Source organism: Helicoverpa armigera, chromosome 1 (genome assembly GCF_030705265.1).
Source record: "Helicoverpa armigera isolate CAAS_96S chromosome 1, ASM3070526v1, whole genome shotgun sequence".
NCBI lineage: Eukaryota > Metazoa > Arthropoda > Insecta > Lepidoptera > Noctuidae > Helicoverpa > Helicoverpa armigera.
In genome coordinates this window covers 7,066,327-7,278,016 of record NC_087120.1, presented here as the reverse complement: position 1 = coordinate 7,278,016, position 211,690 = coordinate 7,066,327, and the positions used below count along the sequence as shown (strand labels likewise).

Genomic DNA, 211,690 nt, shown 5'->3' with positions numbered 1-211,690 from the left:
GAAGATAGTAATATAACTGTAATTTTAAAGAACATCCCTTTCAATAAAAAAAGTTTCTCAAAGTTATAAAAACTTTTAAATTTTGATCAAAACTTATTAGAAGTTTTATTAACTGGTCAATATGATGTAATGAAATCTGACATCTAAGTATCTTTCTGTATATACTGTCGATTGTAGAAGGTATCTTATGCCGAGAAGACGTCGTTTCATCCGCTTCATCCTGGCGGCGCAGTTGTCAATAAACGTCTTATAGTAAACTCGATGAAGAATAACTGTATTACAGAAGTCCCTTATCGCAGTCTCTCGGGACGGAGGAGGAGGCTCGCGCGGACTCGCCTCGCCATTCATCTTAGCTAACTCACCTTTCTCTAACAATACACGTCACGCTTTATTAACTTGACCTTTTTCTATAGGTACAAAATAAAATACTTCTGTTGCTCTTATTTATTAATAAGTCATCACTTAAGTTTCGCAAACAATTTATCTTGTGTCCAGTTTAGGGCCGCCGTGCGCCCTTTAAACTTTTGCAAACTTTGCAGATATTTATTTTATACATCTAAACTTTGAAATCCGTTCATAAATAACATGCCAGGACCCATAATCTAATTTAGCTTTGTTTAAGCCAAAATAGTCAGTTGTTTAAACAGTTTTGTATTAGTTATTCAAAGTGTTGGAAAGTAATTAAAAGAATTCGCTCCTGCGTTGCTATTTTCGCTGCGCTCGGCTATGAGCTTATCTCTGTCACGTAATCGAGGCAAGTCGCGTGTGTACAGGGTGGATTCGAGTCCACTGGTTGATCGTATGTGGGGTTCGGTGCTCGCTCTGTCAAGTGTCGTTCCAAGTTGGCGCGGCGAGCAAAGTTTGTGCGGCGTTGTGCCGCCACCCCTCCGCTCATACCGATCGAAGTGGGTGCGCGCGCAACACCCCGCGCTCTATATAAAGCGCAACCCTCACACCAGCTCCCCACAATCGCAAGAGGACGCGCGCGATCGCCCGCTAAGCCGCTCGCCCGGGGCGCCGCTCTTTCTCTTTTCTCTCTTTTTCTCTGTTCGTCTGTCTCTCGCTGATGCGGCCGCGCTGAGGCCGATGCAGGCGCCGCCATGCCGCGCTGCCTCATGGCCAAGAAGTGGAAGGTGGCCCCGGCGGCGGAGCTGGCCGAGGAGTCCGACGAGGAGATCGACGTGGTCGGCGAGGGGCGCGGCCGCAGCCCCGCGCCCGCCGCCACCGCCCCGGGGCCTTCGCCCAGAGACCCCGAGCCGACGCTCCTCTACAACGGTAAGGAACCTTCGCAGGTGGCAGCGCTGGTCGCGCCCGCCGGTGTCAAGGCCCCGCGCGGCCGCCACTAGTGCCAAGGTCTCGCCGCCAGCACGCGACGCCAGCGGTCAACAACTCCGCATCACTTCCACTCACTTGTATTATAACCACTTACGAACTTGTTCCTAACTTGTGCTTTCTGCGATTGTCTCATCATTTGCGAATTCAATATAATCAACAATAGCTCGCGTGCGACTTACATTTATCATTTAAACGTTTATTTACTTCGTTTGCTTAATTATGTAAACATTAATGTTTGCTACACTTTGAGTTGATTTTTTTGAGTCACCTTAAAGCATAAGCATGGGATAAAGTTCGGAAGCAAGCAACAGTCTTGCCGCAACATGTAACGCATGAAGTAGCTACAGTTGAGCAACAGTTGCCACCGATGTGACAAAAGCTCATGGAAGTTGGCACACTGCCACATTGAGAGCGCCTCCGGAGTCTCCAGCGCGCCAAACACCACGTACCTACTGTGACGCTCTCCTTTTGGCCTTTTTTATCCCAACGATGCCAAAGCCCGACCTCATTACCAAGCATCGTGTCCACTTACCTTAGGTTATTATGTGGAACATAATTCCATAATAGTAGACTTCTTAAAAATGAACTTCATTTCCGACCGCCTCCTTATAATTGATAACATTTAAACCCTTAATTGGTTGAGTATTGAAAATGTCGCAATACATTCACAAAAAGTTAAACCAATTTAAACCGCAGTTTTAACAGTACATCTGTTTGATCCACAAATACGGAAAGTCAGGACGGCAACCGGCAGCCCGCCAATATTGACCAATACACGCGAATATTTTCACTCAATTTCATTCAAAAAACATATTGAGTAATCCTGCGGCGGCGGCCACACCACCAATTTCGGGACTTGCGTTGTTTACGTTTTGTTTTTGGATTTATTTCTCAACTTTAAATTCCGAACTATACCGCTTTGATAGCGAACGTTTTTCGAATCTTTTTTTATTGCAGTTACTGCAATGGGACATTCTATATAGAGGCATAGAGAGAAATCCTTCATTCATTGATAACTTGAATGCATTCAAATATTTTGCAAACAATTAAAGAAAACAATAGATAGTCATAGCATTTCCCCTCTCAACTAAAGCCTGATAAATATCTTATCATTTGCGATGTTGTTTTTTCATTTATTTATGAAGGCTTTGTAAAACTTATGTTCAACATATAATCCCATAAACAAGCTTCAACCAGCTTATAGCAGCATTCAATAATTTGCATTTATTTACTTTTTAGAACGTCGATATCAACACAGCAACATTAAAATAACTGATTTGAAAACTTACTGGATATTTTACTTATCACTTTAGAATAAAAACAATATTTTGGAATTACTTAATTACCTACGTCTAAAACATTTTTCGGTTACTGATAAAAAGACCTGCATTTAACTAGGAACCAGTTTAATTAGCGTAATTGATGAATCCTATATTGAGTACCTAATATTGATCTATAATTCAGTCTTAAGTACTCCATTCGCTTGACAATTGATTACTGTGATCGTACAGTAATCTATCATATTATCCGTAATCAATTATAATAACACAGCATTAATGGAGAAGAGGTTTCACTAACTAAGACAAGAACGTACACATTTACTCAAAATAACTCTGACAATGTTTGAAAATGAATAGTTAGTTTACTACTTTCGTTTCTAAACTACCTACTATTGAGAATAACAAGACAAACAACTTTAAACGCAAGGCAGAAGAAGAAGTTGTAATCAAATCAGCAACTTTAAATAGCCCATCATTAATTACCGATGACGATTTTAAAACAACTCCAAATAACGGCGGATTCCGATAACCTATCTATCTATTCATTGCTCTCTACAGATAGGAATTCAACTTGGAATCCGCAGTGAATAGCTGTATTCATTCATCACTATATAATAGCATGATACGAACAGTTAACCGAGGAGTAATATTCCTTACCACCTGACCACCGGATTACTTGCACCGTTTGAATATTAAGTGGATTTCTAAGGTGCGCTCCGAGAATTGTGTTCAAGCATAGATCCCGCCTTTGGTAGAATTGGCAACCAATTTAGGGATTTATAGAGAATTCAACTTCAAATTGCGAAGGAGCATTGATTTTGAATTTCCAAGACGGTTAATAACACCGATAAGAAATTGACTAGTGGAGATATCATAACGCAGAATGTCCTAAGAAAGTAGCGCGCAAAAATGCGGGTATTCGTGTTTCGTTTCTAGCTCCGCCCTTAAAAGTCTTCTTTAGAACCCACCTATTAAAAAAAAAACTAAATCACCAATCGATTACTACTAATCTTTGACAGATTCGACTTAATTTGACAAGAAACCCTAAAAGAAAGTTACCCCCTTAAAGAAAGTTAGTTCTAGTAACTGATCACGCCTACCACAAGAAGGCGCCAGAACTTCTAGCCTTATGGCATCTCCGCTCATCTTTCTTCCGTATGTGGTTTATAAAGATTTTAAAGCCTAATGCTGTCCAAAAATATAATAAAAACGCAAGATACATACAAGCAACCGTGATGAGTTCACGAAATTTCCAGCCATTAAATGGATAAATATTTCAAAATGTATTTTACACCTCTTAACTTTTCTTAAGACGTCTAAAAAGTAGGCGCAGTACGATTCTATTTGATATAAGTATTTCGAAGGCAATGAATGGCTCAATAATGATCTTGATCCCCATAGAAAGTAGCCCTAGCCCGGAGCTATCACTCGAATCTACAGCGAACATCATAAAACCTAATTACCGGTGTAAGTTTACCGATTTAAGCAATGAATTGCTCCAATACTATTCTATGCAGTTGGAAGCCAATCACTGCAATATTAAATACGTTAGGATCAGACTGAAAGCAAATCAGAAATCATCTGGTGACCGTAATCGAATCCCTTCTGTTTTACTGTACCTAATAGCGAGATATTGTCAGCCTAAAGTATAGAAAAAAGTGCATATAAAGGCTGATAAAACATTGTCTTACTCTGCTTCTTAAAGTCGGCTAATAAAGTTGTTATTGATATTTAAAAGCATTTTAGTTTCTTATCACGTCAACTTTATTAAAAATAAAGATAATTGACTAAATTAACACTAAATGCTCTGGTTACCTATTACAAATAAGGTATTACTAAATCCAATCAAGATAGTACTTGGAAATAGTACTTTGAAACCAATAAACTGACTTTAATAATGATTCCGTACCACGTTAAGCGTGTCCATAGCCCGAAGCGTTACCAAAAGCCAGAACACGGCTCAAACATCCTAATTACCGGATTCAGTTTGGCGTATTTAGTCCAATAAATCGGTCTGTGAGTTCAATATCTCACCGGTTTGTACGTAGAGCCCAATCAGACCGCTAAAATTGAAAATGTCGAGATCAGACCAAGCCCGCGGCCCTTTGACTCAATGCTTTCCGATTCCATGCAGTGATTGGTAGGCTAGCAAGTTTCACTAAGCTTGAACACGGTAAATGAATATGTATCTATTAGTATATTGTGATGTGTATTTACGTTGTTAATTATAAGCACGTGCCCGATTATTTTTAACAAAGTACCAGACTGTTAAAAAGACCTTATTTCAAATAAAATAAATGAAATTCTTAAAAATGGGTTTTATTTTGTTGCCGCTCAATGGTTGGATGACATAAAATAAATATGACGTTACAAGTGGCTTTCTAAGCCAACGGTATATGCTGTCCTTCTAAAAGGAAAGCATAAAATATTATCTTTAAAAAAGATAGCACAAGTATATCTAGACAACGGCTACATACTTTAACCGATGTTACGGAGGTGTATGCAGGTCACCTCATTCACGCGAGACCTGAACTAATGTAGGAGCAGACATGTTTGCCCTCGTTACACCTTAGAAACCGCCCCTTATTGATATTACAAAGAACTTACTTATGTACGAGATACAAAATAATTAATCTCGTTACAAACGTTGAATGATCGAGTAAAGCCTATCTATTCGTTTCAAGACCTACACAACTCTATGGAGCTGGTTGCAGATATAAACTCATTTAGAAAAAAAACCTTGCAAAAGGTGTGGATAAGCACAGAAAATTCCCAAAACCACATCTAAGTACCATTAGTACAAAAAAACTCGATAAAGTAAGTTTTAGAGTACCCGCACACTGCAAACTTTCAGCAGGCCAATAGTTTGTTTGGGCTAAGCTCATAAATCAGTATGAATGTGTATAGGAATATGCACATTAAAAAGTATCAGACCTACTGAAAACTACGATGGGAATAAATTGCCAATCATCGGGTTAACTATTGGCAGACTGAATCTACAGTGTGTGTTTTCTTAAGAAACATAAACATAACGCAGCAATATGTACAACAACACTTGATCCATATAATTTTACTCTGCTACCGCTTAATACAAAACAATATAGAAAATCAAAGTTTACTCTATAACCTCTAAGTCTTGGCAGGCAGGGGCGCTCACGCCACGGTTTCATTTCGCGATCCCCCGAGGTCGCCGGTAAACTAACAATGTAACACATGACTACTATGTACTTGTTGACGATATTAATGTTGCTTGGTGACCGAAAACAAAGATATAGGTGACATAAGACATGTATGAGGAACTGTTTGAAAATATCATTGTGGTTGATAGCAACTTAGGTGCTGATTTTGAGTTTTGTAACTTTACGCGTTCGATACGTAATTATAACTTGGCTGAAGTAAAGAGTCGTATGCTACATGACATGATTAGAATATAGCACGTTCATTCATTTTTCCGGATAAAGACGTATACTATTTCGCAAGTGAGCGCGTTTATAATACAACCAAGTATCGATGACAGCTTTCATTAAATAAACAGTTCTAAAATTAATGCTACGTCATAAGTTGTATGATAATTTACAAATCGAGAAAGTTGACTTGCAAAACTCGCACTAGGCACTCTGGTACACCCCCAAAACTCCCCCCTTTGGATGGTTTTGGAGAATGTTTATATATTACTGTTTTTTTTATTGCAATTGATCCTCTCACCGAGAGATCGGACCGAATTTGGAAACCATATCATTTACTTTCTATACTAAATGGTTTCCCAATTACCTACATACGAAAAAATATAGGCACCATGTATGCTGTTCTCAGAGAAAATTTGCTTTTCTAACCCTTTAATGCGCTGGTTAAACACTGGCCGAAATTCAGGTGCTCGTTAAGAAAATGTACAGCCAGCTAGAATACAGATAAAGCATAGAACAATCTAGGAACCTAGAGTATATAGTAAGAGACTAAATGCATTTAAAAATGCAAAACAGTTAACGCTCTTGAAAAATATACGTGGCTTTCAACAAGGTTGTTCAAGCGTGTGACCTCTTTTTGACTTCACGGCTTGAAAAATAAGGTTGAAAGTTTGATTTTAAAAGAAAGACAATAATATTTGTTGATATTGCTACCATTGGTAGATTATTTCCTTGAGATATGAACCTAACCTCCCCACTCAGAGACATTTAATGGTTACTTAAGCCATTCCTTAGTGAAGGCTTTGTATGACATTCCGTCACTAAGGAGTGACTTAAGTAATCATTAAATGTCTCTGAGTGGGGAGGTTAGACTTAATGGTAAATGCCTACATGCAATAATACTGTTAGCTTAGTAAACGAAGTTAAGGTGAGTATTTACACACTCAATTTCGTAATTATGAGTCTACCTGCCAAGGATCATGAATTGTACCTATGTTTTCAAAAAACTATCCGAATAAGTTGAATATTGATATGATATGATGGTCAAAATTGGAAGATGGAAAAAAATACTTTGTGAAGTCAATTCGCACACTTAGATCTAAAGAAAGTTAACTCAAATCAGTTTTTCAGAAAAGACGAAAATCTGATTCCATTCCCCCTTTTGCGGTATAGAAATGTTCTGTATAGAAAAGTGCTTTTTGTACGCAACTAGAACATATATTTTTTTTATTTTGTTGGTCGATGGGTATTCGTTTAAAGAATTTCATGGTAAGTATGCATAACTCAAAAAGTAGATTTTCGTGTTAGCCCTCTTAAGTTCTAGGTGTGCGAAATATAATCACAGCTTGGTTAGTATGATGACGTAAAATGTGGTTTGTATTACACAACGTCCGAAGGCTGCTTCAAGTAATTGCATGAAATCAGTATGTAATTTAATTCTCAGACGATATTTGGCATGCATATCGCTCGAAGGTCATAAACGAACCGATATGCTCGCATTAGCGCTGAACTATTTACCAAATAAAGTGGTTAGTACAAAACATAATGCTAATTAAAACCAATACAAATATTAGCTAATAGGACTCAGAATTGCTCGGAAAATTATTACATCATCGATAAATATAATGGTTACTATGCTATGTTTGTATGTACTTTCTAAGTATCTTATAGGTACACCAATGACTGTGTTTCGGATGGCACGTTAAACTGTAGGTCCCGGCTGTCATTGAACTATGACACCAGTCCACGGAGGTGCACCAGTCTATCCAAGGGGTATTGGGTTGCCCGGGTAACTAGGTTGAGGGGGTCAGATAGGGCAGTCGCTCCTTGTAAAGCACTGGTACTCAGCTACATCCGGTAAGACTGGAAGCCGACCCCAACATAGTTGGGAAAAAGGCTTGGAGAATGATGATGCTATGATAAATAAACGGTATACCATTAGACGAAAAGGTCTTGTTTGTAAGTAAGTACATGTAGTATGCAAAATTGCAGACTACAATAAAATGTATCTCTGTATTGAAAGAGCTTAAATCCTTTGATGTACTTCGCCTAACTGTCTAGCCATATATCCCCTTTCTAAAACTCCTTTTCACGCTCCGCTAGACTTTACAAACAAATGAAATTATCTGCCCGGCTAAGCAATTTACGGAGACAAAACACTAGACTTACAAATGATTTAATCCAGTTTGGGATTTTAACCATCGAACTGAATTAATATGTCTGCCTCTGAAGAGCACTAACCGATGAACAATGCATATTTTGATCGAGGAATTTCATCAACGGACGCCGAGTAATTAAAACGAAAAAACAGAGCCTAGCCTCGGCTACGGATCTGCCACTTATCATAGATTTGTTTATTAATTTTATGTATCAAGCTTCTGATTTAACAGTTACGCTTTTTCAAGGGTCGGATAAATCCATACCTGCATGCATCACAGTTATATGCATAAAGCATTTATGTTGAAAAATAGTTTGATGTTCCATCATGAGAGTAAATGGGACAATCATTCTATTTTTAAGATAAAAATGACCGCAAAAAAAATCACAAAGAAATGAGTATTTTATGTTATAAATATCAATTGCGTGCCAAACACATTTTACAGAGTTTTAAACACAATTAAAATTGTACCAGCTCAATGACGTAACGCGCATAGCAATCAAAGTATTTTCTTAAAACTTGTTGACTTACTTAAAGTCACATGCTTAGGTACATGTGTGAATGCTAGGAATAGCCTGGCATTTGCAAATATGTGGATGCCTTCAGCTTAATTTGATTTATAATATGGTGGAATAGAATGTCAAAGGCAAATTCAGTCAAACGTGAGATAAAACATCTGTACGTGAGGTAAACGTACACAAACATTTCTACAGGTAAAACTGAGTTCTCCTTATTTTGAAGTCGGTTTAAAATGTTATAATTCTTTTGGCACAAAATACTTAAAAAACTAATTTACCTTTCGTAACATGTTATTTGTTACATCTCACGGATTTGGCAAAGCCTCTTGACAGTTATTCAACGTTCAACAGCAGCAGTCGGGAATCCGCCATTTATCACTAAAAACTTATTAAAGCCTTCGATTGATTGATACGTCTTCCTCGAGGGAAATATACGATAGATTCAATATTTTTATATTTCGTTAAGAAATCCAGTTTTATATTCAAACTGCTAAAGTTTTTGCGCAAGAGTAAGTAAAGTTCTGAAGCTGCGGTTGCTTGTTCCTGTGTTATAGAACTTTTTACTTCTGATATTATAGAGCAAGTTTGAAATGGAATAGAACAAGATAAAGTGACATTGCTAAATTGAAATCATGAAAAAATTTATACAGAGGGTACATCAAGAGAGCATAGGCATATAAGAAAGCTTTTGAATTAACCAGAAATACCAAATAAGTAGGTATTGGTTTAAAACAATAGATGATTTATAAAAGTTTTCGATTCAGAACTAATTTAAGGACCACATTAAACATATTATGTGCACTCTCGGCACATAATTAAGTTAGTCTGTTCTCTGAAAATTGATCTCCATTAACCATGTAAGTCACTTAATTTGTGCTCACGTAATCGACAAGCATGCAACACCTCGCAAGTGGCCTTTGATTAGGACTATATTATCAAATCGGCTAAGAGAACTCTACAGATTCATTTAGTGCAATTATGTACAAATTAATTGTGGCATTAGGAATAATACAGGTAATATTAGTATCTAGATATTTCAATGGACGTTGGTGTCATAGACAGACAGTGAAGTTAATAATCGCTTGATATACTCTATAAGAAGAGTATTGGTTTTGAGTGTATATTTTAAAAAGGGGTATCTATTATTTTCAATTAATTGCCAATTTAATAGATTTCAATATTATCAAAACATTAAAATACACTGCTGAACATTGTGCAGTATCGACTAAAAATATAATCTTCAGAACGAATGATTTATTCTCGAGAATGCACAGCATAAAAATAGTTTGTCCAAAATAGAATTAGTATCACAACTTTTACAATGAATTGAAAAAAAAACTGATTGTACCTTTTGGACGATCAATTAAACAAGGCTTAGGTACACGTTACTGTCTGTTTCGACTCACGTAACCACGGCCACGAATATTGATTTCTGACCCCACCCGGATGAAACTAATTAACCGGGCACCACTTCGTTTTACACTGGCGTGTTGATTTTTGTAATACCTACGTAGCTATAGTGGGTAGAAGTGTGTAATTTTGTTAGGGCATATGTGGTTAGTATGTGGTGTGTATTTTGTAGTCAATGTATGTTGATCATGGGGTTAGAGACGCAGTCGCTCCATGCTAAGCACGGGTAGGTTATACAGAAGCCAACCACAACTTACTTCTATAGAGTTGGGAAATTCTATTTATTTATCTAAGTATTTTTTTGGGAGGAAATGTTAAAAGAAAGTATTAACGAATAGCCAAAACTTAGCTTGAATTAGGACAAACACTGGCACTGAATCCTTTCGAAAATGGCTTGGATATAAATATCAATACCGAAAGGGATTTTATTATATCAAATAAACAGCGAGCAAAAATAACGAAACGATTTGCGGATTTCACGTTTCTCTGAGTTTATTTTTATCCAGTTCAAACAAGTTCCATTTCATGAAAAAGCGTCGAACATCAATTTTCAAACAACTTGTATTTTTTAAACATTTATACGCTTTTGGAGTTTAATCCAATAACAGTTTTGAAACTGCAGTCACGGATTAAATAAATATCATAGTTTTATGACCTCGCTGCTTTTATATTTTATTAGTTTTACATTTGTGAGTAAAAAATAATAAAGCTCGTATTTGTAGACTATATATGGGTAACTGGGTTAAGGAAGTCAGAGGCTGTCGCACCTCGTATACCACTGGTACTCAACCGCATCCAGTTAGACTGGAAGCCGAGCATAGTTGGGAAAAGGCTAGGCGGATTATGTTTGTAGACTATAATAGTATTTCTAATTCATCACAAAAATTACTGTCACTGTTACAGTCTTTTTATCGTCCCACTGCTGGACACAGACTTTCACATGGAGAAGGATTGAGCAAAAATTACTACAAAAAATAATCAATGCTATGACATTCCTTTACTTCGCCACTCACTGGTAATAGCCCTATAAAAAAAAAACCTATAATCACAGAGTATTACAAAAATTGCAATAAAACCTAGAATATTATATACAACATGTTTCGAAGCACGTGCAGCCCCAAGCCTTCTACCCGTTGCCAATGCCACATCAAATATTCACGAACATCAGACATATGACCGCATTTACTGGAATTCTATAACACAACCTACAAGTTGTTATGATTTCAAGGGCTTTTACGAGGTTCTTTTTAAAAGTTTATTGGTATGGTAGTTCATTAGGTTTGCGAGACAATTGATTCTCTTTTGTTTTATAAAGGCGGCTGCTGAAACAAATTTTGAATACGTATGGGTGAAACACGCAAAAATTCATGCCAGAAAGGCGGGACACATCTCCTGTGCTTTTTATAAAATCGGTAAAAGATCTTGCAAAAATTGTATGAATAGTGCCAAATACCAAATGATTAGTCGTAAAAAACCAATATGTACATTTGAAATAGCTAAAATTACTCGTTTTGCAATAATACAGTTTGAGAACTGCATAATGCAGTGTGCTACTCTTGTTTTCCTCTTCCAATATTCGAACACAGTGCATTTGGATGAGTCATAAAGAAAATAAGCAGTCAACTTTGGTCTACAAGTTAACATGCACAAGTGACAAGTGACCGCGGGTGGGTATTTTTCTTTGGTACCTGCGCGAGTCGCTAAACACGCACGTTTTTTAAAACGCATGTAACCTGCGCATGTGTCTCAACATGCGCAAACTACTTGCACCGTGTAGATGTACCCTTAAGAAAAAGAATATAATACGAGTAGAAAACAAAAATCACGGATAAATCGATAATAGCTGTAGGAAACAAGTAAAGGCTTTAAAGTACCCGACACTGTAGACTTAACTTAGTCGGTCAACAATTGACAATGTTTTCGGTCGGTCAGAAAACTGTGACATTGGCTTAAATCTGATCTTTGCACTGTGAGAACTACCGTTCATCTCCGCAGTCTACAGGTTAAAAAAATATAAAGTTCTCAAGTCAATAAATATTAATTTGGCCGAGTGGATGGCAAATAATATTTTTGATGTTCAATAAAATCCCGGTATAAATGCGAACTATCCGAAAATTAAACGTAAAGTTCATTTGATTGGTGAATATGGAGATACCGGGAAATGAAATAACATTGATGAATAACTCCGCCCACGAATCATCGCTCCGCCTCCCGAGTAGACGCCTCCTTTCAATACACTGTAAAATCTGTGCAATGAAATTATTTCGAATATTGTCTCAGATGAAATTTTACAAGTTTTTCTCTTGGCAAGATCGCTGAAACAGCGCTTTCACACCAGCGGGATTGCCGCGCGGATTTTTTACGCACGACACATTCCGAGCGACAAAAACCTTTCGCGCGGTTTCACGTATTATCGTTCGGGCCAGTAGTTGTCAATTGTTTTTTGTCTCCACGCCACACCAATAATACTCGCTTCACCCCTTTTGGTTTTATTATCGGGCAAAATTGACTGTGTTTTACATAATCCAATAATTATTTGTTCATTTGTAAACAAAGAAATTAAATTCAGTTGATGACTTTCCGCCCACTCTACACGTAAGAAAAGCGTTAAAATATCATTTTCCGGCGAACTGTTGATTCTTGGCGAGCCGGAAACATGAATGGCTGGCAAAAAAACAATATTATTCCGTTTTTTGTGTTGACGACTAAATGTAGCGTTGGCAAAAACGCGGAATTGTATTTCCAGTGGTTTTCTCGACTGAAGCAGACTTGTTTTGTTTTCTATCTTGCAAGAAAATTGGCGTGACCTGAAATTAAGTAAGAACGTGTTGAGCAATACTGTGCTCTACTTTATAGTGCAAGTAACGATCTACTTGTATTTCTGGTCCATGTTAGGAGAACAATTTCATGTATCTGAGAAATATCAAATCACAAGCTGTACTATTAATTAAATTATTTAATTATGCTTGGACGAATCGTTTGATGAGGCATCCATTGCTAACAATGACACCTACATAAAACTGACGTTTCATTTGCCATGGAAAAGGAACTGATTAAGCATACCACAGTAGCTCAAATCAATAAAATGTTATCATCATCTTCCGAACTTTTCCCTTTTAAATATATTATTATGTGTACCGAAATTGATGCCTCCACGAAACAGAACAACGTATCACGCCAGTCTTCATGTAAATGAGCTTTCCCGATTATTCGCTCTCAACTGAATTATAACAGCCTTATTAGAGACTCACAACAATGGCTGCCATGCTGACAAATGCATTCCACAAATGACAAAGCAATTAGGGCTTAGAACAATCGACAAAGCGTAGTTTAACGTGAATAAGGCGCGTCGGCCAGCCGCAGCTATTGTGTGAGCGTCAGCGCTTAGAAGCCGTGTGAATAGCCCAACTAGACGCGACGGTACTACCCTTTGAATTAACGCCTTTAGACCACTGCTGCATTATTTTGATGTGCAATAAGCTGATTGTCAGAGAGTAATAGTAAGGATTCGATGTTCTTGATCGGTTTTAAGTCGTTTGCTTGCATAGTCCAGTCTATCTGACTTCCAATTAGCAATAGCTAAAATGTTGTTTTCACGTGAATTCTATTTCACTGGCAAACAGACGGATGAAGTAAACGGTTGAAGTGGAACAGACATCTCAAAAGGTAAATGAATCCCATTACAAATACCCAATACCCACAAATATACGAAGAACCCTATTCACCGAAGTTTCTATACCCGAAATTCCGCGCCGCAAAACTCACAAAACTGAACCAGTTCAAAACAGAAACGAAAATACTATCGCAACACAAAAGAGCTGCCTCTCACTTTACAATTGGGAAACAACTGAAAATTCCAATTACAAAGTATGAAGGTGCTCAACACTTCCAAAACTTCAGCGGCGTAATTCGTATGCGGTGAAAAGTTTGGACGCGCAAAGCCTGGCCGGCCGGACTGGGAACTGGGAACTGCGCTCCTATAAAGAACAACGTCACCGATGCAATTATGAAATGCTAAATTCTCTCTCTGCAAACTTACAAAGGATTGAATAGAGGACACGTGAATGCGAATTGTTTTACTCTTGTTCGTCCGCTTAGTGCTGTCTGGACAGTTGCGATTTTACAAAGGGATGCGCTGTTTTGTTGCCATTTCGTTGGCGAAATGTTAAATTGTCGGTGTTGCTTTTGATTACATTCTGGAACTAATATTTTTGAATGACAGGACTGGGAAAGCGGTTCTTCTATTTGAATGAAGTGTAACTACGATTTAATATTTATATCATAAATACGATAATGACCAAATTACATTTCAACATCGTAGATTTAAAGTTATAAGTAAATACTGCTCTTCAAAAACATTTTACCTACAAAAGCTGGCTTAAAATCTTTTCAACATTTAGCGTACATTAAATCTTTTGTAGTAAAATGCTCTTCAAACTAGATCGTGAAAAACAACGTTAGTCCGTCCATCCGGCGGTACGTACTAAACCCCTTTACTTTAATGTTACCCATTTAACCCTCAGCTGAGTAAAAAGCATTTTTAAGCCAGTTGTAAACCTGTAGTGTATACGTGTTACTACTCACTCAAAATGCCTCGAACGAACTACCCGAATTTCTTATAAAGTTCAACCAGCCAACTTCGTATTTTAAAAATAAGCCTAACATTTTTCGCTACTTCCTAGTAATGAATTCCGTGCAGGTAATCTTTAGATTATGCTTCCCGTTTTCCAGTAAAATAGTATGAAATGCCATTCGGCTTACAGCATTAGTGCAAAGTTCAATGATGAGGACACAAATAGGTTTCTTCGGAACCTTCATTCGGATTCATTCATAATTCCTCGTGTATTATTTTTATGTCTCTCATACCGAACTAGCCAGTGTAAATACGTTTTATTTCAGTAAGCGTAAATAATAATGATGAAATGGAAGTATGAAAAGTAGATTGCAATTTATTATAGACTTTCTTTTCATATTCAGAATTTTCGAACAAGATTCGCACGTTGCAAGTGTCATATTTAATTACGGGAGCTTTTCCGAGACGGGCAGTAATTTATTAAGAACAATAGCCAACTAATATCTTAAAAGGTTTTGCCGCCAAGCCTGCCAACTCGATTGAATCAACGCTTTTGAAATATCTTCTTAGTCGTTCGTTCACCCCTGCAAACCGTTTTGAGAACCAATTATCGCCGTTATAAATGGTGGTGAATTTTAACTGCTTATTTTTGTGAGGTTATTTAAAAGTTAAGTTATTACTAGATATTAGGTTATGTGCACGTATATATAATACATATAGGAATTGCTACTACATATAGGTAGACTACAATTTCAAGAATATGTTTTCGATGAAGTTCAAATTCCGACGCTTACGCCTACATACTGCTACATTAAAGAAACGCAAAGAAAAACCTGCCTAGATTCTCACATGAGCCGTGATAAAGAACTTGGAACAACGTCACAAACACGATTAACTATGGGAACCCTTACAACTGCGAATAAAATCATATACTTATCTACAAAGTTTCAAACTAAAGGTTGAATCGTTTGTGAATAAACGATGCGACTTTGATTGCTGCAATCAATCATTGATACCTGTTTAGGCTGCAATTTGCTCGACAAATCGCGCTATTCAAATATGTACCGCGTTTCGCGACGAGGCGCCTCAATCAATTCATAGTTTATTTGAACGTTCAAATTATAGGCTTGCTTTTTAGTTTCGCTATTGTTTTTGCTTCGAAGATTTTCTTGTTGCTAGTTGAGTACGTAGCCCTGTTTCATTGCATTCTTGCCGTGACTGAAGAAAGTATCAATTCATGGTGTTTAAAAAAAGAGTAGTTATTTAAATATTGGTAAGTAGTTAAGAATTACTTTTCAGTTTTAATAGGAAAGTAAACACTCAAAAGCCTTGCACGCTTGCGGCTAATGGCTGGCTAAATGGTTGGATGACTAAATTGTCAACCACTTTTGTAAGTAATCGTGAATACAATAAACATTTTAGTCCATCCGATACTGCCTTTCATCTACTGATGAAACTATCGACCGGCTAAACGAATTGCAGTGTGCAGTGTGCTCTAAGAGAACTCGACATAAATATCAATTTGTAGTTTATTTCGAATCAGCAATCCAAATCAATTAAGCAAGGCTTTGACTATTTACATACCGAGTGGAGCGCATTCAAAACGGTCCGAGCCGTTCCGACAACTTGATTTAAATTAAATCGAATAGTGGTCGTGTTTCAATGCACTTTCATGATTCAAATTACTTTCAATCTAGAATTTTATTGAACATTTAAATATAGAAACATCGAAGAATTTATTTGAACAGTTTTTAAACTACCGGTTTTTAAACTGTTAACGACTTTCCTTTGTAAAACCACCTGTTATTTTGCCTCGGGCTTCCATAATAAATTGGCTTTCTTTCGAATTCATTTTTCAGTAAACTATTTTTAATCTCTCCAATTTATTGAGGGAATTTAAACTATAAATCAATGCTGTTTAATAAAATACGAAAGTCGATTTTTTAACAATATTCATTGTAAGATTTAACATCAAACTTACTTTATTTTATTTTTGAATTTATAACCAAACCAGTATTTTATTTAAACAAATGCTATAGCAGAGGTAAATACACGAGAATTGAGTTACCAAATCACCCACATAACAACTTACTATCGATATCAATCGGTTCGAAATAATTTACCAGCACAACGAACTTATAAATTTTGAATGAATGCAGCTCACATTCTCATAGCTCAATAATAGATCGGGCAAAGCGATATTCTTGTAACTCGAGTAGCCACTAGTTGCTTCCCGCGACATTACCGGGGCGGCTGGGAATTAAAGAAGACCTACAAGGTACGAAGCATGCACACAACGAAGATCACTTTACCTCGCATGTTCAATCGATGTGTCGGTACTATAAAATAGAAGTGTGTAAGTCTACATCTTAAAGTGTAGACTCACGCCCAACACCGACAGTGGTTTACATAGTGGTTAAACCAAGATGAATCTTCGTAAAACCTACTTTTGTCTAACCTAGCTTTGAGAATCAATCGTTTTACGTTAGGCGTGGCATGGTTTTAATTTAAGATGAACAGCTGTTTTTCTTAATTGGATGGGCCGCATAGATTTTTTAATATAGGTAAGTAATCGGAGTGTTTTTTTCAAAGCGGTCAGAAAACAGGAAGGCATTTGATGCTAATATTGACAGATTACCATTTCCCAGTCGGGTTTACCATTTCCCAGACTACGATTGCCTTAACGTACCGAAGTACAGATGAAACAGCCTGTACGTCTCAAAGCGGCTTCGATCAAAGCAGTTGTGTTTGCGAACACTAAATAAATAGACCAATCAAAGTCAACAGTAGAAAGGAAAGCAAGGGGTGACATAACGGCAGAGAAGCTACCACAAAATCAACAGCATCAAATACTGCGAAACACGAACACGTCAGTGTGTGTGTGACTGACACACACAGCCATACAATACACGCAATAAAAAAATGTCTACGAGTTCTTTGGCGTGCCTCGATGCGTCCAATTAGTACCTATTGAAAACTGTATAGAAAAATAAATATGGGCATTGTCGAAATAACGAACGTTCCTAAAAGCTTGTATTGCTATAATTATGAATTACCTACGTCATATTCAACTATGGACGTTCGATGGGATGACGTCATAAATAATTGCTTAACCTAACAGCATACACGTGCCTAAAGTAAGCCTATTTCTATGAATGGAAAGTAAAGTGTATAAGAATGATATTGCAAGATCCTCTCTCCAATGTCTTATTTCAACGTCATTAAAATTCACAAACAAAACCGACCTACTTGCGTAATTAATAAAGAACATAAGCGGGTCAAATTGTACTCTAAATATTCACGCCGCGCCGTTTACTTTGCTTACTCTGAGCTCAGAACTATTCTTCAAAATATAAGTCTTCAGGCTTAATTAAAGTCGGACTACTTGTTCCCCGACGAAGTTTTCAAGTCGTTTCAAAGCACCTCGACAAGTTTCGCGACCCCGAAAATTAAACCTTAAGTCGAGGTATTAAAGTTCAAAGAAATTAGGTCACTTTTATTGCCGGTAGCTTTATACAAGGTGAAGGCTTCTACACTTTCTTGGGTGAAATATTAACCTATTCTCTGATAATATGAACATAGATATAAATTGTCGATAGAAAGTTATCAGCTTTTTAACTTAGTACCTACTTATAGAGGTTGGTTAAGTAATGAAACTTGCTAATACAATTTTATTGTAGGGGAGAGCGATGACTTCAAATACCGCCTGTATTTGAAATTTCATATAGTAGGTATGTATGCAATAACACATATTTTCCACAGGTAATGCATATGAAATATCATAAAATACTAACAGTGACAAACATTTTGAAACTGGATCACCGGTTGCGAGAATATCAAGTTTTCCAATATGTTCACAAAAACTGCAAAAAGGATGAGAACCAATCTAGTTTCGTGTAAAACAAGTTTACCCTTCAGTCTTTTCAATTTCAGATGAAAATTCATTTACATTTTTAACCGTGTTCTCTCTTCGGTTTTACGTTAGTTACTGAGTGCACAAAAATCTTTTGAAGCAACTAAAGCTACCTTTTCAACAAAATAAATCTAGCTGAAAAAAATTGTTTGCGAATTAGATGCTCTTTTGCGCAAGACAGCGCAAAGACACAATTTGATCCGTATTTGTAACATTCTTTTTTTTAATATACATATCTGTCAAACAGAGCATGTACGCTCATTGATCGATCGAAGCTTATAAATTATGATAACAGAACTAATAAACTGTAATTTACTTGAGCCGTCGAAACTGAACAAATATTATCCATTTCTCAATAATACAGAACGTCTGTCATTTTTAATTTCGAAGCCGAATCATATCCATATCACATACGACGTCAAAGCTTAATATCGTGAAACAATACCCTCGTATTCGTGGATATTTCTGTCAAAAACCAGAGGCATCCGTTCAAGCGCTCTCATTAAAGTAAACGGAGATAATGATATAAAGCAAACGAGACAATAAAATCAGGGATCCGCGGCGAATGGTATAAACCCGTCGTTTTAATTCGGCTCCGAGCTCTTTCCGCCGCAGTCTGGCTTACTCTCGTTCACTTCATCACTGTTATCTCATTCAAGGGGAAATTAATTAAATTAGATTTGTCGTCATTACGTATAATAGGAGCTGAGCATGTTACGAGATACGAAGCCTTCTCCAAATTAAGACTTTACGTCGTTTTTAGAAGCGACAGTAGATAACTAGCTAGTTCGTGCGCTGCGAGATATTAGTTTATGCTAATACTCACTTAGCTACACTAGATCATATCAACTCAAATATTATAGTTTAAGCACTTTCTTGCAAAATTCTGTGTATTATAAAAAACATTAAATTGAATGTTCGACACGCCTATTTCTTTAATATTTCGCTTAAAAGAAAGAGAATAAAAAATGCCTGTTATAGGTTTCGCACGTTTTCATTTTAACAAGGCTTTGTTGGATTTCGAAAACTTATAAACGAATAAAGGTTTACCGAGAATAGGCTAGAATTTTATTCCGATACCAAACAAAACTAGATTGGATGAAAATTTCATTCTTTTCCAATTTTATATGAATGACAGCTCCGATTGGTATCCGTTGTGTAACACGATCGAACAGAATTTCCAGGAAAGAATCGTAACTTTTTCAGAGCTTTTTTTATTAAGTTGCCTATTGTTACTGGTTTGTGTGCATGATACATGGATAAAAACTGGATTATAACACGTACTTTATGAATAAAAAATACTTAGTGCATCAGGCCACGTAATGAAAAGAACCACCACGTGAACATAAAATAGATAAAATCCTCTAAACCCAAGGAAAATAATGTTACGGAAATACAGGATATCTCTTACCACACGGCTTTGGTAACGTGTGGTAAGAAGCTCTATGAAGATTAGTTACCCGCCAATCCCATTAGCAGTATCTGCTGAGAAACTCGTAATTAATTAAATAAGTTTAATGCGCTTCAGAAATTCATTAACATTAGTTCCTTCGTCGGCTGTGGTTGCGACTGTTGCATTGAATGGACGAGAGAAAGGAAACCTAACTAACCATATATTGTGCTTTCGACATTCTACTTATATGTATAATTATTTTAATTGTGGAACTTTGTTTCTTTTTCCTTCAGATACTAACATAATGATTATATTATTATTTTAGTTATTTGAATTTATTATAAAGAATAAACATGTGATAAACATGGCATCATTTCCGTTCAGGGTACACTAGTGGTGTCACATATGTTATTACTAACGGCCAGTTTCTTCATCAAAAGTAAAAGTCAAAGTAATGTCTAAAATAAAAGTAACGGTCAAATTCGTTTTTTCAAGGCTAAAGTAACAGCAAAACTAATAGAATTACTTTGACTTTTACTTTTGATGAAGAAACTGGCTGTAAGTCTAAAACTTTGATGAAACTTATATACCTACCTATTCGTCATATTCTGTCTTTTTACTTAGGAAATAAAGAAGCATTTTTCGACCCCGATTTCATTTTAAACAGCGCTATTGTATTACGGGCGCATTTTTTTCTAATTTTGAGCACGTTGAGTGGAAAACGGTATGAAAAGCGTATTATCCGTCGCTGGGCTCCACTCACGTAATTGGGGTCGATGTATACCCACTCCAGGTTTGTGCTTAGTCACCAACATCACTCATGAAGTGGCTAATACCGTGGAATTTGCTCCCATTAAACGCCCACCCTTATATAGCCAGCAAGAATTTTTATTGTACGCTATAAGAATTTATATAGATAGCCAATTTATAATGGAGGCGACATTGCCACAATAAATTAATCTAGGACAAAGCTTTTTGTACTACGACCTCAAAACAGCGTATTTGTTACCCTCAATGGCAGTAGAGAAAACAAATCATATCTAAAAATAGGGCAGCACCACGGCAGCACTAAAACAGAAGGTTTCGCAAAAATTGGATGTGTACGTACGAGTAAAATCGCGAAGACGGTAATGTATCTCTTCTAGGTCAGATAGGAGCGATGTAGGCCGCACACACCTCTACATACATGTGTGTGGATAAAAGCACATACGAGGAACTAGTTCGATCAAGCGACAGTGTTAAATAAAAAGGCGATTCGATTTCTTGGCAACTACTGCTTACTTGGTTGCTTGTTTTCAACTGGCTTGTATAAATAGATTAGAATACCCTCTACTTACATTGTTGAATTGTATGTATGTTTTTTTTTATAATATTAAACTTTAACCCGAAATTCAATTTGTGAAATAAATCGGAAATATGAGATTAATAATAGATTATTCGTATTGACACACTGTACTCTAGTCATTAGCAGATTTACATCATTATAAATTCATCATTACTGTTGTGCGATTCAAATGTTAAATTGGAGGAGTAGGCACGTAACAATGGCGTGTTTTTAAAACAATAGAATAATCTACAGTCACCATATAACATATTTGGAAATAAAGATATACAATTCCCCGCTACAATTAATTTGAAATATTTCAAATACAAAGTTCGCGGCTAATAAAGGCAACCATGGTCCAAAACCCGTTCTTTTTCAATAATGGACGGAAACATTTTTTATTTTCCACCAGCAATTCCGGACTACAATACATTCATTTTAAAACAATAGCCGGTTCGCGTACTTTTTGTTAGCAAGCTATCGGGAAATTCCGCTAGCATTTTAGACTTGGTTTTAAACATTTGTATCCCATACAGTTAGCGGGGATACAGAGTCGCGCAGCTGTGTCAGCTTTGTCCGGGAACACGGGAACGAACTCGCGATGGCCCACGCCCGATAATACCTACCCCGACCGAATACACCCGACGACGCCGCTTTAAAATATTTCTCGCTCCTTTCGCCTTTTTATTGTGATAGCAAAAGGTTCGCTACAAATCATTGCATTCGAGGTTTTAAATTGGAAATACAATTTGAAAAAGGTCTGGTATTCTATACTGTTGTAGCTTTTCTATGCTGAAAAGGCTTCGAGTACAATCTTGTGTATTGTTCAACGATACGTATGATAGGATTGACTGGACACTCAATACATTGGCCGTGTGTTGTCCATGTCAATGGACTGAAACAATGTGGAAAGATGACAATTGGCTTCTATTGTAGTGAGCTGATGGGTGCTCGAAGCAACGTGTAAGCTGTCACGTGAGATAAGCTGTCGGCTTACAAACTCACTGTCAGAACTGATCGTCATTCAATAACTGAATGCAGGTTTAATATCTAATAAATCATCTGGGAATTATGTCAGATCTACAAACAAACTATTAGCTAAATGTGTTACTGATCTTAAGTTGCGCACAAAAAGATCAAAAACGTACTTCTTAACAAAAAAAAGCACAGGATAAGTCAGTATCAGTTTCTTTCTTTTGAACTCTAGAGAATCTCAGAATGTATAAGTATATAATCTTACTTGTATTATACAATCTTCTTAGCTGATTACGATAATTTTGAAAGAGTCTTTGTGCACAATATAACTTCCTTTGTTCTTTCCCTTATTGGAACCTTGCAACTACTGTCTAATTTCATAAGCGACTTCGAATTACTAATTAGGAATAAAACTTTGACATTGAATTGTCCTTGCTACTACAAGCCTTAGAATACAAGGGCTCTTCAACACAGTTTGGAAATTACTGCTTTTAGATAACTTACAGATAATACCGACGAACTCTCGCACGTGTTAGACCTTACACTCAATGCATATGGATATACCTACGTAACCAACTTTAGGGCATGCGTCTTTCAATGTGATCCATTTGTTTGAATATTCAGAGTTTCGAGGTTTATTCCCTACCTTGAACTTCAAGCGAATCTAGTTAGGTTAGGTTACCTAATTATTAAAGTTTGAAGAACTTTCAAACATGCTTGTTAAAATAATAAAAACAACTAGGTAACTAGCTCATATGTGTCTAGAGTAGTAACTTGCAACTGACATTGTATAAAATAACAATGTTCGTTCGAATACAATATATCTATGTTCGAACACGTTTAAGTTGTTCATATTACAAGTTAAATCAAGAATTCTAGCAAGACGAAACTTACAAAACTAATCATTATAAACTAGGTATTGTCGATTCAGCGCGCGTCAGAGACATATCTTGGCAAGGCTGACTTGGCCAAAAATCAATTGGTTACGCAGTTCGCATTCCCGGACGTCAACAAGTACCCTGTGGAACCCCTCGGAGGGATCGGGTCGGGGGCCGGGAAGCCCCCTCCGAGGGGTGAGATTCAACTGGTGCAATGCGGTGAACCCTCCCCGCGTTGTTTTTGCCATTATACCCGGAGCATTTGGCGCGCCTGGCGTTTATTTCATTACGTTTGTTTTGCTGCACCGTCTTTAATTACTCTCTGTAACAATTTCATTTTTGCGCGGTTCTAGTTCGTAGTTTTTATTTGGTTGGAGCACACTTTAGTTGCTGTCCAGGTAAGTGCGCTCGGTTCGTTTTTTGTTTTTTACTAAGTTCATCAAGTCCTTTACTTTAGACACTCTTTTTATGTAGGATGACTGAATTACCGCTTATGAGCGATATATCAGGTACGCAGTTGCAGAAGAATTGCAAAATACGGCTATTATCTTATAAAGTCCAAGCTTAAATTTAATTCACGGTCCCATTTAATACGAAACGAAATTAAATAGGTATACAATATTCCGTACAACGTGCGCGGCATGGTATTGATTTGATAAAATGAAAGTTGTGCACTAATTTCATGAGCGCGGTTGATTGTTCATCAACGTGTGAAATTAATTGAATTTCAACGAAACTGCCCAGTTTATCTATCAATCTCGATGTGAAGGCTGCAATATTGAGTTTGAAAAAACAGAGCGAACTTTTGTTTTATGATTTTAAAAAAGGGTTGAAGGAAAACTTTTTTTACGGTGCAAGTTAAATCATAGTTTTAAATATCAATATACATATTTAAGCTACATAAGCATATTACTCAGTTCTATCCTACACTAATAACGTATCTAATTACCTTCCCCCTTCTATCAACAGTACATTTAAAATGCACAATTTACAACTGCAGTGTTCTAATCTAAGTATGACTAACTACTGCAAGATATTACTAACAACTACACTAATCCACACGAACTTCAAGATTCTAGAAATATCAAAAATGTTACCAGTACCTAAAGACAGCCGTTATGAAAAATATCGTGGGCATGTGAGCATTTTGTTTGCTCCCGCATTTATAAAGAGGCCGAGCTTATCTTAAAGTGCTGATGCAGGCGATGCAGCCCAATCCACAACGCCACATCACAAGAAAAACATAGAAGATCCAAACACAAAAAAAATATTAAAACTTTTTTTAAAGAAAATAAAACCGACTTCAAAAAATAATGTACTTGAAATGTTCTTCTAAAGTCTGACAAGTAATTTGCTGTAAACCGCATCTAGCTTGTTGCAGCCAAAGATGCAATTGTACTCTAAGCTTTATCTACACAGAAGCTGTTGGTAAACCCTTTAATAAATAAATAAATAGAGATGGTATAAACTCACACAATCTTACATACAAACATGTAAAACTGAAAACCTCCTTTTTGAAGTCGGTTGAAATATAAGTTTTTATTCATGTTCTAACCAAGTTGTATGTTTTTTGTTAGAAAGTAGATTCCGAGTATATAATTGCTCTTTTTTTGAGTATGAAACTTCTGTAGTATGTTTTGCAGTGAAGTTTCATTTTGTTCAGTGACTAAGCCCCGCTGCGAGGGGCTTAAGGCTTCGCTCGAGTGTTCATCTATTATTTCGGGGAGATTAATGCCGTATATTACTTTTGTTTAATACTTTGTTGTTCTATATAAGAGTAAAATGTGGTTATATAGTTAAAGTACATGTAATAAAGAGTGGAATCATTTTCCCGTACTTTTATATTACCTTATACCTATTTATATATTTATTGTTTTAGTAGTTTTACGGACATTGACGAATTTTGGCCGTAATATAACTTATGAATCAGAATAATCTTGGTGCAGGAAGTTCTGTCTAGACGCAAATTATTAGAGTGATGGATAACTGGACGGTAATTAGTAGAATATAATCAAGTGTATTGGTTGATTAGTGTAGTAAACTATGAAGTTCATTATAACTAACGCTTGCGGGATCTGTTTGATATAATTTATGTTTGTGTGTTTCACATTTTTAGCGACTTTTAAGAAATGAAGTTTGTGTGAACGATTTAATAATTTTATATGATGAAAGGTGCAAAAGAAAAATCATAATTTCTTCAGAAATTTTAGAGACCATACAAAAATTTAAAATCGTACCACAAAAACTTTTAAACGTCTGTTGAACACTTGTCTAAAATGACGTTGAAATAAGGTCCGTTATGCAGCCACACTTATTTTAGTAAGTTACTACTGATGTAGTTTGTACTAGTTTTTTTAGTTAGGCTGTATATGTCTTCTGATTATTTCCCTACTTCTACAAACAATCTAATTTTAAAACCTCATCTATATGTATATATAAAAATGAAACCCGCTTTCCGTTGTCATGACATAACATGAAAACGGCTTGACCGATTTGGCTGAAAATTAGGGGGTAACTTAGACCCAGGAGAAGGTTTTAGGATAGTTTTGGTCACCATCCGGCTACGGGAGGCGGGTCAAACCGCGGGCGAAAGCTAGTTCTAAATAACACTAAAATTCTTTGTTATAAAGCTTCTGTTCCCGTTCGAATGGTCTAACAAGAGAAGGTCCCGAAGCGATCGATAGCATGACAGATAAACTAATAGCAGCGACGGCATCGGCGATAAATCGTACGGTTCGACATTTATTGTGACTGAACACTTTAATTAAATATTCCGTTTATAAGCAAGAACAATTTTTGTTAGTCAATTTGCTGTGTTATAGAAGGTTTAATTTTTAAAACGTGAACTTTATCACTTTTGTCGTTTTATCTAAGGAAGAGTAGTTTAAGATAATTCGACATTCAGCAAATTAAAACTTTTACAAAGAATTATTAAATTTTGGATTATTAAATACAGTTCAATTTTGGATTTGGATATTACGGCTAAGTTATAGAATTATATTGGTTTAATTACCTCACTATCAAACTTAAGACAGAGCTTCGGGCTTTCGTCAAAAAATACCCACAAAATGAGAATTAGTTTAAATAAAGCAAATATAAATTAAACTGACCTTACTTAAGCATTCCCCGGTACGTTGAGTATGAAGTAAGTGCTACGATCGAAGCGTGCTACGCTGTCACTGCTACGCTTGCTACGAAGTACTACTACGCCAACTACGAAGCATCTTGACTGACGCTGTCGTGTTTCTAAAACAAAAGAAATAAAGATTTATAAATCACTCACCCTATTACATTTTTTTTACAATAAATATCAAAAACTATCCTAGTAAAACAAACAACTAAAAAGCGTCAAAAAATTCGTCCCCATCGCTGTCAACTGGGAGCGTGCCCAAGAGGCTGGCAGCATTACCTCGTTGGATCGCCATGCTGATTCTTTGTCCGAGGTAATAGCCAGCCTTCTGGGCACGAGAAGCGTCAACCAGCCGCCTAGAGAGATCTTTAAATAGAATGTGGGCATTCGGACCCCACGACCCGAGGGTTTCAACCCCAAACGGTTCAAATATGGTTTCCGACAAGGCCACTATTACATATACTCTATTTACAGAAATAAGTTTGAAAGCTCCGAAACATATCATAAAGATATCTGAAAGAGATATGTCACTCGTAATCAGCACCAATAAGCTATAAGCCGTCCATTGGTGAACATATGCCTACTTTGATTTTATCTGATCGCCATACCACCTCATTGATAGCCCATACGTGACTCATTACAGAAAAAATATTGGAAGACTGAATACGAAAGTACATAAACTGTTTGTCCAATTTACTTCGGTCTGTTGAGCTTGCGACAATATTGATTGAAGCTGATAACTGTGTTCATACATTGCTATTATAGTTATACGTGTTACGCAAATAGGTGAGCATAGACAATGCACGTGATGTTTGCCGCATAATTGTATGTACGTCTGCTTGTCTATTATTGCCCTCTTGGTGGACAAAGGAGTTTGGAAGGCGTGCTATTGAATACTCTATGTTTGCTCAGTATAGATACGTATTCACGGTAGATGTTCTTATGGTAGTTTCCTTTGTCTTTGGGTAGTGAATCGAAAGTTATTGGTCGTATATGGTCATATCCTTTGATGTAGAAACTGAGTCTTAATTGAGTTGTACATAGATTTTAACAAGTCGGAAAATACAGATGTGGTAATTTTTGTATGTTACACTTGCGAACTTATTTACAAATATGTATGTGATTTTTTAACCCAACCTTTTTCATATAACACAACAGCTGTAGGCAAGCATAATATAGCCAGCTAACCTCCGAAATTTATACCTACATATGCCTCACTAAGCTAGGTTCCTATAAGTATACTCGTATATCAGCTAGGTTCACCCTGTGGTTTGCACCCTCAGCCCCCGCCACCGAATCTGCCCTTTATTTTTTGCTTACAAAGGTCAGCCCGCGTCACTTAATAGCCAATATTCTCACTCAGAAGAAGGTTTTTTGCAAACACCAAAGAGTATTTGCTGTTCTTTGGATTAATGGTAGAGAAAAAATACTCTGTCCTGATATAAGTATGGATTTAAAATACACATGTAATCTTCAATAGCATTCACAGCAAAACATTAATAAATGCTAAATAAACAATTTACATTTATTGAAAGCAGCGACCGTTTAATTTGAACACGTCGATTCGTCTGATGTTTGTTAATAAACATGAATAAAGCGCTCTGTCATTCCAGCGAGAAATTATGCATCTGGTTTAAAATTAAACCATACTTTGATAGCCTACCAGTGTCAGTTTTAGATAATTTAATTTGCTACTGATATTGGGTTACGGGAACAATGTTCGCAATTTAGCCCCTAAACGTAATTTGCGAGGTAAATGGATTATTGACGGATAACACGATGCGGCTTTATCTTGTAAACTCGGTTTAAAAATTTGTGCGATCCAGCGTGGCTGTTTGACCTGAAACGATCATCGGCTTATTCTATTTAAGGAACTAGGTTTATCTTATACTACAAATCTATCACATTTGCTTTATTTTATTTCTTTTACATTAAAAAGTAGCTCCAATTCATTAGGTGTAGTTTTCAGTGGCACAAGTCACAGTTCTATATTTGAAACCCGCGGGAAAGCGCGAAAACTTGAATAGTGCGATCCAACTTAGTAGAGAGTTAAACGTAAAGCGACTAACTCATAACGAGCCACAAAACTTTGATACTGTTGTACAATTATGCAGACTTATATTCTGCGGAACATGATAGTTAGGAGTTATCGCAGGAATGCTAGGCAACGCCACAGGTTGCCCACGCCACAGGTTGTCTTGTTATTAACGAAGCCGAAATAACTGTAAGTACCCCCCTTCTCCCTCCAAGAGGGTTGATGTACGACTAAGGGTACTTAGAAGGAAACATTGAAAGCTGGTTTCGGGAAGCACAAATGGCAATTCCCGCTTTGCCACGTATTAATCGCGTTAAATATTTGAGAATTCGTGGTATTCATGGTACTGGTTTTCTCGGGTTAGTAGCGATATGATTGGTTATTTCAGTGACTGTTGCTTGACTGTAACTGCGTATTGAAGTTTTTTTTTTCAATTGTGGATTATTGTCCTCTACGCTGAAGCTTAACTTTGCACGAGCTTGAAAGCACTACTTTCTTTAGAAATAATATTAACCGATATCATTACAGTTCAGCTTACTCAAACTACAAAATGGTTTAAAAAAGAAAAGGAACGAATAAATATCGTTATTCAATGTTATTGTACCGAAGTACTAAAGTGCTATCTAGTAAATTTCGTTTTGGCGAGAGACGATACTCAATTGAGCGGCGGCCGAAAGAACTCTTGGCACGAGAAATGCCCGCATAGTGTCATATACCTCAGACTATTACGTCACAGATATCTACACAATGGAACAATTTCTTTTCAAGAATTTCTCTTTGAGGTCTATGACAAATTATTTGTTTTGATGTTCAAGCCAATAATTTTACAATGCCTATGTTTACTTGTAACCGTTAAATTGATATCCGTAGGTATTAAGCTGTGCCGTAAACATGTCATACAGAAACTATTAAGTATATTTGATATTGTTGTCCCTTCCAAGCTATAAACGTGTACAACATGGTTTCATCTTTCGCAGGGTACACCGAGGAGCAGCCTTCCACGCAGTTCACCGCGCAGCTCCCGAGTGAGGTGAGCCAGGCCCCCGCCGGCCCCGCCCCCGCTCCTCAGCCGGCGCTTCAGCCTCTATCCTATGCCCTTCTGCAACTCTCCGCCTCCGACTCGACAGACCCGCCCTTCCTCCAGGTACAGCTCCAGTCTTCGCCTGTCTCCCCTCCTCCGCCACCGGCGAGCGGCAAGTCCATCTCCATGTGCTACACCAGCACGGGTGCCATCCTCTCTCTGCCACCCAAGAAGAAAGATATCTACCGGCCGTACTGCCTCGTGGACCGAGCGGCACATCTCAACCGGCCCGAGGAGGACCTCAACGCGGCGCATGCCATCCTCGACCTCAGCCAGCACCCCGTGTTCCTGTCGCCGCCACGCGTGGAGCCGGCGCCCCCCGAGCCGCCGCCGCCGCCGCCCGCCGAGCCCTCGCCGCCGCCGCCGCAATCACCGCCACTGCCTCTGCCGCTCCCGCAGCCGTCTGAACAGCCCACGCAAGAGCTCTCCTCTGAACGACCGCGAGAGACTATCGCATATACATATGATGCATTTTTCGTGAGTGATGGCCGCTCCAAAAGGAGAAATTATGCGAATGCTCCGGTCGAGACAGTACCGCCACCGGAACCCAAATCAAAATATACGTGCAGTGAATGCGGCAAGCGGTACGCGACATCGTCGAACCTGTCGCGACACAAGCAGACGCACCGCAGCCTGGACTCGGTGGCGGCCAAGCGCTGCGGCGAGTGCGGCAAGGCGTACGTGTCCATGCCGGCGCTGGCCATGCACGTGCTGACGCACCAACTGTCACACGTGTGCGGCGTGTGTGGGAAGTTGTTCTCACGACCGTGGCTACTGCAAGGACACCTGCGTTCTCACACGGGAGAAAAACCTTATGGCTGCGCGCACTGCGGCAAAGCTTTTGCGGATCGATCGAATCTGCGTGCACACATGCAGACACATTCAGCAGATAAAAACTTTGAGTGCACACGATGCCACAAAACATTTGCACTCAAGAGCTACCTCAATAAACACCAAGAGTCAGCGTGCGTGCGCGACGACGACGACGAGTCGCCTTCGCCCGAACCTGCCGCGCCCGTCTCCGCGTCCGGCTAAGGGCGACACCGCGCGACGCAACTAGGGACCGTAACCACCGCCGAATGGTTAACTCGTAAACGTAAAGTATTAATATGAATTTAGCTTGTTAGCGTAATATATAAAATTTACAATATGAAAGAGGAGCGAGCGCGTCGGGCGGACGCCCGCCGCGCGCCGGACGCGCCGCGACACATCGAGCAACGTTTCGCATACAACGAATCACGTACGACCCCGTAGAGCCGCGGCCGCCGCCGCCGCAGGCCATAGCGTCACACGTCCCGATAGCGGTAACTTAATATTAAATATGTATATACTCGTCGATAAAATATACCCTTATATACATACATGTATTGAAATATGAATGAAAACTAATATCTTTTGTAGGTGATTTTTACAACCGCAAAGTAGGTTAGAGTATTAGCGTGTAAGTTTAGTGTCGAGATGCGAGAGCCGAGCGCCGAGGTCGCGGGTGGAGGGCTGCCTCCTCCGTCTCGGTGAGGAACTTGCCAAAACTTTCCGTCCGAAGCTCCGCACACACGCCGCCGCAGCGCCGCAGCGCCGCGCGAGCCCGCGACAGTGCCTTACCTCTCGCCGCACCGCGACACCGTCCCGCCACGCACGCTCTACTTCACTGTCTACTTACAACCCGCATTACACAACCGTGGATTGCCGGGACTTTACTAAAATAACTCCGTATTATCTCGTCGCGATTTCATAAAATTAAAAATAATAGTACAATTTTCGTCCAGTTGACTTTAGTACCTGTTAAACCAAGAATTAATGAATACAATAAAAGAGACTTTTAAGGATAAACTCGGAAAATATGTGAGTGTCGGGGCGCGTGGAGTGTGGGGCGGGGGGCGGTCGCCCTGTGGCGGCAACAGGGGCAGGGCCGCGCACCACGGCGTGCAAGCCTTTAGTCGAGCGTGTTTCTTTAGGTGACAAGTCAAACGTAACTGGCAATAAACTAACTTAGCATAAGGTAGCATTAACTTAGAGTAACGAGGCGAGCACGAGGTGCTCGGTAAGAAATGGGTATTCGAAAAGCAATAATAATGTAGGCATAAAGTCGCGCACCGCTGTCAAATAGACGCAGCAGACTATTCTATTAACCCCGTAGTGGCGTAGTACATAGCTGTCCCGACATCGGGCTCCCGGGCTGTACTCGAAGCGCGTAACAAAGTAGCCAGTACGCTATGACGCGAGTCGTAGGGATGTAGCAGCTAGCGAGTAGTGAGTGGCGGCGTCGAGTGCCGCCCGAGGGACCGATCACCTCCCTAGTCTATTAGTTAGTGCCTCGAGTCAATTCGTCGTTGGTGTTTCTTTAAACCCAGTCAATTAAAATATATTTTAAAAGAGTCCCGGTATTAAACGTTTTTGCGAATTCCGTTACAAAACTTTCGGAGAGAACGAAAAAAATTGTTTTTACCTAAATTATGGATTAGAATGGTTGCAATTAAACAACGCATTTGCGTGAAAAATATATAGTTTTAGAAACGTGAAGGAAACGTTGTGCCGTCACAAATTCAATTACATTGAAATGATATTTGGAATGCTTAAAAATTACATTATTTACGTATTAATACTATATAATTCTTTACTACGTATATGTCCTTAACTATTACATTTATTTGTATGTTTCAAAACTATCCCTTCGTATATTTATAGGAATGATTCATTTGAACGACAGGGCTGCCCGCAGAGGCACTAAACTGAACACTAGTCATTATATTCCTTATCCAACATACTCCTACTTGTAGCTGTAGTGCCACATTTTATCTACTTTCTTAGTACTATAGTTCTCTTCCCTTCGTAACATAAATTAACCCTTTGATCGCCGACTGATTAGTCTACGTAAGACACTTAATCATTAATATATTAAAGATATTGATAATATATTAATAATAGTATAGACGGTGTACATTCGCGTACATTGTACCGACGCGGCGATCATGTGGTTACAAATCATATACCTAATTTTTATAAACATAGGGTATGGCAGACAAAGGTGACGCGTAAAAAGCAATATTAATGTAAATCAATAAGCAATATTAAGTAGAAATTATTGGTTATTAATAAAAAAATGTAGGTTATTAGATATTTTGGTGCTTTGGAGTTATATTAAACTAAATTGAAACGAAATTAACATCGAATATTGTGTAATTTATTGTTGTAAGTAAGAGTGATCGAATCTTCGGTTCAAAACAAGTTGATCTCGGTTTTCTATAACCTACTGATTTTCACTACCTTTCTACTTCTTTCTAGTGTCTAGCCTTACACCTAGTCTAGTTGGTCTATATACTCCCTCTAATACTCCCTTCTTCGAGGAATCCTTTCATATTATTCTTCTTAGCTCTCCCTACTGGTCTTAAGTAGAAAACTTGCAAATTAATTGCTTTTAATGATAAAAAATAAAATTAAAACGAAGATATTTTATTCAAATATTTATACTAACGTTATTGTAATTGTAGCGGTTATACAGATAAGTAACTAACGAGTAATATTAACGAAACCAACTTATACTATACAAAAATATATAATATACATTGTAATGTAAATATGTCCCTGTGTACCAAATTTCCCTTCTTTACAATTTTTGTAGATGTAGTATTAATGAATTACCTTAACAACATAGTATTATACAAATACTATAGCGACGGCAGAGAACCGTCATCGTACCTACTAAGTCCACCTTTAGACTTGATAGTTTACACTCTAGAATGTTATCTACCTGTTAAATTGTGCACGTACGTAACCATTCTTTTTGATTAAAACATAAAAAACATCAACCAAAATTTTGTTTTATCCAAAAGCTCCATTTTCTTTAGTCGAGTAGACAGAAGTTATATAAATAAAATAATATTGTTAAAACTATTTTAACTAACCAAGCTCTAGTCACGCGAAAAATGTATATTATTACGTAAAAGAATATAAATCGACGACTTCGAATTGATCAATAAGTTCTCTAGTTAAATTAAACACAGTGATAAAATAAAAAAAAATGTCCAAATTAGCAATACGATAAGCAATATTAATTAGGCTAATCTCGAAGCTGTAAACGAAGTTAGGCTTAGAAATTAAATTAGAAACGACAAAAATATTTATGAACGCAAAACACGTATTTACGCAACATATTTTTTAAAAGCACTTGGGAAATATAGGGGCGCGGTTACGTGTTAATTAAAAAAAATAACCTGCAACTTTCTCGTTTTTCATACGTTTGAAAAAGCTTTACCATTTCAGCGTTTCGCTGGCACAGCTCGTTTAGCACGTTTGCCGTCAACTTTTATATAAAATATTTTACAAGACCAGACCCATTTTAGGCCATACATACTCAATTAACTCATCAATTTGTGCCGGCGAACTTTGATAGGATTCGCTTGCCTCGGAAATGTGGTTTACCGCATTAAAAACAGAGACGAATTGCGGTAAAGCAATTAAATCCGAGCAAATGGAAGCGTTCAATATGGCTGCGTATTGGCACGCTTCAGCACACGCCTGCGCTCCCACTCATTGCATCGAGCATCCCGATGCAGTTACACTATAAGCTGGCAGCATCGCGTCTGCCGGCTAGTGTACTAATCAGGTTAAACGCCAGCTTCCTCTCATCGCACTTAGCCCAATACATACCTACTACATCTACATCAATAAACCTAACATCGTTTACAGACGGTATACCATATTTCTAGACAATTACTATGATAGCATATGGCAATAATGTGACTAATATTAAGAAAAGCAATATTATTTTATTAAATTTATTTGTGGGACGCGGAAACTGAACTCGGCTAAATAAGTAGACTGGTAATAAACGTGATATTATTATGATGTTTTATAAAATTTCGTTGTTTCTATTGCTTAGGGTAATAACAAAAAAAAACAAGTTTTCATTTGTAAAAGGCATTTACTATTTTTAGAATGTCGTTGTTTTTAATGAAATCGATTCATGAGAATGTTCAATTAGATATGGGCTAGTAGCGTAGCGGGTTTATATCACCGAGACTCATATAAAAGTATAAAAGTTGTCTCGCTATTCAGCATGTCGTCGGTGGCTACGGCTACGGGCGCGCTACGCCGTAGTAAATCACTACGAGTGCTGTATTTCGTAGTCGCGATGCATTTTATGCTGACGTGACGGAGCAAAATGCTGCAGTCACTATAATGGAAAATGTTTATCTATCATGGAATCGATAAAAACCTCCTTAGGAACAAACTGATTCTAAGAATTGATATTTATAAACTAACATTAAATAACATGAAGCCATAAATAGGTTTTGTCAATGTTGAAAAATTTATAAAGACTTAATAGCAAAAAAGGGATAAACGACAGATTTATATCATTTAATTGATGGAATTAGTGCTTTTGCACGAAAACATAGCAACTTCATACATTTTGCTATGTATAAATTCGAAGTATTATTGTTGTTAATTAAGACTGAATATCAGGAAAAACGTTATTTTGACACAAAATTGAATACCCATAACTTTTTATGAGCTAAACGATTAATGAATTAAGCCCCATCTCGTTTGTGAAACTATCAACATACGACTGTCAGAGCTCATATTACTTAAAAAATCATTTTTTTATAAAAAATCGTACATAAACGAATGTGCAAATATCTGTCGGTTAAACTTTTTTTGCATTTAAAATGTGGCTAGAACATCGATAAACATTTAACTGATAACAACGAAATAGTCGTATAAAGGGCTTTATAACTGTTTGTTCAATTATAATTGAGGCAAAAATAACCTCAACTTTACACAAGGAGTTAAGATACAAAAAATATTCAAGCAATATTGTGATATAGTACAAGCTAAGAAATGATGTCGGATTATTTACACCTTTTATCATTCAGAGCAATAACAAAAATGTAAACAAAATAAAATTGAAATTAAACTTATTATTGTTTCGGTTTTCACAATCTTTGAGAGCATAAATAATCAATTTTAGGTACACGGAAAATTAATATGATATTTTTTCTTACTATTGAATAAAATGTGCTCTTAAAGTAGCACGCTTATATGGCATTAAAATCGAGTTATCGGACAAATGTCGCAACTATAAAATCGTTCGTCGACGGTTCAAAAGAAATATAGTAAAAAGTTGTTAATTCAGCTATTATCGGGTTTTATATCGTACAAAACATAAATCAACAATATTTACAATCTAAATAATCTCCTTGAAATCGATTTGAGATTGATAGCAAAATGAACAGCGAACAAATGTGTAATCCCTATATAACTTCGTCAAAACTATGCTAATGGAAAAATAAGCGTCTAGGAAAATGATTGGCAAAACGGCCAAATAATTTGGTAAAAAGTGCAATTGATAAGACTACAAAAACATCGGTAATGGTAAAATTATATTGAATTTTAACTGAACTTATATACATAATTCATTATCTTGTGATACCCTTGAGGCTCGCAGCCGATCAAATATTTTATCAAAAAGCTGCCGTGCTTAACAAATCCCGGACTATACTTACTATTACATCAAATATGGACATTTACCGTTCTGGTTCTCTACAACCTCTCAATACTTAACGATCTACAGCAGTAGTTTCGCTAGATATCTCTTTCAAACTCCCGTATTTTATTCAAAGTTAAATTCTCATCAAAATTATTTATATTCAAAAATAAACTATTAAAGGATTAACAACGACGTCCGTTGTGTAGGTCCAAAAATAAATTTTAGGCCCTTAACATATGCGAATAAGATTTAGGAACGAAAAGCAATATGAAAATTTAAAGTGATTAATATCAGCAATATTAAATGTAAGATTTAAACAATTATTGAGACAACGATATGTAAGAAATCGAAAATCGACAACGAATCGTTTTCATTTGTAATTAATTTGCACAACGAAAGTATAATTAAAATTATTTATTAACGCTAGTGATTTAGGCTATTCAAATTATTCATATTTATTTTATAGATGAAAGTAGACATTTTTGGAAATCGATTTAGTCTAATTATATCCGTTTTGAAAACAAGGTTATATAAAAATATAATACGAATGAGCAATAATAACAGTACTTTTTGAATTGAAGCAAGAAGAAACGGTAAATCTGATTTAATAGGTCGATAAAGTTTAGTGATAGTGTACGTAGGCTATAGCATACTAGTACGTTAATTGTAAAATTATATGATAACCTTAGACAGTAGAAAGAAAGGTGATTACATAATGTGATGCATCGTAGCGAGTGGGATAGTAGCGAGTTAGAGTGAGAAACTATAGTATCACTGAAATGATTGATGATTATTACTGAGTTTGCCTTATGAATTTTTATATAAGTGAGCTTTGACGTGTACCTAGCGTAATTGATACATTTTGACAAATTACCCCTCAAGTCATCATCGGAAGTAACAATTTATAACATTATACGTAACACGTGATTTGAAATTCCTTTAAGCAATTTCCCCGACTTTAAATTACTCTTGTCAGCAAATTGAGATTAAACAAATTAACCAAAAAGCTAAGATACAGTTCTATCATCAAACTCACTTATACAAAATTTTTGATAAATATAAAGTAAGATCACGAATATGTATTACCAAGTTTGAAAGTTTCTACGTAATGACGTATTGTTTCATAGAATATCGATTCCAACAATAATTCATAATTAATAATAACGACCAAATATTGAATGTCACTTTTGTATTTCTGCGTATGTAGTTTATACTCATATAAGGTTCACTGTTCACATTCGTCGTCAGAATAAAGTTCCTGCATTGTCTTCGACATTTTAACGATATCTAATGTTTCAGTGAGCAGTGATACTTACACATGACCAATAACTATGCATGTATAAGGCTTAACTTATAATTTCGCTTTATACTTAAACTTATTATAACTCAACAATATACCCATGCCACGTAGTTATTATTTTATGACCCTAAAATTTATATAATTACAGTAAGTGTAGTATGTCAATTTTTTAATTCACGTATTCCTTCCTATTATGCAATTAATATACCTAATTATACCAAAAAGTACCTACAGAGTTAGTTGATAACATTGCATGAAAAATATTATAATAGCATAGAATAATAATAAGTAAGCGTATTGATGAATTATCCCAAGTGTTGTATTTGGTGAGAAACGACGAATTTAATTTGTTTGAATTGTTTGTAATGTTGTAATGTCGGGTGCAGCGAAACTGTTTCTGTGTGAATTCCGACCTCAGTTGTGAAGCTTTGTCCTCCTCCTCACTTATTAAACTACGCAATAACAGATACTTTGAAGAGTTCAAAACGAATATTGTAAATAAAATTATTATATCATCGTGTATAGTTATAATGTATCTTATCAATAAATTAAGTTTGGTTAAGGTAAACTTACCCAAGTTGTTCTTCCGACATTATAACATTCACCTAAAATTGTTCCTAATTTTCCAAAATGAGTATTACGTGACTTTACTGCTTAGTTAATTTGAACTTTATGTATTTAATGTAAACTAAGTACCTAGGGTCCACTGCGTTGTCATAATGTAGATGTTTCCTAGTAAAATGTAATGATATAGTGACTTGCCTTGGGGTATTTACTTATCAGTATTGATTTTCATCTTATCTAAGTGAAATGAATCGCCAAATCTCCTAACGGTACGTTGTCATCCAACATACAAAACTACACACAAAACTGTGTAGTGTTTAAAGAAATTAACGAAGCACAGATTAATTCTGATAAGTGTTTCACCCTTTATTTTGTTTTTCTTTCGAAGGGCAAACTGTAAAAGGTCACTCGAATGAGAAAAGAAAATGCAGACGACGAACCTTTATTGTTTGACTTTAGCGAATAGACTAAATAAAGAACTTTTTGTTTGTTGATTATTTTTCTGAAACGAATATTGTTCGGTTAAGTTTGAGTTATTGAAGTGTTTTTCTAGTCTTGTTTAATGGTTTCTTGTGAACGTTTGTCGCTATCGCTGCACAAATGTAATGGTGCGGTACACAATACGTGACGAACGCAAGAATATTACTTTACTGTAATTGCGTGAACCCGCTTGAACATAGTGTTTTGTGTTGCCTCGTGTGTTTCTTGTACAGATTTATTTTCATTATACATAAAATAAATTGTATTGTATAGGTGTGGTTTTATTTCACTTCCCACTGAAAATACACGTGTGAACACCCACGTGCTCATGAATACATTCATATAATTTATACCTTTCACCTACATAATATTTTATACTATCCTTCCCCATAGTTACAACATAGTTACACAGAGACAATGTATAATATGTAATAGTAAATGTAGGTATATTGCCACTGAAAAAAACAAAAAAAGAACCATATCGTGGTTGTAAAACATTAAAAAATATATTGATTATCTATACAATACTGTCTCGAAACATTTTATTCATGTGAAGAGACTATAACATTATTTAAAAAGAATTCAAATAATAAAGTTTATTACAGTCATTTTTCAATAAATGAAATAGTTTTTTAAAAGGTAGGTAACATGAACCAGAAAAATCTGTTTTAAGTATATCATTAAATGCAAAAGAGCTAATAGACAGTTGATAAAAGATAGATAATGAAAGCAGTTCCGCCCTCAACATTTTGCAAGTTCTGCAATAGAAAGTCAGAAAATAAGTTGATCTAAGCAATCCTAAAAAAGATGGTAAGAGGCATCCTCTTAATATCTTTGAGATTACTCAGTGCAGCTATTTTCTAACTTTTTAACGACACTTAGCAAAAATCCTATGCACCTTCCAGCCTATAGCGAATGTATACTCATTACTCATAAAGATAATATCTACCAGTAACTGAGCGCAAACATTATTTCTAAAATTACACATGTTCCCATGTTCCTATTGTTCGTACCTCTAATCGACACGAGGGGAGAATAGGACCACATATACATCATACTTATACATTTATCTACACATGGGTATACGGCAGAGCATCATGACACACCGCTTTCTCTTTCAGCGAAAATACCCGAAGAAAACCGAAAAAAGGGATCGAACATGGGACGATAATTAGGCCATAACGTATGAGGAATATTAATAGGATTATTGCCTGAGTAAACGTGACAGAATAATCTGTATAACTAACTGAATAAAAGGCATTTTATTGATACAGTTCATCGATCTAATTAAGGTATTATAACCAATTTAATACGCGAGGTCCACCGAATTTATTAGTTTTAGACATTAGCCGATCAATTTAGCAGATTAGGTATCATGATCATATTAATTTACTTTGATTAGCTCGGTCAGATATAGGTATATGGCTATGCGAAAAAATGGCGATTAAATAACCACTAAAGAAAAATGAATAATACATTTTAGCTGAAGGTACTTTTTTCTTAACGCGTTCACATTTTCTGCCTGGAGAAACAACGAGCGACACCTACTGGAAATTATATGTTACTCTAATTTCAAGGCGCGTGGTCGCGTCTAATCATGACTATAATCAGTTATGTTCAAACAAATCAACAGATGTACAGTTCATTGTTAGATAAATAATAACCGAAGTAGGAAATTATAAAAGCAAAGAAATAAGTTATTCCATTCAGTTTATTAATAGTAAACTGTTTGTTTACTTTCGAATCAGCTGGCGTCTAGCGTCCTTAATTGACCACTAGCTACTGTAGATGGCGCCGTGGGCGCGTCGCAGCTGACTGGGGTGGGAAACAACGCCGTTGCTAGGCAACCCTCCCCCAAGCAGCCACCCGTCCCCCACTACGAGAGGGGGGCTGCCTCATCCCTCACTCGCTGAAGTCCCTCCCACAAGCCACGCGGTCGCAACACGTGGCGCAAACTTTACAGCGAAACAAGATCATGCTACTAATTTAGTTCGGTAGATTGTAAACACACCAGTAGATTTAAGAATAAGCGTTTATTTGTGCACAAGGTTAATACAGAATTTTAAGTACACTTTATTATCTACAGTGCTAAATAAAATTGCCAGCTAAAATTCTTTCATTCTCATCACAACATTACGTAGGTTAAATATGAAATGGACGAGAAGCCATTTTGAATACGATGTCTGCCTATGCATCAATGGTATTCGTCTATCGATAACAACTTAATAAATATCCTATTGATAACATTTCTTGTGACTAAACATTAAGACCCGTATATTTTGTACCTACAATATTTTACATATAATGATTTCTAGTGATTATCTTCACAGCTTAAACTATCAAAGTACCGACTTAAAAGGCATAACGTTTGAGCGATATAAAGGGGACCCGTTGGACGTTCTACATTTGACAATAACGGGCCGTCTCATAAACATAGTTAGACCCATTTTCACCGACAACTTAAACGACCGTTTTTTCTTAAAACATTGCTTTGAAAATGGAACGTGCAGATACATAATAAACAGATGTTTTATGGTCTAAACACGGGGTCTAAATTGTCATTTAAATCAAACTACTTCATATTGATATATTATTTAATCCAACGTTTCGGATCCTTTACAGCATCCATGGTCACAGGCATACAGCCTGTAACAGTTGTTTCATTTAAATGGCTTATATTCACGTAAGTGTCATAAATCAATATGTTGAAATTGTCGATGAACTTGGGCCCTAGTTGAACAATTTTATAAATCACAGCTTACCTTATGCCAGGTACGAAAATGTCTACTGCTTGGTCAGCTCGGCTTCGAAGCTTCATAGTGGTAGCGAAGCAGGAATGTTCATTGTTCTTATTTCTATAAAGCAGGTACTTCAGCTACTCTCAGGAGAACCTCTAGCAGGTCCCCCACGTGACCGACCTATTTAAATGAACATTCATTAAGATATGCTATCTGAAAACGATAATCTTAAAGTTTGTTGAACCCTAGACATAGAATAGCATCTAGATAGATCGGCAATCGAAGGATGATAGTGAATCCAAACATTAAATACATCTGTTGAGCAACTTTTACATGACTACTCAATTAAAGAATCTGGTTTTTCTTGATTTTGATCGTAGAACATTGAAAAGCATAGCGGGTTTTGTTGCGCCTCCAAAGTACGTGCGATTAGCAACTTACCACAAATGTGGTTGTCTGTCACGCATTGCCAATCTATCTAATTTTAGTGAAACTTTGCTTCAACCAGTCTGTAAAAGATGTCCAATCATTGAGAATATAAGTAGCTTTGAATATAAATTATTTCTGGATACATATGCTCAAGTCCACATTACAGGTTGGGTCTTCAAGGTGGAAACTTCAAGTCACGATAAACTATCATTTATTATTTATTTATGAGTTATTTTAATGCACAATTAATAGCTTAGCCTATCGTGAACTTTTATTATATTTTAGATCTTAAATCTATGAACTACTGCAGGACCAAGAGATGCCGGGGAGTTTGAAGCCTGGGAACAACATTCAATTACAAATCTTGAACATAAATAATAAGCATTTTTGCATTCTCTTGCGTTGTTTGCTCTAGCAAGAATAAGAAGGCAAGTGCATGATCTTATAATTTAATTAAACTTAAGTTGGCCTAGGTACCTAATATAACTAGGAAAATAAAACAATAACGTAATTTTCAGCATCTTTAATTGCAATTAAAACAGAAAAAATATCAGTAATCAATATTATGTAGTATTATTACATGACTTTTTTACGTTTAATATGACTCAAATTTATAAAAAAAGTTTATTATAAGTCCCGATTTTTACAATACAAAAAAGTAAATAAATAAAAAATAATTTCCATAAAATAATATTGCAGAAGTCAATATACGAAATGATTACTTACAAACCCATTAATGCTAGTTTGGTATTAGTACTCTGTATAAAGTAAATAGGTTACAACATACAAACAACGTATTATCACTTCTACATATTGTTTCAATAAACGCAAGTTATAACATAGATGTGACCTATTTGTACATTTTGTAGCCAATCTACTGACTGTTCACAGCGTGGAAATGAAAGAAGTTTTAACATAAAAAAGTCGTAGAACTTCGTGTAAAACTCCTTCCATTACAACACAGATATCCTTCGCAGGAATCATTTAGACGGAGCGAATAAATTTTGATGTCACAGTTTATACAATGAAGTAGTGTAGAAATTAAACGAAAAAAATTACAAAAGTAAGTACAAATAAAAATAATAGCCAATTCATAACATAATTTTCAATTTCAACACGTATTATGCGTTTTCAGTCATATTATACGTTAAGTTCGATTCACACGCGGTAACTCTTGCATCTGCATTTAAGTGACCAACGAACCGCCTAAAATAGTGGTTTTAGAACCTCGGCCGGTAAAGATTGGTATCTAACTAAGCACACCTATAATATCAGATCACAAATATCTAGTATTCACAGACAAGTGTCTCTCGGTACATTACCTAGCTATCGTTTGTTTAACGTGAGAACATCTCAGTTGTTAGCAAAACGCACCCTAGCAATAGCATCGAAATACACCTAGCACTTAGATACAAACAGACACGAACAAAGACAATCTACGTTCAGTACATAAGCCTTCTTGACTTAGTTCTCCTTTAACAAGGCATACGCAGACGATCTATCGCTTGAGTAAATTAATAAACTCAACGTTATCCGTCACGCATTGCAAAGCTGGGTTCCCATATTTATCTGAGCCCTAAGTAAAACCTGCTTCATAATCTATTTGCAATGATGACCCAGCTTAAAGGCCATTAGTATTTCTCTCATATTTGCTAGAAGTAATCTCGTCGCCGTCATCTGACCGAGGTGCAACTTCTTATAAGATAGAAGAGCTTCCGCGCGCGGTTTTGTGGAGCAGACATCATAAAACGCTACTTAAGTTCCATATGAAAATGTTATCACAAATGTACCGATGTTTTGTCCGCGTATCACCGGGCACTCGAGAGCCGCTGCTGAGCACCCACGCGGCAACAGCGAGTACTGCGTGATCAACCTCGATTACAGCTACGTTAGCAAAACAATGTAAGCCTATCTAAATTTACATTACTATGTCGATATTTTGACTAGCACTTACAGTCAACGATGGTTCAGGATTTAACTGGCCAATGGGAACGAATCGAATACTACGCGAGTACATCGATTCGAGCTGTCCTAAAATGGTTCGCTTGTCGACTTTTATTAATATTAATTATGATATTTTAGAAGGTGAACACTTTTATTTGAATGCAATGTAGATAATAATTACAAAATTCCAAGATCTATTTACTTCAAATTCCATTCTAGGTACGCCACAAGAACCTATCACTACTGCTATTAAAATACGGTTGTATTTAAAGATTGTTTAATATTGCAGTAACCCGGAAAGAGACGTTATCTACGTGTATTAGCACAACTGTTTGTCAACTAGTCTATTATAGTGTATATATTATTAGCAATAATTATTTGTAATTATTTAATAAAATAATATTAAGTGGTAATTTTTTTATGGTTAATAATGATAAAATAATGCAAAACCTTCTCAAGTAGAATGTGTTAGCGTATGAAAATAATATAAGGATGTTTAATAATGTGTGCGAAAGCGTTCTGAACTAAATAATTAGGTCTACACATAGAAACGACATAAAGCGAGGGTTCACTACATCGCATGTGACATGGACCGGTGACAACATCTACCTGCAAGATAGCCAAACTGCCGACTCATGAATATTTTAACTTTCAATCAGAAGCCACACTAAGCTGTTTTCGTCTATACACCCTCGAACCAGCGTTCGCTGTAATCTTTTGTTTAATAACTTACTATATTAACTTTATGATCCATATAGCACTAATTAAAACTATAACTTCCAATAGAATATGAGTACACACGAGCAGAAAAACGTGTCGAATGTATTTACAAAAATAACTGTTACTTTACACATGAACATTATTTAATGAGGCGTGTAAATAATTATGATTTTGTTACACGAACCGTGCGGCGCATTCAGGCCAATAACTTTGGTACTCAAGTACTGTTACAATATTGTAACTGGACCTGATGCGAGCACTATGATATTTATTGATTAAAGCAGCGTTATACGAATGCCACCATTATATTCGTGTATCGTGTGCTCCAGTTATATTATATTACCCAGATATTAGTGGCTACATTCACGTGTGACATAGTGAATACAATAGAATATTATATACCTAATCTATTTATGCACCATAAGTCATTTGATAAAAATAACACCAGCAACTACTAAAATGAAAAATAATAAAAATAATTTCATAACATACGTTAAAAAGATTCAGTCGAAATAAAATTTCCTACTTACCTCGAGAGCGATACACTTGCTTAGAAATTCATAACATACAAGTAAGCTATATCATAAAATTCAATGTATATGTATTAATTAATAAATCCATTAATCGCAAGAGTATCGCCCCACATCTAAAATAATTAAAATTTTAAATGAAATAATTTCAATTCATTACATAAAAATCTAAAAATAAATTAAAGTATAAAATTGTGATGCAGATGACAACACAGCCGAAATGGTCACATTCCTTGAGAAAATTTATAATAACTATCGTGTATTTATTATTATAATATAATGTTCAATATATTCTTTTAAACTAACTAACACTACTAAAACGTATTATTTGGTGGTTACATCTTGTACATACTTTTAATGAGATTAAGCTTGGACAGAGGTCGACACAACTTAAAGAAAAACATCGCCCTCGGCCAAGCGATTCTTGACGTGAGCAATATTAAATAACGACTATAGCGCCAAGAAACCATATAGCCAAATATTAAGCACACATAGTAACTATATGAATGATACAATGTAGTAGTGTATATAACTTAGTTATATAATGCCATGTGAGACATCACGATCGGACATGTGTGTGTGAAGTGATCAACACATTGAGTTACACATTACTCGTTAATTTAGGATATGTATGGCGGTACTCCTTTGAAGAGTAACAATAATAAATTAGCAGACCTTATATCATCCTGTCCATTGCACAATCATTCCCCATACAAGCATATCCTATATTAATAAATAATGCAAATAGGATAAAAATGGATACGAAGGACACCACACATAAATCAATTCCTAATTGCGTTTGCAACCAAACACGTGAGATATAAAACTTTACTTAAGAAAATACTGATCGACCGACACTTCGCTTATCCTTTTGCTTCGACGGTTTGGAGATGTGACACAGAGTACAACTATAACACAGATTACAGGAAATAGAGAAGGGTACATTCATAAGATCAGGTTGACATTAAGCTATTACATATCTCGATATTAAATAAGACAATTAACATTTGTGACTGCTTAGATCTTACACATAATAACTTGATGTCAGATTAACTTACAGCAGGACAGAACAGAAACATTCACTTAAATAATAACACAGATAAAGAACGAAGTGAATCAATCCGACACAGAATCTAATACACATCAATCTACGGGGTACATCATAGGTTCATGCACGGAATGACAGTTTCAAACAGCTTCAAACATATAGAGGTATATTCGCGGAGAATAAAATGACTAGCGGAGATGTATTAAAGCAAAATTTCCAAAGAAAGTAGCGCGCCGAAATGCGGGTATTCGGCGGACGAGATATGTTGCTGGCTCCTACTCATACGTCTTCTTTACCAATCAATAAATACCTCCTTCACGGTCAAATCTACAATCTTTGACGGATTCATCTTGATTAGACAAGAAATCCGAACCTCCCGTTAGTTCTAGTAACTGATCACGCCTGCCGTTCTATGCTTGACCTACAAGAAGGGTTGATCTACCAGCCTTATGTCATCTCCGCTAATCTTTCCTTCGTCGGTGGGCATATTCCATGCATCTCCATAACCGTCGTCCTATTGTAAATCCTCGAGGATAACTACGTAACTTACGCGTTGATGAGCGTCGCTGGTTTGGTGGACGTACACACATATACATAGTCCGAATCGGAGTCGAGTCGCACACGGCTGGCCTTGCGTTAGGCGGTCGCGACTTGCCACACTATCAAATGGCTCTTGGAAGCGCGCTCGGCCAGCGAACTGTGGCCGCTCGAAGCGCCGTCCTCGGCCACTACCACACTGTCCTCCATTTCCGAGTCCGCTGCAAATTAAGTTTACACTGATTATTTTGTCTAAATAACTCGTAACATTACATACTTCACAAATTCCCAGTGATATGTTGAACCTGAAATTTTTTCCATCGTGGATACCAATAACATATTATTATCATGGCTTTAAAAAGACGATGGGAATTTTGTTAGAATGATAAACATAGATAAGTGCTAAAACAAAATTTAACTGCACAATAAAGAGAAAAGGGTTGTTTTTTTTATTTAATTTGCTGCTAAGACATGTAATGATCAGCGTGCTCCTACCACATTTAAGGAAACACGTGATAAAGAACTTTTAGTGGACTTCGTATTACAGCAAGGTTTCTGCTGCATCTCCCAAAAATGTTGCTAGAACATTACAAAACATAAGTGCATCACTACAGCACGTAAAATCGTCTTTTGTTTAGCGACATCAAAGCGAAGAGAAATAACACATTCAGAATTGTTATTCATTATCTTACAGGTAGACTATCGTACAAACACAGAAACTGTCTGTTAATATTTACATGACTATATACTGGTATTAGCAATATACACGTTAGCAATATTAAGAACATAATCATATAACGTTATGTTACATCGTGCTCGCTGCCGACGAATGTGTTACACCGAAAACCAATGTGTTAGTACTGAGTTTAGTGGTAAGTTGAAATGAGTCTAATATGCGTGAACTGATGGTATGATGTGAGGTTTTGACAGACTACTCAAACACATAAAGCGTGACATATTTCCATATACCAACGACTATCTGGTGTATAAATGCTGGCAGATTTTCTCCTCTGCCTTATACACTTGTAAGCAATGACAGCTGTCAAAACCTCGATAATGAAGACCCATTGTACATATGTCGAAGTTAAACGTGAACTACATGCTTATGTTAGCTTCAGTGTTATGTATCAGCAAGCAATCATGCTGGTTTTATTCTAAAATGTAACGTACCAGTAATAAATATAAATTAATTATGCTACGTTCAGGTACGTTCAGGAGTCTCTTAAGACCTGCCATACAATGACGTGGGAGGCTGTGTCACGTATGTCATCAGCATGCTCTTCTAAATCGGCAAAAGAAAAAAAACCGGGGAAATTAAAATCATTAACTGCATTATGCCTATTCAGTTCGTATTTTCCACTAAAACTGTGACTGAATATTTTTCGTTAAGTACTGTTTATTTTACAATACTTATCATTCTTGAAATCTTTTATTTCGTTTTGATAAATGCTTCTGCTTTACTCTAAAGTAAAAATATTAATTTGACGAATAAAAATTGCAAGCTAAAACAAAACAAAAACGTCCACACCACGTGTTAGACAAATGATCATACCAAACATCAACACATTTTAGTAGAAAACACCTGAAATTCAAATCAAACAATAGGCACAAATCCTTATGATAACGCTTTACTCCTACATTTAAAATAAAACGAATCTTATTACTATGCGTTGAAGCGTATAAGCGTCATACTAAAGTCTACTATTATTAAGCAAAGCTCACTAAACGCAATGGGGATGAGTTTTAGACTACACTAACGTGCATATTGCTTGTTTTGATTTAGTTTTAAATAGCTATGAACGAGTTTCATGGATGTGTATGCTTATAAGATTATACTCCTAACTATGGCTAGTTTCTCGTGTACTGTAGCGATTCAAAATCGACGCCGTTTTGGTGAAATAGTGTAATGGTCGAAATAGTATTTTTGTCGATTTTTGATTCAGTATTTTAAAATGTAACAAGATGAAAAGTTGACTCAAGGCGCTTTTGTAACAGACATTGACTGAAAATAATAAACTAGACGAACCATTTCATATAAAAAAGCAAGTCAATGTAGTTGAATTAACAGAATTCATGTAAAATCGAATAAGATAATTGAAAGTCTATTGGTTGTTTAAAAACTATTCTCCGATAGAAGCTGGGTCTAATCACGGTTACCGCTAAAGTACGTATAATAATATTTCTAGCATTAGCTTACCATGTACATGAGCAAATATTTTTAAATATCAATTCTACTACTCTTTACGATTTTCCTTACACGTATCAATTAAAATCATGCTAGCAGTGATACATTGCGAAATACGTCGACGAGAATTTAGCATTTTAGTACACAATAATGGTTGACTGTCAGTATAGATAATTATAATGACGTGATGGTTTTTTGTAAACGTATTAGAATTGTTGATTTATTAAGATGATTTTTGGAGCCTGGTACGAATTTGTTAATTTATTAACAAACTTCAGTCATCAGTTAGTCAATATCAATGCATTGCATATCTCATAGCGCACTTGAACGACTCTGCCCCTACCCAGCAAAAATAATATCATTCAAATATTATTTGAAGACTCTTATCTTACACTAGCCGTTTTCCCGCGGTTTCACTCGCGTCCCGTGGTAACTACTGCCCGTACCGGGATAAAATATAGCCTATGTTACTCGTGGATAATGTAGCTTTCGAATGGTAAAAGAATTTTTAAAAACTGTCCAGTAGTTTTTGAGCCTATTCATTACAACCAAACAAACAAACAAAGGTTTCCTCTTTATAATATTAGTATTAGTCTTACATACGTGAATTATATTATTTATGCCTGGAGGAACGGAGTCGTCAATTTGCTATGACCTTCTTCCATCTAACCTTTATCCTTAATATCGTGCAAATATCGACACAGACTTTACATAGCCGAATTGCTACCTGACGCCTGACACTCAAACACTTATTACTAATAATGAGATGCATTAACAGCAGTATGAAGGCAAAAAAACATACCTATTCTGAAGTCAATATATCCTTCGCCGCCCGATATAACCAGCATTGGTGGCATAGTCGGTGAATGTCGTCTCGGAGACTCGGGGGTACGAGCTGGAGAGCCGGCGACTCCGGGAACTGCCACGAAGAATGTTACGGCGTCCCGGTGGCCGTGGAAACTTAGCTGTGCTTGCGCCATTGAGCACCACGGTATGTTGCCGGTAGGACATGCCGCTATGGCCGCTGTGGAACAAGTTTTAGTTTAGTATGCTTGTTATTTTGTTGTCTGAATAAATATGGGATGCAGATACGATTTTGTGGTCTAGCAATTCTTAAAAATAGTGTACACAATTTTTTTGATATTATCTAATGACTTTAACTTAGTAAACGGAAAACAATTAAAACGACAGGAAAGGCGGTACTCCTTCAAACCACGCGTATCGTGAAGAGGTTTGAGTTTGAGTTTAGAGCCCATACCACTGTTACCTAGAACAAAGTGCAAGATTATCGGTGGCCACCTATTCCTTATATTTTGACTACTCAATCTTAGTAAAAAGCACAGAATATGGAAATAAAAAATATACAAATAACTTACGTTGCGCCGGCGACCTGGAAGTCGACGGCTGGGGTCCAATCTGGTCTCTACTCGACCCTTCAGACAGCGGCACAGATATAACCACTCCATTACTGGTACCGATCCAAAGTCGGCCCGAACTGATCAGTAGTGCCGTAATCCTGACTAGAGAAAACCCGAGCTTGCCCGTACCGAGCATCTTGCTCACATAAGGCTCTATATCAACGTCTTTCAAGTGTTGGTAAGTGTGAGCGTGGTATAAACGGAGAGTTGAGTCCATTTTGATTGTGACCTGGTGGACAAAAAGTTCGTTACAATATCTATAGTAAGTATTTATTCAAAAAAATGCTATGGGAAGGAAATAACCTGAATAAAAGTGTGAGTTTTCAAGTCATTTCATTACATTACTGAGAGAAATATGACAACATAAAGATATAGAGGTCCCTCACAGTTTAATACTTATGTGGCATCAGTAATCCAATGAGTTAATGGGACAGACCAAACTAATTCAATCACTATTCTGACACTGCAGTAAAAGGTTTTATTTTTAGGTAAAAAATCTTTAATATAAGTTGTACTTACCCAAACGCCGTCTCCATCGCAAGCCATCTGGCGCACTTGACTCTCCTGCCTCGGATGAGCTTCGAGCGAGTGCAGTAGCAAGCGTGAACGAGGCTCTATGACATGGACCTTGTTTCGATAGCCACACCATACTGTACATCCCACCGCACTTAGGCAACGCACTGAAATCATTGTTTAGTATTAACCACATTACTATTATAAAGAAGAAAGATTTGATTGTTTGTTTGTTTGAATCGAGTAGGCTAAAAAACTACTTGACCGATTTGGAAAATGTTATCACTGTAGGGTAGATATACTGCACCTAAGTAACGATGTAGTAAATTGTATTCAGGGACGGGGAAAAGTTAATTCGGAATGCGAACGAAACCGCGGGGAATCAGCTAGTATTGTTATACTAATGTATATAGGTCGTAACATCGCTGAGCAGAAACCATTTATAAATATCAGTGGGGAGATGATCACGGGGCCACATTCGCGTACATTCGATCAATCAACGCGGCTTTGACTTAGCCACGAGCTCTTTACCAACAGTAGTTTAACAAGAACCATATAGGATAGAAAAGGTATCGTATCACATTAAAGTCACGAATGTTTATCAGAATATGTATAAATAATGAAAGCTCAACCTTTAAGAACCATAAAATTAAAGATTGTTGACCCACACTAGTAATTTCTTCAGTATCTTGGGCTAAAATACATTTAACACAACACCCTGGCCCGGAACAGATTTGTATAAAAATGCAGAAGCAACGAAAACTATACTTCTATTTATCTGTGACTATGTATTTGGACATTTCATGTATTTTTTTATACGAATTCGCTAGCAAAAAATAATGTTACACTATAAAACATTATTATCGAAGTTTCTCATCAAAAACTACTGGTAACTTTATAATAGGTTTACCCAGGTCAGGTGCAAAACAATGCTACATCGCCATGCTTACCAGAGCACTTAGGGTCGCCTAAAGTGAGCAGCCAATACTGTCCAAAGTCCCACTGTCCGTCCGCATGCCTCGCGAATATTGCGACGGTACCATCAGCGAGTGCCACGATGCTTCGAGACGCGCACGCTACGATGGCCAGTATGGCGTCATTTAACTTCACCCTGCAGAATAAAGGAAATATAATAATTGATATTCGTTTTTTGTTGATTGGATTTTATTTGGAGTATCATTTGTGTAAACATGAATAGTTTAAAAGGTAAGAGCAACGCAAAGGCATATCTAAGAGCATTGTAAACTGGGTGTTATATGCCATATAGTGGGACATATTGATCAAAGAAATAAACTGGCTATTTAATAACATTCTATCAAAAATGCTATAATGAGCCATCATCATTTATTTGTACCTCAAATAAATGATGTTACTGAAACGACCAAAACATAGTTAAGTAGCCACAAAGGCAACAAGAAATAAAAATTGCTTACATATTGAAGTTCAAGTCCACCAACAACATCAAAATTATTTTCTTAACAACTGTTTACTATGAATGTTTACAGTTATTTTCAGAAAAAAAAACGGACGTCTATATTATCGGTGGTCTTGTGGTTAAAAAATATCCTTACCTAGCCAAACATTTCTTATAGTTGCCAACAGCGGAGTGTACATAAAGGTTGCCACTCTTAGTTCCGAGCCACATCGTCGCCATAACGGTGGACATTTTACGAGACTCTTGAGTGGCTTCTGTTGGCGGGTCCGTTTTAGACTGCTGCTGGGCGAATGCCTCGATGCCGGGTTCTGGGGAGTTTAGATGTCCTCCTAAAACAAAATATTTAAAAAATACTTAAGAAACTCTAAAAAATAACATTTAGCGTTTATCAGTCTAATTTAAAAAATACATTGTCTCTCTGGATGATTCACGGGAAGCGACCAAAACAAAGCTTGTCGGGTCCTTTTGCAATGTAAGTGTGCGCATGATTCTTTGAAACTTTATCATAGTAGGAGGGTAGGACTTATTTAGTTTGTAGTTGGATACAATAGAGGATGCGGTTCATTTGTCCATTCTTGGGCAGTCGTTACGGGACTTTAGGGTACAGAAAGTCTGACAAAAGGGTATCATGTTGCCCACTAAAGACCCCCTCTAAACAATGTTTTGTTTCTCTATAAACTATATAAATTCCTATGTCCCTCAGTCACACCATCACGCATGTAGACGTTGACCGATTGAGCTGAAAATTAGAGGGGAGGTAGCTTAGATCCGGGAGAAGGAGATAGTTTTTTCCATTTGGCTACGGGTATCAGTTATCTTAAGGTGCGGGCGGAAACTGGTATAAAATGTATGTATGTATTTACCATTAACAGGTGTGGAACTGAGCGGCGGGCTGTCGGGCGCCGGCGCGGCATCATCGGCCTTCACCGTCGGCTCTTCGCTCTGTGGCTGCGGAGCCGTTTCGGGCTCGTTCACTGGTGTACTCGGCGGCGTCAGTATCGGAGCTTTGACCTGCGAAAATATTTAGTTATATACTATTTGTTTACAATGTAAGTTCTTGAATTAGATGAATGGACTATATATTGTTTAAAAGACTTGCTGACTTTAATCTGTTTAGAGAGTACGCAACTTATTCTCTTTTCCCGTTTTGCTATATGTTTTTGGTCAATCTTATCGATACCACTTTTGTGGACATAGGGTGAATAGAATTGAATAATCATGCGTGCTCGTATAATTGTTTCATAATACATGATTATTATCTGGCTATACTGAAGGCGAGAAACATCATGCGATTCCTACCATCGAGACGCTATGATCAAGTATATATAAAGCGGTATATTTATTAGTAATGAGATTAAATAATGTAGTTACCCGGCTGCATCCAATGATATTGAGAGAAAACCCTTACAAGGAAAAGGCTAGGCAGATGGTACATAATTTTACTTACCAAGCGCGTGGTGCCGACGACGACGGCATCCTTATCACCATTCTCTTCGCTACCGTTGTTCTTCGAGGTCACATCCACGGAGTCTATTCTACCGGCACAGAACAGCGACTGCAACAAAAGATCATTTTTATAATTGGCATGTTATGTGGGAAACAGTGACTAAGCAATAACACAGGTTGATAATCGATATTGTATCTTCTTAAGAACAGCAAGCTGAACATAAAGCTATGATGACTTTTACAGAAAGATCAAACTAAGATATACACACTCTTTGCTTCAAATAGGGTTGTTTATTTACAGAGGCGCAGCATCTTTATGAGACACAAAATACTTTCAGCGAAATGCTAAAGTAACCTGTCTGTCTGTCGCAAATCAAATTTGGAACACAGGTAGCCAAAATTCTAATTAAGGTCGTAAGCCCTGGTACATAAAAGGCCTACGTAGGAACACGATGGATTTTTAGTCAGTAAGTCTGACTCTCCCTCACCGCTGCTAAGCCACAGCGGGGGAGGGCATTAGATGAAAAAAGGCGTTTTATCAAGATACGGCAATACACTTTGGCGGTTCAAAAGTACTTTGAATCATACTTTTTGATTTGACTTCAGTTACCTAGTAAACATTAAAAATAAATACATACAGGGTGTCGTTTCTCGCTGGCGCCGGCGATTCTCTCCTGATATTCTCTGTAGTCTTCAGCCACGGCGCCCGGCACAGAGGCCACGCATAGAATATGTTTGTCTGTCACCGGGAACGACTCTATCACCTCCGCTGGGTTGTTTGCATCGATAATCTGGAATTAATATCGATTTTAGGACATATTCATATCATCATCATCATCAGCCGATCGCAGTCCACTGTTGGACATAGGCCTCTCCAAGTGCACGTCACTGAGATCGATTTTCGGCTTCTCGCTTCATATTCATATAGGTTTGTTATAAAGTACAAAAATGAGGATTATTACGGGCAGGTGATTTACTGATTAGTAGCTGTTGATTGTCCTTTTTTGAGCTCACGTGCTTAAGATATGTACCTCCAATGGACATTCAAAATAAATAAAGTATAATTCTGCGTTGTTTTGATTCACTAAGGTGAAGATTCTAGACTGATTAAGAAATATTTAATTAGCAAACTAATTGTAACTCTTAGTTCTAAAGTAACAGATATCAGGTTTAACTTATAAACCAATCGTGTGCCTGATGGCTTCGTAGAAGTAACATAATAGGATCTTTCTTACCATAACAATGCCCTTATTCTGGTTGCTGGAACATATCCAGACGAGGGATGATAAGTTTTTTTCCGTGTATTCAACGTTCTGAGTGGACTGCAACTGCTGGTTTATTTGTTCCACTTCGGGAGAATGGACCGACTGAGCTTTGCTCATCTCGTACGCTAAGGATAAAAGATTTGTATAAGTCACTTATGTCATAGAGCTGAAGAATTAATTTCAGGAACCGTTGGCCAATTTGTAAAATTACTTTATATCCAGTGGCTCAGAGTACTTTATACAGAAGCGAGGGGAATAGCTTAACCATTTACACTGACTACTAGATTGATAGCTTGATTGATAGATTGCTAGATTGATAGCTTTCGTTACCACAGAAGTTAAATTCCTTTAGCAAGTGATTATTTTCTTTATTAAAATGTTTACCAACAGCTTCCGTGTACAATGACAATGTGACCGATACTTGAACAGTCACGATCGCATATAACTTTCCCAAAGAAACTTTTTTTTATACTCGTTAGTTTAATCCTTAAAATGTTTTAAATTATGACATTCGCCAGAACTGTTTTGCTGTTTTTATTCTCAGCTACATCCAGATAGACTGGATGCCGACCCCAACATAGTTGAGAAAGGGGCTTGGGGGATGGAAAGACTTGCACTAATAATACGAAATATTTAAAATATTTACCTAGTGACATGGTGTTCTCTGTCTTGTCGTCCTGGTTGGCATAGAACACACTCTCTCCGACCATACAACCACCATCAGGGGTGCGGCCTCCGTTCAAATTGACGGCGGCTGCACACAGCAGCGTCATACGGGGCTCGTTTTCAGCTATAGGTCTGTAATTGAAAGTACTTTTAGAATGCAATATGGGACAATAGGTAATCCTAATATTTATTACATTTTAATATGTTAATATTCTTGGTATGAAGCATAAGTATGTCCGTCACAAGACGACGTCTACAAAGAAGAAAAAGTAGACCAAAGACTCAGCCTTTCAACTTACAATACATAAAAGTATGTAAGTACCACAGACTCAGCCTTTCAACTTACAATACATAAGTAAATTATAATCATAATTGAGACCATGTTGTTATTGTAATTGATGTCTATGAACGTTTTGAGACTACGACTGACCTGCAAAACACCGGTACGGGTACCGGGACGCCGCCCGATGAAAGCGACGTGACCGAACTGGGGCCCTTTTGTCCCTGGCCGCTCTTGCTGGGCAGACTCCACCCGTAGGCCTGAGTGCGCCCGTCTTCTTTGCGGACGTGGGCCCGCACCTACACGCACACACACGCAATGTGTACGATATCAACGTAACACCCATACAAAACTCAAGGAGAAGCGGGGAAAAACAAACACAAATATAAACGTACATATTTAATTAGCGATTAAAACCATATAAAGTAACTATAAATACGAAACACTATACACATGCCTATAACTAATATCACTTAATGTCACTAGCACTGTTCAATAAGTTGAAAACTGTGCCGTCATTGATTCAGCTGAAAACAAAAGAAAGGAAAGGAAATTAGGTACAGGGAGAGGAAGAAATGAAAATAAAACACAAACAGAACATTGGGTCCAAAGATGGCACATTGAAAACGAACACACAAGTCTATGGGAGATGTACACTGGATGACGTGAAAAGCATCTCGACAGGGGAGCAGAAGCTGTGGTGATGAGTGAGCTACAGCGTACGCGAATGATTGTTCTACTGCGAGAGTTGCGAACTGATTTTTATGCCTCGACTGGCTTATTTTCATCTTTCTTCTTTTTTTCATTTTATCATGTTTTTGTTGCAAAAACTCAGTTTTCAATGCAGACTTTAGCTAATAAATGTTTTATATTTGTCGTTTTCTGTGATCAGTGTAAATAACTTCACTAGGTATTGCAAAGCTCCGCGTACCGATAAAGAGTTTTGTGAGAATTAAAAGCCATTTTGCGTGATATTGACTGCTTTAAAAAATGTTTTACAAAACCATTCAGAACCCAACTAAAAGTGCGTATAATGGAGTAAACATTTTTAGATGAAATGTATGTGATTCCTAATATTGGTCATATCTAAAAGGCGATCGAAGAGCGAATCTTCTTAGAGAAGGTATCGTACGAATGAAGAAACGAGGCGGCATATGTATAGCGAATACGTATCTAGTTATATTTAGGGTGCAAATTATTATTAAATACATACAAATATTATGAAAGAAAGAATGTAAAGCGACAGGAATAGTTTAGTTAGATATTAATAAATACACATACATACAAAATTAATTATGGCCGGTTTCTGAGCGAGCATCTTTGTCGAATAAACCGCCGGCCGGCAAAGGTGCTCGGAAACCGGCCTTTTTAAAAAGCTTAAGAAATAACACGATTTAGCCAAATAGGGATGTAAGTTTGCTTATACAAGGTATGTATAAATAAGCAAGAGGCCTTCTTTGTTTCAAGGGTATTTGCTTTAATTCAGATAAAGCCTGAAGCCATTGTTTTATGACAGTTTAAAATAAAAAAAATACGAGTAGCTTATTTATACAGGGCATCAACGGCCACCACTTTCCAAGCCATTGGGAAATTCACTAGATAACCAGAAAGGTTTTCATTTTATTCTATTTATATGCTATTAAGTTGAAATAATACTTAGGCATACAAAAAATTATTCCTTTACTTATTTTATTACGAGTAAGTACTCTTATTATCACCTCTAATATTTTATTTTTATTACAATTTAAGCTAAGTATTATCCCAACATACAAATTCAATAATCCTTCATTCCCACTAAAGAACATACCTGTCGGAACTGCTCGCTGCGTTCATGTCTCCTCGAATGATGGTGGTCGGTCAGCTGAGTCTCGAAGAAATCCGCCTGAGTTCTCGAGTGACGCATAGATGGTTGAGGAGCGGCAACCGCGCGGAGGTGAGGCGTCGACAGCGGTCGTTGTGGACGCTCACTTGAACTGGAAAGATTAGATCATTGTATGTAAAGGAAAGATCACATCTATAGAAGTAGTGAAGACAAAGGAACGTGGTCATCTATGTCTGTAAAATGAAGAAGGAAATTGTTTTTGTTTTTACTCTAACTGACTGTCTCCGAGTAATATCGAGACTATATTTTGTACAGGTACGGTAAATGCGACGGACGCGGCTGAAACCGCAGGCAACAGCCGGCAATATAATAAAACAAAGGAAAGATGTATATGAACTTAATTTGTGATAATGTAATTTGTTTATTTATTTTAGCTAACGATGCCGTTTTGACACATATTATCTTGTAATAATGAAATTGAAGACGCATTAAAATTTATTTTAAATAAATTAACTAATTAATTAATGATCGCAATCAGCATTAAAAGCAAGGATGGTGATGATTCAATGGCAGTGACTCAGCACGAGACTTTTGGAGTGTAACACAATAGTGTATTATCGAAATTTTTGCTTGCTCAAAGATTTTTATCGTAATGAGAACATGTGCAAAGCAGATGCATAGCTATGGATGGCACGTACATTGACATATATTCTAGCGAAACGTAAGAACATTCATGTAAATAAAATTTGATCTGCACAGCATGTCTATGAGAGTAGCACAAATAGATAATGCACTCCGAACCAATGTCATAATTATTATTACATGGTAGGTGCCTGGTGAAAGATACAGTTAAAGGGTACGCATTGAATGTTCGGAACGCGCATAAAGTACAGAATTCATTAAAGTCGTATTATTTAATGGACCAAATCGACTTTTCAATGCTCAGCTTAAACTTATAGGATTGTATATATTTAGTTTTTTTCAATAAACTCGCTTTTTACAGTCTTTACAAGGCTACTTGTATGTTTGCATATTTTATTCGCATCATAAGAGTATTAATTTTTAGCTGTGCAACAATTGCCAAGCCAGGACAAGGTTGTAGTCTTAAGTGGCGCGTAAAGCATTTTCTTTTTTAAGTTGATTTCTTTAACACAGATATACGCCTGTAAGTCTGTGTACATACGTGATTCTCTATGTAGCTATCGATGCGATTTCAATGAAGTTTCAGTTTTTTATGCTGGTTAATAGGGCCAAGGTTGATAAATATTCATCACTTATTAAACAATTATAACTAGTCTAGAGCTAACATAACTCGACAAGGCCACGGAGCAGTAATTGCAAAGCCAGCTACTCGCCTCAGCAAACATACATTCGCAACATAATTAAACAATTAATATAGCCATAGCAAATAAAAACAAAATTAATAGGACTTTTTGTAATTTAGAAATATAAATGTCAGGTTATAATAAATCAGGGAAAGAATCAAACGGCTAGTGCATTTAAGTTAGGGAATTTTTTAAGAATATAACAACCGATTATGATGAATCTATGGTAGTGTGCCATATAGATGACAATTAATTTTATTTATGTCATATCTCTTTGAGCTCCTTTTTGATTCACGCAATTTATAACAATACATATTAGGTAGATCATATAAGCAATCGCAGAATTGCACTGCAGTTCATAATATTCGCATTGGCTTCTTTTATAAAACGAGGAAAGATTGTTCTATGTCATCTTCAAATACATAAACAGCTTCAGTCATTTCGTTGTAACACTGCAGGGCACAGGCACAGATTACTACAGATACTTCACTCAGTAGAAAACTTCCAATACCTATTACGATAATTGCCTACTCCTTCGCGTCAACAACCACTGTATGCTAAAATGCGCCTAAATGCTCAAGCGTACAGTAGTGATTGCTTCGCACCGCGCGATTCCACAGTTATCGCAGGGCTGCCTCTTCGGTAAAATTAAATTAACATAACTTTTTATCTATGTTATTGAGAACTGTGAATATGTTCTGACTTTTATGTGGCAGTTAAAAATTTTATCATTTATAGAATATTTAACCAACTTAAAAAAAAGGAGGTGATTAGACATAGGTACAGGCCAAACTGAGAAGTTTGACTTGTATGGTTTGTAGGTATGTATGTTTGTGCGCGATAATCTCGCGTTTGGCTAAACCGATATCGATGCGATTTTCAGAAAAGGATTTGTTACATTTAGGAGAACGTTTTAAAATAAGTATAATACTTCTTAGTTTGATGATGATCTTCGGAGATGTTCACTAGAAATGAAAAAAAAAAGCCATAAAAAAGAGAACCGACTTCAAATAAGGCACAAACCCGTAAGAAATAATTTGGTTTTTTTTTATGTTGGTGCTAACAGCTGGTAATTATGTTGGTGCTGGTAATTACGAATCGAAAAAGCACCGACATCAAAAAATAAATTATTTCTTACGGTTTAGTGTTTTGAAGTCGGTTCTCTTTTTTTAAAGTTTGTTTTATTATTTTTGTAAGTTTGTTTTGTTTTATATACCTATTGGTGCTGACTGTAGAAGAAACCTAGATAAAACATAATTATATACATCAATGTGTAGGTAAAATAAAAAAAATCTTTAAAGTTACAGCACATAAGGCACCACACGGCATCGTAATGCGCGTACGAACGAACAGCACTATTAGAAGTCGGTTAAAAATTGAACGGCGTGCGCGCGCTTCGCTTGTGAAAACCGCAACTGAATTTGATCCGCCGGCGGACCGAGACCGCTCGGCTGGGCGGTAGGCACTTATAGCGCGCAAGTACATGGAGTGACGGAGGCCTGGCACAGGCCTCTTCTCACACAGAGAAAGAATGGGTGCTAATCTCAAATACATATTTGAACACAAATATAAACGCAAGCGCTCAGCAATATTATCAAAGACAAAATACAGATCAGACACGTCTTCTGTACATACATAATGACAATGATCTTCTTAGCAAGTGGATGAATAACAATGCAATAAATAAAAATATGAAATAAAGCTGAATAACCACAGATACCTAAGATATCAAGCAAAACAACAGATGGATAGGTAATTGGCATCCGCCGTAATGAAGGTTTTTGAAAGTATAATAACGGTTATGGTATACATTTTGTTTGTCTTTGGGCAAACACGGTAAAAGAGCAAAACCGATTGAGATGACATTTGGTATACAAGCTACTCAAATAGAGTACTAAAATAATGATGCGTAGATTCCATGTACGAGAGGTCAGGTTAGAATAGGGGCGAGGTGAATAATCTTCAAATCCACGATATGCAGAAGCCTAAAGGGTCATTTATAATGTCTCAATATTGTAAAGACATCTTTTCTCAACGTTCTTGAATATTTCTGATGTTGCAGATTTTTGTTTTTTACTTGGAGTCGCAGGTATATAATGAAGTATGTTGACTGTTTGTTTTAGAATAACAAAGGTCAAAAGGGGTCAGACAGCCTCCTCGATAGAAAGCCCTAAGTCTTCAAACAAAAGCCTAGAGTCTCTGCGAACATTCTAGAAGCATCACCTACGTATCAGATATCGACGGGCCATTATAATTACCTGAAGAGATTACTAAAAAGCTTCCATATGCTCTGTTTGTTCTTCTTATCCATGGTAGTCGAGTCTACGCGGCTCGCGCGCACCATCTCCGTCCAACGGACCGCATCTTGCAGCTCCATGAAACGTTCCTGTCATAACGTATTACACAAGTTTAAGTAAAAATATCAAATTACTTTTATGCTTATTGCTTATTTTGAATCACAGATGACAAAATGTTTGGGACACTGCTGTACTAAGTTGTTTGGCCTACTAGTTCAGTAGTGGAAGACTAATCTTCCAGAACTGCTACAGAGATGTGCAGAATCTCGCCACAATATTAGCCTTCTTATATTTAAAAAGTAAATTATATACTTCCTTATTCAAAAAAGAAAAGAGAAGCTTTATGGTCGGCTGTAAGAGAACTCAATTCTGGGTTAAGCTCACTTTTACATTGCTGTTCGTTAGTCTGGCTAAACCACGAGAATGACTGGGCCGATTTAGCTTATTTTGGTTTTACAACGTTTGTACAGATCCAGAGAAGGTACGATATGAAGTTCGCGGGATTAGCTAGTACCTAAGGAATAAATAATATTACCTTATACTGGTTGCGTTCCATGAGCACTCTGGCCATTTCGACGCGCGTGAAGCGTCGACGCTGTGCCATCGGGACGTCGGCCTCATCCTCGTTGTTGTCGCCACCGCCCGCGTTCGTGCTCACCGTCTCCTGTCGCATGGCCACGCAAAAACTAAACATCACACTTATTATCTATTGGGAACTCTGGAAATAACCCCAATACGTGATACCAAAGAAAAGAGTTAATATAATATCTTGATTGTCATCAGTGGTAAACTGGATTAACCGCTTTATATGGAGGCTTTATAGAAGGCCTCAAACCTATACAGATCAAAATTGTAACCCGCTTTATTTCCGTGCCGGCACGTAACCCTTAAGCAAGACTCAATACCTATATCTTCATTCATTACCTTCAAGCATTACCTTGTCTAATAAACTGATGGATCCCCGCTGTCATTTGAACATCTTTAGCAGTCGTTATGGGTCAGAAGCCAATTGGGTTGCTTGGGTAAGGAGGTCAGATAGTCAGTCGCTCTTTGTAAATCACTGGTTCTTAGCTACAGTTCTTAGTTGCAGTCCAATTAGACTGGAAGCCGACCCCACCTTAGTTGGGGAAAGACTATGCATGATGATAAACTGGTCCTGCAATTGAAAGCCAACCTACCTTCAAATGCCTGACTTCTTCCTCGAGCTCAGTGACACGGTCACGTAGCTTCTCCCTCGCGGAACTGAGGTTGGCCACCTCTTCTCTGAGGATCTCCAGCTCGCCAGTCATTTCGTCCACCTTCACTATCAGGTCATCTTTCACAACGTTCAATGCGTTCTTCGTGGCTAACAGCTCGTTATTCTCCAGAATAAGATTCTCCACTTCCTTGCCCATTCCTGGTAGGTGAAATATTTGTGAGTATTGGGCAAAATAATATGCGAGTGCCGGAAACGTTAAAAGTGATTTCTCTAATCAAGTCTCCTTGAATCAAAATCTTTCTGAGTTGGTAGAGTAGAAGGAATATGAAGACAGAATTTCAAAGCATTTAATTTCATGATTAGAAGGTATATATATGTTCATAGATTGAAGTCGAGCAAGATTGAAGAATTGTAGGAATCTTTTATTTCACTTACTTGCATCTTGCGCTTAGGAAATCGCAAGTGATCGTTAGGCCCGTCACACACTTCGCCGCATGCGTTAGCAACAACAATTTGATCGCGTCAACAGAAATGAAACACTATGTACTAACATTAATTAAACGACTATAAGTGGCATACAAATTGCAACGATATGCGACGCAGTGTGTGAGACGGTCGTGATTCACTAAATATTTTTGGGCTGCTATTTTTTTGTTACTACGTTTAATGGTAGCGAAAATTCAATCAGTAGTCTATAAATTACTTACCGAAATAATTGTCGTTAACTGCAATCATGCGTTGATGCAACATTTTGTTAGAACGCATGGAAATAGAACGTACAGTTATTAGTATTTTATGAAAAGTTATTAATGTCCAATACTAGTTAAATGCTCACACACGACGCCACTTTAAGTAGACATAAAATCGCAATAATTCATTGCGTATTTCATTCTACAATAAATAAAGTTTACGAGCGAAAGATTATGTTTCTGTCAGCTCTTCTATGTTCTAAGACACAACTAACACATTAATATTTAATAGGTATTGCAAAGATTTCATTCATGCAGGATAGCTTTTGAGTAAAGTGACCAAGAAAAGCGGAAATAAACCTGAAACCGTTATCGTTAAGGCCATGTCCTTGGAAGATTAGATGACATTCAGTATTGTAAAGCATATGTTTACTATAACAATGGTACATAGATGCTCGACAATACTAGCATTAACATAATAAAATCTTTGCTTAATTATTGAGCTGCAATTATTTTCAAATTATTGTTTACCGGGTTTCTAGAAAATCAATCAGGGAACAGTTGACAATTTTAATATTTTCTTATAGGGTGATATTTAAATGGCTTCATGAGATGAACGCACTGACATATTTATAAATACAGCTGAACAGAGTGGACACTTGAGATTGGACAATATTTAAAATGGAGGGTTTTCTAGAAACTGGGCGTTTGCAACAGTAAAAGCAATCAATACTGAAATCGTCTGATATTGCAACATATAAATGTGCTAACTTGCTTGGAACATAAGAACATAAATTCTACTACATAAAATGAGCGATACCTTGTTTTTTCATACATAGAGATACTAAGTGGCGTTGTGTGTCTGTATACGATATGTTACTGATATATACGTATTTTTATGAGATTGTACTTTAACCACTATAAACGATGTAAATATTTTCTCAGAAAATAACTTCAGAAACATAAATATAGTAAATAATACACATTATTGTGTACTAAAGTCTACAGCAGATCGACAATAATTAAAGCGTCGCAGACAGTCGAACGACGAATATTGAAAATATTTAGCTATCGAATGTATTGATGATCCATGAAAGTCCCTATATTTAAAAAAAAACAGCAATATAAATAATAGTAACAAATGAGCAAGTTTGTGCTCCGACATTTATCCAGTTTAGTGCATATTAAGAGATCTGCTTTTTCATAGTGGCAAAAGTGTGCACTAATCTCATAAAAATACAATAGGCTACGTACAATAAATACTTCAATAAAATAAATGTTAAACCGAAATTGACAAGTAAACCGAAAATCAATAAATATCTAAATGAATCGATGAAATATTGTATATTTATAATAAATATTTACAACTTAAAACCAGATAGGGTAACTGCAACTGAATAAAGCAGGCTGTTTATTAGAAACAATTAAAATTAACAACATAGTTTAATTAAAAAAAATAAGTCAGCTGTGAATTGAAACATACTGGTTACTTCAATATAAAGTAGATAGTAGAGCAATATATTATTTTTATTAGAGTGTACTAAAAAGCATATTTCAAGCTACTTGAAATAAATAAAAGGTGCTTAGTTATTTCCAGCCACCATTTAATGAGACAAACTTTTTAAGTTTTGCGTAACATTTTGATCATTTAAATTGTGAAATGCTTATACAAGAACTAAAGTAGACTGAATGTCAGGTCGGTTTACAAATTCCAAAAAAAACTCCTTCCTTTTTACCTCAAGTATCTACTACATATCTTGGAAAATAATTTATTTCTAAGATACACTTTATAACTAAAGTATCTACAAATTAAACGTTACGATAACATAGAAAGTTTGTCGAAACGAGTCTATTAGTATACAACGATTGCAAAGCAGTAGCACTTACCAGAAGATGCATACTCTCCGGGATGAACCCAACTGCCTGTTAGAGAAAGCTCATGGTTAACACATATAAACAATCAACACATACCGTCTTACCACAAAAACTTTTAAACGTCAGTTTACGCCTTGTCTAAAAAAATGTCAAATTATGACGTTGACATATGGTTCATTTTGCAGCCAAAATTTTATTAGACAAGTGTAAAACAGGGTTTAAAGTTTTTGTAGTAAGGCCCATAGTAACTAAGTGTCATGCCCTCAGACAAATCATCAACAGATTGAGTAATTTCTTAGCTGCCTTTAAATAGGTTTCAAGTAAAAAGACGAAGGTGTATAAAAAAGTTTCGATCCACCTTTTTAACCTCCAAAATCTAGATTTCCGTAACTAGCTACCCCATTTGGCGGCATATTATCAGGTTACGAGTATGTTATTAAAATAATACTACACCCATGTTTATACAAATAAAGTATCTTTGTACTACTTAGTATTTGCAGAAATAAGATCCTTCAAAAAGATTAGCTTGTGTGTCTTCTATCAGGTTAGAATAATAAATAATGTCTGGACATAAATAATGCCTGGACACATTTTCACACACGGTCGGTTAGCCCCATGGTAAGTTATTAGTTAACTTGTGTTATGGGTGCTAACACAACTGATAAACTACATATAGCTACATATATACATATTGATAAATACATATTGTAACACCCAGACCACGGCCAACAAACATGCTCATCACACACATGTCGACCGAACCGGGAATCGAACCCGGGACCTCAGGATCGGCAGTCCGGCATGGTGACCATTGCGCCATCGAGGTCGTTAAAAAATTACATAAGACAGTCCCCAAAACGCCCACCCTTCACCACTTCCTATGTGTTTTTGCTGGGAAGAAGAAGTGGCGCAACAAACTCCCCAGCAACACATGTCTGTCTGTAGGTTAAAAGAACCTTTCAACAAAGTACAGTGAGTATAATGCAGTATGCAATACGCAATATTGTCATAAAATAAAATTACATTTAAAAATGATTTATAAAATCGACCACATGCTAGCTAGCACTCACCCTACGTAACTTGTTAGGGATCAAAGTATGATTTACCTCCCCACTCAGAGACATTTAATGGTTACTTAAGCCATTCCTTAGTGAAGGATACGTATGACATTCCGTCACTAAGACTTAAGTAATCATTAAATGTCTCTGAGTGGGGAGGTTAGTAGTTGTTTAGCTAAAGTTACCTGTAATGTCAGCATCTTCGCCTTCAGCAATGCCCGGGTCAACATCCTGGAATGCCAGCTCTTGATACAACGTGTTGCCGCTTCGTTTTTCGCTCTTTGTCTGCGATTTCCCAGTGTTGGGAGCGTTAGGGGGCGCCACTGGCGATGTTGCCTTAAAAAACAGATAACAGCGATTAAAGTGATAGCTAAGTTAATTAGTAGCAGCACATTTATACGTACATAAAATAGCTTAGCACAAAGCGTATTAAATGCTGTTCAGTTCACTATGTAATCACTAACTTACGAAGCCATTAATTAATATTGCAATATCAACTGAATACGTGTTGAAGTCATTACGATCACGAAACTGATTTATGTGTCTGCCAATGCCACCAAAATAGTAATACAGCCTCGTTCAAAACGTCAAATAAAATGTACTGGCCGTTTACAAATTTTGAATATGGAAACGTCAACGCTCGAGACAATCAAAGTGCTGTCACAGTATTTTTTATAAAATGAAATGTTTTTCAAGTGCAATTAAACTACTGATTATACTGCTTTCCATGATGTGCGAAGTGGCGTGCATAAAATGTTATCAGTGCTCGTCCACAAACAACCGTGGATGTTTTGGTTATAACTTGAACAAGGCTTATTTGAAGGACTGCGATGAAGTTTCTAAAGGCAAGCCAGTGTGTCGGACACTGTCTCAGATAAATCACTTTACGCCTGCCCAAGAAGTGATTATAATAAGAGAATGTGCGTACGTGTACACCGAACCGCTCAACTGCATGCAGTCAAAATTCAATAACGTACACTATTCATACGTCTGCGAATGTAATGTAGACGGCTGCAACTCTGCCATCAATGTGAAACTCTATTGGAAGATTCTCATGTGTTCCCTGGTGTTGGCAATTATTATAAAGTAGCCACTAAATAGTTTTGTAAATATGTAGTGTAGGTACTTAGCTGTAATAAATTCGATCGCGCAAAATATATGCTGTGTTTATTTACAACTCAACAAGGTTATCTTTGTTGTAAGCAAAGATCTGTTACGACATATTCGTTTCAAAATGTTAATCTGTTAAGATTGGTCAAGAACTACATTACTAAGGGATTGTTCACACCAAACGTATTGTCCGCCGCTGACTGTGAGTATACTCACAGTCGGCCTCAGTGTGAACGTCGACTCAATCTGCAGTACGCGTACTCACCAAGCCGACAATAGGCTATAGCGTACGATGCGCTACATGTGTGAACAAAAGAACACGCTCGTGTAGGTTCACACTAGATGCGTACGCTGAGCGGCCGACTATTCTACACATAAAAGAGCTCTGGCATCACTGCGCGGCGGTGCGGACGCGGCGGAGCGGCGGTGCGTACGCGGCGGAGCGGCGCTATTCGGCAACTGCGTCCGCGTAGCCAATCCGCGTCCGCCGTGCATAGTCGCGTAGTAAAATAATCGGCTACTGAGAGTCAGCTACAACAGACGACGTAACAGCCTATAGTCGGTTCGGTGTGAACGACAATTTCAATATATATGGAAAAGCAATAAACTGCGTAACGCGCGCTCACAGTCAGCGGCGGACAATACGTTTGGTGTGAACGATGCCTAAAGCCAGTGTTATGAGTAATGACGCAGTCACTTTATGAAAATTGTTTCCGTTAAAAACCTCCACCATTCTATGCGTCCGATCTCCGATGATAGCGCTTTTTAATAAAATTGATAACACGACCAATCAAGTGCTGTTACAAAAAGGTAAAGGTACAGGTTACTCGTACCTGACTCTGTTGCGTGATTGGGTCAGTCTGGTGCGCGCACTCTACTGTCCTCACGGCTGCCAAGTCGGAGCCAGTCGGTGGCGACGGCGGAGACGAAGACAAGCTGACGGGGCTACCCGGCATGCTCTCTGTCTGCTCCACATTGTGCATAGAGCTCTCCAACGATGCGAAGCCAAACGATATGGGGCCTGGAGCGAGATTATCAACATCATATTACAAATTGAAACAATACAAAAAACATGTAGAAAAATAAGTTTCAGCCGTTTTAGCTGAGGCTAACATCGATCCCGACATAGTATTTAATTCATCAGTAATTTGGTCAGAATAAAATTGTGCAGTATTGCGCAACCTTTTATAAAGGTTAAAAACCATTCCCACTTATTTGCATAAACATGTGTGTAGGTATGAGAAAAGCTTTATTTCTGACGTATTTTGTTCGAGTTACATAATGCATATTAAAATTATGTCATTACCAAAGAAGATATTTCAGTGATTTTAAAGACATAAAAGCTATGGAAGTGACGACAGGTCCACATTCCGTATTACAACAGATATTCAAGGGCGACTGGTCCACTTAATAGTTACATATAGTCCAACACCTAAATCAATTGCTCATTAACATTTTTTGCGGCCAAAACATCGGTGGCCGTTCAACTATGGTAAAAAATCGTAAGGTTTAATACGAGTTCTTGTATTCTGAGAGCAAAAACTACTGAGACGACTTGGGGCATGTTAGTATATTTAAGAAACGCTCTCGGTTATTGAATTACTAAACGTCTATCTTGGGTAAAGTTTTAATATACAGAACGTCCAAGAACCCCAAGAAAAATAAATCTTGCAAAGTTATAGTCTATACTAATATTATAAAGAGGAAAACTTTGTTTGTTTGTTTGTTTGGTTGTAATGAATAGGCTCAAAAACTACTGGACCGTTTTTTTAAATTCTTTCACCATTCGAAAGCTACATTATCCACGAGTAACATAGGTTATATTTTATCCCGGTACGGGCAGTAGTCACCACGGGACGCGGGTAAAACCGCGGGAAAACGGCTAGTTTAGTATAAACTCACGCTTAATAAAGAGATCGTACGAATATATGTCGGAATTCGGCCTATTCAGTATTTTTAAACCGACTTCATTAATACCGGTATTCGAGTGTTGCGTTGTGAGATATTTTATGAGCTAGTGTGTTGAAAGAAATGCGTTTATTATCCAGTGTTACAAAAAAAAACTTGAAAACGATTGTGTAGAATACTCTTACACCTACTAATCCTACACCTAATATAGCTCTTCATATAAAAGGCGTGACATTGGGCATAATGTCGGGCTTCACCTAATGAAACACATATGCCACGTGGCAGTCGCTCTTACGAAAATAGTTTTCATCATTTGTGATTATTTTCTCCTGTAATAAGGTTGAATAACTATATGTCGTCATTTTACTGATGTTTGTATGAAGACATCAGACGAGACACTTGATGCAACTGGCCTACGTTAATAAAAGTTAAGCCGCGGTAGGTAACCAAGCAGCTAATTGCCTGCCAGTTACACGAACATTTTATTTATATTTGATACTAGAACAAATCAATATTTCTGAAATACTTGAGATCCAAAAGCATTTTCACTTATCAAAGCTATACTAAATTCTACGTTACATTCGGTTTCAGTGTAATTAAAACCGCAGTTTCATACGTTTTAAAATCATATCTAGCAAATATCTTCTTCTTCCGAGCCTTTTTCTAACTATATTGGGGTCGGCTTCCCGTCTAACCGGATGTAGGAGTACCAGTGTTTTACAAGGACCGACTGCTCTATCTGACCTCCTCAACCTAGTTACCCGGGCAACCCAGTACCCCTTGGTTTTTTAATATCTAGCAGATATAGAGACCAATACAATATCTACGTGCATCAATAATGAGCCGATCAATACTTTTATGTAAAAGGGGCTCGTGCATTTACAACCATTGACCTGGACTAGTTTTCAGTCTAAATTAAATCTGCATTCAAACCACAGTACGGTTTAATTCTGACGCTGACCTTTGCGTTTTGTGAAGCCAGTTCTGGAAACCGTGAACGGGTCTAATTAGAATTTATAGTGAACCGTCAGTGAAGTGACACTACTGAATGCTAAGATTTTTTAACCTATTTTCTTTTTCACGGCGTGGCTCCATGTTCGAGGCGGAAGATTCTCACAAAAAATTTGAAATCGGTTCTAATGTTTGTTTCAGTGACGAGCACTACTAAGGTTTCAGTAACAACATTGTGTAATTTGTTATGATAATATCAGGTTGCTAAATAGATACATTCGGAGTTAAAATAATTGTATTTGTGATGAAATGCTTACTTAACAAACAAAATCAGAAATAAAAACTTACTTGAAAAACTTCAGAACCAATATATAAAGTAGAAAATAAAATTAAGACTTCAAGGCTTTCATTGAGCGATAGCACATTATAAATTCAACGTATTCCGATATAAAACCATTAGGGCTAACAAGCTAGCACGTTGAATATTTCTGTGGATTGTAAATACCCATTCGTACTAATGGACAGTGCAAACAGATGCCACGATGAACGCTCGATATTTAAACCTAATTGACCAATCGCTTTCCCGGATAGATCTGTGCGATGTGTGGAATGCGGGAGAGGTTAATCTATTAAGTAGATCATTCAGTAGCATGTAAAATAGTAAAATAAATGGCAAAAATCCATTCTTGAATTTATGTATTTATTTATGGAATGCAAATAAGTTAAAGAGTTTCATAATTCGATCTAGGTGTTAAATGCTTACATTCACACTTATTGGTACGAAGTTTGGTAACTTTAGTAGAATCAAAGACAAACTGTCAAAGTTTACAACGCTTAGAGCCTTCACAGCGTTAAGCGGGTAAGTGTTGGAGTTCTATCGTAGACTTAGGGTGTGTCTACACGGTGCATGTAGCTGGAACAAGTTAACATGCGCAAGGGACAAGAGCACGCGGGTGGGTATTTTGCTTTACCCGCACGTTTTTAAAGTGAACATGCGCAAGCTACTTGCACCGTTAAGATGTACCCTTAGCTCAAAAAGGTAACTCACCACTAGATCTCATAGGGTTGAGGCCAAGTCTTCCGCGGACCTCTCCCCGGTCGCTGGCTGTGCTCATCAGGAGTTTGGTTCGTTCCATGTAGTCGACATGGGTCTTGAACAGCTCATTGTAGCGCTCGTGAAGCTTCGAATATTCCTGCGGACAATTTACATGAACTCGTGAGACTAGAAACGCATATTTTACGAGGCTCTTTAGTTTTTGAAGTCGAGAAATTGAAATAAATGAGATGTATGCGAGAGGACGTTCATTGTCATGCGTGTTCTTTCGAATCACACAGCCATAATCATTATCATTTGCTCAATAACAAATTTAACTCTAAACTAAATAAGACACTATACTCCTTGACATATGTTTCAAACTGGTCCAAATCAATTATAATATTTATCTCCTAAAATTAAAGTGAGCCACGTGCTGAAGTGATCGTTCTTTCATAAGGTTATAATAAATTAACGTGCGAATTGTTCCATAATACCAATATCGATCGTAACCACATTGAGAACTATTGATACAATTCAATTTGCCTTTTGACGAGCCAATTGAATAGAACAACATACGGTATCGAGCTAAATAGCATCCTATCATATCTTGTTACACTGGTTCGAGGGGTCAATTAAGTAATACGATTTCTTTTCAATTCGATTTCATACAAATTTAAATTACGGAGTCGATTTCTTCTAGTACGTAATAGTAGATAAACTTTTGCGTTAGATAAAGAAGGTGACAATTATCTGAGATTCAAATGCTTATGAGGAAAGTCCTTTAAAATTTTAATTGAAAGCGTGCATAACCTGAACCTCATTAAAATATCATTTGTGAAATAGGGCAAGCACCCTCTGAAATGTGACCTAGTTTTCAAGTAACCTGTACTATTCCTACGATAAAAAAATGGTAGTAATCGTTATTGGATTAGCACAAGAGGATTAAATTGTTTGCCAACGTATTACTTTTTCCCTCTATCTCATAAAATGTGTCGAAGTTTCATGTGTCAATCGATTGGCAGTCATGGAAATAAATATTCCACCAAAAACATACATAAAAAACCGGCCAAGACTGTGTCGAGCAATGCTCAGACTCAGTGTAGGGTTCCGTAGTTTCCCATCCTATCAATAATGGTACTCACAATATATCTAGACACACGGCAGTGTGTCCGCCAAGTTCGAGCAAAAAAAGCGACACACCGGCCGTGGGTTATATTACACGAACCATTTCGGGCCAAATTCGACCCCCCTATAACTCAAAATCTATTTTATTTACGCATATCAAATTTCTAGTATCTGTTGAGACCCCCTCACTTATCTAAAATACAAAATTTCATTAATATACCTATTGTAGGTCTTGAGATATTGACGTCAGAAAATCGCTATTTTTACTATACACTCACTGACTGACTGACTGACTCACTCATCAAAAACCTAGACCACTTCCAATGGTCGTATTGACTTGAAATTTGGCATGGAGGTAGGTCTTTATGTCAAGGTAAAGGAAAAAATCTGAAAATGGCCAAGTGTGAGTCGGTTTCAAAATAATGAAGGTATTTATACCCCTAAGGAACTAAAACGAACTAAATTTATGTATATTTATATAATATATCTTCGAATGGTCGTACCGATCTGAAATTCGTTACAAAGGTTTGTATTTAGTCAAAGTAAAGTAAAAATCTGAAAACGGCCAAGTGTGAGTCACTTTCGAAAATAACGAATGTGTAACTTTGATCCACGAACATAATATACAATGTGTCCCGGGGATAAGTGACCGCCCGAAATTTTTTGAATATTTGTACAAAATTAAGGATAATTTCCTTTATATTTGGGACTTACCGCCTTTGGTTTTTTTTTATGATTTTTAGTAAATACTGTGACGTGCTGCAGTTTTTTTAAGATATTTCCTAAGTTTTACATCTTTTAAATTCTTTTTCTTTATTGACTAGCCGACATCATAGTTTATCAATTAAAATTATCAAACATAACAAAATGTAATAAAACATTTATTAGAAAAAAATAAAAATTCAAAGAAAATAACGCCTTTTTTTCAGTTTTTTCAAAATAAGTCCAATAAATGCCCCCTTAATATCACTTTCTTTTAATTTATTAATAAACTACATGATATTTCCTACAAAAGCTCACAGCAATGTTTGCTGCTATTTCAAACAAATGCAAAAATACAGTCAGTTGAAATTTGAAAAAAAAGAGCAAAGCCTGTTATTAACAGGCCTGACAATAAAATTTTTTTTATGATTTTTTTCAAAAATATAAATGAAATTATCCTTAATTTTGTACAAATATTCAAAAAATTTCGGGCGGTCACTTATCCCCGGGACACATTGTATAATAACATGTCATGTCAGTCAGTTGGTAAATCTAGGCCATTTAGTTAATCTAGTTTATTTCTTTGTAAGAAGCATAGTGCATATTCAAAACTTAATAATAAGAAAACAATAAAATAAACAACCTTACAAAAATAAATGAAATCCCACCCAAAACAAAAATGTGAAAGACTGCCAAGTTCGATGAAATGGGAATACTTCGCCTATAAAAGAAGTGAGATCTGAATAAGTACCAAGTTCCATACACATACCTTAGTTAAAAATAGTTACTTTTTAATGATGTTACTTGGCAAGTTTTCACACACCTTGTTATAAACCTACTAAACGCAATGAATCAAGTATTTAATTTTCTATTAAAACTTGCCAAGTAACATCATTAAAAAGTAACTATTTTTAACTAAGGTATGTGTATGGAACTTGGTACTTATTCAGATCTCACTTCTTTTATAGGCGAAGTATTCCCATTTCATCGAACTTGGCAGTCTTTCACATTTTTGTTTTGGGTATAATTGTCTTCAGCACACTTACAAATTCCCACTTTACCAAATTATACAACAATGAAGAACGACAGAAAATGAGAAAGAACAAATACCAACGAGAGACTAATCGAACTGAATACAACTATAAAAACTCCGTTGATCTCCAAAACAAAAGAAATTAACTATTTTTTTATATTCATCGCGCTTTTCAATTTGGGGTCAGTTTACTGCACAATCCCTGTGAATGCCTAGAATGTCTATTCGTCATGACATCTGACGAACCTCAGTACCGTATGCAGGTAAAGCTATTTTAAGCAGTCAGATCAAGAAACAACCGTCGATCAAATTGCTAACTTCCTTGGTTTATATGAACAACGATGGTAGCGGAATTAAACATCTAAGGACAAGTACTCTACAATTCTAGATCAACAATCATGATGAATGGTTATTATTGTGAGATCACTGTTTTAATATTTCGTTCAATTAATTTTTAATAATCGAATAAAAATCTTAACTAAGCGACGCAACCTCTTTAATAAATAAAAATAAATCAACAATCCTCTATGATATAGGCTCTATCATAGACAGTCGATTTAAAGAGCGGAAATCAAGCTCTAGTTTTTTAACGTTTAAGGTTTTGTGTGCTGTACCGCATATTGTACCTTATTATAACAATGCAATGTTCGTGGCGGTCGTCAAGTTAGCGTAACAAGTACATATTGGCACAGACAACTCGATATTCTATGTGCAGCCTCGTGAATTTGTAAGATACACAGTGCTCGTAGACAGCTAAGGGAACAAAATTACTAAAATAACTTTGAAGAAAAATGCATTTATGTACTTTAAAATATTGTCTGTTGATGTTACTAGATAACTGAATATTATCAGTTCTATCTAAGGGATCGACGATTGAGGCAAAATTCTGTGCAGTACAAGGAATCAACAACCAACGTATTTTTCTTTATATTTTTTTGGTGTATATTTCATTAATCTAAAACAGATGCGTCGCAGGGAAAAATTTAAACTGTCTGGGAACTCGTCAGAACGCGAAAGCAGTATAGAAATTAACTTGTTGTGGTTACTGAATACAGTCTTGCAGTATGACCAAAGCATACATCCTTGTCTTGATTATTCGCTACCTCTACCTTGAAGGTATCACCAATTACAATCATAATTTTTAGTCATTATCTGTATAGCGTTATCATCGTTGGAAGTAAGCCATACCTACGTATGACCTTGGTATTGTCATGCTTTGATTATAACATTACAATACAATTTTTGACAGTCCATTTTTTTTAATTGCCTTATGAATATAATGACAATAATGATTCTCTCTCGCATTTAAGTGAAACACAGTAGTAGAAGAGTGTCAGATTTATAAACACAAAAAGTTTTTGGTCTCTGCAGTGCAAGTAAACAGTAATTCCTTCAAATACCACCGGCTAACACTGGCCCTGTCAGTTCAACTATGCTAACATTATTGTGCATTGTTATTCTTTACCTCCCTTTTAATGCAGTAGTACATTTATGCCTACTAACTTACCTTTTTCAATTCATTTTCCCGTTCTTCCAGCCTGCTGGCGTGATCCAAAGAGTTCTTATGCTTGAGTTCCAGCATTCTGACAATGCTGTCTAGGGCCTCCAGTCTACCTGTTAGTTCTTTCCTCTCGCCTTCGAAGTGATCTTCCGCCTCGAGCAACTGTTGACAAAAGTACCGGTTAAAACCAGATCAATGTTTAAAGACACACGGTTATAGATTTAGTATAATCATACATTGCTGTGGGTATAAAACTCAAACAACCATCAATTATTACCGGTATAATACAGCAAATTTTAATAAACATACAAAATATAATTTTACAAAAAATTGCAGGTTAACTCGCACAAACAAGTTTCACTTTGAAATCTAAAAATGTAACCAACATTATTAAGTATTCCAGTAACAGACTAAAATATCTTGACATTACAAAGTTACCAACAATTCAAAGTTAAGAAATCAACATTTTATTGCACAGGTTTCTACATTCAAGTAAATGCCAAATAACTTTGAAGTTAATATTCTAGATATTGTTTGAATGAAGGTGTAATTATATGATTCATTTCGAAAGATGTGAGCTAAAATCGCACAAATAAATTAATTAAGACCAATTTCCGCATAACCAAACTGCTCCCGGAGCATGCAACTGATTTCAATAACATTTCATTAGTGATTACGAAATAAGTTGTGATTCAAAAGATAATACTAGCACTAACTAAAAGCTTTCTGCAATAAACTCATACAATTATTTGATCCGTTGACATAATTTAAACTTAGGAACATTATCTTTGTTTATGTAAGTTACCTAATAGGCAACTACATATTACATTTCTCCTTATTGTGGCAGATGACATCATAACCACTGTTTTAGTGAGAGTTATGACTCACTATGTAAATTAGATAATTTTATCATTATTTAACAACATGTATTCAAAAACATGTTTTTTTCTGCAGTTCTTCTTAGTGCCCTGTGGGGGCCATATTAAATCTTTTTGTTTCCGTAAAATTAGTTGAGTTGCAAGTATCATACAACTAATTGAAAAAATATAAACATAGGTGCACCAAGGGTTTGAAATCAGTCAGTAAATACAAGGAAGGCAATGTTTGGAATACTGCAGGATATGATGAGTCACTATGTAAATTAAATAATTTTATCATTATTTAACAACATGTATTCAAAAACATGTTTTTTCTGCAGTTCTTCTTAGTGCCCTGTGGGGGCCATATTAAATCTTTTTGTTTCCGTAAAATTAGTTAAGTTGCAAGTATCATACAAGTAATTGAAAAAATAGAAACATAGGTGCACCAAGGGTTTGAAATGAGTAAGTAAATACAAGGAAGTCAATTTTTGCAATATTGGTAGGATATGAAGCCCATATGTTTATTTTTAGTTAATACCTATAATACGTCATTCACAGGAAAATTAAGCACTACATATTATAAATTGAATTTTAAATAATGCTTTATTTCCTTTACTAAAAAAGCACTAATAAATAAAAAATAACAATAGTTCCTGCAAATCTGAGGACTACAGAAAAAGTAAAACATTCCTACATTTGTATGATATAACATATACATGATTATGACAAATACTGAAGTTAATTAATTTAGACTCCTGCCCTAGGATGAGCAGAAGATAGAGCAACTCTGGTGATTAAGCGTGCCTTTGTACATTACCTTTATGTATTTTGTGTGTAATAAAACTTGCTAACATGATAATGAAAACACATTATCACCGTCTCGGTTAAAGCATATATAAAGACAAGACCTTTGGTAATGATGATCATGATGAAGAATAGACAACTTGTTAAATAATTGGAAAATATATTGACTTTGTCATGTCTATTGTTGTCAGATATACAAGATGAGCTCCTGAAGTAACATGATTTAAAAAAAGAACTACAGCCGAACCATCATTTAAAGTGACGGGCAAAAAAAGTAAACATAATTATTGTCAATGTGTGCAGATGTAAGAAAACACTTAGATATGGGCTTTTATATCAGCACACTGCTGAACTCATTAGTACAAAGAGGGGAAGCACTGCAAGTTTAAAGAAAGACAAAAAAATCTTTGTATATAAATGTTATTGTGTAAAAAATATTCTCAATGTATTAAGTTTCTATTTTTATTGCATCAACTAAGATCATATATCGTTCAAGGTTACCAATACATATGTTGGCTTTTAAATCTAAATGTGTTTCATTTAACAATAGAGATAGGTTAGACTTTTGTTAAGAATTGTTCAGAATATTCTATATTGTACTAATAATACAAAGATGCTACCCGTGAATATTGTACTCCGTCCAATGTCATCTTTGTACTATATTTTATTATTATGTCAATGGCTGCACTTCTTGCAGTTTGAATAAAGTTTTGATCACTGAGTATGAGAAAACGTTCAATATTTTTTGTAAAGTAAATGGACAGTTACCCATAAATATTGCAATAGTTCAGTAGCTACAAATGATGGTTTTTGATTTTCATTCACAAAGATCTACAATCTCCAGCTATAAAACACATTTGAACCAATGTTTCTTGAAAAAGTTAGCTCAGGCTTCAAATTATCTTCTTTCTCATTTTGAAGTCTAAGCATTTTAGTATGCATTAATATAGAACATAATAAACTCATTATAAATCATAAATAAACAGACTATTTACATAGCTTGAAAGTCATTATTGTTTCAAAGAACACTACAATAAATTGTGCATCAATAAATAAGTCAGCCCTCTGGTTTAACTCATTATGAAGCTTTATATAATTACCAGATGCCTACTTGTATATTGTGCAAGCTCAACACCACTTCATCTTGTTTACCTTGGGATGCAGATAACAGAATGGATGGCACATTCCACCAATATCAAGCACAAGTCTTGAGCAACTCTCAACTATACTAACAAAGTAAACTACGAAAATATGCGTGCATTTAATACTGAGTTAAGTAAACTACTAATACGTTCTAAGACAGCCTTGTGATGCAAAACAAAGGAAGACAGTCAAGGCCCCTTCTTTAGGAATTGTTTTGTTGACTCACCTTCTGCTCTGCGTGCTTCCTCGCCGCCTTCTCGCGCTCGTATTGCGTGACCAGCTGCTCATTGTCTTCTCGCAGCAGCTCCAGCTCCACTTCGTGTTCCTGGTTCGTCTGGTAGGCGGAGTCCAAGCACTCGAGCACGTTCACCAGCAGCGGCATTAGCGTCTTCACTACATCCTCGTCGTACCGCGCTATCATACGTTCGAACTCCTGGTATATGCTTCCTGCCAGAGACTGGACCTTCTCCGACATCACAACGTGGGAGTCTTCATGGGTCCCATATATCGTCTCCGAAGAATCCTCGTACATTTTGGAAACAAATTGTAGTAAGTTAAGAAGAACGAAAACACTTTATCTGCCTCTACGCAAGAGCTTCTAATTAAGAATTTCTTCAAACATGATTATGTAGTGGATAATATTATTTGATGACGCGATCGATCAGTGACTTTAGAAAATTGCTCCATAAGGCCAATATTTTACATTACAAACACACGTATTACATTGTACTTCTTTTCTATAAACAAATAAGGACACTAAAGTTCTACAGTCTTTAGACTGCGTAAATACGTAGGAAGAGAAAATAGATTTTTAATCACACCATGTCTTGTCTGATTGAGGTCTTTTTGGTGACTGGAGAAAAAAAAAAGTTGGCGATGGATGTTGTCGATGATATCAACTGTTCGTAGTTTGGTAGCCCTACATCGTTTCCGGATGTGTGACTGGAAGGGACCTATTCAAAATAGTGTCACTGACTGACTGTACCGTAGACGGAGTTCAATCAAAGCGTAACATTACGAAGAAATATGTTTTTACCTATTCGAACAGGAAGTAAAACACAAAGTTAGTCCTTCCTGTTTAATATTTTCTTTAATATTTACATGAAAAATACAGAAACTCTAAATTACTTAAGTAAAGCGACAGCATTAAATTCTTGACGTTAAATATACAATTAGATTTCTGGGTCTTATTCTATTTTTTAAAAACCATAGGAATTACGGAGTATTAAAAAAACACTTACCTGATAAGTTGCGTTGATTCGTATTACGCACTAACTAGGATTGTGTAACTACTACAACACCGACAGCAACAAATTATTTCGCGAACTGAATTATTACCTACTACCTAGTTGTACTGGTTGCTGAATAATGTTATTTCTTATGCATTAATTGGTTAGGGTCGTTGGCTGATACAATTCAACGACCTAGTTTAGTTACTTATGTAATAAATTATATACCAAAATGACTACAAGACATAAAAAGACTTTACTTTTCACTTTTGAATTATTACGACGAGACTGTGCCCTTAAAACACCTCTTAGTATTATGGCTGGAAAGAAGAGGTGGCAATTAACAATCTTCTCAGGAACACAGCTGCCTATTATTGTTAATTTTTGGGTAGGTATTATTATTTTTATTAATTCAATGATCCATTCATGCATAGTCAGCCATTGCAAAGAATTAAAAATATTCTTTCAAAAATAAGGGGCATGAACTGAACCACCTAATAAGTTAGTCTACGAAATATGGCAATCTTAAATCAAGTAACTTCTGGTTATAAATACAAGTGCTGAATATTGCAGCTATAGTTTGTACTGAATTGTTCTACTCTCCAGCTACGTAAGTAACTACTGGGATTAAAACCCCAAAATATGCTCTTATTGTATTATGTTAAGATCTTCAATAAATTTATAAAAGCTGTCGCTTGGTAGCTTGGGTCAATAATTAAATGAATATAGTATTGCATCTTTCCTATACAGTAATTAGTTGGTATCCGAGTAGAAACAAAAACAAATATATATTTTATTTTTCATTATACTTTTTTTTGGCTTGCAATGTATCAAAAACATCTGAAATCAATACAACGCGATTGGACGCTGAGATGACTTGCCAGATGCATAACAGCAATATGACTTTTTGAAAATTACTCTATGTTTTGAAACCTCAACGTCAGACGTCTAACAACCTTCTATGTATCCTCAACAGTGTGTTTTGGTTTATTTTATTCGTGCTGATGATAATTCTCTACAAAATGGGTTACCACAGCCATAACGCTACTAGAATTTTAAGGTAATATTAATTAAATGAAAAATGTTATAGAAATATCATGATATATGTGCACACATTGATCGGCTCTGGAACGCATACCAGAGAGCATAGAGTATTTGGGCTAGTGACATTGACAGATGTCATTCGCTTACTTCGACCCACGTCATGTCGACAATCGGGAATCTCAAATCGCGTCGTTAATGGTAGAATATCAAGCTGTGTGAATTTTACAGTTAGCGTACTGTTTGCATTTCTACACGCGTTATGAAAACTTAACAAAACTTTCATTTTGTATTGATTAACCACGCAAGTAATAAAAATAATTCCTCATTACATGTTCGTCCGGCGACAGTATTGATTGACACAGTTTTCATTAGCCATGGCTTCAAAAGCGCCTAATATGTCGAGTAAAAAGTCCGTAATATGGGCCTACCTGTTCTGGTTGACCACCGGTATATTTGGGGGACATCATTTCTACCTGCGACGGGATAGGCACGCCTTTGTATGGTGGACAACTCTGGGAGGGTTTTTCGTCGGCTGGCTGGGAGAAATATTTCGTATCCCTAGGTATGTAAGAGATGCTAACGAAGACCCTAAGCATATGGAGGAGCTCGCCCACAGAATGATCCAGAACAAGAAGGTAAGCAACTTTCTATTTTAAGTCAGACTATGAGGTGTATTGTAACTAAGCTGTGGGTGGGGTTATTACTATTGTTCAACTATATGAGACCTATTTTTTTACTAAAATGTGGAAATTCTAAATACATACTGCTGTCGTGTTTTAAAGTAGGACAGCAAACATTTGCTATTTGACCTATCAAAACTACTTCAAGCAGATATTGCAGAGACTGTTCCTGCTATATTATTTATTATTTTCTACTTATTATTAATTTGGTTTTGGCTTTCTTTTCTTAAAATAATTAAGTACTAAGTTAGGATATAAAGTTGTATATTAATATATTTTCGGGATGATGTCTATTTTTTCTAATTACTCTGGTTGTATTCTATTTAAAGACTTGAATTGCTGACCTTTGGGCGAACTTCTTGGTTCATTCTGTAAGTATGTATATGTATGGTGTTGGATTAACTTTTATTTAAATATTAAAACATCTCATGCTTCGCTTTAGCGCTAACACTCGCACATTTCATATAAATAATTCTATAAACTCCTATTTCTTTGTCAAAATTCATGACCTAAATAAATCAACGTTTAGCACTTTTAAAAAAACATCATCATTTTTTTCTTTCTTGCCCATGTTGAAAATGGCAAGTATTTGTCTCTAATCATTAAACAAAGAATCATCGTAAAAGTATAATCAATTTCAAAGCTTTTTGTCATGTAATCGTGGTTTAGTTCTGTCGATACAATTAGAAATTAAAACATAAGTTCAAAATTAACACCATTTGCAAAGAGTAACTTCCCTACTCAGAGACATTTAATGGTTACTTAAGCCATTCCTTAGTGAAGGATTTGTATGACATTCCGTGACTAAGGAGTGACTTAAGTTATAATTAGATGTCTTTGAGTGGGGAGGTAAGTGTGTTATGAATGTAAAATCACTTCAGCATGAATAATTCTAAATGTTTAGTCTCAAACATAAAACTAATCAGCATGGTTTCATTCAAATTGCAAGATAATCAATTTATCAAGGTTTTACTGTAACAATTGCGACATTTCACTGCACTATAAAATAACTGTTTTACTTTGTTGATGCAATATGCTCTATTAAATGATTTAAGTTTTAGGATGTATTCCAATTCTAGTGATGTTCAACTAAAACTATGCACCAATATACACAGAAGACAGTATAGTTATTAAACGGAGATCATCATCCTCCTGCCCTAATCCCAATTTTATTTGGGGTCGGCGCAGCATGTTTTCTCCTTCCATAATCTTCTATCTGCCACCATCTCACAAGTAACATTCTTTCTTACCATATCTACTTTCACACAATCCATCCATCGTTTCTTTGGTCTTCCTCTTCCACTATATCCATCCACATTCATACTCATCATCGTTCTCACTACATTATTCTCATTCCTTCATCACATGCCCATACCATGACAGCCGGTTTCCACGCAGTAATTATTATTAAACAGAGACTTTGATTATAATGCACTTTGACTATAATATATCCTTTCTGCTTCACATTTTCACTTGGGAGTATAAAATTAGAATTCTTTCTTACATTATGTGACTAACATGGTAACTGGACTGACTTTATATGGATATACCTTGCCGCATTACTATCGTCTGTAAATACCTATTAGGTATATAATCTCTCAAAATATTTATTTTCGAAATTATATAATACTAATTAGCACTTAATACTAATTGGTTTTATTTCCTTCCAATATCAATTGTTGGAAATAGCAAAATTATTTATTGAATAGGTATATCTTGATGACTTGGTTGGCTGGTAAGTTGTTTAGTAAATGAAATACTTCAAGACCAAAAATGCACATACATTTTGTTATCTATTTCACTGAGTTATCACAGAGTGTCAACTTAAGTCTATAAAAATAACAAATGCAAGTCCGAAGCATGGAACAAGAAGTATCATATAAGTTTATTCATCTGTGGGTCTGTAAGTAGCTACATTTCATCTAAACTAGAAGAAGCATGTTGTGTGACTTCCACCCTTGTTGTTACAAAGATTTATAATATGGATGTTTTTTGTTCAGCCACCATTCTCCATGAATCGGTTCACGGGTATGCTGATGGTCGGCTATTCCTGGGGACAAATGACAATGTTTGCTATACCACCTGACTTCTGGGGCATGAATCTCAAGTATCTTAACCTCCTGATACCGTTGTCAGTTGCGCTGGGTAAGTAGACTTTAAATAGCTCTGTTATTCAAACTTTTGCATCAGACTGCATTCTTTAATATCAGCAATTTACTTTTAATGCCTTTTTGATCAGTTAATCTGGGTCAGTGGGTTGCTTATGATTGCAATGAGGCTTATTTATTGTAATAAACAAAAATTCAATTTTACATGTGCTACGTACTGTATCAGTGATGATGACAAATGATTGTGAGAAGAATGACCAAAAGCTGTCTAGCAATGTTTCACGTTGCAAAATCAAAATAATGTAAAAATTAGACATTAAGTTACCGCTCGTTTTGTTTAATTTGTTCCCTGCAAACAGGTGTATGGACAGTGGGCAACATTGGACGTGAACAGGGCTCTCTGAAGTGGCCACTCATTGGCGCTTACCTCGGCTATCCGGTTCGTTATTACGTGTACGACGATAGTCTCTGGTTTACCGTCATGCTACTTGCCTCGGCCTGCGCCTTCGACTCCTACTCCAAGGAATGGAGGCGAACTCCTAAGAAGAAGACCCATATTGCCAAGTACGTGCTCAAAGCCATGGAATGTTTAAAAATTCTAGATTTAAATAGCTCAACTACACTCTGTTTGAGTTTGGACTTTTACTATAATAGTAAACAATCTTGGTAGAAAGAACACAACAACTACCTATTAAACTCAACTGCTTAAGTGATTGTCATAACTGAATTTACATTGATTTTTAACCGCATTTGATTTTTAAACTGAGTTTGAATAAAAAGTACTTATAGTGAAGATTGTTCAAGTGCCCATTCAAATGAAATATAGTTAACTTTGTATTGTTTTCCTTTGTAGGCGTGTTGTTATCCTCGGGGTTTGTGCGGCCCTGTACCTTGGACTCTGGTGCAGCTACCTGTACTTCCACGGGACGATCACAGACAGCGAGGGTGACGAGGTGCCAATATACGAAGCTCTGCATCATTTCTTCACTAGTCCGTGGTATGTATAACATTTAATAAGTTTACTAAAACATGCCTAGCCTTTTACCAATTATAATGGGGTCGGCTTCTAGTCTAACCGCTGTCTAGCAACTGAGTCAGTGTTTTTTGTGGAGCAACTGCCTATCAGTCTGACCTTCACAACACTGATACCTGGGCAACCTATATCCCTTGATAAGACTGGTTGTCAGATTTTCTGGCCTCGATGACAATAGATGATAACTCTAGATGTTCAATTGACAGCCGGGATCCACCAATTAGTCGTGGCTTCCGAAAGTTTGAAGAACTAGCCATGACGGGATGTGTGCTCAACCTTACGATCGGTCTTTTATTTAGTTATTTTGAGTACTTGGAGTAATAATAACTTTTTGTTCAGGTGGTTGGATGTGAAACAATGTCTCCTGGAAACTTACCAGTATGCACAGCACCATGGTTGGTACGAGGTCTGGAAGCAGATAATAGACCTGTCTGATCCACATGGAGAGCAAAACGCCTATAAGGTAATACTATATCCTTGTATACTAAGGGTAGCTATGATATTATTTAGGTGTATACCTAGTCCAGTTTAAATAGATACAGTATTTGTATTTGCCATGGAGCGATTGTCTATTTTAGCTGTGGGTTGTAAAAATATGTGCTAGTGTTACAGTTAAGTATATAAAAAGAAATATTTTTATTGCTGGCTTTCAGTTTTTTCAAGTTAAGATCTTACTTGTCCCATAAAATGCTTATATTTACTGATCAGACTGCTCTAAGGAATCTGAATATGGTGGATATGTGCCCCGTAGAAACTCTGACAGCGGCTTCTTTAAGTCGAAGGGTAACATAAATTTCCTAAATGCCATTATTGTTTGACTATGCTTTCATATATATTGAGGTTTGTTTAATGTAATATTATAAATGATTTTAATTTTTTTTCCCTTATTTCTTACGATAGATTTAAATACATGGAAAACAAAATTACTAGTGGAGATGCCATAACGCGACATGATTTCACAAGAAACTCGAACGCCTCGTTAGTTTTAGTAACTGATCGTTTTCATCACGCCTAATGTGCGTTACCGTGACCTACAAGAAGATGCCAGACCTACCTTCATTATGGCATTTCCGCTATCTTTCTCCCTCCGTGTTTAAATGATAATTAAAATAATATGCTCAGCTGAATGTTTTTTTTTCGCTGCATATTTTTTTTTATATACGTTGAAATTAAAGGCTGTTGCATAGTTTTAGAATGTGTGCTTGCGTCAATAATGTGCGAAATCATCATTCGTATTGTACGCCTTTTTATAGATATTATTAGTATTCTTGTTGTTGTACAGAACTGTAACAAAAATAGTTCAAAGTAATAACCATAAAACAAATGACAGGTTCTGGGTGTTGACCGGGACGCCAGCCAGCAAGAGATCACGTCGACGTGGAGGAAGCTGTCGCGAGAGCATCATCCCGACAAAGTGAAGGACGAGAAAGAGCGCAGGGCTGCCCAAGAACGCTTCATGGAAATCCAACAGGCCTACGAAATCCTATCCAACAGCAAGCACCGCAGAAACCGTCGCAATAAAAAAGACAACTCCGAACCAAGTGCTACCAAAATAGATTTGTAGGATCAACTCAAAGGTGACCCGTACTTGCTCATCTGCGAGTCTTGGGATCACTTTTTGGGAGCATTATTACTCAAACTACGAAAATTAATCATCCTGTCTACGTATGGGTCTGTGATTTTCGTAATTTATATGGGAGTAAAACCTTTTCATAATTATCAGCAAAAGTTCTTTGATGATTGAATTCTGGATTTCCCGAAGTGATGCCTAGAATATTCGCGGAAGTACGTGCCACCTTTGAAGCAATTTTAACGCATTTAATCAGTGGAATTTCAAACATTAATAGACTTTACTTATCTACTTTTTAAACCTGATTCATCGTAAATGGACAGTATATATGATATCAAGTATTATTATGGGAAACAAAATCTATAGCAATACACAATTTATTGCTCTATTTGGCGAAGAACTAGATACGGCTTGCATGTTTTTATAATTAGAATTGGCTATCAGTAGTATATTAAAAATAGTTGAAGCAGTTTTCCCGCGGTGTATAAACAAACAAAAAAGGTTTCCTCTATATTGTATTAGTATATATGTTATAGGCAATGTGTATTATCCGGCATTGTATAGAATGCGTAGTATTTACTCAAAATAATAACTGTATTCAACAATTTTCTACTTTTAAACATTATCTCATTAAGCCGTATATATTGCAGGGCCTGATATACCTACCATTGTCCGAAAAATATTATTTATTTATTTATATTTATTTATAAGTAAAGGGTATTATAAGCCAACTGGGCTACCATTTCAGCTTACGCTTTTTGAGTATTTTTAATTGTAAAAAGGGAAGGTGTTTGAAACACCCTTGCTAGCTTACCTGCAATTACTATTTAATCCAATACACCTTAAACGTTCAATTATATCACTCGGTAGGAATATGTATAAACTTTCAACGACTGTTTTACAGTAGGTATCTTATAAATGTATAAATAAGTAGAAAATAATAATGGCTCAACAGTGTGGTCAACTGCATATAATCTCGAATTAATATTAGTATTTTAAATTATTGAAGAACTGATGTTATTTTATATGCATTTAAAACACCAAATTTATTTAGATTATAAACTACTGTTAGCCTTCGTACTTAATATTGATTTAATTAAAATGAAATTGAAACGATTATATTCGCATCAATTTCTTGTGAAAAAAAAGATCTTATTTTTAATAAGCGCAACGCGACGCCGTCCATTCCTTTTTCGGAACCTAGTTTTGATAAAGTAGTTAGGATTATTTTATTTTACTTTTTATAACACTTGAAATTTAAGAAAAGAAAATAGATTTTTTGGCTATTTTATATTAGCAGTTTAGTTAAAAACAAAAGTGTTCTTAAACTACATATATGTCAGCTATATGCAGTAAGTAGGTATATTACTTATTGTACTGCAGGTTTCTTCAACTTTTTTATATTTTTAATTTTGTAGTTGCGGCGACATCGAACGACATACAAAGTTAAGATTTTTTTAGCTGATGATAGTCACTTAAAATGTAACTTACCTCTATTTATTTTTAATTTATGGTGTTTGTTTTAAGTAATTTATCCCACTCCATTTGATAAATAGTTTATAAGACGATTGCATTTTATTTTATATTTTATTTTGTCACAGTGTTGTACTTATCGAAAGGTTGTATTTATTATCCAGGTACATTGTTGTTTTGATGCAAATGTTTTTTTCTTATATTTTATTTACGTGTATGGTGTCGAATTATTAAATAAAGTATTACTAATCGATTAATATTTTATTTTAATTGCCTATTTCTAATCTTGTATTATTTATTTCTATACTCTCTACTTGTAAGTAGACCGCATCCTTTCATGAGGGATAGTATAGGTCAATACGGACAAATTTGACCATGGGTTACATTGGGCAAAAGTTAACCCGTTTCAAGATTCTCGAATTTCAAGATCTTTTCATAACAAGTCGTCTAGGTACACGTATAAATTTTTATTATTAGTTAAAAGTCTAAGAGCCGGCTTTTTGGGGGCTGTCTTTTGTTTTCGAAAAGTGCTGATTTATCAGCCTAATTTAAATAAACGTTTTTGAGTTTGAGTTTGATCCATGGGGAAGGTTTACCCGTAAAACGGCGCCATCTATCGATAGTTGAATGAAACTGGTTTATGGTTACGTTTACTTTTCTATCACTCGACATGGCCCTACAAGTCAACCGTCGCTGGTTTTCTAAAATCCGGGAGAGGGCGGTGGGATTGTTAGAAATAGTGACCATGGTGCATAAAGGGCTCCAAAAATAATAAAGATAGCTAGTAATCATAGTCAAAACTTTGGTTGATGGTTTCCCAGCCTAATTAATTGAGTTACATTAGTACACTTTGTTACATTTTTATTGGTCATTGTTTAGGTATTCATTTTATATAATACTAGCCGTTTTCCCGCGGTGTTACCCGCGTCCCGTGGTAACTACCTACTGCCCGTACCGGGATAAAACATAGCCTATGTTACTCGTGTATAATGTAGCTTTCGAATGGTGAAAGAATTTTTGAAAACGGTACAGTAGTTTTTGAGCCTATGCATTACAACCAAACAAACAAACAAAGTTTTCCTCTTTATAATATTAGTACAGATAGTACCTGCACCAAAAGCTACCTGCGATAGTTACAGTTATTTCCTATTATCTCAATCCATCCAAAGATTGTATGCATCTGATACAGTGGTCTATTAAAGCAGGTTTGCAAAAAAAAACAAAGTAGGTACTCGCTTCGTTGGAAATTATTGAAAATAAATCTAGCTTCGTAGAAGCTCTTCAACATACCATCGTGATTGGAATTGGTATCTGACGTCAGTAACGAAAGTTATAATACAAAAACAGTGCAATATTATAGAATATAATAATATATGTTGAAGACTAGCCGTTTTCCCGCGGTTTCCCGCGTCCCGTGAGAGCTACTGCCCGCACCGGGATAAAATATAGCCTATGTTACTCGCAGATAATACATATAGCTTTCTAATGGTGAAAGAACATTTAAAATAGGTCCAGTAGTTTTTGAGTTTATCCACTACAACCAAACAAACAAAGTTTTCCTCTTTATATAGTATAGATAAATCATCTATCATCAAACACATGCGGTAGGCTTTTATGACAAAACAAGATAACATGTGCTACTCGCAGGAGCTCTTTGGGGACATAATAAAAATGAAAGGTAAATTAATATTTAATATTTTATTCAAAAAGAACTCCAACAAAGGATACACATTACATGCATAATTATAAAAGGTTATTTTAAGATTTGTGCTACTTCAGATATAGGTGAACACATCATGCATATGTTATGGACCAAGTGATAAATTGGGCAGTATTCATAATGCCCGGTCATTATGAATAATGCCCAATATGAGAGTGCAATTTGATAATAATTATTCAAACAATCAAATTGACCGGGCACTATACATATTGCCCGTGACCTTTTGGGCAAAGTAATACAAACATATTTAATTTAATTTTTTTTATTGTTATTGACATTTAACTTAAAATAAACTAATTATAACACATCCCATATCAATTGACAGAGCATAGAAGTAAGCATGCAACATGCAGGAAGCATGGCTTCTGTCACGGCTCCGACGCTGCGGGGCTCCGGCGGTCCCATGCGAGCTTATCGTCGCAGATGGTTTTCACGCTCACCACCGCAACTTCGGCTTGCTGGCCGGCTCGGCCGGCCAGCCTCAGCCGCGGCGGCGAGCGCTTCAACTACCTGCGCCTCAGCTCGCAGGCCGCCTCGCCCCTCCGTGCCTACGCGGTTTTGAATTGCACTCTAGGGGTAGGGCAGACAAGACTACGTGGAGTTGGTATTGCAGCGATTCGTTTTCGTCACTAAGTTCAGTTTTTAATACAATGTTTTGAATCCAAATTAAATTCTACCATAAAAAAACGAGCCAAGAAAAATGAGATCAAGAAAAACGAGGCCGAGTTAGTAAATTAGATGACAATTGTCCAATTAATAATTTTGTGGCTAGACATAATTTCCCATTAAAATAGAACATATAATTTAAAACAATAATCATAAAATATGTAGCAAGTAACAGGATTTATTTATTAGAACAACTGCCACCCTCGCAACACATAAAATATAGCTTTATTATCAAATTGCCCAACTATCATGTAGCAATATAATAATGCCCGTGCAATGTGATAAATAATGAAGTTAAGATAGTTATTAATCACTTGGCCCGATAAAGCTAGACATTATTCATAATGCTCGGGCATTATGAATAATGCCCGAATTAATCACATGGTCCATAACATATACACAGTGGCGGCGTAGCATCGGGTGGCACCCGGGGCGAACTACTTATTGAGCACCCCTCTCACAAAAAAAAAAACGACAAAATATAATGACATAGTAAAAAAACCATGAACGAAATAACACACGAAGAACCCGCGAGCGAAGCGAGCGCGAAATTTTTGAGTTTTTGGGATGCCAAGAGATATGTAGACTTCGGAGAAAGCTAGTGTAAAGTGTAGGCCGCGAGCGTAGCGAGCGCGAAATTTTTGAGTTTTTAAACACAAAAGTTGGAAAAAAAGCACCGTAAAGTGAAGAGACACCCGTGAGAAAAGCGAGCGCGATATTTTTTATTTTTGGGAGGCCAAGAGATATGTAAAGATGTCGGAAAAACTAGTGTAAAGTGTAAGGCGCGAGCGTAGCGAGCGCGAAATTTTTTAGTTTTTAAACACAAAAGTTGGAAAAAAGCTCTGTAAAGTGAAGAAGGCCGAGCGAAGCGCGCACGAAATTTTTGGGACGCTAAGAGATATGTAAAGACTTCAGAGAATAAAATTGTAAAGTGTAAGGCGCGAGCGTAGTGAGCGCGAAATTTTTGTGTTTTTAAACACAGAAGTTCCCAAAAAAGTTTGAAAAAAGCACTGCAAAGTGGAGAAGGCGCGAGCGAAGCGAGCGCGAAATTTTTTTCAAACTTTGAGGAATTAATTTAAGTAATCAGATAAAAGCAAATATACAAGAGAAGGGTGACAGTCGAACTGAGAGGGGTGACCGCCTCGATGTCTCACTCATGCACAGTTGTAGTTTTGTTTAAAATTTGAATATCGCGCAGTAAATGGTAGTGAACCTAGGCTTCGCAGATTAGAATGGCACCCTTAGTGACTTGTCCCTTCCGCGCCATCCTGGTCGTGCAGATATGTGTCGACCGAGATGGCACCCCCCGAGATGTGGCACCCGGGGCGGACCGCCCCCCCCGCCCCCCCCTTACGCCGCTACTGCATATACATCATCTTCAAAGTTAAAAATCAAAGAAAGTTAAATAATATTAAATTAAACAACACATATTAAATTATTAATTAAATTAAACATTTGAAATGTGAACACGGATTAAAAAGGAAACAATTAAAGATAAAAATTAAAATTAAAAAAGAAAAATTAAAATAAAAATAAATATATATTAAACATCAAAATAATATATATTCTTAAACACAAATAATACAATGAAAGAGGTAACAATGAATAGGAACTATAGAGATCAATTATTAATTATTAACAATACATATTTGGTATATGTGTTGTATTAATATTAAGTATGCTACTTCTGCCATCGATTAGGATAAGGACCGATTAAGACAGTATTATGATCGAATTACTTTGTTAGTCTTCAGCAAATCGAACAAATCTTTGTAAATAACAAAATAAATTCAAACGTCTGATAGTTTAACAAACAAGCAGCAAACATGATCGAATGTTATTTAGTAGGTACACGAAACGCAGTCAAAATGAATTGAAAATTCAGTGTTACAAGTAATATTGGAATCGACAATAAATCAAAACTGAGCACATGCGTTAGAATTAATCATATTTTTACGACACCTTGACATAATAAGCTAGCGCCCTGCTTCGCTAAAAGCAAAATACTAACATATTTGTGCAATATTTGCTTACAAAAAATTAAAAAACCTGAAAGTTTTCATTTCAGTTAGTTTTGATCGGATTACAGAAGAAACTTGCGATTTGAAAATGACTATTAGGTGACCAGTTCCGATTTTCCATTTTGCAGATATTTTGAGGTTTCAAATTGTTTTTCTCAAAAAATCAAGCCTACTGAAATTAATCCCGATTACGAGTTTCTTATAGCTGAAGGTGCGTTTAATAAGTTTTGCTCTGTGTGGCCAAAAAGAACCTCCCCAGTCCTCAGGAAGGATGAAGTCTGAATCAGAATCAGTCTAAGTTCTAGGCTGACTCACATTCTGTAACTTTTAAAGAAACTGGTACCAGAGGACAAGTTTGGTTCTTCCAGTTGTGATGTGTCAAGTTCTCGTATATATTCAACCGGGTGCAAAAAACTCTGCCTGCGTGATTTAGAATTTAATGTTTTTTCTTCTACTACCCTCATTCTTCATTATCAATACAGTAATATTATTATCCATACGGCTAGAACAACCGAATGAAATCTGGTATCCTATTCCCTATTATTTTAAGGACAATGTGTTTGATGACACTTAGCGGAAAGTAATATATCGGATAAATCCCTCTAATTCTTTTTTTTTGTGGGTACAAGTGTTAATTGATTTTATAAATAACGCCATCTATCAACGACAGTCGCAAATTTTATTTTAATATAAATTATGTAGGAACGTAATAGATAAATGACCGATGTGAAGCATCATAAAGTAAGAGTGAAAGGGATGACTTATTGGGTGTGAAAGGGACAAGAGTGTAATGTTAAAGATTGTAGGATGAAAGGAATTTGGAACAAGGACGAGAGAACGAAAGGACGTGTGAAAGACGAGCTAAGACGTTGATCTTGAAAAGAAAATTAAAACTACAATTTATATCAAGAATCCATGTGCATACATAGCTTTAGATACAAGTATGTATAGCCATAGGCATAGATACAAGTGCATTTATGTAACTATTGTCAAAAATGTTCAAATGAAACCAGAGACCCATGACAAAATGATCACTCTCGTGCGGCTGCCATGAGATGTAACATATTATGTTTCGTTCATAACAAGTAAATAATAATTTAAGAAGTAATTCAAATCTAATTGATATTTAGAGATCATTACGAAAAAAAGTCGTGGTGGCCTAGTGAAGGACCAGCCTCTCAAGTATGAGGGCGCGGGTTCAGGTTCGGAAAACAGTATCAAGCAACAATATTAGATGGAAAATGTGGATCAAAACTTTTGGTATTCAATAGATGGAATCTTTGGTAAACATGCTAGCTCATAATCCTAATTTCAGTATTTAAGGTGAATATGAAACTCTTAGATCAAAACTATATGGAACTAAGCAATGGAGCATTTTGTACTTTAATTAATTCTAATTAAGATTTGTTGGGACAGTGCTGCTTTATATTTACCCAACTGTTACAAAATCTTATAAGAATGATACACGGAAAGAGTTTCAATGTAGATACTGACTCTGGGAACTGTCTAATGATTTAGCTCATAGGTGATTGTTGCAATTTAGTTTTCATAATTTGATGACTGAAAGAAATGATTGCTTGTGCTTCTAAAATATAACCTCCAAGATTCATGCTTGAGTGGGTTTTAATGGTATCATAATTGATTTACATTGGTGCAGTTTAACAAAGTAGCCCTCATTATAATGATAATATAATATTGTTATTTATTTGCAAATTATACTTTACAGTACTGCAGTGTCCAACAAGAATTTTAAGTGTAAACTAACATAAAAAGTTGTTGGAAGAATATGCTTTCATAGGGGCAAATAACATAACCGACATGAAATAGAATCCATTTGATCTATCTTTTTGAAGTAGGTACCTAGACACAGTATCTTGTAGTCTTCTTAGTTGTTGGCTACAACTGTTCTTGGCAAACTGATCGTTGTTGTTGCTTTGCCACCCACTTGTGAAACCTGGAGATGCCTACTGACCGAACAGTTTCTTGAAATGTGTTGGTCCAAAGCAGCGGAACCGAGCTGCCTGGGTCATGTGGCTGCTGCATTTTATCTGCGGCGCTTGGTTGTTTGCTAAGTAGGTAAGTACTTCATAGGTTCTAGGTTTCTATTCGACGTTGGTGGAGGCATGAATTTGGAATTCCGCGGCCATATAGGAAGGAAAAGGATGGGAAAGGAAATATCCCAAAGCCTGTTCAATTACTGCGTCTAACACTGAAACAATTTTTATTTGGACTGGTATTTCCTTAGGGTGCGTCCACATCTGGCGAATGTGCAGCTCGCGAGCCGTTTGCGACCTGCCCGCGAGCTGCGCGCGTGCATTTTTGTTCGTGCGCCGCTTCTGCGCCGCCCGCGCGCAGTTCGCGCGCGACCTAAGCGCCGCACGCGATCAGCGCGCAGGCGGCGCGCGACGTCTGACATCTTCGATAGTACTGAGCCAGTAAACGGAACTGTAAGGACGAGAACTGGGTGCGCGCAGATCGCACGCCGCACGCGCGCTCTATACGAGCCTTGCATGAGTTGCGCTAAAGAGGCGCACCAAACTATTGCTGTGACTGCACGCGCGCAGGGGCCCGATTCTCCTAAGTTAATAATGTCAAAATGTAATAGAAATCGAATCGCAATATGATTTCAATAGCAGTTTTAACCATATCGGGCATTCTGCTACTAATAAAAGACCAATCGTATTCGATTGACATTTGATTGGTGTGCGATTGGTCTGCTATTTTGGTGATTTTGGTCTATACGGTAGTTTGCTGTACAATCATTTTGCAATCGTAAATCATTTGCAGACAAAATGATTCATTATTGAATGACAGAAAAGGATAAAAACGTTTATTTCAAAGAAAAAATAGCGGAATGCCACATACGCTTATCTGGCTCTCTGGCGGTCTGATGGAAGTCGAATCGAGTCGAATATGAATCGTATTTTGCTTAAGTAAAATTAGGAGAATGGGCCTCAGCTCGCAGGCAGCTCGCAATCGGCTCGCGAGCTGCACATTCGCGGCACATTCGCCAGATGTGGACGCACCCTAAGATTTGCGCGTTCAAGTAAACAAACTGATATGCTGGTAGTAGGTTCCCGATCCATATTCATGGCAGTATCTAATCCCATGGAATTCCAGGATGAAACTTGGGTAAGAAAATACCGACCTACTGTATCTAAATACGCTTGAACTACCCTCAATTTGAACATGAATAAAATAGATATTTTCAAAGCTAAAATCTATCGCAGTACAGTTTCGATATTTGTCATAAATAAAGCCACCGTAGGTATAAATGTTACCGCTTGGTTTTCAGCATTCATGGATGAATAAAGTTAATCTTCTGTGGACGCAACGGATATCTAGGTGCTTACCTTTGTAGTTGACCGAGTAACGTTCATATTTATTCAATTCAATATACGAGTATGTAGGTAGGTATTTATTGGAGAGCGGATCATAAGGTTAAGCGATCGGTCCGTGGATGCACGGTAAAGATATGGATGGGTAACCTTGTCATAACGAGATCTTTCGTGTTTCGGAAGGCACGATATATTGGTGCGTCTTCGCTGTAATTTGGAGATCCTTCTATAGACCACTATTTAAAAAAAACAGTTATTTGAAATATGACGGGACAGAAAATAAGCGGATTGTAGCCACATTTTCGAAGCAAGCATAATTAAAGTTTTCAATGGACAGAGTAGAAATTGAATTTACCACGGTAGAAATTGCATCTTTACTCTGTGGTTTGACGGTCCAACCTGTAGGTTGCAAGCTGGTGTTTAGTTTGTGACGCCAAACTTGCACAATGGAAAAGCGGTTTTACATAAGTTATCTAGAGTGTTAAACATAGAATTTGTTGATATTTGCTTTGCCAGTTTTAGACTGTTTGTCAGTTTTCCCATAGCTTTCCCATTGTTTACGGAGTAACTTTTTAGTAATCTATGCTATTGTTAAAATTTTGGCAGCACCAACACTGTGGGAATTAAAATATTTTTGCATTGTGTGTAGTTATACCTACTATATAATACTAAAGTAGGAAGTTTGAGAAAATGCTGAAATTTCACCGATTTGGGTTCACATATTTGCTTACAAAACTATCCTCAAATACCCGATCAATTTGATATGAACTCAGACATGAAAATAGGCCGCGGCCCCGGAACAAAAAAAGCTCTAGGAACAAAGTGTTAGTAAAAAGTGAGATGAATAGAAAACAGTTCTATTAAAATTACCCACAAAAAATAGTTGTAGGGCAAGAAAGCAGCTAAGAACGTACAATAGAACTGGGAAAGAAAATTTAAAAAAGTAAGGAGATTTTACTTTCCAAGCGCAATATCTCCAGAAAGGTTACACAGAAAACTATTACAGTACCTAAAGAATTTAATAAACTTTGAGTTGCATAATAATTTTTAGCGCGAAGTGCTAAAAATATATTTGAGTGATCTTGAACTTGCATTTTATTCGACGCCTTTCTCCGGCTCCCACTCATATTAATATCAAGTGACATTGAAATGTATGTCACGAAGTTCAAAAGGCTTAAACATTTCCGTAACTAGTATAGCATGATAGATGTCCACTTTTCAGACACTGTTTTGCTGTTCTCTAGCTAGTGTTACTACCCCTTAAGATACAGGTAAATCCTAGTTTAAGAGGTAGAAGAATCTTTCTTGGGCGGATTGCATCGCGAACTCCGGATGTACCTACATATAAATATAAACCTTCTGTTTAAAATTTTTGTATCAATCTGTATTTTTTGGTAAAATAAACGTTATTTTATTTATTTATTTATAGAGAATAATGGGATGGACGTTAACATTAGGTAGGTAGGTATGCAATTTTATATTTATAACTTTAAATAAATATATGTAAAACAGGACAAAGACCTAAGTATTAGGTACTCACGCACCGATCGCGGTGTGTGTGAGAGTTTAACAGCCAGTTTCTTCATCAAAAGTTAAAGTAATGTCTAAAGTAAAAGTAACGGTTAAATTCAATTTTTCTATGAATTTTGCTGTCACTTTAGCCTTGAAAAAACGAATTTGACCGTTACTTTAATTTTAGACATTGCTTTAACTTTAACTTTTGATGAAGAAACTGGCCGTAAGTATTTCATAAACCACCGACCACCATTTATGTTAAAAATCTTTAGATGGACACATAGGTACAAGAAGATGCCTTTTTATATAAAATTGATATAATGATGGGCGGATCGGGAGAGGTTCAGAATTATCTAAAGAGTTATTTCTAGACAACATTTACCACATAAACCTGAATTCTAATAATAAAAAATGTAATGCGGGTTGTTCAAATTAAGATAATCCGAGTAGCAGAACTATGCAGTTTAGCGGATCGCTCTCCTAGAGGAGAATAATTGGTAGGAAATTCCTAGAGTAACTTAATAGTTCACTAATTAATAAACCCTTGCTAGTGATGCAGTGAGATAGCAGCGAGCGATGCAATCGACTAAATTAAATTAATCGGCTTGCCATTCGCTGAAGTGTCAAGTGGAATAGTTATTTAAAATAGTTGGAGCCTTAAGCTCCATGAAAAGCAGCAAAATAACTGTACCTATTTTCATGACAATTTCCTTTCTTGTCTTTTGAATGCAAGCTTTATTTAAAACTTGGCATTTATGACGCATTTCATTGGAAAACAAATTCTGGAATAATAAATTGTCGCATCAGTTATTTCAAGGAAAGAAAATAGTTGTAATGTAAATGTTTTTAATTTCTGACAAAAACTCTGAATTATTATAGAATTAGGAATAGTGAATGTGGGGTAACAAAAAAAAAAGAATAGTGTGAGTAAATACAAAACTCACTCACACACCAAAACCAACATAAAAATGTCTGACTGTCATCGAGTTCGGAAAACTAACTGTAAACAAAAAATATCCGTTTTTTTATTTTACGTCTCTTGAAAACAATCAGTTTTTTTTTATTGAATAACCACGGATATGTTTTAGAATGTTTTACAAAGTCAGTGAAATAAAAAAATGAAACTATAACGACAATTCAACAGCTATTAAAACAAATATTGTGTAGTGTGTAAAGATAATATTTGTAGACCAACACGAGCTTTTAAACAATATTTAAAAATCATTGAAATTCAGAACATTTGAATATAAACAATCGGTAGTTATGTCGTTTACCGATATCTGGTTTGTTTGTGTTTTTTAGTAAACATACCGAGGTAAATAATACTGAGCTGTTTGAGGTTGACCGGGTAGTTAGGTAAAGCTTGGCGCGGTCGGTCCGTGGATGGGTGATCTATGCCGTATAGAGTTATTCCTTGATGCGGAAGGCACTATCCCGGTTGTCATACCTACCTGCACTTCTTCTATCTTACAATATAGTTGTGTATAGTCAGACAGACCGAAGGGTATGTAAAAGGGGTTGAGGATCAGATTTATCAGTTGATCCGCGTGTAACCCCATAACTTAGCTGTTTTCGTTAAATCTAGCAAAAAGATGATGATGACGTAAATAATGCCAGTGAAAGCAGCTTTGGTCTCCCCTACTAAGAAATCAGTACTTAGACTAGTCCTGGTGGCCTAGTTTGTAAAGCACCAACCTCTCTAACACGAATGTGGGTCCGATTCCAGATCAGGCAGGAAGTTTCCACCAATGCAGCTTTTCTTAGTTTGTATGTACTTTCTTAGTACACGAAGTAAATAAGTAGTACGAATTGAGAACCTACCACTTTTTGGGAAGTCAGTAAAGAAATCGCAACGAAGTCGTATACGCTAAACGTATACCTATACGTAATTGTGGTCGATAGAAAACTTTATGAAATACTTACAATTTATTAATGGGTTCGCCATTTTGATTTTTAATCCTCCGTGGTAATAAATATAACGTCTAAAGTTAACAATTTGTATCAGAAAATGGAATTAAAGTAAAAAAATATCCTCAGTGACTACAATAATTGAATGAAAGTTATTCTAGGAACCCGCTTGATCTCACCGTTTGCGTGGTTGCATCGGACGCGGTGCATTTCAGCGGAGCCGGCGGATTGCACCTACAATATTCATAGGAGAAACTTGCAATTTTGAGAGCGGCCTTACTTTTTTGAAGGTAACGACATTTGTTCAGATTCTGTTCGTGTATTAAGACCTAAAACATTTATTTTTTGCAAGGGTTCTAATATGATATTATGTACTAAACGACTTTAATCAAGGAAGAACTTTTCTGTCTCATCTGTCGAATTAAGTATAATGTTTTCGTGTTAATTTAACTACATTCTTACGTGCTTTTTTATTATTTGTATGAGGTTTCACTTGTAGTCTGAAGCTGAAACTTAGCAATAATACTTACCATTTTCTCGTCCAGATCATAGTGAAGTTCTGAGTTTGTCTTCGAATGGTAGAAAAAATAAGTTTAGTAGAAGTTCCTTTACGTTTACAACAGCTAGGTATTTCCTACATAGTTCGGGCTTGCTGGGTGTCACTCGAAGCTAACTGCGGATTCACTTCTGCAGTTCAATGATCTGTCTGTTATTAATATGTACGGGGTATAATTATTCACTTCTCGAAAACATTGAACTTTAATATTTATAGGAAAAAAAAAACGAATTGAGTAATATTTTACAATTGCAGAATTCTTTTATTTCTTGCGAATTCAGAGTGTAATTGCAAAAAAAGTAAATTAAAGTTTTAATTTGGTTGATTTTTTCGGGTGCTGGTATAAATTCCTCGTCGTTCCTGTTTCTCGGGATGTGGCTCGCCGTAACCTGTAAAAAAAATACATTATACTTACAATGTCAGAAAATGTTTTAGATATATATTATACCTATATATTATGTATATCTACATTAAAATATAATACATTTTCTGTAATAATACATAATATTTTTAAATATAGTCACCTATATAAAGGAAGATATAAAAAAGCAACGACGTAAAAGTGCTTTAAAAAAATATGGATCTGGTGTAATTAAGGGTTTTTTGTTTTATTGATTTGAGAACTTTTTAATTAAATGTGACCGACTTGCTACGTGTTGATACGCTCTCCTGTAAATATCAACAACTCGGTGCGAATACTTACGCACCTATATTTATGAGCGCCGGACTAATTGAATAAACATGACAGGCATGAGCCGTAAAAATAATAAAGGAAAACGATGTTTCATGTATTTTTTCGTCCTCACATACACCCGTTACTTTTGTTGTAATAATTTTATATTCTATTGTACGTAATGTAATTTGCATAGGTTCATAGAACATCATCCCAATTTTTATTTTGGGCGGAATATGAATCCAAGTAAAACATATGATGGCACCGGCTGAAGTTATCGGTAAGTAAGTTGGTATTTCATCGCTTTCTCTTTCAATGTTGACATGCATGTATAAACACGCGGCACAAACGTGCAACTAAGAGTATTACTGCTCACTATTACTGCTCACATAGAACTGAGAGCGAGCTATTGTTCACTGTTTATAAAGCTACTAGCTGAACTTGTTTCACTGTGGTGAGCGCGCCACGACCACCTAAGGAATTAGAAAACTTGAAATTGTACAAGTATTTGCTAACATCGAAGAATGCTTTTGAATAAGTATCTAATAAGTAAATATACTTAAAAATAAAAATATAAGAAATATATTTTTTTCTATTTATAAGCCCAATTAATGAGCGAGCGCGGTGCTTAATGTTTATGGTATGGCAAGTGGGAAATCGTCTCGGGCCCGTGTGTCGGGTCGGCGTAACGCTGGCGGGCCCCAACAAGGCGGGCGGCGACGATCGATAGGCGGGCGCGGCGCTGCAGTCGGCACACACCGCCGACTGACGCCTGCCGTCCTAGCCTTCCGACACTTTAGCGAGCACTCGCGTCGCGACAACTCGCGACGATGCGCGGCGACCGCGCCGCGCGCGACACGCGCCATAATAAAGACCACGATAACTTAAAGTCTTCACTTAAAAAAGGCAGTAAATCCAAAAAGCATCGGGTGATCTTCGATGAGAGCGCCAACGAATTTTTTGAAGCCGATTATATTATCGTTGTGCGCGACGAGTGTGGGTACTCTGATGAAGGAGAAGGCGACGAATGCTCAGGATGCGGCGCGTGCGAGCGCTACCAGGAGCCGGAGGCGGGCGCGCTCAGCCCGCCCGAGGGCTACAAGGACATGGGGCTGTTCAACCGCGACGGCACGCTGCGGGAGCAGGCCTGGTGGGAGGCCGGCGACGTGCTGCTGGTGGGCGAGCGCTCGGGCACGGTCTTCACGCCGCAGCACCTGCAGCTGCTGCGCCGGCTGCAGCGCGAGCGGATGCTGCGCTCCACCATCTGTGCCGACTGCGACGCGCACGCCGCGCTCCACCAGCCTCTAGGTGAGTCACCCCGCCACGTCCTTGCCAAGGACGAACTCATCCCGGCCCTGCCTTGTCCCTGTCACACCTCCACTTGCCCGTCCTATGGAGCTGAGCGACGAAACACTTCATACACACCACGATCTGCCAGCATGACAGTATGACCGAACATACTGTGAAACCTTACGTGTACAGACGTTTCTAGCGTTCAATATCTACTAATTATTATCTATACTATTCATTGTTTCATACATGTCAGAAATACGGATTAGAATAAATATAAGATATTATTTTCACATTTTCCTATACTGCGATTGTAGTTTTTTTTTGTGCTGCAAAGCGAAATGTCCACGTCATTCGGATTATAGAACGATTAAAATTTTAATTGCAATCTAGCTGTAGCGAACTGAGTACATGTCATATCACAATGAGGCGTTTAAACTCAATAACAACAATTAAGATCATGTCAGATCGTTATTAGAACAAGTGACGTAACTGGTGTCAGGTTTCAAAACAACCGACAGTCTATTGTTCTCATCTAAGGCAAGAGCACTCATTGCTTCGCTTTTTTAAACGTTCACGGTCGACCAGACACCCGAGACTATCCACCGCATACTCTGAATAATCAATAATAATTCAGAAAGTCACCGCTTTGACAGTCAGAACTAGTCGTGTTAACCGAAAACATTTTCTTGGAGGTGGGTTCTTGCCCTGATAATACGTTCAATCAATAACGCTCGCGACTCTCCCGTCCCCAAAAACGCTAAACCTGCTCTGGTTATTCGGCAATGTCAATGTACGTAATCTTAAATGACACCCACGCTTAAAATCAATGTAAATAAAAACAAGATACAATCAAAACCATTATTATTATACTGATAGTAATCCAATGATGTAAAGAAAAGCAAAAACGTTAAATGAACTCAAAAGAAATACCCCCTAAAATATGTGCCGTTCATTTTTAAATATAGAAAGCGAAAATTGATTAAACCCTATTGTAATTTTCAAGTTTCTAATAAATTTGACTAAAATGACCTCGGAAAGGACCTTTTTTTGTTGCAAAGTTAAATTCGTGCATGTTCATAATTCAATGTTGTCATAAAAATATAGATGCCTAAGAGTTGTCAAACTTTTTCTCTGCCTGACTTAATAAGAACAAAATTGTAGAACGAAAACTGGTAGGCGGTTTGCTTTTCTTTGTGTCCTTCATTTAACAGATTTTGAACAAGCCTAAAACGTTGAATGTCTGATACGCGTACAAAAGCCATATAAAGCTCACGAAATAATTGACCAGTAAGCATTCCCAAATTCAAAACTGAAATCCAGAACTGCTCTCAATTTGTTTTAATTGCAAACGTCTAATCCCAGATAAAAGTTTTTATTTGCAACTACCACACTTTGCATCGCCCCTACAATTAATATAAATTACTAGTAACTTATCCTTTTACCCGCTATGCATCAATTCAAGACCGCAAATATTATATTTAACGTTATCGCATTCCATTTATCGGTAAATACACTCAATACAGAACTATTTTACACGAATGCGCTTTGAAATTCCTTTGAGAATTTATTGAAAAATATGCTTTTACATTCCAACGAAAATGTTTAATGCATTTACCTACGTTTCCAAAATCCGATCAGGTGTAAGGCGGAATTTTCACGAAAAGGATTCCTGTGGATGGAAAAATCTATGTCGAAAGCTCCAATTGTCTTCTAAATTTTCAATATAAAATAATACTTCTTTCTTTAAAATATGTCTTAAGAAACACCGTTTTTTAAACGTAATTTTAATTCTGGAATAGCACTAAGATTTTTAAACCTGATATCATAGAGGCCAAATATCTGGCCAACACAAAGTATTTCGCAGACGATGATAAAAGCCTGTACGTTTAGCAATAGACGGCACTGGAATAACGATGATGATGACACGGTATAATATATTGTAGGTACAGCTTAATGTTAAATTAAAAGAAGACGCGATTTCACGCAAGTCATTAGGTACTGCTACATAAGTCTCTTTTGGGAATTATGTACAAATTAATCTCTTCCCCATCGGTTGATTCACCCACTTATGTCTGCTAATGAATTATTCCGAAAACAGACTAGCCTTTCACATCCAGCAATAATAAATAACGCGAATATTTAAGTAGCAGCAATTGGCGTGAACGTCTTCTGTGAAGCTCATTTCGTGAAAATACTGAAAGAGAAAAAAAATCCGGTCAGATTTTCGCAAAAACTGCGTGTAAACAGTCATGTCATGTCATGCGTAAAATCGTGATAATTATTGTACCTACTTATTTTTTTGGCATAAATTAAGAATGGTAATTCATTTCAACAAATTAAAATTTTGCGTTAAAAGGAAAAACAAACTAGAGCTTTCTCGCAATTAGTTCAATAAACAGCCCGATAAATATAAAACTAGTCGATTATCATTGGCATTCAACCTCTTCTTGTTTTTGTTATTAATGAGAACAATAGAGCAGATTACGTGCTCGAGTTTCAGTGTGTAGCTGCAATAAAACCTCCTAGGCAAACATTTTATGGTAAGTATTTATACGGACTTCGGAATAGATAATATGTTGGTATAATGTAAAACTTTACTTAATGTAGGTAATCATTGGTTTAGCCACAATAACCCAATATAATTTCGTGAAGAAAAATTGCAAATTTATAAAGTTACATGTAGCCACTATGTCTACCTCATCCCCTTAAAGGATAACACGCTTATAACACGAACTAAATCGGTAAGTCCGATTGACGAAGATATTATGGTACCTGACTGATTCGACAAAGACTATCGAAGATCTAGAAATACCGCCGCAACTCCGGCTTAGCGGTTCGACGGATCGACCACGGCGAGCGAAACTTCCACCTACCAAATGCGGCTATTACTGAGACATAAGCTCCAATAAGTATCAATCTATCTAGGAAGTATTCTTGGGTCACAGACTTTCAGCTTAAGCCCTATAAGTTATTATAGCTTTTAGACTTATAAGGTGAATGACATTTTTATTGAAGGTATTCAGGTTAACCAGAACGCCGATGTAGATTGCTTCAAATCACAAAACAATCTAGCCTTATTTTGTCTTGGCAGGTACTAATCGACATTGGTACTAATCCTGATTAGTATAAGATCCAATCACTTTTACTACCGAGCCTAGTCTTAACGAATTTCACGAAGAAATACCCAATAATACTTTTCCCGGTCCGGAATTCCCACCCCAGCCCAGTATTGAGCAATAGCACTTATCTCCGATAACAACGATTGCATTATCAAGATGAGATATTAAATAAAAATTCCTCGACTGCCGTTCGCTGCATCAACTTAACTGCACTGCAAAAAGATAAGATGAAAAATGGAAGGTTTATAGAATCAGGACATCCCTTTGTCTTGTTCAAAAGCCAGTGTGGTCGCTGAACGGTGCAGCGGTGGCTGCGGCGACACGTTCGAACCAATCTGTCGCAATTTCGTTTAATCGGTCAAACATGAATCGCTCAGTTACAATAGTTTACATCAGGTCAGACAACGCAACTGAACACGTAATGATGACACCAATTGAATCTTCAAGTTTATAAATACTTCATCTGATAGCGTATATTGTTTGTAAGTGTCGTATTCCGATTTGTATTACATTCTTGCACGGTGTTTTAAAATATTTGTATTATGATCCACCCGTTAATTGAAACCATTCATTAAAACACATCGTTATTATATAATAATTAATGTCATCATTAAGAAATAAAACCATTTGCAATATTTATAACCATTGAATTGAGTTGAGAGCGACCTCTTTTTTCTTCTCTCTCTTATTAAACATCAAAGAAACCGCAGACCGAATAGAATAAATATCTAGAAAGTGAAAAGATTTCAATAAAACATCAAAGATCGTTCTATTTTTAAATCACATTTAAGTCTAACTAGCTTCAGTAAATGGAAACCTCTGAAACGTAAAACAAAACCGAATCCATTTAGGTCGGGGAACTAAAAGTTGAAAAAATAACATTGGAAAGCTCCGGTTATTAGGGAAGTTGGTCCACGTTCTGGTTACCCACCTATAAACTGTTTGATGGTTTCCAACTTTGTAACACGTGAATGATTAAGCTAAATAGGCTTTATACCCCATTTCTTACACCCAGTTTTTTTACAATTGTGTAAAGGCATTACAATTATATGAATACAGGTCTAGAGGGCACATTTTTATCATGAGCATATATATATTTTTTAAAACCTCAACATAGTCACTAGAATTTTTAAAGGTATTTTGTTAAATATTCTGTAGTCAAAAAACATTGTGATTTAACTAACACCATTCTAACCATTCCGTTTGTATCCGGTTTACGATTGAACCACTAACAAAAGGATTACTTGGAACATTTATTTTTTGAGGATTTTATGACGAAATAGCCAGTTACGGTTATTTTCAAAAACTGCGAAACGCAGCATTCTATTTTTGTTCCATCATTGCTTGAACGATTTTTGTATTGACAAAGAAAATTGGCACTCGTAGACGAACACATTTTTACCACATTCAATTAAAATTATTTTAATTTTTCATGTCATAAATTGGACGTTTAAATTGGCTCAAGTTACACGTATATCGTTCTATCGAATAACACCGATATCCCCACTAACGTATTAAACGTAAATCGCGTTAAATGGAGTAGTTTGAAGCCCATTAGAGCCACTTGTAGTGTACCAGTGTTCAGTAAATGCGATTAGTGCTAAATACTACTGTATTTAGAACATCATTCACTATCTGTCAATAGATGACAGATGGCGTTTAATGCATTTAGCCTTTATTGTACCGTTAATTTATACAGGATTACACGGTAAATAGGCGTTATACCATTGATAGTTTCCGAGAAAGATCCTTCACATAATTATGATATGCAATGTGACCAACATTTTACTCATTATAAAACCAGTAATAATGCGCTGTATGCAGTATTAATTACTGAAACAAACGAAAACCGCGATAGAATAACACAATATATTCTAAATTGTGAACAAAATTGGTTTGCTTTTGCGACAGGTAATTAAATGTCTAAAGCAGCTGCAAACCAGCTTACCTCCCGTAGCGGCGGCTAATCAGCTACATTTACGTAGGTACTTAAAGCACAACATTGTCTCCACGTGCCTGCAATACTTAGTTGGAAAAATATTTTCACAGAAAGCCAATAACGAGGTAATAGTGATTCTCTAATGAATTCTCTTATTAATTATTACCTGAAGTGCGATTTTATGAATATTCAAAATGTACTTACGGTCTCAAGAGGCAAGAGTATTCAAACAGAAGGTGGTGATCAGTAGGACGAATTGGTTCCCTAATAAAAACTGTCATCCATTAATTAATTGAGCTGGTACTGGCAGATAAGTTTTCGTTCTTATAAAAACGGCATTGAAACTATGAGTCCGACATCCTTCTTTAAGTAAACGGCTTGTCGAGAAACGCATATGTACAAAGGTGTACATTATTCTAGAGTTTGTTAACATGTCGTAGTAGTATGCTGACATTAACCCAATACAGGTAATGAAAATAGAGTGTATCGGAAAGTTGGGCGAACCCTCCCTTTTCGCACTGAAATATAAATAAAAATAACCTGCAATTATTTAATACCACTCTATGCTTACCCACGTGACTCTGGAAATAAGCGAACGGTGAAGTTTTAACTTTAGGTTAAAGTTTTATTTATTTAGATGTGAAAGGAGTGAAAAAGGTTTGTAGCTTTCTAATAAAGATTTTATAATATCAAAGCTTTATATTAAGGTTCTTGTCGACCATAACAACCATAGGATCATGCAGTTATCATACAAATACAAGACAAAGAAAGATGCATCAAATATTGAAGTTCGAAAAACTCAATCTCACCTCGCTAGATTTATTTTTGAAACAAAGCATTCAGCGTGCATTCAGCACGGCACTTTTTAGAAAGGGACATTGTACACGTATGTCCAATTCTGGCTAAAAAAGAGCCTTTTATCTCAGACAGTCGATAAAAAAGTTTAAAACGAAGTGAGAAAACTGAAGACCTCGATGGCGCAATGGTCACCATGCCGGACTGCCGAACCTGAGGTCCCGGGTTCGATTCCCGGCTCGGTCGACATTTGTGTGATGAGCATGCTTGTTAGCCGTGGTCTGGGAGTAACAATATGTATTTATAAATATGTATTTATGTAGCTATATGTACTTTATCAGTTGTGTTAGCACCCATAACACAAGTTAATTAATAACTTACCATGGGGCTAACCGACCGTGTGTGAAAAAGTTGTCCCGACATTATGTCCCGACATTATAAAACTTGTACCTAGTTGTTTTAAAGTTTGTCCCGTCACAATATGACATGAACAGATGACGTTTACGAAGAGTATTGGTGCAGCTGACCGAGTCGACAGCTTGCTTGATTGACATGCCATTATTCTCACCACCAGAATGAATGTTCGCTCATAAATGCTTCAATCATCTTTTACTTTGCTGGGCGCCTTCGCATTGATCAACCATGACGTTTATATGGTATAAGGTAAAGGACTGTATTTACAAGAAAACATAAAAAGGTTACTGGCAAAAATGTTATACTGTTTACGACATTTTTACTCTTTAAATACTCCAATTGTCTACGAACAAATTCTAAGAAAGGTTCAACCGCAACACTGAAATATGTCATACGTACATATAAGCGAAAGCACATGAATAACAGAGCGACATACATTCAAATTGCAAACCATTAGCCGTAGGCTGAGGCTGACGCGTAGCCACACGTCATCTAACAGTGTGCGCTACGGCTGGCTACGGCTACGAACGCTACGAACTATTAGTCCAATGTATACACTTGCGGGAATTAAAGATGTTACGGCATCGAAGGCTTTAATTGAGAAAACGTATGCACAAAAATAAGAGATATAACGACAGATAAAAATCTATTAGTACCTAAATGAAAGTATATAAAGCTGTTGATTTAATAGAAAAATACAAAAGAAATAACCCGCCTACTTCGAGCAGAAGAACTGCCAACAACGTATCCACGTACACATTAGTACTTCATACCGAGCACTCAAGGCCTCGCTTGAGTTATATAAGTAAGGCGGGTCACACACTGCCACGCTCCGCTGCCCGGAGCTACGCATCTACGCGTTGACGAGCTGTCAACACGCGGACAACGCGTGAACACACGTGTTTTATTGTCTGAAGCAACTACTTAAGCCTACTGGCCACTGATAACTCATTTCGCGAATGTGTGCAATTTACAAAAGAAAAGTATTATGTCTCTTTATCGATGTGGCTTTGATTTTTAAATACAGAATGCAAACGATCGTCTGTAGTCGGTTATGTTTGTAAAGTTAAGTTCACGTGACAGGCATATAATAATCAAAGTTAAAAAGTAGTCGTAGTCGTAGTAGTAGTCAGTCTAATCAAGGGGTATTGGGTTGCCCGGGCAACTGGGTTGAGGAGGTCAGATAGGCAGTCGTTCCTTGTAAAGCACTGGTACTCAACTGCATGCGGTTAGACTGGAAGCCGCCCCTAATATAGTTGGGAAAAAGGCTCGGGAGATGATGATGATGAAAAAGTGGTAAAGTAAGAATAGATTGTGGTAGTGTGTGTGCGAAGCATCTATTTATTTAGTTCAGTATCTCTAACGAGGAGTTACACAGGAGAAGTGTTCAAAGATAGTAAATTGTTTGATCGGTTCTCGGTGAAGTTCAAACAATCTAAAGTTAACCGCAAGTACGCGTCAAGTTATTTGCGAACCTAGTTGTCGAGACATTCCTAGTTACGTTACCTCCAACGCGAAATTGATTCATATACATATGTAGGTAAGCTCATACTTTGTAAAGAGGCAATAAAGTACTGCAACATTTTCAAAGATCATGTACAAAGTAATCATCATAAAGCAAAAGTGATTAAATTGCATATGAAATTGGAATTGTGGAAGTCAATTTCCAATAATAATTTACCAATATTATAATTTAACGTGTGCGTGTTCGAGGTAAAATTGAGGATTCCGCGAGAAAAGTTAATCTTCATATCAAAATAACGATGAAAGTGCAATAATTAATTACGATTCCAGAAAATGTACAGACCGAAGTAATATTCGTTTATCGTAAAGCATTGAAAAGTCGCAGAAGTTTTTATTAAATGTTTTTATTGTTTCACAAGAATATGAAGTAAGATTTTTTTTCAAACAGTGTAAAGTAGCAGCAGGCTTTATTAAAACAAGCGTGGTCTTGTTATTTTCATTTATTAAACGGTTTTATTTAGCTCACCCAGTTTGTTTTATTATTTATTCTTGGGTCAAATTTAGTAATTCAAATTTCACCCTCTTCCTGTCAACCGATTAATCTGAAATTTTGTATACACCTTTAATTCCGATGACAATACAATATAGTAATATCAATAACATTGTAAATCCAATATGGCCGCCGGCACAAAATGGCGGATAACGTAGATTTTATCAATCCCATCAATATGGGTATCAAATGAAAGGGCTCAACAAGCAGAATACAATATACTATAAAAAATTGAAATCCAAGATGGCGGCCGCTACAAAATGGCGGATAACGTAGGTTTTATCAATCCCATCAATATGGGTATCAAATGAAAGTTCTCACCCAGTAGAATACAATGTACTATATAAAATTAAAATCCAAGATGGCGGCCTCTACAAAATGGCGGATAACTTAGGTTCATTTGATACCCATGTTGATGGGTCTCAACAAGTAGAATACAATTTACTATGCAAAATTGAAATCTAAGATGGCCGCCGCTACCAAATGGCTGATAACAATTTTTTATCAATCCCACCAATATGGGTATCAAATGAAAGGGCTTCACAAGTAGAAAACTATCAGTAACTCCAGCGGGGCCCAACAGGGCCAAGGCCTGCCTGGGCTGCGAGATTGTTCGAAAGAGTTACCGCGGCCCTGGTACATAAAAGGCCTACGACGGAACAAAACGGTTCTTATTCAAGAGTCTGGCACTCCCTCACCGCTGCTGACCCACAGCAGGAGAGGTCATGTGATGATTTTTGGGGTCATTAAAAAAAAAAGTATCTGGAAGGGCTATGTATTGAGGAATTAGATTGTAATAAATTGTCAGGTAAGAGACCGTGTAATAATGATGCACTTAATGAATTAGATAGAATGAGGAGTATTCGGTAGGCATTTTCATTAAATACTAAAAACTAGAAAATAAAAAATCGGTAAAAAAACTTTTAAGTTAAACGGTTTTATCTTATGTGCACTGAAAACTAGAAAATAAAAAAATAGTTACTTACCTGTCAACCTACGTAGGTGGTCCCGGTCATATTAGACTAAAATAAAAACGTGGGGCCCCTGTGAAATCCATATCTTTATACTTTGGTAGATCATGAGCTACGGCTGATTATTGATTGTCAAAATCTCCAGTTACGATTATAGTAAGTCGATGCAATCCACACCTATTATACCTCTAGAAGAGAGTACTACAGCAATAGTTAATGGGCCCCACGTTTTTATTTTAGTCTAATATGACCGGGACCACCTACGTAGGTTGACAGGTAAGTAACTATTTTTTTATTTTCTAGTTTTCAGTGCACATAAGATAAAACCGTTTAACTTAAAAGTTTTTTTACCGATTTTTTATTTATTTGTAAGAAAAGAGGTACCATTGGAATCTGAATCCACTAATGTAGATAACATTAGTAGATACAAATAAAAATCTATAGACTAAAGTACCGCTATAGAAAAAAAGAATGCAATCCTAAACGGGCTTTATCTTGTGTCCACTAAAATTAGCCGCTATCTCACACGATGTTAATAAGGGTAATAATATCTTAGGTAATTATTAATGTAATCTAGTAGTACTACGAATTAATCAAAGGTCTCAGAACAAGAAATCTTTGGAGGAGGCTTATACCTTGATGCGTGCGTACACTTCCAATCATTACGGTATTATTGAAATCCTAACTAATATTATAAATGTGAAAGTAACTCTGTCTGTCTGTCTGTCTGTCTTTTCTTCACGCCTAAACTACTGAACCGATTTGTGTGAAATTTGGTACAGACATAGTTTGGAACTTGAGAAAGGACATAGGATAGTTTTTATTAAAAAAAAATATATAAAAATAAAAAATAAAATTTATTCCGGACATATAGCGCCATCTATTGGTCAAACCAAAAATATGCCGGAAGTCACTATTCCATGCGAACGAAGTCGCGGGCAAAAGCTAGTATTAAATAAAGCTGTAATAAAATATCATACTTAGTTAAAAAATATATTACTATCTAGGTCGGGGATAATAAACCTACAGGACTATTATAACAGATCCAGTAGTAGTTACATCCAGATCCACAAGTTTGTATCGCAGAGCAAGTTGCTGGTGTAAAATCTTGGTACAAGCGCCCAATTAATTAGCCAACGCTTCGCAGCAATTTTGGAATGCATTCGAGTCTGTCTGAAATGTGCTATTGTTTGAATGCTACCCTCCATTGATTCGTGTGGCTCTGAAATCGAAATTCGATAACCAATCGGTTATCAATTATCTTCTCGATTACGAAAACCACAATTCATGTTCAACATAAGTAAAGAATAAGTGTAGATAATATGCTACACTAAGTTCAGTTTAGTCATTCTAAATTCTAATTCTCATTGAAAATCTTTGGTGGTCGTTACGGGTAGTCAGAAGCATTCTGACAACCAGTCAAGAGGTATTGGGTTGCCCGGGCAACTGGGTTGAGAAGGTTAGATAGGCAGTCTCTCCTTGTAAAACACTGGTACTGAGCTGCATCTTGTAATACTGGAAACCGACCCCAGCATATTTGGAAAAAGGTTCGGAAGATCATGAGTTCAATAGGTATGTATGGTTTATGGGCGAGTCTGAGTCAATGAGATCCTGAGTTCTTTACCAACCAGTATGGTAGTACCTATTTGTTGTAAAAAAAAAGAAAAAGTTGGATATGCGTTTGAATATTATGTCGCATTTTTCGCTTAATCTATCTAGCTAATCGGCATTCATTTTATAACCAATTCCATTAAATGCTTAATAACACTTTTGAGTATCAAATTATTGAAAAGTATGTACTACAGTAGCGTAGTTTAGTAGCGCATCTTTGAAAAGTTTCCGCAAACTACTCTAATGATTGCTGGCGCTATTGTTAGCGTACTTTTATTTAAACTTCATGATTGCATTATTATTATTTTTAGGCTTCTCCCTTTCATCTCTATGTTTGTGAATTCTCAATCAGATATTGGCTGAAAGTCGATTCAAAATAAGAATAAATTCGGCACAGAAAGTCGATAACACCTTATTTATATCTCATTGACAAGTTTCTTTGAAATGTTCTTGTGATCAATATAATTAAGATACAGTACTTTACTGTGCTTAGAAAGAAGAGCTCGTAGCTTTGTCAAAGCCGCGCGGATCGATAGATCAGGTTAAGCGACGCTTGGCGGTCCGTGGATGGGTGATCAACTTCTCATAACTAGTTCTTTTGTGTTTCGGATGGCACTATAAACTGTAGGTCCCAATTGTCATTTCATCATCTTTGGCAGTCGTTACGGATAGACAGAAGCCTTCAGAGTTACGGGTAGAAAAGGCTAGGTACTTAAGTGATTCTATCGGCACGACATCGCCACAGTGCCGCACACCGTCTTTTTCTAGTCTATTGGCTTTAGCAAACGATAAAAAATTGTATGCGAACTATAAAAATCCCATTATGTTTACATTAGTTAGTAGGATTGCGATAAAACCACAGTTGTGTTATTACTTATTAGTCGGTCGCGGGATTAACACCTCGGTTTCATATTGTCATACGTGTTTTCTATTTACAGTAACTGACAATGATCGGTGAACATATACATATAAATAATGTAAGTTGTAGCTATAGCAGGAATAAAACCGATACTTATTATAGTCGCCATACGTCATATAAATAAATATTATATAAAGACATTTTTCTTTTGTGAAAGAAGCGTGCTACCCTTGTAGGCGTGTGAAGTTTTTATTGATTACATACCGCGTTATAAAGTACCTACACATATAATAAATACTATACTACACCATAGGTAAATGACGCTGAAAATTGTACCCTTCTGAACCATGACATGTAAAGAAAAAGTAATAAAGAAGCTTTGTGGCTAAAATAAATGAAATACTGGATTGTATTGGCACTCAAGAAAATTAAAATAACATCTCAATTAATCTAATCCCATCTCAAAGAAACTGTTACCTATTTCTTGACCTATCAATGCTCACTGTAAAATATGCCAAAAGTGAATTAAATTTCTGAGTCTGATGTCAGCATAAAAGAAAGGTCATAGAGCCGTGGTTAAGTTGGTGCGTCCCGACGTTCGTTGACTCGCTCTGACCTATCTCATGTTGTTGAACCGGCGTAAGGTGACCGCGACTGCACGCAGGCCGAATCCCAACATAAAATAGCACGAGAGGCCGTGACACATATCGCGATTCCAACTCAAGTGCATAAGTAGGCGTTACGCCATCCCACAGTTGCCATTGTCTGCTTAACCCTGGAGCGTGAACAATGCTCAGCGACGTGAAGATAACAAGTTATACGCGAACAAGGTTGTATGTGTGTCCCTATGAAGGTATGCCCTAGACAACGACGACCCTCATATCTTCGAACTGTGGAGGTATTCAATAACTGAGCATTCATCTGTACCGCAATTTCACTAGTCTAAAAGGTGAAAATTCGTTTAGTATCTGGTTTTGACATTTCACAATCGTACCTGACTGTAGTTTCTTGGAAACAGCGTAAAACTTTAGTTTAATCAACGCCTTTGTTTGAGAGAGCATAAATAAAGTGAACTAGTTCTTTATAGAACCTGATTATAAAGCATCCTGTATAGAATTGAAAACTTTAGATGACAAAACACTTCGTCGAGGTGTTTTTCAAAGTAATTAGCGAACAGAAATAACTTCTTGCACCTTCCTTGGGCTATTATAGTTTCTTAACGAACTAGGAGAGAGTGAGAGCAATAGAAAATTACTGTTTTACGATACATTTTCATTTGATTGCAGTTTATCTAACAGAAATGAAATGCAAGGTGCGGCTGACATCGCCAAAAGCAGTTTTTAACAAAATAACGTGTTTATTACTTCATGTGCAGAACAGGGTGTTATTATTAATTATTACGTAGATAACAAAAACACTCCGTTTTGTTTCATTTAAATAAATGTTCATTACCGTACATTAATAATGTAGGTACCTTTCCACGCTTTTACAGCTGAAATTGTCAAGTGAAAAATGGTAGAAAGAGACAACACCACCACAAATGTGTCGCTCTTAAACCGTCATAGCACCTCTTTGCCAAACAATCAATACGAACGTTCTAAATTAACGACTGGCTTGCCTATTAAACGCAAATTAGTCCATCGTCAATAAGAAAAGTAGGTACCTATTTTTGTTTATTATACAACTAATATGTTATTATATCCTTTATAAAATTATTTGAGTAGCAGCAGTAGTGGATTTAAATTTTATTTTAATATAAGAACGTTTATAGATATAGCTGTGCAAGTGAAAACTATCACAAAGGGATGTAGGGAATTACACAGTGTCACGTGCTAGCTGGCGCACACAGTCTCCGGCCATTATCCCTGTGAATCGTCTAATTGTTCGTCTCCAAGCCGCATCACGCATGCGTTGTTGCCCTCATATTCAATGCGGGTTATAACGGATTGTTCATGCTTGCTGCCATACCTACACAATGTATACGTCTTGTATTCTACACGAAATGTAATACGAAACCAGAACTATGTACTAAAGAACATCATTAGATCAATAGGTTGACACAATCGGTACATGAACACCGATATACATTACCCTTTGTGCCGCTTTTAGTATTCTATTTTTATCAGCTTTATCTGTAACATATTTCTTTATGAATGAAGTGCCATCAACCATTGTTACACTTTTATTTTCTCTCTGGGGAACGGTCGGCGTCCCACTTCGGATAAAATGTGCGCGGTGCAATAACATTATCGTGTCGTTCATGTATATTAAGCTTTCCCAACAATAGTCATTGGTGTATGCGGGGAAATGGCAAGCGATTGGTCCATGTGCTAAGAGCTTTCGGGCGACTAAGAGGCACTTAAGTAAATCGACGCGCTTATGACACGATCTTGACACATCCTCGGAATGTTCGAGTAGAAATAGAAATGGAGTACATGATGTAGTCATCGGTGTATTTAGTTTGGGTGATTGTCAACAGTTTTAATGAAACAGATAGACGATCCTGCGAGGCCATTGTACATTCGACCTTCAGACGAATTTGGAGTTCATCGTGCCAGTTAGTGAACAGTAATTTATTGACGTACATTATTTACATTACATTCAACATTTATAGTTCAAGACTATTTTTAACCCTCTATTTTCCCATAATGGTAGCTTTTTATTCTTTGGATTATATCTATGGGTATCTATTCAATTATTTAGAACCTTAGGTATTGTATTTAAATACAAAAAAAAAAGTCACTGAACTAAGACATGTAGCTGTTTTGGTGTATAAAAGTATATCACATTCAGGTGGTTCAAGTAGCTCTAAGGATATCGTTATTTGGAACAATATTGTGGTAGCAACATACTTTCAGTTACTCGTTAGAAAAAATATATAGAAAACCCTTTAATTGTTATTTGCACTTTAACTATGACCAAACTACTGAATTGTGAAATTCCTGTACCAAAAGTGATGACGTGTTGATTATTTGTTTTAACAACACCAGGGGGACATATTGCAAAGTAAATCCCAATCAATCGAACAGTCTTATCAAACCATTTGAAGGAACAAAAAAATTCAAACCTTTTGAAATTCTGTTATTTGAAGTATCAATATAAAAGATCGCAACAAGACTGCCGCTGTGGCAATTAAAACAGCTCGGTGGCACACAATTTTGTTTTTATAACAGAATTGAAACTCGCTCAGTACACTGTACTCTTTGAATGTTGGTACCTACTGCGCGAGAAGTTTGCCCGCATCGCTCGCCTGCTGTCAAACATGCTAAACAAACCTTTTACGAAGAGTGCTTCCGACTAGTTCTATTTTTTCATGTTTACGTTATTTCAAAAGTTCCTACTCTTTCGAGTCCCACCAACAGGTAATACGACGAACTATCGTTTTCAATGTTCATGCAAAAAGTAACTTAATCTAACGAAATAATTAAAGTAAAATTATTTTAGTTTAAGTTAAAAAATATTACTTAAGCTTACGTAAAAACTTCAGTAAAAATCAGTGCACAAAGTTCCATCTTTTCTGGGAAACCGCAAGTTTAATCTTCTCTGGAAAATGAAAAGCATTTGATATACTTAATGTAATTGAGTTGCGATAGTGAGTGAAATGTACAATATTTTCGTTATTTCATTTATTTTCAAGCAACATTTTCTCTCGTGTATCATTTTAAAGGTCGTATTCTCTGAAAGATTTAAAATCCGTTTTGTTTCGTTTAAATCAGTTTCGCAATTCCTCGTAGTAACAATGACTTATTTCATTCAATTCGCGGTTGTGGAACTTTAGATTTTTCTTAGAAGTTATGGTCTAAAATCCTCCTGTTCATTATTAATTTACATTCAAAAAATCAAAAAGAAAATATTTTTTTATGTTTAGTTCAAGAATATAAAATAGATTCTGCTTTTTTAAACCATGAAGCCTTCAACAACTATTTTCTATAAAGTGGCAAAGTATTTTCTATAAAGGCATTTGTTGAGTATTTTAATTTTAAACTGTAAACCTCTTAGACCTCCCACTATTCGCTCGGCATGCCGCCATATTATCTCAAATATAAAAATGTGTGAAGGTTTACCTACGAACTGACGACTTTATAGGATATTTATACAATTTAAGTATTCCAACCGGATATTTTCTCTAGAAAGCTAAAGTGTTTATTTGGAACGCGCTAATCTCAAAAATAATTGCTCCGATTTAAAAAAAATCTTCCAGTGTTAGACAGCCCATTTATCGAGGAAGGCCATATACTACTTTTCATCCAGGTGCGCGAATAAAGCACCTCGGGACGCAGGTGGAACTGCTGGCAGAAGCCAGTAATTTAATATGCAGTAATTACATCTTGATGCTAACTCTGGCCACCCGCCTCGCTATCCAAGCTACATCTTTTAATAGAGCACTAACAACCCCTTTAAATATGTATGTACCTATCAAATTCAATAGCTAAATGAAGCACGACGAACTAATCTAGACAAGTTTTCGAAATGAGTTTAATCTTGGTCCTGAAATTATCTGTTTCTAGCACGGCTTAATTGCAGCGAGACAGACTTGTGCTCCGGGACATTTTAATTGTTTCTTTGTTGCAACTGCACTTTAGTGTTGACTAACACGAGTATGCCTGAAGGATATTGTGTAGATCTAGAAGGCATGGATTGAGTGATCTTCTATGACTAAGAACTATATATTAAGAAAACAGATACATTAACAAAAGCCTGAATTCCTTTAGTAACATATAAGACAAAATAGTCAAACAACTTCATCATCGGTCAATAATTTCCAATATTATTGAAATATCAATGTTTATTTGACAAGTATTTTAATTAGTTCCATGAACGCCATTGTAACATAATGGAAAATGATATGATTGAATGGTGAAAATTCATGAGAAAAGCCACGCAAAGCGAATATATTCAAAACAGATTAATGACAGAATGTAATTTGAATTTTGCCACATAATTACGTCACATTAAAATTGAAACGTAAATACAGCAAGTTCCTAATTAAATGCAATAAGCGACAAAACGCCGGAGTATATATCAACTTTTTGGTTCGTTCAAATTGTAGTGAAAGAACAACACTGTACCTACAAAGTATGTGCATAATTATCTACTTTCTACTACTCTATTTTAAACCCATTACGAAACAAAGTTCCCAGTTCATTATTAAACTAATTGTTACAAATTGTAGCTCTAATATACTGCAATATTTTAACAAGGCCGTTATTACGTTCATCGTGACCATGCCCTCAAAAAAATATTCAATAAAAAAATATAAACAATACTACGCCAGTTGAGTGAGTGTTGTTTTATTTCGAGAATATTTCTATAAATAGTTACACCTACACATTATGGGGTACTAAAAAAGATTTACGAATTGTTTTGTTTACCTTATTAATATCTAATGAGCACGAGATGAAAGTATCATAAAACATTTTTATTGGTGTTGTTGTACACACTGAAAATGACATGTCCACCTGTTACACGATACACAGGCGGTCGGACGGACGAACATTCGGTGCCATAGATAGTATTCTGTGCTATACGTAGTCGTACGTAGTATAATAGTTGCCAATTTAGTGTAGAGAGGCAATCATAACAAAAATACTGAAGACAATTTTGATAGAAAAGAGCGCCTCTTTTTCCACAAACTAATAAGTTTTACTGTCTATCTTAATCAAAAATTGCTTATTTTTTCAGTAGCAACTTTAAATTAGCGATAGTAATGACTACTTTTTCTAGTACTAATCAGTTCGCAAAGAGCACCGAAAAAGTTTCGCCCGTAAATAGAATGCAGTTGCAGGGCGTACGGGCGGCAACAAAGTTACGGACTCACTAATTGTTTGGTGTTGCCTTTGTTATGAATACATTGTGTGTGAAGTTGCCAGTTTAAATAATGTTTTATTGAGGTAAAGTTCGTTATCTCATTGTTTCACAAGAAACAGTTAACAAATAATTATTTATTTTATATTTATAATAAGGCAAATTAACACTACAAGTCCTGGAAAAATTTAAATAAATTTTCATTACGTCCTACAATGTTTCACGGACAAATACAGTCATGTCAAAATGCAAAACATATTTTACAAATGCAGGTTAGCTTATGTTAGATCAAACGAACGGAATAGCTGGGTTTGGGTTAGGTTTGAATTGTGGTCAAAGCGAGCACCACTTCCCGCCCGCCTCTGCTCAAATGGCGAATATCTAGAAAGCTGTATTTTGTACAATTCTCACTCATAAATTGTTTTATGTCAATCCAATGACACATTTATTTAGCTCACATTATAATTGGAACATCAACTTGAAGAGGTTGAAAGTAGACAATAGAAATCAACGGGCATTTATCATAAAAAAATTATAAGTATCAGGATTTTATTTTCTTTGTTTATTATTTATTTTCAAGAGAAGGTTTTTGTTATAATTGCTGTTACCTACTTCCTGTAATGAATTTAATTCCTTATTTGATATCAGGATTAAAGGCAATTATGAAACAATTTTTCCTATTTTGAAGATTTCCTCTTGAAAAATGATGAATCCTAGTCGTAAATTGAAGGAAAATGACTCAGTATTTCTATTCAACTTCCTTATCTCTTAAAGCAATTATGAAGATAATCCTTTCAAATTGGAAAATAAAAGAAATATACCTCTGTAAATCGTTCTTATGAGCACGGAAAATATTATGTACCTACTTAGGTTTCTTTTCAGAATTTTACAGCTGTTTCTTGCGTCTGGTTTGCAGTGAAACTTGGATGGTTAAATACTAGTTATATCTATTGCTTAATTCTATGAGTGGTAAATACTTTCAAACATAATAAAAGTACTAGGAATTCAGGTCTTGCTATTCAACCATTTTTATTTTCAACGTCTGGATGGACTAGACTAAATTCTGGGAAACTACAAAATATGTGTCGCTTGTATGATCTAGATAAGTACAGTATAATAAAAATGTCGAGTTTTCTCGTAAACCTGGCAGTTTTCTATCAAGGTAATCTTTTCTCTTCGACCAAGGAGTTTCAGATTCAGTATTCACAATGGCCGCTCTGCACAATATTTACGCGCGAAATATCACGGAGTTACATTTCCTATAGAAACGTAAACTACATTTGTATGAAAAATTCAAATTCACATTCTGCATTTGAGGGTTGTGATTCTAGTAAAATAACTTTGCGAGAAAAAATATTGGATGGTTGGTAAATGTGGACCATATAAATTAATTGGGAAATCCCGTAAATTTTGTGAAGGCAGGCGGGTCGTGTTGGTTTCGCAGTGAATTTATATTTGTGGCAACTTTTTTTACTGCATCCCGTGGCAGGTCAAACGTGTTGCCGATTCCATATTGAACTCCCTTTACGATCTACTAGTTTTTGTATCGTGTTTATGCGCACCATCTTTGTTTGCTGTTAAATAATAAAGCGTATTTATTTATTGGCACACCAACAGCATTACAAATGAAAAAATATATAAATAACATAAGTTGTAATAAAATTCTAGTTTGTTACTATTAAATGTAGATAACACATATTTTATTGTTTTTTTCTTTTGGGTTGGAGCTGAAATCGAGTATGGTCAGAATTCCAGGTAATCATGATGGTATGCAAAACTGTAAAAGTACTGACATAAATTATGTTCTTTTATTAGTTTATAATAAGAGATATTATCGATGTGTATAACTTCTGTAATGGAAACATATTGTATGCAAATGTAAGTTCGGAATATTTGGCAAAACAAATGGCCTGCAGCACTACATCGTCATCATACGGGTCTAACGAATCGGTTTCCGTTTTTATGCAACAGCAGACATTTGCATATTCATAAATGTTCTCAACTTCGAAATACAGGGCTAGTTTCGAACAAAGGTGGTTACTGAGCTGCATTAAGCCGCGCAATGGAAACACATTTGCATGGATATCCTGAAATGCGTTGTGCCCATATTAATTGATTAATTGCTCGAGGCGAATCCAATTTCCTGTAAGCTAGGCAGGTAGAGGCTCTTTTCAAACATACGTTTGTCTTTGTTTCTTCTTTACTGTCAATTGTCTCGAATATGTGTTCTAGTTACGTGCACAGAGTTTAAAGCAATTGAGTTGGTGGCGGTAAATGTGCCCACAATGAAATTATGGTATTCGTGGTGGCCAAGTGGTTACGAACCAACCTCTCAAATATGAGAGTAGGATCGATTACAGTTCAGATAAGATCCAATGCAACTTTTCCAAGTTTGTATTTACTTTTTAAGTATATATAACGAAGACACCAGGGACCGTGTTTCGAGGGCAAGATAAACTGTAGATCTCGGCTGTCATTGAAAATCTTTGGTAGTCGTTAGTGCTGTCATAAGCCAGTAAGTCTGGCAACCAGTCTTATCTATGAGTATTCGGTTGCCCGGGTAACTGGCTTGAGGAGGTCAGATAAGCATTCGTTCCTTGTAAAAGTCTGCTACCCGGTCGCACCCCGTTAGACCGGAACTTGACAAGATCCGGATTTTGAAAAGGCTAGGCAGATGACTTTGTTACTATTGCAAAAGATCAATGTTATATTTTATCCAAACATTTTTTCTCTTCTTTTTTTACAAAATGCACAATCATCGGGAAAACTGGATTTATGGTTCGAAAACTAAAAAAATATAAAAAAGTAGTCAATCAAATGTAATCCATCACATCCATACTTTTTAAAACCAAAAAATGCGTTCGGAGTTCTTTTTCGTGGTAGCTCTGCAAACGTAATGAAAGTCTTTTTTTTTTTGTTAAACAAATTCCAATATTGAATTTGACGGGTGATGGACGAACTGCGGTTTTATTTAGTAAAGGTATGTGGTATCTGTTTTTTCTAGGGAAGAGAAATTCAAAAATGATATTTTTCAGTTCCTTTTCAGTGTGGTGTTGACAAGAGCTCTGCCTCTGCGTCGTTTACATGCGAGGTAAAGTAAACAGCACGCATGTATGAGGGTTCTCGTGTACGTTTACCTCAATTTTTTGTATTGAATAGAATAGAAGTTTATAGTAATAAATACAAAATTACCTTTTTTATCATCATAATCTTACTTATTGACTACCTTAACATCGTAAGATTATAAATAAAATGTGTTTTTCTCCAGTTCACGGACGTTCAACGATCTGAATTGTTTATTTGGTAGTATTTCGGCTAATTATTGGGTATTTGCCGGAAAAGGCCAATTATTTTGCCTCTGAATTTACGCCTAATTACGATAAGAATTAATGTTTATTTATTAACTATACTGAGAGTCAATGGGGACGTGCGAATAAGGCGCTTAAGTGTTTACACGGAATCATTTCATTGATGATATTCAGCATTCACTGAAGAAGTATAAGTTTGCTAGGTATTTATTCTCTTTAATTCGCCTCATTGCGTGAAAAAAACTGAATTTTCCAAAATCACGTCATGTTATTGCGAGTGCTTGATAAAAAATACACACAGTATTTTTATAATAATTTGTACATTCTCTGCAACAAAATAAATATTTATTTGCGAATGTTCTACAGTACATATTTGTTTTACTACTTCCAAAAGTATCTCTCGGGTCATTGACTTGGTATGTAGCTAACAATTTTAATTGGAAATACATTGTTGAATGTTTAACTTTTTCTGGCCAATAAATACATATACATTTATTGACTGTTAAATAATATTTTACTATTACTTAAGTAGTTAATTATACAGGGTGTGTCGTTCACAATCACATTAAATCCTATCGCATATACTTTATGATATTCTATGGCGAATTTAAAAAAAAAATAACCTAATCCATTCAGTAGTTTAACTACAGGAGTCATATTTCGTTTTTATACCTCTAATTTACAACATCATGTGTAAAGCAGAGATAAAGTAAGGAGGTTCGAATGTTTTGATCAGTTGACAGCTGTCAGTTTTCAAGGGAGAATTTCAGTTGTTTGTAACGATTGACTTTTATATGGTGTTATAATTTTCGCACATTTTTATTCAACTTACTTTGTTAGAAAAAAACATCAACGCATTTCATTTAATGTGATTGTGAACGACACACCCGATATTATACATGCATCGTCATCATCTGCCAAGTCTTGTCCTATCTATATTGGGGATGTCTACCAGTCTCACCAGATCCTCATCATTTATGATAATAACCGAAATAGGTAATTGAGGACACGTGAAATGATTATGATGAATTTAATAAAGATATTGAGAAGGTCCCATAAGATTCTTGAAAATATCCTAGGGCGTGTACTTTTCATGACGCAGTTGTGAAAAAAAAAAACAGTAAATGCATCGACGCAGGCAGTCGAACGAAGGGTGCTGTATTACCTATGTTCTACGTAACCTATTCGCAGCGGTAGGTATACGGGAAAGCGACGCGACGCAGGGAAATGGGGTGACTGCCCGACTAATTTACTTCCACACAAATATGAGGATTTTATTTGCGTTTTCATTTGTTCGTTGCGATTGCGATGTTCAAGATTATTTAGATTCGTTGAAGTATATTTAATTAGAACAAAATATGTACCTTAATTGACTTTTGTTACCATAAATTACGGCTGCACTTTTATTAAAAAAAAAACTGTTTTTCTGCGGTTTCATTCGACTCCCGTGGGAACTTCTGCACGAGCATGGATTAAATATAGATTGTTAATCGGGAAGAGTGTAGCTTACCAATAATGAAAATAATAATTAGGGTACAAACAAATAAAAAACATTTACCCCACAAAATTATGCTGTGATTGAGATTAAAAAATATAAACTTGTTATATTTTAATAAACAAATAGTTTATAGAATGAAATTGAATATTTTTCAAAAATTACAAACGGGTGAACCGATGTTATTTCAGTATTTAGTTAATTTCTAGAAATGCTAGGCTCTAATTGAATCATGGAAAGCATTGTATAACAAGTTTTAAATAAAATAACATGTTAGTAACGCTATTGGAAAAATCCGTATTAAAATTCGTAGAAAACATTTTCCGGTTAATTTGCTCTGATTCAATAAAAAATAACTGATTATCGAGTGAGTATTTGATAAATAAGTAGCGTAAAAGTATTAAGTTCCAAAGCGACTGGACCACACTGAACTAAAGAGTTATTTTATAAGCGTTTCATCAGCTGTAATAACTATTAGATTCAGTTCTGAGACTAAATAAAACTTAACTTTAAAGTAACCTGCGATATATACATAGAATAAGAAATATAACATATTTAAGGGTGGTATTAAAACAGATTGGAAACACATAAATACATAGGCATGTATGTGTTAAAAAGTAGGTATATTTTTAACTACCCGAGTAAACATAATTGTGTTCAGTAGACACCGAAACGACTTCTTGGAATATAACTTTCATCTTATCAACTTGAACTGTGTGAAGTTGGGAATAGCTGAAATACTTTATATTGCTAACATACCACAAATTACGAACCAATGGAGGCGCCATGATGTGGGTTTAACTACATTCTAGTTAGTTAGATAGTTAACAAGTCGAATGACAGGGATAAACGCTCGGCTGAATTTATTTTACAAGCTTCTAGCCGTGGCTTCAACCGCAACTGGGGGATTTTCTTCACGCATATCGATAAAAAGTTCCTCTAGCTATCAGATTCAGAAGCATATCTAACAAATAATTATAAAAAATAGATAAGTTTGTTACAACTATGTATAGCCACGCCCTTTTTAATTAATTAGATGCGTACTAAAAGTTGAGGAAAATGTTGCTCCTGAATGTTGCCTAATTAAAATTTTGGCCGGCAATAAATTATACTGGCGTTGTTCTCCGACAAAAATTACTTTTAGCCGAAGTACTCGCTCTGTATCAAAAATGTGACATTGATGCCGCGTGTACTTGAAAGTAGATCGTTATAACATTTTTGTAACCAATTAATTTATTTTATCGCTGCGATACAATTTACAGGAAACTCTAAATATACCTATTTGTACTTGCATACATTGTAGGTACATGTGTACCTGTTGTGAGTGAAACCTGTCGAAGCTTACCGTGCGGGGCTTGTGATTGACACGCCGTCGAAGCTTGCGTAGCATTTCAGCCGCAGAATTTCGCCCTGTCCCGCAGACAAATGCATGCATCAGTCATTGGCTAGCTAAACTCTATTCTAGGGAGTTCAACGACCTCTCCGACAAGAGCAAATCTGTAGGGCATTCACGTAGCCCATTTATAAACACTAAAAGCAGCTAGACAAATATATGGTCTTGTGATATAAATACTAATCATTACCCTTCGCGTTCAATATTTGGAATGATGATAAATGCGTACTTGAATTGAAGATTTTTATGTAATGTGAAAATGTAATGAGACAAATATTGTGTTTTTATCACAGTTTTTATTAAGGCACTCATATTTATAGGCGTAACCGACATGTTTGTTATAAATATAAGGGAGAAAAACATTTCAGTCATGGTCCCTATCTAAGTAAGTAATATTAGAAGCGGTTCACTTAGTTAGTTCAAAATCGGTTAAAGGTAAAAAATAAAAGCAACTAAGAAAAATGTCTTAGTTAAGCTGAAAGGGATCGGATTACTCACTTTGATTATTTATATCTGCCTTCAAGTTTAGTTCTTAAGAATTAATCCTATTAAAACTTAATGTTATAAAAGATGGGGAGTTTAATGACTTTTTTATTGTATCAAAGCTTTGTCGACTTCCAAAGTTTAGTCGGAATCTTAAACGTATCGGCGTTTGGGTCCGTGGCTTACGCCCGACGTAGTCAAGGCACCTGTGGCCGACTCCACGGATCGTTATACGGACGTAAGCCGTGGACACTGGCGTTTTAGCCCATAAATGATATTATCAGTTTAGTGAGAACAGGGCCTCATGTTTGTCCCCGCGGTACTAACGCGGCTGTACAATGCCTCGTTCAGTATCCTTGTATCCTTAAAGGGAGTCGTGTTCGGGAATCGTGATCGATTTTCGTCGCTAACCACCCCGGTCCCTCCCGGCCACCCACAACCTTGTGAACGAAAGTGAATTGGGTAACGGATATCATGAATTATATATGTTACTGTTAAAGCTAGAAATACGCTAATTCCTAAGATTTTCCAGTAAAAGTTAAGATTTACCAGTTATATTATTGAAGGTAAATGCCTAAATTGTCAGTGCAAAAGTCAGTGTGTAGAATTATATTTTTATAAAGCATTCTGCTGTTATTACAGATTTATTCGAGAATTAAAAGGTTCTCAACTAACCTCTGTGCTAAATGTGCAAATGAAATTAATGTAATGTTAAAATTCTAACATTGGCTAATTGGATTTTTTTACTCATTTTTACCTAGTAAAAGTCCGAATCACACACCTTTTTTGGACACTTACCGTTAAGAATTGGTACATCTTAGGTTTGTTGGAAAATATTGGGATTTACCGTATTTCTAGCTTTTACAGTAACGTATACATTAGTTGCGAATAATACTCCAAAAATAACTCCAAAATGGGTTAATGGAGCGTCAAAAAATATTAATAACGCTCTAAAAAGTTTAATTTGGTAATTGTTCACTTTGTCGTGGGTAGAACTTTCTTAATATTATAATTTTTAATCAATGGTAGTGGAATTAGCAAGGTTTACGAGCATTATAAAGCTTATTTACATAATATCTACTTAGATATCATGAAAAATATTTAAAATTAAAAGATGAACTAACGCTTTTATACGCTTAAATATTAGTATGAAACTAGTTTGAAACCAAAGTTAATAAAGTAGCCAAACGAAAAATTTGTCCGCCGGATTATGACTACCTGCCTGCTGGCAGACAATGGAAACAAGTTAAAAACTGCAGAACTGAATCTACGAACCTGATCAGAATAAAAAGAATTCCCAAATCCCAAGTCTGTGACATTATAACAGAGGAAAATCGTCTATTAATGGCATAGTTGCGGATGCTTCAACAACTTGTTTGAAGACATCTCATTATAAAAGTGAGTATCTCAGCGGTATTAGGTTACATTTCCACGCGTAAACGGGTATACAGATTTTGATGAAACTTGTAAGATATATAGCTTATACATCAGAATAACATGTAGGCTACTTTTTATCCGGGTGCGAGAAGCAGTTCCCTCACGAAGCGGGTGAGATCGCTGGAGGAAGCTTTGGTTAGTTACTTATTTGATTTACATGACAACAAAAATCAATTACACAAATTATAATGAAAATAATTTACATTCACAATGCGAGTCTCTAACAAACACGAATGCTCTAACCACAAAATATTCTGCAATTGTGTTCGAAGTAGCCGATAGCCAATAGTACACACAATTGAATAACTCGAATCTTTTCCTCGAATCAAACACAATATCGGAAAATAGAGTTTTCATCAAAAGATGTCGGCGTCCTCATATTGCCGAGGTATTCTTTAAACTTTTATAAAGCGCGGTTGGCTTTGTGAGTCCGATGCTGTAAGCAAATAATATTTTTTATTCCGTCACGAGTCAGGAGGTATGCTAATCCTCTTACGTGCTCTTTGCTAATGCTATCACATGAAGTATTCACATTAATGTGGTTTGCCGCTTACACAACACTGGATTCCCACTTCAAATTAAATATGCGATAGTTGATATTTAGTATTGATAATTGTTATTTGTTAAATTATATCGTTGGAGTGGTGGAACTTTTTTTTATCGAGCAACTTTTTAGTTTTTCGCAAAAATATTTATAATTCCTACTTTTAATTTTAGGTATAAAAAAGAAAGTTTTTACGCATGTGTGTAATGATTATTATTTCACGAAAAAATTACCACCTAAAACCACGAGTTATTTTCGTAACTAAAGCCTATTCGGAAAATTGAGACTGTTTTTCACCGACTATTTACGGTACAATTGAATGAGGCCGACAATAGAATATTTCTAGCGCTGAAATGTATCAGGTAGCTTCTGCAATCCGTTGAACTGCCTGCGGTGCAGAATATGCCCAGGATATCTTTGACGTGACAGCCGATGCGGGCGAATGCTGGAATTTAAATTTTGCCTCACAACTGGATTCCAGAATACACATAGTTTCCGATGGCAATCAGTGGGCTGGGACTGACGAGACTTCAATCATTTTCCTGTTTGTATCATATTCTGCGAATGTTAGGTTTTTCTTTCTGTCTGCTTTTTGTGGGTATTGGGATTTTTTCGTGTATCGAGGTATTTTTAATTTAGGTATAGCTCTGGCGCAAAAGGAACTAATTGAAACGACGAGTTTGAAACTGAAATATAAGGCTAGATTCCAACGCGAAATAGTTCATTGAATAAATGATATTCAAACATGAACAAAACATACGATGCCCACAGACCTACCGCGAATCCTAAATGCGAAACACATCACACCTATTTACCTCGATATTATTAGGCAGAAGTTAATGCCTGGTGAAACTAAGTATTATATTACATTATCTAATGCAGCAGCTAAAGGCTTATCCTACTAATGTAGTACATTTGCATTACCTAATATTAGTCTAAAAACAGCATTTAGATCGATGAAATTTGCATTAGAAGGACTATCCATTGTAAAAAAATTAAATAGAAAATCTTTATTGAATGTCTCCTAAATAGACAGCAAATGGAAATAAACCAAGATTACCGTAAAGATTATGTCCTGCATGGAACGGAAAATTCTTCCGAAGTCAAAGAATGTCATGTCCCACACTTCTTATTCTTCTAGTCTACAAAAAAAATTGCTTTGTACTGACACGAGACTATGTTACAGAAATGGAGTACAGCTATGAGGAAGAGGAGGCAAGTGACGTGGAGGCGGACCTGCGCCCCGTGGCGCGGCGGACCGCCAAGCACATCGCAGCCGGGGAGGAGCGGCCCAGGATCAACTCCAGCCAGCAGACCACGCCCACTGACGGTGAGCCCAACAATTATGTAGCTTCCGAGCCTTTTGACCAACTAAGTTGGGGTCGGCTTCCAGTCTAACCGGATGTTAGATGCAACTGAGTACCTACCAGTGTTCTACAAGGAGCGACTGCCTATCTGAGCTCCTTAACCCAGTTACCCGGGGCACCCAGCACCCCTTTGTAAGGCCAACAATACCTTCTATAGAAATGGAATAATGTAACTTCTTCGAAATTGGTTCATCGTCAATATTAAGAGCGGCCAGCATTCAGTTTGTTGCTGATCTGATAACTTCTCCGAAACTGTGTTCACCGTAAATCGACCATCACGCTTCTACACTTTATCCAATCAAGCTTAAAGTCGCAGTATAAGCTTGCATTGTACGCTGCACACTGTTATACAGTGAATTCTGAAGTATTTATAATTTAGTACAGCACTAAATTCCACAAGAATGGACGAACGGCTACATCAGATCGCTATCAAAAACAACATCTTGAACAAAACGGTGCAGTTAATTTGCAAACAAGCTTTTGTTATGCCGGCACCAGGCAATAATTGCATTACACTGATTGAAAGTTTGCCCGGACGGACGAGGGCGCCTCGTCAATGGAATGCAATTATGACGTCACGTGTGACCTGGACCCCATGCAGTTATTGGACTTCAGTCAGTTCCACGAAAATGTATCACACCCTTTGAAACGAACTTTCATTTCCCGCAGGAATAACGCCACCCCGCTTTGAATGTATTTGAAAGGAATTTCATCTGCTACCGACCAATCAATTGGTCAGGCGCTATTAGAGTTTGTGGCAATGCTCACAGTTCAATCCATATTAAATTGAAGTTTAAATCGTTAGCAACAGCTTTGAACTCGTGTAAATTAAATTTTCTCAGAAGGTAATCTTCCTTCACTTCTTTATTTTAATTATATAAAATATTCCAAAGAACAGCCAAGTTCGCAAAGTAAAAGGGTGATACGACCCTTGGTTTTGTTACATTATTTATTTTGATCCACTTTCGACTTCCTATAGCAGAAAATATTTCTGACCCAAAAATTTTGCCAGTATCAATACAACCTTTTTCAAACAAGTTTTAAAGCGCAAATAATGTTACTTGCCGCCATTCACACATTTACATAGAAAAGTTAAAAACTCACTTTTTGACACTTTCATATAAAAAGATAAAACTCTCCGATTACTTCGAGAATTCTGCGTGGTTATTTTGTGGTTGGTGGTGGTCTATTTGTTGCTATACATAATATTTATCAAGGTAACCTGGATTCCGACTTTCATGACTAAGTAAGTTTATATCTTGGTCAATTGATGTGTAAGTATATTCGTGTTCGTCATAGCTTCAGTCACAATTTCTGAGGCAAAAATTGAAGCTTCGTCACGATTTGCTCGTTGGTTACTTACACACTAACAGATTTAAAGGTGTGTTTTTTTACGCGCGACATTTACAAAAAATCTGTCGCGCGGTTTAACACGACGTCTTCATTTAAAACGTAGTTTGTTAAGATAGATAGAAGTTTATATACGTACCTACGATTCGCTTGAAAAAACTGAGCATAAAATCCCCTAGTGTGAAAACGATGTTACCTATATCCAGGAGACCGATGAGTTAGGAAACTTTGTAAGAACTTCGCGTCTAGTTAGATCGCCCATTTTTCGTAAGCAACGACGGTACCTGCCCAGTTCCTAACTACATATTTATCTTACAAGTTTCTTATTTAAGAACATGGTCCATTTTAACATAATATTTTTATGTTCCTATGTCGTCAAGGCCGTGGCATTCACAGATACTGGATACTGTTTTAAATTGCAAATGTATAGGAAATGTATAGGGGAAAAATATGAGGTAGGATTACTTAGATGAAAATACAAATGCTCTGACGTCAATTGAGTCTCGTATCTACACGTTTCAAAATAAAATGCAAATGTTCAAAAAACTCTTCAACTCCGAAAACGACTAAAAACTGCATGTGATATAGAGGTATTTTGTGCAAAATTGTTGCCCTAGTTAAAATATTGTTTTTTATATTGTTTGCAACTTCAACGAATAAACGAAAGCAATTTAATTATGTTTCAGTTAACGCTTTAAAATGAATGAAAAACCGATGGAGACGAACATTCATAATACTTGCGTCCGTGCATAACAAACGGACAAAACTCCAAGTAGGCTCCAATGTAGGTACGAATAACGTTGACCGAGTTTTTCATTAGAGTCAGAAGTTTGTGACATCCGAACAGAACGGGTCTGCCATTCACAATTAGCTTATTCATTAGTTTGAAAAACGTTTGTTCTTGGGCACAGACCTATTGGCTATTAGATGTCGCAAGAACCAAGTCATCGTATACGGTTGGGCAAGTTGACTTTATATAGTAAAATAATGTACCTACGTATTTTATAAACCTTTTATCGCCATCATTATACTTCTTTGGAACATCTCTTCTTATACCATATTTTTTGTCTGAAGCTATCTCATAAGTGACAGTTTCTCAGACCGCATTGTGTTTAAAGAAATCCTTTCTTCTAATGCTCACCTGATACTTTAGATCTTCCTCACACAGAGAATTGTTATTACGTACACGGACATATTTACATATATCTTTAACGATTAACGCCAATAAATATCAGAGATCTAATGGGGATACACATTTTATAAGTAACTTAGGTTACACACTAAGATTCTATTACGCACCCTCACAAAAAAACGACAATATTAAAATAGACATTTCTGTATTTTTAAATGGAAGTTATGTCCTGTCATGTCATGTGGCTCTCTGCAGAACTTAAGTGAGATTTTGTCAGTTAGGTACTAGTAGACAAGAGAGCGCGGGCGAAGCGAGCGTGATTTTTTTTTACTTTGAGGTAAGCATAAACTAAGCCAAAAACAGTTAAGCTTCGAAACTTCCGCTAGGTGCTGTGGGATTCGTAGCCGGTTGCTTAGGAAATTGAATTTCTGTATTGAAACCAACAGGAGCAGCCTGGAGGATATTCACCACAACCGCGGAAAAATGAACGGAAATCTTCTCCATGTGTATGTGTGTTCAAAGTCAAAGTCAGTTTGTTTTATATCAAATCGGCCTGTAAGAGTTCTTACGAAACGTCAAGCTAGTTGCAGTATATCACTACCCCAACGTTCAAATAATTAAAAATAGTTTTTTTTTTTTTACGTTGACAATCGACATTGTGGAAAAGTCTTTGCTAGATTGAAACTGTGGATACAACTGAGGTATTCAAAAATACATATAACACTATGTATTTTTGAACTACAGTGTTGAGTGTAATAAAAACCTATCAATAAACGGAAAAGTTTCAAAGCTTTCATCAAAGACCATAGTTCAGTTCATAAAAACGGCTTTGATTTTCGAATGGGAACGGACAAAAGGCCTATAGAGCTCAATCACTCACAGAGCTGCAAAATATTTTCGTTTTTACCAAGACAATCCTTTTATTGATATGGTGGCAAAATTCCTGGTAGCTGTCTATCAAATTTGAAAGGAAAAAGAATGTTTGACTTCCATGAATTTTATGTGTTTGCGTTTGTGGAATATGCTATGCTAATATAATCTCGTACGTCATTCACGGTACAAACATAATTTGCTAAGCTGACGCGGAGCTGTGTTAATTAACATAGTTTGATGATTTCCATTAAGCGTAAAGCCTAGCTATTAGTCGATTTGGCACGTACTACTTCACTTTCGTATCAGTTCGACAACGAGTAGCCTAGTCTTAGTATTAAGTGCCACTGAAATATACGTAGATCATGTTGGTTCCTTGAAAGTTATCTCAGAATCTGTCCTTCGAGAAAAGTACCAAAGTTTTAGAGCAAAGCTAAAGGTTATGAATTTGGTTACTTGTGAATATTTGCCACGTTATTGTCAGCCAGATGTAAATATGTGTTTTAAAAGTACTAAAATTTTCGAATAAAAGTGCACTTTGGTTAAGTTAGTGATTATTCATTCATGCAAACATTTTTCCCTCAAGAAAATGCTCCTTAAATGTTAATCGCTGTTGATGCAAAACAGATGGCAAAGTCGTGTCAATTTTAATTACACAATAAGCTCTAGTTAATCCCACTGACCGCGTAAAAACAAGTTTGCCGAGTAAATAATAAAACATAGAGCAGTTACACTAAAGAGTTTTAATTAATTGTTGAACAACAAAGGCTGGCACTAATTGAACAAATATAATAACTTACTCATGGTTTGAAAGTACTGCAGTTATTTATGCAGCCACATGAGTACATTTTAATATTTATGAAAGAAATACAAATGTGCTAAAAAGGTAAAATTATTATAAGTGCTTGGCCAACGAAACTGGGGCGAGTTTTATAATTGTTTGCTTGTATTCCGACGAAACAGGTGATGAGCTCACTGGCGAAATAAAAAACGAAAAGTACATTTAAGAACAACTGTTGATTACCAATTAGTTTTGAAAATTAATATTTGCCGCAGTAGATTATTAAGACTTTAAACTATATTTTATAGAGGATCACATGGACACATCAGAAGGATCGATCAATTGCTGTTAAAACTAGACATGAAGCTCGAGAGATCGGATAGAAGATACTGATATAGAAGTAGGTAGCAGTAGTAACCAATACCTACATTGAATGGCAATCGCAAGAGGGGTTGACGTCAGACAAACGGGCTAAGCGTCCGTTTTATTCGCATGAAACTTCGTCTCGTTCGGTCTAGTGATATAGTCATGTATATGGCCAAGGTTTGAGATAAGGACAAGAAAAGGATAATGAGAGAAATGAGTCCCTCTTAGTTTAAGATTACGAAATGCATTTCTCTGACCCATAAACGGACGATGCCGAAAGGCCGATGGTCTTCACTAAGACCCTGACATCGTAGAATACTTCTCACTTCCCACTTGATATGCACAAGTGGTGTTGCAACAATAGTTAGAGGAAACTGACACATCGTATGCTACTTCGATCACAAAGCTAGTTCTACAATACAGAATACAAAGCCGCATTCCGACTCAGTGAGTTGCGAAACCGGGGTAGCACCACCCTGACCTTTACCTTGACTCAGTCTGAAGTATCCGCATGGTGGTACTCCGTGAACTAGTTCAACTATTACCTACATATGTATCATTTTATACCTACGACCTGCCCTTAGATTTCACTATCGAGACTGGGCTTACGGCTTAGTGAAAGTGCTAGTAATGGCGAAGTTAGATAGGTAGCATGTCTGTGTATGAGTATATAGCACGTGCTTATAGTCACAATATTCTCAGTTTTCTAGCTTTCTAGATATGAAGCAGGTTTGGACAGTGGAGTTTCATTGGCACGATTTGACACCGCCAAAAGCCATTTTAACCCGGAACAAGTTATGAAAAAGCTCTTAAGAGGACGAATTGGAATTTTTGGCGCCAAGGATGTCAATTTTTCTCAGTAAATACAAAACGGATCAAAATACAACTTGGTTACCTGAAAGTTCATGATATAAACCTTATTTTGTTAGTTGTAGAAACATGATTAGGTAACTTTTATAACAGAGAAAAATATATCAAACATACCTCTTTTTAAAAAGAGATTCACATATTATGGGCAAACGGGACCGATTTAAGCCTCTTAACTTTTTTAGTAGTTGAGTATATACATACTCTTTAAAATTGTAGTAGGAATTTTTATTAAATTATCATTTCTAAATATTAAAATTACAAAACCATTTTGTCGCTTACGACTTTTAGTTATAAGCTAGCGCGCGTATTGTTATCCTCGCCCCGCTCAGACGCTCCGACCCCTTTTGGCGCCTTAGATGCGCGTGCCGGTTATGGAATTATTGTTGACCACTTCCTCGCCTTAATACGAACATATTTTTGAGATGATAAATTCGACATTATTTTTATAATCATCAGCAAATAATTAATTCAAATTAATTTCTAAAAAACAAAAAATCTTTATAGAGGTAAAATTACCTGTTATCGGTGTTAAATTGAATCTTTTGTATTTTTAGCGCAGTTAAATTGTCTTCAATTAATACAATGCAGCTATCATTTTGCAAGTAGTGTGCAAGATCAAGCGAATAAAATCCGGGCAGACATTTCTCTTGTGAATCTCAGATTCGACGCCAATTCCATGACATTTCATTCTGAATGAATCTGATGCGGGGTGCTTCTGCGATGCACTGAATCAAATAAAGCTGTGCACCAGAGTGTTTTAAGTCACGGGAGACGACATGCCCTTTTCTAGTTCTTTCGAATTCAGTAATTCGACGGATGCCTCGCGAGCCATCCTTCCTTCAATAAAGATTTCATGCATTTTAAACTCTTATTTCAACTCTAGTTTCTATCTTGCAGGAGCTATAATACTACCATTATTTATATTGTTAGTTTGCGTTCCAAACCGGGGCTTATTCTGTACAACAATTAATTTTAACAAGAATACGAGATTGTGAGATTCCCAGAATTATTTCATTAAGCATTGTATGTATTTTGCAATGTTGCATTTAACTTCACACAATTTCATTTATTTAGTGTAGAAATGATTTGTATAAAAGTTATCAAACAAGGAGTTAATTTATCACAATATTTATTACGACGTGATAATGCTGCATAGTTCATAGCTGTTTCCCGGAACTTCTTCTCGTACCCGGATAAAGTACAGTCTAGACTAGATATTACTCAGTGTAGCTTTTTGTAGTTTCAGAACCTTCAAAGTACAAAAAATGTATCCCCTTAATTATTTCAATGTAGGTCACGCTGCATAGATCCAGGCTAAGCTTCTAACTGTAAATAGGTACGACGAACTATCAATGCGAGTTAGAAATCCTGGTCTGGGCACTAATCATTCGTGACACCACACTCCCTGCTCACTGTCACTGTCGATACAAATGTTAAGTAATTCTCTAGCCCACTATCCCTATCTGCCACTAGGAATTTAAACTGATACTCTAGCCTATCGGAGAATCTGAAACTATTAAAGGTGATATGCGTGTGACTGGTAGTTTAGGTTCCGACGAGAGCAGGTTCATATGTATGTATAAATCTGACTAAGTGGATAAGTGACGTATCTCTCGCATCGTAACTGCTGAATAGACCAAAAGATTATTACATTGAATTAATAATCAATTACGAATGTAATATATTCTTATCGTTATTCTTTTATTCTTATCGTCATCATCTGTCTAGCTTTTTCCCACATACATATGTGGGGGTCGGCTTTTAGCCTCAGCAGAACCGCTGACTTCCTCAACCCAGTTGCTCGAATATCCCTATACCACTTCTGACTGCCGCCAAAGATGTTCAAATGACAGCCGAGACCTACAGTTAATCATGTTTTAAAACAACGTACATAAATCAGATTCGTATCCAGTCTATTCAATAGGCTTTCCAAAATCTTATAAAAACAATGTTATCTATGCATAGGGCTGCCATCTCGAATTTCGCCAAACACGGACAAACATTAAAAAACCCGGATATTTGGCGTAAATCGCATTTTTTCCCCGAACGAGTACATTTTTTTTAACAAAATAATACCTAATTTGTAATCCATTTACTATTAACATATACTTAAATGCAATGAGGTGCTTCCTTACATGAAAAAGTGTCCGGGTTTTCCCCGGACACTTCTTGAAACCCCGCCCGGACGGCCCCCGGACGGCCTCCAAACGAGGACAAATCCGGGGAAACCCGGACGGATGGCAGCCCTATCTATGCATCATGGTTATACTGGTATCGGGTTTGGACACGTGCCGATACCGCGTGGGTGGTGAGACGAGGGGAAACACTCAACTTTATTTAGATTAACCAATATTACTGCGTAGGCTTTTGTCATTAAAAACAGTGTTTACTAACCTAAGAAGCATTAGCAGGGAGGTGTCAATAGTCTCGGTTGAGCACTTCTAAATTTAAAGGACAGCAGCATTAGTGTTCTATTTGACCGATTGGAAAAGTCGTATTATTGAGTTACGTGACAGTTCTAAAGGTAAAAAGGTAAGACAGGGACCAACGCGATATTTATACGTCAACTAACTCTGCGTCTCTGAAGTTGACCGTTTGTTTCACGCATCGTAACTGCGCGTTCGTAAAGATTAAGTATGTTCCTGTATTTTGTATATAATGAAATACTGGCAGTCACCTTCGGACCATCAAAGCTTTCGACAAAATCTGGACGAACAAAGGTGCAAGAAGCCAAACGACTTGAGAGACAATAAAATAATTTGGCGTGAACTATTAACTACTTTACTTTAGTGGCACCGGTATAGGTACGTAGTATCGACACTTAAGTAAGGAAAAAGACGCATACATTAATGTTATACTATTATTATTATTGGTATTGGAGACCTCTTCACTTACTCGTAGACAAAAAACAATTGAACGACGAGTATTGACAATCACTTGTTCAGGTAAATGTTCGAGTCTCGCTGAACTAGACTTAGCTATTATTGAACCACGTGTTTCAGTATAGTAAGTGCAGACTAGTAGAAACTTGTTAACTCGCTAAACATTTGCTACAACAAACTACTGCAGTATGGAGAGAAAGCGCAAAGAGAATGCATTGCAAAGGCAATATTTAGAAAAGTATAAAAATGCTTTAAACAAACTCGCGCTGTTAAAATAAATAGATGTTTTAACGATACGCCCGTACCAGTTGCGTTGCGTTTCAGTTACAGAAATAAGCACTGGAAATAAAATTAGCTTTTTGAATTTACTAATTGGTACTAACAGTCTCGCCAAAGGGTAGTCCTGTCCAACTACAAGTACTGGTCCTCAGCTGGAACGCAATGTATAGTTAGAAAAAGGATGATAACATGCTAAATATAATAAACAATAAATTACCTGCGTTTTTTTTAATGTGCAATTATATAAAGCGCAATAGCAATTCCTGAACAAAAAAATAACTGGCTGAAAAAGCCCTTCACTGTTCCGAATGCCACAGGCGATATTTAATGCAGATAATATAAAATGTACAAATATGATTCGGAAAGCTTTTTTATTTTCATTTAACTTTGGCATACCAGTTAACAAAAAAATAGTGCAGGCAATTATATCGGGGGAACCAGTGGTGGACTTAAATATATTTATCCACCTGTCTACATTTCAGAGCTATGCAAAATGTAACCTACAGTATTGACTCTCAGTAAGCAAAGTAAGTGGACCGTCGAACCTCACTAATTCGGGGGAATTAACCCTGTCCGTCACAAACCAAGTGAAGCCAGGTAAATATGGCTATCTTTGCAAACAGCGCCCAGAGGCTATGTGGCATGTCAATCCGGTTCGGATGGGTAATAGCACGGATTGTGGACAAGACCGGTTGCCTAATAGAAAATAAATATAAATGTTCTATTAGTTCACGTTATAAATTACAGAAAAATGGCAATCGGGTTAGCTTCTCTCATATCTACCTATAATTGAAATACCTACCTATTATTAAAAGCATTTTTCATTTATAAAAAAGTCTAAGGGTGGGTATAACCAAACCTTAACCAGATGTACAATTGCCGCCTATTGTTCAAATTGGCGATTTAACAACTGAAAATGGTTTGGTTATCATTATAACTAGCCGTTTTCTCGCGGGTTCACCCGCGTCCCGTGGTAACTACTGTCCGTACCGGGGTAAAATATCGCCTATGTTACTCGTGGATAATGTAGCTTTCGAATGGTGAAAGAATTTTTAAAAACTGTCCAGTAGTTTTTGAGCCTATTCATTACAACCAAACAAACAAACAAACAAAGTTTTCTTCTTTATAATATTAGTATAGATTAAATGGTGCAACTCACCGCAAACGCACCTAAATTGTGTGTTCGTTTAGCGAAAACAAAAGAGTGCAGTTTAATAACAATTATGTTTAAGTCGTTGCTCTGTGAGAGCTTAGAACAATTAATTAAATAAATTACTTCTTGTAACACGCTGCGTTTTCAAGAACAATGTTCCCGGAATAATGCAGTTAACACATAAGTTAGAAACCATCAGTTGGAAACCTTTTTGATGTATATTTTACTTACGTAGTTGCAAGTATTTTTGATTGTTTAAAATGAACAATGATTGCGGTTTTATGTTAACTACGACTACACCTATATTATTTTTAGTATTATTTATTTATAGTCTTAGTACCTGCAGTCAGTCCACCAATCATTTAACGTGATTATTTTTGTATTGTAATTGAACCCGTTAAGGGTAAAATTCTTTTAATTTTGGTAATTTAAAACCTATCTTTTCATTCTTTCATGATGACGAGAGGTTAGGGGGATTGTAGTGTTGTCGACGACGCAAATGCATTATGAAACCAAAAAGTTTGAATACGGTAATCAGTAATGCTCATTATTTACTGTCAAAAAATGTATGACAACCTCTTGATATGCTTATTTTTTTTTAAACTTGAATAAAAGAATCAATGTGGAGACTATTTCAAGGCACGCATACCTATTTTCGCATTGGTTGATCGCGTTGTCAATTTCACATACAATATTAATCATTTCGCTCTGAAGGCTGTCGGTAATAACGTATGGTGGGTTCAGCAACGCGTAGGCGGAAATAATTACTTTTATCGCACATTATTTTGACGTTCGGCAACTATAAATTTTAAAGTACGCGTACAAGCACAAACTGTAAGTGACGTCTTTCTTTATCCGTATATATAATATACGCAATAATGCCAATTTTAGTAGTTTTTGAAATTACAGTTTACAACAAGATTCTTGTCTTGCAAAATCGGTAGATACGAATTACAAGCATTGTTATAAAGATTTGATTAGGCGACGGAATTAGTTGTATCAATTTAAAGAAATGCGCCCTAAAGTTTAAATAAATAATTAAATAAGACTCGTTAATTAATAAGCCATACGATTTCACGTGAAACCTTAGCTACTTCGTTAAAAAATGATATACGTAGTGATATTAGATGCAAGCTATCTATAAGAAAGCAAGTGAGAAGCACAAACACTCACCGTGAGTTATACGAGTACGTAGATACGTGCTGTCGGAGTTTCTCGCGCCCTCAAGTACCTGCAAATAAACGCGCACTTTATTTAATGGCAACTTCTTCCATGTAAACAGACCAGCAAATAGTTTAACAAGGAAACACGACAATAACTTGTTAAAAACAACCGGTCAATGCGTACCGAACTTGAGCGAAAATCTGAGGTAAGAAATACCTCCTATTTTCGAAGTTTTAAACTTAGGACTATTGTTGAGGACAGAGGAATAACTATGAACCAGTGAAGCAGTGTTTTTAACAAAGTTTTGGCTTTTAACAATTTAAGAAAATACTTTTTAAGAAATGATGATAAATTGTTTTATTTATAGGCAAAAATAAAACCGCATAATAGTATTATCAATATGCATTTTGGATTTATTTGCATCAACATCCCTTTCATTGAAGATCTTTAGCGAAAGGATTTTTTAATTGGCGTGATGTGTTATTTCAGTTTAGTAAACACCGAAATAAATGTGCAGGATTTAGTGATTGCACACCCATATTTCATTTGTACGTTCTGCACACCAAAATGTTAAAGCATTAATTATTTGCCCACTTATGGCTTCCATATTGTCATAAACAAAACCGTTTCTGCGGTAGAGACAAAGCTTTCTTGATAACAATTTGGAGCCAGCACAAAATGCATTCATCTCAAAGAAATTGTCGTCGACACAACTAAGAAATGTTTATCTATTTCTCCGCAAGTATCGCCTCCAGGTAGACCAACAGTCTTTATGTTTTAACTTGGAAGAAAGAAAAACGAAGGAAGCGACAGTCTGACAGATAAATAAAATGGTGCCAATTCCGAGAACTGAGTGAAATTAAAAATATTTTCTCTATCATTTTAAAAAGGTTTCAGGAATTTAAAGAGCATTTTATGATGGTAGTTTTTCTTGTTTTTTAGCTTTTATGACTTGTAGAAAAAGTATTTTTTCTTGAAAAGACGCTACGATGGTTACAACCAACTTAAAATGGTTTATAAAAAATGAAATTAACTTTAACTACCCAGATACTAAACACGACACGACCTGCGGGCAGTCATGTTAAAGTCTGTATTATGAACAGTACATCTGCTTTCAAGTTTTATGAAACACGTTATTATCTACGCAATATTGCATTACGGAAACTTATCTTCAAAGAAACATATCTGAAACCTAGTGAGGGCGAAGCCCGCAAAGGTTCCGAGTTCGCTAAAAGCTACCTGCAGCTCGATTATATCGGGACCTATCGATAGTTTGAGGTCCATGTTCGTTGTGCAATAAAGAATATTCTATTCTATTCGAGACAGATATATATGTAGGATCAGGAGAGCCGAGCGGTACACCATCAGGGTTTGGAGTCCCCATTTTATTGGGATAGATAAGACTTTAATACAAAATAACAATGTTTAATTACACAAAATAATAATCCACACAGTATACAGTTTAAAACAATAAATTAGATAGACCACGAACAGACCTTACGGTCACAGTTCGTACAGTGGCATAGGCCACCCACATACACAGTATGTTAGTAAATAATATGGCGACACGAACAGACTTTACAGTCACAGTTCGTACAGCGGCGTAAGCCACCCACATACACAGTATGTTAGTAAATGATATGGCGACACGAACAGACTGTACAGTCACAGTTCGTACAGCGGCGTAAGCCACCCACATACACAGTATGTTAGTAAATGATATGGCGACACGAACAGACTGTACAGTCACAGTTCGTACAGCGGCGTAAGCCACCCACATACAAAGTATGTTTGTAAATAATATGGCGAAACGAACAGACCCTAGACTAGGGTCACAGTCCGTACAGCGGCGTAAGCCACCCAAGTACAAAGTGTATCGTATGCCAATACAGCTATGTGAATATACAGCGAGGCTGTACCAAGGAAACCGACAGTTCTGTCGGGAGCAGGAGCTCTATAATGAGTCTAATCCGAAGATAGACTGATTTCGTCATCAAATGCATGGCCTTTTATAGGACGTTCGAACAATGACCCCTCTCCGCAACAACTCTATCCAAAGCGCGCGAAAGCGCGCCAAGCGTTTACTTGATACAACATTATTAAGATTTAGCTTAATCTAACTAGATTCTTACAAGACTTTTACATTGCAAAGTTGTTAAATTATCCAAGAATGCTTATTGTAATTAGACAATCGCATTTAAACGTTAAAATAATCAAAATAACATGTTATTGTTGATATTGACAAAATCAATTTAGGTCCTGTTATTATAATAAGTACCTAGTCAAAAATTCAATTCACATGTTTACAGAGTACTTTATAAATCTAGTTTAGATTTATTAGACAAGAAATTGGCAAGATAACTTAATAATAATCGGTAATAAAAGAATCAAAACATTCATTTGGATATTACTATTGTTCACGAAACAGGGCGCGAACCCATTTTAAATCTATGGTCTTATCTATGGATCTATGGTATACATTGTTGTTTTTTTTTGTTTGGATACAGACAATGGTGATTGACATTGACATCTATCTGTCACATTTTTGTTCGGATATCCACAGTGGTAATTGATCTATCTCCGACATATAATTTAGTTTTTTAACTCTCGGCAAAAAGGTCCTATTTAAAATTAGAAGGTTCTAGAATATTTAGGGCACGGCAGTGTCTATATCCATGTGGAACCAATTCTATTGCGGCTTTATAAAAATACTTAAATCAATAGCAAAGCGAATGGAAATAAAGTTTAAATTTTCTTTGACTATGAAGCTAGTAACATAAAGGGCCGGATAACGATCAGCGATTGTTTGACCCCTTTGCCAAGAAAATCTATTTCCGTGCGTCACAAATATGGCCACTACTCGTGCCCGCAAACTTCATGGAAACCTTTTGCTTTAACTAAAAATACTTTTTGCAGACAGTGTTTGCTGCCATCCCACGTTCAAATAAAAACATTTCACAAAACTTGTACAGTTTAAAACGAATTAACTAATTAAAAAAACTTCTGAAAATAATCTACTTACATCTACTGAAAAATAACCTCTTACCGTAAAATTTAAAATGTAGAGCTTCAGTATATTTTCTAGCGGAGCATTTGCTAGGAAATATTCTAACAAAATATACGTGAGTTAATCACATAAGCCGTCGGTAAGATCGCGGTTTCCCGGAAGCCGCGCGGTTGGAGGATGCAAGCCCCGGCTGAGGCGTTTATGAAATGCTGCGGAACTCGCTAAGATGCTAACTCGACCCCAGAGTATTGACATTGCACATATAAAAATTCCCCGGCGTCATATTTCAAGGAAAGGAGATTTTATATTTATTCGACTTGGATTTCCATTTGAAAATACTACATGGGATATGTTATTCGAAGACTACCTACATGTTTATTCATTGTTCAGTGGAAGTTGGAACCTTACGTCAGATTAGGTGAAACTACATACAGTTTTATTATGTCCAGAAATTGAGTAATTTTATTTGTACTAAACTCGTCTTCATATTGATGAAGACTTGAATAAATATGTACCTACCTATGCGGTTTCACCCCACATATCGTGTAGAACAATATTACCGCAAAAATTAAATAAGTAACCATCAAAAGCTTTGATGCTATGGAAATTTCTGGAAAAGCCCCAAAGACAGCCGCATTGTGTAACTCGTATAACTAGTTAGTAGTTACCACAGTGTTGTGTTAAAATGTTTTCTCGAGTGGGGACCGTGTTACACTTGATTTTATTATCCTGCCGAACAATAGACTTGTGTGAAATAAATGAAGCTCTTTACAAAGTACGATAAGTAGGTAAATAATTACAGATTTTGTATAGAAGGAAGAAGATTTAGGGCAGTAATTAATTTGGCATGTTCTCAATTATATTGGTATTGCTGTTTGATAAGTGGCGGTTTCGTGTGGGATGATAAATCATAATTATATGATTACGTTACTTGCTTATGTGACACGAGACAGAGTGTTGCTATCAAGATTTTTGTTTGTACCCAATATTATTTTGGTACAAATAATTCCTTCATTTAACTAAAGTTAACGTTAAACGTTAAAGTAATTGGAAAATTAATACTAATTTTAATAATACTGGGTCAATGTAATTTTCCTAGTAATCTAATTACGTTTTGAAAATAAAGTTCATGATTTTTTAAATATGTCTGCGGCATCTACCTCTTTACATATGCCGTGAACAAGCGCAAATATTAGGCCTTCTCTGTATACGAAGAAGAAGACAGAAATATGCAGGTAAATATGTTTGCCTCTTTATGTTGTGTTAACATAAGCTAACTCGCTCCCGCCTACATTACCTACATGAAAACTTTATGAAAAATGCAAAGTATCGGGAACCGAGACCTGCCACTATCTATAGGTACCTAACTATTTTGTAGCCTATTCACACACATAAAGTTCTCGAGTTACGACGAAATTGAGTTCACAATGAGCCTTATGGTCAGATGTGACATCTAAATAAAATCTTCTTACATTCGGAAAGTAGGACAAGGAATGTCACGCCCCGCGCGGCTCATACAGATGTACTTAGTAAGTCTGGAAAACGTGGCCTGAATGCCATAAATTCATTCGCGAATATACTCGCTGGAGCCCAATAAAAACACATTATTACTTATTATCTGTTTTCTGTTCATTTCACCGAGAGCCAAATAAACAGTGCCACTTTCGTATTTATAATATCAATACCGAGTGTTAATGTAAAGGGAATCAGCGATGAAAAAGGGAACGGAAAATTACGATGATTGGACATACAGAAAACTGCCAAATGAATAACTTTAACTGATGAAAATGAGCATAAAATATGAATACATAATGTTATTAAATTTTTGCTCAAGTTATTTCTTTTATTCGACTTGTAAATCATGTGACAAAAAGTTGACATGTAAATCATGAATAGGTATCACACGATAAAAACCATAAAGAAATATAATAATATTACAGTCTCATACAACATTTTTCTTCCATTTCATATTCTAATAGAACCTGGATCGAGTACTTATTATTGGCACTTAAGTGGCTATGAAAGCAGTAAATCGTTTAAAACCCTTGAGAGGTAAAAAATCATAAAACAGTCTTTTAAGCGTATTAATGTTGTTTATTTTCTTACAGCAAAAATTATAAATTTAAAAAAACCCCCGACCCAAAAAAAGTACGCAATAATTATGACAAAAGGTTAAAAACGCTAAACCCTATAAAAAGCAAAAAATAACTTTTAACACTACGTAAACTAAATTTTGTCGTGTCGGGGGACCGCTCTAATTAATTCATTACTTTAGATACGTGTTTTTTTTTTAAACGAATGTTGTAATTAGGTAGGTATCATTTGATTTATGAAGGTAAAAAGCGGTCCCCCGACACGTCAAAATTTAGTTTACGTAGTGTTAAAAGTTATTTTTTGCTTTTTATAGGGTTTAGCGTTTTTAACCTTTTGTCATAATTATTGCGTACTTTTTTTGGGTCGGGGGTTTTTTTAAATTTATAATTTAATTTTATTTCATGTTTTTTAAAGGAGCTCCTTAATTTTTCCTTCTTTCCTTTAATTTATTTTATCTTAAGATAGGGTCGCTATATGCGATCTCGGCCAAAGGAAGCTGTTTAACAATCCTCATAACAAACTGGCTCTGGGAGAATTGCACAGATTGAGAAACAATAAAGATTAACCTTTGGACATTCTACGTTTTTCAGCAAAAATATAAATCGGTTTATCCGTTTCATTCCGGCATTCCAGGGTTTCATCCGCCACATCCCATTTCCAGCATCAGGTTCTCGTCAATCAGAAACATGAAGAGAACTCGTCAAGACAAATTCAACGAGCCCAAACTCGATGGGTTTACTAAAAGGCAGTTCAGGGTTACGTCTCCTACCTTCGTACCCTAACAGCAGACCAGCTCAGTGGTTCCAAAAGGCATTAGTGTTTCAAATTTCAAATCCCACATATACTTGCAAGTAAACTGAGCCTGTAACATTCCTATCACATCTAGCAAACGAGCTGATGACCTTGAAGACCTGAACCGATTTCCACCCAACATAGCTAAGAACACTCCCGACTCTCATACCTTTTAAACAAAAAAAACCGCATTACAATCGGATCATCCGTTTGGGAGCTACGATGCCACATACACACACACACACACACACAGACACGTCAAACTTATAACACCCCGTCGTTTTTGCGTCGGGGGTTAAAAAATGGTGGAGCTAGTGTTTTAAAGCAAGCTGCTTTTTCCAGTTTATTGACAAATAAGAATATAGGTAGATAAGTGAACAGGAGCGACGGCTGACGGGAAACGTTTGCTTGCAATACGGTGCATTGTGCTCCTTTGTAGCCTAACAAAAGAGGCAACAATAGTTAATCTGCCAATCCGCTTACTGAAACACATATTTAACACAATTGCTATCCGAAGGAAAATTGCTTTAATATTTTCCCTTTATTCTCCCATCAATACTTCGTTCAATATTGACAAGCTCTTTCAAGATAGCGCAGTAATGGACGTATGTCGATATTTTACTTTGGAGGAGTGGCGTATGAAACTTTAAGCCGAACACAAATAAGGGGCTGTTCTTATCTACTATCCCAGTAAAGTCCTCTTATTGTTGACCCAAGTCCGTAAAAAGCAGTCATAAAGGAGTTTTTATGTGTTATAAGTAAAAACAGGCGAGATACCGTAAATGGTGACATTATAATACGATGAATGAAGTTTTTGCTTCAGGTCCCGCCACTTAACCGTCGCAATGCGCTTTCCTGCGCTGCGGTCAAACCACCTTGAATAAAGTGCTGTGGACTAATTAATGCGAGTATTTTAAAACCACCGACATTAATTAGCGTTTAACAAAGTTATAGTTAGTAAGTAATACCATTTTCGCTAATGGATGATACCTAACTACTCTAGTTTAACAAGTAGCAGAGAGATAGTGTTCTCAAAAATATGTGGGTATATGCTTTCTTATTTTATTTAAATTACATGTTCGTAATCTTTATACAAAGAAAATTACTATTTATTTACTTGTATGTTACTACATACAAGGCCTCACTTATATTTTCTCAAATGGTGTAATTAGACTAATGAGGGAACTGCGTGACTGTGACTTTTTGCGCTAACTTTCAAAAATAGTCCTCTACTAAGAACTCAGCTGATAATCTTGCACTTCTCTTAACCAGACTAATCCAACTACTTACAGAAATGTATGTCTCAATAATGACTATCGTCGCATTTATTCCTATTTAACCTAATGTTTTATTAACCCTGACATTCCGGAACAAAGTGGGACCAGAAAAAAAACATTCACTAACGATACGATAAAACGATAATGAAGTTTCACTGAACGGTTTTCAATTTCTTTTATAAACGGTGAAGGTAAAAGCGAACTCAATTGGATTAATCTGCTGTATTAGCACGTCAATGCAAATGAATTTATAAACCACCTGCGGAATAATTGGCTTACATGCCACCGCAATAGTTCAGCGACGAAAAGTCAAAAAAAACAACATTTAATCTTATAGCGAAAAAGTATCGGCTTTTACGCATAATTATTTTTCAGTTATTCACACAAGCTACTAGAAAGTTTAATACACAAAAATGTTTCACAAAAGTGGTCATTTCGGAACAATAATATTGTTTTACGTGTATTCGGAATCGGTTTAATTTCGCGAAATGGAATTAAGCCGATTCCGCAAATATGTAGTTACAATAATGAATATTTACAGGTTTCGTGTGGGATTATTTATAACGGCTGTTTAAGATAAAATATTTCAGTTATTTACAGCTGAAAATATCATTGCCGATAAATATTGACTGGTTGGTTTTCCAAGTCAAACATGAAAAGTTAAACTTGACCGACCGCACTATGTTGCTGTCAGTCATCAAGAATGTACTTGGCACACAGTTTATATAGGTACCTATATAAGTTATATATACATATATAAATATACTAGCCGATTTCCCGCAGTTTATATATATATAATATATATATATATATATATATAATATTGCTATGTTACTCGCAGATAGTATAGCTTTCTAGTGGTAAAAGAATATTTAAAATCGGTCCAGTAGTTTTTGAGTTTATCCATTACAACCAAACAAACAAACAAAGTTTTCCTCTTTACAATATTAGTATAGAAGATCATATATATTATTTTCATATTTTTATATATGAAGTACGTAATGGCACGTGCCCGAGAGCACAGGAACATTGCGTTATTTCTGGACAAGTGACTGTCAGCTGCTTGTGACAAGTAAAAAACCGGCCAAGTACGAGTCGGACTTGTACGTAAATTACGTTTGTTTTATGGTAGCCCCCCCCCCCTAAAATATTAATATTCTAGTTTTTACATTTATTTGGAAACATAACCAAACTTTAATAATAATGACAGCGAAGTCTTAGTACCTGATAGGGTACCGAGCTCCAAATTCCAGATTCCAAGAAACATTTTCTTCCTTGCTTCTATGAGTAAATATAATACATTGATATTGAATAGGTGTTTGTCGAATTAACTATGCCTGAACAAATCGTTCTGCTAAACAGATAAGTAGCTCCATCTAATAATAGAAATTTCCGCAGAGCTTATAAGAACTACAAGACTGTGTTTTAGAAAAAAAAAATATTTCTACTTAATTGCGAATGTTGTCGCCTCGAGCTAAATTTTAAATTACAAAAAAATAAGAGGTTCTGGTTGACACTAATCAATGAAAATTGAAGATGTGACCACCGACGTGAAAGTAAAGTAAAGACTCTTTAAAATTTTACCCTTTTTTATTATTTGTGATATACCTATAATCTTTACAAGTTGCAATTTTATTACTGTAATGGTAATTTCTAGTTATAACTGTGTAACATTAAAATGAAACTGTGTAAAGCAAGAAGATCGGTCTGACCTTGGTTTAACGGCGACGGTAAACCCTATCATTACCAATATCGCCTCGTTTGCTACAATTTGTTATAAAATAGATTAGGGCCATATATGGTTACAGAACTAAACGATATTTGTTTTCACAGTTATTTTCGATAGCGAACTTCTTGCCCTACAAAGCTACTTCGAGAATAGATTTCCAAGGCTGGCTGAAAAATCTGATCTTTCAACCGATGTGGCACAATTGGACAGTACAGGCAGTTTATTTTTATACCCCATTCCTAAAAGACTCCACAGACAAAAATATTTTTATAAAAATTGTTCATAAATAATGAACTTGAAATGTTTTGAAACTGCATTTTGTGGTTTAATTTCTAGGTCCCCAATATGCTAAAGTTCATGAATGATGAAGTACTTTATCATACAGTTACGCAACGGTTTCCGCATTCATTATTGTAGGTAAACTTTGAACTCATTTTCAAGGTAAACATCATGTTATAATTAAGATTTATTAACCAATAGAACCACTAAAACCATTGCATTCCCAGATTTCCAATTAATTTCAAATAATCAGAAATAAAATTCACATTTGAACTGAGTTTTGTGCTACGTACAATTTGATATTGAAATGATATTGCCGTTTGACTGGCCTACATTTTTATTGAATTTGTTCAAACTTTTCAGAACAAATTACGTCAGTTTTGAAGCTGTAATTTAAACAAATAAAGCTTTTTATGTAGTATAATCCACTGAAAAATCATCTAACCTGAGCAATATCATGAGCTGAATATCATGAGCTGCGTTCATATATTGAGCATAATCCAACTATATTAAATACAATTGTTCCTTTATAATACCCGGATAATGTATTTAATAAAACCCTAAATATATTGTAAAAGCTAGGAAACCTTATTATGCAATCCCAATTTTTATGGATTGGTGATTGGCAATTCGGAACACGCATAATTCGAATGATAACGGAAAACCCACACGCTCACATTCCAAATCTGAACGATTTAAAAAGATTATAGTATAGATAAGATAAGATATTATGTATAGATAAGATATTAGTATTAGTCGCCACTTTTTGCTCTTAATAAAAAAATACGGTTCGCAGAGGAATGTCGATGAAGGATCCTCGTTTTGTACATTTACGAGCGAAGCGGCGCGGGCCATCTGCGCGACGGCGGGCGGAGCGTACCTAGTAGATACCTAGCGAAATGTAGCGTGTTCTAGGAACGAAGAACTCTCCTGGCCGGCGCGTCATACAAAGCGAACACCGCTAACAGCCCCGATTCAGACATCCTTTTGTGAACGCTCTGCAGTAAATAAACGAAATAGAGAGTTCGCTGCGCTTGTAATGTAACAAGTACATACATACTGAAAGAATGTTTGGATGTCCATTTCTGCAATTAGTGGGAAATTAAATTGCAGGAATTTCGTTTCAAAGAGATACAAAACGTTGAATATGATTTATTTACGAGAAAATATTGTTCAGTTCAGTTCTCCCAGAAGTTTTACATTTCGTTTTGTACATGACATTTTCAGTGCGCGCGATAAGCGAGTGGTATGGGTGAGTAATATCGTCCCCCCAAATCTGTGTGTGACACAGGATCTCAAGAAGAACATTGACCTCTGAAATTCTTTTCTGAAAAAATAATAATAGCGAAATGAAGGCGCAAGAAGTTACCTCTACCCCTATACGCCTCCCACTTATGAAAGTTGAAGAAAAATATTTGATGTTCGATGAAACATACCTGGGTACCTACTTACGTTTTTCTAATAAAGTGAGCTTTTGTGAAAATCTAAGAGTGTCATCTACCTTAATGTCACGTACACGAGTCTCGTTGGCCGGTCTAGTCTAAGTAAGTTATTCCAAAGGTTTCAAAAAATTTACATTACATTAAAAGTGTTCCTTGAGCAAGATTGCATAGAATCTTCCTACTTTTCATACCTGTTCCTTACATAACACTGAAATATACTAGTCACCAGCCCTGAATCTATTTATAGGTCGGAGGCTAAAGGTTTAATACATTTACGAATATACATACATGGATGATTGAAGCTTCAAGGGCAAAATATTTTAATAACAAACGTAAAAGTACACCGAGTAAATATATGTATGTCATGAAAGATCGTTTGACACATGTCGAGCATATCACTATCGTGGACAGATATATCCATGAAATGTCTATCTCGTTTGGCAATGACGTATCTATCTCGTTTGGCTAAATCTACCACCAAGATGCTATTTCAAAAATCTCCTGAGAAAGTGACAAATGACAAGAGCACACTGGACGAGGGTATTTTGCTCAGAGTGCGCGAGCTACTTGGACCGTGTAGATGCACCATAAGAGAAACAAATAAAGAATCTCTACCCAGCGCAAGGGGCTGTCACCATGTGGAATGTCCATGCGGGCGTCGCGGTCGTTAGCCTAATAGCCAAGAGCCTCGATCGACGCCTTGAGACTCTCATTAGGCGGCTGGGTCAAGGCAAGAAGGCGCTCTTTAAAACAGCACGTATTGTGAGGTATTGGGGTCTCAACCTATCTATATATATAATCTCAATACTATATGCCACCTATTTCAAAGTTTTTAGTGTTTTAATTTGTAAATTAAATTAAATAAATAAATGAATATTTTGCACCAAACACAAAAAAATATTTTTATGGTGTTACGATAAGTTACATAAAATATTTAAGTCACAAATAAAGTTATGATTCCCCCCAGAAACATAAACTAAACAGTGACAATACAAGTTACTCAAAGGGCATTCATATTGTTATTGTAATGCGCTTTTCATTGTTTGTTCTCCTCGCATTTACAGAATATTCCGAGCTAAATAAACGAAGTCAAAGAACTACACAATTATTCCTTTGTAAATGAGATAGCGCACATTTTCTAATGAAGTTATTCTCACTTCTGTACAAATGCTTTTATTAATGGAGCTGCTGGAATTACGGAATCTGTCTGTTTAGCTCTCAAGCTCATTTGCAACCATAAAATACGTAATTTTATTTGATATAAGGTCTTTATGTTTAGCTACGGAAAGACAAAAAGTTACTTTATTTTTAGGGTACTATTATTGACATTAATATAAGAAAAAAACAACTATTTCGCGTTTCATTATCTAACCAACAAACAAGAAACCATTAGAAATATCAACATTGACGCGATTGTAGCAGGATAACATAGCGGCTAAAATGACGATAAAGAATATAACTCTCCATGATTATTGAGCTGTCCAAGTAGTTGGGAAGGGGAAGTGACTGGCAAATAGTCAATAAACTCTTGATGCCTCTGTAGATACTACAATATCTATATAAAGCTGAGGAGTTTGTTTGTTTTGGGAGCTACCAGTGAAACTTCAACAAATCATCACAAAATCAAACACAAATCATTTTACCAAAATTATAACAATGCTAGCTTATACCAGCGGTTTCATCAACTTCCCGAGGGAAAAACTTCTCGCACCTGGATAAAGAAAGCAGCCTATATGTTAAAAAAGTAGGCTATATTGTTATTCTGATGTATAGACCTATAAGCTAGTACTACTGCCAAGTTTCGCCACAGTCTATTCTTTACTTTTTGTGTTAAATAGGAATACATTTATGCGTAAAGTACTATAGACGTAGGTATAGTAAAAAGCCTGGATAATGTCAATATTGGATCCGGAAGAGTCTTGTGTAGTTTCAAGTTTCGTATGTGGAATTTAATTTTAAATTCTTTGGGTAAACAGAACCTTCTTGTCATATTAAAATATCCTGTGGTGACTTTAACTAGTACGAATAAAATATGTTTTTTGCTAAATAAACAAAGCAAGAGAGGATGTCGTGAGATTAATAAAAAACAAAAAGAGTTTTTCAGTGGAACTCCAGTCATATTTAAATTCTACCCTGCTTCACGGTACTCGGTAAGGAGTGTTGATCGGGTTCAAGTTAGATCTCGTATAAGCTGAGAAGCAGGGTTTATTGCATAATTGAAGGTAGACGAGGACTCTAGAATCTCGCATATTAAATAAATAAAAATTAGTACGTTATAAATCATTAGGAAACAGGTTCTTATAATTTATAAACGCGGCTACTTGTAGTCAAAGTTCATTATAAGATTTTTGTAACCAATTAAACTCTGCTGTTATTCGATGTTTCATGAAATTCCAGTTTCCATTTCCTGGCTGCATCATCAGAACAGTTCGACGGTACCATATTAATATATTGTTAACAGACAAAACTATATAGGTACAGCTGACAATTTTCAGTAGGAAAGTACCCAACAAACAAGATACTCTTATAAAATTATATGTTTAAGGTCTAATTTCTTATAGTTGCTTTAAAATCGCTTTCATTATGTCAATGTTCCTTATTATGGCACAATATAAGAAGATTTGGCTAATATTACCTTTACTCTTATAATTTGGTTGGGTTAACCATAAAAAGTCCAAATTACATGATTATAATAAGGATTGAAAATGTGTTATTCTCATAAGCGCATTTACAATGCTTTTAAGCCTTATAATATTCAAAACCTTATAAAAGCTTTTCATTTAGCTAACTGTTCTTATAATAGTAATGCATAAGCTAACTATGATACTTTTAAACTCATAGGAGCATTTCATAAGATGTCTACCCAACAAACAATATTCTGCATTTTATATGGTCTTTACAAGAATGAACGCAATCCATAATCACTTACATAGTCATTAAATACTTATACTTATAGTCATAAACCCGATACCAACAAATCACTTGAGGGTTCCGTCAATGATTTTATGGAAGATGACAATGAAGTACAGGAAATCAGTCAAGAAGAATATAAGGGATTGTTCACACCAAACGTATAGTCCGCCGCTGACTGTGAGTATACTCACTGTCTGCCCCAGTGTGAACGTCGACTCAATCTGCAGAACGCGTTCACACCAAGCCGACAATAGGCTATAGCGTACGATGCGCTACATGTGTGAACAAAAGAATAGGCTCTTTTAGGTTCACACTAGATGCGTACGCTGAGCGGCTGACTATTCTACACATAAAAGGGCTCGGTGTTTGAAGTTGCTTGTAGTATTTTATAAACGATAAAACTAGCGTAATTTATTTTTTTCAAATCAAACGTTTTACTGATATTTCAATTAAATGATGCGCATTCAGATAGTTGCCATTTGCGAAGCTCTAGAGGAAGACGAAAATAATAAAAAGAAGAGATTGTGGGTACATCCCTTAAATTTGAAGAGATGTTTTCTTGGTCAATTTCATACTTTATATTTCGAATATAGACTTTATCCAAATAAGTTCAAGAAATATTTTCGTATGATAGTAAAATATTCGATGAGGTACTATACGTTTAAGCTTATATAAATTATAAAAGGGACCCTAATTATCGACGTGCTGTACCGAGGCGCGGCGGTGCGTACGCGGCGGAGCGGCGCTATTCGGCAACTGCGTCCGCGTAGCCAATCCGCGTCCGCCGTGCATAGTCGCGTAGTAAAATAATCGGCCACTGAGAGTCAGCTACAACAGACGACGTAACAGCGTATAGTCGGTTCGGTGTGAACGACAATTTCAATATATATGGAAAAGCACTAAACTGCGTAACGCGCGCTCACAGTCAGCGGCCGACAATACGTTTGGTCTGAACGATGCCTAACGGTAGTACAAATACTCTTTACAATTTTGACAAAATAAGAATTTTGAATAAATAATAAGTGAATAGTAGCAAAACTTCTATTTTTTCACGACCAATCACAAAGTGTGAAGGTATGTTTGACAAAGTCTAATATTTGCAATGAAAACATTTTCTTCGTACGATAAAATGTGTCAAATTCCATGGCCATCTCTTGTTTTGGACAGTCAGATCTTCTCCGTAAATACGACCATTGTGATAATACCTAAAATGTAATATAGCTAATATTAATACAGCTACGGAATGATGAAAGGAACCCTAACGGTAGATAAAATGGCGATAGCAGATGGAATAAATGTTGCCATTACAGAGCTTATAATCTTATAGATTTCTAATAGACGTTGTGAGAATGATATTACCCTTGTAAAAGCGTTATAAAAAACATGCCTAAATAATTATTCACATTTTTACGTCAAAACTACTCAAATTCAAGGGCGCGTTGATATAATTACACTTTTTGTACCACATTTTATCATACGTTTGAATTCCCACACAGTTTTCTCAATAAACAAGCACACTATATGTACTCTCGGATTCAGGTACACTAAAAAAAATAAATGAAATTAATCATGGTTCTTGTTTTCTTTAAAATACTCGTTGACGCTGCCAAACTGTGAAAAATCACTCAACAAAACACTTGTTGCAGAATCTCAAACACTGATTTTCAGGCGAATAGCTTTAAAATAGAATTTGTCTTGCCGCTATAAGTTTTACTCCCTTGTTGCTCGCCATTATAAAACATGTATAAGGTTGGTTGGCTTTTTAAGAGCAAATCCTTTTGCTTTTATTAGTTTGACTCCCTTATCGCTTGCTATAATAAAGTACATATAAGAAAAAGAAGCTGACAATAAAGCAAATATAAGGGGGGTTTGAGGTTATTGTTCTTGTAATTTGTGCCCAAACGCACCCTTATTAGCGTTAATACGGCTCTTATAAGAAATTTATTTTTGGCATTTTTAGCCACTATGAGAGGATTTTTTGTTTGTTGGGTATGCTACAATCCTTAGAAAATGGTCGAATTAGCTACCTAAGATTGCATTACATACATGGCGAACTAATAAAAGCGTATTAAGAGAAACAAAAGATAAAATATAAGTTCTTCGAACAAGGCACCTAGTTTCCATTACATATTTAGTTACATACAAGACAACCTAATAAAAACGGCAAAAAGACAAAATATAAATACTTCTAAAGTTTTTTTTTTCACTATCAGAATACCTAACAAGGCGGGCGAAGGAGGCGACATGACAGTTACTTATCTCTAATTTCCGATACGGGTACAATACAGGCGGTTGTCTCATAAAATTCGAGCATATTTTACGCTCCGTTTAAGGTCTGGAAGCTTGGGCTCGAGGGTAGAGGAGGCTGCCCTTGACACGATTATCTAGGGCGCGATGGCATGGGAGAGTAACTCGCCCGCAAATATATAGTCAACAACAAAAATACGGGATATACTTCCCATGTTGCGGAAAGAATGGTTCTTTTTCTTTAATTGGTAAATGGTAAAATGTTGTGTTGATATATCGGGTGTGTCGTACCTAATGACATTAAATTCAATCATCCTGGTTATTTAAATAAAAAAAAAAACTTAAACTTCTTTACTAAAAATAAAATACTATATACAAAACACTGCTTATTATATATTATGTCGATTGGCAAAAAGAAAAAAAAAACCGCTAAAATAAAAAAAATGATTTTTTTTTCAAACAAATTAACTAGAGTAAAACTGTGCGAGAATTAGAACACCATATAAGAGTCAGTCATTACAAACAACGGTAATTCTCCCTTGAAAACTGACAGCTGTTAACATTCGATACTCCTAACTTTATCTCTGCTTTACACATGATGTGACACTGAATGGATTAGGTTAATTTTCTTACATTTCGTCACAGTAAAGTGTATGTGATAGAATTTAATGTGATTAGGTACGACACACCCGATATGATGTTAAAGTAAAGTTTTTTTTCCTAATTTTTATTCGATGATCTATCAAAGAAAGAACAGTTCACCGTTTCGCCTTCGCCATCATTCGGTATTTTCAACTAAATATGATAAGATATTCTGCAGCCCTATAGAATTAAATAGTCAGGCCCCGCGCCACGGGAGAATGCTTGAGATTTTCTAATAAGTTGCTAAGTATAAGCGACCAAAACAAGTTCCTTTGCTTTCTGCCCACTTGGGTGAAGACTCTTCAAGATTTAAAATATAAATAGTGAGCAGGTTATGGATGTCTTTGAACACTTTTTAAGGGATCTATTTGAATATTATTTATCTAATGCTGGCTTTTGACTGGCAAATTTTATAATGTACTAGCTTAGTGTCTTAACAATTGCAAAACTATTGTTTTATCAAGAAACTACGTTACATAAAATAAAGGCATTAAATTAAGAAACCCTTAAACATCATACATATTTGTGAAACCAGCTTCAAGTACGAGTGCCTATTCTTCCTCATGTAGCTATGTTATGTAGGACATAATTATTCCATGTTTCGGGTTTCATATAAAGGCGACTGCATTCAGCCTACAGCCTGCGGCGCTTGCGGTGCCTCATTCTACGTACCACTGAAGTTACCATGGAGAACAAAATGAACAACGGAGATGTCATAACGCAAAATCTCTTGAGAAAGTAGCGCGTCAAAATGCGGGTGTTCGGGGGAAGAGCAACGTTATAAGCTCCGTCATACGCCGACTTTCGAACCCAGTATTTTTTTTAAACACCAAACGTCAAAACAAAAGCCTCGTTACTTCAATAACAACTGATCGTTTTGGTCTTGCCTACCGTCGGCACATTACCTATCTGACCTACAAAAAGGCGCCTGACCTACCTTATGGCATCTCCGCTCATCTTTCCTTCCTCCGTGGAAGTTATACACACACACATGCACAGAATACATACACATTTATAACCACACTCATATCAACTACCGCGTTTGCGTTTTCAGTTCTTTAAATACGACTTGGTTTAGTTTCAACGTAGTGAATAACTGAATTTGAATTGAGAACCTTTATTTATTTCTGAGTAGCATTGTTTTCGAAATTGGACAAGACTTTTGAACTAATGTAAAGCTTGTTAAGTTGGGTTTTTCATGACTTTAACGTGTCAAACGGTAAACTGCTGTCCAGGAAGTTAATAACTATCTTGTTTAATTAATATTTATTTATATTTAGATACATAAATTAGACATAATTTTTTGGTTATCATAGGAGAACTTTTATTCTATTTATAGAATAAATTCAATTAAATGCTGTTACGCAGAAGTTATGACAAAAGATTGATTAACTGCAAGGAAGCCAAGCTAACGCAGAACATTCAAGTTCGAAACTTTGGCCAGACATTATTGTCTATCTGTTTTACAAACAACTTTACTGAATAACTGTTTTGTAATTTTGTTATCATTTTTATGTCGCCGTAGACAAAACTTCCGTACATGGGTTATTTAATATATGCTATCTGTGCTAATATAATAAAGACGAAATATTTTTTCGTTTGTAACACCATTTTTTTTAGCTATATGTTTGTAAAGGCTCCGAAACTACTGGACTAATTTCAAAAACTCTTTCAGTGCTGGATAGCTACACTCTTCCTGAGTAGCATAGGTTATACTTTTTTAAAGATAAAGATACTTTATTTTGTAAAACATGGTACAAATCATAGGTGTTATTATAAGAAGTATCAACTCATGTTTTTCCTTATGATTATACTTTATCCCGATACGGGCAGTAGTTCTCACGGGACGTGGGTGAAACCGCTGCAAAATGGCTACTTTATATTAAATGGTAAAAATATCCCACTCTATTTCTACCTTCTACGCTCTTTCAATATTATAGATTACTTCAATAAACAACAAACTTCAAACGACAGAATTAAATGAAAATGGGCGATTTCAAAGCACCTTCTCATCTGTATTAATTCAATCTTTGAAATATTCACGTTTATGAACAAACATAAGATTTACCTTCCTAGGTACTTTTAAAAGAACAATGGGTATTGTCCCTCCTTACTTTATTAATATTATAAATGCAAAAATAGCTCTGCCTGTATGACTGTCTCGCTTTTATGCCAAAATTATGGCAGCGCCTTTTTTATTCGGTATAACTACACTGTATAACTTTTTCATTTTCAATTATCTGATTTCTTTATTGTTCAGTATTTATAGAAAAATATATACACAACCTTAAATCAACTAAAAATAACAATTAACAAAAGAATATTTACAAATAAATAAAACTTTAGAGCCTCAGAAAGGACTTGCTACTATTCTATCCGAGCGACGGGACGCGGGACCTTAATAAGGCTTGTTGCATATCTACCTAATACTGTGTACATTACCAGTATATGTCAATTGATATCATAAGATAATTCGCTACTATGACACAAGGTAATAAATTAATCGTAACACAATAGCGCTCACATTAGTCGTATCTACAACATAATTGATAGGAGGGGTACATAGTGTTAATTGATTACGTCGAGATACGCTGAGATGCAATCAATTGATCTTGTCTGTGATCTGAGGTTACATATCGCATCGCATAATATCGTAGCTAAACCATTGATAGACGAGAGCTTCACTATTAATGTGTAGATTATGAACTACATTGTAAAAGCTTGATTTTTTTAAACAAATACATGTGATTTCAATTCTTAACATAATATTTATACAAACTTAAATGACTGTTGAAAAACGAAAGTTTAAAAAAAACTCATCCGCATCACTGGTATAATTGCAGAATTGAGTTTGTTCGTAACAATTTCACAGAAAGTTATGAAAACAATGAGTCTTAACTTGTTATGAAAATAAATTAGACATAGGGAATATTATTTGGTACTTTTAATGCGGATGTTTAAATTCAATAGTTCCTTCTAGAGGAGTGCCGCGGTAAAAATCTAGTAACACTCACGTCAGAAAGCTAGAAGAACAATAAGTTATTCAGTTACAATCCCACCGCTAAGTTCGTACGATGCAGTTACCACGTACCCACAAAACCGATCTCTAAATAAAACAGTTGAAGCTCGTTCTCAATGTTTTACTTTGTAGAACATTTTGCAACTGTACCGTTTAATTACATTATATTGTACGGTGAAGTGCGTCCACAGAGGAAATTAAAATTATAGTACAAATTGTGCTCTTGTTGACAGCAGCCCGTCTATTCCAAGAACACTTATAACTTGCACTTTGCGGCTTTCCTCATTGAAAAGATGGATTCTTTGGAATCAATTAAATGTATAAATGGGGACATAACCTCTACAATAAAGTTTACATATTTTGAAAATAAATCGAATATGATAACTGCCTCGCCCTTGGCTGGTTTTTAATGTATGGTACTTTTACTTCAGATCGTAATGTCATGGTATATACAGGTTTAGTTTGGCAATAAGAAGCTACTTATAAATTAATCCATTATGTAGGTTGACCACTATAAGCTTGACCCGTAGCTTTGCGGCAGTAGGGTAATAGGGTCGATTAGCACCAACGACGTTCAATCTCCCAGCGGAGTCTTATTACAAACGTCTATTAGATTTACTTGACCAGGTTATATCGAGGAAATTTTTAACATCATTCTTTCGTGTAACACGTTATAAACATTCCCATTTTTCATACAACTTCTTGACGATGCACTTGCATCAATAAAGCCCGGAGCTTCTCTAAGCACCTATGTTTTACATTATGTGCAAAGCATGTGCTACTTTTTAAGCACATCCATCTACCTAACCTTTACCAAACTAGGTCAAAATAAGCTTTCAGCTTAACTAGACAGCTCAACATTAAATTATATTTCTGCCTGGAAATATGTTCCAATAATTGAAACATTTCGTGAATGTAAATGCTATCAAAGGGAATGAAAGATACCAACAATTTACTGTGGTTAATGGATGTGTATCAAATACTAAATACTATCGAAATAATCATTCGTACCGCGAACTCAATCTGAATCCTAATTGTATAATATTGAATTGAGTATTTATTTACCGGTTCATCGTATTCCTCTTTATATTCGATTGACAATTGAGAGAAACTCTAGGTATTGTAGAGGTTTTATCGCTGGTGGTTAAAATCGGAAAGACATATAAATATAATTCTTTCGAATAATAGCTGGATTAGGTTTTGATATAAAGTTTTCAATTCGGCACATGAGCCCACAAAGTAAAAAAAAAGAAGTTTTTCAATCAAGTAGAATCCAAGATCCCGGTTACCGTAGTGTGCTACGCGGTACCTACACAATTTTAATTTTAACAGACGAGACATAATTGTTACCATATTAATACAAGAGCAAGCAATTAAGGGAACACAGACTGACAGGTTGGCCACAGCCACTTCATTCACAAATCCAGTTAAGATGCGATTCCGACGTGCATTTCGTGGAATCTCCTAACAATATCACACCTGTTCGGCGTGCGTAATTGTAACAAAGCCGCCTCACCTTGCACGAGGCGACAGGGCAATGAACATGACCAGGTCAGGTTAGGTTAGTTACCTCTATGGACCAGTTGCTCAACAGTATCTATTGTAGTTTTGAGCACTCACCTTCCAAAATTGTAGTTTCATAAAATGTTTTCAATTAGCAGGACAAAAATCATTTTATTAACACGCTTATTTCGACTTCACTTGTAACAATGTATGTAATTTTAGATCTTCGATTAGGATGAAATTTTGCTCACGCGCTGAGTTTTGAAGACAAAACATGACTAGCTAAGAAAAGTCATTACAAATCCAATATGGCGGCCTCCCCAAATGGCTGTTTGATGCACCCCCATGATAAGGTATCAAATCAAAGGGTTTGCTGTCAGAAGTATACAATAAAAATAATAGTTTAAAAAACTAAAAAACACGCTTCTTAACATAAACGCTAAACGCTTTCTTTCATCAAACGAAATCTAATAGTTATTTTGTGATTTTTAAAAGCGTTTTTTTAAACTATTATTTTTATTTCGTTTATTCCTTGCTAAGCTTTAGATAAACTCTTTTCGACAAAATACTTTTGAATTTGTTTGTGAATAGTTGTCCTCTATTCAGAAACGTTCAGTGCGTGTATCTGACTACCATTTAATCAATTCTATAGGCTGAAGACATAACATGATGTCTTTGGCTATATCGAGATCCTATTCGCGGCAGACGAATTCATTCAATAGTTTCGTGCATATCAGCTTGTCTGTCAACATCAAAGGCACGTTACTCCTTTGTAGGATATTCGGAAACTGCTTCCAGGACCCGTTAACGAACCGTTTGTGAGACGTCATCGAATATCAGATAGGAACCGTTTGCTGTTCCTATTACTAATCCTACTAATACCTCATTATTCTCGTAACTACTACGATGTTATACTCTGAATGCATTGCAACAATTCTCAGTAAAATACCAGAGCCCCCTCATATACGAAATAACACATGTTATGTTTCTACAAAATAACGAACGCGCACGGAATAGTGCTCGTTATTATTATATTAGTGAAATATGCCACGAATTTGAAATTCTCCAGGTTAGCTTAGTGCATTTGGATTTTACTAATTGGTTACCCGATGCCCGATGCTCATTATTTGTAAAATTCTATGAATATTCCGCAAAAGTGAGCTGTTTAAATGTAGCTGAATTCATTTATTAAAATGAAACATTATTTCCTGCGAGTAGGTAAGTGGATTTTAACGCAAAATTCCTGGTTACATTGTTCTGTTGTTGTTATAAATCTACATGATTAACATCTGGTGCGATATTTTTTAATTACGACATCCTTAGGCATACTCATTCGTATGCAGAGACAGACATGGCAAGGAGCTGGCGCCGAGCCAATCCTTCTACCTCGGATTGTAAGCCGCCAGTTTAGGCTGACATTCACGGCCCCGCACTAATGTGCGCGAACACGAACATCGTGGAGTGTCTTCATATAAACACGGAGCTCCCACGTGGTTGGAAGAACACTGCTTTATGTAGCCCTGTTGTTTTCTTCATTAGAACCGTGCCACTAAACCCATGTCACAGTTTTTGTCTGGTCTCTCTGTCAATGGCCTTACGTAATTTTTTTGGGGACTCTTTATTGTGATTATTTGCTATTTCAGCTTCAGCTTAATGCTTAGCTTTGTTAAACCAAGCGACTTAGCAACTAGCAGTTAACATTTCGGGACATTTTTAAGATTATTTTTATGGTAGGCTTTTTATCTTTCACTGCTGATTAGTTTAAGAACTAATAATGATGAAGATCGGAAAATAGCTTTTCTTTTTATTTTCAAACAAATGTTTGAACTAAATACTTCATTTATTTTAAGCCCTTACATGATACACATAATGGGATACTTTAATACTTTTGACTGACGTTTCATTTATCATTCAGCCTACCTGTTCACGTAACCCACAGCTTTCAAACTACTCGTACTCGTAGTTCTAACCTGCCCGATAAATGCTTAGGGAAATGTTCTAGTTTAGCGAGTCACAATAGTATTAAAGCCGCTAATATGATTTGCCGATAGGATTTACGAAATATAGCGAGTATTTGCTGGTTATTGCAGCGAGGATATAACCCATCGCAGCCGATAATACGCGTATAATGGAAGGATGCAGCCGACCGACGATTATTCATTCACAGTGTGATAAATTGCACCTGTATGTAGTGTTCATTTAGATTAAACTAATAATCGTGAAAATCTTTTAAAATTATGGCAACTAGGTATAGTAAAACCTTCGTACTGAAATTTTAATGTTACATAGAAAAGTCCAACGGCCTCATTTTTTCACAAAAGTACGTATCGACCGACGGCGAAGAGACAAAAAATACTTATAAAAAGTCAACTTTACAGGAGGCGGAAAAACCTTTCCCGACTCTCTTTTCAACTTCATCAATGCCTTTTTCTTAATAGCTCCCGTATACTCATCATTTATGTAATAGACCCATTAAAAAGTTTCATTGGAATCACTATCAAGTATACAGTGATCACTGTTTATACCTATGTCATAGCCAATTGTAGATTACTCACGGATCTTCATATACTTGAGTAGTTTTAGCAGCCTTTTCTCAACCACCAGTGTACCAGTGTTTTACAAGGAGCGACTGCCTATCTGACCTCCTCAACCTAGTTTCCCGGGCAACCCAATACCCCCTGGTCAGACTCGTAGTCAAACTTTTACTGGCTTCAGACTACCAAAGATGTACCGTAGTAACGACTGCCAAAGATGTTCAATGACAGCAGATGAATTTTTTCTACTATAATTTTATGTAGGGTTAATTTATATCTACCTAGATTCTCCGATTTTTTTGCCGGAACATTAAGCGGTGGACGGTACCTTTGCAATTTTTTCTCGTTATCCGAAGCAATGGAGCTTGAAATGAAATAAGAACGTGTGTGATCAGAGGACCCTACCAAAACGATTTATTCATACTTAACTTCGTAATATCAAGCTTAAGTAGATTAAAAACCAATTAAATGGGTACCTATTATTAGGTATGTATGTACCATCATCTCCCGATCCTTTTACCAACTGAGTTGGGGTCGGCTTCCAGTGGATATAGGTACGAACGTACAAAAGTGATATTTTGCTCTACATATTTCTGTGCATATTGTACGATCATGTAATAGGTAAAGATTTGTGTTGTACCCCGAGTAAGCAATAAGTTCGCCAGACTGACAGAGATAAATGGCACTAAGAGTAGCGACATTTCTCATCGCACATAAATAAAATTAGTACAACAACAACAGTTATGAGGAATAGTTTATGATTTTTCATTTTATTCAAAACTTATACTAACTGAATAAGATGGATGAAATTGTCTGGGCGAAACCATAGATGCTTAATTAATTTCGACCATCAAATACCTTTATAAACGAATTGCGAAAAATATGAATAGACCTCTAGAATCCACTTTGTCGCAAAATTACCCATCTAACTGACTTAAACAAAAAAACACTTTTTCATTTCAACTCAGCTTTTTTACTTTCGTTCCGAAAGTTGGCACTAGATGGGTATGCTTTCATTCATTTAGCACATCAAACGTTCATACAGTACCTACACGGTAACGAGTGGTGCAGTTGTTCTTTTATTTCAGCAATCCTGCATTTCATTATTCCAGGCTATATCGAATGCCAAAACAAAAGGTCAACGACCCCTGCACCGCATCGCTTTAACCGATCATTCGCTTTGAGTACTGTTTAATGAACTTAATCCTACATAGGTTGGTTCGTACTGGAATTACATACTCGAGTCAGTAGTTCTGTTCAGTAAGGTTGTGTGCGCTTGAAAGAGTGTCAACGCTCGTGCAAGCGTTTGAAAAAAATGCGCGTATATGCGGTTAAAAATCGATATACCGCTAGTTTTGAACCAGTCTAGAAATAAGTGCAACTCTCAATTTTAAACGGCAATTAAAATCTACGCTACTGATTTAACAAAAACACTAGTAGAAGTTAGAAGAAACGAAAGAAAGTTACAAAGAAATCTCAAATACAAATCCGAAGAAACTGAGTTGTCTATATCCAAAGTCGTTGATAGATTTTGCCCGCAACTTTCCATTTTTTATAAAAAGTTTTTCGATGGCTGATTCTCAAGAGATTTCAGGGCACAAAACTGAAAGCAAGTACACAAAACGATTAATACTTAAGTACGTCGTTGTTGTTGATAGTATAACATGAAAGTTTTTACAACGATATTGGGTGCCTTCTCTTTATTATAGCCTGCCAAAATGGCTTAACTTTAAGGGTAAGAATATTATTCTCAGAAGGTAGTAAGGGGGCTGTCAAACTACACTAACCCTGTTTCAGTAGGTATCGTCACACGTGTAACCTATTTTAAGACACCATACGACCAAAATGCGAGTTCGCAAACCGATTACCGATTCATTTTTTATTTTTCTTTCATAGAAATATCAAAATTGTTTGAAACAAATTCAATCATTGTCGCTATTTGTTTGTTAATAAGCCGCTTTATGAACGGCTACAAATAATTTATTTCATTCGTGAAAATATCGGTTGCGTTGTTTGAAAAAGGTTATATTTTTCAGGCAGTTTGACAAACATAAATGGACCTTTTAGAGATAGACAAAAGTTAAAGTTATAAAAGCCTGCTATAATGTGACTTGTGGTCTATTTAAGAGCAAATCCGTCCCAGGTGATTACCTGAAAGGAGGTTAACCATACACAGTTTAATCGAAAAGAAAAGTAAAATAATATATAAGGAATGTTTACTACTCTACTTAAGAAGTGTGTATGTAATAGATGTAGATGTAATTATAACACTCAGGCATCTATCACACTGCTATAAAATAAAATGCTAATGAAATAGTCGAGCTAACAATTTTTCTCCGTTCAGGAGTAAAATGTGGCGTAGGACTTTTCATTAATGTTAAGGTTATTTTCGCACCCTAGCTGTAAAAATATAATCAGAGTCGGACGCCGTAGCTAATGTTATACCTATACATTTTTACTGTTTAACGTACCTACATTTCGGCTATAACGACCTCTAAGATTTATGAAGGCTTCGCGTATAGATTAATCATCTTACTAAGTTAACAGTCTAAGATTAAATTAGCCTCGCGAAGCTACGATCGCAGCAGCGAACAATTATTTAAATTTTAAAACGTTGCTGCAAGGTTCGGCCTTGCTTAAATTGGCAAGCTCTTTTAATTTGTGTACTTAGTACATTACCTAATTACAAATTGCCACTTTTTTATCGAATCAATATTTCAGCGTTATTTCGTACCTAGTGGCGGTCGATACTCAGAAACAGTATTCCTATTAGAATTAGTCTAGCTGAGAATAATCCCCGATGAATGTATAATCTGTTTGAGCAGAGTGCGAGTCACGACACACTGCTCCTCATAATCTGATTAGCGCAGATCGAACGACTCGATTGGAAGTCGATCGAAGCACACGTATTAACGTCGACTCGACGCTGACCGATCGTATCATCACATTCGTTCCGCGTATTTCCTTCGTGTAAGAAGACCTTTGCGCTGTAAAGCCGTCGGAATTTGGTTATATTTGGTATCGAATCGATTTATTCAACAAATCGACTTGTTCCAACGGTCAAGCAGCTGCTCCGAACATTTTTTCCGTAGAATGACTTAAGCTTCTACATGGTGTGCGATATTTCATAATTTCCTTGCTTTTGCAAAGATCCATCTCTAAATCCATTTTAACGTACAAAATACTGATATAATTTTCCAAACAGAAGCAAACTCTGTTTAATTAATTGACTAAATATAATTTTAACCATATAGCTGCCTTAAATATTACATACGCTGCAGTAACAGAACGGCAGCCATTTCGAATGAATAATCTCCGTCGTAAACCTTAACATTTGCTCAGAAGTTAACAAACAAAGCCTCAACACAGATATTACATTGGAACGAAGGAACGCTGGCGTGTTGCCAATCTCACCTTTTAAGCGTGACGCCCCAGTGACGACTACGTATGGTCCAATATGGAAATTCTAGAATGTTCCACGAAGGAAAATACCGCAGTCGGTCGCTTGCAGACCGACGCGACTGGACACGGCGTTATGCGACATTCCTTAATGCTGTGTTTTCAGAATATTGCCTGTTTTATATATTATAAAAAAATATTTGAAAGTACCTACGAAATTGAAAAATTGAAAATGGGAAATAAACTTTATTTTTGGAATCAATTTGGTATTTCATTCGAAAAAGTTACTTGTTTGCATTTTGAACAGGTAACATGATATTAAAATTACTTAGTTATGTGTTCGACGTAAACAATTTAATTGTTCAAATCGGAGTAATTGTTTAATTGGATGAATCGATATAACGGCTACACTTTTTACTACATATATTGGATATATCACAAAGTAATTTGTTGAAAACGAAAAAAAGTTTGACGTGTTAACAATTTTGCTAACAACTTTCCGAACCGACATTTTGTTTTATTAAATTGAATATCTGAATGTGTAACGCTATTTATCTTCTAGGCTAAAACACATGACGGGTACAAAATAGCACATCTGAGGGCACGGCAGTGCCCCAGCCAAGACTCGAGCAAAGCGGGCACGGCCGTACCATCTTTTCTCGAAGCGTTTCGCGGCTATTTCAGCCCCCTGTATCTTCCATGTGAACAAAGCTAGGAGTTTAGGTTTTCGATGACCAAGAGTAAGTATTAGAACAAGCTCAGTCCCAAAATTACAAGAAATTTGAATAAATAGTTTACGAGTTATGAGCGATCAAAGTTACACCATTTTGTCACTGACTCACTCACTGACCGATCATCAAAAGTCTAAGGTACTTCTAGCAAACTTAGAACCTTCAAATTTGGCACCAAGATAGGTTATTGGCTACATATAAAGGGAAAATTATAAAAACCTTAAAACTTAATAAAAAAATAGGAAACAAATTTATATTTGCGGTTTTTCAAGAACATTGTGTATGAATTTTGACTGCATTGATAACTTTGTTATTTATTTATGTACAAAATGTTACTATTTGTTTTATTGTTACGTAGTGTGGTATATTGTTATTATGTATTAAATATACATACATATGAATAAAAAATCTAGGTTAAAATAAAATGAATAATGATAAAATCTTTCATATTAATGCAGTGCGATAAATACTGCATGCTCGCTCGATAGATGGCGTTGTCCTGGTCTAAATCGCGCTACGGTTTTTAGTTAAAAAATAATTTCATGTGATAGCGCCATCTACCTCTGAAATAAATCTCTTTTATTCTAAAAGATATTCGATTAAAAAATTCGACAATTTCGAAATTGTTTAATTTATTTAAAAAAAATGTTGTTTACGTGCTAATTTAGGTCTACATATTTAGTTTGTTATATATTTAGTTAGTTGCATGTAAGTTAATTTAATTTGTTATATACTTAGAGAAGAAGGAGACCTACAAAAAATAAATTAGATCCCACCAAAAACATTAAATGTAAAAAAAGCCAATCCTCTACGCAATTCCTCCACCGTAAAAAGTTTTGAGATCGCATAGAAGCCAAGTCCTGTTCAACTTTATTTGTAATAATAAATCAATATTTTGTGACTATATCAATAGTTTTGTTCACATTACAATAATATTGTCTTGGCCATGAGCACAAGTTAATAGTCGCTCCCTGAAATAATGTGTATAACCATTGAATTGATACATTCTATATGGACATGTTTTTACGATTGGACTGATTGGAATTTGAGATCACCATGGACCAAACATGCACCATAGTAAATGTGCAGTTCATGATTTTGGATGATACTGACTGTCGGTCATTTAGTAACAATTGAAAAAACTAAAAGTATTTAATTCTGTGATATTAAACTTCATGATTGACTTTCACCTCTCCAAGATATGCTGTATTATATTTGTAGTTTATTGTGCTCATGGCCAAGTCAATATTATTGTAAAGTGAACGAAACTATTGATTTGGTCACAAAATAGTGATTTATTATTACAAATAAAGTTGAACAGGACTTGGCTTCTATGCGATCTCAAAACTTTTTACGGTGGAGGAATTGCGTAGAGGATTGGCTTTTTTTACATTTAATGTTTTTGGTGGGATAAATACTTCCAAAATAAAATAATGACAATTTACTATATTTCAGTAGTGTTTCTTCTAAAAGCATAGCTTATTGACGTTTTGTTAAAAGCATACCAACTTTTTAACTCAAATGCATCCATTAAGAAACATTTTCAAGCTTGCTTGTTGCTTGTTAATATTTAGTGGCAAAAGTTAAAATAGTGCAGCTAGTCGACTTTAGTCGTCCGACAAGTATAGGTAAATTGTTTTAGGTTCAAAGATATTTATTTTCAAAAAAGACAGTCACTTACATGATAACAATAATAAACAGGCTATTAATAAGGTAAACGCGGGTGAAGTCGTCATGCCCCAATAGTCGTCAATTAATCTAAAAACTTTTATTTATTATTTCTACAGAACTTAAAATGGGCCGGTTTATATGTCAACATATTGTTGATAATATATTGCACAATTGAAATGACAATACGGGGTTTTAACAGTCATGGCATCGGAGATATGTTAGTCGAAACGTGTGTGCCCTAACAAAATCGTATTTTCGTGAAGTTCAGCTGTCAAAAATGAAACTCAGCACGTGGTTTTGTGTTTTGATTTACATAACTCCAGTGGGGTCTGTGGTATGTTTCTTTGTTTAATTAGATAGTTAAGTTTATTTGCTGACGATGTAATATGCAATTTGGAATACTTTTAACGTAGAAGATATGTTTTTTTAATGTGACATCTATTGGTACTTTAAAACTCCAATTTGACCCAAAACCCGTCAATTTTAGAATTATTATGACGACTATTGGGACATGCTCAAAAGTTGCACCTAATCTCGTCATAATGAGGATATTTTGTGTTTTACAGTACAAAATGCGAATAAATAGCTAATATCGGGACTTTTACAAAATTGTTAACTCTCTAGAACAAACATATTTAAGGTTTAGACTACATTTGTTGATAAAACTGCGTTTCTTTTAAGCTTTTTCTTAGAGGTAAATTTTACTCTGCTGGTTCTAGATGCACGTTCACAGTTATGTTATTCGATTCAATTAATATGTTTCTTAATGGTTAAATTCCCTGTTTTCTATAAGTACTTATGCACTTTCTGCGAGTGTTTTTTTTAGTTATATATTGGCCACTGTAGTCCTCCGCCATTCGATTAAGGACACGCGATACATGTCTACCGCTTTGGGTACAAGTAGGTCTACCACTAGCCTTTGTACGCTTGGATTACAATTTGTGGTAAGCAAAAATTGACTGTTCTTACACTAATATTAAAATCAATTTTAAAACTAAGATGACAAAGCTTCCATCGCTGTCACTTCTTCGCTTGTCGTATTCGATATTGATGGGTAAAGAGTAATCTTAAGTAAGATTTTTTTATTTAAAATTGTATGTACCTAGTGATTGCATGCTTGTAATTTTAATTGCAAATCATGACTGAAAGAAACTACAAGCAAGAGGGCCTTTTAAAAGTCATAGAAGCTGTAAATCAAGGGGCCACAACATCAGATGCAGCAAGAAAATTTAAAAAGGCCCTTTTGAAACAACTTTAATGAAATGGTGACACAAAACCGACAATTATCCCTGTATAAATATACTATAGAAATGAACCCAAGGACAATCCCTGGTTCTGTGCTAAACTATGGAGGAAAACTACTTGGGCTATTGCGTTGGGATGTTAGTGGATTAGGATATAGGAAACTATAGGAACTATGGCACCTGCCGATGACAATGTATAAAATACATGTTAAAATGGCAGGTGGAGGCTCGCCAGCTCACTTACTGGCCCCCCGGGAATCAGTCACTGATTATGACATGAGCGGCTGAAGGGTGAGGATACCGCGGCGGACTTTAAACGCAGATCACGCGCTCCCTGCGGGTCCAGCATCACCGGCTCAATCGTCACTTACCACGAGGCACCTACCCTCCGAGCCAGGCTACTAACCCTGCTCTAGCGACTCCACTCTGGACGGCCAATAAAGGCAAGCCAGAGGCGGGAGACCTATTTGGCCGGAGTGAAGCAGGACAGGGACAGTATACTCTCCCTGGAGTACTTAGTATATATAGCCCCGCGGGGTCGGTACTCCCCGTCATCCGCTTCAGATGTCCTGCGGGGCTAATTAAGATTATTATCTGATATTATCTTGTATGTTTCTACCCGACCACGGGACTACTGAGTCCCGGATTTTTGGAAGGCGAACGTGGGGCCGAAGCCAACACGCTGAAGCCCTTTTGAGACAACTTTAATGAAATGGCAACACAAAACCGACGATTATCGCTGTATACATTATAGAAACGTACCCAAGGACAATCCCCGGTTCTGTGTTATAAACTATTGCTAAATATGGAATAAAACTACTAGGGCTATTGGGATGGGATGCTAATGGACTGGGAATGGGGATTACTAAAGGAACTATGGCACCTGCCGATAACAGTGTTTGATCTTTGCAAATCTTACTTAGCATGCGCTAAGCAGTACAAAGTTCTGATGAATGACATCCTTACCTACATATTTATGAATGTTAGTAATTATTTCGCGGAAAGCTATATAATCAATGTGGCTTTTATTTTTTGTGAAAACTAATTATTTCATTTTAAAATTTAAATATTTTAATAGTAATAATTTTACTCGTGCTACATATGCACATGACTGCATGGTTATTATAATTAAGAAATATAACATATATATTATAGACTGATTTTGTGATTCCAAGCGTTTGATAGATAGGGATATAAATTAAAATGCAACTACACTGTATATATCTGTTTTATTGAATACCTGCTCTTCTAACAGATTATGTTTCAAAGGCACAAGTGTGCTAAACAAATTCAAGCACAAAAAAGTGTACATAACTTGAACTTTATGTTCAAGGGCAGAGAGTTTAGATTAGCATTAAAAGTTGACGAGTACTGGGAATATTTGACGAGTATCCGTACAAATCAGACGACTATTGGTACAAATCGCCCTTTTTTTACTTTTGCCTTAATAAGTACATAAATCCATCAAAATGATTAATAAAACATTAGTTAATTAGAATAACGAATAAATACTCTATCACGTCATGCAAAAATTTTCATTTTCTATTGAATATTTAACGCACAGTAGCGCTTCAAAGTCAGCGATTTCCGAAATCCGACGACTATTGGTACGTTTACCTTATAAAAAAACATCGAGTTCGTCGATACATAATTGCTTATTGAGTGTTACATTCGTTTAAGACGATATCATAATCAAATAATTTGGGAAAATGCTTTGCTGTTTTTTTATTAAATGTTGGGCCAGTTGACTCTTGAATGCTTTAAACGACGGCAACCTCTTTACCTATATTAGTAGGAATTATATTGTAGAACTGTACTCCTTCCGAAATTACATTTTTCTTGCCGAAGTTTGTTCGTATCTTTGGCAAAATAAGCAAGCTAACTCGGTTACATTTTTAGCCGACAAATGGTACGTTTAGAAGAGAAAATATCGACAGATATACTTTGCTCCATGGATAAGCCAAGCTATTTTTCCTCAAGTAAAGGTGATTTAAGATTTTAATAAATAAAGCATTAATTTTCCAATTTTCTTAATATTTTAATTAATATTTATAGTCCGTGAAAACTCACGCCCATCAAAGTATTTTTTAATAAACCATTAACCATGTTCATTACATTTTGATATACAAATACCCACTGAAATATTTTCTGGCAGATTATTATGAAAGATAGATGAAAATATTATATTGAACGTGATTACGTGACCAAGGGGCGAATATACAGAGTTAGGTTCGCAAAGACTCTCAACACTTAAACATGGAAAGAATGTAGCCCTTTAGCAATAAATGTTTGGTACGACTAGCACCTACATTCAGTGTAATTAAAGCTACCAATAATCTAGACATCTATGTATATCTTACGAGGTATTCTAGCTAGAAATAATTAAATATGTAAGGAATATCAAGTGAGATGTTGATGAAGCGATAAAACACATCTAATATTTAGGGCCAATTACTCCTACACAGTGTTAACGTAATCGGTCGGTTGAACGACGTTTTTCACTACGAAGCTCGAATTTTCTTAAAACCTACTTTTTCCCACTACATATTGGGTATTGTATAAGGGAAACTAAGTGTTATTCGCTACTACAATAATTATTTGTAAAACCATTATCATATAACGCCTCATTAACCAAAACTGCGCATGATAAAATTAATAAAATTTCAGCGGCAATCAAAGTTCAAAGATAACAGCGGAGCGCGACGTCAGCAGGGCTTCTCATTTGAATAATGCCCCTACACACGTACATATAAGCGTCAAGGTCGAAGAAGGTCGATCGGCAAACCTACTATAAACACGCGCGTTAAATTTTGATTATGCCATACAGTGTGCGATATAATTTAATCCTAAAGCTACAAACTAAGCTAACAGCGGTTTCACACTATCGGATTTTATCGAGCAAATACGATCGGCTTTCCAAGTACAAAATATTAATAAATATTAGTTAAGCCTTGGAGGCAACCTGTCACGCAATTTTAGGTACTCTTTATTGTCGCTCGTATACGCACGATATGAACCGAGCGTCATCGCGCGGAAAAACGCTCATGCAAGAGCGCCCTAAAACGATGCAGTTGCTAACAATAGAACACTCATATAATATACCTTTGTATCTGTCGGCCCATTTTAGGCGAGCCACAATGTGCGACACCAATATTCGCGCTGAAATCGAGTCAACACAAATATTGTGACTTCCACCGTAATATCTCGTTTGGACACTTTGTTTTTCCACGCAGCTGATTCAGTCCCATCCGACACAGTTTTACATTTCATTACCTTTATGAAATGCCTGTATATGTATACAGGACGTTCACTTTGTGGACTGGAACGATTGCAAATAAAAAGTTAAATGTAAAAAGAATTTTATCATTTTTAAACCGATCGCAGATAATTTATTATTTTTAAAAGAAACTTTTGACAAAATGAGGCCAACGTGAATGAGGAAAGAGTTTTAAGGGTATCTACCGAAAGGGTGGAAATTGAGCCTTTTTGCTGCCACTAATCAGTCCGTGTCTGTCCTTATGTCAAAAAGGGTCTGCTGACTAAATCGTGAAAATAAAAGTTTTCAAAGCTATTCTTTACGTTTCTGTTTCGTCATCTAGCGAGTTATGTTTAAATGCAAAAGTTTACCTACTTATTATCTCTTAGTGACAGATTTTCAAAAAATTGCCTTAACACAGAGAAAAACACGTTTTCAACTCATCTACCTTACCGAACAATATTTCTCACTATAACCAAGCTATCGCCACAAGAAACCAATAAATAGCAATTTCTTTTTTAAAATCCACTTTTCTATGATACGACCAATTCCATGGTAAAGCTGAAACGCTATAACTAAAAGCAGTTCTTACCCTCTTGCCCCCACGAATTCCCACCTCAAACTCGATTGGCGGGCGTCAAATTCAATTTGACGGTGTCGAACTTGTCCGTCTATCTAACGCCAAGATATTTTGTGTACACGGATCTAGTTCAAGAAGGTATATTGCAGGTTATCTCAGCTCCAGATGAGTACCACATATTTTCGAGCGAACTGAAGCAACAGAAATAGATAAAATGTTCTACTTATTTGAAGTAACAAATGCGGTGACATTTATAGCACAAACTGTAGAATACTGGAGCATTGTCTGCTGAATAAGGCTGATAAGATGCGACTTTCCATTAAAACTACTCTTTCAAATTGCGGTGTGCAGGTTATGTCTATCTTTTCACAGCCCGTTTAACACGACAAGTTCTAAAAGATAAAGAACATTGTAAGCATCTAAATGTTTTATAGTACTTTCAAAACAAACATTATATCAATTTAAGTTATATTAGGTTAATTAATGTAGTTAATAATGATCGCGACACCGGTTAGATCATTGATAAAATTATTAGGTACGTTATAGTTATGTAAATTGCAATTAAACGAACTAAAATAAAATTTGAAAATCGCCGCTAGCGAGTAGTGGCGTTCGGTAAAATTGAAATGTACTCAGGTAACTCGATAACTGACCATCGATAACGTGTTAAATGGATCTTCATTCAAAAGCCGTGTAAACCGAAATGAACGATTTATTGGGAAAACAATGCGTTTGATTCTCTTATCTTCGATATCGATGCCTTTGTAAAAGGTCAGGTATTTTTGGCGGAAATATGTAACATGTATCGAGTTCCGAGAAGCGCTTTGACTTTAAACCTTTGTTTTTATTATATTGAAGATAGCACAGAGAAAAGCGATTACGCACAATCGTATTATCTGCTGTGAAACCTCAAGATAATTAATTCAAAAATAAAAAATAAATTCAAAGATAAACTTACTACACAAAACCTAATCACTGGAGGAATGAAAAGTAAATAACAAACTTCTTTAATTGGCACAGTTCTGTAATTGGAAAATTTATTGAATAAGTTTGTTAGGAATTTGAGTAACTAAAGATTTTTAATAATTCTAACACCTAACGAATTCTATCAGCCATTACCGACCAATAATCTTTTAAGTTTAATTATTTTTATAGGTTTTTACGTTAACTTTTATTACCTATTTCATATCAGAATAAATATAACATTATAATAATACGGGTGTAACCTTGTATAGATTTTGTGTTGACTATCTAAAACGAATCGTTGTAAATGTATTCAAGGAAATCTAAGATGAAGCTCTTTCATTAATAGGTAGATCAATAAAATAAATGGATCAAAACATAACAAAATTTCTTTGGCGGTTTACAATAGAAAAAATCAATGAATGCAGAAAGAACAAACTCTGAACTCACAAACTTTATATACAAATAACACTTATTACAAATTTGAAAACGCTTCAAAAATATTCGCGTACAATTTGAACTAGACATTTTTATCCCAGTTAACTCAGTTACTTTTTTACATTGACAAACTGTAAATCGATTTTCAAAAAAAAAAACCTTTTATATGGAGCGCAGTCAAATTCGATGACGGGCCCGGTGGGATCGGCTTCATGCATTGCAAATATTCGTATAACTAGAGGACGGAACGTCGGGGCGCCCCCTAGCGGCGATCACGGTCACTTTGCACTATCACGAACAATGTGGCGTCATATCATGCCTTTGTTTAGCTGTTATTGAGGACAGCATTAAGCGGGTACAATATAATATGATATTGTTGTTTAGATAGAATGTTATATAACGCTCGCCAATCCACATGAGGATAAGCAGAGTAATGGTCAGAATAGTGTAACAGCATTGCACTTATTACGATTTGTAACGAGCCCAAGTGGTGGCGAATACAATTACGAAAAGTGAGAAGCGGCTATTTGGTCTAAATCTCTACTACTGTTAACTCTGTTACTGTACTAACTAAAGTTCTCAAAAAATAGTGGCCGATTTGAAAAATTATTACTGTGTTTGACAGCCAATTTATCGAGGTACGCTATAGCACTTTTTAAATATACATATACAGAGGTAGTGTTACACGGGACGCGGGCGAAACCATTCGCGGACTCTAGTGTGGTGTACCTTTAAGAAAAATATGTTGCTACAAATAATATTACGAATGCTACGAAACGTGCATTCGTAGCACCCGACGAGTATTCGTAGCTTTCGTAGCGAAGGAAAGGAATGAATAATATCATTGTAAATACTCCATACCTACGTTTGACTGTATATTTTATCGTCTGCAACAGATACCTAGGTAACCTGAAACGTAGCATACGTCACAATATGTACATACAACTTCAAAAAATAGAGCATATGTTTCTATAGTGTAAACGCTATCCAAAAAATGGTAATTATTTTTTTAATAAACATTAAGCAACGTTTCATGAACTACAAAGATCATACAAATAAAAGTGCCCCACTAGATGCAAACCAACGAAATTCCATGCACGCTTAAAGCCAGTCCATTTCGGTTTGCTGCACATATTTCTCTCGCATGTTTGCATTTTAATACTTCGACCGGAGTGAAGCGTGATCGTCATGCGATAGATTAAACGGGGCTCTAGACTAACTTGTCTTCTTTTTTCAGAATGCGCCCCGGAGATCTGCATGGAAGAGACCAAGCCCGAAATGCCAGCGCCACTAACCAGTAAGTCGATTGCAGACTTTAAAAAAAAACACGTTACGAGCTTTTCGTCGTTAGCGCACGCTGTGCATCCCCACACATTGCGAGTACGCGAACAAAACAAAACTAAACTGGAATTTAAACCACTCAACACTCGTTCAAACCTCAATAGTGTGGGCGTCACCGGGCCAAAACGAATTTAACTAGTTTGTTAGGATTATAACTGGTAGGCACTTTAACACGGGTTCTCACTAATCCACCTACACTCCTAGATTGTTTACAAATATTACTTTTTTGTGAGCAAATAAAATTATTATTATATATCGTTTGTAGAGTAATGCTGCTGGCTGCTGACTAACCCGTAATGATTGTCAAAAATGTTCACCCATTCACGGACCGACCGCGTTACTTAATTTAATGATCGACCAAGATGTCATAATAAAACTCTATTCCATGATAACCAAAGTCCAGAAACATAAATAATAATGCAGCTTGAAAAATAATAAATTCAACATAGCGAGTTAATTGCCGGCCGCCGCTACTGTAAGCTAATGCGTTTTACTTATTTATAAAGCCACTTTTTTATTTATTGGTATCATATCGTACTAGCCTGCCTGAGGCAATTAACTGCATTAACGTCATTATCTTACAACATTGTTTTAATAATTTCTCCGTTAATAAAATCATTTATCTAGGAACATTTTTATGAGTAAACTAGACTGTGAATAATACCAAAATATAATTATATGGAATGAAAATGAAAACACTGAAACTTGATAGGGTAGTTTAGAACTGGGAGGGACAAAATTCTCCCTTGAATACGTGTTGGTACACGAGAGAGGCCCTATATAGAGACCGTATCAATAATAAATAATAAGCACCATTAGCCAATGATAAGATAATAATATGGCTAATACAATAGACGTGCTCTATTCACGCTTAATCCATCGCTATTGGTTAACCTAATCAAATAATAGCCAATCAGAAAGCGCTCGAGCTAAACTGCAAGCAAACACGACACGGGAACTTCTCTAATCTAACGGGTTTAAATAGGTCGGTTTACCGGCCCAAGTGTTCCAAAATGGAATAAAACTTTTGAGATCTTTTTTTTTCATAATATAAATTGCAACTTCATAAAATACTTATTTTTAAACCCTTAACGTAAAAAGGGGGTCGCCAAATACAATGTCGAGAGTAATATTCAGTTTGCAGTCCCCAAGCACAACTACGCTTACTAAAATGTTAACTATTACATAACACAATATTTCGGACAATATAACAAAGGTTTAAATGTGGTTTCTTTAAAATCATAATTTTGTTTTTTTTATAATGACATAAATTAAAAAATATTAATAAGATACGTGACAGCTTTATGTAGGTAGTCGTTTTCATGTAGAAAAATTCGTGCCCGCAATATCACCGTGGTGCTTAGGCATATTCCTCGCACGGATTAGCATGAGATTAAAAATAATTTAAAAAATTGAATTTTCTAAAACTTCATTTATTTTTTGCGTTCGCGTTTCGCTTTGACCGCTTGAGCTAAATTGCGTTCTTTTTTAAATAACCAACTTACGTACAGCGGGCTCTTGATTGGAAAAAGGAATTAACAAAATAATCCCATCTTTCTCTAGACAAATGCATAACCATAAATATTTATATGATAGTCTATTAAGCGCTTAGTCTAGTGTGAATTCAGAATGACTCTGTTCCCGATACCGGTGGTCACGTATTTATAAATATTCTTTGTACATTAATATTTAAAATGTGTTATATGTAAAGCAAATAAATAAAGCAGACATATGTATGTAGCTGTAACAGCGTGCCAATTTCACGTTTGCAAAATAATTATATTACGAAGCTGCAGCTTTGACGCTTTTGAATCCCTCAAACGTTTTTAAATCAATGCAAATTATGATTCAATTAAATAATTGATATATTTTTTTAACATTCCCTGCAAAAATATCAGTTAACTATGTGTACACATAATATTTCGATATGTGCTTTTTTATTAAACTTTCCGACTGAATTCAACTGTAACGGTGGATTCGCTTACTAATTGGGAAAAATAAAATAAAAAGATTATTCGTTATATTGGTGAATATCATTTTTTCTTGAAAAAACTCCGTAGCCATGTGTACTTAAAACTGCGACTGTGCTAGTCTAGTCTCTAATGGCCTGTCGGTATCGGATATCCGTCGGAAATGAACGCGTTCCTATTGCTTTGATACGACAAATTGTCACAAACAAACGACCGCACACAATACCTGATTTGTTGACCAATATCCCACAAATCGCACAGTACCAGATATAAGTTGTTACTCACACAAAATTATATTCACTAAATTACTATCCAGTATTTATGAAATAGTGGTTTTACTCAACGAACTAAACTGTTTATGGAACTCCGTTCAATATAATTTCTCTAAAGCATTTTAAACGATAAAATTGAGAGGTGCGAGAAAAAGGAAGGCCAAGACGCTGATTGATGCATTATATCAAAGACGAGGTCGGTAAAAACGAGTGCATACGGAGATGACAGGCGATAAGAAAATGCAGCGTCTATTTTACGAAGAAAATCAGGAATAAACAAGAATGGACGAGCTATTTTTGCAAAAGTACCCTAGGTCAAGTGTTGTAGATAGTATAATACCGACAAATGAGCTATGTCGTGTTATATTTTTATTGTAATTCAATCCAGTTTTACTTTAGTCGATTCCATTCAGTCCTTTGTATCGACAGTTATTGTCCAACTGCAAAACGAGAAAGCCGAATTTCGAATAACGCCGGCCAAGCGAATGCGCTTTTCCGCAGTGGACGTGAAAACTCAGCCGAAACCAGTTCTATTTTTTCGATGCCATTCGAAAACTACGGGACGCAGCGACTCGCGATTGCTTTGGCAAGCATTTCGCAGGTGCAATCATGAACCTTAATCAACATCGTTCGGCAACAATTCCGCTTAACGGGTTTAATTAATTTGAACACCAACATTCACATTATGAATTGCGTTTCCGACATAGCTGATCCGCTGCAAAGCGTACTTAATCATTGGACAGGAAATTGGAATCAGTTTATGTGATAAATTCTTTGTTTTTTATGTACTTTCATTTTTGCTGCCCTAACATATGTGCATTTAAATCGCAAAGTAATTTTAATGACCCTCTTTCACCTGTTTCGCAGCGCTCGCTTCGTTTCATTTGTGCTTTCAAAAATAATATTGGAGGTATTCGTTATACCATTAATCATTAGATAAGACATGACAGATTTGCATATAAATATGGTAACTACAAGTCTGTGTGTACATATATGTCTGACAAAGACCCGGTTTGGAAGATTCAAAGTATAAACAACTTTTTCCTAACAAACCTAGTCTAGGAAGGTTATAGGTACTATACACACCTAGATACTCTACTTTTGGCATGCCAAATACAGAGATCGTTAGCCGGCAACTAAAGCGTAATGTAGCGGGGATCAGCAATGACTACGCGAAGTAATTTCCTTCAAATTACGAGAACTCAGACTCTTGAGAAACATTCAAGCATTCTTACATTTTAAATATCTTAATATATTAGACACATTTTTTAAATTCTATTTTTATTTAAACCTTATCCATCATTGTTGACGTCTCAAGGATAGGTAAGTAGGTACTCAACGAAGTCTGATGTGGCTGTAATTGACTTAAAGGAAAAACGATGCCGCAAATAATGCCATGATTAAAAATATCTTGTGCAGCAAAGAACCGACCTATGGGCGATACCGAGGGAAATCTAGCAAAATATGATAGCCTCGTATCTAGGCCGCTCCCATTTATTAGCGCGAGTTAGACCAGAGTTGTACATCAACATGCCTCCGATATACTAAGACGATAAAAATAGAGCATCTGGATAAAATTTTTAAATAGCGAAGCGAAAATCAGCTTCGGTATCTTAAAAATGGCTACATAATAAAATAGATAATAGTTTTTCTACACATTTTCCCCAAACTTAGAAGTTTAAGTAAAAATTACTTCTTGTTAACACACTTTTATTGTATAAACGAAAATTCAGAGCAATAATCGAGGTTCTACCCCTAAATTACTTTGATTCTACTTAATACATTTTTCATTATCGAGTTCGACACGCGAAGAGTAAAATAATATCCTTCAAGAGTAATAGATTGTTCTCGGGTAAGCCTAGGAGCTAGCACGGGAACCAAATCTTGATTAAATAAATCTAAGATCTTTTTCTCGGGTTCAAACACTAAAATTCAATTGATAAACTAATTAGTATATGTACACTACCTACAGTTAACTATTTCTCAAAATTATTCAACTTACATTATTACTGCCTATTTTTGACGTCTAATATAAACCGTAAAGAAATCTGTCGTATTTTTTTATTTACCTATCGTTTGGAGAATTTAATTCCTTTCAATTCTTAGAACCTGGACTTACCCTTAGCTACATAAACTATTTACATTTAACAGACAGACATAATTGTGTTAAATTTCACCGAAGTTCTAATCATACTTAAATACTAGGTACTCCAAAATATCATAACAGACATTTCAGGTTATTTACAATTTCTGAAATACAACGTAATTAACAACCAGACTCCATAAGCCTCTTAGGCGATTGAAAACATTATTTAATTCAGTCCAACGAATTCATAACACAATTAGTAGGGATATCGTAGCACGCCAATTACGACACTTTCAAGAATTTGCTGCAAAAATTTATCATTTTAAAGCGAAGAGAAGACAACGAGTGGCTCTATCTAAATTGGACATAAAACTATGTTGCAATTTCAAGCACCCATTGTGATTTAACGTTTCAATTAATCGTCGGAAAATAGTTGTTTTAATTCCAAATCTTGTTCCGCTTTCTCTTGATCTTAAGACGTCTTGGAAACTAATTAAGAATTTCAAGAGTTCCTTTTTAAGTTTCTGTTGAATTGTATTAATATTTTTATAGTGAATTTAGCAGGAGATTGTAGTTATTTGTCTGTGTTAGGTGAGGACAGTGACACAGCGGATACTGATGGCAGACTATCTTCCGAGAGCTCTCCGCTTCCGCAGCGACGGGGAGGCATATTGAAAGGCGGGAGGCTGTGGAAGTCATTGGACACCGACAAGGATATGAATGAGCAGGTAGTCACATATTTACATCAGTCTCAAACGCGCAAACAAACTGCATATTTAACATTTAAATCATACGTAAATACAACATTAAAACAAGTTAATTTCCTAACTTTCCGGTAGCTGGAATACCGACAAATATTTGAAAGGGAATTTAAGCTTCAACACCGGAATGTCAATGTTATAACTGTTTATGTAAATACAGGTGACTGAAATGTATTTATGCTTTAAACGTAGTTCACTTAAATGCATTATTCCCAGAAATTGCTGGAATTTGAGGACTAAAATAATTTCGTGTGCAACAGAATGATGACCAGAGGTCTACAACGACAGCTAGTGATGAGGACGGGTCCATCACGCCGCGATCAGTGCGGTTCTTGGAGAGGCCCAAAGATTCGGAGGAAGAGCTCCCGAAGAAGGAGCCAGAAGCAGTACAGACACAAACCGTAGATACAGAAATTATAACACAAAAGGATTATAACACCACAAGTACAACACACAGGTAAAACCTTTGTCTTCTTTCTATTGATTGGCGCCGATCCGAATATATTCTATTGGTCAAAAGGGTTTGGTTTTTCAATTACACAAGTGTAATTTTGAATATACTCAATTTGGTGTCATGATTTTTCGGTATAATTTAGTATAATTACTTCGGTATAATTTCGTTTTTTTGGTATATTGAAGAAGCCAGTCTTTTGGTCACGCGAAGCCTGTACCCCTACCTGCCAAGTATTAACAAGTAAACATATTAAATTAAACAAATAAACGACTTATTTGTTCAATATTTATTTGTTAAAAAAAGTTCTATTAAGATTGTTTACCTTCAGTCAAGTGCCACTCAAATGTAGTAGGTATCAAATAATATTGTAACAACAAATTAATGTTAACGGAGAATTGAGCGTATCTAATTGACACGCAAGCAAATTCCGATTGGTTATCGATACTCGGAATTAAACTAATTCGAAGCAAACATTTCGAATCAACACTTACCTAAATGCGACTAAGTTATGCAATTTGCTGATGTTACATTCGACTTGTCCCATTTATGTCCGAAGCGAGAACTTAATTAATCCTGCAAGTGTTCGAAGACAGACACTAGCACGTCAAAGATATTCCTATATCAGAGAGCAAATGCAGATACATTATTGGAACAGTTTATTGGTTAGCAAGTTTCTGAGGTTTGACACCATTGCGATAGGTGCGGAGATTGGATGTGCACCTGTCATTACATACATGAACGTGTGCAATAAACGTCCCTGCAAACCGCGTGAGTTTAATGAACTCCGAAAATATTTGTGCTCGTTCTTAAACTACTCTGAAATTGTAGATGAATGCACTTCACCTTCATTTAGAAGTACTAAAGAAATTTTATTTATCAAAGGATTAAGTACCGTAAAATCAAAGAAAAAAAAATGGCGAAATTTTAGCACAGTAATTTTGTTATTTTCAATAAAATAATTGAGACTTACAAATAATTCCCTTCGGTGGAAAATGATAACATCATAATCAAGATTGCCAATACCTGAAAAACTATCAAATACCTATCTATTCATAAAACAACTCTAAAAATTATGTTTTAATTGGTATTAGAATGGTAGCTATAAAGACAACATTAAATTTATGGATAGTCCGTGCTACGTATAATTATATTACAGGGCATTGTAAAGATTTTTATTCGAGATCGAGATTAGGTAACATCTGTGAAACAATAAAAATATAATATAACGTATTATAACCGCATGTTATCACCTGTATGTAGACTGGAGACGCCGCTGATCCTGACGATCAACGCGCCGAAAGCCAATTCAGCAGTCCAGCAGTTGTTCAACAGCGGCAGGCCACCGCCGCCCGCGATCGAACCACAGTTAGTCACTTCTGAAACGCTGAGGTATGAACGCTTCATTTATTTTGCAAGTTTTTCCCAGCCTTATTTTACCACCTTTATTTCTCATTTATACTGCTGACTTTAGCGCTTTATTTGTAGTTCTTTGCTTCTGTTATCACTTTTAAATCATTCTTTATATTAAATGTTCTTTTATGATTGTATAGGGCTTGGGACGCGGGCGGCAGACCCAAGACAGAGGAAGCCGCGGTTCGCCGCGTGGCTGAAAGAAATGCTCTACGATGCTCCTTATTACGGAGTGAAGCTAGGAAAAAGCAGCAACCTAAGGTATGTCCCTCTCTGTGTTAATCGATTTTCCCATACTATTCGAGTTCTCGAATAAATATATTTGCTAGACAAGCTTTTCGCTAACAAACTCTATTTTGATACAAAACTTCGTTCAACTTACTTTGTGTAAAACATCGAGTACGAGTGTGTTCATACATTCGAGTTCTGACGTAGAAGGAACTAACTAGCAACAGTGCAGATTAGCTTTTATTAACTAACTGAGCTATCTATTCGACTAGTTTGCGGATCAAGCTCGATGTGCAGAATAGCTAGTTTGTTTCAAATTTTCTACAAATGTAAGTGGTCTATTGAAAACTAAGCGAAAATCAAAAACAGCGTTCGGTAACTAAAATAAACTGTTGAAACTTTTAGTACATTTCAAAATATTAATGGTCGGGACTGGTCAGTCCGTTAGTTTAGTACCTACTATGGATCGATAACTTTGGTCTGCTATTAAAGAAGTATTGCTTGTTCAGCAAACGGGAAATATAAATGCATTCAGAATCTAGTCATTTATCTGGTTTATAATAATGCGTTTATGAAACAGTAATCAGACATATTTCTCTTCATTAAAAAATCTTGTAGTATCAATGTAGATAATGCAATTATAGCTTAGTATCTACCGTTCTATAACGTTATGTTCACCAAACAAAACAAAACAAAGCCTCAATATAATAATTAAAACTGTTGAATCGAAAGAACATTAGTATTGTACCATGCATCTGGTTATACACCTACAAAAATAAATATCTATTCGTTATTTCACGCAGCGCTCTCAACCATCCAGTAATCCTATTAAACATAATATGATAGGATTCGATACAAGTGGCTATTATAACTTATAATATAAATAGCCAATGAGTAGTTCAATCATTTAGTAATGTATAATTAGTGCTTTCAATAAACATTCTGTCTATGTTTAAATAATAATTGAAAGAAAGGGGTAAAACTCGCGTATTTTTCGATTACACAAAAAATGACCGGTATAACGAATTGCCATAGGCATAAATACTCTATTGTTTAATGAGTTCTCAATGCAGGTAGGTATGTATTGTCCAAAAACAAAAAGGCAAAAAGACTAAAGAATCCCACTCTTTTATTTATTTCACTTCACAAACAATATTTGATGCTGATGAAATAATTCATGTATGAATTTCACAAAGGAAATTATATTTTGCTGAGCAGGCGAATATTTAAATTTCATTTTGCTTTTAACACGGTTTAAATCACCTGACTTAAAAAAACTTGCTGATCACAAACAGCTTGGAAGTTCCATGGCGAAAGGGAACTATTGAAATTACTTAGCCACTTAAGGAACACTCATATCTTGAAGAAACATATTTTGAAGAAGAACAAAACTAAGAAATTATGTCAAGGTCCTTGAAAAATAATACTGCATAATTTCTTGAGCTAGCGTAGAATTATTACGGAAGAAGAACAAAAGATTTTAATTATAATCAGAATACTTATGAAAATATGCATAAGTTTAGAGTGGACTCGGTTTCTAGTTAGATCTTGGATCGCCTCGAACCCTAATTGAATTTCTCCTACAAGTTTTAAAATTTTTTTCCGAGATTCACAATGCGGGTCAGAAAAATATGTGCCGGCTTTAATAAAACAACGAAGAGCGTTTCAAAGTAAATAAGTGATAATGATATTAAAAACAAACTTATTCGCCACTTGTTTAATGGATATGAAATCAGGTCAATATGCGAAACTTTAAATTTTCTAGATAGCCACAATAATAGACAAATTATAAAGCTCTTGATACATTAATTAATGTCGTTGATCATGTAGAAAAAGTTCTTAGATATAAAAGGATTGTAGTAGTTTTGCAGTAACCCGCCAGGTGTCTGAAACACATCTGTTCCTAATTACCGGTTCGTCGTTACGGAAAAGTGGGGAACTTTCCAAACTAATTAAAACACAAATTATTCACCTATCGATGTTTTCGGAGTATTCTTATTAATTCCCGAGAAATATGGAAAGTTATGTACGTCAAAGGGACTTAATGACGTAAAAGCAATGAAATTAGCAAGTCATGCCCAGTCTGACTCGGAATATTTCCTCGAATTATGGAAGTAATCCTAAAGATCAAATAACCGTCCAATCAGATAACGTGTCGGCAAGATTTTCATTTATATCTGCAGTTATGGTGAAATATCCGATTCCTTAAATCACGATCTTCCAGTTTCAGTTTCAATTTAAAGAAAAATAGCGTTTATTTATAGGCATTGGGCTTTGAGTTATTTATATGACGTTATATACGGAGGTAGATACATAAAATACCCAATACGGAGCTCATTCGGCGATTCGTTACCACGTCTCTATGAAGGTACCTGACCTGACCTGGTTCCATTTTAAGAGCTTTTACTTTGGCTTTGACTTTTACACAACCCTCGTATTAGCACGCCTCCTAATTATGGAAATAAAATACGATACATTTTTCGTGAAATAAGTTGGTCCACAGTTATTTACTTCTAATAATTTTATTCATGAAATTACGCAAATGTATTAAATGTGATACTTCGAAATCTTTTATTGAATACGGCTTCGCTGAGACTTTTAACGATATTAATTTACAGACGAATGCACCTCAACAACGTAGGTAGTTATTTTCAGTACTAAAAGTGAAAAGTAGCATAAATTGTTTTTCCGATAGCACTTTATTTACTACGGCCCGGGCTGAAGTTTATTAATCTGTTTATTAAGTTCGTTTGATACCTACATCAAATACAAGTCGGTGGGGGCGTGAATACATTTAGTCGTAGCGGTCAGCGGAAACTTGCAAATCTGAGGCAACTTACTTAGCAACTTCGACGAACAACATCTACGAGTTGGCGCCCCCTCATAGTTCTCCTAATTAACAGCTCAATCAAATATTCTGTTCATAATCTTACTTTGAAACTCAAACATTTTTAATTTTGATTTATTGCCTGATTGCATATAAAAAAGGGCATGGGAACATCGTCAGGGAACGTTTTACTACTGAAATCGCTAATCCACATACAGCTAGCGCGGTCATTAGTGTCTTCTTCGGTTAGAACTTTCATCTTGAATAAAAAGTATATTACCGTACACTTCAGACAAAACAGTGGGCTCAGTAGCGGATTAAAGGTCCAGAGTGCCCTAGGCAATCACTTTATCGGCCATAACTGACCATCATAATAATATAAATAGTTAGTTAGTTAGTTACAGCCTATTTATCGTCCCACTGCTGGGCACAGGCCTCCTCTCACGCGGAGAAGAATTGAGCATTAATCACCACGCTTGCTCAATGCGGGTTGGTGATTTCAGACTATATAGTCCAGGTTTCCTCAAGATGGTTTCCTTCACCTTTTTATCAGCCATTGGTGTCTAAGATATACTTAGAAAGTACATACAAACTTAGAAAAGTTGCATTGGTACTTGCCTGACCTGGATTCGAACCCGCGCCCTCATACTCGAGAGGTTGGTTCTTTGCCCACTAGGCCACCACGACTTTTTATAATTTGACTTTTTATAAACGACTTAAATAATATAAATATTAACTAGTTTTTGTAATTACGATGACGTGTATGAATATTGATATAATATGAATATTGGGCATGTAAAAGCTGTTGCTCGCGGTTACTGTAACACCTCAGGAACAACGGCTATCTAAATCGACTAAATATTTCCATTAAAGATATACCTACCTATTATTTTAGGGTACATTTATGAATGCACAATATATCGATCTGTGTCCCTAGCCGAAACTGATTGATTATATGTTAAGCTCCATCGATTTGTCTTGACGCAGATGCAAGCCTTGCATAATTCATTTCTCAAGTGAAACAAACGGTCGCTATAAAGCTCAGTAATATGATAAATACAAAAATATGTAGGTATAAATATGCACAATGCACATATCTTTTTTTTCAACTAAACTCAAACTCTCCAAGTATTTTTATTTATTTACAAATAATACAAGAACCAGCTAGTTTGCTAAAAATGGGTTTAAAAAATGACCTATAAGCGTGTTCCAGACGAAATACTGGACGTCCGGCCAAAGCAAATGACAGACAAAAACACAAAGATACCAACACACACCTTAGCTATCGAAGGTAAATAGGATCGTCGAAGTGTACTTCGAAAGTGTAACTTACAAGTGTTGGGTAAATCGGAACGGAAAATGAAGCTCATTTAAATCAAGACGCTTTAACCTGAGCTATTCCAGGAATAACTGTTACGACCGCAAGCTTCTGTGAAATTTACTAGCAATAAAAAGAAAGTATTAAGGTAAACAAACACTTAAAGTTAAGTTGCACTTGAACGTAAAACAACATTTCACTAGTGCATTTCCCGGGTGTTTTAAAGAACTTGGATTGGTTGTGAATGTTGAAGTAGGTATGTTCAACTTTAAATAAAAAGTTTGTTGCAAGTTCAAGAGTAATGCTGCCATAGACTATGCTTATCTTAGGTACAGTTCTTTTTTTACAATTACGTTTTCTTAAACTCATTTTATTATGAATGGAAGGGAGCTAGAACCAACGGCTTCCAGACCTCCTATTGTTTATGACGGCTCAAACACGCATGTGGCTCCAACCTGCAGTGCAGATTGAATAAGTACCTACCTACTGCAAAGTTTGTAGTTTGTTCTCTAAAACACTTGTATTTCTATTTCATATTAACATCATTTATCGTTACTATTTTCGTGTGTGTGTTAAGTGTTAAAGAATCTGTGTGAGCGTATTGTTTGAACTGCGTAACAACAAAAATAATACCTGTGGATTTGTTCAAAAATAAAAGTAATGAATTACTTGACAATACTCGTACAAATAATTTAACCATGTATAAAATCTCCTCACACACACTTAATGCGTTGAACAGTTTATGCAGGCAGACTTCTGAATTAGGTAAATTGTTATAAAAGTTGCGGCACAGTTAGGCTATAGAATTAATAACTAATACCGCTGAACAGTCTCAAGTGGGGACTATTGTACCCTAGAGCTATTCATGTACTTTCATTCCCAGCAAGTTCCAACACAGTGAGAATCGTCGTTGGCAATCCATACAACGTGAGACGGGAAACGTCTATTGTTGCCTTTGTCTTGCAGTCGATGAAACAATTTGCTCACTATTGTTGCCTAACAATGAATCCTGTTTGCAGCAGGAAACGACGTCACTTGCTGAACGTATTCGATTACTGACTTGCGACGTGGAGGACGAGCCTGAGGACCAGAGGTCGTCGCCTGCGGGGGCCAGTGCTGACAAAATGTCGAGCAGCAGCGACAAATCCAGCGACAAGTCATACAATAGCATCAACATCGACAAGAATAGCGAGAAAGCGTTCGGCAGCGCGTCGTCAAGTTCGTCTTCATCAACAATATCGGTACCGCTGCCGACGCGCCAACTGCCTCCAGATCTAGGTGACGTCCATCAGGAACCACAGAAAGTAAGTCCAAAGACAGGACAATATTCAGCTTGATCTCACAATATTGTCCACGCTGCTTATGCTGCGTCCATCTCTGTGCATGCTCCGTGTGATCCCACTATGATTACACCCTCAGCTAGCGAAGTTGGCTTCAGAATCCTTTGGATGCCATAATGTTAGTACCTACTTTTGTAACAAAGCATTGTGTCTGCGGCAGGGAGTTCTTCGTAATATCGGAACAAAGTTGATAGATACCAACAATGGAAAGTCGCTTCCAAAGTTCTATGGAAAGTCGCTTTAACATATTCAGCCTTTTCAATACAAGGCTTCAGTATTAATCCAACGATTATAGGAAACTATGAGATCGGCATGCCATGTAAATAAACATGATAGTCGGAACATTTTCAACCTTATTAAATAGTATTTTATCATTAAGTGATTGAGTTAAATCTATCATGGAAATAATCAATGTATGAATTAAGAAATTTCAAGAGACACGAGTCTCTTATTTATTTGATGTGAGAGCAACTGCCAACACGCACAACTTCATATTTATATGTACATACATATCTACAAGATCTAAGTAGACATGCGTACACTATTCCAATAGTCTATCATGCACGACTACTCAAGCAATATCCTAGAGAGGATAGCATGATAGGTGGATCAAATGACAATGAGGGTACCGAAGCGATAATTACAATCACTTCAGTTTGCGTATCGAAGCGTTCGTGTTTCAATGTGCATGTTAATTGATGAACAAGCAGCATTCCTACTCGCTTAGGAATTTAATGGAAACATTTCTCATAATTAATTTCGTGAAAACATGAACCATATAACCTGTTTTGTATTTAGTTTAAATACTTCTAGTGGCCAGTCCACTATTTTGTTACAAAAAACGTGATAAATGAAGAACCGCTAAAGAATATAATTTTCTTTTAGAATGCGTTTTAGACTCGCACTTTTTCCATTTCAAAGTTGGTTGTGTCTAAAATGTAACACCACAAAAGTAGTGGGCACTTCAGCCACCGAGTTGTATTTTCAGTTTATCAACTGTTACGTAACTTGCCAGACGGCGGGCGTTAAAACTCACACAAAAAGACAAAACATTTCAGTTAAAAACTGTTGCTGTGAGATCTGCTGGTTGATTATGTCAACCTTTTCTGGACACGAAACGCGCGTTGTTAAAATTAAATACGAGTAGTACCTAGCTACTTACGAAGCGAGGGACCGTTGTGGTCAGCTACGAATAGCCGGTTACCGCAGCATAGGCTATGCGGATTAAACTAATTCAATCTCGTTGTAGTTCCGTAAACTTGTTTAAGCTGTCCGTTATGTAACACAGCACAAGCTAAAATATTACCCCAATTTCGTACGGACTAATTACACAATTTTATAAGCTGTTAAGAAAAATATGTGTAGCGTTAATTCCGCGAGACAATAAATCGAGGCTTCGATGCAGGATGTTTTCCTGTAGTGAAGTAACGCCTGATTCCGTAATTTATATAGTTTTACCTAAATGTGAACTTTAGCCTAAACTTTAGGAAGACTTCAATATCGTGAATTCTGCGACAAATTACGATAAAAATACCGGTACTCCACAGATAAAACCAGAGCCCAGAAGGCAGTTCTTGTCCACATTAGCTCCACTGACTGCGTGCGTGGGCAGCGCGGCTCATCACGAGGGCTTCTACTACGTGCCCCCTGGAGACCGAACATCGGCGTCCTCAGCCACGAACCTTGACCTACAAGAGCATAACGATGCGCCAGCTCCAGATGTCGTCGCAGGCACTCCGGGTAAGCGGTCAGGTCCGTAATTCGATGCACACAAGCTTCACTAAACATTGCACTGTTTAGTACCTTGACCCTTAACATAGTTTCTAAGTTTAATGCTGATACCTTTGAAAATATCTTTGTAGAATTTGCAGAATCTTTGCTATGAAATGTGTCTATCTATGTCTCTGCACAGGTGCCGGCCATTCTCACGCGTTTTGTTAATCGCGTTTTGTTGTCGCTGATTGTTTCATTTTCAAATTCATCAACTTGTGGTTTTAGAGTTTATAAGATGGTTAAAAAGGCCTTTTTTAATTATTTTTTCTCCAGTGAGAGCTTTCCGTTTCCGTTTACCGGGGCGTTTATTGTTATAATCCACTTCCAAAAAAGGAGGAGATTCTCAAATCATCTGTATTGTTTTTTTTTAATTGCATACATAGGCGCTGGTGAAGGAGATGATGGCCTAGCTGCTTTCGCCAGAGCTACGGCTCCGAGGACTGAAAGACTAAGACAGCGGTACGGCCAAGAGTCGCAGCCCGTCAGTAGCGACGATGAGCATGATGATTACGGTAAGTTATCGTATAATCATAATATTTTAGTTATTATTAAATTAAAACTTTGCATTTCAACAAGTTCGTATGTATCAAGCTATCTACCGTAGACTTAAACATTCATTATGAAATAGAAATGTAAGAAGATCAAAGTATTTTTATTGCGTACAAAAAAAATATTATTCTATTTATTTCAATCGGAAAATACGTCAAAAAGAACGAGGTGTGTTCAACAAGCATTAAAGCTGCGAAGTAAAAATAAAATACCCGTTCCAAGGATCGTAGAGCATCTTAAGGTGAATTTATTTCCATCATTTTACTTCTATCGAAGAAATGCGTCGTCGATTGCACATTTATTATAATTCCCTGATAGTACTTGTTGCGAATAGCAGGCAATATTACCTTTTGTAGTGTAGGTGTACCTACCTAGGTATAATACAATTGATGGGAGACGAAAATTTATAGATTCAAGCAAGATTGTAATTTTTTGAGTTTTATTTAATAAGTCAACAATATCTTCAATAATGGAGCTGAAAGTGACTTATGTAATACTGGGTTCTGGCAGCGGTTTCACAAGTATCCGAGGAACTAAAGCCCGCACTCTGATAAAAACCCATTAAATCTGATGTGTAAGCTACATTACTGGCAAAATTCATCAAAACTCATTCATCCGTTTGTGCTTGAAGAGTAGTAAGATAAGAGTAAATACACGAAAACTTTCGCTTTAAAATATTTGTGTGTTGTTTTAAGGTTTCCACCGTCGGCCGGCTGTTCGAGGCATAGCTATGAAGCAGCAACTCGGGGCTTCTGACGAGATATTGCAACAGATGCAGAATGAACTACAGCCGTCTCCGGGCACCACTCCTCAACAAATGCCTTCACATGCTTGCCAGCGCACCAACTCCAATTACTCCTGGCCATACTACTCCGAAGCGAACCTCAACTCCAGACCTCAAAGCAGAGCCAGTGCTAACTCTAACTGGTAAAACTATCTAGCTATAATCTACGGAGTTTATTCAAACATGGATGCTATTGATCTAAATACGGTGTGAATCGAAATGATGAGGCGTGAATTTACTTAGGTATACAAGTAACTCGACCAACTAGTTACTAACTGAATAGAACCTTAACTGAGTAAAGTCATATCAGTATTATTAAGTCAATTATTTGCTTACATCGTACAAAGCACTACTGCGTTATAATTTAAAGAAACGAATATAGACGTTTCGCTATTAAAAAAAAAACATACTACTACATTATTTTCGTTTAATAGATAGCGAATAAATGATAAGCTTGCTGGTTATATCAGGTCGAAGTCATCGGACTACATGCCGTCACGACCGTGTCAGAGTACCCCGGTACCTCAGCAGCATTCAGACGCATGCTACGCGCACGCACAGAACATGGCCACCTACGCTCACTACCAACAACAGAGGCAGCAACAAGAGAACATGTACAGGAATTGCTCTCTTTATGCTAATATCGGGTATGTATTTGTCCTTAATGTACCTACTTTTCTAACTACTTTTCATTGAAAGTGTCTTTTTGATTCGACTATACAAATGGTAAAATCGTACAGTGGTAAAGTCATACCGGTCCTGTTTTACGCGGTACAAGGTTTCGTTTCATAATATAGATAATAAGTAGCGCCAATTAAAATGGGAAATAATGTAAGTACGCACTGACCTCAGGTGTTCGGACAGCAGTCAGGAGCTGTACAGTTCTCAGACGAGCTCGGAGCAGACCTCGCCAGTCCGCGCCGTGCCGCGCTGCCGCCGCCCGGAGTCGCCGCCGCCGATCAGGAGCCACCATCAGCTGCTGTACCTGCCGTACAGTACCCACTATCACTACCAGCACCACGCTGACTACGGAGTACAGCAATGGCAGCAGGCCAACGATTGTGAGTTGTCTAATAATCTGTATTTACAACCTACTAGCAATATGTATGCTGAATTGGATAGACTACCTGACATAACTGCATTAGTAAGCTAGACTAGGTGAACGATTTCAAGAATGTTGAGAAAATGTTGGGCTACTACGATTTTCGGGTTTCCGAAGTTCTAAACTAAATATGTTCGCCTAGTTTTAAGCAGCATCTTCATCTTCATATTCATTAAGTATGTCTTAATTATAAGATTAAAACAGTACAAGTAGTAAGCCCAACAAATAAATCGTTCCGTCGTTATTAGTTCTCCGAAAGTGTATTTTAAGCCATGTAGGTATATGTTTAGCAACTTTGAATATTCCGCTTCTTGAAACAGAGCAACTTACGGGATGCTTTATTACTATATAAAGAAGCGCTTCGCTAGGACTTCATTAGTTTTCAGTTATAGTGTTTGGAGAATTGAAAACATTTCATATTGAATGATAGATCTTATTCAACGTATAGGTCAAATACCAAAACAAAAAAAAACGACACAAACTTCCAATCACCACGAACTTAAGCTAAAGAGCAAGCACTTGTAAAATTCAAAAAAATAATAAGGCCGAAGGAAGATAAGCAGGCTAACAGTGAGTTTCGTTACAGACAACCGCATGCACTCGTATTACCAACAACAGGCCCGCAGCGGAGCCAGCACCCCGCAGCCGGCGGCGGTGCAACCGCAACGTGCTCACTACACGCATGCACTACAGCTACAGGTAAACTACAAATTACTTTTTTATCATTATTTTAACAATTCCGTGTAGAAGTTTTTGTATTGTAATGTGAGTTTTCATGTAAGATAAAAAATAATTTATTGGATCCACTAAATCCCGCCAGAGCGTTTCAGTTAAGGGCCCCGAAAATATCTGGCAAGGATAATCTAATAGAATATTGTATTCAGTACATTGTAAAGGCATTGCAATCTTAACAGAATGTTATGCTGGCTACATAGCTCCAAAAATGCATGGTGTGCACTGCACATAGAGTCCAAATTGATTTCCTGAGCAACACGATGCATTGTGCTTTCAAGATTCACTGAAACAACATGAGTTTATACCGCCTCAACACCTGCCTGAATACAGGATGTGAGATCGGTAAGTATCTAGTGGAAAAAGATGTTATGAAAAAGTGGAAGAACAGAAGATAAACAACCAACTTAGCCCTGGTCCACTTAGTTTCTACGATTAACCGTGATAACTGAAAAAATGTGTTCACAAAATGAAAAAAATGCTTTCTGCGATATAACACAGCATTCGCACAATTCGTGTGCATTACTTTCGGCTACATCAGTGTTTCCCAAAGTGGGCGATAACGCCCCCTTGTGGGCGCTGCAGGTCTCAAGGGGGGCGGTAAGAGACCCAGAAAGAAAATGGGGGCGTTGTGTAGAGGCCTGGGGGGTGATTTGTAATTTTATTTAGCTAGGAGGCCTCTTAAACAACGACTTGTGAACATCAACTAATATGAATTACAAGATTGCGCTCGCTGTACTCGCGCCTTTCACTTAACAGTGACTATTTTCTAATTTTTTTAGGTATCATTGCGTCCCAAAAATCAAAAATTTTGCGCTCGCTACGCTCGCGGCTTCTTCTCTTTACTTTTTTTTTCCACAAAAGTTATGTACTTTTGTGCCCCAGAACTAAACAATTTGCGCGGTTTTTTATAACTCTTTTTGGTACTTTACTGTTCCAAAACTCAAAAACGCGCTCGCTGCGCTCGCGGCTTTTTCACTTGTCGCTGGTTTTTATAAAACATGTTTGGGTTCTATTATGTCCCAAAAATCCAAAAGTCCCCGGCCTTTGCCCAGCAGTGGGACAGTATGGGCTAAAAATAATAATAATAATAAGTAGTTTTCATCCATAGTTAGCAATAGTTTAGCACAGAACCGGGGATTGTCCTTGGGTACATTTCTATAGTGTATACAGGGATAATCGTCGGTTTTGTGTCACCATTTCATTAAAGTTGTCTCAAAAGGGCTTCAGCGTGTTGGCTTCGGCCCCACGTCCGCCTCCCAAAAATCCGGGACTCTATAGTCCCGAGGTCTGGTAGAGACATACAAGATAATAATAATAATAATATGTCCCAAAATTAAAAAAATACGGGCTCGCTTCGCTAGCGCTTTACAAGTTTGCAGTGATCTGTCTCCGGTTTCTTTATGTTAAACCAGGCAAAAAGCACCATGAATGATTTCTACGCGATTTTAAAGTACCTACTTTAATTAACAATTTTAGTCCGTGATTATATTTTATCATTTTTTTGGGGGATGCTCAATAGGTAGTCCGCTCAGGGTGCCACCCGATGCTACGACCCCCCCTGTAAGAGTTAACTTGAGACCTAAGCGCCGCGGTATGTTACCTACCTGCGCTCAGGTTTCAAGTTGCGGGATATAGTAAAAGTTTCGTTTAGAATTCCCCGTTAATAAACATATATAGGTCACAATAATTAATTAATTTATTTTGAAGTTATAGTGGTTTTTAAATAGGTTAAAAAATGGGGGGCGCTAAAAAATTTTTTTTTCTCAAAGTGGGCAGTAGACAAAATAAGTTTGGGAACCACTGGGCTACATCAATGTTGCGCGAAGTGATTGTCAGCGTTCGAAGCTAACTTTTCGCAAGTTCAGCAAGTCGCATGACTATTAAAATTTAACTTACCGAAGTTCTTCTGAACGAAATAGCTTGTCGCTTCGAACTCTAGAAAACTAAATCTTTTACAAGTCGACGTAAAATAAACTATTTTATGTGGATAGCTCAGAAATCAGAATGGGAAATCCGTGTAGCTACATTCAAAAGAAGTTTCTGTTATTTCATAGATATTGAATTAATTTTAATCAACTGTAATTTTCAGACGCTGTGCCCAGCACCTGCGAGGTACAGACCTGTTCCAGCACCCCAACCTGGAGGGGGTAAACAGATGATATGCTACTCAGAGAAAGTAAGTAGCGCAAGGGAATACCTAATTGTTCATTTATTTATTCTTCCATGTGCCAAGCTCTTTCTATCTATAGGGTATTTATTTTACTCTGTTCTTAGCGTTTGTGATGAATAACTATATTGCAGAGCAATTATTTATAAAATAGTACTAATCTTCGAACGTGTCTCAACAGGTAGCGGCTCCAATGTACCAACCAGCACCTGGATCTCCATCCAGGGCTGCGCGAGGAGCTCCGGAAGGTGCCCCGTCGGGCGTGTCAGCGCAGCAAGCCACGTCGCCCATGGCACCTCCCCCGAACCCCGTCTACTATGCTATGAATGTCTGACGAGGAGACTAGGTACCTAATTGTTGATTCATATTTTAGGTGCTCTGAACTCTTACTTAAAATAGATCAAACATGGTATCTGATTTTGGCAATATAATTGTTCTTTTTGAAGCAAAATCTCTAAACTGATACTGAAGAATACAACTTAGGGGTTTAGACCAAGGTCTGCGGGATTGGTCGAAAGAGTTCCTGCGGCCCTGGTACATACCTGGTACGAAGGAACATGACGGGTTATATGAGTCATTTGATGTAGATATTCCCGTGAAGAAAGGGTTTTAGACCATACGAACAAAGAACAGCTACAGCTAAAACACTTATTCATTCAATCCCTTTGATTTAAACAGCTGCAGAGCTCAGAATTTGATAGGTGGGGATGGATAGAGCGTTTGATCGTTTAGTTTGAACGCACCCTAACATAACTGCCACTTCTTAATATAAATATGATACCTACCTATAAAATAAACACTATAATTACGTTTTTCAGGTGAGAATCGTGGTGGGCCCTACAGGAGAGGTCCGTGTCAGTGTTGAGCCGCAAGCGAATGCAGCCATGCCCACAAAGAAACAGTAATACTTTAAATTGTTGTTTGTCAAACCCTAAGGGATCTTGAGTTGGAAAAGGTTCCCATTTGGTCTGTACCCACATATTGCTTGTTGATGTAATCTCAAACACTAGAAACGTGTGTCGATACGTACCCTTGGGACCGAAACAACAAAATCACAGCAATGTCTTCATTGTAAATAATTATTATAAGCAATCCAGGTTATGAGTGTTCGTAATGTACCTAAGCATCAACTTACTGGCGATCGTTTCTCTTAAATTACTGATAAACAAAACAGTGAAGTGAAGCTTGGGCAATGGCTATTTCCAAATATTATTATTTTTGCTTTAATCGAAAAACCAAAAGAATTAAACTAGATAAACATTGTTGGTATTTGAAATTATTAAACATGTTCTATATTACGAATAACTGATACGCGAAATAGTTGTTATAGTAAAACACTATTAGCAATAGCCGAACATAGATTAAGTTTCTCATAAAGTTGTTGTGTAAAAGAGGCTCTGCTGTTTGCAATATCCAATATTTGCTTAATAAGTATGTGTCTTTAAAGTTAAATCAAATATTATTAACTTTCGTCAAATCTAAGTATGAGGAATGAAGTAGGTATTGACATACAGTTGGAATTCGAGGAAAAGGAATCTGGGATGCCTATTAGTGTCTGAAAAAACGGAAACAACAATGAATACGATGAAGAGACACGGCCTAGATGAATCAAAGAATTGTTAGATCCTACATAGAATAAAATAAATAAATAGTTAACTAATTAAATGTTTGCAACGATTGAATTTCACAACGTGAAGACATAGGTAATCCTACGAATGTTGAAACAAATCTGTTTATGACTAAAATATAGCTTACTCGGTCGTCTTGTACACTCTCAGTAGAAGTTTTTATGAATACTAACTGAATTGTTCTGTATTAGACAAAACCATTTTGACGCATTTTCTAATGCATATTTAATAAACTTTGATCTCATTGTTGATGTTGTTCGTGAACAGGCCTTATTGGGGCCTACCCAGTAAATATATTTACAAGCGTATTTACCTACGCAGGGCTTCCGACCCGTGCACTCGTCATTCATCTGTTATTATTAAGTACCAAAGACCTTTTAATTGTACCTGTTGGGTGAACCTCCTCAAGGGCGGTCCGCAGGTGTGAAGGCATGTGAAGTCCAATTGCTGACAAGTACTTAATTGTCCTGCGGCGGGTTGTTACACACTGAACGAAGTTGTCCAAGTATGGCATAACAATTGACCATTTGTTTTCAAGTATTTTTCCAAAAACGAGTGCCAAAATAAATATTAGCAACGTAGTTTTGAGAATGAAAAACTATATTACTTGTAAATATCGACGAGGTTAAGTTTTCCTATTGCCGGCCTAGAATCATTTAAGTTAATTAAGGCTACTCAGGCTGGTTATTGAACCTGAAATAAAACTACTGACAGGATCAATAGAATAACTAAACAATGAACTATTTATAAAAATGTTGAATATTGGCTGACTGGACAAAGGGACACCTCGATTTTCAAACGACAATATTGTTGCTTAATATTGTACTTATGCATTGTTTGGTATTATTTAAGACAATAAAATTTATGTTCACTTGCCGTAATATCGCTTTTGCAGATAATAATACATCGGTTATTTATACACTAGAAATCGTTTTTAAATAAGCATAAGATCGGCTTTTATCCGTCTTACCACAAAAACTTTTAAACGTCAGTTTATGCCTTGTCTAAAAAAGTGTCAAATTATGACGTTGACATATGGTTCATTTTGCAGCCAAAATTTTATTAGACAAGTGTAAAACAGGGTTTAAAGTTTTTGTAGTAAGGCCATATGTGTTTTAGTATTGTGTAAAGTATTAGAAGTAATTTCAGCTTATAATTATCTGTAATTTATTATTATTGATTAGAAGTGCCTAGAGAGAGCATAATAAAACTTTTAATCACAATAGAAAAATAAAAACGAAGCCGCACAACTACTAGACCAAAAAGGAAGACCAACATTCAACTGTTTCCTTTGAAAATATACATAGAAAATATTTTTGAGAAATCGGCACTGGTATCTTGCCGGCAAACTTACACCAATTTAGTGTCATCTCTTTAAGTGTAGAGGTAATAATAATATTTATGATCGTTACGTGTTACGGGCTGAATACCTTACTCCGTAGTTTACTGGTCAAGTTTCTGAGTACTGGAAATATCTTCTTGCATTTGTAGCTCAAGCTACTTCCATATATCTATTTGCACAACCGAGAGTAATGAATTACTGTTTCGATTACATCTTTGGTCACAACAAATAATGACAGTAAGTAGGTATAATATGATGCCAGAAGCAAGGATTAATAAACTAGGAGTAAAGTCGAAATGCATAAAAATTGACCTTTTACTGGAATTTTATTAATAGCTCAAGACTATTGAAAAAGTTCCATTAAGTACCTATTTGAAAAGAATGTTTCTGTAAAAAGTGTTAGTATATATAAATGTGTTATTATTGTAGCATAGGTTCTTGTTACCAAAACATAAGAGTAACCTATTTTGTAAATTAATGCGATGTAAATAATAAAACTAAATAAATGTGAAGCCAAATCCGTAGTGTAGAAAGTAAAATAATATAATTCAATTGATATAGTTAAGGGTTGTCACTTTGATTGTGAATTTGCCACACTGATACCCACTTTGACGGTATATGTGAGTGTGTCACGTAAGTACCTTTATACGGGAATGGTTGCCACTGCCCATAATGATCCCGGAGCTGTACCTACTTACTCAATGTTCTACTTGGTAGTATTTTACACTACGTAAAACTAGTTACATTATTCCATCAAGTTATGTGTTAATTAGTTATAAACTAATTTCTAAACATTAATTTGAGTAACATTCCATAGTGAATTAATAATTTTATGCATATGTACACATATGTATGTATAAATAATTGAAACAAAAGGTATCATGAAGTTATCTTCTTATATATAAATGTGTCACTGATTTGGCATTGTAACATTATTGTTTTTCTGCTTGGCAGTTTATTTAGAATGAATTTAATATTAAAAAAACAATGTCACATTGATCAGGTTAACCTGTTTATGTAAAGATTTAAGTGTTTATTACTCATGATCATCTTGTGATGTAATAGGTAGAACGTTTGTGTTCGCCACTAGTCAAACTCGCGACCAAATAGTAAAATTATTTTTGAAAAATAAAAATCTTGGCACGAAATTGTAAGGACTCGTATGACAAAGGGGATGCTAGTTTTTACTGCTATCAGTGTACAAGTTTTCTCTAATAATCACCTTACCATTTTATGTATCTAGGTATCAAATCTAAGTACTTAAACATAAGAAAAAGGGATGTTGTGAGTAGTCATTGCGTAGATTTGTAAGCTGTTTATTTTCTCATACATTATATTCTCGAAAGTTTATATATATATAGGCAACTACTGTGCAAAATTTTTATATGTATACATTCTTATCTTTGGAAAGATGAATAATTCATATTAAACAAGCTCTAGTGATGTTAAACGTTACTGCAGTTAAAACTATTAATGGAAAATATCCATTTAAAAAATGTAACTTTCAAAAAGTGTAGTCAAAGTTGTAATAAAAAATTTGCTTCATGTATAGCCTTAATACATCAATAAGGCATATACCAAGGAGATCGCACATTGAACATGCCAGAGGCAAGATTTGTGACTAATCATGAAATTCCGAAAGTAATGTCACAAGTGTGAATCTTGAAGACATTAATTTTGTTATTCCTGTATTCAGTTAGAACTGTGTTACATGTTTGTGTTATTGTGTCATGTGGTCTTATTTAAATGTATAGTCCTGAATTAAGAAAAGACATGAGACAAGAAAAACATTCTTTAACAACTAATTATTGCAATTGTTAGCTGGTAAATTTAATTAAATATCTTATTATACCATCAATACTTATAGATCTCATTAAAGTATATTCAAAGCTCTGGTTCTGAGAATTTTATTGACATTTGGACATATTTGAGCAAACTTTTTGACATGTGTTGTGAATATTGTATTATGTCCGTGGAGTATTGTTTCTACACTAATACAGTAGTGGTTACTGAATTAAATAGTGAAAATTATTTCTTATTATAAATTATTTTCACATTGAAATTTCTATTAAAAAACTATTTAGTAGATTTGTATTGTTTGCAATTTGTGCACAACTGCACATTACTGTACTTAAGTTATTTTTATATTTTCTTAAGTTGTTAACCTCTTATTATTTATTGCTGTTATTATGTTCATACATAAATTATTTTAATTTATTGCATAGGTATTAAATACCACAATAATATATCTATCTATTTATAGAATAAAATTTCTTTCTTAGATGCTATTATCAAGACAGTAGTAATAAATTGAGGTGTATAATGAGTGTTAGGGCAAAAAATTCGCCATAAAATGTTTCAAAATACCCATGTACAAATGTATTTGTAGATTGGTAAACCATTAAAAATTGCAAAGATAGTCTTTTATTACTTGTGCACCCCAACACCTAATATTTATCACATGGATAAAAAAATAAGGTTTATTTAACAAAAATAAACTAAGCCTTTGTAAAACACAAATAACATTTATTTAAACAATACTCTTACAATATGTGGACTGTACTTACTTAGGCACTGAGTTTTCAGATACACAATAATTTAGCATATTAAAGCACTATTTGTAAAATATACGTATGGATAAGTTCACTCAAGACTAATCTAAATTCAAGCAAACAAAAAAATTATAGAAAATACACAACAATAAGTTATTGTTGTTATATTGTTGTTATATATTGTTGTAAACTGTTCATTCATTTGTTGTGTTATTGTCAATAACACAACAAATGAATGAACAGTTTTGTGACATTGACAAGCATCCAGTGTTGCCAATAGCAGTTAGTCAACTATAACGTGAGACAGCTTAAAAAGTAACAAATTCATTACTTTTTTTTGTCCCTGTTTTATAACCCATTATAACCCAGGTTTCCTCGAGATGTTTTCCTCCACCAATTTAAACAGCCTTTGGTGTCCAAGATACACTTAGAAAGTACATACAAACTTAGAATAGTTGCATTGGTACGTGTCTGACCTCTGGAATCGAACCCACACGCACTCATACTCGAGAGGTTGGTTCTTTACCCTCTAGACCACCACAACATTGTCAAATCGTATCTGGAGTGGTTAAATACAAGACCTTTTAATCACCAGGCCAACTCTGAAACTATGGGGTTATTACTAGTGGCTTGTATAATGTTAGTTTACTTTGCTTTTTTATGTCCCTTGATGTTAATAATCTTTAAAATCAACATATATTCAACATAACCTATTTTTGCGATAATATGAAATAGCTCCTATACCCCATGGATTTCAGTCTGGATTTTTTGGCACCATCAAAGGTCTATCATAAAGAACTTATACATAAGACATGATATTATATGCATATTATTTATGCCGTTATTTAGGTCGCCGCATTTATATTGATCCTTATCTGAAAAAAGATATTGAAATACTACAGAATCAAAATAGTATTTCTGTAGTAGTTTCTATTCAAAGTTCAAAGCTTAATATTTCACCACACATTTAATTTAATTGTATTTACACTCTTTAACGTAATGAATTTGTATTTTTGAATTTAATATTTAAAAATGTAAAAAATATGTTTGGTGCACCTTCGTTGGCAGTTTAGTACGTTTAAAATGGCAACTCTGTCTATATAATGTCAAGATAATCAAAACTTGACGTGAGATGACGTGACGTGTCGGGTCAGAAGTAAATTACTGCTTCAATCACAGATTTTGCCATTACCGTAATTTGGTTATTTGTGTTTTGTTCACTTCGTAAACTGTTCTGCAATGAGTCGCCGAGACAAGAAGGAAGACGAGGACAGTAGTAGTACTTTCCAAAATCTGGATAAGACTACTCTTTTACAGGAGGCAAGATATTTTAACTCGACACCAGTTAATCCTAAAAAATGTATACATATCCTAACCAAGATCCTGTATTTGCTAAATCAAGGAGAAAAGTTAAATACTCAAGAAGCCACTGACATATTTTTCGCAACTACGAAGTTGTTTCAATCCAAGGATGTCGTGTTACGCCGGCTGGTATATCTGAGCATCAAGGAACTCAGTTGTATGGCACAAGATGTCATCATAGTAACATCATCTCTTACTAAGGACATGACGGGCAAAGAGGATTTGTATAGGGCGGCTGCTATCCGTGCTTTGTGCACAATCACTGATAGCACAATGTTGCAAGCGATTGAGCGTTATATGAAGCAAGCTATCGTGGACAAGAACCCCGCTGTGAGCTCTGCTGCCCTTGTGTCTGCACTCCATCTGTCTGCTACAGTGCCGGACCTGGTACGACGATGGGTCATGGAAGCTCAGGTAAATAATAAATTTTGTCATTGTGCTGTACGTTCTAATTGCATATACTATATGGAAATTAAACATTATTCTGTGTAAATTTCATAACTTTATGTACTACTTAATGATCTACAGCCTTACTTATAAACGTGAATTAAATGTAAGTAATACTTAAGGGCTGTTTAAGAAAATTCTTACTTATAAACGTTGCTTAAGCATGTCTTAACTAACATTTAATCACTACTTAAAGTCTTAAGTAGTGATTAGCTAAAATGTTGCTTAGAAGGTGATTAGAGATTTTATAAGTAAGGGGGCTAAGTTGTAGGTATATTGTATTGAGTTGACTTATTTCTGGTGGGAACAGAAACTAATGAGAAGCTTTCTTGATTAAGGAGAATTACAGGCAACTGCGTAAACTTTATAATTAATCACTTTGATCCCCAGACTTGCATAGTATTGGTTTACACTAAGCATCATTCATTCAGATGATTTACAATACATTTCCAAATGCTAGCTTGAAACTAAGAACCTAAGTCATTCATATATATTGCTGAGCAATTATCATCATAGGGCTTACCTATTTCAATAGTTTTGCTACTAAACTATGTTTAAGGGTCCTCATCCTTATATTTATGTTGCAATGGGATTGTATAATCTGCTTCATTATATCATGCGTAATATACATTGTATAATGTGTGCCTTTTGCGATATGCCGTTTTGAAATTCTGCATTTAAATGATTGTCATTGCGATTAAAAAGGTGGCCCATGTTTAGCTGCAACTTACTCAGCTAGCAAGGGTTTGATTCCTGTGGTTTTTTATAAAAAAATGCAACTGCATCATCTATACTAACACATGAAATGACCAAATATAGTGCAGTTACAACATTCCTTTGAATAACACCAAAAAATATTTTTAGATTTTCCTGTGCCTGTCTAAATATTTTCTAATTTCAGGAATCTACCATGATAGATATCCTTGACACTTTAGTGATTTTAATTATTGAATCAGTCGGCAAAGAACTTGGAATTGGCAAATCTGTCATGCATCTACACTGTATTTTGATAATATTTTAGTTATCAAAGCTTGGCGATAATACCAACCAAGAATCTGTTTTTATACTTCATTTACAAAAGTTTACAATCTCTATACTAAGATCTCATTCTTCCTTTGGTATAGTACCTTTAGTATAGTGTAGTTGCCTTTGCTGTGTTCAAACCATACTGAGTCAGCCGCCGAATGTGAGCGAACGTTTCGCAGTTTATTGTATATTCTCTTTTTCGTGTAAATCTAACCAACGATATGTTAGGGTGCATCCACATCCAATATTATGGTAACGTGAAAGAAGTATTATTGTGTCACAATTTTTACATATAAACTCTTGCTTCCTTTACAGGGTGTCATCACATCTGACAACGCTATGGTGTCATACCATGCTTTAGCCGTAGTGGCCGGGGCCCGGCGCAACGATCGCCTCTCGACAGTCAAGCTGGTAACAAAATTGGCCCGGACTCCGCTGCGCTCTCCATATGCCCTTTGTCTTCTTATTCGTCATGCAGCCAAATTAACTGAGGAAGATCAAAGTGATGCTTCAGAGCCCTATATTGATTTCATTGAATCATGTTTGCGTCATAAATCCGAGATAGTAGTCTATGAAGCTGCTCATGCCATTGTGAATTTAAGAAAATCTGCTCGAGATCTTGCCCAGGCAGTTTCTGTACTACAAATATTCTGTGGCTCCTCCAAGGCTACAATGCGATTAGCAGGTGCTCGCACATTAGCAAAACTGACAGCTAAACATCCCAATGCTGTAGCAGCTTGTGCCGTCGATCTGGAAAATCTTATTTCTGACCCAAATCGCTCTGTAGCCACTTTAGCCGTAACAACGCTCTTGGCTACTGGCGCAGAAAGTTCTATTGACCGTTTAATGAAACAAATTTCAAGTTTCATGTCTGAAATATCGGATGAATTCAAAATCGTAGTAGTGCGTGCGATAAGGCGCCTTTGTTCCAAGTATCCACGTAAACATCAATCACTGGCATCATTTTTAGCTGGCATGCTCCGTGATGAAGGTGGATTGCAGTACAAGACTGCCATTGCCGATGCTATAATTGCTCTTGTTGAAGAAAATCCTGATGCTAAAGAGACAGGTTTGGCACACCTCTGTGAGTTTATTGAAGACTGTGAACATGCTTCTCTAGCAGTTCGCATATTACATATCCTGGGCCGTGAAGGACCTAAAGCTCGTCAGCCATCCAGGTATATTCGGTACATATACAATAGAGTAATTTTGGAGTCAGGTCCGGTTCGCGCTGCAGCTGTGTCGGCTGTTGCTCGTTTTGGAGCAGCTCGTCCTGAATTGCTTCCAAATATAAGGGTTCTGCTGGCCCGCTGCCAATTAGATGACGATGATGAAGTTCGCGATAGAGCTATTTATTATAGCGCTATTTTGGATTCTGGTGATTCACAACTCATCAATGATTACATAATAAATGTCCCTATACCTAACCCTGTACTTCTAGAAAGGGCACTGCACCATTATTTGACATCTGATCTTGTAATGACAGAAGATTTTAATATTGCTACAATCCCGACAATAGCTGAAGAGTCACAAGAGCCTAAAGAAGCTCCTGTTGAAATTGAAACAAGACCTCCGATGATATCTCGTGAGGAGCAATATGCTGATCAATTGAAAGTTATTCCAGGCATTGAGAAACTTGGTCCAATTTTCAAAACATGTGAGCCTGTTGACTTGACCGAACCGGAGACGGAGTATCGTGTTCAATGCGTTAAACATGTTTTCGCCCGCCATTTGGTCCTTCAATTTGAATGTACAAATACACTGAGCGATCAACTTCTGGAAAAAGTTCACATAAGACTGGAATCTGCTCCAGGTTATAAAATATTAACCGAAGTTCCATGTGAGCAACTGCCGTATGATAAGCAAGGAAGCATATTTTGTCTATTAGAGTTCCCTGAGACCCCGATTGAAACTTTGGGAACATTTGGAGCTACACTAGAGTTTGTGGTGCGTGACTGTGACCCAACCACTGGCCTGCCAGATTCAGGTGAGGGTTATGCCGATACCTATCCATTAGAGGAAATCGAAATCGGCTGTGCTGAACAATTTAGGACGCGCGCTGCCTCCGACGACTGGGAAGCGTCTTGGGAGAGGGCTGCTGCCGCTGATGAAGCTTGTGATACATTTGGTTTGTCTCAAACCGACGTAGGAGAGGCTGCTAAAGCAGTATGTGAACACTTAGGGATGCCCATAGCCGCAGTCACAGGTGATGCTGTTAAGGAGATTCGCGGTGGTGGCATTTGGCGCGCGGGCACCCCCGTGCTTGTTCGAGCACGACTTGTAATGGCCGGAGGAGCTGTTACTATGCAACTGATAGCTCGCTCGCCACGTGAAGACATTGCCACCTTGTTATTGGCTGCTGTTGGTTAATTTATGTATAAGATTCCTAATATCTGTATAACATATAACTTGTGCCTTTCCCTCCCCCTCCCAAATTTAATATACAGTGTGTTTTGAGAGGCCTTAATGGCGAATATTGAATAGAAAAGTAGATTTTGATAAACGCATCAAACCTGAATATTGTAATTTGTTTTTTTTTTGTTAATAAAAACATGTTTGAAAATAATCTTGGTTATGTGTTATAGTGTTACATTGAATGTTATATTAAACATATTATAATTATTAGACTTATTTATTTTCTTACGCTTTTTTAAACATTAGTTTAAAGTATGTTTTTTATGTGAAGCCTGCGTCACATTCGATAATCCTACTATCATACTTCCTACTAATATTATAAATGTGAAAGTTTGTGAGAATGTATGGATATATATTTGTTATTCTTTCACACAAAAACGGCTGGACAGATTTGGTTGAAATTTGGTATATAGATAGGTGAGACCCTGGATTAACACATAGGCTACTTATCAACACACCACGCGGGCGAAGCCGCTGGCGGAAGCTAGTAATATATAATAGATGTGTTTAATAGATTCCTGAGCTTAAATGCTTTGGTAATAACCAAATTATTTGACATGGTTCGTTATTTACACCCACAGTTGAAGTACCAGACTCCATTGCATTGGATACTTCTGGGTGCATACAGTGAATAGCATCCCCACATGTAACATAATGTAAAAACCCTAGAGGTATTTTAACCAAAGTGTTGTCTTTACTAATATTATAAAGAGGAAAACTTTGTTTGTTTGTTCGGTTGTAATGAATAGGCTCAAAAACTACTGGACAGTTTTTAACAATTCTTTCACCATTCGAAAGCTACATTATCCACGAGTAACATAGGCTATATTTTATCCCGGTACGGGCAGTGGTTACTACGGGACGCGGGTGAAACCGCGAGAAAACGGCTAGTACTAAATAAAGTAGAAAACTAAATAATCTCCAATGATGAGTAAAAAGTTAGGGACCCCAGAGGTAGTTACAACTCTTTAAAATGTTGGTTATTCACTGTCGACCATCCCACTCTACATCATGCACTTCGTAGCCTATTCCCAACCTACCAGTGTAACCTGATCTGATGGGCCTATTTGACCCTCAAAAGCTAGTTTAAAAGACAACCCTTGTTGGGATTGATCACACCCTGGCTGTTAGGTACCTATTCGTGTATTAAACTGATTAAAAATAGATTTTATTTAAACACTTTATTTTATAAAATTCTTAGCGAAATAATTACATCTAGGAAATAAAATTATATCTACACATAATAATAATAAATCTATAAAAAAAACTGTGGTACATTGAATATTATAAAAAATAATAATTGAGTAGGGTTCAGAAATAGTAACAGAGCACAAATCCGAAAAAAATATCCGTCTGTTTATTACACTTAATCTTCGGAACTACGGTATCGGTATCAAGTCTGGCCGAGTCATAGGCTATCATTTAAGCTAGACCAACTAAGCTGTAAGAGATACAAAAATGGTACCGCAGCAAAAGTTGTTCCATGTGACGAACATTTTCTACTGAGAGAATAAATTTGAAGATCTAGCTAGACTACCTGATGTGGAACTCCAAGAGCCCAACTGCACTGTTGCATTATATAGAAATGATGTTTTAGCAAAAGTTGTTCAATCTGAAGACCACTCGCTGTTGACTTGTTAATATCGAAGATCTGAAACACCTGACGTGGAACTCCATGAGCCCACCTACACTATTGACTTGGTAGGTACATAATATGTTTATAGGAATGAAGTTTTAGCAAAGGTTGTTCGATCTGATGGGCATTTCCTGTAAACTTACGAAAATCAAAGAAAAAAAAGTCTGTTGTGGAAATTAAAGCTAATACCTCCACGAGGTGTAGGCGGAATTTAAATTGACTTAATTTGACTCTACTAACCAAAACTTTATCAAATGAATATGTCTTCGGGTTTCAATGTTATCAAGTCTATTCGGTAACGTAGTGCGGCAGTCAGATTATCTTGATTGATCAGATATCTTCTTCACTATAAAACTATAACCATGACAAAACAGAGGCTAAATCTTTCCCAATGTTCCAAAAAAGCTAGAAGATTGAGGATCATAAGATCTCAAAAATATACCGGAGAGCGTCAGGCCGCTGCCTCGAATTTTGCGGGCAGAGGCAGCGGCCTCAGGAAAGACTTGATGCTGTTAGAGAGCATTATTAGTCCGCAACTCGCTCCGAGGGAATCTCATCTAATAGCGAAGCTTGCCTCCCTCATCAGCGTATTAACACATCTACATCCAGGTCTCTAGAGAACTTCTCCAGTGAAGAATATGATGCGCCACTGTCCGCTGATCGTGAATCTCACGCGTTGTCTTGGGAGTCGGATACGTTGCGTCAGATGTGCTTTTACTGTTGACTTACAAAAATGACCTGATACGTTTCGAATGATCTAGCATAGTTCATTGTTGCGCCCGTCTCAAGGCTCTTAAAATTCGACATCAGACTTTTCAGATCTTTGATTTTGCCGACCTCGTAGTTGCTGGCATAAGGGTGCGTCCACATCTGGCGAATGTGCCGCGAATGTGCAGCTCGCGAGCTGCCTGCGAGCTGCGCGCGTGCAGTCACTGCAATAGTTTGGTGCGCTTCCTTAGCGCAACTCATGCAAGCCTCGTATAGAGCGCGCGATCTGCGCGCACTCAGTTCTCGCCCTTACAGTTCCGTTTACTGGCTCAGTACTATCGAAGATGTCAGACGTCGCGAGCTGCCTGCGCGCTGATCGCGTGCGGCGCTTAGGTCGCGCGCAGCTCGCGGGCAGGTCGCGAACGGCTCGCGAGCTGCACATTCGCGGCACATTCGCCAGATGTGGACGCACCCTAAGGAACCAGGATACGAAGTCGCGGAAAACGCTAGTCATTAATAAAACAGGTCTAAAATTAAAAAGACTAAAAATATCAAAGAGCTTCTGGCTTTGTTGATAAAACTTCTGTTACAATACCTTTTCTGACATACACAGACGTGGTAACGCGCGTACAACGAGACACTCCGCGAGAACGTAGTCAGAGACGCGTGAGCGCTGCTAATGCAAGTATTTTTTTTTTTAATTATCAGTAGTTCCAGCCTCCGGAACCTAGAATCACTTAAACCACCAGCACGTTCTGTCTTATAATGCCTACAGCCTCGTACAGTGTGTCCAGTCCCTAAATCCACATATCTTTTATAGCACCCTGGAATATAAGTATCCATTCGACCTTTCTTGAGACCCCTGTCATGAGTAAATAATTGTGTGGTTCCGTGACCTTTCCAAATGTGTTCTAGATTTGTGTTGGAACGAACATGCTGATTGCTATAGTGGCAAACAGTACGATAGAATCTTGCAAGGGTCCTCATTCTCCAATCTTGTGAATGAAACATATCGTGACATAATGTATTACTCGGTACATCACCTTTATCTATACCACAGGTATAACATCTTCCCACTTTCTTTTTAGTATAAAAATAATAGTCTCTTCGGCCATCGATATCTCTTAGAAAAGGGGCTACTGTGCTTTCATTCCCGTAGTCATCAGTGCCGTTCGGTGATGGGTATTGGTACATTACGGTTCTACTTGTAACATTTTTATACCTGTCTTCCTCAGAGTTTGAAGACCATGCGTTCTCCTCCATCTCCTCGTCATCTTTATCAAAGCCTTTGAACTCGTATTCAAAATGAACAGGGGACTTCGGATCAGCTTTCGGTATTTTTTTTTTAAGATATGGCAATTTAGGTCGGTGAAATTTGGTAGTTCTGTATGGAGCAAAAACGGGCTCCAGGTCTGGCCTGTCCTGTATCAGGGTCTCGTAGAGATCGTCTGGCAAGTCAGCAGGTAGTAACGTGGCCTCTGGCGGGGCAACATACTCGTTTGGGTATCTGAACCGTGACAGTAGTGAACTTTTAGTCCACTTTAAATGCAAAACAATAAAAAATATAAAAATCTCAAAGTATACTATTGAATATGAGCATCGCACCAACACCATTTTTAACAAAGCTTATAAAGAGAACCAGAAAAAAAGACTGCAGGTGACAGATGCCAATTTTAATTCGATGTGGCGACTCAATCACATTCACCCTGAAAATTGGGAGTTTAAATTCTGGGAAAAGTCTTTCAAACTAATCTGCAGTATAATCTATATAAACTCTTTTACAAAAAAAAACGGGCACCTATGCGAAATCTTAGTTTTAAGGACTTTACGTGTATTTCAAAGGGTTTTAATTATTGTAGTTTGTTTCTAGCATCAAAGCATGCGTGAGAGTGTATTCTAAATTTGAATTTTGTATGATTGCTAAGAAATCGGTTAAACCTTGTTTTGGACTAATTGCTGGCAGAAAGTTCGTCGGTGTTTTGAAAAGTTTTTACAGTGATTTTCAGGAAAATGATGATGCAGTTTTAACTAATGATTAATGTACTTTATTGTTTGACCAAAACCTTTTTGAAAAACTATGCATATTTGATAAAATTTTCACCTGCTTTAAATGGGCTATACTGATGAATGATGGCAATGTTAAGAGTTTCGGTATTTTAGTGTAAAGCGTTCTATTGTTTAGATATTGTACCCACGTGTTTTAAAATATCCCTTTCTCATAAATAAACACTATTTAGAGGAGTATCAGTACTTTGAGCTGCGACAAAACCAATTTAAAGTAAGCAGTGCCGATCACAACTCATCTATAACCCGCTTTCCGTTGTCACGACATAACATGAAAACGGCTTGACTGATTTGGCTGAAAATTAGAGGGGAGGTAACTTAGACCCGGGAGAAGGTTTTAGGATCGTTTTTGTCACCATCCGGCTACGGAACGCAGGTGAAACCGCGTTAAAAATAGAGTTGTCAAGTGTACTGCTGATAGTCATCGTAGTTTTTGTGTTAGCAACCGTGAAACGACATCCACCAGTATCCACTTCATGCGTTACAGAATACCCATGCTGTGATCTTATTGGTAGTTGGTAGGTACTTACTTACTGCGTAGTGTTAAAAGTTATTTTTTACACTACGCAGTAAGTA

At 36.2% G+C, this 211,690-nt stretch overlaps 5 protein-coding genes and 1 long non-coding RNA gene across 15 annotated transcripts; 4 read left to right on the top strand and 2 right to left on the bottom strand.

The window, feature by feature from the left end:
• The first annotated feature begins 247 nt into the window (after positions 1–247).
• On the top strand, positions 248–38,510 carry LOC110374509 (transcriptional repressor scratch 2). Its single transcript, XM_021332245.3, has 2 exons — positions 248–1,275; positions 29,304–38,510. Exons 1-2 carry the CDS (start codon positions 1,101–1,103, stop codon positions 30,440–30,442), a joined length of 1,314 nt encoding a protein of 437 aa, XP_021187920.3. The 5' UTR covers positions 248–1,100; the 3' UTR covers positions 30,443–38,510.
• Positions 38,511–41,913: 3,403 nt separating this feature from the next.
• LOC110374492 (JNK-interacting protein 3) lies at positions 41,914–78,798 on the bottom strand. Of its 4 annotated transcripts, XM_049848331.2 has the most exons (24): positions 78,056–78,798; positions 75,029–75,184; positions 70,674–70,818; positions 67,600–67,787; positions 65,842–65,992; positions 64,611–64,646; positions 62,742–62,759; positions 62,015–62,232; positions 61,372–61,500; positions 60,798–60,925; positions 57,200–57,365; positions 55,543–55,691; positions 55,093–55,244; positions 54,417–54,571; positions 53,820–53,972; positions 53,183–53,290; positions 52,599–52,746; positions 51,872–52,064; positions 51,251–51,411; positions 50,307–50,467; positions 49,746–50,016; positions 49,172–49,393; positions 47,355–47,466; positions 41,914–46,405 (listed from the first exon to the last, which is right to left on the bottom strand). In XM_049848331.2, the coding sequence occupies exons 1-23, from the start codon at positions 78,359–78,361 to the stop codon at positions 47,396–47,398; spliced, it is 3,585 nt and encodes a 1,194-aa protein (XP_049704288.2). In that variant the 5' UTR covers positions 78,362–78,798; the 3' UTR covers positions 41,914–46,405; positions 47,355–47,395. The 4 variants fall into 4 exon arrangements, with proteins under 4 accessions (XP_049704288.2, XP_049704169.2, XP_049704100.2 ...); XM_049848212.2 differs by lacking the exon at positions 47,355–47,466 and having other exon boundaries at positions 61,372–61,497; positions 78,056–78,796; XM_049848143.2 differs by lacking the exon at positions 47,355–47,466 and having other exon boundaries at positions 78,056–78,795.
• A 1,438-nt stretch (positions 78,799–80,236) lies between these two features.
• Positions 80,237–87,219, top strand: LOC110374514 (dnaJ homolog subfamily C member 22). Of its 3 annotated transcripts, XM_049850382.2 has the most exons (8): positions 80,638–80,737; positions 81,112–81,153; positions 82,783–82,927; positions 83,250–83,454; positions 83,744–83,887; positions 84,263–84,386; positions 84,632–84,706; positions 85,254–87,219. In XM_049850382.2, the coding sequence occupies exons 3-8, from the start codon at positions 82,795–82,797 to the stop codon at positions 85,485–85,487; spliced, it is 915 nt and encodes a 304-aa protein (XP_049706339.2). In that variant the 5' UTR covers positions 80,638–80,737; positions 81,112–81,153; positions 82,783–82,794; the 3' UTR covers positions 85,488–87,219. The 3 variants fall into 3 exon arrangements, with proteins under 3 accessions (XP_049706210.2, XP_021187925.3, XP_049706339.2); XM_049850253.2 differs by lacking the exon at positions 81,112–81,153 and having other exon boundaries at positions 80,237–80,737; XM_021332250.3 differs by lacking the exons at positions 81,112–81,153; positions 84,632–84,706 and having other exon boundaries at positions 80,239–80,737.
• Positions 87,220–98,992: 11,773 nt separating this feature from the next.
• LOC110374484 (uncharacterized) lies at positions 98,993–201,603 on the bottom strand. Its single transcript, XR_007512294.2, has 4 exons — positions 201,472–201,603; positions 192,778–192,915; positions 139,067–139,124; positions 98,993–99,079 (listed from the first exon to the last, which is right to left on the bottom strand). It is a non-coding gene; the product is annotated as an uncharacterized LOC110374484 (long non-coding RNA).
• LOC110374481 (uncharacterized protein) lies at positions 100,128–201,332 on the top strand. Of its 5 annotated transcripts, none has more exons than XM_049849328.2 (17): positions 100,128–100,671; positions 128,030–128,173; positions 176,055–176,114; positions 181,078–181,214; positions 181,508–181,704; positions 182,962–183,066; positions 183,252–183,372; positions 188,507–188,788; positions 190,372–190,576; positions 190,981–191,109; positions 191,842–192,073; positions 192,401–192,577; positions 192,783–192,991; positions 193,619–193,731; positions 195,857–195,943; positions 196,116–196,280; positions 196,753–201,332. In XM_049849328.2, the coding sequence occupies exons 1-16, from the start codon at positions 100,194–100,196 to the stop codon at positions 196,266–196,268; spliced, it is 2,829 nt and encodes a 942-aa protein (XP_049705285.1). In that variant the 5' UTR covers positions 100,128–100,193; the 3' UTR covers positions 196,269–196,280; positions 196,753–201,332. The 5 variants fall into 5 exon arrangements, with proteins under 5 accessions (XP_049705285.1, XP_021187872.2, XP_021187870.2 ...); XM_021332197.3 differs by having other exon boundaries at positions 188,504–188,788; XM_021332195.3 differs by having other exon boundaries at positions 182,962–183,090.
• A 955-nt stretch (positions 201,604–202,558) lies between the features above and the next one.
• Positions 202,559–206,918, top strand: LOC110374483 (coatomer subunit gamma). Its single transcript, XM_021332198.3, has 2 exons — positions 202,559–203,232; positions 204,607–206,918. Exons 1-2 carry the CDS (start codon positions 202,696–202,698, stop codon positions 206,659–206,661), a joined length of 2,592 nt encoding a protein of 863 aa, XP_021187873.1. The 5' UTR covers positions 202,559–202,695; the 3' UTR covers positions 206,662–206,918.
• Positions 206,919–211,690: the final 4,772 nt, after the last annotated feature.

Coding starts and splice junctions, on each gene's coding strand:
- LOC110374483 (XM_021332198.3), top strand. CDS start 202,696: ATGAGTCGCCGAGACAAGAAGGAAGACGAGGACAGTAGTAGTACTTTC. Junction 203,233..204,606: donor GATGGGTCATGGAAGCTCAG/GTAAATAATAAA, acceptor CTTCCTTTACAG/GGTGTCATCACATCTGACAA.
- LOC110374481 (XM_021332194.3), top strand. CDS start 100,194: ATGCGCGGCGACCGCGCCGCGCGCGACACGCGCCATAATAAAGACCAC. Junction 192,578..192,782: donor TCTCTTTATGCTAATATCGG/GTATGTATTTGT, acceptor CACTGACCTCAG/GTGTTCGGACAGCAGTCAGG. Junction 192,992..193,618: donor ATGGCAGCAGGCCAACGATT/GTGAGTTGTCTA, acceptor GTTTCGTTACAG/ACAACCGCATGCACTCGTAT.
- LOC110374509 (XM_021332245.3), top strand. CDS start 1,101: ATGCCGCGCTGCCTCATGGCCAAGAAGTGGAAGGTGGCCCCGGCGGCG. Junction 1,276..29,303: donor GCCGACGCTCCTCTACAACG/GTAAGGAACCTT, acceptor CATCTTTCGCAG/GGTACACCGAGGAGCAGCCT.
- LOC110374492 (XM_049848143.2), bottom strand. CDS start 78,361: ATGTACGAGGATTCTTCGGAGACGATATATGGGACCCATGAAGACTCC. Junction 55,692..57,199: donor GCAGCGAGCAGTTCCGACAG/GTATGTTCTTTA, acceptor GTGTGCGTGTAG/GTGCGGGCCCACGTCCGCAA. Junction 55,245..55,542: donor CCCGTACCGGTGTTTTGCAG/GTCAGTCGTAGT, acceptor TTTCAATTACAG/ACCTATAGCTGAAAACGAGC.
- LOC110374514 (XM_049850253.2), top strand. CDS start 80,477: ATGGCTTCAAAAGCGCCTAATATGTCGAGTAAAAAGTCCGTAATATGG. Junction 82,928..83,249: donor ACCGTTGTCAGTTGCGCTGG/GTAAGTAGACTT, acceptor CCCTGCAAACAG/GTGTATGGACAGTGGGCAAC. Junction 84,707..85,253: donor CGGCTTCTTTAAGTCGAAGG/GTAACATAAATT, acceptor AACAAATGACAG/GTTCTGGGTGTTGACCGGGA.